The sequence below is a fragment of the Patiria miniata genome, unplaced genomic scaffold, assembly GCF_015706575.1.
Source record: "Patiria miniata isolate m_02_andy unplaced genomic scaffold, ASM1570657v1 HiC_scaffold_6, whole genome shotgun sequence".
NCBI classification, from domain to species: domain Eukaryota; kingdom Metazoa; phylum Echinodermata; class Asteroidea; order Valvatida; family Asterinidae; genus Patiria; species Patiria miniata.
In genome coordinates this window covers 681898-970255 of record NW_024037073.1, presented here as the reverse complement: position 1 = coordinate 970255, position 288358 = coordinate 681898, and the positions used below count along the sequence as shown (strand labels likewise).

At 40.5% G+C, this 288358-nt stretch overlaps 6 protein-coding genes across 14 annotated transcripts; 3 read left to right on the top strand and 3 right to left on the bottom strand.

The window, feature by feature from the left end:
- The first annotated feature begins 86604 nt into the window (after nucleotides 1-86604).
- LOC119742711 lies at nucleotides 86605-102286 on the top strand. The gene is made up of 11 exons (XM_038218879.1): nucleotides 86605-86735; nucleotides 88172-89219; nucleotides 89922-90053; nucleotides 90647-90730; nucleotides 91424-91580; nucleotides 92412-92472; nucleotides 97584-98628; nucleotides 99690-99821; nucleotides 100415-100498; nucleotides 101435-101591; nucleotides 102217-102286. The coding sequence occupies exons 2-11, from the start codon at nucleotides 88196-88198 to the stop codon at nucleotides 102284-102286; spliced, it is 2946 nt and encodes a 981-aa protein (XP_038074807.1). The 5' UTR covers nucleotides 86605-86735; nucleotides 88172-88195.
- A 4196-nt stretch (nucleotides 102287-106482) lies between these two features.
- LOC119742911 (NACHT domain- and WD repeat-containing protein 1-like) lies at nucleotides 106483-128921 on the bottom strand. Of its 3 annotated transcripts, none has more exons than XM_038219167.1 (13): nucleotides 125646-125873; nucleotides 121449-121608; nucleotides 119928-120130; nucleotides 117843-118200; nucleotides 117287-117431; nucleotides 115632-115928; nucleotides 114613-114850; nucleotides 113383-114160; nucleotides 111091-112802; nucleotides 109676-110218; nucleotides 108632-108873; nucleotides 107729-107876; nucleotides 106483-106961 (listed from the first exon to the last, which is right to left on the bottom strand). In XM_038219167.1, exons 2-13 carry the CDS (start codon nucleotides 121561-121563, stop codon nucleotides 106686-106688), a joined length of 5055 nt encoding a protein of 1684 aa, XP_038075095.1. In that variant the 5' UTR covers nucleotides 121564-121608; nucleotides 125646-125873; the 3' UTR covers nucleotides 106483-106685. The 3 variants fall into 3 exon arrangements, with proteins under 3 accessions (XP_038075095.1, XP_038075093.1, XP_038075094.1); XM_038219165.1 differs by lacking the exon at nucleotides 125646-125873 and adding an exon at nucleotides 128669-128921 and having other exon boundaries at nucleotides 106686-106961; XM_038219166.1 differs by lacking the exon at nucleotides 125646-125873 and adding an exon at nucleotides 124947-124984 and having other exon boundaries at nucleotides 106686-106961.
- An 18937-nt stretch (nucleotides 128922-147858) lies between these two features.
- Nucleotides 147859-153179, bottom strand: LOC119743205 (achaete-scute homolog 1-like). Its single transcript, XM_038219588.1, has 2 exons — nucleotides 151777-153179; nucleotides 147859-150195 (listed from the first exon to the last, which is right to left on the bottom strand). The coding sequence occupies exon 1, from the start codon at nucleotides 152331-152333 to the stop codon at nucleotides 151815-151817; it is 519 nt and encodes a 172-aa protein (XP_038075516.1). The 5' UTR covers nucleotides 152334-153179; the 3' UTR covers nucleotides 147859-150195; nucleotides 151777-151814.
- An 11568-nt stretch (nucleotides 153180-164747) lies between these two features.
- On the top strand, nucleotides 164748-182441 carry LOC119742556 (achaete-scute homolog 1-like). Its single transcript, XM_038218623.1, has 2 exons — nucleotides 164748-165859; nucleotides 181650-182441. The coding sequence occupies exons 1-2, from the start codon at nucleotides 165302-165304 to the stop codon at nucleotides 181701-181703; spliced, it is 612 nt and encodes a 203-aa protein (XP_038074551.1). The 5' UTR covers nucleotides 164748-165301; the 3' UTR covers nucleotides 181704-182441.
- Nucleotides 182442-185640: 3199 nt separating this feature from the next.
- On the bottom strand, nucleotides 185641-251610 carry LOC119742545 (F-actin-monooxygenase MICAL3-like). Of its 7 annotated transcripts, XM_038218557.1 has the most exons (28): nucleotides 251473-251610; nucleotides 233192-233416; nucleotides 231150-231273; nucleotides 228470-228677; nucleotides 224240-224356; nucleotides 223003-223104; nucleotides 221995-222251; nucleotides 221307-221564; nucleotides 219362-219698; nucleotides 218460-218607; nucleotides 216579-216781; nucleotides 215981-216159; nucleotides 215338-215559; nucleotides 214199-214397; nucleotides 213369-213460; nucleotides 212724-212862; nucleotides 211690-211801; nucleotides 210450-210583; nucleotides 207634-210318; nucleotides 206876-207060; nucleotides 205692-205703; nucleotides 203884-203889; nucleotides 202403-202435; nucleotides 196223-196430; nucleotides 195292-195388; nucleotides 194352-194425; nucleotides 193387-193501; nucleotides 185641-188893 (listed from the first exon to the last, which is right to left on the bottom strand). In XM_038218557.1, exons 2-28 carry the CDS (start codon nucleotides 233323-233325, stop codon nucleotides 188806-188808), a joined length of 6468 nt encoding a protein of 2155 aa, XP_038074485.1. In that variant the 5' UTR covers nucleotides 233326-233416; nucleotides 251473-251610; the 3' UTR covers nucleotides 185641-188805. The 7 variants fall into 7 exon arrangements, with proteins under 7 accessions (XP_038074485.1, XP_038074486.1, XP_038074488.1 ...); XM_038218558.1 differs by lacking the exons at nucleotides 202403-202435; nucleotides 203884-203889 and adding an exon at nucleotides 202582-202620; XM_038218560.1 differs by lacking the exon at nucleotides 203884-203889.
- A 3090-nt stretch (nucleotides 251611-254700) lies between these two features.
- Nucleotides 254701-276703, top strand: LOC119743613 (tyrosine 3-monooxygenase-like). The gene is made up of 14 exons (XM_038220026.1): nucleotides 254701-254965; nucleotides 258997-259251; nucleotides 261856-262030; nucleotides 262932-263020; nucleotides 263863-263930; nucleotides 264128-264178; nucleotides 267749-267847; nucleotides 268207-268253; nucleotides 268900-269035; nucleotides 269844-269913; nucleotides 272599-272655; nucleotides 273290-273385; nucleotides 273866-273999; nucleotides 275893-276703. Exons 1-14 carry the CDS (start codon nucleotides 254906-254908, stop codon nucleotides 276056-276058), a joined length of 1503 nt encoding a protein of 500 aa, XP_038075954.1. The 5' UTR covers nucleotides 254701-254905; the 3' UTR covers nucleotides 276059-276703.
- Nucleotides 276704-288358: the final 11655 nt, after the last annotated feature.

The following is a 288358-nucleotide window of genomic DNA, read 5'->3' as shown; positions in this document are numbered from 1 at the left end:
TGCCCCCCCCCCCCCGGCCACCCCACTGAAAAAAATTCTGGCTACGCCACTGAATATAACCAACGAGTCCGTATTCCATAGAGTCCCCATTTCACACTAGAATGGCACTTGCAAAACATGGGTGTCTTGTTGAGGCATCACGTCGAGAAATAAACCATGAATCTGTCGGTGCGATGCCAATGAATGATTACCAACGCGGCAGCCCTAGTGCCAAAGCAACAGTGGAGAAATAAGTGTACTGCAAATAAAAGCTTTTGTATGTAACCTAATAAGTGAGGCGTACATTGCCGTTATCAATAATAATTTTTGGAACCGTAGCCTGCCGCCTGAGATGGCCTTTACGCTCAATAAAGCAGTTTATTTTTTTTCCGCCCTTTATTTCCCGCCGAAGGCCAAGTCTAAATGCCACAGTAAATATTATTCCTTCGAGGGTAAACTGAATTCACCGAAGTGCCCGTATTTACAATTATCGAATTACCATCATCGAGCTATCAACAGTTGTTTATTTCAAGGTTTGTTATATCCACCTTATATTTATTTTCAGGCCACCTGCGTCATTGGCATTGGTTTTCTGTGAAGGCACACCATCAAAGAAAAATATCTAGATTTGATATTTAGTAATATTTTGACATGAATTCAAGTGGTTCATTGACGAATGAGGGCGCTCTTGGGACTGATATTATTACGCAAAGTATGAGCCGGCTGATGAATAGTTGTCTGCGCTGATCACCGCAGAGCTAAAATGTTAACATTAAAGGTCAAAATAGGTTATCTCAGATGAAAAGGCCGTCTGCAATGGCCCATTTTGTGGGATGTTGAGATGAAATGTAGAAAGCAAGGAAATATATACGTGGTCTAGAATCAAACAAACAACAAAACATTTTTTTTGTATATCTATATAAAAAACTGTTGAATTCAACACTTACTCGAGTTTAGTGAGTGGCCACACTTTGAAAGTGTTGAATCCAGCCTTTTAAATGTTGAATCCAACGTTTAACTGTTAATTCAACATTTTTAATGTTGATACAACACTTTCAAAATTAACACTTAAATTGGATTTAACATTTAAAATGCTGGATTCAACACTTTCAAAGTGTGGTCACTCACCGAACTCATGTAAGTGTTGGATTCAACACTTCAGTTTTGAGAGTATACACTCTTAAAAGTCTTCAATCAGATTCGGCCCAAATCTGGCCCCGATTTGACCTGACACTTTCCCGCGTCAAAATGACGCTTCTCTTAGTCACCTTAGTCACTATTCTGGGCCATTTGACCCACAGAAGTGTCATTTCGTCATAAAGAATTGTCATTTTGACCTCTGAGTCAGCAAGTTGACCTCAGCAAATTGTTTGTAGGGAGAAAAGGTCATTTTGACCCAGAAGGGCGTCAGGTCAAATTTGACCCGGATCCGGGTCGAATCTCAGCTTGGACTTTGTAAGAGTATAATATGGCGCCACATTTAAGGCATATTATTCCCAAGTCTTTTCAACCGGCAGAAATTAATACCAGTCTCCACATGTCGGGTTCTGTGCTAAACACGTCGCAAGCAGCTCACCTTTGAAAACAATTGCTTTCTTGGGTTCAAGAAAGGTTGGCCACCCCCAGTGCTATAATGTTCAGCAGTTCGACTGGAGTCTGCGAGGTAGATATACGCAAGACATTATTTGTCTAAAAAGAAAATCGTTGCAGGAAAGGAAGAAAAATGAGCAAAAATAATTCGCTGGCTCTCTGTCAGCTGGTTCATTCGAAACCAAATCGATGGAAGGAAATACGAAACCCGCGTGAAATCTCCGTAGCATTCAATGGAAATATTTACGTCATTCGTTCAGTTGGGGAAAATAGCAAAACCGCCAGAGGGCGTCGGAAAGTCAAGCGCGGTACAATTTCACTGTAATGGCGATACTCGAGTCTTCATTCGACCAAGACAATTTTCTAACAAAATATATTATCGAATTTTTCTTGTACATCATTGATACATGGGGCAGAGAAAACAACTTATCTTCAAAATGCCGTGCGCATCGCGAGGCATTTGGCGTCGACAAGAATGTTTTTGAATTGAAGAAAAAAATTGGATAGCAATCACAAAATATTAGGCGCTGCTGTTTCAACGTCTTGTTTTTACATGGTTATCGCACAGTTTTCTTGCATTGCCAATGATCCCTCATGTTATTGCTTGAAATCCCCGTCATTAGAAACGGATAAAACCCGATAAGGGCGCTGTAATTTGAGCACGGGGCCGATAACCGGCGCTTAATCCACATTAATAAGAAATGGTCAGTGCGGCACGGGGAAAGACGATAGCCCGAAATCGGTTGCCCGTAAGATCCTAAAGATCCTGCTCTGTTAATTGCTGAATACCGAGTCTGCTTTGAGATGCATTTCGTCGCATATTTATTTCCACCTCTTTCAGCATGCTTATGCTGCAACCCTCTCATAAATTTGTACTATTATGCTAGCTAACCATTTAACATTGTACACTCTCACAACCTTAACCATGCAGTCAGATTTTACGATTTTACTTATTTGTTATTTGTTTTTTCCTAAACAAAGTTTATACATTCTATTATTATTTTCCATTATTGTTACATGCTATATGAATTGTATTTTATTCATGGTTGGATATAAATAAATGTTATATTGAATTGAATTGAAAAAATCGGGCTTCCTTTGCATTACAATTGATTATTTATTTCTGGTAATGAAACCAAGGATTCGTCAAAAGCACCCTAGGCACTGTAGCTCGCAAGCCTGCAGAAACATGTAAAGTTAGAAGACAACGAAGAAGTGACAAATTTAAAGGTGGGAGGAAAGCCCTGGAAGAATATTTTAAGGAAAGCCCACGCAATCAGGTATGGACTGAAAACCTAATTCCACATTGTGGAGAAGGGTAGGACTTGAACCTGGGCCATGGAGGTGGTTGACGAGGTGAGTGTACCGCCGTAACTGCGCCCCTAACCTGACCCCCCTTAACAACAGTCCATTGCACTTTATTTAGTACATGTACTGTTATGCTGGCTAACCATTTAACATTGTACACTCTCAAAACCTTAATCATGCAGTCAGATTTGAATGGAAAACGTCACACCTTTTGCTAGGTTCACACATTCCCGATTTTTAAGCCGAATCGCCGAGAATAGCAATTCTTGAGTAAAGTCTTGAGTAAATGGTCCTTGGCTGCCTCGGGATGATTCTGTTAGTTCGGTGAAAGATCGTTAAAGATCGGAAAGCGCCCCGACAGTTTTGGACATGTTCAAAATTGTCGGGGTGATTCGGGAACCAATTTCAATTCCTGGTTTATTCTTGTTGTATCCGTAACTTATTCTGTTTATTCTTACAGCATTCTGGATATTCTTACAACATTCTTACAAGTTTCGTAGAGTTGTTTTTGGTGTTATAACAGTCCAGAATCATGCCGAATCAATGCGAATGTATCAAGAAATGTATACGAATATTATACAAATAACTTACGAATACACTAAATCGGCATAATTCTGGGCTATTCTGGCGGATTCTTGAGTTATTCGTATTTTATTCTCGACAAATTCGCTACAATTCGGGTTTTTCTGCACTAAATCGCAATCCTTCGGCTTGGCTCGGTCTGATTCGGCTTTCAATTCGTATCTAGTTCTGGATTATTTCTGTTTCATTCTTAAGTTATTCTTGCAAACAGCGAATCGGGGCTAATTTCTCCCGATGCCATCAAGAATTATTAATCGGGATAGATCGGGGTATTCGTGCCAATAATTCGTGTGACCCTATAGCATTACCCAGCTGACAATAGCTGTAGTGCGTCAGCTGACAGCAAGATCGGTCTTTTTTTTCAGTCAGGTCTGATCACGGGTTTTAAGAGAGTGTAGGTCTAAAACGCCATTTTACCGGGAGTACCCTCATGCAGTTTTCTAACCAGGTTCCATCGTGGGTAAAACGAATAGTGCTCGCATCGGAACTGTTGCATCGAAACTAGTTTAAACTGAAAAGGGGAGTCAGGTTGGCGTAGCGCATTCCATGGCTATGACCAGGGTTCTAATCCCGCCAGCGCCAACATGTGAATTGGGTTTTCAGTCCCTACTGATTCCGTGAGTTGTCCCTAGAATATCATTCTGGGGTTTTCCTCGCACCTCTAAAAACTGTAATTTCTTCTCATTGTCCTCTCTCTACAGGTTTCTTCAGGCTTGCGAGTTACAGTAGGGCGATTTTGAGTAATCCTTGGTTTCATTACCAGAAATAATTAATCATTAATAATAGTAATTATAGTAATAGTTTTGCAGGAATATACAGCACTCGTTGGTTCACCACACAATTCAAAGGTATAAACACTATGCTTAAGTAGGAAACATCTCTTTCCCACGAAAGGTGGTACAATTGGCCGTATACCTCTTGTGGCTCCCGATTCAATTTATGTCCGGGGCTCTATGTGGCTTTCTTTTAGTCCCTACACCTAACTGCGTGCAGCTTTTACTCGCCAGGCTTCTGTTCCTGAGGGTTTTCGCTCAACTTTCTAAATTCTCTCCTCTTCTCCTTTCAATTTGGAACTGAAACCCGAGGGGAGAGCATGGCAGATATCCAGGATAAATAAACTAGCGGAAAGACAGAAATGTCAGTTTCTATTCAGGGGTCACTTTTTTCTTTCTTTGTAATATGACTTTTCACTATTTCCTTTGTTTAAGAAAAGCCTAATTTTAATCACGCAGAATAGGTAATTGCAAGGCAGTCGGGGGGTGGCCGAAGAATTTGAGGAGGCGGGTGTGAGCTCTATGGTGTGAGTTACTACACCAAGCTAAATTCCCAGACGGCATATATATGAACCCTTGTACCTTTCAGTTTTTCTCGAACAATAATAAACTTGACGTGAGCGAGGAAGCCAACCATTAATTATCTCATATACACGTTGTCCTCATCTTCATCAACACCCGAGCCTCAATCAGCCCCATGTGTGTTTATTTCCGCCAAGGAACCTCCTGTGTTTTGGGGTAAACATTTTCCTTTCACAACACTGACGTCACTGTCTCGGGGGACGACGTCACAGCCCACCCTAGGATGCAATTTCACGCTAGGTGGACAATTCTAGTTACGGCTAATTCCATTAGGTCGATCACTGTTCTTGCCTGGTGGCGCGCTCCAACGCACGATTCTTCTTCTTTTTTCTCCTCACTTCGTCGCCGCTGACAAAGACAAGTTGCGTGCTGTTTTGCATGTTTTTACTCGAAGTCAGATTGTGTCAAGGTCGTGAACTGAAATGATGCCTGCTTGTGTCGAACAATTTTCAATCGCCGTTTACTTTTTTTCTTCTTTTTTTTTACGGCTGTGGATTTATTCTCCAACACGCTAATATATACGGAAAAACTTTAGATCTGTTGCTAGCGGTACTTTTACCGAAACTATTTCCAATTCATTTCACAAAATAGAATCGCAGTAAAGTGTCAACGAGGTGCATCAGCTATTTTCGCCATTTGAAACTCGGAACATAAAAAAATGACACATTAACCAGCTTTGGCTTTAAACATTCACTGCATTCAAATGCATGCTGTTTTGGTTGGTGTCAAATTACACTATTATAACAAGCGACAGCATTTCGATGTTTGGCTTACAAGTTGTTACTGGAGGTGTTTCTATATGTCGGAAATGGATCTAGCTTAATGTATTGTTCAATGTTTTAAGAAACAATGCCCGTCTGCTGCCACCAAGTGTCCTGAATGGTATATTTTTTGGGCGTTTTTTATGGTATGATGTCGATCTCGTTCGAGCAGTATACGCTACCACTAACCCCTTGCCGCTCTGTTGCAATGGTATTACATTATTTGCATGTCCAAGAGGTAAAAATGGTCTGACTTGCAATACTGCAATGTTTATTTTCAAACGTGGGGATTTTATGGTTATTTGACTATGCCAATGTGGCCCATCAGGCCGGCGTTTATCTCCGGTTTCAGTGGCATGAAACGACTGAGAGTATTTCTACTCCCCCTGGATGGGATGCTAGTCCATCGTAAGCTACTCTCCAGCTAATGCCGGTACCCATTTATACTCCTGGGAGGATAGAGGCAAGTGGGTGAAGTAGCTTGCCTATGGACACAACTTATAAGCAGCTGCTGGATTCGAACCCCTGACACTCTGATCATGAGTCACGAACCCTAACCACTAGGCCACACCCCCATGTTTTCATGTGGGATCGGAAAAATAAATGATTTATCAAACTTGCATGGTAAAACTCACACCCCTCCAACCACACATCCCGAAATGTGTATTCTTTTGAAGACATCGCTTTGTTCTCGTGTACAAACAGATTAGAGGGTCGAAAGCTATTTTCAAAACGCTCCTATTTGAACCAGAATTACTTTCCTGGGCCGAAATTTTGACAAAATGTCCCTTACATAAAATACTTTAATTTGCGACCAATAAGTATACCTTGGGAATTCCTAGTTTTTGAGTAAAATCCATATCTATTTCGTAATATCCTTGTGAAGACCTGTACCCTTTAGAAATGTCCTTCTGGAGACATTTACATCATTTTGTTCCGTATTATACCCGGGTCTCCACAGGGTAGCAGTTTTTTTGGCATCTCCATTACTGGTATTACTTAGAAGAAGGGGCCATGGATAATTATTTGTAAGCAGGATCAACATGGACAGGTTAATGCAATTATCATGTTCATGATACAAACACATTTCCTGTCGTTATAATAACGAATCAAAATATAGATTGTACGGGTTAATCGTGTTAAGCCCGAGCTTGAACTGAAGCAGATTTTGAGAACGAGGTGGAGGATGGAAGAGGCTATACTGCGTGTAGTGTAGTCGTATTCCTTGACTTCACGTTATTATCAGCCCAATAGACATAACGTTTGCGTTCGAACCAATTCAACACGGCAAGTTATTTTTTGGGGGAGAATAGCACTTAAGCAAACGGCCAAATTGCCTCAAGACCTGCCCCGGCCACGGACCACTCAGGATTCGGTGATGGCCGGTTACAGAACAAACCAACAACGTGATTGAATTTGGGCGGGAGGGCAAGCGGTAAGAACACGGCGTTTATTGGATAAATAACGCGCCAGGATCAACTACGGCGGATCGATGGCTAGCGCACGCTGGACAGATGAGGTTATTTTTTTTTAAACTGGCTGCCCTGTTGCAATAATTAAAGGAGCACTCCTATAGTGCAGATACAGATACAAAAAGGCTAAGGAAAGATAAGGAAAACAAGTGCAGCAAAAAAGCGCAAGTGACTTCTCCCTGAAACAAGCAAAAGCGCCTTCTTGCTTTTTTCGCCAAAAGTTTTACGTTTTGGAAAATCATGAGCATCCGAAATCTAATCGTCACCGAAGCCAAGAAGATAGGCCTCACTGACACCTTGTTGATGATGTCATCCTATACATTTGGGGTCCATTTTTTTCCTGTCCCTGTTACATCTGACATATTTGATTTTTATATGATATGAGTTTAAAATCGCAGTCGCCCGCCAAGATTGATTATGAATAGCGAACTACCAACCCAACTTTTAAACACTTGAAGTCATTCTCATAGATAATAAACCACTTGAAGTCATTCTTAATACCTAAATGGCAAGTTACAAAGTACCAAGGTAACAGGGACAGGAAAAATGGTCACACTTTTGACCCTTATGTTATAGAATGACTTATAAATGTACGACGTAGCGCCTTGAGCGCCAATATTGGTGGATACGTGCGCTTTATAAATACACATGATTTCTGCATATCAGTCGACATCATGGGCGTCGCGGGGGGGGGGGGGCAAGGGGGTGGCGTTTGCCCCCCCCCCCCCGGAAAAGCAACAAAAAAAAAGAATAATAAAGGAAGAAAAAAGAGGCGCGAGGTCATAGTGGTGTAAATGTAATAGGTTGGGGGGGGGGGAAATGTCCCTGCCCCCTCTAAAAATGATCAATCGAGAATATGTTGAGAAATACAAGAATATTTTTGGGAAAAACATGTTTTGCCCCCTCTAGAAAAAAATCCTGGCGACGTCCATGGTTGACATGGGTATCATGCTGGTCGATGATCCAACGAACTGAATGTGTCGGTTCGTAGGATCATCGACCAACATGATGTCGACTGATATGACATGATTGATTTGCAGTCGCTGCTTAAGTAGAAATTAACGCCTTTGGCGATCTTCACTCGTAAATAACGTTTTGTCTCCAAAAACGTTTAGCAGTCAACCCATAAAAATTAAAACACTATAGCACTCTCTTTTTTGCAAAATTTATCTTTAGAGTCTGAACTTGAGTAAATACTCCAAACAATGGTCTTGATTCCATCTCATTTGGACATCCCAGTCCAGAGATACAGCTAATAAAATGACTTGAATTCCAAGTTGGGGGGTATCTATACTGAAAGGCATTCACTACTATAGGAAGGTAAAGAAAATGACCCTAAAAGATTTTAACAGTGTTTACAAGCTTTACCGTCACTTTTAAACAAAGGGTCTAAGTCACCCAGAACAAATATCCAGTCACGGGTAAAGAAACACTGTATCATCTCATGGTAAATAAAACAAAAAGATTTAGTTTTCTCAGAAAAAAATGTTGTTTGACTACTACATTTGTTTGTAGACACCATACATGTATGTCGCTTCCAGATTGCCTTCCTCGCTAGAGTGATTTCTTCCAACACACTTTCTAACTGATTTGAGCGGAAACAACCACTGAATATTGCTCTGCCGAGCGGTGACCAACCTGCCAGCGTTTTAATAGATAACGGTTGGGTTTGGGTCCTTGACTTGTGATAGTGTCTGACGTCTGTGCCGACTTCTACCACGGGTCACGTCCTTTAATTACCGTTGGAGAAAAACAAATAATTTGTGCCCAGATATATTTATATGTGACCTGCCATTCCAACCCTGACGCTTGGAAACATTTTTAGAGTGGCTATTTCTGAAGCTATATAGGTAGCTAAACGCAAATTGAATGATTTTTTTACACAGGACAGTGTAGACTACAGCAGGTGAGGGTTCATGGCAATCTGTCCAAAGAAAACAACAGGCAATCGTCGAAAAAACACTCACATTTTCCAAAAAGGATTCCTTACATAGCCAAAGATACGAATGCCTCCAGGTAGCCTGTAAAAGTCCCAAGTAAAATGTTTGGAAAGGGCTCATCCCGGATTGTTTGTTTTAAACATGCATTCTCCGCTCTATTTTTTGAGTTTCATCAAAAAAAAGGAATTTCCTCTTTCTAAATTGCTATTTTTCTTGCAGTACGAAGGTTATTCTCTTGTGAATGAGACATCGACCGAAAAAAACAACAACAATCGGCCATTTAGTTATTAAATTACTACTTTACAAATGTCGAATTATCAGTGCACCGACCATAACTCCTTTCTCGCGGGGTAGGCTGGTACCTACCTCACAATCAGTATCGATAATGTGTGGACAGGGAGCCAGACTGCTCGCACGGCGTATCGGTTTGTGACCAAAAGTAAAAGCACTTTCAGAGAGTTGACGCAAAAAAAAGAATTTGAAAGTTTATTAAAAGAGAAAACAATTTATTTTGTTGAAGTGCATGGGGAACGCAACTTTAATGTCCTAAAAAAATTCAAATTGAAATAAATAAATTTAATTACAAAAAATATATCCTATTAACACATGTCGTCCCGTGATTCCATACATGTTTTGTGATCATTATGAATTTTTGAAATAAGTTAAAAGGAAATCTTGACATTTATTTAGAGTTTTCCGACAACCTGATCATTTCGAAAGGCTTACCATTCTCATTTCACTACTGTCATGTCGGTGCACAGACTCCAAAACATAATTTGCAACTACATAAAACAAATCGACAATTTGATACGAAGACTAAGAGTAAGGATAGTACTTTGTGACATTGTTTGATTGGTGTTATTTGACATGCTTCCATTCGGAAGAAACAGGAATTGTACGTCATAAAAAGTCAGAGATCTGAGAAACAGCACCATGCCTGTACGGCTACCAGCAACGGAAAGTTAATCTACATGGTGTCTCAAAAAATCCCGAACCCTCAAAGCGATCTCTTTTTCACAGCTTTTAAGGCAATACATCGCAAATATCGATACACATTTAAAGAGTATAGTTCATTAGCTTTTCAACAACGAAACAATATGTCCAATCGGGTAAATATTTATTGAGTTATGGTCAATTCCAAAAAGCGGCGATTTTTCAATCTGTCCACGGTCTCGATTGTCATTTGTCAGGAATGTAATAGATTTGGGGTGAGGGTAATTCAGCTTTCTTTAATGTTTTAGTTTTTCTTTCTTTATTTTTTTGGTTCTGTTTTATTTCTATTTTTTTTTTAACATTGGTCATTCATCCTTTTGGAAGTAATGGTAGTCGAGAAAAGGACTGTTTCGTTAACTTCTTAGATGTTTACTTTGCTGCTCTGTCTCTGCCCTCTACTTGGTAGCCTTTTTTCACAGATGCAAGTTTCGGCCCCTGTTCTTACAGACCATTATCATGTTGCAGCCATTTGATTTTTTCCCATTCAGATCAATGTAACCAAAGCGAGGCTGGAAGGAAGAAAAGTTTGGCTCCTTTTTGCACAAAAACATTATCATAACAGTACTGTTATTGGATACAGGGAACATGAATAAAATGGTGGAAGCTTGATAATGGTCTATTGCGGCAGTCAAAACATCAGTCGCCGTCGACAAAATGAGAAAGCGGCGCTTGTATTCAATAATTGTCCATAACTCAATAAACATTTACCCCAACTGGAAAGAGTTTTTGTTGTTGAAAAGCTAATGAATTATACTCTCTAAATATGTATAGATTTTTGCGATGTGTTTTTTAAGCTGTGAACAAAGATGGCGCTTAAAGGGTCGTTTTTTAAGACACCTTGTAGCATCAAATTTAGCTCCAATTTGGATTATTTCCGCGGTAATTTCGGGTGGTGGAAATCTCTTAATACCTTTTCATCTCGTGCCCACATCATTATAGATCAAATTCGTGCTGCATTGGTTACTTTAAACACTAGCAAATCTATACTGAGATAGGGCCTATACTTGTCGGTATGTCTCTCTGTCTATCATGCTGTCTGTCTGTCTGTCTCTCCGTTCTGTCAGCGTTTGTCCATCTGCATTCGCCTTTGATTTGATTTGATTTCATTTTATATTACAAGTATTGTACTAGTGACTACTTTTGTGTTAATACACTGTTTATTGTTCTTATTTAATTCTTCTGAATGTAGTGTATACATGTATATATCAAGGCCTTCCATAACAAGCCATTGCTTTCTGTGAATTGACCTCCATATATTTGTTTAATTACCTTACCTATTATTATTCCTTGTCTGTTTTCTGTGTAATGTATGGAAATAAATGTCTAATGAATTGAATTGAATACCACACTGATATCTAAGGCCATTTTTGGGGGGGAGAAAGTACGAACATTTTCCTGTGTTCACGTGAGTGCATGCTGTATGCTCCTATATTTCTCATAGCCTAGTATTTCCATCGTTGAATGTAGCCAACGGCAAGTCCTAAAATAAATTGAATCGAAATTGAAAAGTGAAATCGGATTCATTTCCAAATACTTGTCCCCAGGTTCCGCTCATAGCCTATAAATCTTTACCCTTTATACCCTGTAGTCCCTAACGGGTGAACACATTAATTTTCCCCCACATGTTTTGCTTGTGATCTTCGTTAACAATCGTGTTCCCATTACTGACATTTAAAGCTTGAATCCTTCTGCATTAAAAAAAAAATTAAGGCAAACTATTGAAACAACAACAAAAGATATTGGATGTGTTTAACTAACGATAATACATGTTTTTGTCGATGTCAAAGGTCACTCCGAGTTGCCTGGAACAAACATTGATGAAGTTATAGAAATTCTTATCTTACTAGAATATTTCTAAAAGGCTGAATCTGCACTTTTGAAAAAGATTTCTTAGAGGATTTAAAATCAGTACGCAAGGAGCACTTTTTTGTTTTATACATTAATTTTCATTCCAATAATATTGATTTACACGCAGTATGCAAACATTATCTCATCAGAACAATGAGCGGTCCTAATAAAAAGCAGTTATAGTGTATTATCGACACTCCTTTGTGTGGTTGCTCAGAGTTGACTTCTGTGAAAATCACACGGTGACGATTTGTGGCGCTCCGTTCATCGATATTGCCAGTATGTTGCGCGGCCATTTTACTTCGATATAACTGTATCAAGCACTGCTGTGCCCAATACCCGCCGGTAAACACGGCGAGTTTCCAGTCAGATCCCCAAACACAAAGAGAGTTTATCAAGCTCAAAAGGGTACTGATATTAAATATAGAACTAGGAGGGAGAAAAAGGTGTCAATGCCGGTGTGGTGTTGATCCCACGACGGCCAATCATCGTCACTAGGGCAATTTCTTCCCGCCAAAATGACAGACTGTTAATTTGCCAGCTCCAGTCTGTCACGAGCCCGGTAATAAAGCCGTCGTTGGTTGCCATGTAGGCAAGCTTGTAAAATGGCACGCCGTGTTGTTGGCGGCTCGCGGCCGGCTAAATTGGAAATTATTCGTTGCTCAGGAATGTCCGAAAATATTTTGTGTGTGGTTCTTTTGACTTTTTTCCCCCCGGTTCGGTTTATGAGTCGCCGGGGGTAAAAAGAGAAAGTGTTAAAAGACGGTGCGTGTTGAACACACAGCAGAAAAATCGAACTCGGGATGGAACGATCGTTTTTCTCCCACTCGAATTCAGGCCTCTCTGATTTTCCCACAAATGCTCCTCCAAATTATACCCGTTCAGTACCCTACTATACACTCGGTTTTCACTTCGTCTCAACCCTTCTTGTCATTCACTTCTGTGGGTAATTTTGATAACATTTACGGTGGAAGATTGTAGATTTGTAACCCTAATCCAAGGCTAGGTCTCATGTTTGTGGAAGAGACTTCGAAATATCCATTATCATGCATGAGTATCCTAAGCTATCTAACCAGGTTGTCAAGAGATGGCGTCTCAAGGAGTCAGCGACCCTTCGATTTGACTTGAATCACCTGGATTCATCACATGAGTGCATTTTCCTCCCATAAATACTCATTTAAGTCAAGTTAAACATGATGGGTTTTCTGCGTTGAAGGAAGGCCTGGCAGGTTCAGAGTTCCTCGCGGCGCTTATGTGTACACAGTTGACAGTGGCCTATTCTTGTCTTTTGTAGATTGAGAAATCTAGACGGATTACATGACAGAACACCTAATCTGAAACTGGATATTAAATGCTGTAACTATCAATCAATTTAGAATGTGGCCAGTGCCATTTCTTTATGGAACTATCGTGCACCCATCCGTTCAATTATTACCCAACAGTATATGAAACTCCTCTGTTCCTTTTCATTTCTTTTGTATGTGTGTCCATTTACACTTTTCTTCGTAGCCCCTTACCTTAAAGGTGATATAGGCCTACAGCGTTTGCAAACATCAAAAACCAAACTACCAAATTGTTATGAAATGACTTACTTGACTGTGATTGAATTATAGTCTCAAGCATCCTGTGAAATCACGACACCTGGTATGCTGCCATTTTCAAGAATACCTTTTTTCCCCAGAAAATGCCGCCAATTCACCAAATTTAGTTAGTCCACATTTTGTTTGCAATAATCGGTTACACATCCGTGAACGGGTGCAAGCCATGACCTCACAAATTTCCGACGCCTACAAGAACAGCATTTGTTTCTTGGTTTTCTCCAGCATCTATAAAAACTTTTAACTCAGTGTAACATTTTTTGCTACATATTTGCTATAAAATATAAACCCCCAAATCCATCCATTTATGAAAATTACAGTAAAAGTAAATATTGTATATTTCCTTTAAAGGGAAGATACAATATTTGCAAACATCACAAAACGAAATGATCAAATTATCACAAAATACCTTACTGGATTGTTAGGGGATGACAGTCTAAAACATTCTGTAAAATCGTGGCTCCTGGTGTGCTGTCATTTTCAAGAAAAATGGGATTTTTCCAACGCTGGTCGGCCGACCAGCGTTGGAGAAAACTGGCTTTATCAAAAAGTGCTCCTAATTTTTCATAATTAGTTATTCCGCGTTTATAATTAGTTATTCCGCAAAGTTTATAAATTGCTCTGTTTCATCTTAAGTGGGGTCAGGGAACCAGACTACAAGAACATGATTGGTTTTCTTGGTTTTTCCAGCATCTACAAGCCCAAATCGTGAAACAAGTCATTTTAACAATATTTACTATAACATACTAATCCTCTAAATCCATTTATTTATGAAATTGCAGATAAAGCAAATGTTGTACATTCCCTTTAAGTGGCTTTCAGCATTGTTACACAAGCTCCTTCCATGAAAAGGATGTGAGAACATTTGCTTTCTGTGCATTTTGTTCGTTTGCAGCAACAAATTACTCTTACTCAACTCACATACTGTGCACAACAACTGTTTAAGATTCCTCTCAGTCGGTTGATATCGTTTTGAGAAAATATACATTTTGAGAAAACAGAGCAAACGCATGTACTCTTTTTTTTTGGGGGGGGGGCCTTGTAACTGGATTCTGTTGCTAACGTACGTAAAATATTGTGTCCATTGGCACCCTATTATGAAACCAGCGTCAATGTTTGTGTTCTTTAATTAACGATACCATTTCAGGCGAAATAATTTCACAGGGTTCTTGATACTAGTCCTATCATCACTTTGAGCAAGGCTCTGTGATTGCATCGGTAGATACTTTTCCGGCTAATTGCAAATGATCCTACATGGCTATAAATGAAAATGGCCGTCACCAGAACCTTTGGATGGGGGGGGGGGGTTATAGGGACGTGCGATTTGGTTGCAAGGTACGGGGCTGAGCCTTTGAATGGTGTGTCGTTGCAAGGCTCTCCCCAATAACAACAGAGTTATCACCCAAATAATATCAAAATCGACACCTTCCCTTATAACCAAATTCACTTTGCCGATTTATTGGAGGGGCGGGGGCGCGGGGAGACGGGGGGGGGGGGTTGAGTAAATAGCTACACATTGTTGAATCATAAATGCCTACGAGCTGGGCAAGCGGACTGTGAAATCGATTCAGACTGTCGGCTTGCTTACGGCGATCCGATACAAGACTAGGCTGGTGCCCCTTAAATAATTTGATCATCGTGTACCCCCGCAACTCTGGTACCGATCTGGGCTTGTTTTCCCCTGACTGATATAAGTGTCAGGGAACTCAGGGGAACGGAGTAGTCTTGTCTCAAGTTATGCTTAAATATTGGTTTTCGCATTTTGTGCTGTAACAGAAGTTACCAATATACGAATTCGGATTCCCCAATGTTGTTGCAAAGCATTCGCAATCCGAATTACTGAAACACATAAACATACAAACGGAGACCGAGACAATATTACGAGTGTGATGATTTGCGGATGTTTTTTCCAGAAGTGTTTGTTTTAAACAAATAGCACGTGATTTTTTCCCCGCCATTTCTTGTCCGAGCTTAACCTTGCAAATGAAGTCTACTCTTTGGTCAGCATTTAACGTCTTGATATCCTTGCCATTGTTCGTGTTTTCAGCGTGATTTAAACTGTGACAGCAGAACACGAAGTGACACGACCCGATGACATGACATGACATGAAAGTGACATGACCTCATAAGGAATAGCGTGGCACACCGGCATGTCATGTCTCATGTCAAGTCACAAGACAGTACACGAGGTTACATGAAACAATTTGACATGAACATAATAACACCAATAGTAAATGAATGTTGATGAGTGCAATGGTAAGAATAATTTCATGAGGTGACGGATGGAATGTTCCATACCACAAGACGAAGAATGGAACATTCCATCTGTCACCGAATGAAATTATTATTTCCATTGCACGATTGTGAAACATTCATTATTTTGTTTTATAAAACACCTGAACAAATCGCGTGACCGTGCAATGGAACTTCTATTTACCGTGGATCATGGAATACAACTTCTAGTTTTGCGGTGCGGTCGGGGCCGTGGGTTGGGACGAATAAGTCAATGACATGTAATCAACGACCCATCCATTAGATGACGGGGATTTATTCAGGCGTTGTATAATGCATAATAGTCCATACCAATTTGAATCCCCATCAGTAGTTAAACTGACTATGTGACCTGTCGCCACGAAAAGGAATAAAGAAGGAAATTACCATTTTGCAAAACAATGGGGGAAAAGCAAACATTTGAAGGGGTGCTCGAATGTTTGTTTCGGATGAACCTAAATATACTGTGCTTTACCGTTAACAAGTAATTTTTGTCTATCGATCATCTCTAAAACCCTTTTTCATTCCGTTTTATTAGTTGACTTTTCATTCAGTGTAATACTACAGAGTGATTCAAAAAGAAAGTGACCCAAATTAACGATTTATTTCTAAAAAAAGCAATCAAATTTGAAACACCAATGAGGTATATCGTAAAAGAGCATGTTCTTCCACTCATCTCAAAAGAGGAATTACAGAAATTGATCCATGCTATCAGAGGTTATGTACGTTTTACTAAAAGAACCTTTGTATAGCTGTCCACGGAATACCATTGGAAGTTATTGAGCTGAGTGAGAATTACAGAATACACGCAAGCATTCAAATACAAATGAGATTTTATTCACTCAAATCAAAACTGAAATATATCAGATTTTGTGTTTTGAATATGAGGAACAAGTCGTTTATTTCTTCTGAAATATTAATTGCGATTTTGGGATGTTTTCCTTTGCAAGTTCTCCTCCATCTATCGAGCTAGGAAACGTACATGTTTCATTGTACTTAATGGGTATTAATCAGTTCGTAGAACGATAATTGATCAGTGGTGGACAGCTGACTTTTGTGATCTTCATATTAAAATAGACGTAACTTGGGAATGAGTATGCAAATTACGTGAACTTTTCACAGTTATTAGTCAATAACATGTACTTTATGCCTGTTTTTTATGAAATGGAACGCGCCACATATTTTTTAATATTGTTTTGCTTCTAATTCGGTCACTTTCTTTTTGACTCCAGAAATAAAAATATTTCAATTATTAAAAAGTCCCATGTTATATTCATTTATGGTGACAGGTCACATAACGATATAAACATTATATTAATCGCGAAAAAAAAATAATTAATTAATAAATTAAGTGTCTTGGCTCCCAAACAGTACACAAAGACGGACAAATTCGGCAAGCTTTTTTTTCAAGAAATTTATATCAGCTTTTTAATTATTTATATATTGAATTCAAATACAGTTTGAAGCCAAATTGTACTTAATAACGTAACACTACAGTTGTTCACATCGGGTAATGCCTTTTGCAGTTTAAAAGCACAGCATGAAATACAGCTAACCAAGTTTTTTTTTTACTTCATTAAAGAACCTAAATAGATTCACAATTTAATTTCTGTTCTCTAAGATCTACTTTTTACATAAATAGAATTTGATAACTGCTTTGCCAAACGAAATTGACAAACTTTAACTAGACACGAACGTCTTCTTTTCAAAATCACTTAGCAGTTGTCTTAAGTTTGGTTCGTTTTCAATTCTGTCGAACAGTCGAACAAAGCTTTTCTCAACTCGTCATAGCAAACACAGCAAATCATATAGTCGCTCTATACTCTACAATACGCTCTCTATTTTCCAAAGACCAGTTGACTGAAAGCATACTCGGAAATATCCAAAATTTCAAATGATCGGAAATAAGCGGCTACAAATCTCAAATTCTCCCAAAATTTTTGTATCAATACTTTGGTCAAAACAACTAGCATTGGTCATTTATAAACTTGGATTTGAACAAAAACATATAGCTGTTGATTACAGGTTCTTGTCTTAATTTCAAGCAAAACAATCTAAACGTCGATTTTAAAAAGACAGTATAGGCATGTCCAATCAATCAGAGACTTTAATTTATGTTCCTTGCGCTATACCCGTTGTCTTCCCATTTATAAATTATATCTTTTCTAATTCAAGTACTGACCGACGTTGGCATTTCCAATTATCTTTTGACGTATTTCATTCAAAAGAAAAATGAAACTTTTACACATCAGCCACCTTTATTTTCGTGCATACAAAATGCAATTACAGAGTGCAGCTCGCTGGTTTCCACATTGTAGTTTTTAATGAGAGGAAGAAATTATAGGCCGTTTAAACTTTTGGTATATTGTGCAGTGACCGATCATATGAAACTTTGCACATCGCTATTTGTCAAAATGCCTTATACCTGGTTTGGAAATTATATCATCATTTCATGTACTGAACATATGGACGATAATTTACCCCTATGGGGTCAGTATTATACAGTTGGGGTCTACTCGATGTTCCCCAATACTATGTTCTCAAATACCGATGTTCCCCGAAATCCTTAGGATTAGGGTTAGGATTAGGGTTAGGGTTAGCCTATAGGGTAAGGATTTCGGGGAACATCGGTATTGGGGAACATAGGTATTGGGGAACATAGGTATGCACCCATACAATTCATACAACCTTCTGAAATCATGGTGCGTTTTTAATACACTGTTGTTCACTATAATAACAAACTCCATGAAGCGGCGTAACTATAGGACAAACTTCTAGGGGGCACCGGGGTGCACTGATTATTCAAGGGGGGCACTGAATGCAACGGTATATTGTTTTTGTGCAATTTTGTGTTTTTGTGCAATTCAAGGTTTAACCCTAAAGGGGCCGGGGGGCGGATTCACATTTTCCGCGATAGCCTCTAAAAAAAATTGTTTCGCGACCCAAGCTGTTATGACTTTTTAGCCTCGAGCTTTGCGCATCTTTTGATACCAAAAACATAAAAATCGGACCACGGGTTGCCGCGTTGCAAAAAATTTGCAGGCGCTACGCGCCGTGAAAACTGAATTTCCCCATAAAAATTATACGTCGTGTATACAGAGCAGAATTGCCATTCGTACATATGAATAATTAATTAGCCATAATTCCAAAACCCTTTGACCTATAGTCATGACATTTCTTGGGTATGTTTAGGAAGAATTGCTCTATGCATGTATTGAGTTTAAAATCTTTTCATAACTCGATGGCCGAGATCTTAGGGGGGGGGGGCGGAATCCGCCCCCCCCCCCGGCTGAGAGATGGTAAAAATAACCCGGCCCTTTTAGGGTTAAAGGGGAGGGGCACCGGATGGGTGGGCATGGCACCGGATGGGTCGGCATGGACCTCCAACACGCCCCACGTGGCCCCCCTCGTAGTTACGCCACTGCTCACGTCACAACTGTTGAGGGCTCAAATACGTAGGCCTATGCTCTTTCAGCTCTACCGGGGTTCGCAGGTTCAAACCCCGCTCCAGTCAACTTCTATTTTTCCCACTTAAATGAATTATCTTAAATGCACCTAGCCCGGCATTTTCCTTTTGTGGTATATTTGGTAACTTGTTTCTTGTGACAAAAGTCTGCGTTTTTGGAAAAACCGTCAAGATTATTGAATGAATAATTGGAAATTCTCACGAGACTTGTTTTAGTAGACCTGCATGTGATTGTATTCTACATATCATGTGTTCACGCTTGTTATACTGATTGGTTAAATCCACTTACAGAAATGTTCTTACCGATGTTTTCAAAACCAATTACTTTTAATTAACTACAAATTTAAAAAGCGACACATTAAACAGTGACATTTCCCAATTTATATCTTTATTTGTGCCCATCAATGCATACTTGATTGGGCCTATATACTCAAAATTAATGTAGCCCTCGAAATATTTCCTTTGAAAGTCGAAGTTGTTAATAGTTGGATAAACGAAAATTACCCTACAGCCAGTGCACGGTCGTCTGTAATAAGATTTAATAGCTTAAGTTCTATGTACCTACATTGATGCGTGCGTGCTGCATGCGGTTGCAATTCACAAAGGCTACAGTAGGCAGGAATGATACTTTTTAGCTAAATATTTAGACGAAAAAAACAAACATTCTTATGGTCCGTTTTAGTTAGTACTAAAACAATTTCTTAGAAGCCAGTTCCAGTTAATGAACACATTACGCTATTCCATCGGTCAGTCGAGCAGGTTGTAAAGCTATCCAAGCGGAATTCATGCTTTTTGGTTCTTATAACAACGCTGTTGTTTGATTTTGTATATCGGCTCGTATATTTTGTTCACATTATGAAAGACAATTGCTTGTTTTTTTCTTCGTCGGTCGTTCATTCTTAAAGTCATTAAATCGACGTCTATAATAGGCTCGTAACATTGAATCTAATGTTAGTTATTATATTACACGTTGTACTAGGCCTAAGTCAGACACAAGTTCATGTAGAAGCCACAATGTGCTGCTTAATACGTTCTACAACAACAAAAAAGAACAAATCAATTCGCAAATACGCTCAAGCAGTATAGGTATTATATGCGTACATTTTGTTGTCAATTTCGACAAATGTACCGCGTTTAATTTATACAGCAGTAAAGTGCAAAATTAACTTTTGATAATACAGGTGCGAATCATAAATAGGTATTTATATGACGATAGAGGCTTTGGACACAAAACTATATTTCTTCTTTTTTTTTACAAAACAAACTCTGGACAATACGATGTCACAAATGCATAAATACATTATATTCATTGTCCCAATTTAACGTACTCGGGCAAGTCTGCGGTCGCACAATGACCAAGGGATTAAGCGCTTACCAATCAACGAATACATTTAATCAAATACCTCCCTTTTGGATTTCGAGCTTTTTTTCACTTGACCAATACAATGGTTAAACTTAACATAAATTTGTAAATGTTTAAGTATCGTTGTCAAGAAAAATTACCTGTAGGGCCTATTCCTAATTTTAGAAGGGTATAGAAAAAACCTTAAGGTCTTTTAACTGTTCTCTTTAGAAGAAATTAACTTGAAATGGCTTGTCAGTCAGGTTTACACTTAATTCTCCATCGGTTTTAAGGAGTGGATATCAATTCGTAAAAAGTCGTATACAACCTTTCAATCGTGGTAAAATAGTCAAACCCCAACCCCCTCCCCCCAAAACACTCTTCGAAACCCAGAGTGAGAAAAATCATCTGAGCTGACAACAACAATAAGGATGATGACGCTGTCTCTTGAGTTACGAAAAAATACCGGTCCTTGGGATTGTTTTCATCCTTAGCAGTTCATGGCGTAGGGCTGGAAACGGCCGAGGCATTTCCTCTTGATTGCCGGACGGTTAGGCACTTCAGCGGCATCGATAAATGCGTCTTCTTCGTCTGAGCAGGAGGAGGGGCAGTAATGGATAGGACGGAAACAAGGAGAAAAACCACAGCGGTTTAGTTATAAAGGTCTGAAATTGGCCCTCGGGTTACTGTTTTTTGGGGGCGTTTGTGTTTAGTCAAGCCACAGTGGGTCAAGACAAAAACATAAACAAATAACGCATTACGAGGGACGAAGTGAGAGAATCGTGTTTAAGTGCATGACTTACTGAAAGCTTTTGAAATTGTATTTAATATCTGGACTACTGAGCAGAAAAACAAGGTGGACAGGAAACGAGACCCGTTGGCCTAAGAATCGAATAGTTTATGCCTTGGGATTGATCATGTCTTGACAATAATGATAAAATGCAGGGCCTCATGAGCATGGTGGAATTTATGCTTACTTTGATTAAAAAATACCGTGTGAACAAACATACCAAGTAATCAGGCATCTCGACAGACACAAGACGAAAATATAACAAATTATAAAAGAAGGTTAATTTTATCGGATAAGGGAACACAAAATTCACAACATGGCGACAAATATGGTAATAACAAAAATATACATTCGGATCCAGGAAAATACATGAGGTGGACTAGCCAGGCTGGCATGTACAACGTATCTTTGAAACAAACAAAACAGACTTGCCTTGCGAAACGAAACGAAAAGAAACACACAAAACACTACACGCAACACACAACACGCAACACGTATACACTAGACGCAACGCGCAAGGCGCAAAGCGCAAGGCACAACGCGCAACACACGACACGCAACACGTATACGCTAGACGCAACATGCAATGCGTAAGGTGCAATGCAAACGCGCAACAAACAACACGCATCACACGCATCACGCAACACTGATACGCTAGATGCAACACGCAACGCGCAACGCGCAACACGCAAGGTGCAACACACAACGTGCAACGCGTACGCTACACGCAACACGCAACACACAACACACAACACACACCATCCCCCCTCTCGACTCACCTGCAGGCCTGTATCGTTGAAGGTCTAGTGGTTGTCCCTGGTTGTCATCCCATGATGTGGGTTCTGAAAGGTCAGCGCCAAGGAGTCGCTGTTCTAACCTGTCCAATATCTGCAAGAAAATTGAAAACTATTTTTAAATCAGATTTGGGGTAAAAGTTGGTACGTGTATTTCTTCAGTCACTCCTGGTTAACTGTTGACAAATGAGATCGCTGTCTAATCACAATCGTCCAAAAATGTAAGGCGGTTGGAATACTGCGAGTCTGCCAATTTATGTTTTTCTGGGTAATGCGTTGGCTGTCAGTTCGCATTCACAGTGACAGAGATTAAGTTAAGGTCCAACAAAATTAATGTAAGAAACTTCCGCACTTTGGATTAAGTTCCTATAAAGTTGTATTGCGTGGCAAGGCTTGAATTACTTTGTGAAGTTATGAAACTGCTTTCTCCAACATGCTTCGGTTTTGAAGCTTTTCATTTAACTTTGGCAACATGAAAATCGGAAAATTAATTCTGACACAGTGTGCGAGCATGATGGAGCACGCACCAATACACCGTGAAGGAAACTTCCCGTGGTTTTTATCGCGCACACTTTACATTCATTAACTTTTCGCCAAGTCAATTAACCGGCCAATCACGGTGCACGAAACGAAGGAGGCGATCGTCTGCTCCCGAACGTGCCACTGGCATCCGCTAAATCCTCCACCAGAGAACGCCCCTAATCTCCAATTTCGGCAACGCGTCATGATTCCCATTATCTGTAACTATTTCGGGTGCCGAGACCACTTTGCCAAATTGTCACATTTTAATCACGAAATACATCACTAGTGCAGCACATTGGAGGGTTGGTTTCTATCGCGCCGTTGTTAAGTAATTGCTTCAGTGATTGATTGTCTGCTGCTCAGACGAAACACCTTAATGAGTTTAACGCTGAGATACTGCTACAGTGCCAAGTTGGCTCATTGTCCACAACACAAAGCTACTTATTCGACTTTCTGACATCCTTCATCCGAATTTTCTAGACAGAAATTTCCCTTTGATGGAAGGTATTTTATACAGTTATACATTCACTGCCATTGGCCTACCTATCAACCAAAATCTGAAAACCGTATAAATTAAACTCCACGGTTCATATAGACATTCCAACTATACAATGTCCAGTTTATATCTACCAATAGCGACAGGTTTTCATCTTGTTCCCGAGGGCTTATCAGTGTTGAACTTCAATATATGCAACGGGAAGCTTCAATAAATCAAGCAGAATCCCATTATATTGCCCAGTAATTACTCATTTGTGTCTGTTTGATACAACATTAATCACGCCAATGCGCCAGGTGGCCGTGGGCAAAGAACCCATACGAGACACAAATTCCACAGGGGTTCATTTTAAGTAATTCCCTTCGTCTCATCATAAAGACATGTAGCTGTTTACTTAAATCGATTGAGGCATTGCTTTGTTGTAATGACCAATGCCTTTATAAATGCCGCAGGAACAATTTCCTATACGGGAAGGTGAGAGAAAGACTCTTTACCAATTTAGTAGTGAGGCGCCCTGCGGTAATTTTCTTGTATAACTCTATATATAGTTAAAATGTTCATAACCAGAACAGGTTTTGAGACAGTTAAGCAATCCCCGTCTGTCATTTCAGTACAGTCCCTATTCTTCCCCGAAACAATAATGAAAAACATCGTGAAGAGTTTGATTGTTCCCAAAACGCGATGAACGCCTTTTGTTATACGTGTCAAAAAACAACAACACCATGTCCTACATTTGATCCTAAATATCTATGTTGTTAACCAATTGAATTAACCTAAAATTTCAGATCAGAAAGGCGCATGCCAATTTTTACGGAGCGAGTCTCATCAGCTTTGTGCAAGAGGGTGAGATTTAAACGCCATACGAGAAAAAGACTCACTTACAGAGTCCACTTTCGACTTGGCGTCCTCCAATGTCGATACAGCGAGATGGCGGCGGAAGGCGCGTGCTGCGGCTGAAAGCTTCTGATGGAATGCAGGATCACCCCTGATGCCATTGCACACCACGATCGTTTGGCGCAACACACGATCGAGACGATCAGGGGTGATCCTGCATTCCTTCAGAAGCTTTCGGCCGCAGCACTCTTCCGATACCATCTCCAGCGCTGTATCGACATTCTGAAAGTGAATATTGTTGCGTATGGCGTTTAAATCTCACCCTCTTGCACAAAGCTGATGAAACTCCGCTCCATAAAATGTGTCATGCCTTGTTTTTATGATCTGAAATTTTGGCTTAATTCCATTGGTAAACAGCAGAGTTATTTCGGATCAAAAGTAGGACTTTTTTGACACGTAGTACGTTTAGAAATCCTTCCCTCTCCTGGTTCCCAAGACAGTTTCGACGGCTGTTGTACAGGGTGAGTAAAAAAACCTGAAACCCAAATGTTGGGACCATTGTTTTAGAGAAATTCTGCACGTAACATTTTCAAAATCTAGGATATGAAGCCAAGTTTATAAGCTTTGTTTTAGTACAAGAATCATATAAATCAATAGTGTACTTTTCAAGTTACTGAATTTTAAACAACCACCGTTTTACAGATCTGTCCACGGACCACAAAATCGGTGTGCGTTCTTTCATCAAAACGAAAACAATTCACACACATCCCTATGTGATTTGTTCTCGTTTTGCTGAAAGAACACTGAACTTTGTTGTGATCTGTGGACAGAACTTAAAACGGTGGTCGTGTTTAAAATTCCGTAACTTAAAAAGTACATAAGTGATTTGAATGATTCTTGTATACTAAAACAAAGCTTATGAACTGGGCTTTCATATCCTAGATTTTGAAAGTGCTACATGCAGAACTTCACTAAAACAATGGTCCCGACATTTGGGTTTCGTGTTTTTTTACTCACCCTGTACACTGTATTAAACACAATTTAATTATACATGTAAAGCAACTAATGTAGTTTAGAAACAGGTGTTTTACTGTGTGTGTTCTACAAGTTTTCATAACAGTGTAATTTTCCCCCCACTTTTGTTCAAATGGATATATCGCATTTGGGAAATAAACTCTTCTATTGATTCTGTGAAAATTCTCATCAGGCCTTTGACAACATTTGACTTGCTGTGCTTTGGTAATAGGTACGGATTTAAATACTACAAAAATTACAATACCTATTCTAAGGTGAAACCAGGCTTTACTTGAAGATTGGAGGAAAACAATATCCTTAAAATATATAAATAGTAATAATAATTAACATTTATATGGCGCCCGAAAATCCATGATATGCTCTTAGACGCTGTACACATTAAAACGATAAAGTTATTTAAAAAAAAAATAACATTTAAAAAAGTGAACGTGTAGATCAATACATGAAAGTACATTATAAGCCCATTGATTAAAAATTAGCAATTAAACACCATTACCTATGAATTAAAAAAGCCTGCTTAAAAAGGTATAGATCAATAAATTAAAAAAATACATTATTCGCCCATAAGGTCAAAAATATATTATTAGCCCATTAGATCGAAATCATTTGATCTTATTTGCCAAGGTGTTCGACTACGTCTGATGATCGCTTGATAGCAACCTGTTGAATACTGTTAAATCGCCTGCATGCTCTGCGCAGTATGGCCTACACAAAGGACATTATTTAGCGACGATGTCGAGTTTTTAAATGGCTTGGCGTATCGGTTTTCAAATTTATTTAACACAATAAAAGTGATTTATTACATGCGATACACAACTGCGTGACCGTTGTGCGGTGAATTTTGGTGTATCGCAACAAAATGCCCAACGATCTGTAAAATTGGACGGCAGTGGCAAACAATGCCCAACGTTTGGTACGATCAGTTACCATCGCAACGTGCAAAATAACACCTTTTGTGCCTTTCCCTGAACTTTGAAAACAAATATTCATGTACGCCTCTAGTGGGAATGGTATTGTAAAGGACAAGTCAACAGTCGTGGTGAGTGCTGTTCTTAGTTTCACGAAATTGGTGACGTGTATATAGTTTATTTACGCTTTCGTCACATCGAGGGGGTGGCTGGTTTGACATAAAGACTAAGTCACCTGTGATGTTGTCGTATACCTGTCGGTTGCCGACAGGTATAACAGCCACCAAAATGTCATCTTTCTAAATTTTAGATCCATACTATACAGTTATTTTAACATATGTATTTTGAAAAAGTCAACTGTTCTCCCCCCCCCCCCTTGAATGAAACAAGCGGGATATGGTGGTACCATATGGGTTGAACGAGGGATTCGTGCATTGTTGGGGTTCGAATGAGCTTGAAGACTGGCAAGCTATGCCTACTTGGAGCGATTCGAATTTACCTCGCTTCAATGTTAAATTGTCGACTCGTGACTAAAGTCTATTGTGTGCGTTTTAGTAATTCTTCTATCGGGTTTGCGTTGCTATGAAGAAAACCCTTTGGGTACTATTCCCATGCGAAAACAACACTATTCAAGTATCGTATTAAGCAAAGGAATCAAATAAAAACATCTCGAAAGTCCCATACCACTTAATGGGAAATAACATTGCCGACTAAACTTATTTCCATTATGGTGTTTTGTTTGCATGAGTATTTCTGTAGGATATGAAGCGATGGACAGGAAGGTCAAATAGATTACAACGTTATAATCGCATAGGAGTAGCCTTGGGCCATCTGCCAGTCGTCAAGCACATGAAGTTGCTCATCTCAGAAATAAAAATTGCTTAGAAAGCAAAGACAGTCGGCTAATGGCTTATGTTGTTTTGATGTCGTTTGTTCACGACATTCCTTCTTTTTTTCTATGACACGCTGGATGCGGATTTCACCAATTTCAACTGACGAACAGCCACGTTACGCAAGTTAATATTTCCTGGATGTTCCGGACAAACAAACAGCGAGCTGTAAATTCGATTGTTTGACCATATAATAATAGACGAATGTTAAATAGCAGTCAACCCGTGGTTTAAGCCATTGCGTGACATTGGAGCCCTTTCTTTTTTTTCTTTTTTTCTTTTTTAAATCCCAAACACAAATACTGCCGAGCCTATGGTCAGCACAACTCTGTTATCGTATGGCGTGTATCTTGCGCCGATGTACTTCAAACCAAAGTCAGATATATAGCTCAACATAGAATGAAACTGATTCATCGGCACAGGGAAATGTGCAATAAACTCAGAGAGCTAGTCAAATGGTATATCAAATTGAACATTATAAAAGATGTATGAGTGTTCTTATAACTGTGCGGCACCTGTAAATGAATACAGTACCGCTCCATTGAGATGTGGCACGCATCTATGCCCAAGATTCGATGATTTTACCATCAATACATTTTCTATTTTTTTTTTCTCCCCAAAATTGTTTTCACAGGAGAGCAGGAAATTCGCTTCCCGTCACGGGTCAAGTGTTGAGAGCCGTCGAGACACCCGTGGTGTCGCTTTTCAAATTCAAGAAACAGAATGAAAAACGTCCAACGCGTATAAATAGTCCCACTCTGGCAGAGCGGTAGAGAGATACCCAGCGCTCGACAGTGTCAACGTACAAGAGGGATCTCTTAAACTCCCCGACGCATCTCAATAATTTATGTCGGTCCTCCGAGCCCGTCAGGCAAAACATGTCTACCGTTCGACATCACCCCAACCTGAACGTGAGCAAAAACATCAATAATTCACATTGGCTTGAGCTGAATGCATCAAGTTCCATGCCAAACGCATCCTTTGATATGTTTTTTTTTTTTTAAAGAAGTTGTTGCGGCATTAATGCCCGTCTTATGCGTTTGTATCTTGAGGGGGAATCGGTCGGTTCGTTTGCAATACTGAAGTGAAAAATCCGCGTCCGGAAAATTGTGGAGACGCGGTACTTCTTTCAAAGTAAATGAACTGAAAACATGCCAGCTGGATTATGCAGGATAAACGCAGTATGGTCGAAAAAACCTAAAACGTACTGATGCAATAAGCGCACTTGTCTGTATCTTTTTCTATGATTGCTGAATTTTGGAAATAAGGCTTAAAAATGTGCGATATAGTTTTATTTAAAAGTGAATTTTAGATCGAGCACTGACTTGCAAATAAGGGAATAAATTAATGTGTGTCTGGTCGGTATTAAACAAGGTGTTTAAGACCGGTTTGGAGTCTGACCCGAGCCGAATGCAAAACACTTCTGGCTGGTGCTTTATCATTCGTTTAAGACCGGCCACGTGACGGGATCTCGACCAATAGGAATGGGTTATCTGTCTTAGGTATTTACGAATGCAAATTAATCCAGGGTTCGGCCTGTATTTAATTACAGAAGAAATACTATCCTTGGGTTCCTTGTCTTTCATCTATACTTGCGGAGCAAGTATCTGTGATGTACTCTGTTCTAGTTGAGTTATATTTCATTGCATTTTTGCTCTTCCAATATCATTTTTTTTAAGCGCCGAGGTGTTTGCTTCTCATCAACCTCATTTTACAGAGCCAAAGCGCATTCACCTGGCGGGCACTCTCTCCAGGGATAGAATAACACCGAAGCAACCGGTGTCTTCTCCCATACCGGTAGTCCGCGGGACTTTTGTTTGGTTTATTTCCCGAGTCGTTCGTATTAAAGCCAGGACCGGCGATGTTCTCCCATTAAGTCCCAAGAGTCGAAATCCTAGCCAGCCACTCTTGAACATACATCCGCCTTTGGTTGAATGAGCCGGTTCGTTTGAGCCCCGTCTAACCTTCAATAATGACTCTGACTTAACTCTCGGCGCCTCGTCCCAAGCTCCCGTGAATTAATGACCAACCTGTCAGTCTCGAAACTGCCAAATCCAGAAGTTTTCTGATAATCACACTGGTAACAACCCGCCATTTTCTCTCCTACTTCTTCCCCCGTCTTAGATATTAATTTCAAATGCCCAGACCACGCGGGGGGGGGGGGGGTTCCAGTTAGATTTGTTGATTTTTGTCCCTCAAGTATCTTGTAATTGAAGCCAGTTGAGATGATGGCTGTTTCGGTTTAATCGCTGTCTTCAAAGTGCACGTCAATTTCTGAGAGTCGTTGACCCTGAGTGGATTATTCCGGACTTTGGTGGTTGTTTTTATCATTGAAGGAACAGGAATACTACTGAAAACTTCAATCAGAACAAACTGTCTGGTTCATGCATGCTTGAACCCCCCCCCCCAATAAAATGCACGCCCTAAGGGCGCTTTTAAACACACACGGCGGCATCTTTTCAGGGAACGCTAAACATGCAACCAATAGAGAACCACTTAAATCCATGAAGAAGTAGGCATTCGGTTGATACACGAATAGGTTAAAGCGGATCGTGGTTTTAAAAAAATGGCAAAATCATCAGTTTACTATTTGTTTTACAGTCAAGCATGCGATTTGTAGCAGCCATAAAATGGAGATGGGTAAATAGAAAGCAAAACGCCTGCTTGACCCCGCCATACGCTCTTGGCCGGGGACCTGATGATTACGGACCCGTCTACTTTAATAATTCACAGTGACCTTAGACCATACTTTGAGCTGGGAAAGAGCATTAATGTTTGCCTACTGATGATCGGGATGCAGGGAGTAGAAGTACACCGGATCCCCCCTGTGGGCAAGCAGCGGCTCCCTGAAAGAGCTAGACGGTGTTTGCACGCCACGCACGAACGTCAAGAGAAATTCTGCGCATCAGTGGAGAGTTTGGTCTGGTTTGGTAATGTCCTGTGTGCTTATTTGATTAAGTAGCGTTAATCCTGTTTTTACATTTGGTCCTTTGATGGAAAGGGGGTGTACCCGATGTTCCCCAATACCTATGTTCCCCAAAAATCGTTAGGGTAAGGGTTAGGGTTAAGGTTAGGGTTAGTGTTAGCATTGGGAACATAGGTATTGGGGAACATAGGTATGCGCCCGGTAGGTTGACAAACATATTGTTAATGTTTCCTTCAATACTGTGTGTAATCCTTTTTCTTTAATCTAGCTTCTTTGCCAGTCTCGTAAATGAATTCATTTCAAATATTAATATTGATCCAAACGAGGATTTTGCGTTATTTCCGAATTAAAGCCAAAAAAAAAGGACTTCGACAAAATTTTGCCGCTATAGCATGCTTGTACTCGCCTTTATATTAGCTTTTTTTCGTGACATGGTTGGGAAAAAATGAATCACCTCGCTTGTGCTCGTTTGACACGACAAATGCGTCTCGCAAATCCTCGGGTAAAAAACAATCATCCTTTTCAAAACCGAAATCATCGACGAAAGTATTGATTTAAAGCAATGAGCTATGAAGAGACTCGGGAAGAAGGAAAAAATGGAGAGAAGCGAAAAAAGGAAACATTTCAGAGGGATCTCGGAGGCAGCACTCGTACGCAGGGCGCTAATGCAACAGGGTGTTCGGTTCCCAGAAGAAAAACACGTCAAGGTGATAAAGAAGGCCCGAGGCTGGGATCATAGTCGGGGGTTACATGATGCCATGGGGATCGATTACGAAGCAACCAGCTAAATTAGATTTATGCAAAGATACCCGTGTAAAGCACGGCACTCATGTTCGCGTGGACACTTAAGAAAGAGGAAAATGCGCAGTAGATATAAACGTTGAGTTTTCAGATGCGAGTGTCGGCTTAATTTTTTTTTTATTGATCTCAAAGGGGATTTGTATCTGTCCACGAGTCAATGCGCGGTTTTCAAAATTGTATCTATCTTGCATGAAGGAAAACATAAAAACTAGCTCAAATAGTAAGGTGGATATGCACTGTCCGCGTGGAGTAAAAATGTGATTAAAGATTGTGATGTGATCGCACTATTGATAATATGAGCCGAAGCTCATTTAGTTGACACTTGTAACAGAAACTAATTACTTTTCAGAAAGTAAATGTGTTTTGCTATAAGGAAAACATCAAAACTGTCATTCTAACGCCACATTCGCGCTCTTTCCCTCGTCAATTCGCTTTTATTTTCTTTCTAGGTAGAAAGAAATATAAGAGGAAGTCATTGAAGTTTACAACTCTCTGTAAAAAAGATGAATCTGCCTGCGCGCTCGCTGTAATCTAATGAGCGCACCCAAAACCGGTGCACTGTGGGAACGTCCGAGGATATATACTTCGCGGTTCAGTCTCGGTCAAAATGTATTTTTCCAGGTGATTGTGAGAGATATTTCTTTTCCCCCGCGGGGAAAGAGGCCAGACAGGCAGGGCTATTTCCCTAGCTGGCCCTTCTTACCAGATGGCTCGTCGGGCTTATTTGGATTGGCTGCGTTTACAGAAACACTAATTCGATTTTGATTTGTTTGCGTAACCAGGCTCTACTTCCTGGGATTTTAGAAAAGCGAACGTCTCATTAGAGAGAAAGAGTAATATTTATTGACGTGCCGTGGCGTCCGCGGCACGTCGTTTTCAGAACTGAATTGAATATGAAGACTGAAGTGCATCTCAGAATGCAAAATGCTGGACACGGTATAACTTCACAGAGATGATATCGTAACTTCCATTCGCCCTGCGGTTTGATTGCTCAGCATGTTGGTTAAATTGCTGGGAATTGTAGTTAGATGGTAAGTTGGTTTGGTTGCCTCGCTTGTGCCGATTTGCGGGTTTGCATTGCATTATATTACAGATCACAGAGTTACTCTTCCTTGCTCTATGCTCAGAGAGCTGTCATTCCGAGGTCCAACAGCACTTACGAAGAAAGCAACATGCCAAATTATTTATGAAGCCATTTGACAAGTCTTTTTTATGGATCCTAACCGATACCGAGGTAACGTGCTATTAAACACCACATCCAATGGCGTCATTTATGATTTCCGAAGATTTTGTAATTTCGAACAAAAATAGAGGTAGGCCTAGTGGTCTGCAATAAGTCCAGGAGGATCAAGTTTTTGAAGTCGCCAGATTGAAATGTCTCCACTCCTAGACCTGGAGTCGTTTGAAGAAAAATGAAAATGTTTCCCCCGGGCAACGAAAACGTCCACGACATTTGCACAAACGAGCAACAAATCCATCTTGCGCCCGAACAATGATTAGAACTCAGACACATAATTATTAAAGAACGGCTATTCGAGATTAATATGGTGCCAGTTGGCAATTACCCTTGGTTCACGTCGCTATTTTGATTGGAAAATCTGAATACGGACCAACTGAAATTGGACCGACTCCAAGAAATATCAATTCATTCATGATAAAATGTACATGCTGCCGGTTATCATGGCCTCATACTCTATGTTCCTGCAAAGTAATAATAATTTCAGACGCTGTTGAAACGGAATTTGTGTCTATATGGGTTAGAGTCATGTAGGAAAATGGTTACAGGTGTGCCTGTCACGTTCACCGTGTGTGCTTAATCCAGCGTAACTCTAACCATCCATTTAGGTGTGTGTTTCAACATTTATCGGGTGAAGCTCCCAAACGACACCCGATCTGGTGTGAATCTAGCTCAGCAGTCTTGTTGAGCCTGTATGGCATCAAGGCTTCGTATAAGAAAATGGACGATATTTTAAGGAACACAATCCAATGTGCAGGAACTTTATGACACATGTTTTACATCTCTAACTGTCACGGTACATCAAGCTCAGGATACATCAAGTGTTGAATAATACATGTAGGCCCTACATAAGATAGTGACTACAAGCTCTATTCTTCCATTCTACAATGTCCTCCACAACCTTTTGGTAGAATTCGACCGATCTAAAAAAGGGTTAGGGTTTAATAGTACGTACGACTTCGATTCGAACGCTAATGCGGTAGACATAGACACATCAGCACATTTTTTTGTCTTAAGTGAGTGAGGTTTTGACTTAGTAAAGTGGCAAGCCGGCGCTCTAAAATCGGGGAACCGCCAACATAGGGCTGGATAGCTCAGTTGGTAGAGCACCGGCGGGGAATCCGGAGGTCGCAGGTTCAAACCCTGCTCCAGTCAATTTCTTTGTTCAACTTTGAAAATTAAAATAATGAATAGACTTCCCCTTGTGATTTGTTGAGAAACACCTAGTTAGATTTGACTAGAAGGCAAACAGTCAAACTTGCACCCAGCTGTCTACAGCTAAATGGGTTCCGTGCACAAGTACCCCATCAACGGCCAGAAAAGGAGCGGTGGGGGTGACCTAGACTGGTTCCCGATCCATCTGCTGCGTATTTCGAGTGTATCCAAGTTATTGGAGGCGGGGATTAGTCTCGGAGACCATCGCAAGTTAAATTCGAATGTATTCGCGCGCCGACGACGCCTGACGCTCACGCGAAGACGCGGTACAGTACGCGCACGCTGTGTGTCCCGTCCACGGAGCTCTCAATAGAGGTAAAAACGCGCCCTCTTTTTTGGTGCACGAAGCCCATTGGGTCAGCTGTGTGCAAGTTAGACTAATTTCTAGTTAAATTTAACTAGAGTGTTTTCAGGGTGTGGCACTTTTGTATATTAGTCATTGCAAATGACGTATAGAGACACCCGCGCTATTTTCTAACAATTATTGTTGAGTAAAAAAAAAAAGCAAAAGGACGAGGGCCGAAGCTTACATTCCCGAACACTTTCCGGCATTCTCGACTTGTTATTGAATTGTTTTCACCTTAAATCATTTTACAAGGATTTTACTACGTGCTTCTTACAAGTCCGGAGACTCAGTTTCCGGGAATCGCAAAGGGCTTCCTTAAACTAATCATTACACTTCTCCGTTACTAATAATTGATGCCTTGAGCATTTCCTTAATTTTTGTTCAAGTACAGCCATTTGTTTCATTGTATGAAAAAGGGGAAAACATCTGAGCACTAAATTAATTTGAAGCTTCCAATTACAAAACACTCGAATTTATTATCATCAGTAACCCTCATCGTCAGATTTAGCTTTTTCTCGTGAAATGTCATCACCCGGACCGCGCACCTGTGTCTCTTCCCCCTCCATACTGTCATTAATTTCACCCTTAAATTCCGGAAAAAAAGGAGCTTTCTTTATGATGAATTTACTACCCAATTGGCGTCGACCAAAGTTCCACGCCTTTGCTATAGCCTCTCGGATGTGGGTGAACATTAATTTTGAGACGGGGGCGATTTCCTTGAGTGTTTGTCCCCGCGTCGTAGACGCAAACTCAGCCGGATATCGGGGCAACTAATCTATGATTGATGGGGGCTGATGCCGAAGATTCGGCACGGTGGTATCGTCTCGTTGAAATAATTGGATAAAAAAGTCCCAACCTCGAGTGTTTTGGAAAGTGTATATGCATTTTTCATCAGTACATGACTCTACCACACTGAGAAAAAGTATTGAGAAAAAAAATGTGATAAACGAAAATTAAGCAAAAACCGGAAAAACCCATGAAAGTGGGTTTGAAAATGAAAGAACATACGAGTATTACTTTATATTGGAATATAATTTCAATTTGCAAAGTTACGTTTGTCCATAACTGCCTTCGGATTAAGAAATCTCAATGACAAACAATTTTTCAGCAACTTCTTTTCTTTACATTTAACACTAAAATCTTTGGAACTGATGTAATTTTTTACATGCTGCAGCGCGAACGCGGTGCTATAAACGCTTTACACAAGCCACGATTTACACCAATTTTGCCCTGCATAACCACGCAGCCAAGCAAACTCGGTTCCATCGCTTCAGAGAAATTCCAAAGGATCCAAAGCGTGGCTGGGAAAGAGCAACTAAGTAAAAAATAAAACCTTTGCAGTGACAACAACTTCGCATGTAATTGTATACGTCATGACTTGTTTGGCAAAAATGCCAGCGGAAAGGTGTTGTCTAAAAAATATTTGCGAATTATAATGGCGATTTGTGATGTTGTTTTGATGTATTTGTACCATCCGTCTTAAAATGACGTAGGCCCCAAAACTGTTTTGTTGGTGGGATATTGTTCTTGTGGATTTTTTTCTTGAACAAGGATTTCAACAAAATAATTGTAGCTTTAATGACGAAAATCATTTTTTTTTGGCGGTGGGCGGGGGTTGATAATACATGCACATCTATGCATATCATTTCAAGTTGTTATATTTGGTTTTACCTTTCACGGCTGTTTCGTCTCTATTTGATCAAAACAACATCTTTCTTCCTCTTTTTTTTCTGTTCAGAGTGGTCTGTTTACAGACTCGTCATGGCGTGTAATCGTCAAGGCGGGACCATACCACGGTTGATTTGTGTGCGTGTGAAATCGTGTATTATTCTAACCCGGCCAGAGCGTTTGTAAAAGTGCAGTTTGCCCGGCTGTATATAGCAAACAAGGCGCAGTTTCGCAAGCGGAAACACCCATTTATTTCTCCGTCCCCCTAAAAATACCCCAGGGGTACAACACGTATGCAGACCTTGTCCGAAAATTGTTGCTCTTAGGAACATATATGCTTATGGAGTCCAGCGACTGGATCTATTGGGAGAGATGCGTATACCGGCCTTAGGCCCAACCAGTCTAATTTCATCACCATTTTTTTTCGAGGGGCATGGGAGGATCTTTGGGTGAACGACTATTTAGTGTTTGATTCCTTCTGTGCCATATTTATTGTTGGATTTGTAAACATTTGCGTTCTAAAAATGTGTTTAGCAATTAAACACAATCTTGCTATCACTTTGTAAATATGTTGAGAAGCTAAACATTATGTGTTCAATTCCTAAACATGAGTGTTAAATTGCTAAACACTAGCACTCTAAACATGTTTAGTATTTGAACGTGTTTCCAAACTGATAGCAAGAAAGTTAAAAAAAAAACCACCCTGTTTCATTGCCTAACAGTTTTTGTAGTGTGCTTTTAACTGTAAGTTTCTTTTTGGGGGAATTTGTTAAAAAAGGACCAAAATCTTGCAAGTACGACTACTTTTTACTGAAACTCAACCGATCTAGCTACAATTTTATTTTCAAACCACATTCGGCTTCAGAGTATGAACACGAAATGTTGCAAAGGATACAAAAAAAAATCACCTGACCGTCAGAGCCGGCTGCAAAGATGAGTGCGTATCAAAGAGAAGAGAGTAATTTATTGATTCAGACAAAAATATCGTTTTGCAGAAACATTCATGCTTTTGAAAGCAGCACAGCGGACAAATCAAAAAGTCAAATTGAAGAAGAAGAAGCAATAAAAAAAAACAATTTCGTCTTGGCAATCTATCGAGTCTTTACTTACAAAAGTGGCAATTGAGTTGCAAATTCGGGAAGCATGTGAATAAAAGCCCCAATGCATGAAACCGAGGAACGCGGGAAAGAGACTTAGATTGCCCAGCCAATTCTTGTGTTTGGCGCGAGCCGTCCAACAATCAATTTGACTGAGGTCCTCGGTTGTCAAACCGAATCGCGTGAGTCGAAATTGAATGCAGCAAGCAAAATATTCCCGTGAATTCTCAACTCGAAATTAATTGAGTGTAACCGAGCATTAAAATGATGGAACCGCGCCAGCAAGCCTCCTGGGTAGAAGATGTTAACACGAAGAATGATTGACAGGGTCATTGGACCGTGTGTGAGTGCCATGTATCAATTTTTGTGTGTGTGTGTCGTCGTGAGGATCATTCATTGTGTGTTTTGGCGCCAAAAGTTGGCATTATGCGTTTGACAACTAGTTGTGAAAGGCGCCATTTTCTAATTTTGCGTTTTGGTTAGGTTCCCGCTTCGCCGGGCGTCGTTTGATGATGCGACCTTCAGGTATGCACCTTGCTTGAGTGAGATCGGGTGCCTTGGTGCGCAGCATCATTGAACACGTTCTCTAATGGCTTTGTAACAGAATGTCAGTATACCTAAGATTTTAAATCAACATTATTTCTAGTGGATCATTACTATGCTAACGCTTCAAAATAGTTATGTTCTTCATTTTAGTTAATACATGGATGGCCAATCAGATGTATTGAAAAATCCCGAATTGCATGCGAATGAAATATTTTTAAATTGCAGAAACAACATATTTCATGTGCATATATTTATTACATAGGACTAACTATTTTATGTGGTTCGTTTATAATATTAATGACGTAAATATTTCAATTAAAATGTAAGCCAAATGGATAGTTAAAGCCGTTTCAAGATTTCGAGAGCACCCCAAATGCAGCGGTGTTAAATTTAACACCATTGGTATCTATATGCCTGTATATTATGACCATCTGGTGTTAAATTGTCCTGGTGTTGCCCTATACAGATAACAAATGGTGTTAAATTAACACCATAGTGTTACAGTAAAAGAAGAATTTCAATACCTAAATCTTGCATGATGTTGTTTACAATTCAACACTCGAAGACGAGTTGTGCTTTTGCTTCGTTTCATATTAGGTACAATTTGGCAATTCCCTCATTCCAAATCTATTTTAAGAATGCGCGCCAAATGCACGGTATACATAGAGGACTTGTGCACCAATCGAAATCGTCCAAAGCAATGCTGTTGACGGTTCCGGTGGCAAATTAAATCCTGAGAAATGGAATATCAAAGTTTTAATTGATAATTCACAACGATTTTTTTCTCGACCTTTTTTAACTCTGCTATGCACACATTGTGTTGATCGATCTATACCGCGTCACGGAGGCAGAACAATGGCAGTTAAACATGACCACTGGGCAGTTGTAACTACCATGACGTAAAACCCTGTGATTTCAAACACAAACATTCGTCACTAATCAATACACGACGTCATGGGAAAATCCCATCCTGTGATACACTCAATACCCGAACTGTTTGATGTGTGTGCGGTCACATGATCGGCATGTGGCAACTTCACCGTGCAAGCTGTGATCAAACGAGTACACCTTGGAATAATTCCGCGTTCAAGCCCGACTGGAAGTCCAAATTAAGTACCTTGCACGTTCAGTGGCTGACTTTGCATTACAGTCGGCAGCCAAAACACGTACACACCCGGAACACGCCTTTCCTTTCACACCCGAGGCACGCTTAATGAAATTAGCAATTACAGGCCACCGTAGCTTCCACTCCGTACATCGAGTACCGTACTCCAGTTAATGAGCTATCAGCCTTCCGTTAATTGCGCAAACAATTTACACGATGCGCCCTCTCCGGATGCGTTCTCTTTGCAAGCACCGCAAATTTGATTGTTTGGGGTCGCGCAGCACAATACAATAATTCAGTGTCAACTCTTCCTTGTTCCAGCCTTCCGAGGCGTTGGAACTTCTTATAGAGTTTGCCCCAAGTCAAGGGTGCATTGCATTCAGTGCATTGTACTCCCTCGGGCCACATTTTTTAATAGACTTTGACGAGAGTATACTCTCATGGAGGAAGGAATACTCAACAGCAAAGAATTTAATTAAGACACAACCCGGAATGTAAACCTGACAGGTTTTCTTCACAGCTTGTCGATTTCGTGTCAGCCATGGTATGAGAGATTTCAGACGGAGGTCAGAGACAAGTGATGGATGAGTTGTTCTAATCAAGTGATTCCCGAGTCAGGTGGCACTTGAGGTTATTTATCAATACCAATTTTTCGGGACTTCTAGTGGAGTGTTTTTGTGCAAAGTGATTCGATTTGTTTTTAAGAGAATGTTTATAAAACATTTACTTTGACATTTACTTTGTGTGCAGTGAAGATGAGCATTAAAAGGATGGTGCATTTCCATCTTCCAATGTCTTTCTTAAACACGATACCTAACGTAGCTCTGATTTGTTTTCATTCAGATGACGGTACGTGCATGTACGCGCCGCAACGCTGAATCGTTGTAACAATGTACCATCGGTTTTGATCCAGTGGTACTAAATGTTTAATGTGCAAGCATTATTGGACTGCTTTTGGCTTTTGGAGAGAGCCGATTTACCAACTTGTCATTACCCTTGTTCAATGGACGCTAGTCAAAAACCATATACATGTGTACCGCAGTAAGAATAAAGTAAAATGAGACTAAACTCACTATTTTCATCTTTGTTAACGTAAAACACTATAGCGGAAATCTTGATGCGTATTGCCAGCACCATGTGGGACAGAGGAGTATCCCCCACTCTCCCTACCCTATACGCACCCTAGACTATTTGCTACCTGGCACATCTTTCTATATATATCTCAAAGGAATTCTCGAGATTCTGGTAACACAATGACCAACACAAAAGAGGGGGGTGGCCCTTCTGTCCCATATCGAGCTACAGATGCTTAAGGCACTTTTGTAATTTGGTTCGTATATATAACAGGCGAAACGGCGTGTACCAATATGTTTTTGTCGACAGAAACTTTAAGGAAAATAACACGGAAATAAAAAAGTCTTCTGACTGTCATGCCATATTCGAGAGGAATTATCAACTTTACTAAGTTCCACGTTTCTACTGCATGAGCTCTGTTTAAGTACGTGTTATAAAACTCGCTGATTGCTCGGAATACAGTGGAATACAGAAGGAACAGTGGAAGAAACAAACCATTCCTTCTCGATCTAATACACCCATCCCCACAGGAATGGCGCGATCATCTCATTAGAAAATACTGAAGAAGACCTTCCCAGCAAAAATAAAAAGGGGGGGGGCACAATTTACGTCTTGCTTATCCTAGTCCGTACTACAAAGGCTTTGACAATAAACTGCGATCTATTAAAAGAAAATTAAATGTGGTATATTGCGTTGCCTTCCACGCGTATTAGTGAACGGTCATATTTGTATAATTTCTCTTTCAAAGAAAAGTAAGCAATTCGGGCCTGTCCCACAGAATGAAGGGAAGAGCAATCAATCAGTGAAGCCATTCCGAATTAAAGGTCTATTCGGACGATTAATATAATACATTTGACATCGATTCATTAGAATTTATATTAGTGTGGACATTCAAAAGCTGGTTCATTTTGAGGGAACAAACGATGTGACATCTTGTGGATTCGACTCATGGGTGGCACTTTTACGCAACGCTCATCACAAATCTGATAAAAATATCTTTGCGATTAAAACAGTTAAACTGCCTTTCAACAGTGCACGTCATGATTCAGTAAATATTCTTATTTGTAGGCTCGATCTTGTATTTGTCTTGGTATATCATGTAGTAGTGGTATATCTATTATCCTTATTTTCCCATTTAGTTTTATCCGGATCAGTTCGACTAAATCCTCTAGTTACCAGACAAAATAATGGACAGGCATTATGGATGTAGTAGAAAGATGTCCATTAAAGTCGTTTTCCAAGTTGAGACCCAAACTTACTTGTCCAAGTGAAAACGTAGCAATCGGTAGGCAAACATGGAAAAAAACAAAAATCTGTGATGAGCATGAGGCTAGACATCAGGAAAAAAAACATGTCTATGAAGCTTCTTAATCAATTAAAATGCCTGTATATATTATATATATATATATATTCATGTCTAATTGAAAATGCCCGCTTTGAAGAAATCGTTTTCATTCGTTTAATATGGAATTCTCTGTACAAATACGATACGCCACCTCTGTGATCTTATATTCTGCAACCACATCCCTTGCATTCCGTGTAATCTGTATACCACAGGGAATGGTCAAGTCCAAGCCGTAACAGCACTGCAAAAGTCTTAATTTTTTTTTCCGAGATGAGGGATTGTCTTCCTGTTCTGTAGCGGATCTTCCCGAGCCCTCCTGTGGGCGTAATTGGCCAACGGCACGGTCGCCGCCGTGTCCCCTGTTCTGGTGAGTTTGCCGGTTCGTTAGTTTGTCCGAAACCGCCTCAAGAGGAGAAAAGGACTTGCTTGATTAACAAAATGTCTGGAAAGGGGGAAATCAATCGACGCAGGAAGTCAAAAGTTCACGGAATCCGTACCCTGCAGTTTCTTGCGAATCAACGGCCTCCGATTTCAGTTTAGTTTTTACACGCCTAGAGTGCAATACTTGCTGTGCAACCATGAAATGTACCGATCAATGAAAGTTATTGTACAATTAGCTATTTGACGCATTTCTGTCCCCTGAGTATCTATAGCTTAAATTGAAATGTAGCCCCTCAAGCAAAAATTTGCTGAAACTTTAACAGTAACAACTCTAGATTTGGATATTATGTGTACAATCACATGGGTCAGTCCTGTAAAAAAAATTTCTTATTTTTTATTTCAGGATCTACCGTTGTCATGTGTCAGTGTTTCTTGGACGAGTACGTTTGTCTGTCAATAGGTTAAGGTACAACAGTACTTCGCTTCACTTTAAACCTAAAATAATGTTTTCATAAGTTTTGCTTCTTTACTATTTAAGATCTCCACACATAGTACTTTTCTAATAACACATTGACCTATTCTGTTTGTTTATACACGATTGCACACATTGTGAACAATGGCATCATTGAAATAAATGTTCTAAATTATGATAATTGATGGTGACATTCTTTCTTCGTGTCAAATAACAGACGCACACGCATACAAATTGACCAAGAATTTACAAGTCGTTTTTCCTTACTTGCCTGTAGTCTGTAAGTAATCCGACAGAGATTTTCCTCTAAATCTCTTGTTAATGGAACCGGACAGCCCTGCAGCTCAAACCCCTGAAATTTATTCAATTCCGTCGGTGTTTTCTCCCTCTCTGAAGACTTCTGCTGAATCATGTACATGTATTTCGATTTTGCCACTCCCGCTATAAGTTATAGCAATTATCGTGCGCGAAAGCCCAGGTTTCCCCTAGCGATTTTGGCGAGATGGTGAATTTGATCAAACGGTTGGTTTTTAGCGCCCAAAATAAATACCAGTCGGTAGCACGCGACGGAGTTTGCACTGGCTGGCTAGCTTGCTGTTTATCCCTGCTTATTTATTTTCCATTTTGGGAACTCGGAGCTGCCGCTCTAATGCTTGCTTGATGTCGACAACATCGGCGAATATTTGGAGACTTAACGAATGTGAAGCACATCAGTTTGAGTAGGCGAAAATTGATGATTCTCTTAAAGTTTCATTGATTGTTTTCTAACATAGTAAAAAAAAAAGAAGGAATAGGGCTGACCAGAGCCGAAATCAAAGAGATAAAGTTAAATGCTTGCCATGTGCAGATAAACATTAAACTGAATTGGAGACGATGTGTTTCTCACTACTGACAGCTATTTAGTCGTGAAATAGCATTCTTATGGTATGAAGATGTTTCAGATCCAAAGGTTCTGCGAAAATCCAACAAAAGGTGTTTTTTGTATTTCCCCTATCCCCAAAGCCATTAGGGTGTCTTTAGCTCTAACACAGGGGAAAAAAACAGACCATGTCTGAACAGAACTGAAATCAGAGACTTAAAGCTTAACATGTACATTTTTTGGGTACTCGTTCTCGTACTCATACTCATGAAAAAGTACTCGTACTCACGAGAAAAAAATACCTGCACTTTCCCGTACTCATTACTATACTTGTGGAAAGTACTAGTACTAATTCTGTTGAAAGTACTTATACTTGTACTCGTACTCGAACTCGAGTACATGTTTTGGTACTCAATCGTAATCGTACGAGTACCAATGAAAAAAATTGCCTTGAACTCGTACTCACACTCGTATTCATGGCAAAGTACCGTACTCGTGAAAATGTATTCATACTCGTACCCGTACTCACACAAAAAAAGCCTGTACTCGTACTGGTACTCGTACTCATGAGTACCGTGTACTTGTACTCGTGCCACCGCATACATGTACTCGTACTCGAGCACATTCTTTGGTAGCAATGGAAAGCAATTATTTTACTCGAACTCATATTCGTTCTCATGACAGAGTACTCGTTTTCATACTTACACTCATTCTCGTACTCACGGCAAAGTACTCCTACTCGTGACACAGTACTCGTTTACATCACTTTAATTCTGTGGAGGGACTGGTCATCCTTTGTGTCCGCATTTAAACTCGTGCACTGGGTGCCTAATACTTCGACTTGATTTTTTTCACGAACATGAACAACACCGGGGTACGGTATGAAATTTGGAGTCAATTAAATAAGGACTTGCGCATGCGGGTCACTTGTTAGGGTTACAGCCCCAATAAGGAAGAGAGACCAGAATGCGTACGACAGCGGCGCAAGATGACTTTTACAGAAAGTTACGCAACAGGATTTAAACACATTCCACGTCAGAAGAATTAATTGAGACAAAACTAAGGGGATCATATGAGGAAGTTTTACAAGAAATTAACGTTTTGACGGTGACATTCCTATGATCCAAGACGACACCTAGGTTTTGCAACAAAAAAATGGCGTGAAAATACACTGTACAAGAAAGGCCGATCACCTTGCGCGCAAATATCCCAATATTAAAACAAGCCACACCTGCTCCCACACGTGTTTGGCTTCAAAGATTTTCTGTCCCCCAAAGAAACAACACAGAATTGCGATCGATGGCGTGGAAGTGACAACATCCCCCCTCAGAGGTCGGTCGGAACAATTTTTTTTCTGTAGCCGAGGAAACAGAATTAAAAGAAAACAGTTTTGCCTGGAGAGCAGTAATGTGCATGGGGCTGCCGGGTCCGAGAGTGAGTTCATCGGTAGTCTCTTGGTATGGTTTGGGGGTTGTTCTGGGGCTGTGTTTGGCACTGCTGCGAAATTGCCAAGACTCTGGGGCATCCTAGCGCATGGAAACAAAAATGTACCTGGAAATCTGTGAAATGTGCCGCTATATTGCCAATTGATATTCGCACGCTAAACCTGTTCGTTTTAAGAAACTCAACTAGCGGGGTATTTTTCATAATATTCATGCAAATTGCCCGCTCGGCCTATAAACCTATATTGTGGACTGTTCTTTCCCTCGGTGCGGAAGACGTAAGGAATTTTGAATTCAAAATAATGACCGTCAGGTGTTAAAGTTGTCGGTTTCGCGGTGTTCTTTGTTGAAAATTGCATATGATGGATTCCCCCATCATTTATTTAGGAAATCGTTTTAAGGGAAAAACTCTTACTACACCTATCTCTCTCTTTGGTCTTCCCAAAATATTGTCATTATGTGTCACGCACAGATCTCGACACGTAGTGACATTGTCGAAATTCGACACTTAGTAAATTTGCTGTACATCGTTGGCCATTTTTTTTGGCAATACCGAATTGAAAATCTCTTATATTATACAATTTTTAAAAAAAATGCATGTTTGATTTTGTTGCCCATAGAATTTATTTAGGGTAACATCCCAAGCGCAGATATACCAACTTCACCGATTCCCATTTATTAAGATGGAGCGCCACTGCTGGAGACAACTGCAACGATTCTCTGTCATTCTTAAATGCTCTCTTAACTCGACGAGTGCACTTTTCGTCAAATGCAACCTGGACTTCGGTTCTATACTACAGAAAAAAAGACTCCTCTTTTCTTTCCTTTTTAATTATATCCTATAGACCGCGCACCTGAGATGGCTCTTGGCTGGAGTACTGCCTGAAATCACGCCCGCGGTTTGTCTTTTTAATTGGCCTGCAAAACTAGTCATTGTTTTATTTCCCGTTCGTGTTTTAACCACTTCGGTGTGTCATCCTATCCCCAGTTACCGAGGCAACTTCAAAGCTGCAATATCCTGGATTAGGACAGGTGGGGTCAGCTGTACCCTTGAATCAACTACTCGAGGGTCGGGTGAAGGAGAACCTTATACCGCTTCGTTCCGTGTTACTTATCACAGGTTGGGATTTGTTTCAGTGAAGAAGCTCTGTTGGAATTGTCACATGCTTCAACGAGATATTCAAATTTGGCGTCGTATAATTAGATCAACGTCTTCATGCATTTGAGTTGAATCCTACTTCACCGAAACCTTACCAATGAAATCGATGCTGTCCCGATTCATGTTGCTGTATCTGACAACTGAAAAAACCTTTATCATCAAATACAATGTGACTACCATTTCATAACGTACAGTAATTCTCTGATGTGTTGATGTTAATTCTACTTCTATTTACAGTATAAATCACAGTTTTAGCAGTGATATTATTTATCTTTCAGACTTCAATTCAAGCTTAAACTGCAACTTGTTCAGGTATAAGATGAAAAACGTCCAGGGCCCGTGAACTTGACGAAGTCAGGAAATGCACTCTTGTGAACCACTTTTTTTTTTTAAACTGTAGCCTACTCTCTGAATGCGAACGTGAATTGTCCATAATTGTTTGAATAAAATGATAATATGAATCTTGGCAAAAGCTTAAATGTAGCATGACAGTTGTTTAAGTGCCAAAACGAAATCGGATGTTTGGTTTATTGCTGTGGTAAATAAGCCAATCACTGAATGTCGAGTGATGCATTGAGCTACTTGTCTAGGTATACTTACAGAAATTCCCTGATATATGTAAGTGGTTGCCTTGACTTGACTTTCAAGCAAAAGCTCCATGTTTGGAAATATCATGGTTGTCATCAATTTCAAAAGAATCAAATCATAAATGGACATGAACATGTTTGTTTCACTGCAAAAAAAACTTTTTTCATTTTATAATACGGGTGTTTGATAGAACTGGGTTTGTACGATTGTTAATAGTAAATTTGGCCCGTAAACTCGCCAACATTGGGTATTCTATACAAAGGTTTTGGTACTACCATTTAAAGGTAATAGTTATTGATGTGCTCCTAATTTCAACGCTCTTTATAGCTTCAAGCTAGACAGGTCGGGTTGAATTAATTGCAAGCAAGGGGATCGCAGGTGGAGCCGGTAATTTAAGGCGCAGAAGGGGCCCCTTGCAGCCGGATCTGAGCACCGGCGTTAAAGACGACGCAGAATGGATAATTGCCCCAAAAGGAGAGAGGCTTATTGGACTCGTGGAAACTTTATCATTTGGCGAACATGCAACCTACGGCCGGTTCATATTCTTGACCCGAATGCGAATGAGAAGCGAATTTGATGTCAGAAAAAAAAGCGCTGCAAAATTCGTCAGAGATTTAAATGTGTTCGACTTTTGGCTAGACTTCATAAATTTGAGTTCGCGTTCGCGATGAATACGAACCAGCCTTTAATATAGGCCTATGCGGCATTTTTTTCCTGTGAGGAAAATGGCAAATCGCGATAAGATAAGACGTGTGGGCGAAGCAGCCTTAAGCAACCTGCTTATAAAATAAAAGGAAAAGAGTGTGGGATCTGCCGCTGTTATTACACTTATAGCTGTCAACAGGGGCCTTAAACCACGATTAAATTGCATTGTCGGTTGAAATGTTAACAGCAGTCATATGATTGTTGGTGTTGTCAGTGTAGGCCTACTTATGTTCATGTCACTGATCTTTATGTTAGCAGAGTTCGATGCTAGGTCAACGAAGGATTACAAGTGAGCGACAATTTACCATGCCATAAATAAATGCAGAAGTATGAGAAAACATAAAGTACAAACATTTAGGTCTCACGAACGGGGTTAAAAAATTCAATGTTATAGTTACCGTATTGGTGGACAATCGCACACAAGGCGACATTTGGTGTCTCATCATTGATTAACACAATCATAAACATTTTCTTAAAAGAAACACCTTGATATTACTGCATTAAAAACCATTCGTGTTAATAAACAATGAGTTAGAATGTAACAGTTACTGTAGGTCACATACATTGGGAACTCAACAGCTCGTGGTTTTCGGCTCATGGCTCATCATTTCTTTAAATTAACGATCTTGACCTGATCCCGAGTTCTGCCTCCCATGTTGTGTCCAGAGGTTGAGCAAACATGAGGGCTTTAAACTATTGATGTAGGTCGGCCGTCTATAAGCAAGGAGGTAGCCGTGCTACATGATCGATATCCTTCACTGAAGGTTCATCGTAAGGGCTTGTCATGCACCTGTCACACCCATATATTTAAAGAATGACGAATCTTTATGTTTTTCTTGATGCATTGTGACGGCACTGTTTGTTTTATTGCATTGCTACATCACACTTGAAGCCTTGCTTAATATCTGCATATTAATGTAACATTTTAACGTAATTGGTCTTCAACATGTGCCATATAATATTCGGAAAGGGTAGGCCTATGTGACCCAGCGTGAAGACGACTTCTTTTTAGGTTGAATGTAACAGTTGAACAGTTCACGATATTTCTGCGTTTAGTGTTTTTTTTCTAATGGGCAAATCTACTTATCAGTATAAGTATTACCAATAATGGGTCATTTGGGAGACATTCCTATAGAGTTGTGCACACAATTTGTCCAATTTTAATGACCCCCAACCCCAATTTTACCTTATCCTACCACGAATCTTGGTATATTTATGTTTTGGAGCAAGCAATCGATTTAGCCTATTTGCGACTGTAAAATTTTGTCTCTGAAATATGAGCTGTGACATTAGGCAGACATTGAAATGTCTTCCTTATGTCCGGTGTCTTCCTAAGGTATAGGTTATGAGGACAAAATGTCTCCTTAACAGGTGCATATACGAATGCCAATTTGCGATAGAGGTGTGTTTAAGTATAAAGAATTGTAACTCTGCCCAGCGCTGCAAAAGCACTTATTTGATAATCATCATTTTTTACTTCAGAAATGGCCCTGCAAGTAATCTGATTATTCTTTCTAAAAAACAATACGACTCCCGGAGGCTTCACATTTAGTCCGAACTTCAAATGCATTTCCGCTGTTTTGACGGTTGAGAACCGACCCATTTATAACCTGAGACTTTACGTTTTTGGTCATACATTCTTTGTATGCCTGTCTGTTGAACTCGCAGATATCACATAACGTTACCAAAAGAGCCCCGCGGGCTTACAATGGCTTATTCTGACGTTTGTGGAAACCTAAGTGCTAAAATAGCCACCACCTCCAATTTCGAACGGCCCTGGGGGAAAATGCAATATCGCCAGCGCTCTTTTGAAAATAACATCGCACACAAAAAATGGTTTCCTTGGTCACATCCTGAAAATCGTTTCCGTTCTTATAGGAGTATCAATGAGCAAAAAGGACTCTGCGCCTCAGCGGATATGAAATTCCTCAGAAAGTGCTACCCCTTGAAAGAAGAGGAAAAAAATAGCGTTGTCTTTCCACAAAGATCTATGCATCTGAAATGAACCGCAGACGAGAGGCTATGGATCTCATGTAACGTAACACCGTGGGCTCTCAATCGGTAGGGCTTGTGGTTTGCTTTGAAGGGTTAGAAACGTCCAAAAAAAAAGGAAAGCGGAGCGACCAGAGCGACTAGAGTTGTTCACAGGCAGTGAAACTCAAAACCTAAATCTCTGCATTTCGCGCAAAACTATTAGTTTGTTTGGGCCCGGCGCTTGAGACCCACGCTGCCATTTCGGGTGACTGTTGGTTTTACCTTACAAATGTGAAATGCCCATTGAGACTTCCCTTAAGAACTCGTGTCAGGTATAATCCGCCAAAGTAGAGATGGAGTAATTTTTCGCATGCTCTCCGGGCACAGGAAATTGTCGATTTCAAAATGCGATATCTATATCACATTCCGTAAAAATCGCTGCTTTAGAAGTTAAATCACACAACAGTATATTCGTGGTATACAGGTGATCTACGAACACTCCTAAAAAAAGGTTGTCAGAAATTTGATAAGGCATATACGTCAATTCAGTATAACTTATAAAGGGGAGTCCATGAAATGTTTTTTTTTCTTAGGAACTCATTTTGTGCAGCTTTCTACTCCTCTTAAATATATAAAAGCAATTTGACATCCCTTTTTGGTTAATTTCATTGAAAAGTGCACCTCTTTAAACATTTAAAAAATGACCATGCTTTTCCGGACAACTGAGGGCGATGTTGCTCATTTCAGGAAGATACTGTTCAATTTTGGGATTTTCTGTTCAAATTGTGAACCCAAAAGCATAACAACCGAAAAGGCACCAAAATACCCTTGAAAATGGCAAAATGGAAATTGAAAATAAGGTGAAATGGAATACGAAGGAGCATTTTCAAGGACTGCATTTAAACAAATTAAATTGCATGAACCCTTTAAAGTCAGTCCCAATACATTCCTAGTCATGATTATGGATTGTAAAATATACGGTGAACTTCTTCAAATTGTGTAAACTATGCAAATCATATGAAATTTGTTCCATTCCGCAGATCTTCAAAATATTACTGGAGCATTTTTTCTTCTTAAAGATCACCCGGAAATTTGTGGATTCAATGAGATCCTTAAAATTATGTAAATTTTTGGTCACATAATATGAAGCAAATGAATGATGATCAACGTAAAGTTTAATTATATTTTTTTTAAATGGAGAAGCATACTGCGTTTGTTTTGATTCGCAAATCGTTACTGCACACTTGTGGGCGTTAATTAAATTAATGACCTATTACGTGCAGCGTTGGTGCGTGCAAGATGGTCGCACTGTCAACACACTGGCATGACTATAGTAGAACAGAAAGTAAATGCATATAGCAGTTTAAAAACATCATAGATGGGGACATCGCGGCCTGTTTTCGTTATTGGCTCAGTGATGCAGGTGGCGAGTGCTGGGCCATAATGATCAGCTGTGGCCAAACAAAAACGGGACCTTAATAGGTATAATTTGAACACAAGACGGAAACAATATTGTGCTAATGACTTCATTAAATACTTAATGAGCACGTTCTGTTGCCGTCATTAAGCCAAAGGAGGGAGTGGCAAAAGCAAAACCCGGTTGGATTCTGTTACCTTTCTTGCTCTTCTTTTGGTAACTCAACTCATGCTAGTTTTGTAATCGCTATGGGACATTTATTTAGATTTTGTAGTGAATGAACAAGAAGGAACAATGATGGTCGTAACATTTTCATACATTTCAAGAATGAGGAGTAAGATAAAACGTGGGAATTAATTTAAATCTCCCCAGAATTTAGGAATGTTTACCGTATAACGAAAGTTGAAACAGTTAGCGTTTGGTGTTATATAAAGCGATGCAATTTATTATGTCGCTCTGTAGCTCAATACCTTTGATGCAGGGAATATAGAAGAACAAAAGTCCACTCTACGTTTAGCCATATAGACAAGTTGGCAAGGAAAGGATCTATAATTCACAATCTGGTATCTCCTTGAGGTATCTAAGTAAAATCCTTCGTCATTGTTGACGAATGTTATCTCGCGGCGATTATGTTTGGTCAGGGCTCAGACGGCGAGAGTGCGGCACGTTCGGCCGACGCGGTGGGTTGGCTCCGATAGGGATTTCATGATTGAATCCGGACATATCTCTTATTTTCTTATTTGACTGAAGGAATAACGGAATATCTCTGGCACCGATCTGAGTCTTGTTGCCCAGTTTGTTTTGGAAGGCTTGTTGGTTTTCATTGTCTCTTCATGTTTACTTTCCCTTGAATTTTGCTCTTTTCTTTGGTTGCTATGTGACCATCTGTTCCAATCCCTGACGTTCTTGTGTTTTTACAGCGCTGTATAAGTTCTACACAAGCCTAGAGACATCACAGATAACTACATACCTAACAGACGTTTCGATATTTTTGGACTAAGCAAAATCCTACAGAGGAAAAAAACGGTAACAGTTAACTAGCCAATTGAAAGGCTGCAGCAGCTCATGAGGGATTCGACATCTTGCGTCCATATTGAAGAGAATCAACTGAAAACTTGCAATTGCAATCCAAATATAAAAATACATAGGACTGATAGGTTATGTCTTGGTCTAACTGTTTCTGTGGATACTTGTTCTTGTTTCTGTTTTGTGCTAATCCGTCCAAGACATCTCGAAGATGCCTCCATAAGTTTAGCCTCATACACCTTTTTGACAATTCCATTTACTTATTCATTTATGTATTCGTGTAGGCTTATACTCTGCTTATATTTTCATTTGGTATGGAAATGAATGTGAGCTTGAATTGAATTGAATTGGATTGAAGGAATATTTCAACCTGCAGGAAAAACATTATGTTTTTGTGCGTGTTCATAATGTCATTTTAATGTCCCCAAATTAGATTTTACTGGGAATAGGCAATAGGTTGTTTGCACGCAGTAGGCATATACATTTGTACTTGAAAAATTGCCTCAGGGGAAGAGGCGTTAACAGTTTACATTTGAAGAAAATGTCAGACGCACCAGCGGCTATAGCTACTTCACTTATTCATACTGTCTGTAAAGCTGCCTGTCAGTTGACCTGTCCAACCTCTCTATTCTGGTAATACGACCGTTCGCCTATATAGATACAGAATATTGCAACAGGCCAGTTCGGATGTGCCGATTGTCCTTCACAATGGTCATCCACGTAGTCACTGTTAATATACAGGCTAGCAGATAATCATTGCTTCCCATTCTCTGTGATTCTTGAAAGTCGTATTTCTTCCCCCCCCCCCCCCAGCGGTCCTTCTATCAATATTTGCCACTTTGCGAGATAACTGCGTCTTCGGGCCGACAAAAGCTTGATTTATGTAAAATCAGATACGTCCTTTGGAAGAAGAAAAAAACCTAATATGCAGTGAAATAAATCTAGCCCCGCATTCCTTTCTGTACCTTTAAGCCATTACACTCAGTGGACGCGGAGCACGACCAGTGCCCTCATGGAAACATCTCCCCTGATAGTTCTTCAGATAATTCACGAATTAATTGAATTAGGGCATCAATCCCCTTAACGACAAGCCCTAGAATGTAACTGCCCGGGTAATTGTAATTGATAGCCGGTGCCCCGTCCCATAAGTGGATGGCATAACGCTAGACCTTAAATCATATACTTATAAGATGGATTTGTCCGCGCGTCCTGAGTGTTTTGCGTTCGTGATAGAAGCTCCCCGTAAACATTCTCCAGGGATGAGGCATAGGATACGACACCCACACGCACATGCCTTGTGAGAGCACAAACCTTTGGATTTATTTTGTCTCTCTTCATCCTTACTCGATTAAATCAAGTATTATTTGATCGCAGTCATGTCAGATTGCTGTCATGTTCCATGCTGACTCAAGTGACGCATTATCAGCCTTGTGAACGAAATGTAAAGGAACATTGGGTCATTTTGTATTAATCCCAAAAGTATAACCTAGCGAATTATTAATGATAAAAAACTGATTTGAATTAAAGATCGCATTGGTACCAAACACACCATGAAATTATTCCGTCTGTCTGGCTTGCTGTCATTTAGAAGAAACCAAGAAACGCAGGTGATTTCCAACAATTAGTTAATTTTGACTGATCGTTGGAAATAAAGAGATCTATTGACGAAATCGTGTTTCGTGCTCAAAAGGTTGTGCATGGCTTTTCACTGTTTTCTCGAAAAATGTAATATCCACTGAGCAGAAATGTCAACAGATTAGGTTCTTCTTTGAATTTTAAGTGATGCTATTATTGGAAGCACAAAAGAATGCATGAAAAACAAATGATCATTATGCCTTTAAAGAAAATATGGGTAAACACTCGACAGACTGACTCCCAAGGCATCTATAGCGGTGGGTGGGCAAGAATATAAAAGAAAAAAGAACAGAAAGAAACTGTTTGTTTTGAGCAGAAACCTAAGTAAAAAACAAGGATTACATTCGTGGGGGCCTTGATCACGGAGATACTTACATTGTCTCATTCTGAGTGTCTCGGAAGCGACATATAATGCGACATGTGGTTTTGCAATATGATATGTTTGTCATTCAGACAAAAAAAAAATCAAAGACAGACACATTTTGTTAAAGTACTTTTAGAGTTCTAGGTATGATTTCTGTTTGCAATAGGAAAATGTGAAAAACAATGACTGGATTTTGGCAAGGGGTGCATCGTTATTTTTTTAACTTTTTCAAAATCTAATTTGGGCAGCGTATGTTGATTATAGGCCTGCGCCTACAGTGTGCTAACCCTTTTATATCTTATATTTAATATAGCAAGTTTTGAAGAAAAGAAAACAATTGTTGCTTAATCTACGACTTGTTCTTTAAAGGGCCCGTGTATGAAATGTAATTTTTTTTAATGCAGTCCTTGAAAATGCCCCTTTGTGTCCCATTTAACCTAATATTCAATTCTCGTTTTGCCATTTTCAAGGGTATTTTGGTCGCTTTTTGGTTTTTATGCCAATTTCCATATTCATGAGAAAAGGTATGATCATGTCATTTCAGGCAGAAACCTCTGTGTTACAGTTTTCAGCACCAAAAGTTGCCAGAATTTTGGATATATTTTTTTACCTAAAAAGGCGTACATTTAACCAAAGAGTATTTAAATCGTTTAAATGTGTCATTGTTATGTTTCGCTTGTACAAACCACTGAGATCGATGACTGGAATATCAAAACAACTTCGAGACGGCAAAGTATTTGGTTGATTGGAAATACTTTGTGGACATTGGTGTTTGTTCAATGACGTTGTGATCGGTGGACGATGTTTATCTTGGTGTTTCCGTATAGTTCATAGTGCTCGATCCCATCGGCGAAACGCCGCTGGTTATTTATTTCCGGAAGTCAAAACAAACGAGGATTTTAATATGTTTCCGAATTCACCCCTTCGTGATTTCAATTTTCCCCAGGCCCTTCACTGTTTCACTCGGTTTCCTCCGTCATCAAGGCGTGCCAATCTTTGCCTTTGACGGAGTAAATTGTGGCCGTCGTTCACCTGTTACAACATCATGTAATCGGGGGAAAACATGTCCGGGAGTTTCATTCGGGGGGCAGAACGACAAGCTAGGTTCCCCGTTGTTTTCTGCAAATTAATTTTTACTCTCGATTATTATTGCTGAAATTGAAATTGAAATCGACGGCTGTTGTAGGCCATCGACCCAGTGATAGCGATTCGCTTCCTCTGCATCGTGAATTTGTGCAGTGCAAATAAAACGAGAAATGCATAATGTGATTGTGTCGTGCACACGAGGAGATGCCACACAAACGAAAGCATTGATGAGGTGGAGTTTATAACCAAAACATGAAAGTCAAAACCAGAACAATTCCATTTTTTTTATGTGGTTTTCGAAAAGTATGCTGTTTCCTCAAGAAGAAATATACACACTTTCATGACAAACTACATGAATAACTCTTTCGATTGGTTCACCTTGTTTGGCTTAGTGTTTTTGGTATTGTCCATTACAGTTTCCAGTCTTGTTACCCACCACTTTTTTTTTTTATTCTTTAACGAAAAAGTGCAATGTCATGCCAAAGTCAAACTCAATGAATTGTTCATTTTAGAACCGCTTTTGTGGCGTCTATGTCGAAGTATATCATGCCGTGTTCACATAAAGGCTGAAAAGCAAAACAATAATGTTCAAACAAAACGGGCGTCGGGTGTTAAACATGAACTGTGCGTCATGTATGTTAGTGCACGTGTATATAATTGGTATAAGACATTCACGCTTGTGCGCTGTCGGAACGCATTCGTTTGTTCACGCCAAGCAAAATACAAAGATTATGAAAACAATGACTCCATGGTAGGGCAAAGACCTCAAACTCTGCGGGTGAGGTCATTAGGGTGATGTGTCAGAATGAATGAATAGCTGTTATTAACAAATATTGCATGTTCCCTACGACAGACAAATCATAATTACCATTTGGAGTCTTCCTATCTGCTGTCATATACGATATACGTTCGTCTGTAGCTGTCTTGAACGCGGATAGGGAAATACGTCGAATGGTTACTTAATATACTTGGTTATTTTTTTTTCAAATTCTTTTAAAATTTGGTAGTTTCTTTAAACAAGACTTAACATTTTTGGCACACAGAAAACAAAAAGCTCATTTTTTTCTTTTGATTTTGTTTTTTTTCCCAAACATTAACAGAACGGAGAAAGCAATAATTCTCCATTGGAGTGATTAGTAGATTTCCAATCTGCCCCCTGAGCTAGATTGTTGCCTTGATTAAAAAGAGAGAAAAATCCGGTCTGTATACCTTCCCGTAGGCATGATAAATATCTGCCTTCGTATTCACTTCCTACTTTCTTCCTTTTTTTCCCATCTGCCTGAAGATGTGCCCAATTTAACTCGTCATATCATAGGCCACGGTGTAGTTATTTAACGACAACCACCTCTGCCGGTAATGCTGCTCATAACATGCAGCGCACGTACCACTTCCCCCATAACCGATTTGCCTAGCATCTCTGACTCAATCGTCAGGAGGTCGTCTTCTTCTCTCTTTTTTTTTGACGTTTTTTTTGACGTTCCGGATTTTTCCTGCCATAACCCCACGGATCACGGTCCGTGGAAAGTCTCTCTTTTTGTGTGTCATCGCACGACCGTCAGTTGGAGTACATCGATTGTTTGTTCAAGATGGACTCTAGAGGAAATTGCCGAGAATTGGTTTACGAGGCGTGAAGTGTCGCCAATCGAATAAATATCACCGTTGAGAAAACATTGAAATGGATCAAGCGTTTTTTATCGGCAGTGGCAAGGTGGTGGTCCACTCCTATTTTTTTTTTAAGGTTATCTGGGTCGAACTTGGGAGTGAATTTTATATATAACATATATATGCAGGATGACATTCTGACCTATATTAACGTCTCCTCTTACAGACCTTCCGAGTAATGCTTCTACATTTAAACGGTGACACGAATAAATTCAATCAATGTTGGGGGATGTCATAAACAGAACTAAGCGAGCAAGTATGAATACTTGTCATGTTTTGCCCATCCAAAGTCGCTAGTCCTGCGAGACACATATTTAAGTGCTCGCGTGTCTGTGTTAAATTCCTTGGCCTTGTTATGAATTATTAAAGATTTCCTGAAATAAATACAAATACGACTCAACAAGAGATCTGCAAACCGTGCGACGCAATACACCTGTTTAACACCTTCATAAATCTTCCCCAGATGGAATGAGAAAGTCTTAATTTCGTTTTGCTGGCGTAGCTTTATCAAATTTGAGCAGCAAATGCACTCTTGATACCGAGTCATATATTGGGAAAAAGACAACAGAACATAGCACGGAGTAATTCATTAACAAAACCACAGAAATACCACAGCTTCTCAGCCAACCGAATTCCTGCACCAAATCATTAAACTAGACAGCAGTCGCCTGCAATTTGATACCCGCCTGTAAACCTAGATGTCTCGACATTCATTTCCCCCTCTCTGCTATTAGTATTTTTTCTTCTTTCTAGATACCAAGCATCGGACTGAGTGATGGTCTCGCAACAATTAGATTAGTCTAGTGCGATCGGCCACTAAGTCTGTCTCCTTGCAGTTTTTGGAGAGGTTTGTTTGGCGTGCCATGTCATTACCTGGCGACCGTGGATTCCTTACTGGGGGAGGCAGACCTACCGGTGTCGAGCCTTCTACGCATGCCCAGCAACGGCGTCGTAAAAACACTCGTGCAGCAACTTTTTACGACTGCCATCGTTGACCAGAAAGGAGAACAACAGATTGAAGGAACAACTATTTGTCAAGTTGGTTTCAAAAAAGGAGTAATCTATTTCTTCTCCTATTGAAAAAAGTTGTTGTAAAAGTAACATTTTCTCTGTAGCCGCTGTTGGTAACGTCTGCCCTTTTAATTAAACATTCTTCCCATCGTACACACCGTCCCACTATAGGTCAAGAAAGGTTTTGTAGCTCACACTGGCACAACATCATCAACTGTGAATTTGTTTTGTGCAAGTAAAGATAGTGACGTCATTGTGACGCGAGGCCGTTATCAGAAAGTTGTTTACAATTCATTTTGATCCCCTGCCATTTAATGATGGTAAAATACAATTCAGGGACATTTTCACAATCAATTGTAAGCCTTTACCACGGCCATTTGTTTTGCCCCTGACCTCTGCCTATAATTCCTATCCTTTAAATACACCAATGGATAAATTGCACGCGACGTCATGCGATATTGAAGCAAATATCATATAGTTGGTATTTCGAATATGATGTAAGTTGGCCAAACAGGTTCAAAAGTTCTACTTCAAAGGTTCACTCAGTATCCGTCAAAAGCAAGAGCAAATTGTTCTAGTTTTTTTTAATTAAAGAGCAGTCTACCAAATGCCAAGTTTGCAAAACAGCCTTTGTGCAAAGAGCCTTTTGGCATTAGAGCGTATATACTCTTTGATTGTTTAGAGTGCAGTAGCACTAGCAGGTGAATATGTCGAGACCGCAAGAACTGCGTAAGAAAAAGGGTTATGAAGCCAACAAAGTACAATAGGGCGCCTGAACTTTACACTAAAAAGCTCGTCAATGAGGGACCTTTGTTCTTGTTTAAAATCTAATTCCTCGGATTTCAGGTGTGATTTGAATAGGGAAAAACCTAGCGGCCTTTAGAGTTAATAATGCGAAAGTCAGATATCGCATTCGGGTTCATCAGGGCCAGATGGATTGTACCTGTGAATGGAACGAGGCAGACAATGTTTTATCGATTGCTTTTGACTCTGATGTGACAGGTTTTTTTTTTTGCCCCGACTACGGACGCACTCGATGAAAGGCATTATTGATGTAACACCCAAATTATGTGGCTAAATCGGGAATGGGCTATTCAAGCTGTGATCTATTGACGGGGTATATCCCTTTACCGTCGGCTATCTGTTACGGGCATTGTGCTGCACAGACGGCAGAATGAAGCGTGTAAGTGATAGGTTTTCAATGCGATGGAAACGACCGAAGTCAACTATCTATATTGCCTTTTTGATAGAAAACTGAAAGAAAGTCAATTCAGTTAACGATAATCAACTTCAACCATTGGGCAAGTTCTTAAACATCGCCTTTGTCCGGTAGGTACAAATCTGTGAAAAGAATTGTTTAAAATGTGCGTTACGCCAATCATAAAACAAATCTGAAATCATTTCGCCAGGTTTTAATGATTTTTAGGGAATATTTTATGGGCTCACTTCGAGTCGAGGTAAATATGCACGGCGTTTCAATTTTCAATTAAAAACTAACGTTCTGAACCTGTCGTTCAACGGATGCAATTTTGGTTTCACCCAATGGGGCCTATACCAAAACGAAACTTTCTTCTAAAAATCCGAAAACCTGTTCAGATATATTCAAACGAGTGCTTGTAGTTTTAATAATCAGCTATAATTTTGTTAGGTAATATTTTATGGGCTCCTTAGACTTCGAGTCGAGGTAAATATGCACGGCGTTTCAATTTTCAATTAAAAACTAACGTTCTGAACCTGTCGTTCAACGGATCAACTTTGGTTTCACCCATTGGGCCATACCAATATAAAATTTACTTCTAAATATCCGAAAACCTGTTTAGATATATTCAAATGAGTGTTTTTATCAGCTCACATAGGTTTAATGATATTTGTTTACATAGTCCAAGTTTCGTTCACTCTGATTTTGATAAAGCCTTTAATTTAATTCGTCAACAAGTATGCTTCATGTAGTCTAAATTCATTCGGTTGGCAACCAACGCCAAGTTCGCGTTATTGCCACTTTTTTCAATGTATAGCAAGATAGCCTATATCTGTGATTTTCTATGTATATTTCAATTATGGCACAATATGCTTGCATTTTGTTACAAAAACAAACGGATTGTTTTTCCATCTTCCAACGGTAGAATGGGGTTGCTGATACAGGTTCTGTTCTCTACAAATGCCCACTAGCAATGTTGGCACACACGCTTCTGGAACCCTGTGGACGGATAATGGGACAGCAGGCGACACACGAACCTCCGTGTTTACCATGAGATTCTTTTTTTCAGATTCTGGGAAACGTCAACTGCGTCATCACCAAGGTAAGCGATAACTTTTTTTCTACCAGTCATTTGGTAGCGGATGGCTGTCTTGGAAATGCAGCTAATGGTCACACACCTTTGTTCCGACACACCTATGTTCCGACACACTTATGTTCCGACACACCAATGTTCCGACTGCTCATATACCTAACCCTAACCCTAACCCTAATTGTCGGAACATAGGGGTGTCGGAACATAGGGGTGTCGGAACATAGGGGTGTCGGAACATAGGGGTGTCGGAACATAGGGGTGTCGGAACATAGGGGTGTCGGAACATAGGGGTGTCGGAACATAGGGGTGTCGGAACATAGGGGTGTCGGAACATAGGGGTGTCGGAACATAGGGGTGTCGGAACATAGGGGTGTCGGAACATAGGGGTGTCGGAACATAGGGGTGTCGGAACATAGGGGTGTCGGAACATAGGGGTGTCGGAACATAGGGGTGTCGGAACATAGAGCAGTCACCGCTGATATAACAGAGCCGTGTAGCGCTCTCATCCTGCATGCGTGCATTTGAACAGCCAATTGCCTGTCACTCTGAAATATCCCGAATATTTCAACTGTATTTTTTTTTCTCAATTTTCCAAGTTGTCAAACGGTTTACATCGGCTACAAAAGTCTGGAATTGTGGAGTGCTTCAGCTGGGAATATTCATTTCTTCGCAAACTCGAGAGTTTTTCAGAATTTAAAATACGATTGGACATGTGTACTTGCATTAACCTTACGTATTACAGTTACGAATGTTGTTGTTTTAAGTGGAGTTCGTGACTTGTCTATACACAACGCGTGCCTGTCATTGACTTTACTGTCATGTGCACCACTCTGCCCACCTGTTAGAGTCTAGGACCAATCACCGACAGGTGTATGCGTTGACCTACCGTGTCTGGACGTCTAGTTCAGGGGAGGCTAAAAGGAACCGATCCCCCACCTCTGGAATTGGAGACAAGCGCCGGTTCGGCGAACCTCCGGGGCTCGAGGTCGAGATTATAACAGTGACGTCACAACAGCTGTTTTGAGATTTTCTTGTAGCAGATTTGTATTTTTTTTCCTGTTTTAATTTTTTTTTTTTTTTGCGGTACCGATATGCTTCCGGTGATACATTGTGATTTTATTTCACGAGCCATCTGCGCAGGTGTTAAGTCGACTGGATTTGTTCCTTGTTTTCTCAACAAATACAAATGTTATTTAGAATGAGAGGCAAGTGTTTCTTACTCTCGGTATCATTTGGTTTAATCGGAAGTGACTTGTCGAGAGGACTAATTTTATATTACTGGTAACTTTTATCTCCCCAAGGCAAATATGTGGAAGTTCAGCAGCAATATTTGCACAGTTATACTATTCTTCCAAACGTCCGGGCTATCATTCCCGATTCCTGCTTTGCTCTCATCCTTCTCATGATCCCTCGGGATTCACAACGCCGGTTCATCGTGTTGTCTTAATTAAACAAGGCAGATTCTTCCCCCTCACAGTTTTGCATAAAAGGAAATGGTTTTAATTCAATTCTTCTGCGGGCGAGCTACAGTTCTGGCACTTGGCTTAATTGAATTATGACGCGCCGCGCAGTACAAAAGACGTATGAGCGATATGCTACAGAGTATAGTTGAAAACCATGTGAATCTGTTGGTTGCTTATGTTTGACATGAGCAAACTCATGCTCATGAGCATAAAAGAAAATTCACTTGGCGAAAGCAATCAGTAGCTTATTTTATTTCCCGCCATTTCCGGCCTGAAATTGTACAGACAGTGGTGTTTTTTGTTTTTAAGAAATAGATTTTGTTTGACAATTTTTTCCTTTTTTTGGTCATTTGATAAAGAAGTTTAATGGATTCTTTCGTCAAGTTTTAGATTCATGTTATATCCTTGCAGTTACATTAAATGTAGTTTGGAAACGTGCATTTTGAAAGAACATTGTTATGGGGAGTATTTGTAAAAGGCGATGGCCTGTACATGACCTGTATTTAATATTATTCCATGTATCTTTTGTGTGTACGATTTGTTTCTCTGCGCGTGCTAAACGTAAAGGAGAATTGTTCTTTACGCTTAGCAATGTGCCGATTTGATGTTTTTTTTTAAAAAAATGTCCTGCAGACACACTCAATGTTTTGCAAACCATGACATCTCGCAAACCATGACATCTCGCACATGCTTTTGAGACTGACAATACATGTATGTTTTCCTGTACATGACCTGTATTTAATATTATTCCATGTATCTTTTGTGTGTACGATTTGTTTCTCTGCGCGTGCTAAATGTAAAGGAGAATTGTTCTTTACGCTTAGCAATGTGCCGATTTGATGTTTTAAAAAAAATGTCCTGCTGACACACTCAATGTTCTGCAAACCATGACATCTCGCACATGCTTATGAGACTGCCAAACTTTGTTTTCCCGCTTATAATATTCGAAAAATGTAGCTTGTGTCATGACTGAAAGAACGAATCGATTTTTCTAAGATCACAGCCGTTCGAGTTTACGCAGGACATAATGCTTTGAAGCTTTCAGGTGAAGCAGGTTCGAAAAGTGCGAGGTGGATTCATGCACCTGCATAATTGCCTTTCAACGGGAAATGAAATCAATACATTACACGATTACACGGTGTCCGTGCACCGATTACTCAGGTGAACGAGATGCAAACGGCGTTACCATTTTAAAGGGACATTACGGCCTGGAATGCGACAAATTGGGCTACAAAACGCGGGTTTTTTTTACGAAATGACATTAAATAGAAAGAGTATTTTAAAGTAGAATATAAACATCCACACAACCATCGTTTAGAAACTCGGCGTTTTTGTGTTATTCTTGCGAGAAGCATGCAAGAACGGATTTCGAGGGTCACAATTTTGTCCCCGAAAAATCGAGCTGTTCAGCGCTAGTTGTGATTCCAGCTGCACAGTGGTCGCATTCTGCGGACGTGTAAGAAGCAACATTTGTGTATTTGCAATGTGTGAGTTATGTACCACACACACAACGTGTACGCTGCATTGAAGAGACACGACTTGAAACTCGTATGGGTATGCCATAAAATGTCCGTTGCCTCCGTTGTAAACAACCGTGTCTTTCCCCGTCATTTCTCGGGAACGGTAAGACATTAGGTTTGATTCCTTTCAACCAGACCTTTGAAAAAGGAAACAATCTAAATCATGAAATTTTTGGAGGTATTTCAGGCCGTAATGCCCCTTTAAGCCTATACCAAGTGGCGTGGTAATCAGTGGTGTGTTGTATGGTATTGTTCTTCTGGGCAATAGGCTTTTGCGTCACAAATAAAGATGAAATCAATGTCAAGAAGACTTTATAGCATATTTCCATGTAGTCAATGCACCGAATGGCAACATTATCAGGAAGTAAAACTGCCATACGTCAAACATAACTTTAACAGAAAAAGGGCACGTTAGTACTGCTTCCAACAGAATTTTACAAAAGATAGTTTGAAGTGCAGATGTTATGTCATGTCGCAGGAATAGTAGGCCTATACAGGTCGACAATTTTGAGACGCTGAACGTGCGCAGATGTGCAGAATTTCATCGGCTGGTCGAAACTGTCGAAGCCCGCAAATATAATTGAATGTGCCTAGAGTCAAGTCAAACATTCATTTTTTTTTTGAAATGAAATCTAAATCCTCTCTAACCCATGGAAGTGGGGCGTTTGCGCTAAAATCAGCTTGCGGTATTTGAAAACAAAATAGGACTGGCCAGGATAAATGGAGCGCCAACTATTAGGAGAAACTGCAGTTTCGGCGTGAAATTCTGGTGTGTATTTGTGCATACGTTATTATGTTGCCGCTTCTGCATGTTATCAAAATTGTGATAAAATGCAAATCTCGTGAACATACCAATGACCGGTGTACATACACTATATCCGGAATGGTTGCTGTTGAAATTGGTTCCTACTAATGTTTCCCTCTCAATTTCTCACGTTTTGTTTTACGTCAGAGCTGATGAATTTCTGATTTTTTTGACAAATTGAGAAATTATAATCACAACTTAATAAATACATGCACCAATACATCCTGAAAATGAAATAATTATGTCCGTCCACGACTGCCTTGATTAATTGCAAGAACACCAACCCGCTCCGCAACATAACATGTAATGGATTCCAGGTAAACGCAAAAGTGCAGATACCACAACTGTAGTCACGAAGTGCGTACGCGGCGTCATCAGAACTTGACAGAATATTACGCATTGTGTACTCGTAACGGAAGAACGATCTGATCTCGTCCCGCCGATGGTTCTGAGTACGTGCATATTTTAAGTTTCTAAGTGGGTCCATAGGACTAAGATTTTCATTAAATGAAACTTTTGGCCCTCATAAAAAAAGAACCAACAAATATCCAGAAATCACGACTTCGACCAACAGTTAACGATAAAAATAGCATCTAGAGGCAATTGACAGTATATATTAGACTCTGATTACATTATCAGTTGGTTCGGGGAACGTGTACATTAAAAAGTCAATTCAATCGAAACGAATTACTTTCGTTTATAACTAATTGTGTACCGTACAGGATCAGGTCGCCTTGACATTTTATTACCGTGCATCCGCATCTTTGAGATGTGATATTTGGGCGGAACGCGGAATTCGCGCTTCTCGAAAGGCAAGTTATTAAGGCAATTGCAGTTTCTTGCCGTGGAGCATGAATCCTTGAGAGTCTTTAAAGTGTTTTTTTTTGCTAAAAGATTTGAGGCCACGACCGTTTGGTTAGTAGTGGTAAGGAACGGAGAATTCAACTCCATATCGACCTTCTCTTGTACAGTTAGGGCTACTAGGTTGGCGTTTGACATTTCAACTGGTTGCGAACGATGTCTTCCCCGGATTGCATGGTACCAAATTGGTATAACCATACCTAGACAATCTTTACCAACTTGGCACGCAAGTGTTTTTGAGTGCAAAAAAAACATTGTATGGTGCTGCATTTAGTTTTCTTTCCGATGAAAAGCACTCGTTATTCAGTCAACTTAGAAAGACTAGTATTAAAGGCTCTGTAAACTACGAATCCGAGCACATGATTTACAAAATGGTAAACCTTGATATTGATGAGCTTCGTGAGCCCGTTTGTGAAAACGATATTAATCATGGTATCGTGTTAGGCCTTGGTTTCTCCATACCCGAGTGCAATATAAGCGTTTTCTTTGCATTGGTAATGATCCCTTTTTGTCTATTTGAAAGTGTTTCGCAGTTTGGTGCCTATCTTCAATTCCACATCCATTAAATGGGTTTATCAACGGTCTGCGTGCTTAGGGTTTGGGTTACGATGTCTCGCGTATGCAATGACTATTCTACTGTAGAGAGCAGATTTTCTAGGTAACAATCGACTGTGTTCCCGACATTTCGGCCAGTCCGCTCTATATTTACACACTATTAAATTTCCCTCGCGCAGTAATTCAACTAAGACCTTGTTTTTGAGCATGCTGCGGCTGCACATTAGGCTATAAATACGCAGTACAAGGCCGACATTAATGAAGTCAAACTTCAGCGACGATCAAACTTGAGGTTCTTCAACAAACGAATTTGTTGAGCAGTTTTGCAGCGACATCTGCAAGTTCAGTTTTCGGACAGGACGCGAGAAATGACCGATTACTCTTTTGTCTTTAATATACACTGCAGGGAACGCTTGATGCAAGAAAACGCTTGATGCAGATTTGGTAACTTGCATCAAGGGCGGATCCAGGGGGAGGGCAACGGGGGCCATGCCCCCCCCCCCCCCAAAAAAAGAAAGAATGAACGAAACCAATTTATTTTTTTAAGTGACGTTGCAATCAAGGCAGGCACTGCGTACACCACCATCTTTTTCTCAAAAAAATTAGTTAAAGTGGTCAGAAAGTGCCTCAAATCGCACCACAGAGCATCTAGAATCAAAAAAAAAAATCGGGCCCCTTAAGCGGGCCCCGAACCCACGCCGTATTTTTTTTTCATCCACCATATGTTTTTTTAGCCAACCCCTCCCCCCAAGTTGTGTTCTTGATCCGCCCCTGTCTTGCATTCGATTTCAGTTGTTTCAGAACAATAGTTCATTTTCATTCCATTATATGAACATTGTTTCACTTGGTTGTGTTGTTCTCAGATTTGAAGTTTCTGGTTTTTCAAATGAGCACCAAAGTGAGCAAACTTACCCGTTGTACGAGACCGTTTGTTTTGTAGTCCCCGTCTGACTCCTGGGGCCCCAGGGCTGAAAAATTCCGTATCCACCGGGGTTCGGTGCCCCCACCTCCCCCTCCCCTTCTTGGTGCCGCCCGGGCCACCAGACACCCAGCTAGCACGCAGACCGTGGTCAAGACAGCTGCAACACAACAGAACCTCATGGTGTGATCTGAAGAGTCCTGAAGAAAACAAAAAAAAACCAAGGCCCGCTACAGAAGTAGGCTCCCGGGCTGGGTAGAGCTAGGAATGACCCTCTCCCGGTGTCGTCAATTCAAAAGGCAGTTAGGAGTAAAATTCACGACGCTGTCTCCATATAAGTAAAAGGAAAATGCAGGCTCGCTTGATATTGACTGTGTAGGCAGTTAGATACAGATCGTAATGTACAGTGGGATTGCTGATAAACTAACCATGTGCGATGCTCATGAGCCCGTTGCCTCAAATGCTTCGATTTCTGCTATACCCTTCTATAATCATTTGAATAAACATCTCTGTGGGCCGCGTGCGTGGTGTGTGCACGTTGCGTTTGTGTTGATCGGTGGGAGTATATTTCGACACGTATCGAGTAGTTGATGATGAAATTCGTGACGTAGTGGTCACGCATCACGCCCAATGGTAGGTTTGCAGTGACGGTGACCGTGTGGTAATTAAAAAACTACAATCCGTCCCTCAATACACGAGGCAGGATTTCGTGCATTTTCATACGATTTTCTACAGTAGTGCTCGGTACGAAATGCACGGCGTAAAAAGTGATGCGTTACATGCTCTTTAATGTCAATGCAGTTTGTTGTTGCTAGTTTAAGAACCGCGAGTGACACCAAAAAAAAATAAAAGTTCTTAAATAAATAACTAATTTAAAAAAAATAACAGTTATCAATTTGATGAGCAATAAGTAGATTTTGTTAAAGTATTGTCTGTCCTATTCCTAACAACTGGTGATCTGATACACCGTGCCCTCTGGAGACATGCACACAATAGGGAACAAAAGATCGTATACGTCTCCACAAGGTTTTCACGAAATAGAAACATGGATTTTACTCAAAAAGTAGGAATTTCCAAGGTATGTTGATACGTCGCAAATGGTAGAGTTTTAGAAAAGGGATATTAAGTCCAAATTTCAGCCAAGGAAATTAATTCTGGTTAAAATAAGAGCATTTTGAAACTGTACTTTCAAACTCGAAAACTTTAGTACACGAGAACAAAGAAATGTCTCCACAAGGATACACATTTCAGTATGCGCGTCTTCTCACGTCTATATCTAGTTGATCGACATCTGTAATTTGCATATCTATGGGGTTGCACGAGGGTAGTTTTAGTGAGAACAACAATTTAAGGGCGTGCATTTTTTTTCTGTGAGTTTGGGACAATAAAATTACAAAGACACGTCCTTCGGCTTGATCGCATAAGTCGCACAAAATAACGCATAATGAGAAATCTTTTTTTGTGGGTGGAGGTGGTTATCACATGAGGTAGCTGCTGCCGTCACCACGAGGCTGTCTACAAATGACTGGCTTTTCATCTACTATCAATTAATTGCAATTAAATGGTAATTTTTTTCGTATATCCTTAGTTGTCATCAGCTTGTAATTATTGCAAGCGGGAAATTTCAGTTGGTTAACCACAGTCTTCAATGGACTTCACGCGTGTTATGCGTACACGTGGCACCCGAACATGGGTCTGCCTATAAATCTACATTATTGGACAAGGATCCGTGTTTGTCCAAGGTTTCATCTTCCATTGAACCGTTTGTTTTAAAAGAAATCCGTTTGTTTTATGAAACGTAATTATAAAACATACTTATGCTTTTCATCTAAAAATAACTTTGTTTTTGTCTTTGCATGGGCATAATACAATCCTGCTATGAGCTAGTGGTTCGTGGCTACACTGTTAGACATATTAATTTGTATGTATTAAAATATCAGAGAAAACTGCATTAATGTTCTGCATATACGGCAACATTATGCTTATCATCTTAAAAACAGATGTTTTTTATGTTTTTGTCTGCGTGGGCATAATAAAGTTCTACTCTGGGCTAACGAAAGAGTGGTCCGTGGCTGCACTGTACGAAATATTAATTTTCTGTATTAAGATATCAGAGAATACCGGTGAGTAGCGATTGCAGTCACTTATGGCGAAAAAGGAAATTTGACTGGAATATTAAAAATTAGAATAGAAGTAAAGAAAACCAGCCTTCCCTTCCGGTCCAATGAAAAGTTGTATTTTGGAAAATGGAACACTCCCTGGATCACATCCGTTTTATTGTATATTATCAAAGTAGTCTGTGTTCGTTTTAATAACACCTCCCACAGATTCTGCTTATTTTTTCAGTGTTGTAGTACTCGTACTCGGTACTCGTACTCGAGTACTACTCGAGTACTAGGCCTACAACACTGAAAAAATGGGTGAAAAACTTGGGTGATTGGAGCAAGGCCGTTTTCCGAACCCCGGTTTCGGCTCCCTATCCGGGTCCAGCCCCATTGCCGGGGATTGAAAAACGGCCCTAGTCTGGTTCCGGCGTCAGGGCCACCGACATAAACACAGGCCTAGGATTGTCACGTCCGGGAAGCAGACTATAGTATGCGTAGTACACCGTACGTTATCACGAATCTGCCACGTTGCACGCTGTACCGTCCACGTTCGCTTGTGAAAAAAATCGTCGGCCTGTGAAGAATTTCACTTTTGTGGAAAACACATTGAGTTGAGCTGAGACTGCTGTTGCAGATTAAAAAATGAAATAATTTCAAATAATGGAAAAATGCTTACAAAGACGGTCCCTAGTTTGTATCACAAGTGATTAACAGTAGGCCTACACATAATGTTCGGCTTCATGCACAGTGGACTAGTACTCGTACCCGTATTCGGAAATATAAGTACCGTTAGTCGTACTCGTACTCGGAATAAAAGTACTCGTACTCGTACTCGGAAGTACTCGTACTCGTACTCGGCAACCTAAGAACTCGGCAGTACTCGGTACTCGGAAAAAAGTACTCGACTACAACACTGTTATTTTTTCTACAGATATTTGATTAAATAAACCAAATTCAATATCTCATTTTATGCATTGTATCATTTGGCCAAGCAGTGATAGTATTTTCTTTTCTTACACGAACGTTTATTTGTATGTATTGCATGTATTGGATAAAAAAAGTACCGATATTGCCTCTCACATCTATATTTCTGTTGACGCCTTTTGCCCCCCCCCCCCCACTTTTAAAAAATGTGCCCCCCCCCCCCCCCCCAAAGAAGAGGCAAAAATCTGGAATTCTTTTTTCATGATGTAGCACTCGGGTCATCTGTCCAAATGCGAAGTACATGCAGAATAGTAAAATTATCGAAATCTTTTTTTTTTCCCGCGCTAAGCCCCCACTTTTTAATGTCATGGCTCCGCCCTCAAAGGGTCAGATAAAAAATGGCATCAACTCGTTGAGGTATCCATAGGTGATCCTGCGAGTTTCAAAGATTGTACCCAAAAATGCACATGGCCCTGCACAAGCTAGCCCACTGACTATTTATTACAGTGTCTTCTTTAAGGACGGCAATTGACATTTACGGAAAGTCAATCGTCAGAGGACAAAATGACCGTGGTGTTTGTATTGCATACGTATATCAATTTGCCTGGCACTTCTTCAACAGGTATTGATGGGTTGAGCGGGTACATCGCACAGCCGATCGGCGGCCCCAGTGTGTGCGGACAGTTTAACCGGTTGCTGTCAAGCGGTAAAGATATTATACCGAAGCAACCATGGCGTGTCAAATACGCCACCGTCCAACCGACGGGAGATAATTATGTGTTGGTGGGTTTTTTTCCTTCTCCTTTCGCGGGTTTCTCACGCGTGGTGTTGAAACGTATGCAGGAATGATGACAGGGGAAATGGAGTAGCTTCTGTTGATTGAAGCAAGTCAGCCAGAGACATGGACCTTTTTAAAAGCCTTGCTGCTTTATCTGCGTCTAGATCTTTTTTTGTGGGGGAGGGGTGTACATCCGCTCGGGTGAGGTCAAAATTGCGCGGTTGGCCCACTTTTTCATAATCAGCCCCAAGTCATATTCAGCTCTGTTTTTAAATAGAATAAACATTAATACAACAGTGTGCGATAAAGCTGATGTACCTGTTTTGGTTGTTTGTTTTGTCCGTAAATTGTGGCCGCTGATGGTGGAGCAGGCCACCACTAAGGGCAGTGGTTTTTTCTAAACTTGTTTGGTGCTTATGCTCATGTTGTTTTATCTTTGGTGCTGAGCTTTTTTTGCTCGTTAATTGCCGCATTTATTGTCCACAAGGCGGTTGACGTTATTTCATTCGTTGAAACCGATAAGTTAATTAAGAAATTTTCTATTACACGTACAAGCATACATCGATGGACATTTCCATCGGCTTAATGTTGGTATATGCTTAAATGTTCCCAAGGTGAAACGTGGTCCTTTTAAACGATCAAGGTGACTAAACGTTACATAGTTCAAATAAAAACCTTCAAAAATAAGATGCAGCGGTGGCAAGATTATTATAATATTTTTTTTGGTGACAGTGGCTTATGCTACGTAGAAGCGTCGTAAGGTGGCAGTCACTGACCGTCAAGTTTCAATAAAACGATATTTTAAAAAGAGTTTGGCTGGATCGTAAACACGCAGTATAGTAGCATGCTATATAGCAAGACATCTCAACCCTCAATATAATGAATAAAAATATATTCACAACCCTTCCCGACATAAACGTGATTATGCAAAATATTATTCAGCATTGTGTTTGAAGTTTATCAATTAAAAATGATTTCCTTTCATGTTGCAAGGGGCTATAATTATGATTTCCTCAAAATTATGCTTCGTAATGCTCGGGAGGCCATGTACATTAACACGCGCGTCCTTGTAGTATATAAATAGCGACACTTTCTTAGCAATTGTGCAATTTTCTCGAATGAAAAGAACCCACCAAGGTCACGGCAAGTGCTGCTTCCATTGTATCGATGATTAAGTTGATTAGTTCGTATACCGTTTAATGCTTAGCATGTCGAGCCACGGTTTTATAGTAAAGAAAAAAACCACATTTTTTTGCGTTTATTTTTCTATGTCTTTTTAGTGTTTTAGTTTAATCTTAACCTATTGCATTGGAACACTGAATTAAATTGTAGTTTTATGATTACACGTGTCATTTTGATATTAATGACTTTTTTTATATGATTGTTTATGCATATGCAAATGTTTTTCCTCACAACACAAACATCTCTCGCAGAAAATGACCACGAGGTATTTGCATATGAGATGGTCTACATTGTTTTACAGAGTACCATTTATGTTTATCCTTGTATAATAGGTTCCATTGTCAAGTAGGAAATAAGTTGCTTTAATGTTTAAAAAAAAAGAGTTGTGCTCCTTTCTAATACCGGCCCACACTTTTCTTGACCACAGCAAAAGGTTACTATAAGACTTAAGGTCTGCATTATGGAAAGGCAATAGATGTTAGGTTTCCGGTTGCAACATGTGGTCAAATCTCTTGTGTGACATTGTATGGATACCAAGCAGGTTATTTTCAGAACCTAAAGCCCGCCGCACGCGCTTATTTTTTTTTTCCGTACCACACGCTGTTAGTTCAAAGTACGTTGAGTTGCAAGTCAGGTTCTCGGACTTTATTTTCCCTTGAAAAAACTCCTCCAAACTACATATTGGTAAAAGAAAAATGTTCCAAATGAATAACAAACCTTTTTAAGAGAAAAAAAGGAGAAGTAAAGAAGAAGAAATTAAAACAAAAACATCCACTGGGAATCGAACTCACACCACTGAGTTTGTAATTCAACGTAGTACCCACTGCACTACAGCAGTGACTCGACTGCTGTCGTTGGTTTAAACATTATATTATTGCATATATAGGACCCTCCGGCATAATTCTATATATACTAGAGAGCGTGTGGTATGGAAAAAATCGCCCGCCGCACACCTTTCCGATTTCACCAGTTCACCGGATCACCAGATCACCAGTACAGTAGGCTACATGTTTTCACCGTTGCGGAGACCAGTCGACCAGTCGCGTGATGACAAAATGGCAGCCGTCAATTTCCAATCATGTGACTTCCTTCGTGAATCTGATCGGTTAATATATATATCGCGTCCAGTGAAATTGGAGTGCTGCCCGCACACCTTTCCGGTGACTTCGGATCCGGAGAAATCGGAAGCGTAAAAACCAAGCATGTTTGATTTCATCCGGTCTCCCGGTGTACGGTCACATCGGTCCGATTTTCAGCGCACACCTCCGTTCGATGACGGCCCGATGTGAACCGGTAAATTCGGAAAGGTGTGCGGTGTGCTTTACAAAGTCACACAAGATATTTGAATACATACTTCAAACCTGACATTTCTTTAAAAATGATAGTTATACAGGGTGAGTAAAAGAAAAACCGAAACCCGAATGTCGGGACCATTGTTCTAGTGAAGTTTTGCATGTCGCACTTGTAAAATCTAGGATATGAAAGCCCAATTAATTAGCTTTCTTTTAGTGCAAGAATCATTCAAATCACTCATGTACTTTTCAAGTTACGAACTTTTAAAACACTACCACCGTTTTAAAGTTCTGTTCACGGATCACAAACAGGTAAGTGTTCTTTCAGCAAAACGAAAACAAATCACATGGGGATGTGTGTGAATTGTTTTCGGTTTGCTGAAAGGACGCACACCTTTTGTGATCCGTGGACAGAACTTTAAAACGGTGGTCGTGTTTAATATTCCGTAACTTGAAAAGTACGTAAGTGATTTGAATGATTCTTGTACTAAAAGACAGCTTATGAATGGGGCTTTGATATCCTAGATTTTGAAAGTGCTACATGCAGACCATCAATAAAACAATAGTCCCAACATTTGGGTTTCGTGTTTTTTTTACTCACACTGTACAAGGTGTCCCACAAAAGGTAACCCACACACTAAGAGATAAACAAACTCTGAACTTAATGACCATAATTATGGTTAAGCTTTCCAAAGATATCTTTTATGCATTCCTATGGTCAAGCATCACTGAATCCCTTGTTTTGAAAATGGTATATAAAACCTTCTTTGGACCATTTTGGGTAAAATATTGTGAACATAAAGAGACATAGGACAGCTTCAAGGTATTTTCAAGAAAACATGAACAAAACAGGATTCCCAACATCTTGTGCAGCAGCGCGAGTTGCATATCGAACATCAAGGAAATTGTACATGTATCGTCCAGCATCATTGGTGGGCACAAGACGGTGCCCAAGCCCACATACTCATTGCTGTCAGGAATGGCTTAAGCAGGAACTTTTTGGGACAGAGTTATCGCACTGAATCGTGATGTGGGATTACCTCCCTGTTCACTGCATGGTGTTGACCCCTTTTGACTTATGGGGGGGGGGGGGTAAAGAATAAGATTTGCATCAGTCCACCTTCCAACCTTCAGGATTTGCAGGTCTGCATTTAGCACGAGGTTAACAATTTACGCAATCAACCTGCAATGGTGATCTGGGTCGTGGAAGATATGCGTTGAAATTGGTGTTGAAAGGGCAGGTGGACAAGACAGTGGAGGGTAATTGTAAGGTGTTGAATCATGAATGATTCAGATTATCAATTGACAGTCATTCTGTTTTGTTTAATAAAGTCTGGTCTTATGTCTGGTCGTGTTCATAATGTTTTGTCTCAAGAAGGTTTAACATAGTTTTACCATTAAAAAATGGAACTCGGCCATACATGACCAGAGGAGTGCATCAAAATATCAATTGAAAGCTTACTGCCCATAGTTTATGATAAACCATAATTATGGTCATTATGTTCATAGCTTGCTCATATTTTGTTTGTGCACGTGTTGCCTGTTTAGGACAACCTGTGTAGCGGTTAATCGTGAACCCATCAAATCGACCCTTCAGAATTGGCAATACAAAAGCGACTTCGTGAATAAAATACCCCCTCAACTGAGAAAATAAGGCGCTGGGTATATGCTTGACCATTGAGCCCCACTGCGGTGCTGCCTTCATGCGCATGTGCGTTCACCCACGCACACATCACGCTACCGGTTTGTACGTGTACGTCACACTTGAAAATTGATTGCGAGTCAACCTCATCCCCCAATGCCTGGCGTCCAGCTGCAGTACCTAAAAATAGCTGCTCTCTCAACTTTTGAGAACGAGCTTGAAAACGAAGTAGATCTTGGGAACGAGGTTGGTGCGAGCAAATCGCTTCCACAGTCTATAACACGAACCCAGGCACAGCGCATGACGAGTTGACATTTGCTGGTTACATGTAATTATGCAAGACATTGCCCTCTTGACCTCCAGATTGTCACCAATCAACAGCCAGGGTGTACTATCGGTGCTTTAGGCAAGCCGTGACATCATTGAGAACAACATGGCGCATATTGAAGCTAGAAAACACTCAGAGAGCACAAACCTCCGCCAAGGCTAAACAATTCCCCGCAATATTGTCAGTACACCCAAAAGAAATACTCGCATAAAATGGTGAAGAATCCTTAACAAAAATCCTGGATCCAGACCCAGATCCGGATCACTTCCAAAATCTAATCGATTTGTACTTGTACCAAGGACCACCCCTAAAAATACTTTTTGAGTTATCTTGTTAACAGACAAACCAACCAACTAACCAAATCCGATAGAAACATAACCTCATTGGCGGATGAAATGAAAACACTTTCATGCAAATCCGTCCATGACTTTTTGAGTTATCTTGTTAACAGACAAACCAACCAACCAACCAACAAACTAACCAAATCCGATGAAAACATAATCTCCTTGGCGACAGTAATTTCTTTTCCCATAGCAAGTTTACGAGCTGAACAAAATGAAATGTATTTTGGGATCAGCTTTTCTATGCTCGCATTGTCTTGCTTGAAATACTTAGAAAGGCCTTCAATCCCCCCCCCCCCCCCACCAAAAAAAATGAAAACCGTAAAAGGCATCTTAGTCTCTTTTAGCTGCATGGGAGGCGGCATCACCCGGGCAAAAAGCAACCAATCAGATCTCAAAAGCTTTGAGGACGTTGTCTGTCCTTAATACACGTACATGACATGAGCTCATGTCTCCAGACTTTCTGCAAAAGATCATTAACCATCCTGCGAAGTCAAACATGTCCCCCACTGAAACATCCCAGTCACCCCTGCAATGAACCGACGTATTAAAAAAAATGTTGCAGAAACTCGCAGCTTGTTAATTGCTTTGTTTCGGGGCAGACTGAGGAGGGTGGAAGTTAGCGCGCTTCATTTCAGCGTACTTGAATGTTTCTAAGGTGAATGCACAATGACGCAAGCCCATCTGCCTTTCCTTACAGATCAATGCAATAGCCGGTGGCCCGTCACCCCAGCCAGCAATGTAACTTTATTGCCGAGGTGTAAATTTCATCGATTTTTGTTTCTACTTCCCAGGTTCTTAACTGAAGGCTGAAGACCAGGGTGTAGCTTGTAGCTTGCTACAGCGGTTGTAATTATTGAGGTGAGGCGTAACTCGAGAAATCGGCGTATAGGCCCGTTCTCTAGCCGTTGGCGGGGCGGGCTGGTACAGCTAGGGCGAGTGACCGCGTGCGGTGTGAAACAGTTCACATGTTTCTGCAGATCTCAGGCGAAGGCGACATGATGAAAGAGTTGTACATAGTACAAATGGTATGCGATATAGCCTGTGGGAAGACATACGAAATAAGGCCGGGTGATGGTGTAATGAGAGCCGACAGAATTGATAGAATTGGGGGCTAGACAGGGGGAAACGAAACACAGAATTGTAAAGATTTTCAAGTGTTTGGATTTTCTTTTACGTGAAGGACTTCTAAACATTGGCGCACAATAGTGGTTACTTACATTGAATTGATAATATTGCACATCTTTGTACACGATAGAAGACCTCATCCTTCTTACTTAATTTTAAATATATATTGGTAATACTTGGGGATACTTGTATTTGCAGATTGATTGCTTGTAAACGGTCTCGGTCTGCGCCAAACGAAGCAAGAAAATCAGTCTGGTAGAAAATAATGGCGTGGGGAAAAAATCGGAGAAAGAGGTTTTTTGTGTAGAGAGAGGGGGATGCGTGGGAGTGTAAAGGACGACGGAGAAAATGAAACAGGGCTGAGAGCAAATTTCAGACTCTATTCCCAAGCCCACTCAGTGGCGGGGTGACGCAGCAAAGATACAGTGGCATCTTGGTTCCCTTTATTGGGGTTGTCATAGATGATAGCGGTATTTCTGGGTCGCGGCAACGCCACTGCAACTTGTTTGTTTTGCCCTTTTTAATTTCCGGTTTCTTTCTGTTGTCCTTGTTGCCATTGTTCCATCAACGTCACTGCAAGGGGGCCTCTATCCGGGTAACGTCATTTTACAGCCCCCGATGCTGTAACTTCTGACGCGGTGGATGGTGTGGCGGTGAACGGCTTGCCAAGTTTTATCTTTTTTTAAAGATCGATCAACCTTATTATTGGAATTTTGTGTAGGATCAAACATTCAAAACCAGATCCAGGGTCGATTTCCTGAAATAAAAGTGAGAGAAAGAGGAAAGAGATTCCATTTGTCGTGATCGTTGTTCCAATCGCTAGCAATGTGAATCCAGATAGGGGCATAGTTATATGTTTACAATGTAAACTCAATGTAGTTTCAAGCATTTTTATGCAATAAAAAAATTGAAGTTCCTCAAATCAGTAATTTCTCCATAAGGTAGAATTTGAAATCACTATCTGTTTAAAATCATTTTCTTTACATTTTTTCTCTCAAATAATTGTTAAATCAAACGGTAAACGGGTAATATTTTGAAAGGATTTCTTATTAGCAAATGTTTGAATCTTTAACCGCATTTGGATGAATCAGTCCTTAAGTCCAGTGAACAATTGGGGGAGGGTGTTAGTTTAGAGACTCGGGCCATTCAAAAAATCTCCTCAAGACAAAAAGGGAAATTATCGGATTTTGTATAATAACGGATAAAGTTCAATCACTTCCTTTCTCCTTTCTCCACAATTTCAATTTTTGAGAGGAGTATCGTTTTCCGGCCTTAAAGCTCCCAACAACCGAATCTGATCTCGAACAGAGAATGATAGATCATTTCTCGTGTCAAACTATATGATAAAACACATCGTTGGCAAATGCTGTCCTCGAGCAAGTTAATTTACGTGGGAGTTTTGTTCGTGATCCATTTCTGACTGTGTTTGTTGAGGCCGCGAGGGGGGCTAAAGTCAAACAGGTGTGATTTATGGACTTGATTTTTTTTTCAATGAGATTGAGTCAAGTGGTCATATCCAGCACCACGGTAATTAAGTAATCGCCAAAAGGTATGAGGCAGGAAGGAGACCACACCAAGGTGGTCGTTATAGTGTCCAAGCTCTTGTCGCCATTTGCAGCAAGTCTCATCATCCTAAGACCATGATGACACGAGGAAAAGACACTGTCAGGCAACCGTGTGGCCTTATGTCTTGTGTGGTGTTAAAAGTACATGTTTCATCTCAACAAGATGGATTGTTACGATAAACATTTCATTCCCTGTATTGACGTATCCAACCTGTATACCTTTGGGGTCCTCCATAATGGACCCCAGTACACGTCACCGTCGCCCGAACCATTTAAGGAACAATACAGATCTTAATGTTAACCCGTGGTTGGCACTTGGCACTTTTTGCTGTGGAAGGTCAACGTCGCAAGATGTAGAATAGTTTTTAGTGTTTCCAAACATATCGTTAGATTGTTGAAAATGCAAAATAACCAAAAAGCGCCAAAACTCTCCGACGCAAAAAAAATCATCACTTTCGCTGGATGTAACAAAAAACTGCAAAGGGAAACGAGGCAGAGGCGTTGAAACCCTGTGCACAGTTGTGACAAAACAGTCGTGCGTGAATGTTTCGACCGTTGTTACTAATCTTTGGACAATTCATGGACTTACGACTCGAGTCTATGCCGATTTAGGAATGAAGTTTCCTGGTTGAATTCTCTATGTAAATGCTCCCAAAGACTTAAATAAAATACCTCTTTCTTATCTCTTAAAATGGGGTGTAGATATGAAATTTTTATTGCAAAATCTATTGCAAACCACGACTTGGCCCCGAGGCAGCCCATTCAAAATAGACTCATTGTTTAATGACGAAAGAAAGGTCAATTGTACAACCACGAACAATTAGAATGCTTGCAGAAAGAAGAAATCAATAGGTCTGTTTACACTTGTGGTAAATTATTTTCTCTAATTCTGAACGTCACTTTATTGTAGACTATAGTTGTTGGTGACCGCATGATTATTAAAAAAAAACATGAGTGGGCGTGTGTGGGTGGCTGGATATCATAAAGACCAAACTGAAACTGATAATACCTAATGTCCAGACACACCATTGACCTGTCTTTAAATAAACAATTCAATTCTCAAACGCAGTGCATTTGATGTCAACAGAGGGCGTGCTGTAATTTTTTTGTATCATTGCATCATAACCGCTCGTCAGCGTAATGTTTTTTCTATTAATGACAAAAAACGAAAGACTATCGACCGATGAATGACGAGTGACCTTAAAACATCAGTTTCTTTACTTCTCTTTTAGTCCATTCTGAAAAACCGCACTTTGGTTCTCTTAGCCTCGGGCTCATGCTCTAATCCGCTCGACCCGATTCTGTCGCGCGAAGCGCGGCACGATTGCCGAGTGATCCACGCTTGATTAATTTGCGGGCGAAGATTCCCGCGAAATCTTTCCCGCGCATTTCTTCGCTTCGTACAGGTCAGCGGAGTGAGCAAGCGCGTGCGAGCGAGTGCGAGAATGTGGCGTATGTCCGTAGTCCTCGGCTCGGACATGATCAGCTGACAATTTGTAGGCGATCAAAATGAATTAAGGCCCGGCCTGACAAATCGATGTCGGGTTCGGGGCTGAGTTGTCGACGTTGACGTGTTTGATGGTGATGTGTCTGTTACGTTATATGGTGAGCTGAGTGACCGATCGGTCATGGATAATGGGCCATTGAATTGACACTTTGAAATGCGCTGCAGCTGATGTCACTTTTATTTCACTTATTAAATTATAAAGGCCGGTTTATACTTGACTCAGTGAAATAAAATTCAGAGAGAAAGAGTTATTAGCGGTCAAGAGCTACACGAGGAAATATAAACGTATTCGCCATTGAAAGCCTGTATATTTCAAGTTAAATAATAACATGCAAAAGCGAATATGTTTACATAAAAGGCAAAAATCGCCACAAAAGGTCGACGTCATATTGTACGAATTCAGGTCACGGTCAAGGAAATTAAGAGCAATTCGTGCAGTAAATTATAAAGTGGTAAGAATATACAATATGTCCGAAACAAGACGTCACATAACCACTCACGCACTTTAACAAAATAATAATACTATCAGGATATAGATAAATCCAAAGTGAGTTGTGAATGAGGGAACAGTTGGCAAAAATGTGATGGGAAAGAAGGGTTTGACATGATAGACCAAATAGGGCCTGAAAGTTCGCCATTTTGTCTGAGCTTAGGACCCCTCGCGCGGCCCGCCGATGGGCATTTTACACGGCGGTTGCCCATTCTCTTGCTATAATTTTTGACAAAATTATTTCTGACCGCAATAACCACAAGAAGCAGTCGTGTTGAAACTTTATCTTGATATTCCTCAAGAACAAATGATGAGAAATCAGTTGGAGATGGGTAAACACGAATTTTACTTACGACTTTTCATATCCGGCATTTTTGTACCTACAAAATGAAGCAGAACTGCGTAGCACTGTAGGATGAAAACAAGTTAAACCAGTGCTCACCAGGGATATTGGAGCTGAATTTTCGGCCAACTCCCAGCTCTGATGAAGACCTATAGTCAGGCCGAAAATTCAGTTCCAATATTCCTGGTGCATTGCTGTAACTCATTTTCATCCTATATATTTGTGTACCTATATACGTCTCCGATCACGTTTGTTTTCACATCGCGTACTTGCGTGAGAACGAAACTGATAAGGAAGCAAAGATTTTCTCACCTACAGCCGATGGGTTCTAGATTAAGTCGGGCTTGCTTGAATACAGTTCTTATCAACGTACATTTTAGATTTGTTTGTAAATGATGATGAGTACTTCAAGTTTATTACAAAAAAAAATCATGTCCAAGACATTTAATTCTCCTATTTAAGTTTCAGTTTTCACCAAATGACCGCCACAAAATTATTTCATAAATGTTCATCTTTGTACGAGTACGCCGACTTCCACTAGTCGACATGTATTTTAGATTTTCGGAAGTGAGAGGTAAATTTTTGGCACGATGTTTTTTCTTTCACGTAAGGCGAATTTTCAGTTTTCATAAATGAAGATGCTATCGCTAGTAACAATTTTACAAAGGCCCCTTTTCTAGGGTGATTTTCTTCGGAAATCAATGTACATCAAATAATTCCAAATTTTATAATTATTGCAAGTCAATTTTCGTATTCAAGGGGTCTGGAAACGCGCCACTAGGGGTGAACTTTCAGGCTCCAGGTGAGTAAAAAAAAAAGCAAAACCCAAATGTCGTGACTATTGTTGTAGTAAAGTTCTGTATGTAGCACCTTCAATCTCTAGGATATGAAAGCCCAATTCATAAGCTTTTTTTAGTACTAGAATCATTCAAATCACTCAAGTACTTTTCAAGATACGGAATTTTTAACACAACCACTGTTTTAAAGTTCTGTCAATGGATCTCAAAAAAGTTGTGCAGTCTTTCAGCTGAACAAAAACAACTCACACACATCCCTCTGTGATTTATTTTGGTTTTGCTGAAAGAACACCGTAAATTCCGTAACTCAAAAATTACATGAGTGATTTGAATAATTTCTGTACTAAAAGAAAGCTTATGAATTGACCTTTCATATCATAGATTTTGAAAGTGCACATTACAACTTTACTAAAAACAATGGTCTCGACATTTAGGTTTCGCTTTTTTTGACTCACCCTGTAGGCCTACAATGTGAGTTTGACAAACATGAAATGCTACATGATACGTGTCTTAGGGAACATCCCTTTTAATAATGAGTAATGCTGCAAAGCCGCGTCAAGATAAGCAGTAAGACCGTTGTATTGAATTCCCTGATTCAATTTGCAAGGTATTCGTGTGGGTGTACGGGTGTGCGTGGTAACATCTTTTTACACGACGTTATAGCGTCGTGTTAGCGCAGCCTGGTAACGAAACGATTTGTCAGGTTTTTTTTTTCGATTTTCTTTTTCTAGATTTTTTTTTGGGGGGGGGTTCAGGTTATCATCGAACTTCATGTGCGTATAATGCTGACTTCATGCTCCTCGTAGGCGCGTGCAGTAATTCGACAAGAACGACTATGGTCACCAATGATTACTATTGTTCCAGGCAAACGAACCCGCACCAGTATCCATGTCGCTATCACATCAAGCAATAACATTTACTTTGTCCAGACATTATCGTTGAGACATTGTTTTCAACGCACTTTAGGCCGAAAATATGTTCACTTCTAGGTTGGTTCCAGTTCCCGTTTATACACAACAGGCCAGGAACCATGTATCAACCCATCTCACTTCGCGTCCGTTGTTTCTACTAGTCGGGTTTCCTGACCAACAGATACGAATCTGAGGCTGCGTCCGGATTTCCTATACTCTGCTTTGGCCAGCAGTATTAAACACACGTATGGGAAATCACAAAAGGTGCGACAAAGTAATTTGGACGCGACCTCATATTAATTACGGCACCAATGTCACGTGACAACAACCAGGCAGCGATTCCTCCCGGTTCTGCGAATTCCCGATGCTTTCCGAACACGTTTTCGTTATTGACACTCGTATTTATTCGCGATAGCTCGGGTATTAATAACGCTCTGCGTTCTGAGGCTTGAGAATGCCCTCGCCAGTTCGCGCACGTAGCCGATGATAGAATTGCGGGGTGTTGGGGGGGGGTATATCACAGCTAAAAAGCGAACGGAAAGAAGGCAGATTATAAAGAACTGCAAAAACACGTCAATTTGACACAAACTGGGCAGGTTCTGGCGGAAATTAACGCAGGCGATGATTGGCAGGGTACACAAGGTGCGGTGACCCTACAATTCCCGGAGATGAAATCCATACCATTCCCAATGTTTAACCTACAAAATCATAAATCCGTGAATTGGGGAAAAAGTGTACTGATTACTCATTCCGAGAATTGTTTTCAACGTCACTAGAACTTGAGGGAGATGATGACGAATTATTGTTGCTGGAGAGAAAGAATCGAGTGTCTTTTGATGATGACTGGGCAGATGATCTGCAATACGTCATCGTGACCAGGAGTATTGGGGCGGTTGTAATTACAGGGACTTATACCGTGTCGCCAGGGATTCACCTTTATCTCAAGCTGTCGTCTGGTTCATGACAGCAAACCGCTCGACATGACAACAAACTTGTCGCCCCCCCCCCCAGTCGCCCCCCCCCCCACTGAGATTTTGAGTTCCTAAAAAAATTATCATTGATCTACATGACGCTCCCCCCCCCCCGGAATATTCCGTAATTTCTTATCACTGCCCTCTTTTATAGGCTTGCGAGCTATAGTGCCTATATAGGGCGCTTTTGAGGAAACCTTGGTTTCATGTACCAGAAATAAATAAAATATAAAAATAAATATATAAAATTTTAAGGGTTTGGATCACAGGAGATCCACACATCGTCTTACATTAAATTCGGAGACAATGTTGAAAATTATTCTTTTTTTACATCAGACTCAGTGACCCGGAAGCTAGGGGCAAGTTCGCTCAAGAACTATTGCTGACCATTGGTCAACCATAGTTCGACTAAAGTTAGCCCGAACTTTGTCCAGTCGACGGTGGTTGACTACGCTAGTCGACTTTTTGGAACCAAACTTCTGGGGCTTGTTGCACCGCTGGTAACCAATAGCCGCGCGCATTCATAACGTACAGCAGGGAGCCAGGATCCAGAAGTTTTGCGATGACATTTTGACCAGCGTTTGACTAGAGACGTTAGTGCGCAGGCGTAAGGTACGTCACAAATTAACCACTAGTCGACTAATGATCGTTGCCCGAATTTGGCCTGTTCTTGCCTGGCCTATTCGCATTTCCAGCAATGAATAAAACATAAATTATGAGCCAAAGCTATCTACGTCAGGCTATTGTCGCATAATGCTTTCACGTTCAGTGGCGTCTAGGAACTCATGTTCACAATAATGAACATACTTGTGTTTGGAATATTACTAGTTTTCGAAAAGAAATGTGTTTTGAATGAATCAAGACTTAGCACTTCAACGGCTCCATTTTCGAGGACCTACATTTTTAGTGTAATTCGAAATTCCAGTGCGCGATATACACGAAAGCCACAACATAATAAGAAATAGATGCATGTACGTCGATATACTTTTTAGTGATCTTTCTGGCGAACATTTTTCCACGTTAACGTGTTTCAGCGACCAAAATGGTGCATTCCGGTCAAAAGTACTCCTTCGATAAGACTGCCTATCATTTTGGAAGATGCTCAGGCTAGACTTATAGTACTGCTTGATATATCTTGGTGTCTAATACCCTTCCTGTTAGTACGGATCATTCGCGCTCGGGATCCAACCCTGATGGCAGAAGGTCGAAACCGAAGCGGTATGAAGGATTTCAAATACATGTTTATGAGCGGTTCGTCTCAAGTCAGCCAGATCTCCGTGGTCAGCGCATTTCCTTCTATTTTTTTGTGTGTTCTGTTTCTGTTGCTCGGTAAAATGAACCGACCGGAAAAAAACGCCGACCCTGACCGTTCCTTATCGGTCTTGGTTTCCATAGCAACACGATATCAAATTATGTTTGTAGGATATGGGCTCGAGGATGGGAAGAACCAGAGATGGGTAAAAATAAAAAGAACTGTGGGGAGGGGGACAAAGGGGTCATTGTTGTTTAAATCGATAGTAGCGATCGGGTGAAAAGGTTGCCAAACGTGTGGTTTTATTCAAATGTGGTTGTGTGGGCTTGTTGAAGGCAACAACTGAGTCTGAGAGCGTCAATAATCATGTCGGTTGCTCGATCCAACTAGTATATGATTTGGTAACCGCTCAGACGAGCTATGAGAACAACAAGGTTCATTCCGCGGGCAAGCATTTGTAACAACAGAAACTGAATGAGATTTGGCCCAGGTACTGTTTACTCAAGCGTTCCATTGATTACATGTATACATGAAAAAAAAACCCAGCGTACCATGTATTTCGAAACAAAAATAAGAAATTAACATTGCAGATTGTTTTCAGACGTTGGATGTATTAAAGAAATTAACTTTAAACTCGAACTACGAAGTTGGGCGGTATCATTGCAGTTTTCGTGTTGTTATTCCCAGTAGTATAAACAATCGTGAGTAGTATCCATGAATGAATCGGTCTGACGTCATACTCCCAGTTTCATTCCACCCATCTCTTCTTAAAGGTGATGGACACCATTTACAAAAACAACATGTGTTTTTGACAATTCAAGGAACGATGAAGCCGGTTATTAAAACATAAGCTGTCGCCACTGCAGCAAATACACTTTTTGTGGTAACTGTGAACTGTGGTATCTCAGTTTATTTTTTTCTCAACGCAATGCATATAAACAGGGTTATTCAAAAAAAGCGGAACCCAAACCCCATAAGATATAATTCATATATTTTAAAAAATATGTAGCACCAAAAATAATAATGACTGGAACGCCAATTTCATAAGCTACTTTTAGAAGAAAACATTACTGAAATTGATCAATCCGTTCAAAAAATATAACCATTTAAACTTAATGATCTTTAAACCTGTCTCGTCCAAAAAAAAAAGCAGTTCAATGTGTGTTTTGACTGTTTGGAACAACACAGAAATGACACAGAATACTTGTTTCAACAACTGCCACCAACTGTAGTACACAATATCCTTATTAACAACCCGGTTACGCAAACATGATTTATAAAAATCTACTTTTTTTAAAGGACGGGCCTTCAAAAGGATTCTGTTGAATAATTCTAACGTTTGAACTGAGATTTCGTCGCAGGTAATGTTTGAAGACAATTGCGACGACGATTCTTGAAATCGCATTTTTTTTTGGACGAGGCAGGTTTTAAGGTCATTGTGTTTAAATGGTGATATTTTCTGAACGGATCGACCAATTTCAGTCTTTTTTTCATTTTAAAGTACCTTTTGAAATTGCCTTTCAAGTCATTATTATTTTTGGTGCTACATATTTTTTAAATATGAAATACGATTTTGGGGGTTTGGGTTCCGCTTTTTTTTTTACTCACCCTGCAGGTTTGTCCTAACCATCGCAAGGATATGATATGGTAATTCTTCTTTTTGGAAAATGACAACATTCTAGGCGCAAGGATTTCGCAGGAGACATGATCCTTTTTAATAATATTTACGTACAGTCAATTAGAATATTTCATAATATTCATTTTAAACAACCCAGATGTACACTTTAAAGACACGACGCTCCTCTCATAATACGACTTGTTCAAAATAATGATGACCAAATGACAGACGTAGAAATCTATTCTTTCTTTCTTGCATGTGAAACTAGATCACAAACATTGCCCAGCTGACAAACTTGAACTTCACAGAGCAGAACTTGGTATATCAATTCATTTTAAATTCATTATCTATAACTTGTGGAGTTTTTAATGCATTTTTTTTCTCAGGTACTTGAATTGAAAATATTATTATACTGTTCATATTTTGGAATATTATACTAAAGGGAGTTAGGTGGACGTCGCGGTACTTTCCTCGCCACCGCTTTGGCCCGGGTTCGATTCCTGCCTGGGCCAAATATGTGGATTTGGTTTTCAGTCTCTACCTGATTCCATGGGTTTTCCTCCGAATATTCTTCTAGGGCTTTCCTCCCATATCTTAAACTGTAATTTCTTGACACCATCTTCACTTTACTGGGCCTCATGGGAGACCGGCAGATTCCACTGAATGGGCCAATTAAAACAAGAATTAAATTAACTTAGATTATAAAACTCCAGCTATTATTAATAGGTGGATATTTAAACGAGGGTATTAGGAGGAACAACACTAAACTCAGTGATTACTGGAAGAATGACGCGCGATAAACATTTCACTTTTACAATAAGGAGTAAGATTTGATTGGAATTTTCACGGAACATAATTTAAAACGGTTTACTATTCTTGCAGATAACCTCATCCGTGATAAATAGATATAAAGTTGGCCCTCCCGGCTTTCGGAAAACCATACTGACTGCATTAAACGTGGACTATTAAAATAAAGCTTTATGCGGTGGAAATCATGAAAGCTTGGTAGCTTAACACAGCGCCCTCAGTCGGTGCCGTTTTATGCGGTGGAATTCATGAAAGCTTGGTAGCATAATACAGCGCCCTCATTCGGTGCCAGATCTAAGTGATTGTTTTTCTTAGAATTAACTGCACTTAAAGGGTGCACACACTAATTTAAGTGTAAAATTCTACGCGAGCTCATTCGCACGAAAGGTGCACCCACAACCTTTTTTGAATAAGGAGAATGTTTGGCTAACAAAATTATGGGATTGTGTAAATGTAGCCGAGGATCAACTCCGTGGTTTTTGGGCTTCCATCTGACTAGGGCAGACTTGATAACATTACGGTTGAAAAATGGGCCCTTTTGCATTAGAAAGTGGAGGGATGCCATCTCTATAATGGCTGCAGGATTGGGAACTATCACTTTTTGGGAGGTGAGTTTGTTTTGGTGTGAATATTTGAAAATGTAATTGGCTAACCCACCAAAACTTTAAAAGAAATGGAAAGATGTAAGACAAGACAATTATTTAATTTGTGTTTGAGAAACCCCATGGAGGTGCCGAAATCGTCAAAAATCATACAACCTCTCGAGGCGACGTCAGTCCAATAACGGTCGCCCCTAGAGGTGTCGGTGCCGTGAAATATCATACAACCCGTTCTATGGGGCGACATTAGTGCAATAATGGTCGCGCCCTTAAAGGTGCACATGCCGTCGAAAATTAAACAATCTCTAGGGCAACATCAGTGCAATAATGGTCGCCCCTGGAGGTGCCCATGCCGTCCAAAATCATACAACCTCTAGCTAACGACATCAGTGCGATAATGGTCGCCCCTAGAGATGCCGATGCCGTCCAAAATCATACAACCAGTAGGAACGCCATCAGCGAAATAATGGTCACCCTTACCTTAGGGGTGCCTATGCCGTCGAAAAATTACAATGTATACAACCTCTAGGGGCGACACCAGTGCAATAATGGTCGCCCCTGCAGTCGGCATGCATGTTATTTGGCGCTAAACTGTGTTAATTTTACACCCGTTTTCAATGGGGCTCGAATTGTTGAGGCGCACCCTCACTATTCGTTCCGGTCTGTGGTCCGTGTATAGGCTATTGTCCTGTTCTCGACAAGGACACTTTTTGACATAACAACAGACGAATCACAACGAAGACCATGAACCCCGCTCAGATAATACATCAACGTACTAAGCTGCATTGCGGCCGTTCTTTCTTTGCTTTTTACCAAATTTCACTTACTGTGCAGACAGCATAATCACGGTTGCGTACGTGGTATAATATACCACGTACGCAACCGTGATTATGCTGTCTGCACAGAAAAAACTGGATATATTATATCCAGTTTTTTCTTGATTTTTATTAACCCTCCGAATATGGGCTAACTTGTATCCAAAGAGCAAGAAGTTGAAGAACCCTTTGTGCATTCACTTTATCCAATAATTTTGGATACGTATGCAAATTCGGATCCTGGTTGTCCTTTGTTTTGGATGCGGTGTCTGGGGTAAAAACGGAATCTAGTCGTCGCAGCGAGATATCCCGCCAATATGTAGTATGTTATATTGCATATTAACATGAGACAAATGGAAAGGGGTGGATTAATGCAGCTTTCGTTTTTGCTAAGTTGTTTTTTAGGGTGTGTTTAATATTGATGTAATTTAATTTTAAAGTTTTAATGCGGTTTTTTTTTTTACAATTGTAGCTTTTACTGTAACTTGGTTATTGGCCACGAATGTAAAAACAATAAACTATCTGTATCTATATATTTTATAATTGCAATGAACGTTAAATAACAACACCAAGTATATCAATCTGTTACTTGGTAATTGCGGTGTCGAACCAAGGATACAGGAAGCAATTAAGTTTCCAACCCATGGCTTATTATTGGAAACGAGGTTGAAAATACTGTAAGCCCTGGGGACGACGTTGTGATACATGTAACTTCACGTTGTGTCATCGACCATGGTACAAGTGCAATATACGTACGATACTTCTCTAGCTCTATGGGCCGGGTCAAGGCCGGATTAGGTAAGTCAAAACTCTCCGCGCACGAACTAGCGTGCCATCATACAACTACTTTTTACGTAATTGTACAGGTTATTCAGTGAAAGTTTTCAGCTGAACTATAATTGCATGGAGAAACTGGAGAAAAAGATCTTCATGTTGCCTTGAGCTTTGTTAAGTAGGTACTCAACTATCAAGAAGACCTCCTGATCCTGTGCTACTCCATGTTAAGACAAGGTAAGGTTTGTGATACTAGTGTTAGTTTCGTAAATGGATATTTTTCCACATTCGGAGCCTCCCACGTATCGGAGAAAAGATTATACTAGGCCTATAATGAAGATATCCGTATGTGCTAAACGTGAAGTGAATGTCATGGTATAGGTCCCAATGCAAAACAGGATACTCATCGGATCAACACTAGGGGGAGGGAAAGAATTCTACACCGAGGCCAGCAGTTAGCACTCATATACCTTAATATGAAGGTACCAAAGGTTGTAAATCGGATGAAGAACACTATTTTATAGTGCAAAAATTATTTGATAATACGCTTACTTTTTCTGTAAGGCGAAGTACAAAAAAAAACCACATGTTTCTCGATCGTCCCCGCCCGCTTCCTTTTTGGAGGCCGCCTGGATTTTTTTATTATTTTTTATTTTTGAAAAATGCAGTAAAAAAACACCGAAAAAGTCCACGGTTAAAGCAAATGCACCGAAAACGTTCATTGTAGACCAATACAACTCTAAATGACACTGTACAAATAATGTTTAGTTTCTCTTGTCCAACTTGTCTTTCATTTTAAAAGTATCTTTGAATAGTGGAAACACGCAACGGTTGCAGGAAATTTTAAAATGGCGGCCATCTTGAAGATTTAAAAAATAAAAAATAAAAAGCCCCGCTTCCTCCTTTTTTTTGTCAAAAACCCGCACAAGAAACATTTTTTTTTATTCGGCCTTATGGCCCGTAGACTTTGTGCAGTACGTGGTGGCCGCGTATGTAATTCTTTCCATGGGGACTAAATGCTCACGCTAGCAGACTGTTTCATGTTCATGATTGACGTCGGATGGTGCCTTACATGTATATTTCGGTTGTGTAAAAATCAAACTTTTATGTACTATATGAACCAAGCAACCTTTTGTGTAAACTGTTGTTTACACAACTTGTGTAAAATATAACACAACTTGTTCAATTTTTTTTTACACAACCGGTTGCTAAGTTCATATAGTACACAACCGAAATAGTGGAAATGTGCCATCTCTATGACGAGACATTTTATTTCTCGGGGCAGAATGGCATTCACGTGCCATGTTAATGGTCTCATACACGCCAATAACTGTGTTTAACACTTAAAGCTGACCTACCTTCAAGTCGGGAAGAAATCGTTCAAAAACGTCCCCAAAATCTCAAATCTATGTATGTATATCAATTTCTAGAAATTTTCGAAAGTTGTTATTTCATGAGTAGTTGAACACTTACTTATCATCTAAAAATATGCCGAATTTCAGCTTAAGTTGATGTTGCAAACGAAACGCTAGTGTTACACCTTGAACTATATCCAAGGACAATTTTGACGAGGATTGTTTTCCGACCAAACCATCGTGCATGGTTTTCAGCAAAACTCCTATAGCGCCGTTTACCCAGTAATTGTTGGTGTATTTTGCCCTCTCTGTCAACAGGAAACAAGTCGCGGTATATTCAACATGGAAGGCAAAATAAAAGGAAATGATTCAGTAGTTTGTGAAACAGAACCGCTATTGAACAGACGAGCCCCTAAGCTATCTGGCAGAGAGAGGGCAGCATCACGATGGGTGACAGTGGAGCCCCTACTTCTCTTGGCAGCATGCAGCTATATGTTGACCGCTGTCCTTCGCATCCAGTATGTACTAGTGAGGGTACAGGAGTCTTATAACTACACCGTTCACACGGATTCACCTTGCCCAGTTCGGAACCAGACTGGTAATATTAGCTATATTTCGGATGCTGACACCCAGGCCCGGATCCAGGCGGACTCCGCTCGCTGGATGCTGTTCTTTAGTCTCGTTGGAGCTCTTCCGGGCTTCTTCTCCGCAATCTTCATGGGAGCTCTGTCCGACAGGTTCGGCCGCAAGATATTCCTCAACCTGTCGACCATCGGCAGTGCAAGTTTCGCCGGTGTTTGCACGGCCGTGATGGCGTTCAATCTTCGCCTGGAGGTGTTCTACGCCGCCGATCTTGCCTTCGGCCTGACGGGCGGGCAAATGTCTGTGCTATCCCTTTGCTACTCCTACATTGCAGACGTGACTACCAAGAAACAGCGCACCTTCAGGATAGTTGTGATCGAAACAGTCTTCGTCCTTGCTGGACTGTTTCAAGTTGGGGCCGAGTATTGCTACGAAGCTCTTGGCTTTGCCACCACCGCGGGAATCGCGACAGGTCTGGGAGTCCTGGCCTTCATTTACTCTGTAATTCCACATATCCTGATCGAGACAATCGAGAGGAAGGGTCAGCAGCCACTAGTTCAGACACTGAGGCAGACTGTACGAGGCGTTGGACGGTTGTTTTACAGCGAGGGAGGCGCTGTACGCACCTGGTGCTTGCTACTCATTTTCGCCACCCTTTTCATGCTAACCCCGATGGAATCTTCGCTCCAGGTTAGAACATTGTACGTGCAAGCCGAGCCCTTCTGCTGGTCACCAGTTACAATCGGGTACAACGCCGCCCTGTTTAGTACCGTCATACTTGTTGGTGAGTGTTGAGTTCAAGTATTTTAATTGAATGGCTGTTCGCAAACCCTTCTAAAATGTATAGGCTAGATAACACCTCAGGCAGTCGTGGTTCTTTACCGATGTTTCAGATGGTGATCAATAATTTTTGAGAAGCTGTGACGTGTTTATCAGAATGTGGTTGAATACATTTCGGTGGACAGTTTTTTTTTCTCTCTTTTTTGGGGGAGGGAAGGGTAGTTATTTTTATTGCCAAAACATTTGAAATTATTGCTTGCAAGACCTGCTGCTGTATTGGATTCTAATCGACCAGTCATCTCTAGTAAGATCTGTTTGATAGTGGTGTGATGTCTGCATAAATAATATGGTTCGAGTTCTATTGGAGCAAGCTTGCGATCGCACGCCCAATGTCAAGCTGTACAAGCATTACATTCACTGTGTGGACTTCCGGACAAAAGAGGTCCAAATCAACCAGGTAGCAGCGACGTTGTGTGGACTTGCCCACGTCCACACAATGTTTCCCCCTCTCTGGAAAACAGGTTAAGATGCATTTTGGGGTTAGGTTTATCCGTGGCAAAATGAAGAGAAAAACTAAAGGGAATCATAGGGGGGGGGAATGGTTGAAAGAGTCTTCACAGTGTGAGTATAATGATTTTTTTCACAAGCATAAAGTACTCGTGCAAATAATATAAATGTTTTTTTTGTTGTTTTCTAATTTAAATAGGTAACATCGGAGGCTTCAAATTGTTGTCAAAATGTTTCAGCAGTCAGTGGATCTTTCACATATCCTGTTTCAGTACAGTTGGGGTATACGTAGTGTTCGGGCTGGTGAGAACAACTGAGCTATTTTTTTGGGGTGAGCACTACATCTATGTCTTAATTATCTTTAACCTTGTCACCTTTCATCCATTTTGTGTAAAAACAACGTCGAATTTACATTACCATTAACCAAAACGGTTTAAAGTCGACCCTTATTTTTGGAAGCATTTCCGTAACATCGGTGTTTGGCGATTCAGTTTTCAGTGAAATCTGAATTCACATAGCAAGGTCATTCTGAAATGTGATTTTAGACTTTGCGTTGTATTTTGGATTAAATTAGGTGGACATTCAGGTGACTAACTCTAACGAAAAGTGTGGGTGTAGATGTAATTTAGGACTTTACGTGGTAAAGCGTACAATGTGGGCTAAATTTTCAACTTCATACATACTGACATTTGTATCCTTGTGGAGTCATTTGTTCCGAGTCACGGAAAATGGGATTCGTGTCGGACTGCAGTCCGAGTCCAAGAGTCACTAGTCGCACTAATCTGCTCATATCTTACCTTGTCATTTTGGGAAGGGGTAAAACTTTAGATTTACATTTGAATGGTTATGGGTTTCAATCCTCAATCCATTTTAATCCAGAGCAGATTTCTTGATTTCCATATTAATTATTTGATTTCTTTGCAGCGATACTTTTAACAGTGATCACGGGATTGTGTTTCCCTGTCCTAAGAGGCACGCTTTCCCAACTGGTTGGAGCCGACGAACAAGGTAAATCGTGAAAGTGTGGAAAAGACGGTAGGACAAATGATGCATGGGAGTCCTTATAGTGATTATCAAGGGGCAAAACGGTTGGGCATAACGAACTTTGTATCAATTAATCTTCGTTGATTTACAAGAGTGTGGTGACGTGATGAGCTTCAGCCGGCATTTCCACCCTGTTAAGAGTCCCGGGTTAGAATTGACCCTGAAGGCTGGGTCATATTTGACTTGATAGGGTCGAAATGACACTTTTCTCGTGGAACAAATTGACACTTTTCTTGGTCAATTTCCTGAACATGTTGGCCCAGAAAAGTGTAATTTTGACCCTAAAAGGCATTCAGGTCAATACTGGTCAAATAAAACCCGGATTCCTGGCCAAAGCTGACCCGAACGTTTTAGAGTGTACATAACATAGGGCCTATAACTCCCATCCTGTCTCGGCATCTTTGGTAAAGTCTTTAGGGTGATGTTCAAGGAACTGGTTCGCATGCAGATTCTTGGCGGTATGATGGGGTAGGGCATAATGAAATATTAGGCACATGCTATCACATATTGGTTGTGGTTGTTGTTTTTTGTTGGGGGTATTTCTTTATTAATCAATTCATTATCAGTCCTCTAGAGTTCAGGTCCATTTACTCTCAATAAAAATTATGACCTGATCGACCGACTACCCCCATAAAATAATGCCTTTCCTCCATGTAGGTGTTGCTTTGTCCTTCCTCGCTTGTGTGGAGAACTTCGGCATGTATGTCTCACCCATAGCCGTCAACGCAGTTTATATGGCTACCGTAGCATCTTACGCCCCACTTGGGTTCTTTGTGATAGCTGGGATCACTTGTGTACCGCCTGTGTTATTCGGGTACGTAGCCTACGCATTTATGTTGCACAGTAAGGCCAGCAGGGGGGGGGGGGGGGGGGGGGGGGGGGGGTAAGGGAGGTATTTACCCCCCCCCCCAATAATTTGTAAAGACTGCCTTTTTCCATTCAAATGCCATTTTTTCAACAGTAATTACCTCCCCCCCCCCCCATAATTTGTAAATAGTGCCCTTTTTCTGAACAAGTGCCCTTTTCAAAAAGAAGTGGTGCCCTTATTGTGGCATCTGCCGTTTTGGGTGCCTTTTTCAGAATTTCGCACATGTATCGCCCTAAGAAGCACCATATATTGGGCCTTTGTGTGCATAATTGTCGGCTTTGAGCAGCGCCCCCATCGACAGATGGTACCAGCCCCCCCCCCCCCCCCCCCCCCAGCTTTTTGATTTTACGGAGGCCAAGTGTCCGGAGAAAAAACCTGTCTACATTTCACAACGGATGTGCAAGTGCCCTTTTCAAAAAAATTTAACCCCCCCCCCCAATAAAAATGACCGTGCTACACCCCTGGTAAGGGATCAGTCGTGCATCACTTTAAGTCCTAAAATGTGCATCAAACAAGTTTGGGTTTCCAGAAATGTGATAATTCACAATTATTTGCTCTGATATTTTTGATGAGGCAATTAAAAGCCCGTGATCATAATTTGATCTGACTATTAGTCTCTTCAATAATCTTACGTGGGTAATTCACAGTTAAATATTATTTTGAACATTGGTTTGTATTTGTTTAAAACCACTCATCTTCTTTGTTTTATATATCCATTAAAATAACAAGCAAAACAAAATCACCTCCATTAAACCCAATGTGAGTTTCCCCATACAGGCCTTATACCTACGCTAGAGAAATACTTTGGATGTTTAAAATCACCTCCATTAAACCCAATGTGAGTTTCCCGCTACAGGCCTTATACCAACGCTAGAGAAATACTTTTGATGTTTAATTTTCTGACGTTTATTGAAGACGTTCACTGCTTACTTTACTTTTCTCTTTCTCTGCAGGATTATGCACGTCGTCATTAAACGCTCGATTGACCCACAGATCTTGGCATCCCATACAGTGACTGACTGACCGTGAGCACACATCATTCAACCACGCTTGAAAGTGAAATGACGTTCTTTATAACTTAACCCCCAGTCACACAGCTACGAATATCCACGGTTTACCACGAATCAATCGATCACGATGAACCGCCGAGATTCGTGGCCGAGAAATCGACTTTCTAAGAAATGCACTACGGTTTCTATGACGGATAACCACGGAGGTACTAAGGATGAATAGTTACGTCTCGATAATCCGAAGTACCATTGGTCCGCAGTACCATTGGTCCGAAGTCCCATTGGTCCGAAACATAATACTGTGTAGTTCCACTTGTTCAGGTTGACTGACCCTTACCCTAACCCTAACCCTAACCCTAATCCTCCGGGCGTCGGACCAATGGGACTTCGGACCAATGGGACTTCGGACCAATGGTACTTCGGACTATAGAGACGTACTCCCACGGTTTATCACGAATTTTAAACCATGGAAATCCGTAGCTCCAAACCGTGAATGTGTGACTGGGGCTTAATTACAGGGGGACCAGACGATTTAGAATGGAAATCGCTCTAATTTCAGATTGAAAATCTTTGAAAAAAAATCAGTCATGTGGATCAATGGACCTTATTCACGAAGAAGCCATTTTCGATCGTATTCCCTGATTCTATTTTACGAATTGTAAAAACTGTTGAATGGGATGGTGCCAGACTATTTTTCGATTGGAGTGCGTTCCATTCCTCACCTCCATTTTTTTTTGTAAACGTGGCGTAAAACATTAGGGTACAACTTTTAAACTATTCATCAGAGCAGACCGGCACTAATCTGTAATGAACTTTTATTTCATTGCCTTCAAATATTCACAAGTTCCAAAAATGAAGAATTTACCTCGCTTTCAATTTAATATGGCCGAATTGTGAATAAAGCTTATTTTGATTTGAATCGTTTTGTTCCTGGTTCACTCGAATATGTTGTCATTTGGAACTAAGAGAATTAACTAAATGAAATGTTTTGCGGTATTTTTTTCTAAAGAACATAAGAAATTTAAAGTTGTTTTGCATAATCGGGTTTAGTGGGAAGTCCTATATTATAAGGTCCTTCAGGTATTAAAAGTTGAACTTCTACTTTGGGGGTTTTACTACAGGGTTGTTAATTACCCTTGTTTATTATTTTTTTAAACTGTACTTCAAATTATGCTTCAAATTTGTATTCATTTCATATAATGTAGCAGGTTTTGGAATACATTGGTCCTAAATACAAATAAGTAAAGGAACGAGGGAAATTAACAAGTTTTGTTTTTATAGTTACAGAAATGTACTTTGCTCGTTATTCAGTGAACAACCTCGTTTACATGAAACGGGGAAACTACGCCAAAGGAATCCAGAGACAAATAAGAATAAAATATCGAAAACTAAACCTGTTCCTTTTCCCAGAGATGGCTATAAAGGAACATCACGACGTCAGTGGCTTACGTCTTGGCTAAATCATGGTACATGTTATAAATATTTATGTGTCAATAATAAGTACTTATCAAGTACTACAAAATAATTTTGCATGTGAAAAATCATTACGATATTTTATATATTGGTCTATTTAAAAAAAAAAAAATTTAATATTATTAAAAACGCAAATTGTTGCTTTTCAAATTCCAAGCTTCATCACTTGTCATTATCTTAATCGGACGTTACAGTCTGACCTCAGCTTAACCCTTAAAGAGCCGGGGGAATCCGCCCCTCCCCCTCGACTTTTTCCGCGATAGCCTTGACAATTTTTTTTTCGCGACCCGAGCTGTTATGACTTTTTAGCCTCGAGTCTTGCGCATCTTTTGTTACCAAAAATATAGAAAAATTTTCCAGCGCTATGCGCCGTGAAAACTGAATGTTCCCATATACATCGTTTTTTCCCCTTTGGCCCCCCCCCCTGGATCCGCCCTTGTGTTATATTACATATTAACATAGGACAAATTGAAAGGGGTGGATTAATGCAGCTTTCATTTTTGCTAAGTTGTTTTTTTGTTTGTTGAATATTGATGTAAATTAATTTTGCAGTTTTAATGCGTTTTTTTTACAATTGTAGTTTTTACTGTAACTTGGTTATTGACCACGAATGTAAAAACATTAAACTATCTATATCTATATATCTAATAATTGCAATGAACGTTAAATAACAACTCCAAGTATATCCATTGGTAATTGCGGTATCGAATCAAGGATACAGGAAGCAATTAAGCTTCCAACCCATGGCTTACTATTGGAAACGAGGTTGAAAATACTGTAAGCCCTGGGGACGACGTTGTGATACATGTAAGTTCACGTTGTGTCATCGACCATGGTACAAGTGCAATATACGCACGATACCTCTCTAGCTCTATGGGCCGGGTCAAGGCCGGATTAGGTAATGGTCAAAACTCTCCGCGCACGTACTAGCGTGCCATCATACAACTGCTTTTTACGTCCTTGTACAGGTTATTCAGTGAAAGTATGCAGCTGAACTATTGCATGGAGAAACTGGAAGAAACGATCTTCATGTTGTCTTGAGCTTTATTAAGAAGGTACTCAACCATCAAGAAGGCCTCCTGATCCTGTGCTACTCCATGTTAAGACAAGGTAAGGTTTGTGACACTGTTAGTTTCGTATAAGGATATTTTTCCACATGCGGAGCCTCCAGCATATCGTAGAAAAGAGTATACTAGGCCTATAATGAAGATATCCGTATGTGCTAAACGTGAAGTGAATGTCATGGTATAGGTCCCAATGCAAAACAGGATACTCATCGGATAGGCCAGCAGTTAGCAGTCATATTAAGGTATGTGAGGATGAAGAAACACTATTTTAGGAGTGCAAACATTCTTTGATAATACTGTAACTTTTTCGGTTAGGCGAAGAAAAAAAAACATGTTTCTCGATCGTCCCCGCCCGCTTCCTTTATGGAGGCCGCCTGGATTTTAAAAAAAAATTATTTTGACTGTTTTTTGTTCATGATGTTGACGTCAGATGGTGCCGTACATGTAGTGGAAATGTGCCATCTCTATGACGAGACATTTAATTTCTCGGGGCAGAATGGCAGTCACGTGCCATGCTAATGGTCTCATACACGCCAATAACTGTGTTTAACACTTAAAGCTGACCTAGCTACCTTCAAGTCGGGAAGAAATCGTTCGAAAACGTCCCCAAAATCTCAAATCTATGTATGTATATCAATTTCTAGGAATTTCGAAAGTTGTCATTTCATGAGTAGTTGAACACTTACTTAGGCGAAGTAAAAAAAAAAACATGTTTCTCGTCACCGCCTGCTTCCTTTTTGGAGGCCGCCTGGATTTTTTAATTATTTTTTATTTTTGAAAAATGCAGTAAAAAACACCGAAATATGTAAATACTGTAAATATGTTCAGTTCTCTTGTCCAACTTATCTTTCATTATAAAAAAGTGTCTTTGAACAGTGGAAACACCAACGGTTGCAGGAAATTTTTTGATGACGGCCAACTTGAAACAAATAAAAAATAAAAAGTCCCGCTTCCTCCTTTTTTTCAAAACCCGGACGAGAAACGTGGTTTTTTTTACTTGGCCATGTCATCTAACAATATTCCGAATTTCAGCTTAATTTGTTGTTGCAAACGCTAGTGTTACACCTTGAACTATATCCAAGGACAGTGGTGACGACCAAACCATCGTGCATGGTTTTCAGCAAAGATCCTATAGCGCCGTAGGCGCTATGGTTGACCGTTTTCGGCCCGGCAACACAATGACGAAGCGTCATTAGTATATTCATTAGCGTCACTCGGCGTGACTTGGCGTTGGTCTCGGTATCGACCAATGGAAGCCGGCAAAAAGGGTGATATTTATTAATTAATGACTCGCGAAGGAGGCTTTTCTGCAAATTTTACTACAAACATAATGGACAGGAACGTTATTGATATTCGTGACGCTTGAAAAGATTGACAGATATTGCAAACACCAGTAGTTACAACTTTTAAAAATGCAGGAAGCCAGGCCTATTTTTACAATTTAATAAAGTAATGAACATATCACAACATTTTTTAGCACGTACTTGGATCATTATAAGGTAACTAAACCCTGAAACTTGCATGAAAATACGGTCTTCCAAACTGAAGAAATAAATTTTCAAAGATTTCGTCCGCCAACGTGAACATATCTGTGTGCATGTAGCTCCATTCAAAATATAGTGTTCCGCAAGCTTTAGAAATCGCCCTGCGCAACCACACGGCTGCTATAATTTCTAAACATCAGTGTTAAATTGCCAACCATTGTCCATTAATACATCTAAACATGTTTACAAAGTGATAGCAAGGAACTTTTTTAGAAAAAGTTATTTGAAAAGAATAAGGAGGTGCAATGTATTCCAAATATCCACGTAAGCGTTTATTGGCAATTTCTTGTGTAGCCCCATAAATAAGGCCAATTCACTGGACTACCTCCGTAAATAAAGGCCACACTTGGAACATGAACCCGAAAATATAGAACTTTGTCCAGTTGTTAGTTTCACATTTAGACTTTGTTTTGTACATGTAGTTTATTTACGCTTTAGAAGCACACTCACCCTTTTTAAAGCGATAGAAAATTATAGACCCTCCCCCTTTTTTCAGACGTCTATTTTTCGAGTAATTTCCAGGTTCGTTTGCACATGTAGCGTATCTAAATTCGAACACGAAATTACACGAAAAATAGACGTCTGAAAAAAGGGGGGACTACTTTTCCATCGCTTTAAAGTGGGTGAGTGCGCTTCTAAAGCATGAATAAACTACAAACAAAGTCTAAATGCGAAAATAAAAACTTAACAAAGTTCCACATTTTCGGGTATAGACCTACATGTTCCAAGTGTGACTTTTATGGCGATTTATGGGCCTAGTTCTTGTGTATGACGGGTGTGATGGGTCTCATGTTAGCTACTGGGAGACTGCCCATTACAGTAATTGGTGGTGTATTTTGCCCTCTCTGTCAACAGAAAACAAGTCACGGTATATTCAACATGGAAGGCAAAATAAAAGGAAATGATTCAGTAGTTTGTGAAACAGAACCGCTATTGAACAGAGCCCCTAAGCTATCTGGCAGAGAGAGGGCAGCATCACGATGGGTGACAGTGGAGCCCCTACTTCTCTTGGCAGCATGCAGCTATATGTTGACCGCTGTCCTTCGCATCCAGTATGTACTAGTGAGGGTACAGGAGTCTTATAACTACACCGTTCACACGGATTCACCTTGCCCAGTTCGGAACCAGACTGGTAATATGAGTTATATTTCGGATGCTGACACCCAGGCCCGGATCCAGGCGGACTCCGCTCGCTGGATGCTGCTCTTTAGTCTCGCTGGAGCTCTTCCGGGCTTCGTCTCCGCGATCCTCATGGGAGCTCTGTCCGACAGGTTCGGCCGCAAGATATTTCTCAACCTGTCGACCATCGGCAGTGCAAGTTTCGCCGGTGTTTGCACGGCCGTGATGGCGTTCAATCTTCGCCTGGAGGTGTTCCTCGCCGCCGATCTTGCCATCGGCCTGACAGGCGGGCAAATGACGATTGTCTCCCTTTGCTACTCCTACATTGCAGACGTGACTACCAAGAAACAGCGCACCTTCAGGATAGTTGTGATCGAAACTGTCTACGTCCTTGTTGGACTGACTCAGATTGGGGCCGAGTATTGCTACGAAGCTCTTGGCTTTGCCGCCACCGCGGGAATTGCGACGGGTCTGGGAGTCTTGGCCTTCATTTACTCTGTAATTCCACATATCCTGATCGAGACAATCGAGAGGAAGGGTCAGCAGCCACTAGGCCAGACACTGAGGCAGACTGTACGAGGCGTGGGACGGTTGTTTTACAGCGAGGGAGGCACTGTACGCACCTGGTGCTTGCTACTCATTTTCGCCACCCTTTTCATGCTAACCCCGATGGAATCTTCGCTCCAGGTTAAAACATTGTACGTGCAAGCCGAGCCCTTCTGCTGGTCACCAGTTACAATCGGGTATAACGCCGCCCTGTTTAGTACTGTCTTACTTGTTGGTGAGTGTTGAGTTCAAATATTTTGATTGAATGGCTATCGCAAACCATTCTGTAATGTATAGGCTAGATAACACCTCAGGCAGTCGTGGTTCTTTACCGATGTTTTGGGTGGTAATCAATAATAGTTGAGAAGCTGTGACGTGTTTATCAGAATGTAGTTGAATACATTTCGGTTGACAGTTTTTTTTTTGGGGGGGGGAGGGGTAGTTATTTTTATTGCCAAAACATTTGAAATTATTGCTTGCAAGACCTGCTGCTGTATTGGATTCTAATCGACCAGTCATCTCTAGTAAGATCTGTTTAATAGTGATGTGATGTATGATAAATAATATGGTTCGGGTTCTATTGGAGCAAGCTTGTGATCACACGCCCAATGTCAAGCTGTGCAAGCATATCACTGTGTGAACTTCCAAACAAAAGAGGTCCACATAAACCAGGTAGCAGCGACGTGTGTGGACTTGCCCACGTCCACACAATATTTCCCCCTCTCTGGAAAACAGGTTTAGAGGCATTTTTGGGGTTAGGTTTCTCCGTGGCAAAATGAAGAGAAACACTAAAGGGAATCATAGAAAAAAAATGGTTGAAGGAGTCTTCACGGTGTGAGTATAATGATTTTTTTACAGGTTTTTCTTAACTATACACGAAAACAAAAGAATGTCCACACTAGGTATGTAACGCAAACATGTATGCTCTTACATATTGGCGCTTATGGGGTACCGGGAACAAAGGGCAACAATAGGGAAAACGGTACCCAGCAAGTCTATCTTTAGCAATTGAAGTACCCCATAGCCGTAATGCTATGTGTTTTGAGATTTCTAAGGGGACACAGGAGAACAGAAGAAGGGGATTAGGGTCGAGCAATAGCGGTGCCCCATGAATTCCACATGCTTAGAGGGGGTGAGTACACTGCTCTTATAAAGGTATGTTTCTTTTTCTTTCGAAGAACTCAGAAAGGAGCAGAAGCGGAATAGAAATTTGAAAAACAACCCCAACCCTTCTTTTACATGCATAAAGTACTCATGCAAATAATATAAATGTGTTTTGTTGTCTCATTTAAATAGGTAACATCGGAGGCTTCAAATTGTTGTCAAAATGTTTCAGCAGTCAGTGGATCTTTCACATATCCTGTTTCAGTACAGTTGGGGTAAACGTAGTGTTCGGGCTGGTGAGAACAAACGAGCTATTGTTTTGGGGTGAGCACTACATCAATGTCTTTATTTTCTTTAACCTTGTCACCTTTCATCCATTTTGTGTAAAAACAACGTCGAATTGACATTATCATTAACCCAAACGGTTTAAAGTCGTCCCTTATTTTTGGAAGCATTTTCGTAACATCGGTGTTTGGGGGTTCAGTTTCAGTGAAATAGAATTTACGTAGCAAAGTCATTCTGAAATGTGATTTAAACTTTGCGTTGTATTTTGGATTAACTTGCGACAGTTAGGTGACTAACTCTAACGAAAAGTGCGGGTGTAGATGTAATTTAAGACTTTACGGGGTAAAGCGTACAATGTGGGCTAAATTTTCAACTTCATACATACTGAAAATTTGTATCGTTGTGGAGTCATTATTTTGTTCCGAGTCATGGAAAATGAGATTCGTGTCGGACTGCAGTCCGAGTCCGAGAGTCATTAGTCATACTAATCTGCTCATATCTTACCTTGTCATTTTGGGAAGGGGTAAAACTTTAGATTTTCCATTTGAGTGGCTTTGTGTTTCAATCCTCAATCCATTTTAATCCGGAGCAGATTTCTTGATTCCCATATTGATTATTTGATTTCTTTTTAGCGACACTTTTATTAGTGTTATCGGGATTGTGTTTCCCTGTCCTAAGAGGATCGCTTTCCAAACTGGTTGGAGCTGACGAACAAGGTAAATCGTGAAAGTTTGGAAAAGACGGTAGGAAAAATGATGCATGGGAGTCCTTATAGTGATTATCAAGGGGCAAAAACGGTTGGGCATAACGGACTTTGTATCAGTCTTCGTTGATATAAGATTTGAGGCTTTGCATGTGGAGTATCGGTATCGTTTCGGTTTGCGGTAACACCATGTGGTAATAACTACTGCTTAGAAGATATTTAGTTCTGAAAAGAACTTGTCCTGCTTATTATCAACTTTCGCTAAGTAGCTTTTGTTCTGATGAGAACAGTCCTGCTTTAAGTTCTAAAAGAACTTGTCTTTGGTCACAATGTTTCGACTAGCCTGCTCTAGTCATCGTCAGGAGACTGATTCGTTGATTTACAAAAGTGTGGTGACGTGATGAGCTTCAGCCGGCATTTCTACCCTGTAAGAGTCCCGGGTTAGAATTGACCCTGAAGGCTGGGTCATATTTGACTTGATAGGGTCGAAATGACAGTTTTCTCGTGGAACAAAATGACACTTTTCTTGGTCAATTTCCTTAACACTTTGGCCCAGAAAAGTGTAATTTTGACCCTATAAAAGGCATTCAGGTCAATACTTGTCAAATTAAACCCGGATTCCTGGCCAAAGCTGACCCGAACGTTTTAGAGTGTACATTACATAGGGCCTATAGCTCCCATCCTGTTTCGGCATCTTTGGTAAAGTCTTGAGGGTGTTGTTCAAGGAATCGGTTCGCATGCAGGTTGTTGGTGGTATGATGGGGTAGGGGCATAATGAAATATTAGGCACATGTTATCACATTTTGGTGGTTGTTCTTTTTTTGTTGGGGGTATTTCTTTAATTAATCAATTCATTATCAGTCCTCTCGAGTTCAGGTCCATTTACGCTCAATAAAAATTATGACCTGACCGACTACCCCCATAAAATAATGCCTTCTGCTTCTTGTAGGTGTTGCTTTGTCCTTCCTCGGCTGTGTGGAGAACTTCGGCATGTATATCTCACCCATAGCCGTCAACGCAGTTTATATGGCTACCGTAGCATCTTACGCCCCACTTGTGTTCTTTGTGATAGCTGGGATCACTTGTGTACCGCCTGTGCTATTCGGGTACGTAGCCTACGCATTCATGTTGCACTCAGTAAGGGATCAGTCGTGCATCACCTTAAGTCCTAAGATGTGCATCAAACTTGAAAGTTTTGGTTTCCAGAAATGTGATAATTCATAATTATTTGCTCTGATATTTTTGATGAGGCAATTGAAAGCCCGTGTTTATAATTTGATCTGACTATTAGTCTCTTCAATAATCTTACGTGGGTAAGTCACAGTTTAATATTTGTTTGAATATTGGTTTGTATTTGTTTGAACCACTCATCTTCATTGTTTTATATCCATTAAAATAACAAGCAAACAAAATCACCTCCATTAAACCCAATGTGAGTTTCCCCATACAGGCGTTATGGAGTACCGAAGTGTGACGTCATTTAGAACCACAAAGTGTAGTGCAAACGAATAGAGTACGCGCACGTGTTGGTTCAACCATGGAGGAAGGAATTCCTCCATGGTTCAACGGCACGGGCTGAATCGCGCGCTAATGTCTTTCACACACATTTTGTGCGCGTGACGTAATCACTTCGGTACTCCATACCAACGCTTGAGAAATACTTTTGATTTCAATTTTCTGACGTTTATTGAAGACGTTTACTGTTTACTTTACTTTTCTCTTTCTCTGCAGGATTATGCACGTCGTCATTAAACGCTCGATCGACCCACAGATCTTGGCATCCCATACAGTGACTGACTGACCGTGAGCACACATCATTCAACCAAGGGCGGATCCAGGGGGGCCAAAGGGGGCCATGGCCCAAAACGATGTGACATCGCAAACAAAGGCAGGCAATGAGTACACCACCATCTTTTCCTCAAAAAAACATTGGTTAAAGTGGTCAGAAATTGCCTCAGATCGCACCACAGAGCATCTAGAATCCAAAAATTCCGGGGCCCTTAGCGGGCCCGAACCCCACGCCTAATTTTTGGACACTTTTTTGGAGGACCAAAAATTTTTTTGGCCCCCCCCAAAAATTGTGTTCTGGATCCGCCCTTGATTCAACCACGCTTGAAAGTGAAATGACGTTCTTTATAACTTAAGCCCCAGTCACACAGCTACGAATATCCACGGTTTACCACGAATCAATCGATCACGATGAACCGTCGAGATTCGCGGCCGAGCCTTTCGACGTTCTCAGAAATGCACTACGGTTTCAGGACGGATAGCCATACGACTGTCCTTAGGTTTCTATGACGGATAACCACGGAGGTACTAAGGATGGATGGTTACGTCTCGATAGTCCGAAGTCCCATTGGTCCGAAGTCCCATTGGTCCGAAGTCCCATTTGTCCGAAACATAATACTGTGTAAGTTCCACTTGTTCAGGTTGACTGACCCTAACCCTAACCCTAATCCTATGGGGCGTCGGACCAATGGGACTTCGGATCAATGGGACTTCGGACCAATGGGACTTCGGACCAATGGGACTTCGGACCAATGGGACGTCGGACCAATATGGGACGTCGGACCAATGGGACGCTTACACCAATGGAACGTTTAGAGCAATGGGCCGTCGGACCAATGGGCCGTCGGACCAATGGGACTTCGGACCAATGGGTTTTCGGACTATAGAGACGTCTCCGGATGAATACGGCACTCCCACTGTTTCACAAAACCATGAAAATCCGTAGCTCCAAACCGCGAATGTGAGACTGGGGCTTAATTACAGGGGAACCAGACGATTTGGAGTGGAAATCACTCTAATTTCAGATTGAAAATCTTTGAAAAAAAAATCAGTCATGTGGATCAATGGACCTTATTCACGAAGAAACCATTTTCGATCGTATTCCCTCAATCTATTTTACGAATTGTAAACTGTTGAATGGGATGGTACCAGACTATCTTTCGATTGGAGTGCGTTCCATTCCTCACCTAGATTTTTTTTTGTAAACGTGGCTTAAAACATTAGGGTATTTTCAATCACAACTTTTAAACTATTCATCAGAGCAGACTGGCACTAATCTGTAATGAACTTTTATTTCATTGCCTTCATATATACACAAGTTCCAAAAATGTGTATTTACCTCGCTTTCAATTTAATGTGGCCGAATCGTGAAGAAAGCCTATTTTGATTTAAATCGTCTTGTTCCTGGTTCACTCGAATATGTTGACTTTTGGAACTAAGAGCGTTAACAAAATGAAATGTTTTGCGGTATTTTTTTCTAAAGAAAATAAGAAATTTAATTGTTTTGCATAATTGGGTTTAGTAGGAAGTCCTATATTATAAGGTTCTTCTGGTATTAAAAGTTGAACTTCTACTTTGGGGGTTTTACTACAGGATTGTTAATTACCCTTAAACAAGGCCTTGTTTATTTTTTTTTTAAAACTATACTTCAAATTATGCTTCAAATTTGTATTCATTTCATATAATGTAGCAGGTTTTGGAATACATTGGTCATAAATACAAATAAGTAAAGGAACGAGGGAAATTAACAAGTTTTTTTAAAAGTTACAGAATTGTACTTTGCTTGTTATTCAGTGAACAACCTCTTTACGTGAAACGGGGAAACTACGCCAAAGGAATCCAGAGACAAATAAGAATAAAATATCGAAAACTAAACCTGTTCCATTTCCCAGAGATGGCTATAAAGGAACATCACGACGTCAGTGGCTTACGTCCTAGCTAAATCATGGTACATGCTATTTATGTGTCAACATTTAGTGCTGATTAAGTACAACAAAATAATTTTGCATGTGAAAAATCATGACGATATTTTATATATATTTAAAACAAAAATATTTTAATAAAAACGCAAATTGAGACAATTGCTTTAAAACTCCAAGTTTCATCATATGTCATTATCTTTAACAGACGTTATAGTCTGACCTCAGCCGAACACAGAAATAACTTCAGAATTGTTTCGTCAGTATCCAAAAATCGATACGAAAATTCAGGCCCCCCCCCCCCCCGCTATGTTTGAATTGAAATGATTGAATTACGTACCTTTACCTAACGAAACACGCAGCTAACATAAAAACGAATCAAACTACCAAAACAGTATGGGAAATGGTATGGGAAAATTATTTAAGTGTTTTACATTTATTGCCTTTTCACACATGCGCACGGCAGTTGAAACACACAAAAATAATTCCTCAAGTGAAGACGTAACAGTCGACTAGTTATTGCTATATTCGACATTTTTCAAAGCAATGTATTTAACTTGAATTCAAACGATGTCGTTGAAAATACATTTTACTAAAACAACTTGAGATTTCAGGGAAAAAACATAATTCATAGGAATTTATGTAACACAAGTTTCAGGAAACGGTATAAAAAAAGGGTCAATAATACCAAATGCATGTTAAAACCCAAATATCTTACAAATTCAAACTTCGTTTTTTATTAAGTATTGCATCTCGAAAAGGTAACAATAATGTAAAATACATTTTACTTGGCCTAACACAAAAGATTCATCAGAAGAAACCAGAATCCTTAGGAATTTGATGTAACACAAGCTTCAGGAAACGCTTTTAAAAAAGGGTTGGAAATACAAAATGCATCTTAAAACCCATATTTTTACAAAGTGAAACTTTGGTTTATAAAAATCTTACATCTCGAAAAGGTAACCACTGGTGTAACAAAATATATATATTCTTCTGAGCTAAATTATGAATACTAAAAAAATATGCAGGCACTTCAATATCCGGTGTTTGAATTTGATTGAAAAAAAATAAAATAAAAGTGAATATTTTTTTCTCAACAAAATCAAATGTATACAGGAATGTGTGAATATTCCTGTATAGATTATCTAAAAATAGCATAACAAGCAGTCTTATAGAAAAATAGAGTTAACTGTGCTTTGGAACTTGTAATTTATAAATTACAAGTTTTGATTTGAAATGGTGATTTAAGTACAGGGTTAAACGGTCTATATAGATGTTGAGTGTTTTCAATAATGGTAGCAAAAATACACGAATCCAAATATTTCCAAGAAAAATAGTTCGTTATTATAAAATAGAATACAAATAAAACACAAAAGTATAGGATCACAGTTTTCTAAAATTCTAAAGCGCACATGGAAATCTAAAAAAAAAATATAAAAAAATAGTAAAAAATAAAAATTTCGAAATGTTTCAACTTGAATAAAATTCAAAATTCTTTAACAGAAAACTAAAGGTTTACTTTTTCTAACGTTCTATTGCACACAAGGAAATATACAAGCAAACAGATATAAGAGATAGACACGAGTTTAAAAGCATTTATGTCTAAAAAAAACCTGTTAAATTCACTTTAATATAACACAGCAGTCAGAATAAAAAACCTTTAAAGATATACACATAGTTTATTGATGAAAACTATGTGGGCTCTTTTCCCAAAAATACAGCAGCATTTTGTCACACACAAATTGTTAATAAAGAATCTGGTTAATTAATGTGCAAAAAAAATTGGTCTTATTGCCTTTTAGGTTTTCTTAAAATACAATCATTTCCATTCTCACTTGTCTGCTTCTGCATTCGGCCCTCGTCGAAATCTTTCAGGCACGTTTGGTGGGACTTATTAAAGGGACACTACGGCCTGGAATGCACCCAATTGGGCTATAAAACGTGTTTTAAACAAAATGATACTATCGATGGAAAGAGCATTTAAAAGTGGAATATAAACGTCCACACAACCATCCTTTAAAAACTGGGTGTTTGTGTTATTCTTGCGAGAACCATGTGAGAACAAATTTGGGGGTCACAATTTTGTTTCCCAGAAAAATCAAGCTGTTCAATGCTAGTTTTGATTCCAGCCACACAGCGGTCATATTTCTGTGGATGTGCACGAAACAAAATTTTGTATTTTGTTGCTGTGTGTAATTTATGTGGCACACACAACGTGTATCGTTCGTTGAATGAAAACGACGACAGGAATATCCCATCGCGTCTGATGTAAACAACCAGGTTTTTTTCCGTTGTTTCTTGGTAACGGTAAGACAGTAGGATAGTTTCCTTTTAACTAGACCTTCAACATAGTATAAGTAATCAATCCAAAACATGAAGTTTTCGGGGATTTCAGGCCATAATACCCCTTTAACGGCAGTAGTGGTTGACTTTTGATTGATTGCAAAAACGATATATATTCCAACTGATCTTTGTTTTAGACATTACCCAACTTCAGATTGCTACACAAACTTTTGACATTTTCTTTTTCCTTTTATTACCTTTATCATTCCAACCATTAGTATGAGGTGTTGATTCATTTGAAGCATTTCCATTGACCTCTGACCTCGGAGGAGGCAAGCTCATGCTTTGTCTAGTACCCTGCTCGTCCTTTTTACCCCGTTCGGCTTTCTCTAGCAAAAGGTCCAGCATTGCAATGGTACCCGACTGGTTGGTTGCAATGAAGCGGTAGTGGTCCTCGGCAAATTCGACAAATTTGAAGAATTTGACCTGTATTGAAAAGTTAAAAACCTACACATTAAAAAAAAAAGGATTCACTGAGATATCTTTGTCTAAAGTTGCGAGTCTTTTGACAAAATATTAAAGATCTCTCTCACAAATTTGGAACATACAATTAAACAATCTTGTCTGGAAAAAAAATTACTATTTGGAAATAAAATGTTCAGTTTAACAATGGAGCATAGTATACGCTCAACCAAAAAAGAAAGTCCCCCTTTATACTTTTAAACTCAAAAACTACTGGCCACATCTTGCTCAAATTATGACTGATCAGTACAGAAATTCTTTAGCAATCCAGCCATACTCTTTGTTTGGCCCAAAACAGTGATAATGTGTACAAAATTATGCAATTTATGACAAATGGTACTGAAAAATAGTTCCACTTTGGTATACATGCAAGGTGAGTGTGAACCACAACTTGCACGTATACAAAAGTGCAACTGTTTTCGGTATCATTTGTCATAAATTGCATAAATTCGTACACAAATCACTGTTTGGGCCAAACGAAGAGTATGGCTGGATTGCTAAGGAATTTCTGTACTGATTAGTCGTAATTTGAGAGAGAGGTGCTCAGTAGTTTTTGAGTAACACAAAAAAGCATTGGAAGGGGGGCACTTTCTTTTTTGGTTGAGTGTATGTGAGCTGAGGCAAACCCAAACCCAACACGTTTTAGAGTGCTGTTCAAAGCAGAGGATATTGGACACTTTCGAACAGACACACGATTTTGCCTCCAGCGATTGCCCGTGAGCAGAACTCACCTGTGACTGGCAGTCGAAAGAAGCCAGCAAGTCGGCACTCTCCAGACTCCATGCCTTGATGGTGCAGTCTCGTGAGCTACTGAACACATACTTGTTGTTGACCGTCACGCTGACTGACATCACAGCATGGGTGTGCCCAACCAAGTATCTGTTGGCAATTTGGCGGGAAAAAAAAGAAAAGTGTTTATCTACCCCATTTCATTTTTTTTAATTCCTGAAATCCGCAAGAAACATTTGCAAGGGGCTCACTATATTTTCAAATACAATGTCAAGATTGAGAACATTTCATTAACAAGGAGATCCCATCTTTTCTTTTGTGGAAGTGAGAGTGGAAAGAAGAGCTTAAGTCCCCAAAACTGAGACAAATTTTACACAAGATTTGCCACTCTATAAAACCTTTTGAGTTGGAGATCATACTGGATTTTGAAGTAAAAAAAGGAAAAAAATAAATACTTTTCAGGTGAACAGTAGCCCAAGCTGAGACCAATTTTACACGGAATTTGGCCTGCTTATATCGATACATGTGTATGTAGAGCTCAGGGCTTTCATAACGGGGAGTGCGGCCTACTGTTTCGGGTTTGTGACTTGTGATCAGGGGTTCAAATCCAGATGCTGGCCATATTGTGTCCTTGAGCTGGCCACTTCACCCCCACTTGCCTCTCCCCACCCAGGAGTACAAATGGGTAACCGCATTAGTTGGGCAATAATCTGCAATGGACTGGCATCCCATCCAGGGGGATAGAAATATCCCCGATTGTTTCATACCTAGGAACCAGAGATGAGCCCGAACCTGATGAGCCATATTGGCTGGTGACAGACTTTGCTTACTTAAAGCTTTCCTATTGCAGTCTTTAGGATGCTGCCTTTGTGACAATATGATTTTCCTTTTCAGCTGAACCATACCTCTTCTTATTCCCTTGGAAGTCCCATATCAGCAACTGGTCCTGGCCAGTGTGAGCCCCCGAGACAAGGTAACGATTCTCCCGATCAAATGCCAAACAGACGATGGTGTCATTGTACAGACCGGTCAACTCGGCCATTAGACTACCCAGGGAAGTCCTGCCTAACGACCAGACCTTGACGGTGCCCTTATTGGAGCCGGTGGCCAGAAACTTGGAGTTGGGGGAAACTTCCATGGACATGACCTGATATGAGACCACCAAAAAAGGAGTACAAGTATTTGCAGAATGACCTCAATATAGAGTTGTATGTGTTATTGTAACTTTTACAGCAATATTTTCAACAAAGAAAATGACTCAAACTGCAGTAAACCAACTGGATTGACCTGAAATATGCAAATTTAAAAAACTAGAGGGCCCAACGTTTCAGATGCTAGCAGGACCTTTTCAAAGAGTATTTGAGTGCTTCGAATGTAATCATAATCCACCATAATGGTTAAGAGTTTCACAAAAGAAACTGAACATTTTCTTGGAAATGAGTGCAAACTATCAAATAGGCCTATTTCTTGCCTAAAAAGTGTCATATTATTTGCTCCAAACAGCAAGATTTAGAAAACAACTCAATCTGAAGTATGAAGATCCAGCAAAATTCTTATTCTTGAACATGAATAAAAATTATAAAAATATGAATAACAAATACTTGCAGCATGATTAATGTGTATCATTACTACATGTGCATTCCTAGATATAAGCAAGCAAAAAGCACTCACTTATCTAGATTTTGTGGAACAAATGAAAAGAAAGATGACAACAATAATTATATGCAAAGACCAAGTAGAAAAAAAACAATGTCCCAATAGAATTTACGCGTTAAGGCAGAGTCAGAGGGCAAATGTTTCGCTTCTGTGGAATAGGCATGAGTATTCCTTTTGTGCATTCTTTTTAACTAAATTAATATAACAAAGAACACCTGCTGGTGTGACTCCAATGCACAAGGTCTATTTTGCAAACATAAAATACAAAATGTAGGCAATTGTTCATAACTCACCTGTTCATGCATCATAGTTGTCAGGCAGTTTCCCATGACATCATCCCACGCTTTGATCTCGCCGGCCATCTTGGAAGCCGACAAGTACATGGGATTCTCCTCACCAACCACTGATCTCAGAATGGTTGTAGCCTCGGCATGTCCGACCAACCTGAACTTTTCTTCCAGTTGGTTAGCTCCATCACACACCCTGATTGATTTGTCTGAGGGCTCTTTGGAGCACACCAGAACGGTCTGCCTTGCGGCCAGGGCAATCACCGCGATGCTCTTCTTGAACAGAGGCCAGCGCCAGACTTCAGACCCTGTTTCCAACTGAAAAGCTACCACCTCTCCAGTGTCTGTGCCACAGACTACCATCTCCTGTGGTTCCAGGATCTCCATGGCAACCGAGGCACAGCTTACTGATTTGAAGCATCTGGCATCATCCAAGTTCCAGAACTTGGTCTGTTTATCCTTGCTCCCCGACACACCTATTAGAGAGCTGGTACCCTTAAACAGAGCATTGCACAGTACCGATAGCTCATGCCTGTCTCTTTTTGTTACCTAAAAAAGAAAGTAGCATAAATACAAAACCCAGTATGTGAGCCAAAGACTAACAATGAAGATAATAATGGCATGCTCAGGAACAAAAACATCACTATGAAATAAGATGGAGATATTGTCTTTAATAAGAGAATAAATGCGTGCTTGGCCAGTTTTAAACACTCTGTTTAATACCGGTTGGAGTCTGGATGCTGATAGGGTCATTATCAGCATCCAACAGGTCTTAAACATAGTGTTTAATACCGGCCAAGCATATATTTATTCCCATTCATAAATACCTTTTTCGGTCCCAAAAAAAATCAACACTGTTTGGTCCAAAAGTCAAAACAAGTCAAAAATTATAAATTTCCAACAATTTTGTTCAACAAGTTTACTTCATGAAGATCGACGCGCGCGTCAGGTGTACTGCGTGATGTGGTGCGAAACGCAGCTGTTCTGGTGTAGTGTGAATTTATGAAATACAAATGTACAAGTACTGACTCCCTGGTACCGTAGTATTGGGCATGCCTACATGAACATTGTGAACGTTAAACCAATAAAACGGTAACTAAAAGGCACCAGAATTTAAAGGAGTCCAAATTTCAAGGGACACTGGAAAAGTATTTAAGACCAGCCAGCCGGTCTTTATCAACCGTTTAAAACCGGCCACGTGACAGGCTCTCTACAAATAGGAGCGGGTAAACTGTCTTAGGTATTTATGAATGCCAAATAAATCCCTGGTCACTCGCTGTTGTTAAAGTAGGGTTATTTTCCTAATTTGTATTGAGGGTCAAATTGATGTTTAGTTCAATCTCAATTAATACATGAGAGCATAAATCTTTGATGTAAAAGATTTATACATGTAATTGTGATAGTTGCTAAGGTATACTTGCCTCTCCTTTGGTTGGTATCCACATCTTCACAGTCTTATCATTGCAAGCCGACAGCACTCGTGGCCCATCCTCCATGGTCAACACAGTAACATCAGAAATCCAGGAGGAGTGCCCCTTCAATGTGTTGAGGCATCTACCATCATCCAGGGACCAGACTTTCAACGTGTCGTCCTTTGACCCTGTCACTACAAAGGATGGCCTGTCACCGTCTCCTGCAACTCCTTGATGGGTCCAGACACACGTTATCAGCCCATCATGCCCCTTCAGGTCAAGAACCGTTGGATCTCTCTCTGGAACGAGGTGAATGATTCGACTAATGCTGCTGCTGTCTCGCAGCACAAAGGTAGTGTCTGAATGGGGGACAATACTCAGTAGAGGTTCCTTAACGGATACGGTGATCTCCGACTCCAAGGTAATGCTCTCTGCCGAAGAAGGGAGGGTCAGCGGCACAGACCAGATTTTTATCAGACCGTCTGAGCTGCCTGTTACCAGATGGTTAGCTCCTGGGGTAAGAGCAGCACATGCCACCACCTTGCCTTCATCGTACCCAGTCTGACACATAACGCACTCTTGTGATTTCAAAGACCACACTCTAAGTTTCCCATCTCTGCAAACAGAGAGAAGATCTTCTCCAGATGATAGCGTCGTGATGAAGATAGCCTCCGCTGGGTGCTGCATGGATGCTATTTTCTGACCATCAGCGAAGCTCCAGATGCACACCACATTTCCAGGCTCGGCACAAGCAAAAACCCTTGAATCCTTCTCATCAAATGTCAGATTGCTAAAGCTTGTGAGGCCGTCAGTGTCTAACTCCCGCAAACACTCTCCAGTGACCAGGTCAAACAACGCCAGGGAATTCTTGCCAAAGATGACATACCGACTACTTTGGCTGATGCACATGTTCACCTTGCTGTTTTTGACCAAGGGAGATTTGTCGTTCTTTTTCTGCAAGTTATGGACAACCTCCAAAGTCGACATGTTCCAGACATTGAACATCGGGTGGCCCTCTGAATCAAGACAAGCGGATAACATGAGTTCCCCCGACGGAGTGCACATTACTCTTAAGACCAAACTGGGATGGCCTCCAAAGACTGTGCGCAGTGGTCCACCAGGAGGTATCAAGCATGGAGCACTTGGTACAAATACTGGGAGCTTGGTGCTTCTTATCCAATCCTTCGCCTGTTGGATTAGCTTCTCCAGGTTAGGATACTTGCTTCCGTAATCACCAATCCGTCCAATCAACTGTCCAGCCAGGGAGAAAGGATCTACCTTGAGGTTGCTGCTTGCGAGATACATGGTCTCTATTAGAATGATGATCTCCTCAGTTAATGGGCGGAAATCCAACATCAACTCCAGGAAACTGAAGGATACCAATTTGGTTAGGAGCCAGTTGAAGTTACAGAGGACATGAGAGACTAGCTCCTCCAACATTCCTGCTTCAGCAAGGTGATGTGGCAGCTCTATCAGCTTCCTTCTGTTATAGACACCATTGCTGAACTCCAACGGTTGAGGTGCCACCTGTCGATCGGCTTCAGGAAACACCTTACTGCGCTTATGCAAGGTGATAGGTCGCACTTTCCCTACGCTATAAGAACCAAGGAACATTTCAGCGAGCAGCTGGTGACGGGCCGAGATAATTTCTTCTTTAATGAGGTAGCGGTCGTCTGCAGCTTCAATAAATTGGCGATGGTACCAAGCAACGACAGTCTTACCTGTGGATTACACAAATACACAGAGTTATACATACTACAGTGTACATGTATATGTTCTTACTCATGTGAATTACATGTAGACAAGGATGTGTTTGTCTCAAATGAATGCCCACTCCACTCAGAGTAATATCAGTTCAAGGTGGGTTTAAGTTCCCACTTTCAAGAAAGCCTCCTCTATTATGTTCTAAAGAGCACGCATTTCACTTCTCAAAATAATATTCCTACTTTTTGGCAAAAATGAAATCCTATCCTACCCCCTCGCCAGGTTTGATTAGTACAGCATTCAACAGCAATTGAAAACCCAATATTGTTCTCAGACAGTATGTTTGTGCAAGAAGCATTGCCAACGAAGATCAAATTGCTCATAAACCCTCCTAATGCAAGGGCAAAGTCTGAATTGCTAATGACACAGAAACTACCAATAAAGCTGCACCTTATCCTCAAATGCAAAACATTCTTGTTAAGTTTTTAAGGCAGACCTAAGAAAATTATACTCCACTTGAGTTGCTTTATGACAAAACTGTTTAGATACTTTTATTGGCAGCTACAAGCTTATGATACAGCAAATGAGCATATCTACCTCCTGACTGTCGTTCAGACAGAAACTCATTGACATCGTAGTGAATTCTCTTCCAGAGAGAGGGAGGCGTCCGCACGATGTTTTCTGCAGGTGGATCCCAATATTGGTACACATCATTCAGCACCTCATCATCGCATGACAAGACATCCTCAATCTCTGCCTCTGTGATGCCACTCTTGGCTGCCGAGATGTATCCCAGGGCATGGGAGATGACAATCTGGCCGTGCTTGTGCTCCAACTCCTCAAAGAGGTTCGTGATGGCTTCCCGGACGCTGGTGGGCAGCATCCTCTCTGAGGACATCCCGGTGTAGGATTTCCACTGCAGGACGTTTTCAAACAGCAGCTTCAGAAACAGGGGTTGCGGACACTTGGAGAAGGCCTCAGAAACTTTGATGAGCTGCTCTTCCGTCAACTTACGACGCTTCACCTCAAGCCAGCTGTTGAGTATCTCGAGACCCGTCTCCTGGGGAACCGGCTGCATCTCAAGATAGCAACTGTCATCCGCGAGCAGGAGTCGCATCTTCTCCTGGCATCTGTGCTCGTCAAGTGACAGCATGGATGCCACGATCAGAACGTGCGATGGAAAAGACATGGGCAGCCAGTTCACGGCATGGGCATCGTTGGCAGCGGACAGTTGATCAACGCTGTCAAAAATCAGCAACAAAGGCTTCTCTGGAGTAGCCACCGTAGCTACGAGCTTTCTGAAGAGTTTTGTCAGATCTGTGTAATCACCAAGTGTGGTGGAACATGGCTGCTTCAGGTTGTACGCATAGCATATCTGTGGCCATGGCATAAAAAAAATGACACTATTAAAATGTGCAAAAGGACAAGTTATACTTCTTCCAATACAATTTTAAAATTCACTGCAGATTATATCTCTATTTCTCTTTACTCAAAAACGAAATTTGAAGATATTGCAGCTACTTAGCTGGGATCACAACAACACATACCAGAGGTGAAACCAGAGTGCCATTTGCAAGGGTACTACAGGAATGCAACAAATGACACGTATCTCATGCAGTTAAAATTTTGATTTAGTTTTTTTGAAGATATGTGCCCCCTCCAAGACCCCATCTGAATGTGCCAGTGCATCCATCAGCTGGATCAACAGAATTTAAAAACAAAGGATATTCCAATTTAGGAAATTCTCTTTTCAGCGTGTTAGCTTACATGATTTGTATGCGAGCTTTATATGGTTTTCAAAACTTCATAAAAAATATGGATACATACCTGTCTACACACTGACTGTAGCACGGCATGGATTCCCGAACTCTGGCCGGACGTGCCCAGAAATCGCAACACCACGACCACCTCCTGCTTCAGCCAATCACAGGCGTTCTTGGCCAGCATGGCCATGACCGATGTCTTGCCTGATCCTGAGACTCCGTGTACAACCAGCGGTCTGCCTGGCTTCAGGGACAGGAAATCTCGGATGTTGGTCATGAGCTCCTGCCGTCCATGAAACACACTACGTCGAGAAATTCAAGTAAATGTTGTCAATGTTTCTCCAATCTATGGGATATCTACATTGCATGTAAAAAATCTATTACACGGTTCCCACTACTTAAAAACACAAAATTCCCTGATATTTCCCTAAAAAAAATCCAAAATTCCATGAGAAATATTTTCACTTAAATGAGGTTGCTGGGATCGCAAAGTCAAGAGGTGGTTGCAGCAATGCAACTAAGATACTGATCACACACAGACCCAAAAAACACCTTAACCAGTCAGTCAATGCACAAAACCTGTACACAGGACAGGAGATGCACACACTCCAAACTTGTGAAAATCTTTCCCTTCTGGGATTCCCTGAGTTTTCTCAGATTTTTGGTGTTTTTCCCTAATTCCCCGAGTTGTCCCCGACTGGAAAAATGGAAACTAATTTTCAAGGGTTTCTGTGATTTCCAGAGTGGCTGAAAACCTGTATTAAGAAGACCACTAACATAGGGCTGGATGTAGCTTAGTAGGTAGAGCCCAGGTAGGATACTCATGAAGGCACAAGTTCAGATAACCAGCCATTTTTGCTTTATCCTAATATTAGTTTCAAAATCTGTTTAACACGTTAACATAATTCTTATGGATTAACCCCTTAGTAACTCTAGCACCTGAAATTGCCCTGCCTTTTACTCCCTGCAGCGCCTGAAACCATCTGAGCACTCTATGGTTTTATGAATTTAACAGTGAATAAACACAATGTAATACAATGTAGTACACTTGCTAATGGATTACTAACTCATCACATGCCTCACCTGCATTTTCTGTCACAAAACTCAGCATGGTGCAAAAGCTCTTCGTACACATCAGCCACAGCTTGATCTGTGACCTTTGACCTCTGTTCCAGACTCCTGTCAATCATCCCTCTAATGCCATCCCTGAATCTGTTGCAGATGTCGTCTAGGTACTGGGCATGCACAGGGTGGGAGGGGTCGATGCCTGATGGGGTCCAGGGAAGGCTGAATCTGTGGATGGCTTCCTCTCCTAGGATGGATGGCAGGTAGTTGGTCTTGAGATTCTTCAGGGAGGTCTGGGCATTGCTGTCAACTGACCTGTTGGGAACATGAGGAGTTGAGGTTAGATTCTGGATCCAAAAGACAGAAGTGTGAGCAGTCAATACAAATGTACAGGGCACCCAGCATTTTTACTTCCCTGAGCCTTCCCTGATATTTCCCTGAGAAATTTCGAAAATTCCACGAGAAAGTAGTTTCACTTTAACCCTCTTATGCAAACATACATTCTGTGCCAAGTTGTCCTTGCAGTCAAAATCAATCGAGTGACTGTTTTCAACACTTAAGAATTCCCAGCCTACATAAAGCAGGAATGACTGGCTGTGACTGTTTATGTTACTCAAAACAGCTCTGCTTTGACTGTGGGTAATGATAAGCCAGCTGTGCCCACAACTTGCCTACTTTGTCTGTTCATGGTCTGCTGACTGAGTTCGACTAGTCACAGTGCTTGCTTTATGATCTGACTGCTGGTGACTAGCCTGTGTTAAAAGGGGAATCCGATGAAAATTTTGACTGTCTGTGACTGTTTAAATAGCAGGAGGGTTGACAAGGTTGCTGGTAAGTCAAGAGGTAGTTGCAACCCAACCAATTGTTACTGTCTGGAGAGGCTTGTAATATTCACACTGCATAAACACTAAAAAGCCACCATATAGCCAGTCAGTCAATGAACACAACTTGGACACATGGCACAAGAGGCACACAGGACAAACAGGTGAAATCCTTGGAAAGATTTCCATATAAGAAGTTCACTAATTTTCCTCTGTATAGACTAACAAGCCCCCAGATAGCAATTTCATGTCATCAAAGTCAATTTGAGCAGTGAGAAAATACAAGCATTTTCTCAGAAAACACTTAAAATTTTTCAGTCCACTCTCATAGGGTTTGTACACAGGGTGTTGAGTGAACTTCTTATATGGAAATCTTTCCAAATCCTTTCCCTTCTGGGTCACTGTCAAATACCTCAATTTTCCCCAGATCTTTTGGTGTTTTCCCAAAGTCCCTGAGTTTTCAAGGTTTTCCCTGATTTCGAGAGTGGCTGGGAACCCTGTCGATAAGTCAGGTAATAGGAAAAACATTGAAAAGGGAATTCCTCGGACAGTTCATTTGAATAGCTTGCGTCTGGCTGAGTTGCAATTGACTTGTGTTTATGATGACCTGTGACAGCTGCTGACAACTCTGCGAAATTGAATGTCTCTTTTCCAGGCTCAAAAAAAGGTATACATGGGTTCCAAATTTCTCCTTATTTTTGCTTTCTGCTTTTCATGAATTTCAAACTCCCAAGAGAAGTAATTGGAAAATAATTTGCACCTTAAACATCCAGAGTACTATTTCAGCAACAACTTTGACAACTTTTTTAACTCTTGTCAATTTTCATTTGTCTCTGATTTTCTGATACCAACCCATCCTCGTCAATGTCCAGATAACGTCTTGTGGCCTCATCTTCCATCTTGACTCCCAAACCCTCAAGATCACGCAGGAAGAAGAGACAGCTTGCAGATGGGTCTACCACTCCCATTAAACCCTCCCTTACTTCAATTTCAGTCACTGTAAACAGAATAAATTGGGATTGGTAAGGATACAACAATATACAATAATTTTTTTACAAATAAGGAAAACATACGATGTGTGATGAAAGTTACTGCACAGAGGAGAATGGTGTGACCAACACAATACGCACATATGCTTATTCTACAAATGGAAAAAAAAAATACTGCAATAAGTGATTGAAGATTTTGTTGCAGCTATGCAACAGGGACATACTGGACAAACAAGACACTGCTATAAATAAAAAGCACTATTTCCAACGTTCTTTGCAAGAGTTTCTCAATGATGTTTAAGAAGCATTTTTAAACATTTTTTTGCATGATTCATGCTGTCCACATCACCATCAAACTTCCAATTCAAAATTTCTTCTGACTATCCAAAAAAGTCTTGGACAAACCTTGACTTCCTTACCTGATTCAAAATAAACTGCAGATTCTTCCTCTGTGATGAGCCCTTCTTTGACAGCGGCTCTTGCCCCTCTCTGCAAAAGCCTCTGCAGCCTCCCAAAGGTCTTCCACCAATCGTCTCGTTCCTTCTGTTGCAACTCGGGCTGTTCAGCATTGTAGAAGTTTGGAAGGCGCGACGTGATTGGCTGCAGCACATGCACTGGGGGCGTGGCATTGGTGTCCTGGACGTACCAATTGGCTAACAATTGGGACTCGTCAGGTTCCACGCCCAGTGATTGGACAGAGCAAGCCAACTTTTCAAAGTGGGCGGACTCAACCACTGGGGGCAAAGGTCGATAGCCATATTTATTTCCTAGAAAACCCTAGAGAGGAAATAAGTACAAAACTATGTTAAGTCCAAAACTAGAAAAAAACATTATTTGTACTTCTAGGAGCTTTGACATTGTGCCAAAGTACTCTTTCAACAATCTAACATAGAGAGAGAGCTATAAACGAAACGTAAATGTCATTACCCCTCTCCTAGCAACCACCAAAGAGGGTGAGGGAGTGTGCCCAATGCACATGTTCACAAAGCGTGACGTACGTTGGGTTTACTTTGTGCCATCGTGACCACACGCCGTGTCCCACACACTGAAGAGCTTTAACAAGTGGGTCCCACAGTGCCAAGTACTGTTCCTGCCTGCATGGACTCGTCTGTTCCCCTTCCCCATTTTTGGAACATGCCCCCCCCCCCAAAAAAAAAATACATCCCTAAATGTTTACCTCTTTTTGGTTTCCTAAAGTTGGTTCCTTAGTTCTTTGTGTATGGAAATAAGTGTCTTCATTTAACAGAATCAAATCATTTTTACAAAATTGATAATAGACATTAATTGGAGCGCTGCTCTAACAACTGAGCTACCTAGCCCTATGCTGGCAGTTCCCTAGAATATCTTTGTCTTTGTTCACGAGCACTATAGTTAGAAGCCATAAACCTGTAATATGCAATGTAGCCATGGATCACACCCAAAGTCAAAATGCTAGCAGTGTTTGCTGCAAACCTGGGAAATGGCCAACGAGTAGACCCTATCACTCAAAACAGTACACAATGACTGTCAAACCAAAACTTACTAATTGATGACTGCTGTGATGTGCGATATATGGCATTTTTAACAACCGAGGGCACATAAATATGTGCCCTGAGGGGGTTAAAAACGGCACATCCCACACCACAGCAGTTAACAATTGTTTAGTTATATCGTGCCAATAAGTCAAAAAGATAAAGGCTTGTAAGTTACTGTGCAAGAAATAAATTAAATCACTGCGTGTAACCTTTTGAAAACTGCAAGCTTTTCTTCCCGACATGAGACAGAGCGCTTGCAGTTCTCAGTCGCGAGGCGCTCGGGCCGGTCCTACACGCGCGTGCAACGCATAGGTTATTTATATGCAACACATGAGTAAACTACAAGCAACGGTGTGGAGGCTTCACCCTTAACTATTTTTTTCTTCACAAGCAAGCCAGACTAGTGAACCAGACTCTTAACTAGCCCGCAGTTGTTTTTTTTTCAATAGTCCGCAATAGAATTGTTTGTTTTTCTTTGCTATTTTTTTTTTTTTTTTTTCTCTATTAATTTGTACGCCAGCGATTACGGTACAATAATCGGCGGCGCAACGGCATGAAAAAAGCCGACTGCCAGATTATTTTCAAATTATAAAAAAAAGGTGGAAATCCGCGGCTATGCGGAGAAGTTTCATACCTTATCTCAATAATTTTGACATGCCAGGCGGGCTACTAGAGAATGGTTTTGACTAGCTCACCGCTGTTTTGACTCGCATTTGGCTAGCGGGCTACCGCTTACGTCGAACCCTGGTGTATATGAGGTAATTTATATGCAACGCAGTATATATCATGTAACCATTATTTTTATAGACTGGGCACTTGGCCGTTCTTGACCAATGAACATTTCAGTATCCAAGACACGATAACAAATCAATTTCCCATCTCTTGAGGATGCCATTCGAGCTAATCAGCTCACTATACACAAAGAAAAACAATACAATTTTAGGCCCAAAACCTTTGGACCCATGACAACACAGGGCCTATTCCACCTACCACAAAGTGTGGTCCCATCGACAGCCGTTTACAGGTCTCAATCTCTTTGATGCAGAGGGCAGAGGTTAGATGATCAGCGGTGGCATTGTCCCGCACGCCCCATCTCATATCAACCACCTCGAAATCCAGTCCTTTCCCCTGACAGTATTTTTGCAACTCGGGGAAGACGTCCTTCAAAAGCCGGTTCCTCTCGTGGATTGTGTCTGTGTGGTAAAAAAAACATGAAGAAAGACTTGTAATGTAAATAAACTATTATGGTTTTTGTACCTGTGTTACACTGGAATGAACTTACGGCAATGGTTATAACGTGACTTGAATTTAGTCACATCTTTTATCTTTTTGACTTAAAGGTAATATACAACATCTGCTTTTGTCGTAATTTTCAGAAAATATGGATTTGGGGTGAGTATTTTATAGCAAATATCCACTTCTGCACTGACCTGTTTAAAATTTTGTGTTCAACTGTTCACACATGTAGATGCTTGAGAATTTTTTTTTACTCTTGTAGTCTGCTTCCCTGATCCCACTTTGGATGAAACAGAGCATTTATAGACATCACGGAATTGTCAGGTCAGGGAACCAGACCAGCTGGCTTGCAACCGTTCACTATACGTATTTATTGCAAACAAAATGTGGACTAAATAAATTTGGTAAACTGGGGTATTTAAAAAAAGTCAGGTTTTTTTCCCAACAATGGTCAGCCGACCAGCGCTGGAAACTGATTTGAAAATTCCAATTTCTTGAAAATGACAGCACACCAGGTGCCATGATTTCGCAGGATGCTTGAGACTATTATTCACTTACAGTAAAGTTAGGTATTTCATAAAATTGTTGTAGTTTTGTTGTTTGATGTTTGCAAATATTGTATATTACCGGTACCTTTAATGATGGGAAATACACGTGTCACCTACTGTGATGTGGGACATGACTTTTTACATCCTCAAGGGCACAATGTACCCTCAGCTTCGTGCATTCCTCGGTTGTTATAATTTTGCCCACATCACCACATTAATGATTATTAAAAGTAGAAAAAAAGAAAGAAAAAAAAACATTTAGCAATGCTGAAGTATTCATTAAAGTACTGACATTGTGTCCCCAAACAATGGAACCGCCTATTTATTCCTACACTTATTCATTTTTTTTTTTTCATTTCTTGTCCATTAGCACTTAAGTTTTTCCGAAATTATAATGATATGATATGTGAAGAATTAGTATATCGACACTCAGTGGCAAAATCCTATCCCTCATTGCAGATTCTGCAGTAACAGGTAACTAATAATCTTGCTTGATCTGTGTGCAATGTCCTTGCACCGTATCCTATACACAGAAAATATCAACAAATCAATCGCTGCCATGGAAACCCAGCCACAGCCAAGCTAGCACGACAAGGTGAGTCTGGGAGCAATTATGACCGTCACAGTTGCAAAATAAATTCTGACTATTCACTGTGCAGTATGGAGAATATTTAGTACTTCAAGTCTTCAAGCATTGCATCTCAGTAACACGCAAATAACTACAAACCTGTGAATGTGGAGCTGAGGAACACACGGACTACGTTCGAGTCCTGCGATGGGAGTTTTGTCGTCTTCCCTTGGACGAGCCACTCAAATCCTTCTGGATAGTTGGAGTCTGCCATGGCTGGTCAAATCCAATCGCAGTTGAATGTCGTTAGCATCTCATTCTGTCCAAAAGAAATTTAAAGAAAATATAATTATGAACAAAGAAAGGACCAATCAAGCTATGTTCCTGAAATTGAATAAGTACCTGTAGTTTACCAAGTACATTCTACATAAAACATCGATCTCAGCTCCGTGGGGTAGCCTATATTGTTGGTGTACCGTAACGTGGCGCGGCCCCTAACGTGGCGCACTTTGGTTTTTCGCCTCTAGTGCCTTGTTAGAGCAAAATTGTTACCTCAAATTTCACAAAAAGTAAAATTTCATCAAGCTCTAAACATTCTCGTTCATAAATGAAGGGAAAATTCACACTGTATTGTAGCTTTCAACTTGAAGTTAGGATTTTGAAGACTTATTAATCAGACTGGAAAAGCAACAGATTTGCATCTCAAAAACAGATGACAGGCAAAATTATTCTTGTTACAATCAAAACCTGTACATTCCATCCACCAACTTGCCCATAAAAATACATATGAAATAACTGTTTTGCAACAGCAGGATGTAAGAATGAGTCTCCAATTATGACAAGCTAGACAGCTACAGGTCTTGCATGGCACTGTATGTGAGAAACAAAGCTGAGCCATTGCCAAATGTGTTTCCATGTTAAATCAAAACGGGAAATTGGTGGTGACTAAGAACTGCGAATCAGTTGCGATGCCACGTCACACGGTTCCTCGCTCACCCAATGGAGTTTAAAGTACAGCCGATCAGCATGGCTGGGCTATGCATGAAGCACTGGATGTTGACAGAGATAGAATTTGGATTTGTTTTTATTCATCTTTTACTTTACAGGGGATGGCAGATTTTTTGAGGAAAGACAAATAGTTGCATCATGAGTTCTTATTAAACCTGTCATGCCTGAGTATTAAAAACACTTGGCTATAGTAGTTGCAGAATCCGTAACATGTTTTTCAAGTTACAGTTGGAACACTGCAAAATACACTGTGAATCCATATGAGTTTTAAGTTCTTTGATTGATTAAGACGTTTTGGTAGTCTGATTTCCTGACATTAATACACACTTGTTTATCGTTTAACACTGACCCAACCTCGTTTCCGTGGGTACGATCTTGCTACGCCATGTTAGTTCTCATCATGCATCACACGATCTTAACCCCTGGAATTGTGTAATTTACATGTCCCAATATTTGGGGCATTGAAATTAGAACTGCAGTTGATGTATTTAATGCGTGCAACGCAATACTTAAAATATTGAAATTTTTATTTTGTAGAATCAATCCTTTCAAACATGAAATTTCAAGGTCGCGTTATTTAGCATAATTTAATGTACGTACCTCGGCCGTCCCTTTACAACACCAGATACAGCTTTGTTTGGACGAAAAACGAGGCTTCCAGGATCCGTATCGTACAGGCATCGCGCAGTCTTGAAAAAAATGTTCACATGTGACGTGCCATTCAGGAACGCCAGAGTGCATTACATGCAGGGCGTGTAGTTTTCGAATGCGTAGTACGTACTAAATAGCCGGTAAGTGTCGTTTACATATTCTTCACGGCCAGGGGTTAGTGAAGGAACGTACATGCGCCCCGGGAGTCGAGGCTGATAAAAATGTGTGTATGATGATCAGTTGGGGGGGGGGCAACATTTGTGGGCCTGCCCCCCCCCCCAAGAAAATCAAACAAAAGCGAAAACAAGGAAAGACAGAAAGACTCAAGTTACTCACTTGCCTGCTCCCCCCCCCCCCCCCCTCCAAAAAAATTAATGTTTGAGTCTGGCACCACCACTGATTACCGTCAGGAAAGCCTGACTACTGCTAATGACCCAGGCTCGATCTCAGTGATTTTTTTTTAATTTAAATGCTCTTACTTTTATCTCATTAAATAAAATCCTACTTTTTAGTAAAGTTGTTGCTGTATCTTCTTCATGATTCGTGGCTCATGAGGGTTTTTAAAGGGAAGTACATGTGAAGTCCCAAACCATTGGGTTGACATCTAACCAAGGGTGGATCCAGAACACAATTTTTTTTGGGGGGGGGCAAATATATTTTTGGTCACCCAAAAGTGGGTCCAAAGAATTCCGGCGTGGGATTTGGGGCCCGCTTAAGGGCCCCAAGTTTTGGGGGGGATTTTAGATGCTCTGTGGTGCGATCTGAGGCAATTTCTGACCACTTTAACCATTTTTTTTTAGGAACAGATGGTGGTGTACGTAGTGCCTGCCTTATTGCGACGTCACTTAAAAAAAAAAAAATTGGGTTTGTTTCTTTTTGGCGGAGGGGGGGGGGGGCATGTTGCCCCCTTCCCCCCCCCCCCCCCCCGGATCCTCCATTGCATGTAACGCACGTGTGCATAATGTTCGACCTTTAGCTACAGTGATTAGAAAGAAACAAATTACTAACTTAAAAAAAAAGTTATGGCATCCGGATTAACCAACAGGTCTCTTCTGCATAGTTTGAGTAAAACTACGACTCTACAAATCGCCTTTTCTAACATTTGGTCTACTAGTATTAGTAAAAAGTACTAGGCCTATTGCTAAATCACGACTACTTGTAAGTTGTAGAGTCCTACATGTAGCTACTTGAACTATCCTGCAAAATGAGCATTTTGTATATTTGACCGGCACTGAAAATGTGCAGGGAGTGTCTTTTGGGACTTACAATTTTAATTTGACGAATTTTCGTCTGGTTCCATGATTACATTTTCGTTGTGACTTTGTATGAGTTCACGAGATGGGAATCAGACCTACGCTAATGTGATTTTGGACTTTATTTAAAAATACACCAGAGCCAAAAATCAGAAAACGAAGATGACATTCTGCATATTAAATGTAGGATTTGATTTAAAACGTAAAAGAAGTCTTAGTCTTAAAAACTCTTATTGTTTTGGGGATATTGAAAAAAGAAAATCAAAATGAGTGTCACCGCGCATCAACGTAATCTCTGGCGCACTATTCACTGCACTAGGCCACGCATTCGCTTGTTTTGTTATGTTGGGATGGGAATTTGATATGTTATATGGTGTACTGTAGGCCTACTTGTATTTTGTGAGTTGTATGTGCACATGTCATGAGGGTGCTGTTCGATTTTGCCAGCTTAAGAAAGAAAATATGCAGGACTTTGTTTTGTCATTTAAATGTACTATTGGACAACAAGGTACATTAATACAATAATCACTCTAAAACATGTACAATCATCATAATCATAAGCATGATGAACAGCTTGCACTACACAAGCTAATGTGATGTAACAGGAAACCATGGAATTCCTGAATGAATGATGAAGAAACCCATCAATCATGTCAATGGTCATACACGCGGGGCAGTAGGCCCCAGACTGGGACCGTGAGTGCATAAAAACGTGCAAAATTACTACTGACGTTTTTTTACTCACCATTATTAGGCTAATTAATGCCCACACAACACATACATCAAAATGCTACAGTTGCAAGCATGTCACCTGCAAAATTTGAGACCTTAAATCCAATTTTAAGGCAAGGTTTTGGCAGTTCAAAAACCACCCACGTCAATCTCCATGCTCTGGAAATGGTTGTGTGATTCCCAATGTATTCTGGGTAGGTGTAGGAAGAGCCTTGCAGCTTACTTGTTTTTTAATCAATGGCCAAATGAACATAGCGCCCTCTGCTAAAAAATGAAACATTTTACATTCACTCAGATCAACAAGAGGGCGCTGTTTTATCTACACGATGAAAATGTTATAGCTGAGGAGTCTTTTTGCACAATGCATTGCAGTACACATCAATGTGATGTCTCACGTATGGATTTCGATAACTCTCTGCAAAATTAGAATTAAAAGCTGAAATTTTGGTGATGCAATGCTCACAACAGCAACTTTGTTAGGCAGAAGTTTCGGGGATTATTGAAGAAACTGTAGTGAGTAAGAAGCTTGCAAATTTGATTCACACTGGTTTTATCATGCAGCACAAAGTTTTGCACGATATGGATACCTTAAGTTTTGGGACTCTCATACACAGTATTGAGAGTCCCAAATTTTCGGACTAAGTAGGCCCCTACAGAGTTCAATTCACTCCAAATTACTGCAGATCTCACAAATAAGCAAAAGTATCAATACCTGATTATGGAATTTCAAATCATCGTGATCGCCAGAGCATGGAGCTAGAGACTGACGAAACCACATTCACTTTCTTCATCGGCGTGCGCGTGTTTACCACTAGCAGCCATGGCATCGAATGGAAGCTACTCAATATTTACGTTATTACGCCCTCTATTGTCAGACCAGCTGAGCTTATAGCCCAGGTCATGAGCCATAGATCGTGATTCATTTTACTCAAGAAAAATCGACCCCGTGAGTTGTCACCACCACCACGTGTGACGTGAGAGGGTGGGGGGTGGGGGGGGGGGGTCTGGATGACGACACGTGAAAAATGATAACCAATCGGGGTCGGCCTCTCTTTTGACGTCACGACCATCACAGACCGACAGGTTAAATTTAAGAAATCACACACCTGAAGAAAAGTGCAGCAGATCCGATGGCCGATACCCATTTGGCGCATGCCAAAGTGAGGGTAGGAGATTCATCTAGCCCCATATGTCACCACCATCATTTTGTTAGGGCGTGCGTGCGTGCGAGAGGTGAGCAGGATGAAGGACGAAACGTAAACTATTACAGCCAATCAGGGCCGGCCTCACTTTTGACGTCACGACCATGACCGACCAACAGGTTTGGATAGACATGATGGCTCAGTCGCGGTCGACTGCCGAGTGCCAACCGAGGGGTTGTCACCATCGACATTTTCCCCCATTGACTTGTGAGAGGGTGAGAGGTGCAGTGCAACCACACGTGAGCTACGAAAGCCAATCGGGACATATGGCCTCTCTCTTTTGACATACATGACCATGACCGACCGACACTGGTTTATAGATATTAAAAATCACACGTCAACAAAATGAGAGCCGATGGCCCAGTCGGTCGAACCCCGAGTGCCAATTCTGGTAGTGGTGGGTTCGAGCCCTGAGTTGTCAGCACTCACACACATTCTTGATTTGGAGAGGGTAAGAGGTTGGACGGTTGACACGTGAAGTACGACAGCCAATCGGGACAGGCCTCAGGCTTTTGACGTCATGACCATCACGTACAGACCGACAGGTATATAGATGTTTAGAAATCACCCCTGAACTGATCGAGAGCCCTAGCCCAGTCGGTAGACTCCTAAGTGCCAAACTTGAGGTGGCGGGTCCGAGCCCCGAGTTCTCACCACTGACTCTTGTCTCAATAGGGCTGTCTAGACGACGAAACATCCGTGAGCTACGACAGCAAATCGGGATCCTACGTCGAAGGGCAAGGTCTTCATCTTCACCAGTGGCGAGACATTTCTTCAGCATCTTTTTTTTCAGACTTGACTGCTGACTCGGCCTTTCCATTCGCCTTGCTGATGTGCGAGGAGACTGTGCTGTTCTTAATTTTCCCAATTCGCATAAAGTCATTCCACTCTTGCGACGAGAACGGTGGCTCTTTGTCACTGACAATGATGTATGCCATATCTGCCAAAGTGATGTTTCAGCTTGCTTATGACTGACTTTCCAGTTGTGCTGTGCGCGCAAACGATCCATTTCCCACAAGTTGGACTTATACCACACATGTGGAAAAGACCGATGCCAGGCTGTCCCACAATCTTTTGGGAATGTCATGGGACATTAGCGGACGTGGGGCTTGGGGCACCTCATATTCTCTGCATGTCTCGCAGCACTCGATCCACTGTCTGATTCATTATTTATGCCAGGCCAGAAGACATAATCGTTCTCGTCTCAGAGTGCCTTCCACACCATTATGTCCCAGGTGCAAATCTTGCTTGATGACTTGTCTCTTCGACTTTGGAATGACAAGTCGTTCACTTCGATACACTATAGGCCCTCATGGACGCAGAGTTCGTCACGGACGTACGGAGAATGTATACGGTGTGATCTGTACAGGTGAGGTTTTAGTGTTCTGTGGCCATCCCTCCTGAATGCAACGCTCCAGGAGAACTTAGTGTGCGCTTGTCATCTGTTTGATTTCATGTATTCGCTTTTCGATCAGGAAGGGTCAGGAACTGGATGGCGTTTACAGTTTCAAACTCCTTCTGGCTAGGCTCATATTGAGGAAAGGAGCGACTAAGAAGGTCGGCAATGAGGTTTGTTTGCCCTGCAGATACTTCACCTCAACATTATAGGCCAATGATCATAACTGCATTTCTTGAATTCGTCTAGGCGCCTTGTCTAGTGGCTTTTTCTCGCTACTCCCTAGTGTCCTATAGTCGGAGTACACAGGTCTCTTGGTGCCACTTTTCAAGCGCAAAGACCACTGCACACATTCCCTTTTCAGCGACCGCATATACCTGGTCTCAGGGTCACGCAAGATACAGCTGTGTGGCAAGTGGTTTGTCATCTTGAAGTAGAACCGCACAGATGTATCTGTCACTGGCATCAGTGTGTATGGCAGGTTCCTCTTCAAAGTCGAAGTAGGTCAGGACAGGAGCTTCAGTGAGTAGATGCTTCAACTTGTTGTTGGCCTGGTCATGGCAGGCGCTCCATGACCACTCGACATCTTTACGGGTGAGTGCATTCAATGGATCCATCACCCAGGGAGGCATTTTGAGAGGTAGTTCAACATGCCTCTCAGCCTGTCGATGTCATCTTTGCACGTTGGTGGCTTCATGTTGAGCACAGCCTCCATCTTCGATGGATCAACTTTTGGGCCATGATGTGACCCAAGAGTCGCACGCCCTCACAGCAAAGCGCGATTTCTCCTTGTTGGGATTGACCCCATCTCCTTGCATCTTTGGAGCAGTTTGCAAACACGAAGATTGTGTTGGTCGACACGTACATATGCTTCTGCCACAAAATGGACACCTTCAAAGCCATCCAGGGCTTGAATCAATTCTAAAAGATTTCATTGCTGATCATCTTCATGACAAAAGGCCAAACGTTTCCAGCAATATCTGCTCCAGGGTGCGGCAAAGGTAGTCAGCTTACTGGACTCGTCAGCAAGCTGACAGTATCACGGGTAGACGTCTTGAGGTATTTATACAGGGGACCAGGATCGATGCAGATTCTGACAGAGCCAGATTTCTTCTTAGCCGAAGACATTTGGCTTACCCAGTCATTTGGCTCGTCTACTTCTACCAACACATTTCGGTGGGTCAGGTTTTCCAGCTCGGCCTTGGCAGCAGGCTTGAGTGCTTCTGGAACTGTGCAAGCACGTCGTGTGACAGGTTCAGCGTCAGAGCTGACGGTGGTCAGATGTATACCTTGGCCAGGCAGAGTGACTGTGATGGATGCATTAACATCAGGACTTGTGAGAACTTGTCATAGTTGGTGATCCATCTTTTCAGCAGCCCTCCGACATATGCGAAGTTTACTGTGCTTCGCCCAATTTGTTCCACATCATGAGCTCAAATGTCTCTGACCTAATCTCTGTGGCATATTTCTTGGGAATCAGATTAACAGTTGCGCAACAGTCCACCTGGTGTTCCACAGATTTGCCCTTACTTTCTATACTGCAGTGTATTGGCTTGTCGTCTGTGACTGAGTTATGTCAGTGGTGACACAGCTCACATTCTCAGCTGATGAAGTGAAGCCTTTATGTTTCAAGCGCCGGTAGATCACAAATAACGGCATAAATTGGACACAACTCTCTGGAAGCAGCCATGGTGTCTTGAGAACAAGTTACTTGAATAGCGCCCTCAGTGGGCTGAAGAGTATTAACCTGAAATGTTGCAGTGGCGTCCTGTTCGCAAACAGTCAAACACCGTTCGCTTGTCCGTTCTTCGCATTCGAAACCTTGTTCTCGTGTTCATTCAACACGAGAACGGGGTTTCGACGAGCGAAGTGTACGTGACGTGAAGCTAAAGGGACCACTCCGAGCATATTAAAAATGCTGTGAGTTCAAATACGGCCCCTTCAAAGCTGGAAAGTGCTCATCACTCTTTGCGCGGAATTGCCACATTACGCAGTTGCACACTATAACGCGAGGCTGAAATTATGAAATGATAACTCTTTTGCGTTATTAGATTGTTAAACTAGATCTGAAAATTCAGTCAATGTGCTAAAGCTTGCCGTTGCAGCTTCTCAACTCATCTATGCAAATTAGGGCCCGTCATGGAAAGCGTCTACCTGACCGACTGGCTAGGGGTGCGTGGGATGGGGTCAGCAGCGGCGGAACGGTTTTCAAACGGGGGGGGGGGGGGGGGGACATCACTAAGGCATCTTCCGTCGGTGCAGCAGCGTATCCAGGAGTTTTTTGGGCACATCCGGACTGAAATGTCGACACAGTTTTTTTTTCACCGGACACATGGCCTCATTAAAAAGTAATAGGGGGGGGGGGGGGGGGGGGGGGCTGATACCATCTTCCAAAATAGGGGGCGCTCTTCAAAACTGGCCTTATTCAAACTACGCATTATTTCAGAGCGCATGATAAGGGTTTGGGGGCTTGGTTTTTATATTCCTCGTTTATATCAGAACTCTCCATACCATTTTGGGACGGGTTGAATACAAATTATCCGAAATTTTTGGGCAAGGTTGTTTTCATCTCGGGCACATTTATGCTCGAGGGGCACATTTATGACCGCAAGAGGGCACTGTTGAGTAAAACTGGGGGGGGGGGCCTGCCCCCCCCCCGGTTCCGCCGACCCTGCGTGGGGTCTTGGACTGTATAACACAGAACCAAATAAATACTCGAACAAAACTATAAAAGAAGACCCTATATGCGGTCTACCCGATGTTCCCAAATACCTATGCTCACCAGTACATAGTTCCCTAAAATCCTTAGGGTTATGGTTAGAGTTATGGTTAGCGCTAGGGTTGGGGAACATAGGTATTGGGGAACATAGGTATGCACCCCCGTAGATGACCGTTGCCAATGCGTCTGGGCTCAATCTATTCCCCGTTTAATGACTATGGGTGCGTGGGCGCACGGGGTCTGAACCGTACACAATCAAAGAACCAAAGAAATATTCGAACAAAAGAGGAGGAAAGTCGATGACCGTTGCCAGTGCGTCTGGGCTCAATCTATTTTTCCGTTTGATTTCCACGGTCACTCTATTACGACCATTGGGATGGGCGGACCGGGTCTCTCTCCCCCAACCCTATTCTTGTCTCACCACCCCCGTGGAGGTTGCCAATCGATACCAGCGCGTTCCTCTAATCCCTCCCATGAAAGAACGGTAAGATCCGATGAAGACTCTAATTCCTGCTTAAGCATTCATAATCCTCCACGGCACGCGACGAGCACAATGACCCACGAGGGGGTCGTAACCGGTTATTGGTTTTCGTGGAGCCATTATTGACTGAAGAATGATCTCGCGCGTAAAAGAACTAGATAGGTTCTTTTTTGTATGTTCGAACATCGATTTAGTCGACCCCTTGGGAGATGATTATTGGAGTCTCCGCTATATTCCGATGATTGTCTCAATCCTTATTCAGGGTCGTTCAGGGAAATTGAAGTGTTTGCCACTCGATAGATTAGCAACGAACTTATGTAAACCGTTAACATCGGCTTCCGCAACGTGATGTTTTTGCTGATACGTGTATACCATTGGCGGTGTCAGGCCATTCATGTATTGTGCTATCCATCAGTTAATTCGCTTATATCTTTGAAGTGCATCTTATAACAGTGCACTACAACACTCGAGACGAAATTAAAACTGCATCTTTTCCTTAGTTCTTTTCTGTAATGAAAATACTGCACCGATACCAATGGGGGAAAAATTCTAGAGGTGAGACAGAAGTTTGTAATAACAGTGCTATTCCGTATTTAATTGACCTCTTGAACAAAACATTAATGAGATCATTGTTGATGGTACCCTAGTGCAATTCAGGTTTTTAACCTCAGTGTTACGGTATGATTTTGCAAGGTTTCCTATTTTCACGTTTATTTGCTACGTTGTACATGTCTGTGGTTGTGTACGTGAAGTCGCTTTACCTGTCCTTCCGGGGTTACCAGAAGGTCAGAATTAGATGGGTTCAAAATAAAGATTAACAAACCAACATTGCTTCCTAACTGTTCATTGGATGAGAATCAAACATGGGCATGATCTCAAACCCGCGTTCGAAGATGTAAAGTAAACGTCACCATTTGAATAATTACTTTGAACTATGAAACTATATTAACTCGCGTGCACAATACTGACGGGCGACACCTGATTTAATTTATACTGAAAAAAATACTCGGATTACACATAAATATGCTTGCATATAGCGCACTGTCAAGCCATTTCTTGCGGTATGCTGGGGATATGATGTTAGTGTTATACTATATGACGTTGGTTTAGAGGGGAAATTAAATGTAAAAATAATACATTTGTTTACATTCCATGCATGTTTATATTTATTCGAATTTATAATGCTGATTCATAAAGGTTGTCCAAAGGCAAAAAAAGAAGAATAAAGTTTGAGACAAATTTCAAATGAGAATCGAACACGAGGTTCTCAGTCGTAGGCCATTGTAGGACAATGGACTATTTCTAGTGCAATCCTTACCCCAAACGGGCCCTCGGTTTCGACGACAGTTGGAGTTGGACAGTCCTGTTACAACCTGACAGTGGTACTTATTTCATATTTAGTGGAGACCAACTTTGACATTTCAACGCTACTCAGATCAATACGATGACTGTAATCGGACACGACAGGCGTAAAATTAACTATACTTGACATTGCAAATTAATAATTGGGAGTTGTGACAAACACCTCTGATCCCCGTTTGACATTTCGGTTGCTAGATTCACAGAGACAAACCACACAAGTCAACCATTTTCGGCACCATACTTCCGATGGGTTTGATTTCCAGTTGGTTGAATTGTAAAAGTTTAAGTCTCCGTCCGATTGAGTTCACGTGCATGCAGTGTGTGTATCCAAACAATAGCTGAATGAAAACCAGTGCCCGTTTTCTGCGTCAAGCTTTATGTGCTTGCCTTTTTTAATTTCCGCTGGTCGATGAATCGAGGCGGGAAAACGACTGAGCCCTCATTCATGTTGTGTGGACCATGTTATCTCTGACGTCATACCTACGGGCAACCGACAGGCAACTCAAACATTTAAGCATGTTTGCATGTTATTTTGCCCACGTTAAACGGTGCATGTCGCCACTTTCACACATGCACATGGGCGTCGCCAGGATTTTTTTCTAGAGAGAGGCAAAGCATGTTTACCCCCCCCCCCGACATCCCTGTACTTTCCCAGCATATTCTCGATTTACCATTTTTCGAGGGGGCCAGGGACATTGCCCCCCCCCCCCACAACCCATTAAGTTAACAGCAATATGACTTCGCGCCTCTCCCCCCCCCTTTTTCCGGGGGGGGGGGCGACGGCCATGCATACAGTGCAGAAGAGAACGGTTTGTTGAAAGCTGTCATCACGTGACCACAACATATAATTTTTAAACAAATGTAACGTGGTCTATTTTCTCTTTTGTATAGACCGAGGAACGAAGGACCGCAGAAAGAGCGCACTGAAAGCAGTGTTGTAGTCGAGACCAGACACAAGACCAGACACAAGACCAGACAATTGGCACGTAGGCCTAAAATCTGAATCAGCACCGTATGAAGAATTGTTTTCATGCTGATGGTGGTGGTGGTGGTGTTGGGGGGGGGGGGGTACCCATTTTTTCCACACCGGGACATTCAATGCATACTCGATAAGCTGGAGGGGGAGGGGGGGGGGCATCATTCGACGCTTGGGGCGATGTACACATCTGTAGGTGGGTGATGTACATCAAACAAATTCAATCATACGGTATACCAGATGCCTGCACGGAAGGCGCGTTTGGCGGTTTGAAAGAAACTCAAGTAGAACACACCTACCGTAATGTGTATCCCTGTGGAGACATCACTTTGTACTCGTGTACAAACAGGTTAGAGGGTCGAAAGCTATTTTAAAAACGCTGCTATTGGAACCAGAATTACTTTCCTGGGTTGAAATTCTGACCAAATATCCCTTACATAAAACACTTTGATTTGCGACGGATAAGTTAACTTTGGAAATTCCTAGTTTTCGAGTAAAATCCATATCTATTTCGTGATATCCTTCTGGAGACCTTTACACCTTTAGAAATTTCCTTGTGGAGACCTTTACATCCTTTTGTTCCGTGTGTTATACCCGGATCTCCACAGGGTAGCACCTTTAGAATCTCTTTTACAAAGACTGATATGGCCTACTCGAAGTTGTGCCTATGCCTCTTAAATAAAACAATGTTTTCATGTAAGGAGTGTGCCGCGGAGGTCAAGAGATGATCAATCCTCAGCTGTTTTCTTATTTTTTACAACCTTTCAATATTGAAAATTATTATGTTTCAATTTTACTTGATTTTTGTTTATTTGCAGAACCTATTACTAGTTCTAAACTACTGTTGGAAAATCGTACCAAAATATGTAAATTTAAACTCCAGAAACCTGGACGTTTTTATAGGAAAATGGAATATATTAGAAACGTTTTTATAGGTTTCCTTCCAAGCTTAAGTTTGGCTGCTGAAAAGCATGCATTGACAAAACACTCGTGAAGCTTAAGGATTACTACGGTTTATCATGCTGAATGTGGATCTCGGTAAAGCCGACCCAATCCGGCTAACTCGCCATCCCCCAAACCTACAGGGATTACAACAATCACGCCACACCAGACACGCCTGTGGAATTCGAAACAATCATTAAAGTAGGCTCTACGCGACACAGTATAGAAAATCTGAAGATTTATACCACAGGCCCCATTCAAAGCTGCTTATTTTCTCCTCATTTTCAGTCATAGACTCGAAATGTTGATTATGTAAGGACAAAGACGGTTCCCAAACAATAAAAATACAGTCTGGTTTTGGCGCCAAAAATTATCCTCTGTTGAAAATCACACAAGCGCGTCATCCAGTAAAAAACCATCAAAACAAAGTGACCTTGTTGTTTTGTTCGGCCGGCGCAGAGACGCATGCGCGCCGTAAATACTTCATTCATGAATCGCTTGAGTGACACTGTAAGCCATCGAAATCGTTAGTACGCTATAGAAAATCGGTTTACTGATTATCTGAGAAATATGTATAATTGTGGTTATGACGAAAGAACAAATCTATTATTGTTCAGCCCGTGACTCTCTCCTTTGCATGCAAGTCACAGAAACCTGAAACTAGGGGCAATGCCAGTTATTATGAAAGCCATTAACAAAACTAGTAATAACAATTTGTTAAAGTACCTTCTTGTAAAATAACAAAAATACACCACAAATACTACGCCACTACTAGGCCTACAGTGTGAGTCGCATTATTAATTCAAAGCTTCCGTTTGAACAAAAAATGGTTTGGGGTATAAACATTATTTTCCCTTGAAAGATTGAAGTAATGTTTCGATTCTTCTGTTTATTCAGTATACAATCCCTACAGAATCACTTCCCATAATTATTCTTGTAGTCATTGAAAATGTTGGAATAAAACACCCTCACGGGGGTACATGGAGCGATTTTGTCATTTCAGTTCCCCTATTCATATAATTAAAATTGACACAAGTAAAAGGGCCCGATGAAGTTCTGCATGTAGCACTAACAAAATCTCAGATATGAAAGCCCAGTTCTAAGCTTTCTTTTAGTACAAGAATCATTCAAATCACTCATGTACCTTTCAAGTTATAGAATTTTAAGCACAACCACCGTTTTAAAGTTCTGTCCACTGATCACCAAAAGGTAAGTGTTCTTTCAGCAAAACGAAAACAATTCACATAGGGATGTGTGTATATTCTGCATGTAGCACTAACAAAATCTAAGATATGAACGCCCAATTAAAAATGCTTCATTCAAATCACTCAACATGTACTTTTCAAGTTACGGAATTTTAAACACAACCACCGTTTTAAAGTTCTGTCCACGGATCACAATAAGGTAAGTGTTCTTCAGCAAAACGAAAACAATTCACATAGGGATGCGTGTGAATTGTTTTCGTTTGCTGAAAGAACACACAGTACTTGAAAACTTGAAAAGTACACAAGTGATTTGAATGATTCTTGTGCTAAAGGAAAGCGTATTAAGTGGGCTTTCATATCCAAGATTTTGAAAGTGCTACATGCAGAACTTTATTAAGAAAACGGTCCTGGCATTTGGTTGTTGTTTTTTTACTCACCCTGTACATTTATAATTTACGAGCCAAAATATCGTACGATGTGTGCCGATTTTAAGTGGTTCTCGCTCGAAGTTTGCTCAAGAAATAAAACTGTTGAGAAACACTTTCCACTCAGCAATGTTGTTTTACAAATATTGATATATTGTGCAGTCAGGGGCGGATCTACAGCTTTCAGGAAAACGGAAGGGGTTGATATGAAGGTCGGGGGAGGGGACTGAGCGAAGGCGTCCAAAGGCAAGGCTTGCTAGGGGGATCCAGGGCTTGCCGCCGGGAAAATTTGGAAATCTACGATTATTTCTCCTGCATTCTAAGGCAATTTCATAGTAAATTTTGAAACTTTAGCATTCCATTTATTACTGTTGGCCCCATTTTACTAGTTTCATAACATTAGTCAGGGGTTGAACGGAGAGTTGCGACCCCAACCCCCCTCTAGATTCGTTACTGATATATTGTAGAGTACTCTGAAGAACTATATCTATTTTAAACATCCGATCAACTAGTCAAATTAAATTTATTGGCTAAATTTAAAGTTAACCACAGATTACTTTAAAGGGCTTTATCTCAACAAAATATTTACGTAAACTTTGGAACACTAATTGTTATGTGATTCGGAAGATAGGTGAACGCCGTCTGTTGGACGCCATGCACACGACTCCGCACTGAGATAGCTGCCTATCATGATGGCTGGACCAGTATATTCGTTTTCTGTTTATTTATAGACATATTTATATGCTTGATTTCTTTTCATTCAGTGATTACAAATTTAGGTCAAAAGACCAATCTCATATAGCTTAGTCAGAGTGGAAGCCTGTAATGTAATCAGTACGAATTAAATTTTCGAAATTGGTGGAATAGACGAATTTTGAATTTGCATTTAAACCATGGGCCGCAGTTTTGAGAACCTGAAGGCATATGTGTATATTTGCATTTATCAATCAATAAAGTAACCTACCGAATAACCCAAAAAGCTTACTTGGATTAAAGATCGTACTGGTACTAACCCCCCCCCCCCCCCCCCCCCCCCCCCCATGAGATCATTCCGTCTGGCTTGCTGTCATTTAGAAGAAATCAAATCATGCAGATGATTTCCAACGATCAGTCAATAATTGACTGATTTTTGAAAATAAAGAGTGCCATAGACGAAATCGTGTTTCGTGATCAAAAGGTTAGGCCTTTTTTCTTCTTCTTTTTTTCATTGTTTTCTCAAAAAGTGTAATATTCACTGAGCTGAGTGAAATTTGAACATTCTTCTTTGGCTTTTGAGTGGTGTTATTTTCGGGGACGAACAAAATGCGTGAAAAGTGACATTTCCTATATGCCTTTAAATGATCCGCGATTCGTCGTTTCCGTAATTAGTCCAACAGAGCCGCCTCCCCAAGATACGGGCATCAGGGAAATATGTCGTCTGAAATCGGACTTCACAGAAGAAAAAAAAGTTTCCGAGAAAGGGTATCATTGTAAGAAGACGTCTTTTCGAGAGAGATTTTCAGGAAGACATCAACGAAGGTGAATCTCGGAAACTACGGAGTCTTAAGTACCTAGGTATTTCGTCTCGCCATGATAAATTATCACGAAAATACTACTTGTCACACTAAGGTCCTTGTCGGTGTTTTTTTTTTGTGGTAACGATTAAAATGTGGTGTTTTTTTTAATTACACAACGGATTGAAACTACGGAGCCTCGCCTTGGCTGCCAATTTGAAATACACCTATACACTCTAAAACTGTGCTTAGCAATTAAACACAACCTCGCTATCACTTTGTAAACATGTTTGGAAGCTAAACATTATGTCTTCAATTCCTAAACAACAATGTTCAATTGCTAAACACTATCCATCCTTACTCTAAACATGTTTAGTATTTAAACATGTGTACAAACTGATAGCAAGTTAAAAAGTGTTTAATTGCTAAACACACAGTTTTTGCAGTGTACACGTCGAATGCAGCCATTTGCTATAGTGTCCTGTTTAGGATTTCCTTTTATCTTTTTATTCGTGTATTTATTTACCTTCTGTTGATCTGGTCACACGAAGTTGAGACTTTGACCATGTACAATACGGGGCTATAACTTCCTCCATATCACATTATTAATGTGACACTAATAAGATATTTACAACATTATATTGATAAAGCAGCGCGTGCGGGTACTGAAGGGAATTCCCCCGCTCAACCCTCGCAAACGTCAATTGTCCGACTGTAAACCCGGATCTGATAGATTTTAGTGATTGATTATCATGGGTTCAATCTTATACCCTTTGGATTCAATGCGAAACCGAAACGAAACATTATGCAAATTTGAGCTGACATGAAAAGGATTGAAATATCGAATGCCGTAAAAATAGAAGTGTACTTTTTAATCCCGGATGTCGGGAACAGAATCCTAAGCTCATGCTTCAAAGAAAACTGTTTTCACCGTTTCTCTTTTTGTAAACGCATCGCTTCTTTTTTTTATAAACGCATCACTTCTTTTTTGCCCCTATATTATATAACCATTATCAAACTTTACTTTTGAATTAAAGTGTATTTTTCGATGCAGCGTAAAAGTTGCAATTCGGTAGCCTGTTATAGGAGACTCATACACGCAAACGTTGAAGTACTTTTCTCAATGTCTTGTTTGAACTTCGACATTTCGGATATCACACAATACAGTCACTGCACAATACTCCGTGTACTATCAAGTTATTTTGTGTGGAAAGTGCTGATTCATATGTTTCACCGCAGTTCTGCAGTTGAACTGCCGGCGGGGCTCCCGCAGTGCAGTGACAACCAGACATTGTGCAAGCACTCTCGTCAAAGAGCCAACAACTCCATTCATCATGAATTTAAAAAAAACCAGGGGATCGAGCAGATATTAATGCGACATCACAAAAACCTGTTGGTCCCATCAATTCACTTCTTTCACGAATCTACTGGTAGTATTTTACAAAGCAAGCTCCGGTAAAAAAAAAAAAAGCTTCCCTAATTATACCCATTTCAGAAAAACCCACTACCCCTACTCATTCATGTAAGATAACTGCGTTACGGAGCTTAGTAAAGAAAATTACCCAAACACTCTCAGAGAGGGACCAAGTAAGGGAATAATACCTCTCCCCCCCCCCCGTCTCCCCCCCCCCCCAAAAAAAAGCCCAATCCTATAACTCAATCCATTGACGGCTAACTATGCGGACCGCTTTTGTTGTCGTCAGGGCCGTTTCACTACCTCTCTTTTCAAAGTTCGACAAAGAACTCGTCGGGCGAAAAGGCTGGCTGTCGCCACAGCACGAGAGCCCCGGTTTGTGTTCAATAGTTCCCCTGCACGCACGGCACACTTCTCACTAACAATCCTGGCACGCGACGGAACCCTTTGAAGCCTCCACGCCCCGGGCTAAGCTTCTTTTACGCGTTTTTTCCCCCTTACTCCTTTTCTCTCTTTTTACCTTTACCGTACTTTTATTCTTTTACTTCCCTGCATGGATTTGTAAAGTTTTGGTGTAGGCATGGTTGTTCAAAAACGCCCGAAGGTAAAATCTTACTTCCATCATGGTCGCACTGTACCTTATATTCATAGTGCTGTATTGTACTATTCGACGGTAGACAAAGCTTCAGGCTTAAAATTGGAGGTTTAATTTTTAGTTTAGCACGAGCGATACATTAGAACGTGAAAAAGGTTTTGAAAAAAATAAAATCAGCTCAACATCCTGAAGTATTAACTTGATTCAGTGGCCGCTGTTTTTGATTAGGTATTTCCTGAAACTTAGTGTCGGCCATTCTGTTTCTGAATGTGCATGGCTAATGTCTTCGAAGTCATTAGTGCAGTGGTGCCAAGAAGCACATGAGTAAAATATCAGTTACAGAGGCGTCAAAATTGTATATAGTCTTTTGAAGCTGTCGGGGTTTTTTTCTGAAGAAAAGTTTGACTCTATAATTATGTGGACAGTGCAAATCCTGAATCTGGCCTCTCACGGTAGGCCTAAAGGCTTATAACTGTAATGATTTGTTTTCTATCATTCTGATTCAAGATTTCAATTAAAAAAAAATTCTACATTACAAAAACCCAAATTACAAACCAACAGGTTGCAACTGTTACTCATAACATTGTGGATGAGCAAAAAATGCTTGAATTTGAGCCCCCCCCCCCCGGACATCACCTCTTAAATCCTACAAACTGAACAGGTATTCGTTGAATTATTACGCTCGTCTGTTTTTCAATGGTCATAATTCTGCTTTTCCCGCGTCACTTTATTTCAATCACCAATTTATAGTCGCAGCCATCATTGAGGAAGTAAAGAAATAACTCATAGAATGACAATTCTTTGTCCAATTGGGCTTCGCTAACTTTACCATTTAACTCACTTCACGTGATAGAGCCAATGTGTGATCGATAATGCATGTGTATTTATATATATTGCAGGCCTTTAATTGGCCAAATATTTCTGACGCCGTGTTTCCAGAAAATGATCTCGTACAACAAGTGATCCCTGGCACATGCACTTGTATGAGAGTTTGTGTTTCCAATCTGGACTTGGTAAGAGCTTCATCTCGGAAGTGTTTGAATGGAATAACACCCGCCGCCATAGTTATAAAATGGAATGGAAGTTGGAATAGAATGCCTTTTGTTTTCATGGCTATGATTGTCAATATTCTTTCGGAGGTACTTCGGTGAAAATACCACCCAGAAGTCATCGGCCTATACCCCATCTCTGCATTTTGTACTTCGATGTGTATCCTAAACACCTTGAGGAGTAAAAACGCAAATTATTTCCGAGTTTTGAAGGTGGGGTACATGTATTTATGAATAGTCTACAATCAGTTTCCGTTCTTCGTGTACAATTTGGAGTGTCGTAGACGGCATTGTATTCAACCGAGGTCCGCTGTGCACTCTGAACCCAAAGCTGTTAACGGATGTAGTCCGGAGCGCGCACCGGACCGAACCAGCCAACAAGTGTTCTCTTATTAAAATCGCATAATTTTCTGCTTGGTCAGTGAATAAGATATTTTGCCCTCGAATTTAACGTCCAATATCGTCCAGGCTCGACTGTAGGTGGTGATAATCACATAAGAGGATTAAAGTAAAACGTTGCCGGCCCTTGGTACGAGTCTATCGACCCGGCAGATCACTCCCCCTTTGGGTAATCAGCACTCTGGTACGGTACAAAGTGCGTGTTTGTACGGTGTTTACCAGGCGAGCGGCCAAGCGCACTACTCCAGTGGGGACACAGTCCCGTGGATTTTTGTTGTTTCTTGTGGTGGGTCGGTTGGTGGGTAACACAGCTCGGGGCGACGGGCTCACGGACCTGTTCGCTCCGTGCTGTTCTTGATCCCTGACCCATTGTGGTGCCGGGATTGTGGCTAAACTAACCCGTTATGGAGGTGAAAAGAGCCCGGGATCGGAGCCTTGAGGGATATTCCGTACAATATCAACCTCCATGAATGCATGGAATAAGGGGAATGGAAAAGTGGGAAGGAGGAAATGCAGCCTAAAATTTGAGATGGTTTACCGTTGATGAACTGCATCGGAGTTTGCTGCAAAAAAATTTGCATTATACTATCATTGCGTATATGCATGTACTTTCCGTATAGAAAGAGCGTAAACAAGAAGGAATTATGCCTCAGGACATAAACTAAGAAATCTGATTTGTTTTGAAATTCTACAAAACCAACCAGATTACAAAACCTTGACAGTACTTTCAAGATGTTCATTGATTTCGACAGATTCTACAACGTTAAATATTTTGTTTGGGAAATCTGAGTGTCAACAAACCGTAAGAAAAAGTGTGTTTTTTTCTTTTTTCTTTAATGACCCTTTTCTAGCCGTTGGCTTACAAAAGTCATTCTCTCTGTTGAACCAAAGAGTCTATGCTTAGCTACCCAACTTCTCATCGGAATTCATGAGGGTGTCACATAGCTTAGGGCTACTCCAAGGCACGGTGTCGCGCGATGAGACTACCCCGTGCTGAATCTGCTCCCTGGATCACACGTGGTCGCCGACAGATATGGGCGGGTGGGCGGAGACCATACGAGCGCACGAGACTCAGCACTGCGGGAAAACTCAGCACGTACTCTAGGGTATACAAAGTGTGGACATGCCTGTCCGGCAACAACTCATTTGAATTCATTATGTACGAGGATATCATATCGGTAAACAGGCTGGGTCGTTAAGTATAGCGGGCTGTTTTTTTTGGTATTCAAAGGATGCTATAGCGGAATCCGAGCAAACATTACGGCGACGCTATGCAAGGACCAGCCACTCCCATGTTTGATTGCCGTCAACAGTGTGTTGTTCGGAAATTCCCCCTATCAACGTGTAGTTTGGTCTCTCTTCCTGCCCTTGCTCTAGTTGGCCAATAATCGCGATTTGAATCTGAGATTGCGGTGTGTTAAAGGGACTAAACAGTCAAGATAAAGGTCAGAAATTAGCTTATGCTTCGCATGGATCCTAAAGAAATCCTGAACATTTCAACCTATATAGAAACGCACCTTGAACCAAAGGAATTTTATGCTTATTTTTTTCCGAACACAGTATCGTTCACATAACGAACCAAATTTATTTAATGTCCTGTGCAACTTGATTTCTGTTCAACGTACTGCTCTGCTCATAAAGTTTCTAGAACACATTTTAAGTTATCTTCATCTATAGACTGTATTTCATCCATCCACTTGGTACAACTCAAAGAATTCGGGAGAAAAACGTAATTGGCAGTTTTACAAACACAGTACCATATCCTAAGCACAACTTCAGATCAATACGAGGTGGGAACAAGCAGTCCCAGTTCGTCACTTTAACCTTTTTTTTTCTCGTAAGGCACGCTTTGGAGATATCAAAGTAGTTTCTGCATATTGACATAGAAACCTCGGCAGCGCGTCCCTTGCTCTGTTCAAACAGACCGACCACGCGACCTGGAACCGATAAAAGGGTCCGGGGTAATCGGTGGGTATAGTAAAGTTTGGGTTAAAAAAAAACCGGTTCCCGTGAAACCCTCAAAAGTGCGCCCAGTTTAATGGGCGAGGCCGCGTGCACTGCGCCGTGTTGGCCCAACCAAGCTTTAGGCACGTGTGGTATACCGTATGAAATCCAGACTGCCCCTCTATGTGATTCTGGAATTCTCCCTCGTCTATAAAAGGGTTTTTTATTATGCTCCTCACACCCACACACTTTGCGGATTACTCAATCCATTTTTACACGATTTCAAAGTGAGACTCGAGAGTAATTGTAGGGGCTTCTATGTGTGTGTGTGGTTATAATCTGTCTTGTTTGGGACTGGTTGCTTGCTTTAGGCCTACTCAGTGTTATCTATGCCCGAGGAACTACGTATTAGTGGCTAGAATAGCTCCGTATCTCTCTCCACTAGAGAATTATTAACCTCATTTTTTTTCAGTTGGAGCTACCACAGTTTGTTATCGTTTCGAAAAATGGTACCAAAACAGGAGTCAGTAGGGTATGGGTGGTTGTTGTTGTCAACTCCCATAACAAGTATTGCACGAGAAGAGGTTGTAGCATGACCCTTGATGGAATAGTCTTGTTGGGACAAACATATCTCAAAGATGAATTTGGGAACATGAAAATTGTGTTTATGGTACATTCTGGCAGGGCACCATAGCAACGCTGTACAGAGTTCAAAGGTCAACTGTTACCACGTCCCTGCGAATGAGAGCCATCTTGTTTCATCATGCAACGCTTTCTATATAAATTAACCATACGAATATGCCTTCAGGGCTGCATTCACCCAGCATTGTAATTGAATACATCAGTTAACCAAATTTTCACCAGTTGCAGCAACAATTGGATGAAAAAGCTCAAAGATTAACAGTACAAATGTTGTTTCATATACAGCAGAGCAATTTTTCTAATGAAAGACCTAATTGGATTCGTTTTGGGAGACCCGCAACGCTCGTTTTACCAATCCGTGCAGTGATGATGTTTGACATGTTTTGTGGAATGACGGATAACTTATGGAACTGGCGTGGAATGCCTCTTTACCTCAGCAGGGGAAGAGATTCATTTATACACTAACCGATTCCGATTGTTTAACAAAGATTGATGATTGACTCAAGATTTTTTTTACATCTGTAATTTCCAGCGAATCGAAAGCACTCTAGGCAATGACGCACGTGATTAATGCCGTTAGCTGTATACCAAAATACACTTCAAAGTTCATCACCAAAATATTTACTTGTCCGATAAAGGGTCTGAATACTTTGCAATCCAAAACTGTTGTTGGTCAGTGCAACGGTTTCTTCTTGACCATGTTAAATCTTCGAATGGTGGCGAGAAAATATCCTCAATTATATCATAGGGCTTATATCATGAATGTCTCAAATCACAAGTTAGAAAACGTAGGTCATAAAAATAGTGATGGTTTCGACAACGGTGATTTTTAAAACAACTTAATGAAACGCTAGCAGCTACAGCAACTCTGAGCAACATCATCGGACAATCACATCTATGGTAAATTGTAATTGAAACTTGTGGTTGATGATGCCAACAATGTTTTATTCTGTGTGAAACTTTCCGACTTTCCAAAGTGACATCTTTGGCGCATCATGTTTAGCGTTATGCCCTTAGGTATTACAGCAAATTTATAATTCAATCGACAGTCTATGAATGATTTATGTTTTTCCTCATCGGTTTCTGATTACAGTCCCAAAAGAGCCATTTTTTTTTATTCAATCAGTCAGTACGCACAAGCAAAGCCTATAAATAGTATAACAGATTTGCTGATATATACCCACTGACAGAAATAATCCCTTTGCGAACTTTTCCCTGGTACCGATGCCAGAGGTTGGAACGAATAGAACATTGTACCTTGGTTGGACAAAAAGCCTCAGAGCGTCACGGACCGAGGCTAAACAATCTTAAGAGAGGCAAATAAAGAACCACCGCAGGGCCAAGCCTGAATGAAGTATTCAAAAATTGGACAATGGGTTGGTATGAATAGAAACCCTTCCGTGTACGCGCATGCGATAAAGATTGCTAGTGCAGGTATTGAGTCAGTTGGACAAAGGAAGACCCCACCTGAGTGCACCTAAGCAAGCCGGGCACGCGAGCTCACGTGCCAATGCAGCGCACGGGCCAATCGCAGGTACTCGGAACTCTCTGTAGTAACCACACGAGTGGCTGGAAATAACGCCGACCGGGCCACGCGAACAACAGACTTCCGGAGTTGGGTGAACGCCCCCCGTTTGCATGCGTGCCACATGGGACAGCCGTGAAACGCGCAAGAAAAGAAAATCTATAAGATTTGCTTTACTGATGCGTAATTAATATGTTATTAAGTTTTGGTAATTGGTAATGAATTTGGTAAAAAAAAAATTGGTAACGTTGTTATGTGCGATCAGCCACATTGGTGATGATTTGTAGTGTGTGTGTGTGTATGCTTTGCAATGTAAAACATGAACAACGGTAATTTCGTTTCGTAACATTAAATTGCGTTATCTATCATTGAAAAGCAACTTCGAGGTGGCATGACTGCCACCAATAAATACAGTTATTATTCAATGATAACATGTGAGGGAATGAAGCAGCCCCCCCCAAAAAAAAAAACACCCACAATTCTCTCCTTAAGTAAATCATCACTAGACAGTCCTTTTTTCTTTATTATTTTGAAAGAAATAGCTACAACAGCCTCAAACGCATTCATACATAAGACCTATCACTATAATAAAACTTAACAGCTTCTCTTTTATTTTAAAGAGTGTGTCAAGTCTTTGGGATTCATTTAGGCCTAAAGCTGCAATGCATTTAGAAAGGTTTACTCATTCTTTCCTGTAGAAACTGTTATCCACAAGAATACATAATAGTCACAATATAACCCTCATCAGAAATACTTTTTCCTCTATCAACTGACAAAGTATTTTCTATTTCACTGTAAAAAAAAAAAAAAAAAAAGTTGGGTAAATGGTTTGGTATGTACCAATGTTGGCCACAATACCAACTGCCTGCACTCTCGGGCAAATTCTTCCCAATAGTTATTTAGTTGGTCAATGTTTACCCTAATTAACCAACAACAAAAAGAGGTTAATGCATACCAATGTTGGGCACGTAATACTCACAGCACTCAACACGTACTTTGAGTCGCAACTTTGCTCATGTTAGCCTAAAATGCATCATGCTTAACCATAATATGGCGACTACATAATCCATAGTTTATTTTCAAATTAGAGCTTCTCAAACAGTTTGATCGAAATGTGTCTACTTCTTCTGGAGCTAATCGATCACGGACTGACCTTCAAACGACCTGTTTACATGTCGCTGAGCTACACACGGGACTCGGAAAGAGTGACAATAACCAGTGCAAGGCTGTACCATGGCGTATACGCGGTCCTCTGTGGGATATGCTCGGGCGTTATGCGTAAAACACACGGACTACCCAGACATCACCCAGACAAAGGCAGTGTGCCCGGCCTTGCGAAGCCTAGCACGGCTCGCTGCACCACCGGACTAGTCATAGCGTCTCTTTTTACGCTCCATTGGACTTTTTGACGAAAATACTTCTCGATGTTTTAAAGGTTTTCTTATTAGATTTTTTTTTATATTTTTGTAGGCCAAGGTTTGTTTCTTATTGGCAAACAATTATTATTACTTAGGATAGAAAACGTGCTTCCGATAATTAAAAAAAGGATCGATTCAGTGTCATTGTAATCCAATAGTCGATTGTTAAGTTGAGTTGTATCGAAAGGTCAAACACGAAAATTCTACCAAGAGTTGCGAAATAAGTTTGTCTTTAAATTACTGGCTTGGTAGTCTGAACATAGCCTCAAAATCTCTAGCGACAGATTTATAGACTGTATCCAATTGGCCATGTATTTCCATGGCCAATTTTATGTAGAACCACGGTATGTTCTGTTGGTGTCCAAATAGTGTCACTTAATTTAAGCTTTTCAAACAGACTCGTGTGTTCTCTACTTACACGTCTGCTTACACGTTCTCTACGTACACTTTGAAAGACCTAATTAAATTTACAGTTAACCTAAATCATGGCAGTTTGTCAGTGCCTTCAAACTGTACTACTCGGAGGCTACACTCAACCAAAAAAGAAAGTCCCCCTCCCCTTCCAATACTTTTTTGTCTAACTCAAAAACTACTGAGCACCTCTCGCTCAAATAACGACTAATCAGTACGGAAATTCCTTAGCAATCCAGCCATACTCTCTATTTAGCCCAAAACAGTGATAATGTGTACGAATGTATGTCATTGATGACAAATAGTACCGAAAACAGTTGCACTTTTGTATGCGCAAGTTGTGGTTCACACTCAACTTGCACGCATACAAAAAAAACCTTTTTTTCGGTACCATTTGTCATAAATTGCATAATTGTGTACACATTATCACTGTTTTGGGCCAAACAAAGAGTGTGACTGGATTACAAAGGAGTTTCTGTACTGATCAGTCGTAGTTTGAGCGAGATGTGCCCAGTAGTATTGAGGGGGCTTTTCTTTTTTGGTTGAGTGTAATTTCACGTGTGTCAGAATTCGCTTAGCATGTATGTGTGTCAAACTATCGGCTAGGCTATGTGATGTGTACAAAATACCTGCTAATAGCCAAAATGTCTGCTATGTTCTGCCTCACCCGACCATTTTCTATAAGCAAAAATATGGATTTCTCAGCATTTCATGTTCGAACTTCACGGATTGTGTTTTTGAACGCGCAGTACCGTTATACCTTAAACTGTCTTGCTCGGACTGAAGTTGGGGGCGCAGTACAACAATGTCTGTCCCAGATTTTGGGATCTGTGATAGTTATTGCCTTCGGGACAATGTTTCCCTTTATGACAAGTAATGTAGATGGGCTAAGTGGAAAAAAACTGAAATCTGCTTGACTGAAATATGTTTGAAAGAGAATATTAATGACAATTCGAAAAACCCACGTGATTCTTAACATTTCACACACAAAAATCCATTAAAAGTTTTTGTATTGGTCGGGCGGATGTAAAAAAAAAAGAAAAGAAAATCTTTCCGAAATATGTTTCTCTTGAACTACACCCGTTACATAACATCAGCATTTTCAAAAGATACAGTCTCATAATTTCATCATTAATTCCAGTTCGATCCATGCTTCAACCCCTGTGAAATCAACTCAGCATCGTATGCGATGTAGTTGATTCATCTCATCAACTTAACAATAAAGTCATTTCCCGAAAGCACCCACCCTTTCATTGTCAATCTATCCAAAAAGAGGGACGGCAGGGGAGAAACAACAATGATGTTACAAGAGAAAGACAGCCACACAATGAGTACGTAAACTTGCTATTTATTCTGTTGTTATTAAAACTCTCTTGGAAATTATCGTAGAAAACAAGAATTATATTTACACGACCTTCCTCGGGCCAAACAATTCTTCCGTAAAAAAACAAAATGTACAATGGATAGGTAGCAAAAGGTTCTGACTCAGCCAGCCAAGCTGGGCTCGTCAGACACGGGTACAAAAATAAACTTTCAGTTTTCCAATTCGTCAATCGCGTTAACAACGCAAACATAACATACTTTTTAACCACATGGCGCACTTTCTTGTCGACTGATCATTATAGCAGTTGTCTAACCACAATGGACATTTTCTGGTTTCGCAATAAGTCATTCACAGCATTCCTGTCATTCATACCTATGTCTCGTTTTGCTTTTAAAGGTAATGTACAACATTTGCAAACATTACAAAAAAAGCTACCAAATTATTATGAAATAGGCCTACCTTATTTGACTGTAATGTGAATAATAGTTTCAAGCATCCTGTGAAATCATGGCACCTGGTGTGCTGTCATTTTAAGAAAAGTGGAAGCTTGTGTTGCATCACTTTCCAACGATGGTTGGCCCATCGTTGAAAAAAAATGACTCTTTTCAAATACTGCCTCCAATTCATCAAATTTAGTTAGATCACATTTTGTTTGCAACCGGTTACACATCCGTGAACGGGTGCAAGCCAGCTAGTCTGGTTCCCTGACCTGATGTCTATAAATTGCTCTGTTTCGTCTGAAGTAGGGTCAGGGAATCAGACTACAAGAACAGCATTTTTTCTTCGTTTTGCCAGCATCCATGAATACAAAACTTTAAGCAGGTTAGTGTAATAATATTTGCTATAAAATACTAAAAACCAAATCCGTCCATTTCTGAAAATTACAGCAAAAGCAAATGTTGTATATTAACTTTAAATTTGTCACATACATTATTGTTATTTAAGTCACAAAATGAATACACAAGTATCGCAAGCGACGACAACATCATTTGACATGAAGTCATTGACAAAATTCTCTCTCAAATGAATACCCAAACTAAAAAAAAGCAATTTAGAATTAGAATTAGAATTTCCCCAAGCCTGAATACAGTTTCGTATATTGTCAAATGCAAATACTAAAATGAATCGCAGCATACATTATATAATTTGGGGGTAGCACACTAAATGGTAGAGCACCGAGTTCTAAAGAGTTGCCTTTTTACCAAGTTTAAGTAGGAATCGTCTCTTTTTAGTTAATTTATTTCTTTTTGAAAGAAATGTGAACAATAAAAACATCAAACTCCTATAATGTGAACATATTGTAGAATCGGCAGTTATTGTAGAATTCACAAATGAAAATGTCTCAATCAAAAATGAAATCTTGCTAATTCTTGTGAATTCCTACTGAAAAATTATGAATATATTATGTAATATAGAAAAATATTTCATGTAAAGCAATTTTTTTAACAAAAAAATGCAAATGCTCAATACGATTACTCTACAACCGACTAAAATGCTGATACAGCGGCTAACGCGACCATGAATTTCTCCGAGCGTGGTCAAATCAGAAACTTTTTTTGATTTCCGATACAAATAAAACAATACAATTATGACTTTTCTTTTACAAGTATGAAGCTCTCTCTGTACAAAATAATATTTATACAACTTTTATGATATTTACAGATATTGGAAGGCACGCAAAGAACGCAAGATAAGTAACAGGCACTTTATAAATTATCCCATTTTTTTTACAAGAAGTAGAATTAACTAATCGAGCAGACGTAATAGTTAACAATTTGAGATTGTGTGGAATTTGAATCATTTTAGTAAACTCGTCAAACAACGCTAAATTATGTAAGAAAGTTTGTCCAAATGTTTGGTCCCTTGATTTTGCAATTCTACATTCTTGAAAACTATAATTACAGAAAAAGTTCGGCAGAAACGAGAGACACCGACGAAGGAGCTGAAGAAAGCAATGCTAAAGAAGTCCCTTTGGAAGATCTTACTTTTAAAAATTGAGCCTATCTTTTCTAGAAGAAGTGGCCCGCTGAATACATGTCAATATCTGAAGCTCCGTCCGCCGTGCCTGCCCGTTGATACCAGCACAATCATGAGCGGTGCATTGCACCGGGCTGGCCCCGTGATTCACTCCACGCGCTCCCGGTGGATTTTTCTTTGTTCGTAGCGGCCGTTTCCCGTACGGTGCAAGGATTTTGTTCTTTTTAGGGGTTCGGTTGGCGTGTGTCCTCGACGGTCGCCCCCTTTACTCGGTCCCCCCTTTTTGATTGGCAGACCGGTGCGCCTGACGCAGACACGTCGAGGGATGTCATTGGTCACATCTCCAGCCGGCCACGCCCTCTCCTGAAGAAAGTCAAAGAAAGAAAAAAAGTCTGGGTGAGTCAACGAGAAACTTGATTGGCAGAAATTGGCGGGCAAGAGCCCGTGCTTTATGAGTGGAAACTCACCGTCCAAAAAATGGACGTAGTGAGGAACAAAGACACATGCACCCATTCGGCATTATAACATCCTATAAATTTATGGACATACACTGAAACTTTCAACAGTCTCCCAAACAAATGTTGTAAAAAAAAAAGTAAAATGCAATTAAAGACAGTATTTAGAATTGCATCACAAAAAAAGATTGATGGAAAACCAACAAACTAATTCCTCTCACCTTTCAAAATCCTTTTTTTTTTCCAAACAAAAGCGTTTGTGATTTTAGCCTTTTTTTTACTATCAGAAGCCATTTTAGTGTGGAAAAGTGTTGAAACAGTAAATGTGTTGGTTCGGTGAAAATGTGTCATTGCAGAATTAAAATCGTTTGCATGCAAACCAAATTCAAAGTGATAATAATTAAAATCAATTCCAAACTACTTTTAATCAATAGTTTCAAAACATATTATGGATCAAAACAGAGGCTGTTTTTTTTTTGGTGTAACAGTTCAACAGAAAAGGTGAAAGCAATGGAATTCTCTCAACTAAAGGATAAACGGCCTAAACTCCACGTGAAGTTTCAAATAAATAAAAACTCCATGCATTCCATTTACATTTCAAAAACTTCAAGAAAAGTTCACCCTGTTTTCAAATTTTTACTTATCCATTTGCAAAACCTGCTTGTGAAAAAGTTTTCACGAGTTTGAAAAACCGTTTCAGCAGGAAACGGCACCAAGTGCGGCCCGTAAAATGTGCTTTTATGACCCGTCGTGGCAACCAACCGCACACGGTGGGCTAGGGGCCAGTTGAGAAAAAGGTATGAATTTTTGATTTTTAATAACTACCGGCTACATTGAAGGCACGTGGATCTCCACCCGTTTAATTAAGGGGTGTTAACCGCTGCTGTAAACATGACCACGCGTTATTAAGACAGTTACAGGAATCGGGTGTTTGTCAGAGGGGTAATAAATTTGCACACACGCGTGCCGTTTGTTTTTACGGGTTGCATCACATGGCACTGATTCTTACCCAGATTATGTCGGCTTTGTCGCGGTAAGCCTGCGGTGGCGGCGCCGTGCAATGATCATCAAGTAAAGACTCTTAAATCATTAATGTACACACATTGTTGCACACTGTGAAAGCAAATTTAATTAGGTATCATCGATCTGTTCGCTGAATAGAGAAAAGTCTTCATGAGCACCCCATTAGAAGGAAGAACTCAAGTTTCGATCAGAGTGTTGTCACTGTTAAATTTTGATTTCGACGAACTTTTACAGTGTATTTTTCAGGAAAACAGATTGTCGTGAATGAGGTGGAGTTTAATTACCGTAAAATATGAAATAAATAACACAAAAACAATGGTTTAATTTCCCAAACAAGTGGATAATTCATTCCTACCCCCATGGATAATTGAAGGGAACAAAATAATTCTTACATTTTCGTTTCGTTACCTGTTGTTTAAAAAAAAAAGGGTAATCTTGCACGAATTCTTTACATATGAAAACTTACCTTTATAAACATTTACATCAGGGCGTTGTTCAGCAAGATCAAGCCGTCGTAAACCAGTCTGTGAAATTGACAAGTTCCTCCTCCTCCGGCGTGAGCACCTCACTTCCCGAGGAATCCGGGGAATAGCTGGGTGACGGAGAACTACTCGTCAGCGAGCAGGTCGGCGAGAGCGAGCCGTTGAAGACGGCGTTGACGGCGTCAGTCTCGTCCAAGAGTTCCTGCAGCTGCTTGATATAGTCCACGGCAGAGCGGAGCGTCTCCACTTTGCTCATCTTCTTATTGGCCGCGCCGTTTGGCAGCTGCTGACGGAGACTGGCGAATCCCAGGTTGACCAGCTTGACTCGGTTCCTCTCCCTCTCGTTGCGGCGAGCCACGGCCACCGGTGGAGTTTGCTGCAAATAGTTGAAGTGAATTCGCCGCTTGCATCGCACGAGCTCCGGCTGGGACGGGTCTGACCGGTCTAGCCGCCTCTTTGTGACTCGCTTGGGGAGCGTCGAGTTGACTTCGCTAACCAGCTGCTGTACCGCCTGCTGAAGAATTTTCTGCGAGTTTTCCATGCTGTTCCGATTTTTTGGGCGTCCAAATGTTTTCGGAGGAGTTTTCTCAAAAACTGATCAAATTTCACCCAAAACAAATCAGACTCGCGATAAAGTTTTTGGAAAAAGTTGGTAAGAGGCTGAGTCAGGTCTACTAACGGTTGTACGGGAGTCAGTTTGGCCCACGAGGGGTAACTCAGTGCCTATATAGTTTGATGTCGATCCCCACCGAAATAAGTCCCACCCACATGTACCCCTTCATTGAAAACCCTGCACCCCTCTACGATACGGCTCGTGCGGTCCTGAATAGAACACGAAGCTCATTAAAGTCTTGTAGCGTCCTGTCGCGTGAGTTCATTTGCATATGAATGGGCAATGGGCCAGGGGGATTACTCCTGGACCGATCACAAAAGGATGTTTATCTAAATTCGGTGACCGCCAAAGTTCCCCAAAAGTGTCACTCACGGGAAGCTCACGTGGGCACCGGAATATCACCGCTGATTGAACAGAAAACTAAGAACAACAAACTCTGCAAAGGTAAGGGTACCCTGAAGCACTCGTATTCACCCATAATAACTCAGGTCGCGTGGGCTCAAGGATTTCATCCAATCTTGGGTACAATAGACACCATTATAGCCTGAGGCACTCTTCACCTTTTTGGGTCCACCTTTAGAGTGTATTTATCCACCGTTAACCCAGCGGTACGTGTACTTAATTAGCCACAGCGCACACGAGGCTAGTCTTTCCATGTACATGTATAGGTTGCCTTTGTGGGATCATAGACATGCTTGTTTGCAACCATCAATTATTCCCAGTTTCAGGGAGTGTGCCAATTCATCTTCTGGGTTCTCCATATCACGGAGCTTTAGTCCCACCTTCCCTGTACCTTCAACTTTAGATGCATCCGTATTCCGGATACGACGGAGTCAAAATAGTGTCGTATTCATTTGCTCTCACAATTACTCAATCGTGAAATATATACCGGCAAGATTCACGGCAAATCTAGGATGTTCAACCACCTATTACACAAACAAGGCGAACAAACATCTTGAGTATAAAAAGTAGTCATATTTGCCAAGAAAACTCTTTCCGACAAATTTTTTTTTTAAATAGTTGGATTTCCCTAAATAGAAAGTTTGATCGTGATTTTCTTTCTATAAATATAATCTGAAAATTGAAAGATCTTTTGTCAATTTCACGGCCCAGACTTTACTCGCGTACAGGTGAGCGGTGACTGGTTAGGCTCCGCCCTTTATTGATTCAATCACAATCGGTCGCGTGTGCGTGAAACTCTACCGACCAATCACAGTGCTCCACCTAGGTGACCTCGCTTACCGATTACAAAGGGCTTGCACGTGCGGAAGCTTTTTGTCTGAATAGTTTGGGCCCCGAACAATAAAAAGAAAAGAGAAAGAAAAAAGGAATAGAAGAAGAAAAAAAAAGATTATTGCGATAAGCCAGGTAGCGAGCCCGTGGCGGATGGCGTCACCGGCTCGTGCACAAGCGGCCTTGTAGATAACTTTGTTTGCTCAAGAAAAATACCTTGACCCCTTTTTTTTGGCGAGCCAGTTTTCAGAGACCAAATCTTTTGCCTGTTTATCATCCTCAACCGTCCATGGCTTGAGGTATTTCTGTGTACGTTTGGTAATGCAACGTGCTGTGTTAGTGATGACAGTCGTTCATGGAAATTTTAGTTTGACAAAAAAATATTCGAGATTGGTAGATTGACATACCTGTTGGGCTTGTCGTTTTATGAGATAGCATGTTTGCCAGGACAAATACATGAAACGTGTTTTCGTTAAGCACGGAATCGGAGCATTCATAACAGTGCGTACAAAGTTGGTCTGAATGTGGCAACTGTCTTCGCCAGGTCGTGATGTCCGATGCAACTGATGCAGCATCTCGCTTAGCAGCATTGGCATGCCGTGCAGCTAATGCCTCACACCACCAAAATGGTGCATAAGGAAAATAACCACCAGAATTTATCAATGACCACTAAAATCATGATAGGCCTAATGCTTCATTTGTCTTCTGAAAAGAGTCGTATGTCCTGTTTACAATAGAAATTGGTCTTGTATATCGTATTAAAAAAATCATGGCTGTTTTAAGGCATACCACGTCAATAAACTCCAATCAAGTTTCCCCATGACACGTAAATCAAAAGCCAACAACGCGTAGTTCTTAAACCGTGAACCGTGAACTATTAATTGCTCTCTGAAAATCATTCTAGCGGTGAAGCAGTGTAGACACCCACAATCCGCAGCGCTTTTCAAGTGTTTACAGCTTGGTTGACAGCTAACCTTTTAAATCGAATTATTGGCAAAATGCCGAGTGCATGACGAAAGCACTTTTTTTGATCACGCATTCCTTGGTATCTGACTCCCTGCGTTGACTAAATAGCGCCCTCAATAATGTTTATACTCATCATTAGACTTCATCCAAGTCTGTACAGAGGACAGATTTTCCGCCGTAAGGTGAACGCGAACGATTTGAAACCTAATATATGATTACTACATGGGCGTAGGCATGTTTAAAACCTCGTTCTCGAGTGACCTGCAAACAGTGTTGGCGATTACGAACGACCAAGTGCGTGTGGCCATGCCGCGCATTAAAGATGGCAGCCGCCCAAAACGCTGAATAAAAAGAAGGGGAAAGCAAGGATTCTATGAAAGAATTTATATCCACGAACAGCTATACAAATCCCACCCTACGATCCGTACAATATTTTTATCATTACAGCTCCTGCACTGAATGAGTGTTTTCAATTGTATGCAAAAAAATTAAGACAAGTTTGCGGTAAGTCCGCCATCTTTGCTCTTGATGAGCTTCATCTACTCCCCAATAAGTGGGGAGTGAGAAACCACTTCGCGAACGAACGTCGTTCGCGTGTTGGTTCTTGTCATTCGAAACCATGTTCTCGTGTTCATTCAACACCAGAACGGTGTTTCGAATACGCCGCATTCGTACATTTATTTACACCGGTAGACACAAATCACTTTTGTTTCATCCCAAAATACTGGATGCGCAAACAGCTTGTTATTAGATATAAAGACTAGTGTTGTACTCGTGCTCCTGAAAATGTACTTGTACTCGTACTCGTAAGAAAAAAATGACTGTGCTTGGTCTCGTACTCGCGAAAAAGTACTCGTACTCGTTATCTTGCAGATGATCTCCCGCAACAATTACACATTTATTTACAATAATTAACATGAGTTAATTTTCACCACTGCAAATGGTATATCGTTATAGCGCCCTCACGAAACCTACCGGTCGTTCAAAGTTAGTATTACTCTGAAATACATGTATACATTTAAGCACAACATAAAATAAATTGGTGAGCTTTTTCAGACAAAGCACAAAATGATCACTTCGTTTTGTATTGGTTTGTTTCATTTCTTCTTTTGGATATGTTATTTTTTCCAAGCTTCGGTTCGCAAGGAACCAGATTGCAAGGGAAAAGCAACATGTTATATGATCACCACTAGGACAATGGCTGCTTGTTCAAATATCACAAACGATAATACCAACAGTTCTAATCCCCGCCTATCAATGTAACATGTAAGGATTACATAACTCAATCGGGGAGATTGTCCAATGAATCCGAAATTAATTTCCCTGAGTGTAGACACATACATAGTGGCTACTTATGATTAGAGAGGAAAACATTACCCTAACCCCTTTCATTGTTTTAGTTAACCTTAGTTAATTCAAGAAACACTTTGAATGTTTGAATATTTATATTTATTTATATAGTATCTACCATCAATATCCACGCTCCAAGCCTAGGCGTTCAATGGGGAGTGCGCCCTCTCTTGACTGTATTAAAAGAAGGGGATAGTGGGCGCCCTACAAACCCATAATAAGTTTTATTCCTCCATGGTTGAATCAAAGTACCTTATTTATTCTGAAAATGGTGTTTTAAACGCTCATGGATGTTAAGGAATTATAAAAAAAAAAACACTGACATGGTGTTAATTTTGGAAAACGTGAATTTCCTCCTTGAAGCATTTTGCAAGGTATGACAAATATTTAACCAAAATATGATATCCTTGAGAAGGAAACCCTTTATTTTCATTGATGTCCTTTTAAAACGATTTTGCCTGAGAAAAAAAACCAACGATTATTGCTGTAACAGCCTTTGTTTTCATGGTATATTTCGTGTTCCACGAGAGGTTATTCAATTAAAAACCAGCAAAGTACAACAATCTTATAAAATGTAAGCACTTCAATAATTGACCAGATTTTGTTTAACCTGAGATAGGCCTCATCGAACTCATCATGTGACGTATTAAACGTGTGCTGCATTAATTGTCACATTTTTGTTCGAGTCGATGGAATGAGAATACAAGTGTACAAATTACCAACAGTAGACTACAAATGCACATAACATTGACAGACTTCTAGACTGTGACTGCAATAGTGATTGGGCATTGGTGGATTCAGGAGAGCCCTTGATTTTGCTTGATTGTTGAAAATGTCCACCGTTGCGTTCAGCTACATATCTTATCTTGAGACGCTCTGCTTAATTAAAAAAGACGTTCCCTTACGTTTTATCTTTCGATCCGCAATCAAAGGAATTAAAATGTCTGATTTCAAATACTGAAGTTCTTGAAAAAAACACCTGGCAATATATTTCATTTGGTCCTAATATTTTGATACTATAATTTTCAGCAAGGTAGTTTTGGCAATGTGTTTATTCATTATTTAGTAAACTGTGGTCTTGTGATCATTTTCATTTCTTCCTAACCGCCACCTTGGCAGCATTCCTCCATCTTTGAACCACCGGGTTCGTAGACGGCGCACCAAACATCTCCAACCTTCTCCGCTCCTGTTTGTCTCTGCGTCTTTGCTCCTCCAATATCGAGATAAACAATCGGACCTTTGACATGACCCTCTTTTGCCTGTCCTCATCGATGACCTTCAGGTGGTTGACCTCCTGCTGCTGTTGCATCCGGTCTAGCTCACGCTCTCGTGAGATATGTGAAGCCGCTAGATGCTTGTGGAGTTGCTGGACATCGTCCTCCAGCACAGGAGGTTTGTCTAAGTCTAAATCCTGCCGCCAGCTTTTGGCTATCTTGGACCCGACGCTAGCCTCTGGCTTTGGGGTCGAGGACGCCACGACGTCGTTCCCCGAATCTGACTCATCGTCGTTGATCGTCAGGTTGGCTTTAATGCTTTTCTTCGTCATTGCCGACTGCTGTACGGAGTGGACTTTCAACCGCGTGCCCAGAGTCGACCGCTTTTGGACAGTCAAATGCTTTTTGGACATCATGACTTTCCCCATGGTTCGGAAACTGAACCGTCGTGGGGATCTCTTGGCTGCAGACAGTTTACTTTCATCTTCCTCCTGAGTGATGGAATCTGCATCCAGAGGAGACTTGCGTCGAGACCGACCACCGCCCATAAGACTAACAATGGACGCCTTGAGCAAGCGATCACGGCGCTTCTTCATGGCAGCATCTTCCACAGTTTGCTTAGGTTTCCTTCGGACTTCGGGAATGACGTTCGGCGTTGGACTGGGCGGTGTCCCTGGCTGAACTGCTCTGCTCATCAGTAAGGACAACAGACCGAGAGAGGGCGCACTTTGTGTCTGATCAGACGTGTCTTGGTCATCAGTTCCTCCATCGTCTGTCTTATTTTTCTGCCCAAGAAAAGGCTTGCTGTTACTGCCAGCATGTTTGTGTATTTCCCCGTTTTCCATAATCGTTACGCGTTTTTCGTTCTCGTTCCCATTTGTTTTAATCTTCAAGGCTGATTTTAACCATCCCGTCTTAGCCGAATCAGAGGCTGGCGAAAAAGCAGCACTCGCGACTGGACCATCACTCACAGGTGTGGCTTTTAAAGCATACCGCAAAGATTTTGGTTTTGTCGATGCAGAAACTCGATCGTAAGATTTACTTGGCGATCCCTCAATTGTACTGTTTGACATAAAAGAAGTCCTCTTCCCAGTGACAGGCTCCGAGTTTGACGGTGCCAATGCAGCGGCTGTTGCAGATTGTGATCGCTTCGTTGTTGGGTCGCGGAGCTCGACAATTGTCTCTTTGGTTTGGTTTGTCGTTTGGGATCGCAGCTTCGCTGTGTCCACCGTGTGTGGTCGCAATCTCCCTGAGACATTCACATGAGCAGTTCGCAAGCCTTGTCTTGTCTTCACCGCATCCCTCAACAGTGAATCCCGGTCATCTTGCCCCTTTCTCCGTGCAAAGTTGTAACAGGTCTTCGCGTTGAGTCGCGTCTTAGTGACGGGCAGCTCTACCATAGTCTCAGAGATTCTATTCTTCGAACCCTCTCTCTCTTTGAACACACCCGGTGCGCTCTTGGGTCTTTTCAAACGTTCCCAGACCGACGTCTCCTTCTTGGGTGTAATCGCTGTTCCGGCACTCTTGGCTCGTTTGCTCAGTCTTTCTGCCCGGGAGTTGCCCATGTTGCCTTTCACAGGCCCGCCCATGGAATCCTCGCTGTCGTGTACTCGACCCTCCTCGCTCCAGCCACTGCTCTTCCTCACTTTGTCCATCTCTTTCCGCACCGCCTGGATTTCCCGTTTGAAATCGGCGTTCGTCATCCCGATACGCCTGTCCAGATGTCGGATTTCTCGCTGCAGTTTGAGGTCCTCGTACTGATTCTTAATCCTGGCATTAAAGAACTGCAGACTACTCTGTAGTTTGGCGTCTTTTAGTGGATTCATTTTTGATTTACGGTTCGAAACTTCACAAGCCCGACAATGAAGGAAGTTTTGCAGTCTGGTCTTCCTTTCTTGATGGTAAGAATGACAATTGTTCAATTACGCATGCTGACCCATTCCAAAGATTGTTGCGGCCGAATCGTAAAGCTCTCAAGGAGGAAAGGCAAGTTCACTTGAGAAGTTGTCGGTGCGTTCGTAGACTCTACGGGGTGAAGTCATCTACCAGTGTGAGGGAGAAAATCATCGCTATGAGATTCAGCAGAGACGCCCGAGGTTCTTTAAATTTCTCCCGCCTAACGACACACTGATGTGCTTCAGTAAGTCTCAAGTGTCTTCCGTGTATTTATGGTTCCCTTCAGGGCTTACAGCGCCGAACTGTTGAAGTTATATGGTGTGTAGGCTAGTACTCTCCACGACCATTGGCTCAAATGTTGTCACTTTCCCTCTGCACCCTGTTTGGTTGTTAGGAGTAACGATATTGACAGATGGATATTGGTTTCTTGTTGTCTTCCGCAATTTACTGAAGTTAAGTAAGCACGGCGAAAGCAAACACTTCCAAGGAACGGCAACCAAACTGGGCAAACACGAGTTGCTCAAGCCACTTACTCTGTCAACACGCCCCAAGAATACGCAACAAAACACATCCAATTGTAGACATGTTTGTCGATAGTTTTTGACGCCGACTTCGAGTTGACTTTTTTCACCGACGCGAGAGCGTACTAATGAAGAAGTGTCTTTGAAGAACAGCTGAAGAAAACATGATACATTCCTTGGCCTATCCGACCAGGTTTGGTTTTGTGTCATGTGATTCTGATCATCCGAAAGGTAAACCTTTCAAGAGGAGTGATGACTGTCAAAATTCTCAATCAAAACCTTGAGAAGGTTTTGAGATTTCAGTACACGTGTTGCTTTTGGTATGAATGAATGACTGACTCCATTCTGGCCTTAAAGACAATACAATACGCCTAGAATTCGCTAGAAGTATACTGCAGCATTACCGAACTCAGTAGTCGTGAAGCTGATATGATGCTTTTGGGTTGGGGTTCGTGCCTTTTAGACAAAAGCTTACGCGACTGAAGATAGAGTGGAGTGAACGGATGATAATCATAATTATACAGGACATTGTACGTCATTTGTTTTGAATTATGAGGTTTTTCTCTAAGGATAACAAGTAGGATGCTTTCAGGCGACAATTCAAACAATCATACCAAAAACGAAATGTTAGTCTTTATTGTAGAAAAAAATCATCATAGGGGCTTAAATCATCGGTTAAAACATGGTTGTCAAACAACAATTAAGAAAAATGGGAAATGAACAGAAAAACTCATCAAACCATTAAACTGGGGCACGGGTTATCTTTGTTATCTGATATTTTAGTTTCACAGGAGCACAGTAATTGGCGAAGTTTCTGTCATCGGACTTATTTAGTCTTGCATGCCATTCAAAGAATGTTGTATGTCCAACGTTCAAAAAGAATATTCCATTTTGAAAAACAATAATCTAGCACCCTCCTTGCACCCACCATCCCATCCCTCATCCCCACCCCAACCCCTACAAGCACAAACACACAATAACCCCGTGCAGTTTTCCTTTATTCGATAAGAAAGGGGAACATTTTTTTTTAACTCGACAATTTGATGGTGATAAAGAAATATGTCAATCCAAGAATATACAGGTTCTCTGAGGATTGCTCGAAATGATGCTGCCAAGACGAAATTCATTACCGAAGCTCTGTATTTTCCGGGCGATTAAACACGTACACCCACAGTCAGGTTTAGGCAGAAATGTGTTTTGATTGCCATGGTAATTATTCCAGTTACTGGTTAATTGGATCATTAAGTTTGCCACTGCTCTCGCCTCGTCCCGGTCAGGGTAACAGTCCTAGAGTGTAATTTCCTTTTGTACTCCAGGAGACTGAGAGGTGCCACTCATTTCGGATTTGTTTGTCTTCCTTTTGGTCGAACGTCTTTTTATCCTGGGGGTAAAAAAGGGAGCTCAAGGAGAAAACACCAAAGCGTGTAGGAATAATAATAAAGACGAAGGCGTGTTGAGACAAACCCAGCCAGTGCGTATAGCTACTCCTTACGTATGGTTTCATTCGGAGTAAGAGCACATCCAAACGCTGCAGGGCATAACTCGAGGGCTTGGTGGTGGTGGTGGTCTGAGTTGGGTGGCAGATTTTGGTAATACGTGGTTTGGGGTCTCCCTTCAGCGTTTGTATAGTCTTTCTTTCTTTCTTTTGAGGCGGGATTTTCGGTTTTAGAATTGGATAATGTATCCGGGACTGCGGGGATGCCATGGGCTAACGATACGGGCACTGGTTGATCGTGGACGCGGGGGGGGGGGGGGAGCATTCTGCGTGATGGCGGTTGACTGCTGTGGCGTGCGCTACAAGTGTACGTTGAAGTTGGACTTGAGAGAAAATCGATTTCAATGAAACGAAGCCAAGACGCAAACCTGGAATAGTTCAACGTTGGAGACTTCGTACAGGTTTCGTGGTTTCACAGCGACCAAATTCTGAATTTGTCAGAGATATTGAAAGTCGGCTGACAGAAGAGCAAACTAGAATCAGCAAAATAACAATATAAATCTATTTGGGATTTTTGATACGGGCAGTTCAGGGAACTACTGAGGTACTCTGAAGACCAATGACCTACAGGCGTGCGTGCCGCTGGCAACCACCCTACAGTCCGCCGGACACAATTGTTCCCGCCCGGTTTGGCAAGTCAGTCCCGTTCCTGGTCAGAGAATGTCCTGTACTTTTCGCCTGATCAATCCTTCCCTTTGTGGAGTTTTTTATTCGAGAATCTTTCTTTCGTTTTGAGTTTTGCTTTCAAAGCCAAGGTCATTGTCACTGGGAATTCTATTGAATTATTCAGCGATTCGTGATTTATGATTGGTGGTGTCCGCAGAAAGCCAACCGATTAGGGCCTCGGGGGTTAGTCAACAATGTTCACGGTCCATCAATCATAGTACTTGTAGTCGGGTGAAGCACCCGGAGTGACGCTTGAAGTGAAAGAGGGGGCGCTTGAAGTGAAGTCAAGGTCATAAAAATAATGACAGGGAAAAATAACTTTGGGTTATTGCAGTTATGCCAACAATACAACACCCCTCTCTTCAGTAACCAAAAAGATTACGAAAATCATTCAGAAAAGCACGGTACATTTCCTTCCAAACCCCCTCTGGGTAGCTCAACCCCCACCCCACCCCTCCTGATCCAAACTTGGATCCGCCCCTGCACATAGATTTGATATCACATTCTCATTTTGATACAGACGTCAGAAAGAAGATTCTCCTAAATTTAGCTCCCTCGTTTCATGACCTTGAGGGTAATCAAGGCTGACAAGAGATATTGGATTTAGGAAGTCAAGTATGTATTACTTTTCACTTTGTCTTTTCCATGGTCGAACTATAGGCTCACCAAATGAAATGTTTGTTAATAACATTCTGCTTTCCCATTTTAAAAGACGTTACAACTCTTCAATGTAACCATGGAAATTCTGTTCAACGACGTTCAAGTAAAAATAAAAAAGTCACTCACTTTTTATTCAAACTATTAATTTGGTAGACGCAACTGATTACAATAATTAGCAGTCGATGATCTCGCCCCTGGAAATAATTCTCTGATTTTTTTCCCCAAATGTTTTCCTTGTGTTCCATTCCCCCATTTTCTCATTTCCGCTCACTCCGTACCGTTGTTGTTATTTCATTTTAGCGTGCGTGAACGTGCACTCCACGGATTTTTTCGGGGGGAGAGGTGGGGGTGCAAGTCTTCCACGGCTAGTCCACAGCAAAACACCGAGAAGCCAGAAGAAGTCAAGCGAAACAGACGGCCGGTGGTTGGCGAGGCAAGCCCGCTGTATCCATCCCGTAGGCCTATACGACTCCCCACACGTGCGGCTTCCGCGCCCTCGGGCCCGATAAAAAAAAAATCAGAACTGCTGTTGGGGGCAACACCACGGACAAGGCAGAAAAACAACACGATTTGCCAGATTTACTGTGGATATGATCAAAAGAAACATACGTCCATATAGGGAACGTCTACGGTGACGCAGGGTTGCAAAAAAATCCGGTGTTTGGACTTGAAAGTACGCCTAACATTTGGTCGTTATTGATTGTTAAGTACGTAAAGGGTTGGGAACTCAACGCATCAAAATGGCACCGCGCCCGTCCTTTATGGGTCAAATGTATTTATATTCTATCAAAGGGACTTGACTTTTTGATGGAAGACACGGAAGTCTTTGAAACTAGGTCGACTACGAAGAAATTTGAAAACGTATCAAGATATCCATTTCATTCATACAATTATTTTTTACAATTTAAGGAAACAGACTGAACCAAATGCTACTGGTATAATCGTTCAAAAATGTACTGTGAAAAAAAAGTATGGAGGTAACATAGGGCCTAAATGCGTAAAAAAAATAGATGTGTGCGTGTGGTTTTTTTTATATTATTATTACGTTTGGTGGTAAGTGGATTCAAAAGCTGTAACCAGTTAAGCGACAATAGGCCCTATTGGTTATTTATTCATTAATCGTTTTGTTTCTGAGAGCTGTGTTGCCAGTGAGGTCAAACATTTACAATCTGATCTGTTTACACCACTCATTAACACTAAACCGATTAAACAATTATACCTGCGATCACTTTCTGGAGGAACCGCGAGCAGCGATAACAAATTTATGATTTATAGGGTTTTTGATTCTAAGACAAGACCCGGAATCCGATTAAATTATCTTACATCTTTGACTTTGTTACGTATCCAGCGGTGGGAGGGGCAAGGGGGCAACTAGCACCCTCACGGACACCATTTCTATCATTTTTTGGAATCGAAATACTTATAGGTAACTCCTCCCGCGTTGGAAGAATATTGTACCTTTCCACCACCCCCCCCCCACCCCCACAAAAAATGGGGGGACACTGGGACGGGAATTGTACATCTTCATTAGCATTTGCAGACAAATAATTTCATGTTTCTACTACACAGGAGACAAACAGTGGACTAATCCGTGTCCTATTTGCAAGGGGCACTTGGGTTCTTTTTTCTGAAGGGGGGGGGGGGGGGGCAACCCATGCGTTTTAACAAGAAAAGGTCATTTTCGCCTTTCTATGTGAGAGAGGTGGAACCATCGGAGTGTGAGGGGGGTGCCCCATGCCTCCCATTTTATTTAGGCGTATGCCACTAGAATCAAAATGTATACAGCCGGCTATTAGCGATTTCAGTTTATTTTTAGCTATGTGCCGCTCTGGATAGACACGAGAGAGTATAAAACAATCAGCAACCGTGCCGAAACCTAACGGAGTTTGATGTACATTCCGCTTATACGAGTCAATGCCTTTCAAACACAGAAGACAGCGGTCCGTATAAGATGATCGAACAGTCAGCCGAGCTCAGCGACTTTCCTCCCCGTCCAAGCGTCTACCTTGGCTGGCTCAGGCCGGGCGTCGGCCGACGGCAGTTGATCAAAATTCATACAGACATATGAGCGAAGATTAGCTTTGTTAATCCGCCATGCGCTAATAGCGATGAATAAAAGTCATATTAGCACATACAATGAGCGCACAATGTGCGGACTTGTGGCACTGGCCGCAGACAATTGGCTCGCCAACGCCAGGGCCTTGTCGTATTTTTCTTCCCCCCTGAAAATGGACAACGCCGAGGGTTGCTTCTCATGCATTATTAACGCCTTGTGCAATATGAACGCTGAAGGGACAACTCCGTACATTTCCTTGCATCACCGAGTTCATTTGTTGCTTTTAATGCCCGAACACAATCGGATTTAAGGAGCTGCCCTCGGACTTGATACGAACGGGAGCGAGGACTCGCGCGCAGCCCGGGCGTAAGACCAACGTGATTGGTGGAAGAAGTGCGCGTGGGCGGGAACGCAGTCTGCAGTGATTGGAGCACAGAAACCTCTATGACGACACTGTTATTTCAATGATTTCTGTAGAATTTCGAGATACGTAAATAAGACTGTAAGAAGCCTGGTCGGGGCAAGAGTTGAGGGCTTGACATTTTTCAGCTGCCGAGAAAGTTATTTTGCTTGCACGCGAGTCACCTGCTCGTATGCATAGACCCATTCCTTTGGGCTTTTGAAATGTTCACAACTTGTTCAATACTTTCTTTAGAAAATGGAACAGATTTAATCTAATCTAGTTTTAATATAATCGGAAAGCAGTCCTCACTAAAGCGTAACGAATTCTTGACGCGGGAACATTCCTAGTCCGTCAAAAGGACAACTAGTGGACTTAGTTTACCTATTTTACTTAAAACATTAGTGTTCCCAAATTAGATAATTTCTTCATCAAGACTATGGCATTACCACATTTGAGCAGCGATCCAAGCGAAGTGTGTCTCTCCCCGGCATCCTTGGATGACGACTCATACTCAAGTGACGAGTCATGCGACGATCTCCCGGACTCTCCTGTCTCCCAAGACAGTGACCAGCCCTCCTCGGGACCCAATGGGTCACAGAGCGGAGTCCGGACAAGACGGCGTGGGAGCGGGAAAGACAGTTCCGAACACCCGGGGAAGAAGCACCTCCGTCCCCCGACCCAGCAGAAGGAGAAGGAGCCCCATCTTGTGCAGCGACGCAACGCCAGGGAGCGACGACGGGTGCAGCTCGTCAACGATGGCTTCGTGCGACTTCGCAGAAAAATCCCAACGGAGCCGAGAAATAAGAAACTGTCCAAGGTGAAGACGCTTCGCTCGGCCATCAATTACATCATGCACCTGCAGGAGACCCTGAATGAGGCAGCGAATCGACAGACAAGGATGGAGGAGATGGAGACAGTTGGCATGACGGTTGCAATGGCACATCAGGCACAGCCTCTCTACAACGAGTGGCAACAGTACGACGTACAAACCATGGTAAGAAACTACTACAATTTCCATGTCAACTCCCTGTGCCGCCACTTAAGGTATATAGCAACATTGGCTTTTCGTGCATCTGTTTTCGTTCGAACCAACAAAATTGCTTACAATCTTAAGAAGGGTGTTTCACAACTAACTTATTGAAGTTTTGAGAAAACCGAGAAAACGTATGTACTTCAATGACTGTTTTCTTCCCAAATATACCATTTCGGGCGGAATAATTCACATCAGGGTATTTGGTACTAATCCCATCTTCACATAAATCAACAAAGCTAAAACCGTACTTTCTCGACATCTATAATGAAGCACAGGTGCGCGCGTGCTGTATGCAATTTTCGCAATAATAATAATGATAACACTTGAGTCTTATATAGCGCACGTATATCTACCAACAATTAGGTACTCAAGGCGATGGTAATTATGTCTTTTTGTAAAGACATGAAATGAAGTTGATGAGAAATGTGAGACCCATTATGTAACACCTTTTGTATAAAGGGTGTACATGTACAAGGTGCTGTGGCGCATATTGCAGCCACTGCCAGAAACACCGGGGACCCCTTCTCTTAGTGATAAGTGTTACTGGGTTCTTTAAGTGCATTAAACAACACACGGGATCTACGGCTTTACGTCCCATCCGAAGGACGAAGCAATAATGGTAAAGTGCCTTGCCCAAGAGCACAGGCACCACGTCCCCCTTCAGGATTCGAACCCAAGTACCAGGGCATACGGGTCGAACACCGTAACCACTGGACCACAGCACCCCACTAATACCCGTACTACTGACGGCTACAACTCTAATGTTACATTAATTTGAACCCGCAGATCTAGGCTACTTACACTTTTTCTTTCAAAAAACAAAACCACACACGCACACAAATTATCGCTCCCCGGTCCTGTCGGGTGTTTCACCTTGCTGTGCAATGGTGCAACAATGTGATTGAGGCGTTCACATTAAATTAAAATTTCAGCAAGTAAAATTTCAACTTGCAGGAAGAAGTTCTTCATTATAATGAAAGGGTAAATATTTTGTGCAAGATAAAACTCGTTTTATTATTTTTATAGCGATTCGAATCAACGTACGCCCGTAAGCTAAATGAAAAGTTACTTACCTATCTGTAAAGTGCGCCAGAAGTATTAGCTACCTTATTTTACGTCACTATGTTTCTCTTTTTAGGGCTGTGAAAGAGAAGACAAAAGCAAATGCATTTATTAGTCATTTCAAAAGTACATGTATTTTACTAAAATTACACTGAATGACAAACTAGCCATAAAGAACATTACTTACGCGTGACGTTCGACACTAGAGGGCGCTTGACATCACCCCTCAATAATCCCTCGTTGCAGGAAGATCCCCAACATTTAAGTAACATTTTAAAAAAAAAACTAGTGAACATCTTTTGTTCACTTGTTTTGATCATTTGGTGAAGTTTCCATGAAGACTTGTTTATGGCCCTTTTCAGCATTTTAAAATATATTTTAGCAATTTCTCTATCGCGAGAGACATCTATAAACACATTTTGTTCATTGCAGCCAAAATGCCTATATGTGTATATTAATTTGTCATTAAAAGCGCTTTAAATTCCAAAATATTCCTCCAAACTGCCATGAGAAGAAAAGTCGCGCCTTGAAGATACATTTTAAGCGATGTGGGCTTAACCAATTATTCACCAATTATATAAAAGCACTTCAAACTTCGAATACTGTTTGAAGAAAAAGGCAGATCCCAAAAGTCAAAACCACACACAATTTACATAATAAAAACAAATTTGGTCAAAAATTTAAGAGAATATATTGCAGTATTGGTTGCAGTAGAATTACGTCATGGAATTGCATGGCGCTGATCTGTATACAATGACATATAAGGCGAGCACTGAACAGAGATTTCAAGATTTCTAGCTACAAAACTCAGCAATGACGAATGAAGATTGACTGGCAAACACACACTAACTGATCCTAACATTATAATTATGTAAACACACAAGGCTATAAGACTAACCAACAGACAGACCGTTTCACAGACTGATCACATATCTCCTCGGAGAACTCTTTGCCGTAGATCGTCGCAACGCCACCCGCCCTCCTAAACTGAAGCGAATCAATTTCGACTGTTGGTTTACCACACAGCTGATAAGCTTTTCTTTTTACCAGAGCCACAAGCAATTGGTGTTTTCAGCTCCCGTTTTTTTTTTATCGCGCGGCGCGTGGCCGGCTACCGTGGCCCGCTCCCAGCCGTCCGTCCGTCGCGTGACCGTGAGGGGGCAAGAAGTCGCGCAAGCCGGGGAGCTTCCTGCTCGGAGAAACCACACAAATCAGGGTCCGCGTGCTGCGACATCATCGTTTATCCAAGGCAGTCTTGGAGGTTTTGTCCGGGGAGACAAGAGTCAGTGGTCTAGGACAAATCCCGGTGAATTGGTATCCAGTGATTGACAGGCAAAGCGGTGTGTGGCGAAGACGAGGTTTGAAAGCGAAGATCACCTTTCCGACCGGAAATGCCCAGAGAGGATTTTTGTCCGAATGAGACGGACTAATTCATTAACAAAGGTCTTGTGAAGGTTTTAGTTGACGGCATTATCGCTCTTGCCAATCTGTAATAATCGTTCATAATCACAAAATACTATGGGTCGGAAATATAATTAATCTACGCAGCCGTAATTTCAAATTAAGAAAAGGTAACTTGTTCTTTTTTATGCGTTAATCTTCTGCACTCTTTGTAACAGACACTCTGGCTACTGAAACTTCTTAACAAAAAAATAAAGATCACATATGCATTATAGATAAAGTCACTTTGGACAACCGTGATGTATAGGCCTTTTCTAAGATACACGTATACTTACAACTAAGGATAAATCGTTACATATGTATGTGCAATTTCTGCTTTCAGTATGATGAAGACTAACCGATCCCTGAATAAGGTACAACATTTTGAATTAAGTGCCGAATTTCGGATTGCAAAAAAAGTTCTTTGTTCCAATCGAGCGTCTAGACGATTCATTCGAACAGCGTATTGTCATCGTGAATAGCACCCTATCGTCAAGTATTGTCAAATGTTTTTTTTTTCTTGCTGCTCTTGAGCCCATTATTGTGCCCGCACATCAATTAAACGAATCTCTTTTCAACCAACGGTCTCGGTCTCAGCAAAGCGCGCCTATATATCTCCAGCGATGCGAGGAGAGCCAGGCGCGGTCATTGAACGGGGACCGTACACCGCGAGACCCTCAGTCGAGCACCATGGGGGTTGCTGTTTGGTCTGATCATGGAGGTAGGACCTCCATGGTCTGATAGTGGTATCAACCCCAAAACTGCCAACGTCGTCGGGCCAGAAAGTTTCCCTCGGAAAATGAGTGGAAACGGCAGCCTTGTCATTTCTTTCTGAAAGAAAATCACATCGTATTCACTGATTTTGGCGGACAGTGATTAAAGGTAACTCGATTATTTGCATTGATCCCAAAAGTAACATGCCGAATTACCAAAAAGCTTATTTGGACTAAATATCGTGCCGGTACTAAGCACCCTGTGAGATTATTCCGTCTGGCTTGCTGTCATTTAGAAGATATAAAAAAAATGCATGTGTTTACAACGATCAAGTCAATTGACTGATCGTTGTTAGTAAAAGAGTGCTATTGACGAAATCGTGTTTGGTGATCGAAAGGCTGTGGACGGTTTTTTTCACTGTTTTCTCGTAAAAGTGAAGTACCCAATGAGCTGAAACTACAACAGGTTAGGTTTTGAACATTCTTCTTTGGATTTTGAGTGGTGTTATTATTGGAAACGAACAAAATATGCATGAAGAGAAAATGATCAGAAAGTATAGATACACGTGCCAGGTGAAATGAACCTTCGAAGAAATAAGAGCTGTATGATTAAACTGCTCATAAGTAATTGAGTTATAGCGGACCCTTAAAGCCCGATGACAAAGGTATGCGTTGTGTTAATCTGATTCGCTTTTGTACCTTTCCAATATGAACTCATGACACATCAGGCACAATGACATAATTTCGATAACCATCAATTCTTGTTCCCTTCAAAGTCAAAAGACCTAACTGGCTTGTCTAGTATCATTTTGTTTCCTGGCCCGACACAGCTAACCACATTTTTCCTCGAGGAAACGGACTCAAATGTATAAATTTTGTTCGTTTGTGAGAAATTTCGTTGGTAATAATTTCGTCTTTTGCTTATGTATGCACACCACGTTCGTTAACTTGGTGACAACATGAAAACCTGTGTCTTTTCCGGTAGACCCCGTCACCCCAATTTCCACCATCACCCCACGGCGTCAGCACCGTGGACGCCCCGGTGAAATTTCCAAATGTCACCGGGATCTCAGGGTTCGGTTCAGTGGTCTGACGATAGGGCGACTTTCTTCTATCCATCAAATGGCAAAATGACTACCGCAAAGCCAGCGGAGCGTGGAATATATAGCCAATAAAACCTCGCCGTCTGACATGTATCGCTGCAATTATTTCTATAGCTATACTCCCGATAACATAGATACATCTTTGGTATGGTTTTATGACTTCAAATTTTATCCTTTCCGAACTGCGTGCGACTAATCCAATGAAAGGGTATCGGCTTATGCACTTCATTGAGATATATACAACGGGGCATCAGCGCATGTCTTGCAGCCGCATTTTGATAAACAGCAAATCTCATTCCCAGAGAACATTCGCTGGTAAATTTCTCTCATTTGATTTCCGTGGGTTTTTTTATTGTTTCATCCGAGATGGAAACAATATGGTAATTGGTTGGCTGGACATGCTGAAATTGATTCTTTTGCTCGGCACAAGACATCCCAATTATCTCATTATACCTTAACGCATCATCTTACACTCAAGTGACCATGCAGGAGGCTTGTCTCCTGAATAGAATTTAAAAAAAATCTGGAGACGGGGTTTTCTGTTTTGTTTCTTTTCTCCCTATAAACACCCCCTGTGCGGATGCTACCAATATTGAGCGGCACACTTTTGTCCGAGTCGACCCGCGCCCGTGCGAAGAAATTTAATGGAGCTTGTTTGGTTAAGTAGGTTAAAAGCCGGGAGACCGAACCCATGAGAACTGGACGGTGGAGACGGGTTGACGGCCACGCGCTGTGAGCACACGGACTGCAGAGCGCGGTGCATCGTTCCCGGCGAGTCTTGAGTCTACATTTGAACTGGTCGAGTAGTTTGCTTGCTTGGTTGGTTGGTTGGTCGATCAAGCGCGGTCGGTACAACCTCGCCCTACATATAACCAACCCTATAAGCCATGAATTTGATGGAACAATTACGGGTAATTCAATTACCCCTTTTTTGTTGAGGGTAATGGACACCATGTGCGACAAAGAAGGAATTTTTGCCGATTCGAGGAACAACAACACAATAAATATGGAGCAGGTTATTAAAAAAGCTAACCCGTCAAACTTTCAGCTCAGTAGATGTCATACTTTTTAAGAAAACTGTGAAAATAGTTACAGCTTCACGTTTCTTCACGCAAAGTATTGGTTTCCGTTGAAAACGGGATGGTTTGGTCCCAGCCAACACGAGGGAATTATGGTAAATCCTCTTTTCTCGAAAATGACAGCATACCAAGCGCAATGACTTCACATGATGCATGATCATACTATTGATACTTTACAATCAAGACCTCTTTCGTGATATTATTACAGTTTAATCTTTTTTCTGTTTGCAAATGGTGTCCAGAACCTTTAAAAAACATGTTGGAATAAAGTGATTTATTCCATGTTTTCATCGTGGATAATAACTGTATGTTACATAAACACACATGTGTTTGTGTACTCATACAAATTCTGGGTATTTGCAGCTTTAAAAATAAGTAAAAAGGCGTATACATAAACAAAATGTGAGTGGAAAATATGTTGCGAAAAAACTAAAAGGTATTCGCAATGTCGAAAAAGACGAATTTTGCAATGTCGTGAACGGAATTCGCAACGTGACAGAAACTTACTGGTGCGGTGTTTACTTAGGGTCGCAATACCAACGATAGATGGAAGAAAATAATTTATTTAGTCGGTCCATGGTCGGTCCGGAGCGATAGGCTGTGAAACAAGATGGGAATGAAAACATGTGCGCGTATTTGCTATTTTAATGCAAAAACAGTACAAAAACAGAGAGCACATCAAGTTTAAAATTTCTGCTTTGATTTATCATATTTTTTGTTGGCTTCAGTTAAAACTTTGGTCATGTATAACAAAACAGATCGCCACATAAGTTTGCAGGACCAACTCTTGCGCATGGTTGCTGTATATTGAACGGTAGACGTGTAATTATGATATTGTAACACAAACAAACGACGTGGCGGGGCTAGCCAAGCGCTCCCTTGCTTCCCCAAAATGCAGCCTATATGCGCACTTTGCAGTTTAAACAATCCCCCCTATACCAATATTGGCGACAATACGCCGGTCGGGCTCCGCCATTGACCGATACAGGTGCACCAACGGGCCGGGACAGAGGGACCACCAGGCCCGATCGATGCTCGAGTCACAAGTCAAAGGCAGTCCGGGGGGAGCACGGGGGAAAAAACTTCCCTTCTCCACCGGGAGCTCAGAGTCGGGAAACCGCAGCAGTTAATCGGATCCGTCGGAAAATTAATATTCATATTGGTTTTTCGGAGGTGTGTGTGTGTTTTGTGCTTTCTTGATATATCTAGGTCCTGTGATTCTTTTTGATTAATATCGGGGTGTAATGTGGTGGAAGGTGGTTGTTTATACACGCCGCGACGGCCACTGTTTGAGGGAGCAGGGCCACGGGTGGCCGGCCCGGGCCGTTTAACAGGAACCTGGTAAAAATCGGACAATGGGAGTCGTTTTGTCACTTTCTGGCGTAAGTCCCCCGATTAACAATAACATTTGCGTTCTTATTTCAAGTTGTGAATCGCCAGGGTTTGTTTTGGGAGTTTACAAAGGATCGGCCGGACGTGGAATTATTCTATTAAATTTTATTGATTTTTTTGGTTCTTCCCGAATGGTATGCCACATGACGAAACTCAATCACGGTGTTTGAAATAGGCCGTGCGCAGCGAACGGGACTTGTGCCAGTTTCATCTGCAGAAGTTCGACACCATAAAAGTCTGGAAATTAAAAATCATATAGTGCATGGATTTTGTCGCAATTTTGACAAAGGAAATAATGAATAAGTTGGTTCTCGTATGTTTGGATCGAGGAATATGAAGTTTGCTCAAAGAAGTGACAACGTTACATTACATAAAGTCTTTTGGAATTTTGCCCTCGGGCCCGACAAATAAAAAGAAATCAATCAATCAATCAATGAATAAATGAAAAAAACAATCTCCATTAATTACCAAACATATAGGTTTAAAACACACTGTTACAAGGCAATTACTGTACACCATACAGATATTTTCATCCATATATTTATTTTATGCCTTTTTTTAAGCAAAGGGTTTAATTCATCTTATAGAATATTATTTCGTTTCGTATAATTTACAAATACACGTATACATAGGTGTCTATGGTTTTTCAATCACATCATGAACTGGCGCTCAAAATGGATCACCCAAGAAATACACAACTGAAGAATAAAAAGTTTACACCACAGATGCGGCATTCAACTTTTTGTCATGAGCCAAAAGACGGAAAATTGCAAAAACAACAGATATTGCCGACTATTATGACTTCTGATAACTGATGCGTTTATCACAGAGCTCCCGACGGACTCAACCCTAGGTGGTAAATACTGGAGCCTCATTTACTATCCCCACTTGACGCTCGTAGCCGGCCCTATGTGTATAAACCGAAGCACTTGTGGGTCCCCAATTCACCTGTCATCTCGGATACAGCAAATCTCTTGATATTCTCAGGGGCTATGCCGGGGCCCTTTGTCAGCGTGAAAGCCTAGCAACCCTGTATACTTACAACTTGCTATTGTTCTTGTTGCTATGTTGCAGAAATAGCCCCAATTTGCCCAAGAACACGGAGAGGGATACAAAAAAAAACGAGAGAGAGTCTGAATTTTGATGAATAAATGTGCGCATTAAAAATGACATTGATTGTGCGGTCGATCTTGTTGCCCCTTTTGACAATCGACCAATAGGCATGATACGTGAAGTCATTGTCTGTAAACTCAACGAGGGTTTGTAATTACGAGTGTTCGGCGTAGACACTCTGGAGTGTCTGGGCCTACAGGGGGTCCGCCGACCACTTCAGCCCATGTGCGTCAGAGACGAACCAAGTCACTGACGAGGTATAAAAGGTCTCTGCTAGAGCGCAAAATGTCTGAAACAAATTTGAGATCAAGTATTCGACCGTAGATTTAGAGAAATATCTTTGCCAACCGCGGGTTGGCGCAAACTATGGAAGGTCAACATTGCAAAAATAAACAATTAGTCATTAATGTTTCCAAACATATCATTGGATTGTTAAAAATACAACATAACAACAAATGCCTACCAAAGACTTAACGGAAAGGCCTCAGTTTCCTGCAAAATGAAGGTGTTAAATATGCAGTTTTTGGTAAAATCTACTGCCAACCACGGCTTAAAGGTATACCCTTGTGGCAGCCCATAAAACAAGGCTCAATGTTCACAAACCGAAAGAAAAGTCTGTATGGTTAAAAAGGGGGCTATACTATGGACTATACTATACTGTGGAGTAAATTGATATGCGAGTTTGAAAATCTAGTAAGGAAACATTTTTTTTTTTTTTTTTTTAAAGAAAAACGGACCTTATCAAGTAAGACAACCAGAAAAAAATAGAGGCGACATTAGTCAAATGAAGGTCCTATACTCCTAACACAAAGAGAAAACCGAGCGATTTTACAACACAATAAAGAACGGTTTGCAGTTCCAATCACTGACTCAATCATATTCATAACTTCGGCAAATAGGGCTGATTTTACCCTAAACCGGAGAAATAATCATCAATCTTTCGGATGATAAGATCGTCGGGGGTACTCTGTATATAAGCAGAAGCGATGGGGGCAGCGAGCGATGATGAAAAACCAGGCCGACTACTCGCCGCCCTGGGCGGTATGCTTGTCCAGTCGGGGCCGCGTGCCTCCCCGGTAGAGACACCCGGTAGCTCAAGGGGTCAGCGTGTAAACTCTTATCGGGGCGAAGAATGGATTCCCCCTTTTTTAACAGACGAGTGTAATTTGGAGGTTTGATGCTGACAAGAATTATGATCGGGACAGTTATCAGGTGGCCTGTGGGTGATGGATGGGTGTATCCTTTAATAAATATATCAAGGAGGATAACCACGCAAAATATTGTGGAATGTTTCTGATCAGGCGAGTCTGTACGACGGTTGCTCTGTTTAACACATCACTGACAAACTTCTGTTGGTAATCGAAGCGTTTATAGCAATATTTAATTAGCCTGATGAAAACACGTGTTTGTTCAAGAGAACTGAAAACTTGGGAAACATTTTCATTAACCGAACAGTGAACTTGAGTAAAAGAACATCATCAAAGGCTATACATTCCACTTTTCTAGGAGAGTGAAAAATAGCCAACCAACGACCCCAGCCGAATAAAAAAAAACCCAGCAATTTGTCTAAATTGACAGAGCTTTCAGAAGACTAATCGCCATTTGTTAACCTCACACAAAAATAAATCTTGAAAGGGGCCACTCAAAACTTGAATAATAATGTGAAATGTGATGATGAGATCGACAATGGACCGTGGTATTACATGAAGCATGCACGCGTGGTTCGAACAGGGGCGGCGGTAGGCGCACATTGTCATTTTATCTCTAAAATCTTTTCCTCCTCGCCTTTTTTACCCCCCCCCCCCCCCACACACACACAAGTAAAGCCATGTTCAGTATTCATGACGCAACTGGTACTACAAGACCAGTTGATTGAGCTGGTAAATTATCTCTCGCATCTTTTTGCTACGGGACGGACGGACGCAGTTGTGTTAGTGAAATAATGGACGGAAATATTGGGGGCTGGGCTTTTCATGTATATATGCCAAAGCCGCCATGCGTTAACTACCCACACAAATCGGCCGCTTTGAACTTAAACAGGGGCCTCTCGATATTTGTGGGGGTACGCAACAGATATGATAAATGGGTCTGCGGCTTTTTTTTTCTTCAACGATTTAACTTCGTTGGGCAGTTTGTTCTGGGCTTTTGACGGAGCGGGTATAAAGGGATGTTTTCAAGCTTTTGAATAGATTAAAAGTGAGTGCTGTGATGAAGCACTCATGCGCTCGATCCACCTGCAAGTTTGTAATCAGCGGGGTTTAAAGCGTCAAACTTGCGCGCTAATAAATCACGTTCTATTCCAATATTGTGGGCGACGTCCATCAATTGGTCTATTAAAAAAAGGCCTCCTTAACTATATGACAGAGGCATATAATTGAAGACACGCTTAAGGCACTTTGACTTTTGAACCACCGCATATGGAATGACTGGTATTGATGTGAAGTAGAGGGGGGGGGGGAACAAATAGCCGGTTTCGGTTTGGTGGCCAAGCTGGAATTTGAATTGTTCCTCAAGACAGTTTACTTTGAAAAGTGAGTGTTAGATTTACGGAAAGTTGATGTTGCAACGTATAACCAACAGATTATACCTCTTGCAGTGGCATGATATGGGATGGTTTATAAAAAGTTAAAACAAAACGTCGTCACTAAAATGAGGTGTGATGGGCATGATATAAGAGGCAGTGCAGCTAGTTTGGCAAGTACATGAATAGTGATTGACGGGACAAGAACACAAGGAAGGACGAAGAAGGATGTGGATATGTGATATGAAAAGCTGAACAAGATGCAGGACCTATATGGGGAAATAAAGCGTCCGGCAGAGAAAAGACTGAGATGGCGAGCCACAGTTGCCAACCTTCGACTCGAAGACGATCCATGATGATGATGATGATGATGATGATGATGATGATGATGATGATAATGAAAACAAAACATATTGCACCATTTAGGCTTGGCTGAGCAACGGACAGAAACATAAACTAAAAACGCATGGACGACGTAAAAAGGGTAAAACTCAAACCAAAGTTTCTCCTGGTTGTCGTTCATGGACTCCTGTATCCTAAAAAAGGGTTTTTTTATACCAGATTTCCTAATCCTTTTCGTCCTCTCTGGAGTCGCTTCATTTTGCCACTCTCCGTTCATTGAGGTCTTTTTTTCCCTAAACAAAGCCTGAGCACTGCAGGGTCTCGTTCGGTAGAAATCTTGTTGCCAACTAAAGGCGAGTTGATTTCCGGTAGGCAATTGTGTCCACCGCCTTTCCATTGCCCCCGGTCGAGAGGTGCGTATCTTCGGCGTACTCTGACCGCCTCGCGACCGCTAGGGTCCACGGGAAGACATACGGCAATCAATCAAGGCTATACACGCCGACCATTTACTCCGTGCGTTTACAAGAGGGCCTCCAAGCCAAAGAAAAGCGGCGCACACCAGGAGTAGAGAGAAATCTTCACAAAGTGACGGGGGTTTTAACGGTGGCGCGCGCGCCGAGTCGCTTAGGGTCAAAAACCTCAAAAAGAGAAAAATCGTCGGTATAGTCTCCGGGCCATTGCTAACACTTGGTAACCTTTTCAGTCTTTGTGCTTGAAATTGTTACAAAATAAGTGGATACACTTGTTCCAAGGGCTATTGTTATGTCCTTGAGCGGATTATAGTACTTATTAGTAAATGGCTTACATCAAGGAAATGTAGGGTTCGCGTTTGACGCGCCGAGTCAGATCAAGGGAACCGAGGTTTAATTTTGGAAATACTGGCAGCTTCTGATGACATGTTTCAAAATTATCGAAACGGAACCACTGTTTTCGGACAAATGTTGTTAGACCGTTATTTGAAATCAAGTTGACAAATCCAATTTAGCTTTTGATGCAGAGTAATAACAAAAAAACCCACAGACTATTATTTTATTATTTTCCTGGACGAAACCCAGTGAGGGTTAAAGACCTCTTCGCTGTTTAGGTATAGTAGTAGAAGGAGGCCTCGTACCCCAGCAGTTAGAGCGTGGGACTACGGAGTGGAGGGTTGGCCGAATCCCATTCGGACCAAAAACTGGAAAACTCTCTCTGACGACCCAACAGTGAAACCAAAGGGTACCCGATTCGTTCAGGGATGGTAAGGCCTCAAGGGCGGATCCGGGGGCGGGGGGGCCGAAACCAATTTTTTTTTTTTATGTGACATCGCAATATAGGCAGGCAATGAGTACACCACCATCTTTTCCTCAAAAAAATTGGTTAAAGTGGTCAGAAATTGCCTCAGATCGCACCACAGAGCATTTAGAATCCAAAAAAATTTCGGGGCCCTTAAGCGGGCCCCGAACCCCACGCCGTAATTTTTTGACCCACTTTTTGGGGGGACCAAAATTTTTGTTGGCCCCCCCCCAAAAAAAATTGTGTTCTGGATCCGCCCTTGTAAGGCCCCGCCACTCATATGCCGCGCCCGTTGAAACAGTAGACCTCTAACATCCCACTGCCCCTCCAGCCAGTAATGGCTATGGGATACCTTTCAGTAGAAAGATCTTACTCTTCATTTCAACTGATTTATGCTTTTGATTCCTTTTGATTTCTAAAATATTCACATCTATTGCTCGGGCAGCTCGTAACTCTTTGTAGGCACAGTGCACGAAGTCGCATTTTACTGGAGCCCGTGTCAATTAATGTCAGACCACCGACTTACTTGTAAAGACGTATCCAATTTTAACAGACTTGGAACAATTTCAGTATAATTGGAAATGGTATTTTATGATATTCGACTACATAATCACAAATTGTGGTCATTTTCCTTTACATTCTTACATTTTGACTGTTGAAAAGACTAAATATCCAGAATTGTCTCTTAATTGAAGTTTTGAATATACATTATTCTTTACAAAAGTGTATTACACGCACAAAATCATAATAATTCACACACTACACAACATTGGTGAGTCATAATTTTCCCTCATTTTTTTCATTCTCTAGTAAATTGCATAGATATATTTGACATTTGACATTTCTTGTTTTATTTTATAATATGAGGTAAAAATAAGAAAGTGGGTATATATATTTGGAACTTGAAGTTATTTCAATGACAAATCAGGATTGTCACGTAACTTTAAAGAAGAGCACTTTTCATTCAAGAATCCCTAAACGTGTCCCCCTATGAAAATATTGTTACGTTTTCCAAATTTTAACTAAAAAAACCCCGGTGTCCAAATTTGCATTATTTTTAGCAACACACAGAGGCTCTGCAGTTGAAAACCGATTTCGCTATGTATAATCACGACAGACGCAGTCCTCAGAACGGCTATCAGAGATTCCCTTGATGTAATTAACAATCAGATTTGATCGAGAATGCCATTTACTTCCCGACCATAATATCACTGATTGGAAAAACAAACCAATTGTGATTTCTGCTTGTAAACTCCACTTTGCAACAACACATCGAGGTTGTCCACTCCTTAAGTGGCTAAATTATTACGTGCTAACTGATACTAATGAATATCAATCATGTTTTGATGATGTGTATTAAATCCGAAAGCGGATGAGCGAGGCAGGTGATCTTACCGGCGCGGCCGGGAAAGGCAGGTGATTTCTTCTCCCCTAGAACCCCTCAGTCAGGCGCGACTGCGCTGGAATTAATTACTCCGGCAATTCCTGTAATATTTCTCAGAGGAAACTCATTGCAAGAGAGAGAGAGAAAAAAAAACCAGAAACTGCAATGGGAAAGAGAGAGACGGGAAGAGCGCAAGAGAGACAGAATGGGGAGGGAAATGCATCTCATTCCCGAGGAATAATAACTTGGGCAGGTGATTTCGAGAGTCCGTATCTATACGAGACGCGCTCAATCGCAGTATCCCTGGCCGCTCCGGGCTTTCTATCGATTTTAGAACCCCGTGATTACGGGGCTTAGGCCAAAGAAATTCAGGTCTCAGGGTTTTGGCCGTCCAAGTAGGAATATTTTAATATGTAATAATTCTTATAAAAAACTTCAGACACTTTCGACACAAAGTGTTATAGGTTTTCCTGGTAACTTTAAGTTTTATCACACAAATTCGATGGAAAGATTCTTTGATATCGTTCCAAACACCTTTAGGCACCATTGCTATTTTCAATTTCACATTTTCATTAATGTAGATTTCATTTTGGGTGGTAGTATTGACTCGAAATAGTACTCATGGAAATGTACTCGACTACAACACTTTTTTTTGTTGGGGGGGGGGGGCAGTGTTATTCACGTGTGTAGCGTTACAATTCGTTCCAACTTTGGCATAATTCGTCTCATGTCGAGATTGGCGTTGTATTGAAAAAGCTGATTCGTTCTGTTTCTTCATTTATTTAAACGCATATTCACTACGTACATTCCATACATGTTGCCGGCGAGAGCGGGCACTGAAGCCAGATTCGATACGATATAACGAATGCAGTCCACAAAATAAGAAGTAGTCCATGAAAAAAAAACCTGTTTGTGCATTTGAAGGAAGATATGCGATAGGGGACCCCCTCTTTTGTGTTGGTCATCACGGCGAATCTCAGGAAATCTTCTGAAATATCCATCAGGGGGTTGTGTTAGATTAACAGTAGTCCAGAGTGTGTACTGGGTGTAGGGACACTGGGCGGTACCCCTCGACATCAAATCGTACGCGGTAAATGTTTGTGTCTGAACTGACTGTCTCCAGAAATCACGACGAATTTATAAGACGGTGCAGTTCTGATAAAGGTCTGCATGGGACACAGAGTGCAAGAACCGTAAGAGCAAAGCGATCGTTTGTACTATGTTCCCAAGGAAACATCCAGCAATTTGGATCCGAGTTGCAGATCCTGGGTGGCTGGCGGGAGGCAATTGTCACCGAGGCCCGCCGCGACTCACTGCAGGTGCACACACACTCAGCCAGGGTTCATCTACTTCCGCTCCAACATCTAGCCCAACTTCCGGCAATATTTCTATAGCTTCCGGTTGACAGGACAGATTCCCCCCTATGAAAGCTAATGAGGACACATTGCTGCGGCTTTGGATACAGGAGAGGCTAATCATGGAGTGGCGTTATGATCGAATCAACAATGCACGGACTTCTGGTCGTGGATTCCACTCACAAGCAGAATTGATCGAGTCGTCAATGATGCTTCGATTTATAGACAGTGTATGACAAGGGGAAGAGAAAAATCACCTCTTGATCACTGGCACCTTCTTGGCAACTTAAGGTTGTCCAAATATCTATATGTATAGTCTTTGATAAATTTCACGAAAAACGTTCACGCGGTCGCACATCCAAAGTGTTCTCATGTAAAACTGTTTGTATGAGCGGCAATTCAAATAAACAGTGTATCAAACCTTGGAGAGGTTTATGGGAGGTTTATGGGATGAACCTATCTTGGAAAAATGCAAAACGACGATGCTCATCCGCGCACGGGGAACATTTTCAAAGACAAAAGGACAAATTAATACGGTCTTCTGTTAAACACCTTGAACCATAAATCTCCCTCCCTCCCTGCCTGGCAAATTCAGATACGCCATCACAGCAGTCAAAAACAATCAAGCGACTGTTTTTAACAGTTAAACATTACCTTGTCAAGTCAATGTTGTCATGGTTTGACTGGCGGTGATTGATATGCCAGCTGTACCTAGTTACCTCTTTTGTCTGTTGATGGAATTTGATTATTCATAGTGTTTACATGAAAGTGATCGGACTGGTTGTTTTTTACTTGCCTGTATACAGATGCATGGCAAGGGAAGTGGAAGACATTTTGGACTGTCTGTGAATGATCAAACAATATGAGGGTTCACAGCACGCAGCGTGAAGGAACAATTGATTTCATGTTAAACTATTTACTGGTTTAAATAATTTACTCAGTATTCTTACTTTCCATTTATCTTTTCTCTTACAGTGCAATGGTTACAACGACTACCCCGTAGAGAATCACCCTGGCTACTACTACTAGATGATGCCTTCATCACCATAGCAACACGAACCGTGGATGAGGAACCGTTTTGGTGAAACAATGTCGTCATGATGAGTGACGTCAGTCTCCGGGTTTTCTGACAGTGCATCACGATTCACACATACGAAGGAACGATATTCGATGACACGTCATCGGGCAAACACTCAACGAGAGCACGCCCTCTTGTGGAAAGATACAGAAACAGGAGGTTTTCGGTCTGTTGTGGTCTAGGAGTTGAGACTGCGGTCTTTAGAAATAATTTTACGACAATTTCGAACTGATTGATAAATAGTCGTCGGGTTTCTTGAAACCGAAACATTGTCTATCAAGTTTGTACATAGAATGGCAACTATTGGTATTTATTGCCCTATTTTCGGCGCAGTGTATTTAGAAGGAAGAAAGAAGAATTCAATGTATATATTGGTCATTAAAAGAAGTAAACCATTTATTGTGATTGTTTTTGATATAATTACCATTATACATAGATGTTTACTGAAATAGAATATTAGGGATTTTTATGTCACCTGCCAACTATAAAAAGCATAAGTCCACTTTTCTTTCAAAGGTGATGAATGGATTTTAAAGAAAATCTACTTTTTTGTCTCGTTATTTGAAGTCGCAAAAAGTAAAAAAAAAAAAAAACCAAAACAAACAAACCGGGATTTCATCAGAAACGAAGTAACAAACTACTCCACATTATCACACAAGGGTGTACGTGTGAATGTTAAAGTAATTAATTAAGCAAATAAATATTATGGATTATATAAATTAACGTAGCCCTACATGTGCAATATACTATTTTCAGATCATATTTGCAATTTAATGGGCCAAGGTGGAATAAAACTTGGTTGGTTGACGATGTTTACACTCAAAGCGTTTGATAACAAATGTACATGTGTGTCTAGTGACTTTCATTTAGGCCTACTTCAAACTTTAATGCCACGAAAGGAACCAGTACATTATTTTGTCCCTTTCATTCAACCCGACGACACAAGGCCACAATTCTGTAGCCATACATCTTCTCTTGATTTAAACATTCTCTCAGTCTCAAGATTTACAATCCCCGGCGCCCTAACCATACTCTTCATTGGACCTTCATTTGTTATATAATGTCCTTCAAAAAAACAGGCTAAGAATTTAAAAGGCTGAAAATTAAAAATGCATGTAAAAGGCTTTAAGGGGCTATCCGCTTTCGGTAGTGCACTCTAGCAGCCAATACATTGCGAACACTGATTTATAACAAGTATTTATAACATCGATTAACCATGTACATACCCGGCACATTCAGTACGCAAACTAGATTATTGTACTCGAACGATTTGATAGAGCTCAACTATTGGAAAGAAGTAGGACTATTCAGCCGTCATTTTGTTGGTTGTGCACAGTGCACAAACGTACACATGGGACGAAATCTTAGGGTAAAACGATTGAGCAAGACAGCACGCAGCACGAAAATAAAATGGCGGCCACGGCGAGTGCATCGTGAATGCACAAAACTGCAACGATTCGCATACACGCATGGCATCAACTGGAAAATCAGTAAGACAATTGCATTTCAACCAAACAAACTATTTAAATAAAAGAGGATTACTTCTTGTTGCCGAAGTCATTTTAAAACGATCAAAACAATCAAATGAAAACTATAGAGGCCGGAAACTTCAACCATGGAGGAATTTTCCTTTCTACATGCTTCAACGAGACAGTGCCGAAAATTTGTACGGCAAGCACTCAACAAAAACATCGAAAATCTTGCTGTAAATGTGATATTTGAACTCACCTGCCTCTCTGTCGAGATCTTGGTCGTTTCTTGGCTCAACGTAATCCTAAGTTGTTGAGGCCCAATACCGATTCCAAACAATACTTCACTGAGCAAAAGTCAAGCTGTTGTTTTATTTAGTAACGTAGGCTAATCGCTCTTGTGGTTCCATTTAATTCGTGCAATATAAATACGAGCACAAAAGAGCAGCCAGTAACTTCTAGATCGCCATGTAACCTAATTCCTTTTAGAACGTAACTAAATCCTTCCGCGCTGCCAACTTTATTTCAACGGTGAGTCCTCGAAGAATGTTCGTGCATTAAGTATAATTTATGCTATAAAAAACTAAACCGAGGTACGTGTATGGTGCATACAGCAGGCACTTGAGGGCTCCTACTAAAAAATCTTCCAAGACAGTGGAACTGCTTTTCTTTGCAACCGAACAAAAGCCTGATCACAGCCCGCCTGCGGAACTTCCAAAAATACCCACCAATCAGGTAACGCAGCGGAACTTTAGGAATTCTTGGACGCTCTCCATATCTTTTGTGTGACTGCATACCAAAGTTGTTTGGACACAGGTGCGATTTGATTGTGGTCTGCACCGGAAAGGTGTAGTACAATTTTGTAGATAACCTTTTAAGAATCGATAGTTGGGCCGTATCCAAATAACTTGTCTAGTGTCTAGTACCTAGGTCTCTGTTGATAACTACGTTTTGAAATGCTGGCAACGGACGTAGCTGTATATCATTAGATTTGGAAGGCCGCTTGGGACACGGCCTTATTTTTGGTCTCTCGAAATAATACTTAAAAAAATATAAATAATGACTGTTGAAAACAATGCAAGTACGGGGGAACTCAATAATAAATGCCTTAAAAGCAAATCAGCTCAATTGAGCATTCCCTATAATTTCAGGAAAACTTAGCCCTTCCTTACAGTTTATAGAGTACCCCGTTGGCACGTACGGGACACGTTCAGAAAAGTTGCCGATTGCACAGAAACAAATCTGTATGGTTATTTTACTGGCACACTATAGGCAATTTACGGCGCACGTCAAAATGGTGAGAAGCAGACGGGACTTGTAGGTGAATTACCCAAACAAAATATGTCATCGGCAAAACATTCGCGTTATATTCATACGAGATACGTATGCGGCTTGGGAAAAAACCTGATTAAATCACTATTGTGTGGGGTTATTTCGCCAGACCCACATAATTATCTACATCGCAACATTTTGATGAGAGATACCCATTAGTACAGTATGTCCGATGAAATAACCACTAAAAATGGTCATTCACGGAGCAAATTTTACAACAAAAATCTAATGGTCCCTAGTCTCACGGCAAGACACAAGGTGGAATGGCACTTTTAATGTTATTTTATCTTAAGAACCCTCCTGCTATCTGAACAGTCACAGACCAGGGGCGGATCCAGGAATTTTCGCAGGGGGGGGGGGGTTTCATTAGCAAAAAAATCTGGAAATGTGCACCGGTTTTTTCCCCTGGACACTTGGCCTCCGTAAAATCAAAAACTGGGGGGTGGGGGGGGGGGGTGTTACCATATTTCAATAGGGGGCGCTGTTCAAATTCGACGATTATTAGCACTACATTACAGAATGGTGTACCGTATTTTGAACAGGCAGACATTATAACAGTATAAATATTTTTGGCGTGTCACACCAGGGGGGGTTTTCGACTTTTTTTTTTGGAATTTCTATGGAAAAACAAACAATATGGACAGCTGGGGGGGGGGGGGGGTTGACCCCCCCCCCCCCCCCCCCCCCTGGATCCGCGCCTGCAGACAGTCAAAACAATCAATCCAAGTACTGTGGCTAGTCAAATTCAGTCAACAGACAAAAATAAGCAAGTGGTTGGCACAGCTGGCTTATCAATCACCTGCAGTCAAAGCATTGTTATAGCTGTATCAAGTTACACAGTCACATCCAGTCAATCCTGCTTTATGTAGGCTGGGAGCTCTAAAAACTGTTGAAAACAGCCACTTGTTTGATTTGGACTGAAAGGGAAACTTTGCACAGAATGTACGTTTGCAAAGGAAGGTTACCTGTTTTCGCGAATCCTCGGGAAAAGGGGATGGGTAGACTACAACTCGTTTTTAAAAAGGTTTTTTTTTGGGGGGGGGGAGTGGGGGGGGGAGAGACAGGAGTAACGGCAACATAAACATAGTTTGTATTCAAATATATTTATTACCGAATACTTTGTACAAAACTGACAAGATGGAAATCTTCGCATATTCCTTATTATTAATTCACAATCGGACTGTTAAATAAGTGAATTAAAATCTGCTTATTCATTTATGAAATTCTTTCTACATCTACAAATACATTATAATGTGGTTCTTCAATCCATTTACTCTTTGCTTTTAATGCCAATTCCAGAAACATAACTACTTTTTTGTTTCGGCCCATGTTTTTTAATAAATAGGTACAGGCGAAAATATTAAATTACTACATCAGCTATTTTACTTTCCAGAAAGAAAACGCTTTTTTTGATATAGCTCTTAAAATACTTGCAGTTATTTACGCAACATACCGAATGTCATGTTAGTACTCCATATAGTACTGTTTACGAGAGAAATAATTCGGGAATCAATAACATTTTAGCTTATCATCATAACTTATTCCTACGCTAGATTTGAAGTTTTGATATTCGAATGTTCAACAAACAACTTATTTGATAGCTGTTCTATACAATGGGAAAAAATCAACTTCTTTGGTTTTCGAAGAAAATGATTTGCAGCTAAGTGACAGCGTATACTTTTAAAAACAAGTTGTGTTTTATATTTTTATATGGAACATTTCCTAATTTGGAAAATTGCCCCTTTTCAGACAAAATTTATCTCAACCTCGATACTCTAAGAACAATTGAACAGCACAAGAAACGATACAAAGCACATTTTTGTTTTTTGTTTTTTTTCCAAAGCGGTATAAAAATGAGTACTAAATGCAGCCAGCAGGAAGGACATAAACAAATGCAAAACTGAACATAATAAATAATTCATGATATAAACCCACTAAAAAAAATATCAGCAACTCCGCTTAAGGACCTTTGCTATTTGCACTAAACAGCCCACACAGAAAAACAAAGTATGCACATGGAATGTAATGACATACTTTTTTCCGTTCAAATCTAGATATTGCCAGTTATACATTTGCATATCATTACAGGCGCAAACTTACGATTTGGAATAAGTTAAGCACCGAACACTGGTTTTCAAGTGCAGTTGTCGTAAATTTCCACCTCAATGCCACAAAAATTCTGTTTTTACACTTCGCAGCGCACCAGAAACGTTTCATGTACAGGCTCCACAATATGTCATGCGACAATAATTTAAAGATACGAGACACAAACTTATATTTACATAAAATGTGGTGCACTAACTTTTACAAAACATTCTGTCCAATGTAAAATCAATTAAGCATATGGTAATGTGAGAGCTTTAAAGTTAACGTGCCAGATTGTCAAAGAACACTTTCAAATCACACTTGTTAGCACTGTCACAGTGTGATAAAAATATTTTTTTAAGTATTCACTTGCAAGAAACTTTTAATGCGATTAAAATGATAAAGCTGTTTTAACTTCAAATTAATTCTAACCAGTCTGAGCAATTTACGAAAAATATAATTTTGAATATTTGAACAAAGAAACAAAGATACACACAATTATTTTGGTCAAATAGACAGCCTCGGTTGTTATGCATATTTTCCCCAAAAGGTTTAATTTTGGACATCAAACTAAATAATGAGAAATGTTAAAGTTATAATTTGAAGTAGGGTTTGAGACAATTGGAACAAAGCGCATATTTGAAGAAAACAAAATATGTGGAAAATCTAGATTAACATTCAACTGAATTTTTCTTACACATACCTGTACACACACACACATGTAACCAATATAACATCACATTAACACATATAACATAAATTTGGTTGCATCGTTCATGCAAATTTATAATTTAAATAATTGCCTCATATGATCCCATATTCTCTATAGCAAAAGGTTCACTTGCATTGCTGCTGGCTTCTGTACAACGTAATTTTAGACATAGATACAGTATGTAAAAAGGAAAAAAAATGTTGCCACTAGAAAACTACAAACAGCTTGTTTCCCTGGTTTTGTTTTCTTCAATATTCAAAACATTTACAAACAAAATGTAAAACTGGAGTTTTCAACCATGTTCCCAGTTTCAATGGGCAAATAAGGACAGGATAATGAGGCATGTGGTAGTCCACGGACTTTGAATATTCCTTCTACCTAATGGAGGAATAAATACATATTACCAGTAGGAACAACTCGTCCCGGATCAAGGGCCAACGTCGTGGGGCTACTAAGCACAGATATATTACTCACGACCGAAAGTATATTTCACAATTGTTGACTGCCGTGAAGAGGGTTATGGTATCAATGATTGCTTGGTTTTGTCGTGCCAATTAGCCAAAAAGATAAACATTTTTAACTCACTTTTCAAGAAATAATTAAAACACTGCAGTGTAAACTTTTTTACTGTGAGCTTTCCTGCCATACATGAGATTGAGGTTGCAGTTCTCTGTTGTGAAGGTAGCAGGCCCTACACACGCACCCTTCACGTGCGCGCAATATAAATATGCAGGGCGGTGTATATGAGATAATTTCTATGCTCATCAGTGTATATGAGGTAATTAATATGTAATGCAGTGTATATGAAGTAAACAGTCATTTTTACAGACTGGACAAGAGGCCCTTCTAGACCAACGAACAAGATGAAACTACGGTATCCAAGACACGATTTAACAAATTTCCTTAACCAACACAGATTAGAGTAAAACAGTCGGGCTCATGACTGGATCACGTCTCATTTTCTCTAAGACATAATTTTGCTAATGCTAAGCAATATTGTCATTCTCTGCTCATCAGCTCCACGATATTAAACCCTGCTGTTGTGTATGCCAAAACAAACCCACATAAAATACATGACCAATTCCAGCATTATTTAATGTCCATGTCAGACATATATTTTTCAAATCTTACATATCCATCATCTAGCAATGGTCACAGAGATTTCAGACTGGGAGTTTTGGATCATTTCTCTGAACCATTAATTAGGTACATGGTTCTTTCGCTCTGTCACGGACATTACACTTCCTTTGATAATGCTAGAATTGCGTGGCAAAAAGGACAGGGGCAGGATTTAGCAAGTCTTAATCTTCTTTGAGAAAGTTTGTGCAATAAAAGAAGTTTTTAAATGCTATGCATTATTACACTTGCAGTAAGGCTTCATAAAGAAAAACTTCAGCAAAATCTTTTACAAACTTCTGTAATGGCATAGTATATGGAGACCTGATGGGGCTAACCTCAGACGTGTATTGGCACGTCACTTCTCGCTGTCAGAAGACCCTTCTTGAGCATAATCTCCTCGATATCCATGTCCTCCTTGCGCTCCCTGTTAATGAAAATGGAACATTCCAAACAGAACACATCTAAGTAACGCACATGGATTAAACCATTTGTATAAAAGAGGGGATGATAGAATTTGGAAATCTGAACCGATTCTTGCACAGTTGAAAAGGATGCCTGTACACCATTCATTTTGTTCAAGGGCTTTGTCAAGTTGGGTTTCCAAAAATGTTTGGCTCTTCTGGTAAGGGGACAAAGGCTTTACTGTAATTTTCACAAAAATCAATAGAAAATGTTTTAACTGGATTGGGAGGGGGAAAGGCAAAATGGGGAGAGGGATTACTTGTTGAACCCAAATCGAAAACTCCTCATCATGCTATTTAAGAATAAAATCACATCAAAGAAGGTGAGGAAGAACAAACTTCTTTTGTACAAAAAGGTCTTTTTCTTTAACTTCTTTGTTCTTCTCCAAACCGCCACTGAGCATGAGGCACTGTAATTGTGATTTAAAATATTACAAACAGAAATTCCCGTTCGAGCAGACGAGGACAACAAATACCAAAGAAGTCAACACATCAACAATGAGCAAGTTCAGGCGAAGAGTCTGGTTAACCATACATGTTGTTCAACTAACTTCACTTGAACGCAGGACGGTTGGACTACTCTAGTCGACTAATTCATTTGTAACCTAGCCCAGGGCAAGGTTCCATCACTGGTTACCAATAGCCACGCACATTATAATGTACAGCAGGGAACCAGGATGAAGTAGTTTCGTGATGACGTTTTGACCAGCATTTCACTGGTGTTCGCATGTTTCTGTTAGTGCACAGGCGTAAGTTAAGTCACAAATCTACCGCAAGTCGACTAATGATCCTCGCCTGAACTTGCTCATGATGTTTACATTGTCTCATATCATTCAAACAGTGCCCTCTGGAGTTCTCTTCTGGGCAAGTTTTTAGGCATGACAACTATCCACAATTGAGAAGTTACATATTTCTTTATATGTTTTGAACTAGACTTCGAACATGCTGGGTATATTCCATGCTTGCTCTCCAATATTCATGCTAAAAAAAAATATCATAATCAAGATCCTTTGAACATATATTCCTAAATATTAAGCAAGACTTAACATTTGTTTCATGAGCTTGTCCTGAACATGCTAAAAAAGAAAGACCAAGAACTGTTTAATGCAGGGTGGGTGGATTAAGGATTAGGTTAGGGAGCAGAGGAAGGTTCAGGATGGAATGCAATGATTTTCATGAAAGGTAAAAGCAAGTCGGGCTGCTGGTGGTATAATAAAAACAAAACAAATTAAATCATGGTTTTTTTCTTCAGTTTTATATCTCAGATGTTGTGACCTGAATTTCATCATGCTTTTAAGGCATTCACATGCTCACAGGCTGCAGGTATGCAATGCAATTTTTCTTCTTCAAAATGCAGTTTTAAACATGCTGTGAGTTACATGTGTGATGGAAAATGACGGTAGAGTAGCATGCACAACAATGCCATCAAAACAGCAAAATAGCTAATTGATACTTCTAAAAGAGGGCACTGTCAGCAGCGTGGCCACTCATCAAACTTGAAAGTCCCAAGATGACCACAGAAAAATTCCCAAGATTTCCCGAGATATTAGCATCGTGTATTAAAATGGCAGCACAGACCCTACTTCTATGGGAATGGGGCTCACAAGACTTGTCAAGTGCTTCAATTAACATTTCGCAAATGTGCAATCCATACTTTCGTGTGTTCTCAATTGCGAAAAAAATCCCAAGGCTCAGCGAAATGTTCCCAAGCTCTGGCCTAAACTCCTAAGACCTTGGGAAAAATCCCAAGGAGTGGCCACGCTGAATGTCAGTCACCAAGTCAAACCTTAAGTCAGGTCACAGGTCAACTCACAAGTAAGGTCACATATAACAGACAAACAGTAACAAGGACATGCCTTCATTAAGACCAATTTACACATTCGCGATTTCATCACAGACGCACGTGTGTCTAAAAATGCACTATATCGTCGATATGCCGTGAGATTTTTTTCATCCGTCTTTTACAACCAATCAATTCAGGCGCAGGTTCCAGGTAGTAAACGTATGTGATCTTGTGTGTTGCGCGATAAAATCACTTTGAATTTGATTAAAAAATATTACGCAATAAAAAGACGCAGGGCTTTGGCATGTAAATATACACACGTTGATTTGTGCGTATTTATAAAAAACATGCCATTATTTACACATGTGTTAGTAGGCCTTCACAGTTCATTTGAAAAGCGTTTTGACTTGTGACTGGACGGCTTGTGGTGACTTGTGTTGACTCACGTTGACTTGATTCCAACTCTGATCCGATTGGCATGGCCTGCTTCACTGCACACGCCCAATTCTTCCAGTGTGACTGTTCTGTATCAAACTAGTTTTCTACAGCACAGCCGATTGCCTTAAGGCCTGAACTTCAACATGCGTGGACTACTCGCAACCACGTGGACTGCTCGCAACCACGTGTCCTCACCTGGTTTTTCTAGGTGCACAAAAAAGGCCCTTCGCATTTCCCATAGATGCCAAAGTTACTATGCAAAGTAATCATTTAAATTTCATGCGGATGGGAAGGGGGGCATGGGATTTAGGGAAAAACAAAATGACCTGACCAAAAAAAAAGGGAGTTTGTTGTGCAGCAGGCATGAATTCCCGCGGACTGCGGGACCCTGTACCTCTAATGTTAATGGTGTTATGTTGGAAGAAGGAAAACGTTCCTGACAAGCCTTCAAACAAGCCAAAGCTTCCTCGGTGCTAAGGTGACAAAAACGAGAGGAGGGAAGAAAGCAACACTCAAATCTCAAAATTGGACTCATAAAATAAGCAACGGCGGATCCAAGGGGGGGTTTGGGCCAACAGGGGCTATGGCCCCGCCAAAAACGAACCCACTTTGTTTTGAAAATGACGTCGCAAAAAAGGCAGCTGCTGCATGCAGCATTAAAATTGCCACCATGCACCAATGCCATGAAGAATCCTAGTGCACCCCCCCCCCCCCCCCCACCTCTTCATATTAAATTAGGAGCGGAAAATTTTTGGACCCACTTTTTCGGGGAACAAACAACACATTTGCCCCCCCCCCCAAAAAATTGTGTTCTGGATCCGGCCTTACGAAGAAGTCCTTTTTTTTTTTAACAATGCGTGCTACTGCCCAACAAGTGTGTTAATACCAATGTCTATACATGTTAGTTACAAAGGATGAAAAACTGATGGAGTTGACAGTGCTTTGCATTGGACATGGTTACTGGCAGTGTTGCAGTCGAGAGCTTTTTAGAGACCTCACACAAATGCTTATATAATGGAATGTCAGATTTGAATGAAGTCTAATGTGAGTGAGAAAAGACTCTCAGTGCCATGACTTTGAACAAACTTAACCGTTGGGAAAATTAAATGAGACTTAAAAGGTTTGCATGGTGGACATGAACAAAGAATGGAACGTTTGCGGTAACACCATGTGAATGATATCTCTTTTGAGTTGTGTGGTTCCAAGAACCAGTTGTTTAAACTTGAGGTTTCAAACAGTGTGCTCTGTTCGTCATCAGGAGAAATTGATCTTGAAAATGGATGAGGAAAATAGTTTGAGAAGGTCTCGAACAGATTTTGACTCTCAATAAGGAAATTTTTACCCCAACTTGAATGTTGGTCTCAAAAAATATACCTCGGCATTCTTTCATCTAAAAATGACACTCTGTAGCATAGTTGTTCGACTTATTTTGTCGCTGAAAATTTAAACAATTGAAAACAATAAGTGAGGTCTCGAAAGGTTTTGACTACAGCACTGCTTACTGGTGAGATAAACTTTGAAACAAGCTGTGATATGTCATTTGCAGTTCAAAAGAACATGGTTAGTTTCTTAAATAGTTTGGTTGACCTTGAAAACCTTGCTGCTCACGAAAAGCAATTTACATGTAAAAAAAGATCTTTTCATACTACGAAAAGGTCAAGATTCATTTTGCATCCCACCCTCTAAAAGAATTAATAAATAAATAAAAGATTTTTTGCTCACAGTTTTAAAACTTAAATATGGAGAGCAGGATTATTTTTTTTTACAAACTTGCAACCAATGCTGATTATTTTTTTTTAATGCACCCAGCATTGTCCTTGCACTGTTTTTACAATGCATCATGATCTATTATGAAGCCCAATTGTGATGCGATCAAGCTACATGAGTCGTTTGTCGACCCTGGTCAAAATTTTTTTATTGCAGATTTGAAAAGAGTACAACCTCAGCATTACTGCTGTGAAAGCCGCATGCTGATGCCATCTTTAGTTCACTAATTATGGGAGTTGGAACACCAAGAGATGTGATGAAGTGATGTGATGAAGTGGCCCTTTTTTGGCCTGTATCTCCAAATAAAAATTCCCGACAAACGACTCATTTAGCTTGATCGCATCACATTTGTTTGAAAATGTAGTGGAGTTGGTTTTTGAAATATGATTTTTAAGCGTTTAGTAAATTTTTGAAGTCTGAAAACAAAACAAAAATGGCAAGTAGGCTACATTGTGAAGCAAGACCTACTTGAGTCTTTCTTCTTCTAGTAGAGCTACAAGAGCGTCCCTCTGCTCAACGACTTCCAACATCTCCTCCAGAAGCAGCCTCTCAACCTCACGATCTTGGTCGGTCTTGCTTCCATCTGTTAACAACACAGACAAACGAATGGTTGATTTTACCTAATGCTCTTTAATGTGCTGAATTTCATGAAAGGCTAGCATGATTAAATGACAAGAAGATGAAGGTTTGAGAGAGCATCGTGCAACACTTTTCTCTTCTTGGAGTAACAGGTGGTTGATTTTGAGCACTGGATTTTTATAAGCAAAAAATAAGCGAAAAATCTCACAGAATTATGTCCTGTTCCTTTGCAACGTGTTATCTACCATTAACACCTGTACTACATGTTAAATTGTACTTATTTCCTAATGAATCCATACAGCCAAACAGTGCTTGGGCAGTCTGGTGTGGTACAGGGAGTAACTGGCATGCCGGTTTGGGCAATACGGGAACTTAAGGCAGGTTCATACTTCATGCGAAAGTGAAAGCGAAGCGAATTTCATGACGTCAACAATTGAACTTTCATTGTGACGTTTGGCGTTACCCTAACCAATTCGCTTTGGACTGAAATTCGCCTTAAACAGGCATGAAACTGGGAATTTAGAAAAAAACGAGGAAATTCCAAACAACACAAGACTTTGTACAGTGTTTTTCAATTTGTAATGGCATTCACGAGAAGTTTAAAAAAACGAGGAAATCAGCGGATCCGAGGAAAAGTTGCATGCCTGCTTAAAGGGTTAATTACCATAATGGGACAATTTAAACAATGCACAAAATGACCTCAAACTAATATCGTCTGATGAAAAGAGTTCAGAGGGTTGCAAACGTCCGATCTGATTTCTGTGATTGAAGAGTAACCAGGAGCTGGGTAAGGAGAATAGTCAACAGATATAAAAATGACGGGCGAGGATGGTGACGGACATATGAGTTCTTACCCTCGATGGCCATGCGCTGCCTGAGTTCTTGCTCCAGCTGACAGTGTCTGTCTTCCAGTTCCAACTCACGGGCCCTGGCGAGACAATTCAGCAGAATAAATCATTTAAGATCATACAAAAACTTATCCACAGATTCAAGTAATTTCCCATCTGTGAAAAGCATAATTCAAACTGAAAAGATTCTATTAATATCTTTGAGACCCTTGTCTTAAAATGAGATTTTGACGGATCAAAATTTTCAATTAAATGTACTCATGCTCTAAACATAAAATCAAATTTTCAACACAAACGGACAAACTATGCAACCATTCTTGACACCGATTTTGAGTTTGAAATGTTGTGGCACAGTTTAATGCTTTCGATTGTAAACATGGTAAAGGCTCGATTTTTAGGCGGACACGCAATGATGAGTATCTGACGCTGACGGTTGCTCGACACTAAACCATTTTAGGCAGTTTATAGTCACACAACGTTTGTTAAGCCATATCACACATGTTATGCAAACAAAATTCAACTGTGAAGTGTGACAATTAAGCATTGCTACTGCTGAACAAAATATTACTTTCCATTAATTTCCGATTCTGTTATCAACCTGGCAAATGGTAAAATATCTGGATATTGTCTTAGAAAAAACACAGTCGTCCATTTTGTACGATATTTGTGCCGTACATGCATATTCATGATTTTTTTTTTACAGATTAAGCACTCCCATTGGTTCAATGATGAAAAGTGAGGTGAGCAGCCATGTCAAAGTTCAATCATTTGAGCTCGGTAGCGACATCGCCAGTGTGCTCATCAATTTGTGCGCGTCAATTTTTAAGTCGCGCGATTGACTATAAATTGGCCTCAATGGGCTGGTGCCTTTCATGTGGAACTCTTGTGCATTGTGTTATAGATCTGCCTTCCAGGTACATGACCAAAATGACATGAATGGACTTACTGAACCATGAGCTCTGACTCGTATCTGACTAGGGCATTCTTCTCGTTGACCAGGTTGAACCACTGCTGCATCAGGGTGTTCTCATCCACCTCAGAAGCTGTGAAACAAAAGAGACATCACTTTTAGCTAGATCTTATTCACTACTCAGGAACACAAGCTTGGAATCTGTTTTAAAGGCATATAGGATCATCTGTTGTTGTTCGTTTCCAATAATAAAACCACTCAAAAGCCAAAGAAGAATGTTCAATACCTAACCTGTTGAAGTTTCGGCTCAGTAGATATCACACTTTTTTTTGGAGAAAACAGTGAAAAACCATGCACAACATTTTGATCACAAAAAAAAAAGGATTTTGTCAATAGCACTCTTTATTTCCAACAGCCAATTAACTAGTTGTTGGAAATGACATACCTTTCTTGATTTCTTCTAAATAACAGCAATCAAGACAGAAAAAGCTCATGGGGTGTTTAGTACCAGTACCATCTTTAATCCAAGTAAGCATTTTGATAATATTTCAGTAGGTTACTTTTGGGGTAAATGCAAATGATCCTGTATACATTTAAGCAGAGAAAAAAATGCTTCTCAAATTTAGCGGCTAAAGTTAGCCGAGAATCAGCTACAAGCAATATAAATACCTGGCATTTTTTTTCTTGTAACATATTTTTACTGCGCAAGTGTGTCCTGCGTCTGGCAAATTTTGGGGATTTACAGAATCCGAGACACAACATAACAATTACTGTTATATAATCTTGGTATTGTTACTTTTTCTGCTGTTATCCACAGGCATGCAAGACTTTATACAGTGTTTTTCAGTTTGAATGGCGTAAGTGTGAAATGAAAAACGAGGAAATCAGCTGATCCGAGGAAAAGCTGCATGCCTGTGTTAAGCAGTGCCATATGATAGGCCCTAGGTTTCACAACAAAAATCCTTACAGCCTTCGCCTCTTAGGGCTTTCTCCACAGACACGCCTCTGTTCTCCAGCTCTCGTTGCTTGACTTCAACCTCTTGTAACTGGCGTTGGATCTCCTGGGCCATGCGGTGGCGCTTTAGCTGCTGCTGGTGGTGCTGCCGACGTGCCTCGCGCTGGACCCGCCGGGTCAGCTTTTCGTTTAGCTCTTCCTCCTCCATCTTCCGTCGCTCCTGTTCAGGAAAAGAATTCAACGGAAGCCAAAAAAAGGTAAGATTCTCCACGGGAAAAAAAGGCAAGCTTACACTTGGAATGCTTTGAGCCTGTGCAAAGTTGTTTCCGAGTATTGCTGATCCGTGGAGTGTAAAAGAATTAGAAAATCTTGGTAATCTTGAAAAATGAAGTGCCTGCAAATTTACGTAATCTTGTTTTTATGTGGACAATCCTTAAGATGTCAAGGAACATATGTCCAGTTCAATTAATGGCAGTGGACTTTTGAGCATGCTGTTATCAAGAGTTTACCCAATTTCCTTTTTTGGGGGTCATACAATTTGTGTCTTTTAAGGAGTATGTATGACAACCAACCACATTTTGGCTAACCAGTGCTGCTTAAAAGGCTGCACACCACTTACAGAAAATCAAATCCTACCGCAAATGAGTTAACACTAAACTTCCATCCATAAGGAACACATGTATATTATTGGGTTTTGATTTTTGATTCAGACATCTTATACCATCTGTGCTCAACACTATTGATTGTCTGAACTTAGAATCCTGTTTTGAACGGGAAGTATCCTTTGTTAATTGATTAAGTTTGTTTTTTTTTAATTCAAAACTAACACCGTGTTATCTTTAAACGAGGGTGACACTTATCTGTGCAAAGGGATTGGTGGGTTATAACGCACTGGGAAGAACAAATGGAAGGCTAATCAACTTGAACAAATTAATCCAGATAAAATAATTCTTGAGTTAGGGAAACTAAGCCATGCCAAATTTAGATTTTATTTCTACTATCCTGACTATAGACCAGTACAGTACAACTTGGCCACAGCAGCTACATGTACTTATGTTAAAATTCAAACTGTGCTCTCCTGTACTGAACCTAACTTGCAATATAAACTAAATAATAACGGATTAAACAAGTTATATCCCAAGTTAACTTTTTCACAGTCTTAAATCCTGGATGAAATCACACAGTTGATTTTAGGATGTGCAAGTTCTTTATGAGGTGCTTGTGCAGTGTCTATCCAATGGCAAATGTCGAGTGCAGTTATTTGCTGTACAAGCACATCCACCAAATAAAAACTGTGCAAATATTGGGATTAAGAGCTGCAGTGCATATTCATTTTTTTTTGGCAACAAGGCTGAGTGTGGGATTGGGGTGGGGAAGAGATGGCGGGAAAGAATCAGTTGAAAATAAGGGGAAGACAGCAAGGGTTGGGTTGCCTTTGAATTAGGGTTTTTATGTTTGTTTTTGTTTTAATTACTATTATTTATAGATATGCCAAAGTTTCTGAATTTACTGCATGATATATATATATATTTATGTACTTATATTTATTTATTTATTTATCTATTTTCTTGGAAAAAATGTTGCAACCTGACGCCACTTCCGTGATTGTGTACAATGTCTACGGAGAGTCGATGATTCCCAGATTCATGTCTTATCATCATTTTTGCAATGAATGACCTTCAGTGAGATGATTATGAAGAAAAAAGTGGCGTCAGGTTGCAACATTGTTTCCATTTTCTTTTTTTTTTGGGGGGGGGGGTTGTTAAATGAAGGGGGATGTTGGTAGGATGATTACAAAAGAGGGCAAAGACTGGGTGGGCAAGTGTAATGCTTGGATTGGGCGGGTTGGGGGATTGGTCAGGTTGGGGGATTGGGGGATTGGGGGATTGGGTGGGTTGGGGGATTGGGTGGGTTGGGGGATTGGGTGGGTTGGGGGATTGGGTGGGTTGGGGGATTGGGTGGGTTGGGGGATTGGGTGGGTTGGGGGATTGGGTGGGTTGGGGGATTGGGTGGGTTGGGGGATTGGGTGGGTTGGGGGATTGGGTGGGTTGGGGGATTGGGTGGGTTGGGGATTGGGTGGGTTGGGGATTGGGTGGGTTTGGGGTATTGTGCAGGTTTGGGGATTGGGTGGGTTGGAGTGAGTGGGTAGGTTGGGGTGAGTTTGTTTCTGCATTCAATAGGGGACATTGAACAATAGAGGACAATAGGGTCCCCAATTCCTGAAGGTCCCCAATTTAGAATCGTGTATAAAATATACGGGACATCTTCCTAAAAAGTTAGAGTACAAACAAAAGAGGGACAATAGGGGGTCCCCGATTGCAGGCAAATACACACTTGTATGAGCGGGTTGGTTAACAGGTGGGATGATTGAGATGCTGGGCTGGTACAGAGAAGGATGGTCAATATGGGTGGGGGTAGGGTAGCATGGTTGGGGTAGGGATTTCACTAGGGTATTATGGAGTGGGAAAAGCGTGTGGGTTTGGGCAGGATGGTTTGAGTGGGGTAAGGTAAGATGGGTTAGGATGGGCTAGATGACATGGCTGGGATGCCCAGGGGTGGGTTGTTGGGTATGGTTGGGTGTACGGGTAGGGTGCAATCTTTAATGAGGTTGGGTGGGGGGTTGGACAAGATGGGAAAGGGGTGGGGTTGGACAAGATGGGAAAGGGGTGGGATGGACAGGATAGGGTTGACTGGGGTGGGTAAGGATTAGGCAAGTATAAAGGGTAGGTTGGGTGGGGTGGGGCGGGCCGGGGTGGGGTGTGGTTGGATGGTTGTAAGGGGTAAGGGTTGGTTGGGTAGAGTCGGTGGAGTGTAGTAGGGTGGGGTTGGGTGAGGGATGTGGGTGTGGTGGGTGTGGTGGGGTTGGGGGGGGGGGTTGGTGGTTGTGTGGGAGTGGTTAGGGTCAAGAGGTTGGAATAGGCTAGAGTGGATGGGTAGGGTTGGATGGTTGGATGGTTGGGGTAAGGTAGGTTAGGATCCTGTGAGACAGTGGTGAATGGGGTGGAATGGAGTTGGATTTTGGTGGTTGAGGTGGAATAAGATGATTTTGATGGAAACTGATGTGTAGTGGCATAAAAGAACTTGTCATGAGTCGCTTGCTTTAATAATGCTAGAGGAGAAGTGAAGATGATGGGATATGATTGCCACTTGCAGGGAGAACGAAGCACAAATGTGAAAGGGATAAAAAGGAAAGGGGAGGTACAAGAGGGGAGGTACAAGTGGAGAGGGGAGGTACAAGAGGAGAGACGGGGTGGGTACAAAGAAGTGAGAGAGACAGGTAGGGTGAACGCAGGGGAATGCAGGTTTCTGGAGGTTTGTTGTTTTACTAGTTTATTCTTTTATGGCAGTTTTTATGTGTTAACATCTTAATTACAATTGCATTTATGCTTCTAATATACCTACAAAGCAAATTAGGTAAAAGCTATTATAAGTTTTTGTCTTATAAATTAGATACTGGCTTTCAATTTAGACTTGATATGATCTTTCTAATAAAAAAAATAGCGCTAATTAAGGATTTGAAAACATGGTAAACGCTGGATTTGAGAACACTGGCAGTGGTTATGGACTGTGTGCATGGACTGTAAATGGTGCTGTGTGCCTCACTCACAAGATGAAATGGGCTTCGTGCATGAGTACCCCCTCAACGGTAAGAAAGGGAGAGTTGAGGGAGACATTCGAACAGATTGCCTGGCACTCGCGCGAAGACACTATGGCTTTGTGCACATTCAGATAAAAACTACTCGAGTGTACTTAACAATAAAATTAGTCTTGCACTTTACGTGCACGAACCGGAGTGCGCATGTGATGTGCCCCGTCCAATGGGCTCTCGACAATGGTGAAAAAGCGCCCTCTCTGGTTGGTGCACGGTGCCCATAAAGGACACATCACAGGCGCAAGCTGGTTAAATCATGATAACAACATGAGTACGCATGGCAAATTTTGAACGGAACGTGCACAAACCTAGTGTATTTGAGCGTTGGCACACAATAGCAACATAACTTCAGTGTCCTCTATTTAACAGTACTGTTCTGCATTTTTTTCACCCTAGTTATAATGTAGAGAGTCCAAAGTAGGGCAAATGGGCAGTGACATCTTATAAGTTGCACGTGAACAATTCATTATCAGATTATCTGGACTGATGTATAAGACTACATGTTTAAGGCTACTTCGATATTGCAACTACTGGTAGGAATTTAAGGAAGCACACAGGAATGATCTAAACTAGAAGGATTGGCTACAAAAAAGGTAGGCGGGGTTTGGGTCTAATCTCATGCATTATTTATAAGCTGGCCAGTATCATATATGGATATCTGAATATTTAACAAACGTAGTAAATGCTATGGTGCACTGGGCGGGGATCTGCAGTGCATAATTGGAACAGTGTGCTGTATAATAAAAGTGCCTGGTGGTGATTGACAACTAAAATCATGCATAATTCATGAGTAAGTGGCATCTGTGCACCAACAGGGCTCCCTGAAGCTCACAGTATTTGCATGTTGGGAGTCGGCAACGTGAAGTACTACCACGGCAACACAATCACACACAATGATGGCTCGAAATTAACCCATAATGGAGGGGGGCGGCAAAATCATTAGCATTTTTTAACCCTGTACAATATTTGGTACAATTTCACAACCTAGGAAACTCGATGATGGATAAAACCTACAAAACTCTACATGTGCATGCATATAGGAATTTTCAGTATGCATTTTGCAGGCATATGTGGTGTCTTTTCAAAGGCAATTTTTTTCAAACGCTTAAATTTGAATCTAGTTATATATTTTAAAACTACATTCTTCTACAAAATGTATTCTGAAACAATGCAAAAAGCAAATTCAGGTCCGTAAGAAAAACAGGAATGTGCATTTTTTTCCACTCAATGGTGAGCACGAGGGTAATATGAAGGCTGAGTTTATGGTTACCGTTTGGTTTCATTTTTTCTGCCAACCGGGGTTAATCTATAATTCCCGACTCAGTTTTCACTTTCTTTGGCTTGGATTTATCAAGACAAGGTTATTAATGGAAATTAATGACTATTACAGAAAGCAGTTGAACAAATGAGTTAACTTGGTTATAATTCACTACGACTTTCTCTGGACAAAAATGTTAGTGTCGAGTTATCCATTAACCCTCCTATGCAAACATACATTCTGTGCAAAATTGTCCTTTCAGCCAAAATCAATCAAGTGACTGTTTCAACATTTAAGAGCTCCAAGCCTACATAAAGCAGGATTGACTGGCTGTGACTGTTTATTTAACTTGATACAGCTATGCTCTGACTGTAGGTGATTGATAAGCCAGCTGTGCCTACCACTTGTCTGCTTTTGTCTGTTGACTGCATTTGACTAATCACAGTGCTTTGCTAGAAATATGAGTCTGTTGGTGACTAGCCTATGTTAAAGGCATGGCAGGGGAAGAGGATTGATTTTTTTTTTACTGTCTGTGACTGTTCAGACAGCAGAGGGATAATATAAATGAAGACTATTTAAAGCAGGCAATTTTATAGTACACAGATTCTACAGACTACATCTACAGGGTGAGTAAAAAAAAAACGAAACCCAAATGTCAGGACTATTGTTTTAGTGAAGTTCTTCATGTAGCACTTTGAAAATCTAGGATATGAAAGCCCAATTCATAAGCTTTCTTTTAGTACAAGAATCATTCAAATCACTCATGTACTTTTCAAATTACGGAATTTTAAACACAACCACCATTTTAAGGTTCTGTCCACGGATCACAAAAAAGTTAAGTGTCCTTTCAGCAAAACGAAAACAATTCACTCACATCCTTATGTGATTTGTTTCCGTTTTGCTGAAAGAACACTGAACTTTTTTGTGATCCGTGGACAGAACCTTAAAAACAGCGGTTGTGTTTAAAACTCCGTAACTTGAAAAGTGCAGGAGTGATTTGAATGATTCTTGTACTAAAAGAAAGCTTATGAATTGGGCTTTACATATCCTAGATTGTGAAAGTGCTACATGCAGAACTTCACTAAAACAGTGGTCCCGACATTTGGGTTTTGGTTTTTTTGAATCACCCTGTACTTCTGCTGAAATTGATAATCTGTCAGCTTTTCTAAGAAGTAGATGAACGGTTACTGGGTTAATTTCGAGCCTGGTTGTACACACTACCATGATTAGGCTAGTACACACACACACGCACACTACAACCACAAACAAAAACAAATTATACCTCGTCCACTTTTGGGGACTTCTTTGTTACAACCTGCAAACAAGGGGAGGGGGTATGGATAAAACAAGCGTTAAGGCGTCAGCGCATATGCAAATTAGTCAGCCGTTGTTACAGTTACACTGGGTAGCTTTTTTTTTTAGGGGGAGGGGGCAAACAGTGGAGGCATATGACGAATATACCTGCTCTACATGTACTTTAGGGGGCTTCTTTGAAAGTACCTGAAAGGAAGGAGGATAGATGATGTTGATTATTTGCAATAAGCGGCATCAGATGAACTGCCATTTCCAGGGCAACCCAAAAAGTGAGATGATACCAACAGGATCTGTTCACCATCCTCTTCTTGATTTTTGTGTGTTTGTTAGGGATGTTTGTTTGTTGTTTTTTTCTTGGGGGGGGGGGGGTTCGGCTCAATTTCAAATAAATTAACCCCCCCCCCTCCCCCTTTCAGGGCACAGACGGCAACGCCGCCTCTCCTGTGCAGCGTGCAAGGCAAAGCCTTGTTTTGTATATATTCACAAAAACAAGCAAACTTTGTATTTTTCAAAAAGAAATTTAAGAGAAAAAAGAGTTATGGTTGGTTCCCATTGGTTTCATCTCATACAAAGCAACCTATTACCGGGTATATTCAATAGCAACCAAACTGCAAAGGAAAATACTTGTGTTAATCAAACATCAGTTGAAACCCAAGAAAAGCATAAATTCAGCAATTCTTCCAGAAAAAAATACCTAGAAGCAAAAGGTTAGGAAAGAAAAGCACAAAGCAAAACCAAAACCCTGTTTCAAAAAGAATGTTTCATAAACAGTACTGTAAGGGGTTTTAGAAGCCACAATTTTCATGCCTACATGTATATCTTTAAAAGCCTGTGCCTTCCAAGGGAATGGCTTCCGTGAATGGCCATTCTTTCTCGCAATCTTGTACAAAGTCAGGGTGCAAGACCAACATGGCTGTGCCTGGAAGTCTTCATGTATTTTCATTGTTAACCAGTTCACGCTGGAGCGGCCATGTATGCCCGCAAAGGTTTGGCGGTATTCGGAACGGATGACGGATAAACACGCATGAAGCAAGGCCAGAAATATCTGTCAGCAACCCGCTCGCAACGAGCAAGGCTGGAAATATGAGTGTGCTGCCCGAGGGTGATGGCTTCAACCCGCCTGGCATGGGGTCTAGTGAAAGTAATCCCGGAAATCGCTCGCAACAAGCGAGGCTGGAAATATGAGTGTGCTGCCCGAGGGTGATGGCTTCAACCCGCCTAGCATGAGGTCTAGTGAAAGTAATCCCGGAAATCGTTCCGTTCTTGTCAAAATAATCCCGGCGCGAACTGGTTAAGCAAATCTTCTTAAGTCCCTCGTACATCCTCTTCACTGAAATAGCATGTAACTCGAATGGCCATCGTGGTTTTGAAGGGAATTTTTTTGGTAGAAATTAAAATTTTAGGAAGCAAAATACTTTGACTTTGCTGCTTTCATGCACATGCACGTACCTTAAACTGCAGACAACACACAGGGGTTCCAAAAATGTTTGCACAGCAACAAGGGTTAAATAAAAACAAACTGATGTTGAATGAAATCATCATTAGTTTTTGAAATGCACTTAACCTAAAACTCAGGCATGCAACTGGGAATTTAGACACAAGACTTTGTACAGTGTTTTTCAATTTGTAATGGCATTCTTGAGACGTAAAAAACGAGGAAATCAGCGGATCCGAAAAAAAGTTGCATGCCTGTAAACTGCACTGGCACGTAGATTATGAAAAGGTTGTTTGTTTAAAAAAACTGACAATGCACAGACTACTTAATATTTATCAAATTATACAAAAATATAGATTTTGAGACTATATATCAAATTCATAAAAATATAAACTTTTTTTTTTAAAGATCACATACGTTGTATATAAAAATGAACCAAAAATATATCTGGCAATGTCCCATCCAAAAACAAATATACATACAAAAAATGTTTTATTAAATATAAAATGTTTCAGTGCTATGGCCCAACTAAGTGCTTCCTTAGAACATAGGGTGCAAAAATGAACCTAGAAAATATCTTATAATTCAACTCAATCAAAGCGTGTTCACTCAAATATGTTATCCGACAGCACAAGTGTTAAAACATACAACAAATAGATACAAATTCATTTTTTTATAAATGTTCTGTGTGAGATTGGTTTTCTGTCAAAACATACCAATTGGCCGTTGACTGTTTACCTAAAAAAAAACGGCATTCATGCATTTTCAAAGGTTCATGACCAGCACACACAACAACAACAAAATCCAGAGTTGTAACCGAGTCAATCACAAGTGATCAGTAGTCATCAAAAGTCACATCAGTCGGGTCCCAGATTACAGGGCATGAATGATGAGAAATAAGATTTGAAAGTTTGCATGATGGAAGTATTAAAGCAATAAGAACAAGTTTGCAGTTGCAACAATCACAAAGGAATGTCCTTTTAGAAGAGTATTTGTGGAGCACTGTGGTCCAATGGCTATGGTGTTCGACTCATGTGCCTTGGCAAGTGGGTTCAAACCCTGACGGGTAACATGGCGCTTGTGTTCTCGGGCAAGACACTTAACTACAATTGCCTCTCTCCACCCAGGAGTATAAATGGGTACCTGTGAAGGTAGAGACCATGTTCCGCTGATCTCGAGCTGCTGCAGAAAACTGGTCAAAAGGCATGATGAAGAAAGACGAAGCACTTTGGGACTTTCAATTATGTGAAGTGCTGTGTAAGCACAACATTATTATTATTATTATTATTTGGACATTTTGTCTACAGAAATACGACTGGTCAAGTCTTGAATTTTGACCGCCTCGTAACGACTTGTGGTTGACTTGTTAAGACTCAATTACAACTCCACTCCAATCTGCAAGGCCGCTGCTTAAAAAAAAACAAGCCAAATTCTTCCAGTGAGCTTTCTCTATTACAAGCTAGTCGTATATTAGAACAGGGTTCCCTGCCCTTTACGAAAACAAAATTCCCTGAATTTTCCCTGATATTTCCCTGAAGAATATGTACCGTCCGTTTAAACTCACCAAAATATGCCAACAAATACATATTGGACTCTTTTGAAAATCAAATTCTGACATTTTTCAGAACAGTTCAAAGAATTTCTTTGATGATGTTGAAGTCAAGACAGAAATGACATGTCGTTACAGTTACCGGTAGGAGTAATAATATAAAATAAAGAATTTCAAGGCTTGTTTGTTTTTCCGCAGCAGGCCATGAATTTGAAGGGGAAAAAAATGAGGTAAATAAGAGAGAAATGACATCATAAACCCTGAGCATTTTACCTGTCTCAACCTCTGGAAAAAGCAATTGTAAAAAACAAAGAAACAGTTAAGAAAGGCAACCGTCATGGCAATAGTAACAAACACATGGCAAGACATATGGTGATGTGATTAGAAAACGAGGTATGAACTTGATAGTTATAAATACATTCACACACTTGATGCTATTTTATAAATATACAAGCTATAAAAATATAGATATATTCTCTATCTTTGATTTTTATTGGACAGTGATAATTTGTACAAAAAATTGCATTGCATAAAAAACAGCTTTAGATTGTTTTCAAGTTTCACTAATACCAATGCTGTGCAAAACAAGATGACCACACAAAACACCAGAATAGAATAACTTCCGTGCATGCACAATGGGAAACTTTTCTGCATTCCAACAAATTGCAATTCATCTGTTCTATGAATCGTAGAATTTTAAGGGACACTTTTTCATGTCTTCCCAATTTCTGCTTAATACTGCATTCGTAGTGATCTACAGTTTCAGCAGGTGCTAATAAATACACTTGTGAGATATTCGGTAATGAACGAGTACTGTATGAAAATAAGGAAACCCTTCGTTACAGCAAAAGCAAGCATAGTTAATATGAACATACACCAGCTACAGCATGGCAGGAGAAACATACATACACCAACTAGTGCAGTAAGCGTGCACAGAATTCCAAGATGTAACTTTTCAATGCCCGTCTTAAAATATGCATACTGGATGAGAAGGCAGAACCAAAGAATCACACCCAATCACTCCCACAAAAAAATTCCAGAAATTTCTGCAATTTTTCAAGCCTAATCTCCAGGACTTTACCAAGGTAAAGTAGGCCCAGGTTTTTATTATTTTTTTTAAGTGAAAAATAACCCTGAATGTTTTCAACCACACACATTCACTTCTACAAAAGTTGTGGAATTTTGTTCGATTTTTCAAGCCTGTTCTCCAGGCCTATACCAAATAGGCCATTAAAAAAATGAAATTGGCACAAAAAAAACAATTTTTAAATGCCGGAAAACAATAACCCTGAATGTTTACAACCCACTAGCCAACAAGAAATTTTGAATGACAGAGTGGATGAAGAATGAAAGGACAGAACAAAAATGTAAAAATCACATCTTGAATTTTCGTTTTCTGTCTAAGAAATTTCACCTCTAGGTCCAAAGTGGCCCCTCCACCACGATCGAACACGTACCTTGAATCGCTTGCCCCACATCCGTTTGGGCGACTTTGCCTTGCCTTTGCCCTTGGTCTCGGGGCTGATGCCGTCCTCTTGCATCGCCTCCTCATCTTTGGGGGCTTCTTCCGTCTCGCTGGAGGAGCTGAGATCGTCCAGGTCTAAAGATGCCGTCAGGGCCGGATCCACGGTCAGCTTACGGACTGTTTCGTAAGGGTAAGAATTCATGTCGTCAAGTTGGTGTAGAGATACTTTTTCTTTGTCCGACCCGGGTTCGATTCATACCCAGGCTTAAATGTTGCTTTTGTTTTTTAGTTCCTTGTCTCATTCTGTGGGTCTACATTAGGGTTTCCCTCCCATCTCTAAAAAGGAGCATACTTACTCAAGGTGTCTTCTAAATTTTGCAAAAATCAAGCTATTCCATTCTTTAAGAAAAACAAAGTTTGAATCCGTCAGGGCCGGCTCCACGGTCAACTTACAGACTTTTTAACGGTGTCAGAATTCATTTAATCATGTTTGAACAGTGGTTCTTCTCTTTTGCCTTTCAATCTGTGTTACCCCGGTTCTATTATTCCCACCTAGGCTGAAATGTTGAATCTGTTTTCTTTAGTTCCTTGTCTGATTCTGTGGGTAATATGGTTCCCTCCCACCTCTATTAATCAGTATACTTTCTCTAGGTTTCTTCTTAAATTTGCAACACAAACAATCCACTCTTTAAGAAAAACACAGTTTGAATTGATGGCATAGGTTTGAAAATATAAGTTTACGAATCTTACTTAATCTAGGAAGCTGAGTTGTGGTTGATTTGATCTTGGAAAGGTCTTCCAGTAGACCTGATGCTGGTGCAGCCGTTGCTCCCAGAATATCCAATTCACCCTCGGCTGATAACTCATCTCGCGAGGCTACCGATGCCTCCGTCGAGTCAACGACTCGATAAGCTGCAGAGCGATCCTCCAGTTCACTGAGGGAAGACATTGACTTGGATTTGTTGGACTTCTTCTTTTTGCTCTTCCCTTTACTTTTCTTCTTCCCCGTAGACCGGCGCTCTGCTTTTGGCGAATGAGATTTGCGCAAGGCATCCCGTCTGCGCATGTCCCCTCGCAGCCTGCTTAGACGCGACTTCCGCTCCTCAGATTTGGACTCCGACTGCGGGATGCCGTCGGTGAACTGCGACGGTGAGTGGTCGCTGAGCGGCGACATCTCACCTGGCGAGACAGTGAGGTATTCCGAGGTGGGCGGGTTTTCCGTCTCCGGAGTGAAGAACTGGTCGCTGCTGCTGCTTGTCTTGCTGACCTGAGGAATCTGAACTGTAGGGTATCCATTTGCTTCCCAGGCTGGCTGCACAGCAACAGCTACGGGACTGATGACGTCGGGGGTGCTAGATCCCGAACTAGACCAACCCCGGTTCTTCTTTGCCTTGTCGCGGAGCATGTTCTTTGCAGCCTCTCTATCCTCCGGGGTGATCCCACCTGTTTGACCATTATCTTGGGACGGCACTTTAGGTAGCTGCCGTTTGGACAATTTCTGTGGAGAGCCCCCTCCCTTCTTCCTAACCACCTTGTCGCGGGCTGTGCTGCCCGAGTAAGTTCTTTCCCGTTTCTCGGAAAGTGTGTCCATTTTTATTGACGTTGGTCGTATCGCGGCTTCAGGGACAACATAGTCTGTTGGGGAATCAGGCCGGTCTGGTAAGAGCTTCTTTTTGTTACGGTAGACTACACCATTACTGGTATTTGCATTCTGGTCTGGTGAGAGCGCTTCCTTTTCCTCCACCTTGGAAACATTTCTAATGACATCCAGTGCTGGTATCTCTTTGAAAGAGTCTGAAAATGACCTGGACATGACCAGTCTAGGTCCACTATCCCTCTTGTTATACATGGGACGGTACTTTGGCTTTTCCTTTGAAGCAGGTTGTGCACTACTGGCAGCAGTTCCGTTTTCCCGTATCTTGGTGGACGGCACGACGTCTGGAGTAGACGTCAGGGTGGGTTTCAATGCTTCCTCCATTTGCACTGGAGGCACAGTTTCCGACTCAATCTTCCCATTCTTAATGGAAGCCTCAGCCTCAGCCTCAGCCACTAGATCCATGTCGACTCCAATATCGGAGATCTCAAGTTCCTTCGCTGGAGACAGCTGAGGCACAGCTTCATTTTGCTGGTAACCAGACATGACTGAAAGATCTAAATCAACTTCATCCACAGACACTTCCGTCTTTTGAGAGTTTACTTCTCCCGATTCCACTGTCATATCTAGCTCAATATCCTCCATGTCTGCACTCACAGCATCATGGAAGACCTCAGCGGACTCCGCAGTAAGATCCAGGCCGTTGCCATCAGCCACTGAAGCCTTGGGTGTGCAGACCTCTGCCGCCTGCACAGTCAAATCGAGCTCCATGGTCTCCTCCTTTGCATCCGGTCCAGGAGAATCCACAAAGTCTACAGGGTTAGAATCCGCCTGACGTAAACTATCCATACTTATGATAGAGATTGACGAGAAGGAACCACTGGGAGTGGAAATTGTAAAACTAGAGTCAGAAAATCCAGAAGCTGTCCGTGGCCGCGTGTCTTCCTCGGCAAATGGGTCACTTTGCTTGTCAGTATTTCTATATTTATGTGCATTTCCATAAGTCCTGTCTGGCAAGGTGCTTGGTGTTTCACTCTGAAACAACGGACTCTTGATGATTTCACCATCTTCGTCAAAAGTTGCTTTGTTAGTTTCCTTTGATGTATTCTGAGATGGCTGATCAATTCCCATCTCGAAGACTTCATCCGACGACAAGTCCTCATCATCAGATACTTCCGAACTAACTTCATCCTCCTCCTCGCCACTTAGCAACCAATCGCCTTTCATTTCAGTTCCTTCGTCCCAACCCATCTCTGTTCCTTGCATCGATGCTGCCTTCTCATCGTCCGTCAGCCCTACAAGTCCCTCGGGGTTGGTTTTTACAACAGCTGGTGTGTTGGACTCCTCCTCATAATCCGCATACTGCTGCGACAAGGCATCCAGGTTCATCTTGAGCTTGCTGGCGCTCTTCTGCAGCATGGGGGGCCTTGGCGCTTCCGGTGTCTTTGCCACTGGATCCTGTTCCTCCTGCAACCTCCTGGCTTCCTCCTCATCCTTGGCTCGTCTTTCTTCCTCCTCCTGCCTCTGCCTCTCTTCTTCCCTCATCCTCTCCTCCTCAGCTAGCCTGGCTTCCTCAGCCTTCCGCCGCTCTTCTTCTTCCCGCTGTTGCTCGGCCAGGATCTCCTCCGGCGGACGCCAGGGTTTCATGGCCGGGGCCTTCATGTCGTCCAACCACTTCTGTTTGAGACTGACCACAGTTGAGACGTGGTTGTAGCGCGGCTCCTCCTTCTGAGCGACGTTCTGTTCACTCTCATCTTCATCGTCATCATCATCTTCGTCGCTGCATTCGTCACTTTCCTCATCACTATCATCCTCCTCATCATAGGAATCAAAATCCGAGCCTGAATATTCAAGAAAAAAATAACAGGAAAACATTACACAACAGTGTATACAAAGAGGTTTAATAATTCTGACTGTCACTCCTGTGATTACAAGGTTGGTCATCAGAACATTTTAAATAATTCTTTCTTACTATACTCATCAGTATCAGTATCATCATCATCATCATCATCGTCTTCGTCATCATCAGTATCATCATCTTCTCCTTCCAAGGTCTTGATAGAGCCAGACCTCTCCTCGCGCAGTTCTGAATCACTCTCTGAGGACCTGCAAATAAGAAAACAGAAAAGGCACATATGCCACATACAAAAAAGCACAAGAAGTTACAACATAATTCTACCGTCATCGGCACCACGAACTGACACTCACACCCAAGTGGGGTGTCAGTTCGTGAAAACCATGTAATCCACGATGTCAATTTCACGAACTGACACCCATCGACACTGACACAATATAGCAAGCTTTTCGTTTTCACGAAATGACACCCAAGCATGATGCAGCAATATAGAATGGAGAGAAACGGTTTGAAAGATTTTACACGAATTTAATTTATCCGTATACTTGTGTATTTACAGAAAAAATTAATTTAAAATCATTTTAATTGGTGAAACTAAGGTCAGTGTCAGTTCGTGAAACCGAAAATGTACGAGGTGCACTCTAAAAGAGCCGCATGTGGAGGATGTCAGTTCGTGAAACCCAAAATAACCCGGTTCTGTATTAAAATACGCGCGTGCAGCGGACTAACGCCCAACTGAGTGTCAGTTCGTGGTGCCGATGACGATACTACATGTACATGTAAATGCAATGTAAAAGTTATGTTCAAGCATGTATGAGTACCACAAATGAACAGCCCCTTATCTGGTAAAAATTTAGGTGGTGCCAGGCTTTACAGGGTGAGTCAGAATGATCTGGACCCAAGTTCACCATTTGTTTTGTGGCAAATAGATTATATTAAAAAAAAAACTGAGTGTTTCATATGAATGGTTATTACCTTGTCTTCCGCAGGAATTTTGAATTTTTCAAATTAGTGGCTGTGGTGAGGAGTTATGCCATTTTCATTGAAGTGGCTCATTTTCCAGTCTGCACACGGAATTGGTTCTGCCTTCTTCTTTTTTTTTAATGTGTCAATAACTTCAAGTGAGTCAGTCACCATGACTAGGTTTTTACTTGATATTACACTGCTTCGCATCATTGCACAATTTCAATCAATTTGTTGAACCACGGAACAGTGGTCAGAGTCTTTTTTTAGCGTGTGTTCTTTGCTAGTGCTTTTCTTCAAAAAGGTACAATGGATATATATACATGAAACTTTCACCAAATATGTCCAAAATACCAGCCAATCAGTCTAAAAAAAAATGCCAGGAAGTACTTACTCATCCTCCTCTCCAGAGGTTACCAATGAGGTACCCAGGTTGTACTTGGCTATTTCTTCTTCCGTGACTTCGACATCACCGGCCGCTATACACGCCCTCATGTTTTCAAGCTCTGATAGAAAAATTGGGACAGGAAAAAATTGATAGGCTGAAATAAATTGGATGGCGTCAGTTTAGATTAGGTACCACTGCGCAGGAGACTGATGGAACATCCTTCACACTTTGATTTTCATGGGGTATTATAAAGGATAATTTGCATTTATCCCAAAAGTAAACTACCATCACTATCAAAAAGCTTACTTGGAATAAAAATTGTACTAGTACATGAACAAAACACCCTGTGAATTATTCCGTCTGGTTTGCTGTCATCAACCAAATATTCAAATAGCTTTTTGCCGGTTTGAATATTCAAAGATCACACAACTGTGATGTTATTTTAATATATCGTAAAGTTGCATCGCTTTATTGTCAGATTTCACGTTTTTTTAATACACCATCAAGTCAATTACTTTTAAAATATGTACAATGTACACATGATAATCTTGATACTACGACAGGCATGCACAAATGTTGATCAGCTGCCCATAACATCGACGGCCACACGCAAATTTTAACGGACGCGCTTTGTATGCAAGTTTTGACCGGCATGGCACACAGTTGCAGCTGGCGCGGGTAAAACTTGATCGGTGAGTTTCTAATATTTGGTCTAATGCAGTTTCGAATAACTGATACTAAACTATTCGTAAATCGACAGCCCTACTGTCATTTCGAAGAAATCAAGAAACACAGGCGATTCCAAAGAGTAGTCAATTGACTGATTTGTTTTTTTTAATAAAGAGTGCTATATACAAAACCATATTTTGTGATTAAAAGGTTTTGCACGGTTTTTCAGGTTTCACAACATGTGTAATATCTACCGAGCTAAAACTTTAGAACATTCTTATTTGGATTTTGAGCAATGCTATTATTGGAAACGGACACAATGCATGAAAAAGAAAAAGATCCTATATGCCTTTAGAGAGAGGACATCTCACCTATGCGCTCCGGGGTGGCGCGGTATCGCTTCAGGCTTGGCTCCGAGAGCAGGTTGACGTCTTTGGGGGTAGGAACGCTGGCTGGAATCTCACTGTCCTCAGGAATGGTTGTGATAACAGGTGACTTGGGTAACGAAGGCTGGAACATGGATAAGAAAATTGATCAAATACCGAAGGGCGATTACAAATCACTGGACAATTTATTTTGGGATTGGATTTTTTGTTAGGTGTATCCAAGGTTTGGGACGTATTTTTTAGACGAACAATCGTTGCTGGTCTGAACAATCTTTTTGCGATAATTATTGACAGATTATTTCGAACATCAGCTAATCTTTCATCCCTACACAGAGCGGCGATATAGTTAGTACATGACAAATCCCTGCCAGTCCATCGCAAGTCCTCCAGTCCCAATTCAATTCGCAAGCTATTCACATGATCTTTGACAAAGGCATTCCTTTGTTATTGTTCATCCACTGTTACTCGTGACCGGACTTGTGATTTATTTGTGATGGACTGGTGATGAACTCTCGATTATATCCCTGATACAGAGTGCATACGGATGTGCTAACCCACATTTCACTTTCATATACCCCCCCCCCCCCAAAGTAGAATTTAAATAAACTGAAATATATGAATAAAACCTACATGATCCACCTCATCCAGTGGTCGTTTTCTGTTTCCCCTGGGTACTTCCTTGCCGAGAGTGGCAAGGTAATGGATTCGGCAGAAGAACTTGCCTGTTGAGAGAAACCAAAGCATTATGTAATAATCACTGATTGACCTGACAAGAATGGGGTACACATGTACATGTACAAGGTTGTTGAAATATGTATGCACTTATCAAAATAACTATAGACAGCATACAGTTTCAGTGGCATCCCTAATTTGGAACAAAATGACGGCCACTAAGATCGCTACTGAGTGAACAGAATCCCACAGTAAAGTTTAAAATTGAATCAAACAAATGCAATAAACGATATTGCCTATCTCATTGAGATTCAGCAGGTCTTGTCTGCTGTTGGAACCTTGGCAAGAACACGTCACCAACCAACAAATGCCATAGTATGTGCACAGATACTAACTGGTGTTCTTCAGACTTTTTACAGTCTGTCATGAGCCAATCTGGCCCATCAGGCCGTCGTTCATCTGAAGTTTCCTCAGCACGAAAAGACCGAAAATATTTCTATTCCCCCTGGATGGGATACTAGTCCATCGCAGATTACTCCCCAGCTAATGCCGGTACCCCCTTTATACCACTGGGTGGAGAGTGGCAAGTTGAGGTGAAGTAGTTTGCCCTAGACACAACATACATGTATATGACCAGCAGCTGGATTCGAACCCTGACCCTCTGATCATGAGGCACAATCCCTAACCACTAGTACTGCTTAATTTATATTTGCTAAAAATGCTTTATTTGTTTCCTTCTTTGCAGTCCGACATGAAGTGGGCCGGGTCAGAAAAGGCTTAACACCCACCCTTGGATTTGCCGTCCGTTTCTCTTGAGAACACGTAGTTGCCAACGTGGAGCGTCGTCTCGCAGTGCTGACAGCGGAAACAGTCTCGGTGGAAGAACAGGCCCTCTGCACTCAATCTCTCCATGACGTACACACGCTTGTCACAGAAGAAGCATACATCGCTGTTCCCAGTCTTGCTTGGCTCAAAGGGTTTTAATTTCTGATGAGAAATGTTAAAGTGGACTCCAAATTTAAAGAATGACCTAAATGCAATGTAAGATATTGAGAATCAAGATACAGCCGCCTTTGACCTTCAGATAGGCTCTGTGACAGGCTCTGCTCTTGAACTGTATACAGTGCTGGCAGCCAACTCGGATTATCATGTGTGAAAATCAAGTCTCTGGTATGCAGGTTCTTACTAATCAAACTTGGATCCCCCAATTTCTGGGATCTCTCAAAAAACTATTTAAATATGTCTCAAATGTTCTCAGGCAACTGTACTATCATGCCACTATGTGGGAATTTTTTCACATCCTCTAACTCCTCCATAACTACCAGGTCTATTTTCCCCGACTTTTCTGTAATTTGTACCAACTGTTTTCCAATGCTTTGGTTTCAGCTCAGCGGATATTACACGTTTTGAGAAAACAGTGAAAGACCATGCACAACCTTTTGATCACGATACGAGATTTCGTCAATAGCACTTTTACAGTCCTTCTGATTTGAAAATCACAGGCGTGTGGAAAAAGGCACACCTGGATTTTTCTAGGTGTGTGTTTTTTCTAGGTGTGTGGTTTTCTAGGTGTGTGATCTGTGGTCCTGGGAAATTCAGGCGTGCAATTATTCACACTTCTCGGGAAGCTTTTAGGTGTGCGATGGTGTGGGGGTGTGATCGCATGCCTCAAATCATCAGGACTGCTTTTAAATATTTCCAAAAATCAGTCCATTGACAGATCGTCGGAAATCACCTACATTCCTGGATTTCTCCTAAATGACAGCAAACGTGATAGAATTATTTCACGAGGTGTTCAGTACCAGTACGATCTTTAATCTGAGTAAGTTTTTGAATAATATTTTGATTATTTTTTTGGGATAAATGCAAATCATCCTATACGTCTTTAAGCTTACTGTTAGAAATTTTTCTGCAAATCAAGACTTACAGGTCTGTTGATGGGCCTGTTGTCATCAGTCACGGTCAGACCGGCGAGCGTGCGGAACTGGGCCGTGAGTTGCTCAGCCAATCCACTGACGCGGTTGGTTCCCGCGGGGAACTCCGACGCGTCAATGGCCTTGCTTGCCTGCCTGGCGTTGGTCTGTTCAAGGATTCGCTCCTTCATGCGGGCCTCCACGTTTGCGGCGCGGATTTTCTGTAAAGCCTCCTCCTGCGAGACAAGCAAGTCATTAGGGACCATTAGAAAGGGTACGCATACGGGATATGTATATGGCTCGGAAAAAGTAAGTAGTAAGTAAAGTCTGTCACGAGCCAATGTGGCCCATCAGGCCGGTGTTTATCTCCGATTTCAGTAGCATAAAATGACTGAGAATATTTCTACTTCCCCGGGATGGGATGCCAGTCCATCGCAGGTTACTTCCCAGCTGATGCTGTTACCCCTTTTTACTCCTGGGTGGAGAGAGGCAAGTGGGGGTGAAGTGGCTTGCCAAAGGACACAAAATATGACCAGCAGCTAGATTCAAACCCCTGACCCTCTGATCATGAGTCACGAACCCTAACCACTAGGCCACACTCCCCTCGGCTCGGAAAAAGCTGCTTTTATTGTGTCATATTCACTAGTCTTATTTTACCGGTGTTTCTTTGATCTTGGGTCTCTTGGCGTTGACAGGGCTCAGCCCTTCCTCGTTCTCCTTGTTGCCATGGTGAGACTTCTTGTGCCGGAGCTTGTTTGAGATTCTGGAGAGAAACGAGGACTTGGCGACCGGCGACTTGGCGTGGGTGGGCACCTCCTCAATTTTGGCCAGGCTGGCTGCGGGCAGACAAGCAAATCAGCAACCAAAGAAATGAAAGGGGGAATTCCTATCTTCTCATAGCTAAGGGGCATATTTTGACCCCATCAGATCTCAGCTTTGCAACAAGTCTCTGCTGTGATTATATTCCCAAACCTCACAAAAAAGTGACCTGCGACGCTAAAAAATGCAAACCACGACGTTTAAAACACTGTGAACTGTAGCGAACAAAAGGTGAGCCACGATGTTACTAAAGCAAAAAACAGTGTTTGAGAACAGATCTAAGACGGCAAGTTGTTCCTTTTTAGAACACTGGCGTGTCTCCCCAATATGGCTTCAAAATAAGTTCTTTCTGCGGTTCGGCACTTATCCAGTCAGTATATAGAGATCAGTGGTCCGTATCACTACAAACTGGCTTTACCAAAGTCTCCCTTCTTACGTTTCAAAGGAGGAGGTAGTTCGTCCCTGAAGAGGTCGTAGAATCGGGAGATGTAGGCCACCATGGTCAGCTTGTCCGGGGCATCCATCGCCGCAATCTCCTTGCCGGTCATCGTGGGACTGATTCCAAACTCTCGCTCGGACAAATCGAAGGCCAGCTGGTTGTTCTGCACCACGTCTTCCTCACGAAGGGAATGGAAATCTCTGTGTGGAGTCAAAGGTATCAAGCAAATGAGAACATTTGTAAATGAATTTCGAATGGAAATTAGCTTACCCAAAGTCAGTAACCATTTTATCTTTATGACAAGAGTCAAAATTCTGATAATTTTCTGAAGGTAGGATGCGAAACAAGTGCATTTTTAGGTAACAGTTTAGTCTTCCTCAGAAAGGGAATGAAGATCTATGAGTGGAGTCAAAGGCAAATGAGAAAATTTGTAAATGAATTTCAAAAGGAATTAGTTTTGCCAAAAGTCAGTTCATAAAAAGAAACCTTTTACCAGGATTATCTGGAGGTAGGATTTGAAACAAGTGATTTTTTTAATTAGCAACATTTTTTAATTTTTCAACTTATAATTTGTTTTGGTAGCATTTCAGACAGCAGGGTCTCTGTAAAATCAGCCCTTGAAAGCGTTTTGCGGAACAAGCAAATACTCTCCAAATCCACATCACTAAGTTATTGATCAAATACATACTGTACATTGTAAAGTGACAGTTTTGTTACATCTCATAACAAATCATGCACATGCTTTATACCCACTAGACACAGAGATGAAACTGGCATATGGCCAAAAAATCGGAAAATAGGCCGAAGAAAAATACGTGTCCGAAATTTGGGCCGCGCTGCAGTTACACACATGTACATGCATGTACATGTACAATACACTTCATGCCCAATTTCCGGACATCTACTCCTGCTTTATTTTCGATTCAAACAAAATTTTACGATGAAAAGAAAATGGTCAGTGTTTTCATTGCATAAAACACCTGAATTATGGTTGGAGTAATGGAGTCATCAATAAAGAAGTTCACTTCTTACTTGATAAAGTTGAGGGAAAAGTCCGAAAGACAAGGGCACATATGGTGCTTAATCATGTCCATGATTCAACCACAACTCCACTACTCCACTTGCATTCGTACGTGGGGAAAAATCAGGCATTATCGTCTCTCTTCCAACAAATGCCAGTGAAATGTTTCGCTAATGCTCTCTTCGCTATCCTCGAGATAATCATCACGATTTTTAAAGCATTGCATGTTGTACAACTAAATCTGAAACCTCCGAAAATCGCACAACATAATGATTTTATCCACTGGAATGTTCACAAGGCTACCCGTTCCCGACCGGCCATGTGCTAGCGGCGCGGACGGTACAATGCGGTACGTACGCTACCCCATTGCATATTCGCACGCACGTGCGACACAGTGATTTTTCCATGTCACCTGTCAATGTTTAACCTTTTGTCCAGCCGGAGAAGGTTCCGATCAGTGTTATGCCCTGTGTTTCTATCGTTGAAACACTCCAATAACGACTGGTGAAAGAGATTAAAACTACGTTCGCGATGATTTTAACGTGCCATTTCCATCGACTTTTCATCGACTTTTCTTCGAAATTATGATTGAAATAAAATGACATTATGTGAGAAAAATCTTTGGACACACTGTAAAAAAATCGGACATTTCGTTGGAAAATTCAAAAAGTCGGATTTCCGATTAAAATCTGAAAAGTTTCATCCCTGTAAGACATCATTTCTCGATGTGGCAAATACCTCAATTTGTGGCACGGTAAACAAATAAATCATTTTTAAACACAGTTTGCACATTACCAGATCAACCATTCCTCTCACCAGAGGGCGCTGTTCACATCAACAATGACCAGATAACTTACATGAGGTGTGGCCGGTATCGGTGGATGATTGCACACAGGGCCAAGCCGTTACGCCACGACGTTGTCATGTTCTCTATGCGTACGTTCTTGTAGGTGTCGGTCACGCGTTGGCACCACATCAAGAGCTTACTACCCCTCACTATGGACCCTACAGCAAGCAATGAACAAGCAAGAAATAGTTAACACTCTCATCAATTGGGGGGTGAAGGGTTCGAATCCACCTGATGGCCATATATGTATATTGTGTCTCGGACAAGGCACTCTACCCCCACTTGCCTCTCTCCACCCAGGAGTATAAGTGGGTACCGGCATTAGCTGGGGAGTATTAAACCTGCGATGGACTGGCATCCCATCCAGGGGGAATAGAATATTCTCAGTCGTTTCATGCCAAGGAAACCGGAGATAAATACCGGCCTGATGGGCTGATATTGGCTCGTGACAGACTTTACTACTTTTTACTACTCTCATCAATTAGCATTAAGGGTTAGAGAAGGACCAGTGAATACTTTTCGTTATGACCTCTGATGCGGGGTCAAGGTACATCAAATACACAAACAATGGCACAAAAAGACACTGGCGCAATTCCACGCAAAAGTGGACATGGCTGAAGAGTGGAGCATTTATGAAATCTTCAGAGCGACAATCATCACCACCTCCAAAAGCCCTGCCTCTCAAAATGCATTCAGCCTCAATCCTGCTAAAGGCTCCTCTTCTTCAAACACTACTGCAATAAGGGCCGGTCAAGGGAAAATAGATGATCACGCGGTACTTTGATGTCATACGATCAGAACCTTTACAATTTCAGATGTACGAAGGATAGCCCCTGTCCCGACGCATTTAGTATGGTCTCCAGTCAACTGTCTTTACAGTTCTACCTATTAAACAGGCATGAAGCACCTTACCTGATCGATTGAGAGTTTGCTTCTCCGTCTGGACAATCTTCTCCCATTTCTTCTTGAGATCCTCGTTGTCAGTGTCGTACAGATGCAGCACCTCGTGTGGCGCGGCGGCCTTGAGGTTGACGTGCGGGTAGCGCGTGGTGGGCGAAAGGGTGTACTGCTCAAAGATCTTGCTCAGGTTCTCCGGGGTCGTCTGGGGCAGAAGACGATAGATGCTCTCCCGCTCGGCGATCACCTCAGGAGGAGACAACTGGTTGGAGGACCAGTTGCGTACCATCCAGGCGGCATCCAAGGCGCCAAGGAAACCACGAGCGCAACCTGAACCTGTCGGCCAAAAGGGCTGGACAGAGATGCATGGGAACATCAGCATATTAGACATCAGGATAGTGCACAAGAACAAAAAAGGGATTTTCCATAATAATCGAGCACACTAGATGGCTGAACTTTGCATTCAGTGGTAAAATGCCAAACATTATTATTATTATTATTATTATTAATCATTTCTGGTGATGAAACCAAGGATTCCTCAAAAGCGCCCTAGGCACTGTAGCTCGCAAGCCTGAAGAAACCTGTGGAGAGAAGACAATGAGAAGAAGTTACAGTTTTAGGGGTGGGAGGAAAAACCCAGAAGAATATTCTGGGGAAAACCCACGGAATCAGGCAGGGACTGAAAACCCAATCCACATATTGGCCCAGGCGGGATTCGAACCTGGGTCACAGCGGTGGAAGGCAAGGAAAGTACCGCTACGCCAACCTGACTCCCCTCTGAGGCACTCTTAAGCAATGTTATGGCTAAGCACTTATGCTTAGGTACATTTGTGTACACTCCTGTAACATGGAGATAAAGGTTTTTTTGTATTGACATTAATACTGCATAGTGTTGACATTACTGGCACAGGGACCACAATAGGCACAAGTCTGCAATATAGAAACTACCAGTATGTATGCAAAATCTCAAAAGATTGACTGTCTTAGTGTTCGACTTGTTCCTATTGTTCATCATATGTCAAAAGCAATGTAAATTGATGGAAACACATGCCATGGCATATTTCGAGGGAGCATGGTGTCATGTCCCCCTCCCATCCCCACCTGGAGAGTTAGAATACATGCATATTATAAAAATAATACAAAAATATTTTTAAAAATTTGAAAAACATGATCTTGGCATGGGGTGTAAATTTGGGTACACCAAACTACCGGAATTGGGTACCAACTGCAAAAAAACAAAAAATGTTTAAAACTCGGAAGTTGTAGTACTGACTGTCCACACGATAAAACTACCACATCAGTGCGTCAGTACAGCAAGATACAAGTGTGTACAGTGAGCTCAATACATACAGTCAGCTGTATTTTGCATTTATAAACGTGAATCTTTCTTTGTTTTCCATTGTCTAAGAAGTTATGAAGTAATATGTAAAGTTGGTTACAGGTATTCGATTCCATAATCTGGAACCGACTCCTGAAATCAGCGGTCGGGTATTCGGGCACATGGTTCCGATGTACAGACCTAACCACACATCATACAATATGTCAGGGACTGAAAACATGTGACTTGTGCACCAGTGAGTTGAGGTGTTTCGCAGCTTTATTTAATAGGCGTTGGCTAGATTCTGGGCTCCCCCCCCCCCCCACCCCGGCACTGAACGCATGGTAATTCGTGAAAATGCCCTGATCATTATGCTGTCATGTCAGGAATCAAAGTTTGCTGAGGTAGACTTGATTGGTTTCTATTACTTTTTGATGTGCCTGTGGGATGCCAGCCTGAACGGGAGTCTAATCAATCAAACTCATGTTCAACTACTGTGATCTCTGCATTCCAATATCCCAGACTAGTAATTTTTACCTCATCTTAGACTGCATCCTCCAAATTTGTTTTTTCTTTTTCATACAACAGAAATTTATCATTCTCATTTGAAAACTGAAATGAAATGTAGGGAAAAATTCCTACCTCGAGTAAACTGTCGCCAACGAGTGCCATGAGCAGCTGATGGCCGTTGCGCTCCATGATGCGGGACGCGTGCTCCGCTTGAAAGATCGAGGTGAAGTCAAACATGGCCACGTCGGGCTGTCCGTAGTGGTTCAAGGCGTAGTCCAGCCTGGGCAGTAGCTGTTCGGTGGAGAAGTTGGCTGCCTCCCGAGCGTATTCCTGCAACTTCTCGTGGCTGTAGTTGTCGCGGGCGAGCAGGCGGGCAGTGTCGGGGCGATCCTACAGGGTGAAAAGAGTTGGCACTTATAGTTAAGGATCCGTGGGGCAGTGACAGCCAAATATTGGTATCCCACCCTTGCGCCATTTCATGTACTGTTCCAATGTACACATGTTCTCAAGGGCTTTTACCTATTAAACTAGGCATTAAACAAACGAAAAAGCCTACCAAACAGTAGAAAGTTGGTTCTTTTCTGCATGTAGCTCTCAAAAAAGAATTGAATTCTTGCAGGAGAACATTTACAGGAGTACTAGTATGAGTTCGAGTACTTTGTCATGAGAACGAGAACAAATATGGGTAATTTTTTTCTCGCGAGTAAAAGTACAAGTATGAGTACATTTTCGTGAGTACGAGTACCAAAACAATTTACTTGAGTATCAGTTCAAGTACGAGTACTATGCTCAACACTGCTGTGGCTGTGTTTGGACTAACCTCCAGAATGACTCCCTTCTCTATTAGGCTCTTCTTCTTAGCCGTCATGACAAAGTAATGGGTGTCGTCCTTGTAGTACACGATGTTCTCCAGGTCGATTCGCGTCTCGGCCTTCAGATCCTGGAAGAACTTCTGATTGAAGATGAAGGCCACGCCGCTGATCTCTTCCACCCGGGCCTCTTCCGTGGTGTGACGGTTGATGAAGTTGGCCGTGATGGCGATGGCTAGCTTGCCCCGGAACTCCTTGCGCTTGAAGCCTGTTTTATTTTGAGTTAGGATGAACAAGGCAAGTTTTAGGAACTATGACCCCAGGCACTTGGAATTAACCTAGATTTATAAATTACCAGAGCCCAATTTCATGGCTCTGCCTTACGTTAGCGAAAAATTCCTGCTTACGGTAGCAGAGAAATACACGCTTACGGTAAGCGTATTTCACGGGTTAGCGAGGAATTTTGGCTTATGCCCATGCGTACATGTACATCCCATAACTAAGGATTCTGTGCTTATTGGGTTAACACAGAATTTTTCTGCTAGAGCTGTTAGTGCAGAATGGTGATCATAAGCGCGGAATTTGGGCGATTCACAATGCAGTGCGCCACCAAGAGTTTGCCATGGAGAGTTTATTTTTCCCAGTGCATTGTGGGAGATGGTCGACAAATTCGCAGCGCGGGAAATTTGAAATTGTTAGCTTTTCCGGTCAGTAGTTTCGTAAGCGTATGATTCGAGTATCTGTTTGCCCTTTTTTCTTTTTATCAATAAGGTGGTTTTTTTTGTAAGGCGGCAGAACGCTATGCCCCAATCTATAACAAATTAGCTCAAGATATCTAGCTGACACTCATTCAAATGCGCCGTGTTTTGTAGACCGTTAACTTGAAAAATGAACTCTCCATGGCAAACTCTAGGTGGCGCACTGAATTGTGAATCGCCCAAATTCTGTGGTTAGCAGAGTAAAGTTTATGCAATCTCTCTGATCCAATCTGAATTGCCAACATGAAAACGTTGTCTTGCCTTGTAATGTGTTCCTCTTCCCATCCGCACCAATGATGACGTCAAACTCAAACTCCGAGACGGGGTGGTCCATGGGTGTCAGCTTGGCCCTCCAACCCACGCCTTGGGAGGCAAAAGATGATGACATTAGTATCAGCATAACTACAAAACATTGAAGGTTTAAAGCCCAGTGCCAATGAATTACACAGACTTGCAATGCCCAATATCCTCTGTGCATAGCTAAATGTATGCCCTCTGCAGTAATAATAATAATAATGGATACTTACCGTATATCTACACTTTTAACTAAGATCAAAGCGCTTTACATTATTATTACCCCCGATTATTGGGCCAATGAAACAGTCCAAAGACAATCTCAACTCCCTGGGGAGTATACAGTCCGATGCTGCCTTTTCAGCACAAAGCAGCTAAAATCAGCCGCAATAACCATCTCTGCCCTCACAGGTGCCCAATTTACTCCTGGGTGGAGAGAAGCAATGAGTGACAACGTGCCTTGCCCAAGGGCACACGCACCATAACCCCAGGCTGGACTCAAACCCACAACCTGCAGAATTACCCGTAGGCTATGAGTTCAATGCTCCAGACCACGAGGCCATGACTCTCAGCCAGTAAAATAAAAAATATACAGCTGTGCCGAACATCTACTAAATATTCAAATATGCGACGTCAACTGAATATCTGAATAACATTTTGGTTTTTTTTTCAATATTCCAAAAATGTGAGCAGTCTTGATGATGAGATGATCAAACAGTTTAAGTTGTGCGGTTTTATTGTCTGTCAAATGCCACACTTTTTTGAAAGCCACTATCGCGCATATTTTTAGAGCTTCAATGAGGAATATTAGCACAAATTCTTCTGTAAACATGGTAAAAAAAGGTCAAATATCACCTACTACTCCCTGTTTAATAAGCTCTTTGTCCATAACTATTCATAGGATGAAATTTGCGTCGGGGTGATTTAACTTCAATATTGGGTTTTGCTCTTCAACCGACGTATTTTTAGCTTTTTGTCAATTTTCAACAAGTGCCAATGTATGCAAATCCCAGTCAGTGGCCAATGTAGGCTGGTGCATGTTTAACTTGATCAGTGCATTTCGAAATTGAATATTTAGAATATTCAATGAAGAAGTCGAAGTTGGAATAATCGAATACTAAATTACTCGAAAATGCACAGCTCTAGGAACGTTCCACTATCAAGGCATTTCACACTCATCAAGTTGCGGGGGATTTCTCCTTACTTTCTTGGTCTTGATCTTCAGGAGGTTCCTGCAGTGCCTCAAAGGTCACATTGGTGTGAACTTCGACCCCAAGGAGCAACGTGACCTTTAGAAGAATCAGCTGTAACTGCCTGATGCCTGCATAAACGCATCAAAGGAGGTGTAATTTAGGGGTATTTAAAATTATACCGACTGATTTAGGCTGATGTAAAAAAATAAATAAAGATCTGTAGAGATTGCAACCTGCTTCAACAAAATGATTAATGTTGAGAAGTTAAAATGATTACTTTTCCTAAACACAATATAGCCATTCGAAAAAAAGTGCAAAATTTGAATGGTAATGAACATTTAACGAATACAAAACAGTGTAACAACTGTGCTTTATTGTATTCTTAAACTGTGTTTAAATATCTAACATCCATCGAAACTGACTTAGGGCCGTCAGGAGACAGCAGGATTCTTAAAAGGGAACAAAATGGCGTGTATCACGTTTTGAAAATATGTTCTTCACATGTAGGGTTAACTTGCAATTGTCAATACAAAAACTCATTTCTTTCTCCGTCAAATCCCACAAATCTTCTTTTTTTTTTACAATATTGCAACAATTTTGTTATGGAAGACAATCACAAATATATGTAGCTACCGTATGATGCAAGAATTTTCACACCCTCAAATAATTTTAATTTCAAGAATTCATTGACGGAAGATCACTTTCAAATTCTTTACCTTCAAATTCTTCACTTTCAAATTCTTCAACCAAATTTCAAAAAAATTTTTTTTTGAATCACTTGAAAATATCTTCCAATACAATTCATAGGCTATGTGCTGTTCTTCAGGAATGCCACTTTATTATTCTTCTCCAATAATTCTTCTTGAAAGTCTACGCCATGATGAAAAAAATGTCTACATAGTGAAGGAATTAATACAAGGCTATTCTGAGAAACCAACCCACATTATAGGTAACGTTATACAATTCTTAAAAATAGGAGCATTCATGGTCTCCTGTGGTGCCAATCAGTCACGGGGAATATGGATTACGTGACTAACATGTGATGCAGCCAAGACCACTGCAGGTGAACATACATGTACCGGTGCATGTATTTGTGTTCACTGCCCTATGACAATATGTTGCCTGACATGTACATGTACCATGTACATGTACATGTCTGTATGCACATCCCTTTGCTCTCTCCAGAATGCACACTCCTTCAAGGAGTAGTAAATATTTGAAGAACCAGAAGACAGGACTTCCTGACTTCAGTCAAATCATAATGCTGTTTACAAGTCTGCATTGTAAAACAGGCACATCTGGAAACACCTGGTTTGTTGGAGATACATGTTCCTTACACTTTCCAGGACGTCTCTGTTCATTGAAATCAGATTTTCCAAAAGCAAAATTATAGCATTCTGAAATTAAAACCACCATTTCTGAAATGAAATGTATACATCACATACATGTACAAGAGGCAAAAAAAAATTTGTGGAAAAATTCCATATGAAATTTTTATCACTGTATGGGTAGGTGTATACTGTACATGTACATCTGAAATTGTTTTTAAATTTATTTCTGAAAATAGGGAAAGCTGCACATGAACAAAATATCAGTTTTGAGCTGTTGCTCTGATTTTTGTTGAGATTCCATTTGATTCAGACATATTTTGCATTGCATGCATGCTACATTCACGTCATTAGAACAAGGATTATGTACAATGTACATGTACATACCGGTACTGGTATGCTCATGGTAAACACGTTTTTTTATGTGCTCTGTGCCATTTATTAGTTCACATGTACACAACGCATGTGTACACAGTGTAGCTGGTGACATTCTAAGCACCTGCCTGAGTGTGACTTTCACAGCAAAATAAATACTTGTCGCCTGGTGTCACAGGACTTTCTCATTTAAGCTCCAAGTCGTTATACATGAGTCATAAACATTGCAAGTTACTGATGAACACACATGGCATGGCATTTGACAAAAGCAAAAAATACATGGCGTTTTTTTCAAAGGTCAAGTTCTGTATACATGTACATGTAATATCACATTTTTGTAATATTGCATCAGTTTATGCCATCATGTACATATTTCTGAGTCATTCAATATGTATACATACACACATTGTACATGTACATTGTAGGATTTCAGGATAGGAGTCTTTTTCAATGAAATTTCTCTCCATATTTAAAGGGAATACATGTACATCATTTGCTTTTGCTGTAATTTTCAGAAATGGATGGAATTGGGGGGTTGGAAATATATAGCAAATATAGTTACACTGACTTTTTTGAGGTTTTGGGTTCAAAAACGCTATAAAAACCAAGAAAAACAATCATTTTCCTGTAGTCTGGTTCCCTGACTCCATTTAAGACGAAACAGAGCAGTTTACATATATTGGGGAATTGTAAGGTCAGGGAACCAGTCTAGCTGGCTTGTACCCGTTCATAGGTGTGTAATCGATTGCAAACTAGTGCGATGGTCAACTGGGGCCAGTATTTGAAAAAAAAACAGCTTTTTCCAACGCTGATCGGCCGATCAGCGTTGGAAATTGATACAAAAATACCACTTTTCTTGAAAATGACAGTATACCAGGTGCCATGATTTTACAGGATGCTTTACACTGTCATTCACTAACAGTCCAGCAAGGTATTTCAAAATGATTTGGTAGTTTTATTTTTTGATGTTTGCAAATGTTGTATTTTCCCTTTAATCCAAAGGCTGGTTTGGGGGGGAAAAAATCACTAGGTTTGTTGTTAGCAAAGAGCCACAGACTTGTACTTTTAATATTTACATGTATCACATTTACTTTGACTGCAAAGGGGCCATTTGATCTATTTTTAACTCCTGAATACAAAACAGGTCGGTCAGCACAAACACAAAGAGCGGGTGGTCACAATGGACCCCCAAAAAGCACCACACTTCTTAAGCCCAACATAAAAACTGTCACGCCACAATTCTGATGGTTGTTAAAACCCTGTTTGTCCAAAACCCTTGTGTAGTCATCCCTGACCACAATTGCAAGCCTACTGGGCATGTACTAGTTAGCCCTCTATAATCACAGCTCAAACAACATGAATGGGGAGGAGAAGGGGGAGTGGCTGGGTGGGTTAGATCATTGTTTGAGAACTAGGGACTCAGATACTGTACATGTATGATCCTAATACAACCAGAGCAGTTCTTCAGAGTAGCGACAAACAATCACAGATTACATGACAAAGTAAAATCACAATAGAAGCAAGTCAACAATGTGACAGACAGGCACAAATGGGTGTTATATACATGTAGTCCACAGTAGGAGCTTGAACTAGAATTGTTTCTTCTTGTTTGGGCTGGATCCAAAGGGCCAGCCTACTGCCCATTGGCTGTATCACTGACTGACCGAGTCACTGACTCATAGTGGCGGCGCCAGACTTTAACATTTGGGGAGGGGGACCAATTGGGGGGGGGGGGGGCAAGGAAACAATTTTGGGGGACAGTCAAAATAAAATCGTAAGCCTGTGTACGTGCGCATACCCATTGTCAATGGTCTGGAAATAAGCCACTGCAGCAACTTAGAAGTGTAGTCGTTTTTATGAATGAGAAATGTATCAAACTGCAGAATGGTGTACAACAAATATTCAAAGACGTTGACTGCACACTATCTACGGCTGTATAAATGCACATGTGACCTGTTCAGGCTGTTCTGTCTACCAAAGTACCAATGTTTATAATGCTTTCATTGGCCCAAAATGTGTCCACATTTTATGAATCTTAACAGTGCAGAAAATAAACATAATTAATGTGTTTGTTGATAAAGTGTTGAGAGAAAACTGGGCCGGGGCAAACTGGGAAGGGCTGACTCACTACCTGGATGACTCTGTCACTATGTATACGTATATGTACCATCTTAAACTGAGACTTTGGGGTCCCGTTTGACTAGACAAGCTAAGTCTTGTTCAAGAAGACACACTATACATACGTGTGCATTGTTTTCATTATTTATGGGGAGAAGCCTCATTTCAAAATGTCTTTATATTTTTTTATTACTAAACAAAAGTAAATTGGTATGTACTGCTGCAATTGTTTGTTCAGGGTCTGTGGGTTCAATACAGCAACTAGAAAACACATCATGTGCATCTGACAAAGCCTTAACAAAATCCAGAGTTTTTTTTGAGATCAGGTAAAGAACCTTTTGTCTCAGAGCACTCTGTGCACTTATTCTCCAATTCATGGCAATGTAATGAACAATGACACTGGCTATTAAGAAAACTTACTGATATGATCGATGGCACCGGCGCAGAACTTGCCGAAGAACTTCTTGGCCCCGAGATTCTTGAGGTCGGTGATGAGAAACGGCCAGAGATGGAGGACGTTGTTCCGCGAGAAGCTGTCCCTCTTCTCGATGACGATGCACTTGGCTCCCAGCATGGCGCACTCGATGGCTGTGCGCAGGCCGCAAGGTCCAGCACCGATGACTAGAACCTGTGAGCAAATACAAGCAAGTTAGTGTCTTTAAAAAAAACTGTACATGTTGCTTAACCACAAACTATTTCTCTCCAAAGCATGTTTTTTTTTGCTGGGATTCTTCCTGAATCTGTTAACATCCATCACTTTAGACTCACCAACTTGCTCCAGCTTCAGGCCCACCACCACTGTGTTGCTTCCCTTTCAGTCTTTAACCGTTACTATTGTTGATGTACCCTAACGTGGCGCGGCTCCTAACGTGGCGCACTTTGATTTTTCGGCTGTATCGCCTAGCTAGAGCAAAAGTTTTAACTGAAATTTCACAGAAAGTGAAATTTCATCCAGTTCTAAACACTCCTGTTCATAAATCGCGAGTTTATTTACCCGCTACAAAGTTAAAAGAAAAAATTATTTTGGCGTGATTTTCTGATTTTATTTTCAAGTGCAAAGTGAACCCTTTGAAAATGCCCCGAAAAATAAGGAAATAATTTTCTGACAAACATCTGGCTGGGTATGTAAGTAGAGATAATAATGTTTTATCAGAATTTATCAAGTTTACAGAAATTCTTAAATGTTAATTTGGAATTTTCCGAGATTTATTCAAGTGCGCCACGTTAGGGAACACTCCGCCAATTTGTGCCCAATTTCCGGACGCCACCGTTTTCTAATTTCAGCTTAAATTTTATGAAACTGAAATTGTTCACAGATGTTAAATAGGAAGCATTAATAAGGTCAAAGTACCAGTATTTCACTGCATGAATTTGAGGTTTGTCAACAAAGAAGTTTGGCAACACTACACGAGGAAAGTTGGGTAAGCTTCGAAGTGAGCCACGTTAGGGAACACGACTATACTTTGGTCACTGTTCACAGGAAATGACATCCATCGTGCCCAAATCTCACACTCATGCACATTCTACGAGATCTGCCACCAACGCTCACCCTTTCAGTCTCGGTACCTAGGTCTCATACTGTATCCAACTCATCATGTTCCATTGTCCGCACATCCAAATAAGTGAGTTCAGTATTCTAAAATAGTCTGGTGCACAGCAAGATTCAACGACTTTTTTTTGTTGGAATAACCACGGCAGATAAATGTTTTTAATAGCAATTAGACTGCGAACTCCTAAATCAATAAAACATTGTGAAAAAGAGTTGATGGGTTTTGGAGGATTTGGAGCAGTTAAGGTGAATGTGGGTTGCTCTAAAAACTAATAGTGCTTTAATAATCGCAGAACAATGACCATAACTCATCTTTTTAAAGGATTAGTTTTGTGGATACCTGAATGGTTGATTTTAAGGTCAGTATATTATTGGGGAACTTTTTTAAATAAAACATATTTTTTTTTTTTTAAATAGGCCTACAAAACCATAACCGACTCAACCCTTTGATTTTTAGTCCTGCCAAAATGTTAACAGTTAAATAAACTATTTTTCAAATGTCAAAACTAAAGGTAGTTTAAAGATAACACGTCACACTGTGTAGTCATTGTTTTCACAGTGATATAACAATATGCCAGGAGAAAAAGGGAGTTCCAATTGTAATCATTAATCATGCAAAGTCATCCGGTTTTGTCCTTGAACAAAACTGAAACTTGGCTGAAATTCAACTGTATCATAATTGCTGAAGCCCTATTTCCTTCATGTATTGGTAATCATCTACACATGGAATCTCCAGTGGGCCCTGTGTGAGAGCCAGTCGATGTACATTGCTTGTGAGCACTGCATTCCCTATGGCGCAGGATGCACACCCAATAGCATCTGGGCTTTATAGAAACAAACCGGTGTGCGGGTGATAAGACCGCCTTTTACGGGTACCCAGGTACCCAGGTTTTACTTCAATAGGGTACCCGGATCCCGTACTACTCGTAAATTATGCACACTAGTACTTTGTATTATTATTATTATTATTATTAATCATTTCTGGTAATGAAACCAAGGATTCCTCAAAAGCGCCCTAGGCACTTTAGCTCGCAAGCCTGAAGAAACCTGTGGAGAGAAGACAATGAGAAGAAGTTACAGTTTTAGAGGCGGGACGAAAAGCCCAGAAGAATATTCTGGGGAAAACCCACGGAATCAGGCAGGGACTGAAAACCCAATCCACATATTGGCCCAGGCGGGATTCGAACCCGGGTCACAGCGGTGGAAGGCGGGGAAAGTACCGCTACGCCAACCTGACTCCCCATCACTTGTGATGGATTCAACTACATTTTTGTACATCCCTGTTTGACATGCATAGAAAAGACTCCACGGATCCATGTAACTGATGCATGTCCACGTTTCAAAGCTGCTTGATATGTGTACCGTACTTCACGCAAATTATGCCAACGCAATGTGAATTTGACATCACAAAGCATTCCAAGAAGTTTCTGTTGTTAAAATGTATTAAATGTGTGTACTTCGTGACGTGAAAAACTTGCTGTGACATCAAAAAATCCATGATGACTTTGCTTTTTAGGAACGTTCTGACCTTCTGCATCATATTAAGCTTACCCTTGTATTTGAGCATGCTTTTCCCTTCTTGTATTCCTTCCGGTTAAACCTCTTATCCAGTTTGACCCAAAGTGACTTGGCCTGCCACGTCCCCACCTTAGACTTGAACTGATGGTAGAAATTCCTGCAAGCAAATGAGAAACCACAAAATGAAAGCATTAGCAACTTTTGATAATACTTTCTATAACTGCCATTCTTCTTTTACTTTCCATAACATTAAAGTTGCGTTCACTTTGCTCTTCAACAATTTCAATTTTTTTTTTTCAAAACCTTCCCAAATCCTCCGAAACCCTCATTGCAAAACGGAAGATTTTGCAGGATTGAGGCTCTATGGCAAAAATGTGTGGCTGATTTTGGAGGATGCACTGTGTCTAAAGGTCTTGGTATGGACCTGGTGTTGTTTAAATGTATGCTCAGCTGTGCATAAATTTAGGCCTAGATTATACTTCAAATCCTCCGCACTGCTCCAGGATGTCACTGGCTCTGCCTCAACATATTGACGGTGATTGCTCAGAGAGGATTTAATTTGCAGGATTGAGGCAGTGGTCACACCTCCAAGGACCACATTCAAAAAATAACGGATGACTTTAGATGATTGAGGCTGTATGCTATTTTTACATGGAGGCACGTTGGAGGATTTTGCAGGATTGAGGTGGCATCCTCAAAAAAATGCCTAGAGGGAGTTACACGTGTAGGGTTAATAAAACATGTTTTATTCCAACCAAAAAAACCTCCTTTTCCCCTTTTTTTGGATGCCTGTAACCCTCTAAAAAAACAGTTGCTTTTTTTCAATTGGGCACAAACAGTCTGGCTCCTGGTCCGTACATTATTGATACTGATTGTGGGGTGGGAAACAGACTACCATCCACGAGAACGGAATTATTATCTGTCAGCCAATAATTCGAAATTGTAAAGCAATAATTCAATAACTAAACATGGTCCGATGTTTTAAAGTCAATGTCTCATTCAAAAGTGAATAACTTCTGTACTACTAGAAAAAGAGCAATTTAGAAAAAGAATTTTTTTCGGGATGAAACCTGAACATAGCACTGTGAACACAACTTTAAAGCCCTTGCTCTGCTAACATCGTTTTGTTTTTACATGCCCATACCACATGCAGTTCACCGATACAGAGATTGTGATGCATCATAGTATTGCATTGCAGCTTGGCATTTTTTTGGAGTGTGTGTGGCTGACGTGGAGGATGTGGTCGAGCATGGGTACATGTAACAGACATGACGACATCATTTTTACGAAGTGACAAATCTGCCCACACAGCACCAAAACCAAGTTTTGAGAAAATTGTGTTTTCAAGTTGGTCAATTTTTCAAATCGCGTTTCCGTATACATTTCTCTCCCAAAATTGAAAGATATACCGGTAACTGATGTGATAGCCCAGTACCGGTAGTTATATCCATTTTCATTTCAGCATGTTTGATTATTAGGAGATGTTTACATGTATTATGAAATAGATTGTCACTTCGTCAAAAGGAAAACTAACTTGCCGCACTTTGAGTAACTAACGAACGGTGCAATTTTACATCTTGAAATTTGGTAGATCATGTAAAGGACATCATAAAATATACATGTAAGAATATCCAAATATCTCAAATTGCTTAACGGCTACACAGCCTCAATCTTCCAAAATCCTCTGTTACTTCTTGAACTAGTTCATTGGAGGGGTGTCCACTGCCTCAGTCCTGCAAAATTCTCCAACAATAATGCGTTGAGGCAGTGCTGATGATATCCAGAAGCAGTGCGGGTGATTTCAAGTATTATCAAGGCCTACGACATGTATGCATGGCTAAGCATACACAACGCAAGGTTCAGCCCAGACCCTGACACAATGCATCCTCCAAAATCGACCGATACAATCCTTTGAAATCCTTCACTTGTCTGAAGAGGATTTTGGAGGATTTGGGAAGGTTAGGGTTAAAATACCAGTTTTGGACGGATTTGTCAATTCATGGATCAGATTGTAATTAATTCAATGAGGAAGAAAGTTCAGGAGGCAGAGATCTAAAAATCATTGAGTAACTCACTTTTGTTCTCTGGGGTCAAGCCCTAGATGCTTGCACAGCTGACTGAACGAAGCCATGCACGACTGGAAGGTACCGGCCTGGACGAAGCGGTCATACAGCCGCGTCGTCATCTCCTCACTGGTTAGCTCAGGCATGGTGAACCGGTGGCGTTGGGTACCAGTGGAAAAAAAGGCCGAAAAGGCAAGAGCCTTAGGGACTTTGGTTGCAACGCAGGGCTACATGTATCTGAAATATGAATTGAGAACAAAGTAAAATTATTAGAAACATTTCGATAACAAATTTAACAAAAATGTTATTTTTTTTTTTTCATCAAATTTATATAATTCACAAATCAATTTTTTGTACCGATACCTGTCTATTTTTGGGCAAGTCCAAGTACACACACTATGTTCCATACGTAACGAAAGCATAACCCTCTACGATTTTCATTGATTTCAGTGTTTTTAATTCTGCTGTTTCAGTGGGTTTTTTTATTCTACTATTGGGCATCTGCAAGGAGAATACCAATAAGCCTGTTTTTTTTATGTTATTACCAGTAGTCTTTGCGATGATTTTGTAATGAAAGAAAACATGGCGTTATTATGTATGGGACAAAAGGGGACCTTTTTTTATACCCTTTTGTTAAGTGTTCAAAAGAAATTTGTCCTTTATCCCTAACCCAGTCCTTCTGATTTGAAAATCACAGACGTGTGGAAAAAGGCACGCCTGGATTTTTCTACGTGTGTGTTTTTTCTAGGTGTGTGGTTTTCTAGGTGTGTGATCTGTGCACCAGGGAAATTCAGGCGTGCAATTATTCACACTTCTCGGGAAGCTTTTAGGTGTGCGATGCTGTTGGGGCGTGATCGCACGCCTCAAATCAGAAGGACTGCTAACCCCCATCGGGTATTCTTCAGATACCCTGCTAAAGGCAACAATATCCAACTCAACTCAAATGAGAACCCTGCTAAATGCAACAAACTGTTCAGGGGATTCTGTTGCATTGTGCAGTGAACCCAGTGCATACCAGCCTTGGCATCAAGTAGTTACCCTGCTAAATGCAACAAACTGCAACAGCAGATACTCTTGTATCGCCTTGGCACTATGAGCACAATACCCTGCTAAATGCAACAAGATGCAACACAGCATGGGACTTGATTGCCTGCTAAATGCAACAGTGGCGGTAGGTACCGGTATGCGACAACTTTTTACCTTTGTTGCTTTCTGTTGCATTTAGCAGGGTTAGGGTTAAACTGGAACGATAAAAGGTTTGAAAATCCCCGTAACAAGGACAGGAAACGTGCTAAAGTATAGAACAAAGAAAGTAACAGGTCACTGTGTAAAAACCCAAAGTGGAATGGGATACCAGTGTAAACAAAAGTTCAAACATAATAAAAGTACAGTACTTATCTAACTTTATCAACTAAAACAAATATTGCAGCATGTGACAATGAGGGAAACCGAGGGACTTTTTCATCCTGTTTCATATGCACATTGTAATAACTACGTTGTTTGTTGTTTTTCTGTGCATACAGCCAGCTCGCCAGATAAGTGCAGTGTCATGTGCACTTTTGGGGAATTCTAGCTTTCATTACCGGGTACCAGAAAGAAAGAAATAAACAAGTTGTAATAATAATTTTAAAATGTAGTATATATTGATAAATTTACCGGGTTTCCAATCTTGTGGCAATTTAATGACATGAAAATACCTTCAATGTATGAAAATATGAAAAAGAGTGCAATTAAAAAAGAAATAGCATGGTGTAGACATGTTTTCTGCATTCCTAGCGAACACGAACACATGATGACAGCCATACTTCAAAATAATTTGTACAGAAAAGTACATGTATGTACCAGTACCGGTTCAATCATGTGAAAAATGACCCTGGTTGATCATTAAAAAAACCACAATCAACCTGTGACACGCACATCTTTAATACATTCATTAAAATCTACACCCTTGGTCACAGGAATGTGGCCTTGTTTTGAAAACAAAAACATGTGTTGACACAGTATTGATTTGAATCTTTCTATAAACATTTAACTTCGTGCGCCGTGCACTTCACATTCAACAAAGCATTCTCTGGTAAGTACTACAAATTATCAAAGGTCACAGAAATGAAATTTATTGTTGTCATATAGACAACGAGTGCATCAATTATATGAGGTGCGTATGTACCTTTACCTGTGCAAAGTGTATCGTTTTAGGCAAAGTCTCACATGCATGGGTAATTTTTTATGTGTTGGTAAATGACATATCCAATACGGTTGAAACTGTACAACAAAACCTAACCTGCATTTAGGACAGGAATGGCAGCATACATTTGTACATGAAACCATTCATGTACCGGTAACTCTTCAGTCCCAAAACTTGTGGGAAAACTACTAACTAAACTGTCAATAACTAAAGTCGCATTGATCACATTGGACATTTATTTAACAAGTACCAAGTGGTACAAATGTACAATGTACAACCCACGGCAGCCGGGTAAAGCGTGAAGACGGCTATACGGCACCGTCCGTGCACCCGGGCCGTATCGGTACCTCGAGAGTACAGAAAACGTTAAGGATTGGGGCGTGATCTAATATGCAAAAAATATGCAAATTGGACGCATGCGCAACAGTGTTTGCAAAACCGGTCTTCGAATGCTCTGTAAAACTAATGGCTGAGTAAAAAGTGTCCACCAACCACCCAACCCACCCACCAACACACCAACCAACCAACATGCAGTTCAAAAGTTACCGCGATCGATAATCTACCGGTACATATTGTACATTATGTTTTTCACTTGGATCGATTTTGCATTGTAGAAAGTCATTCATTTAAAAGTAAAAATTCACAATGTAATTCTTCCGCAGCCCAGTTGGCCCTGTAAAACTTACCGCTGCGGACCGCAAAACTTACAATTGACACTTGACAATTTTAGGAGTTTAACAGCTTCTGCGCTGGACTTAATTTGGTTAAGTTTATTCAGTCTCTTTTAAGTTGAAAACAGTCCCTGTTTATAGTTTTAGGTACTAAAAAAAAATCCACTGCGAACAAGGATTTAGACTGTTAATGACTGGAGCAATAAGATGTAAATGTTTGTATCGGTACACGGAATATTAGGATTCAGAATATTCCAAATGAACATATTTTAGTAACTTGGCAAGAATTCACATCTGTGCAATTAGAAAATGTCAGAGAAGATGTCTCATGCTGATGTCATTACGGAATGTGTGTGATGTTGATTTAAATTCTGGTGCTCACGAATACATACATTTTAATGTACATGTAGTCAACACTTGAAACACACACACAATGAGCATCAGAACAGCAAATTTCACCGATACAGTTACTGATGTCCAAAGTGAAGACAGTGACACAACAGAACGTACTGCACATACATAAACATACAAGTACACACTTTGACTGTCGTTCAAAATATTAACCAACATTTCCAACGGCCTTCTTAACATCTTTCTGACAGTATGCTCCGTCCGTCTTCAGGACACGGAATTTTAAGTTTAAAACAAAATTCAAATTTTGGATAACTTCAACATTCTAGCCTGTACAAAAAAATTAATCATAAAAAAAACCCAAAATTTTAAAGAAAAAACAACTTACAATGTACCTGTGAAGACTGTACTGCGATGCAAGCTTAAAAACAAATCCCTGTCAAAGTTGGCTTAATACCGATGCAATGTAGATTTGACACAGTTTACCACACTCATCAGAACAACACAGTTTTACTGATGTGAACGTGTCCGTATCCAAAGCGTACCGTACATACCGATATATATAGTACATTTATAATGATCCTTGCTAATAAAACGGAAATGAGCAGTCACCACACGTTCATGAGCGTCATAACCAGAATGCCGAACCTACATGTACTGAGCATGCACGGATTTCAATTTTATAACTGCAGCCGCTAGGCAGCCCATCACAAATCTCATAAAAAAAAAGAGTAGGTTCCCATTTCCTGCGATCGTCAAAACTTCCTGTGATTATCAGCACAGAGGATGTACGCACCTATCAAGAGATCTCCCTGAAATTAAAGGGTCGGTAAATGATTTCCCATTCTATTTACGCAACTTGTAGATTTGTTTTTTTTTCAGGGCACCGGTAAGGTCAACCCTTGATGATGTCACTGCGGCGCGTTTTCTTGCAACACGTTTAATTTTGGACTGTTGTTTTTGGAAGTGGTGGTCGACCCCGACAGGACAATTCCATGAAGGTTGTCATTTTTATATTCGACATGGTAGCACTACCGGTACTTTAACTATAATTTATAAAACGTCCACACTTTTTGTTTTCAAAAGTAACAGCACACTCTATGGTTTGAATACCTTCTTTGTTTATGTTCTTGAATGAGAATTTTGGACAAGCTACATTTTGTAATTCAGGAAGATAACGCACTTTTTGCTGGCATATTATATCCACACGCCAGAATAATTTGGTGGGCAAGTCCAAGAATTCCCGCACCCCATGTCCCATACGCAACAAAAGTTTAACCCTTTAATTAACCCTTACTCTCTGAGGGTAGTTTACTGCATGTCAGTTGGTTATGCCAATGCCCTCCAGCTGCAGTATATTGGCAGATAAACTATCTTGACAGTGAAGGCTCCAATTGGCAGGAGTTGGAGGCCCTGGAGGGTGCCTGATACTGACCAGCTGGGGGCACTCACTTTGTTATCAGAGGACTCTCATTGTTCTCTGTGGCATGTATTGGAGTGCCTGTCCAGTTACCCTTGAAATGACATGGCAGATATTGGAGGGCCATGCAAAAAACATAGGAGATTTTCTTGAGGCACATATTGGCATGCGTTGGAGGGTCTAGTAGGGTAAGGGTTAAGATATTCATGGGTTTCAGTGTTTGTTATTCGAAGTACTGTTGGGCATCTGCAAGGAGAATACCACTGATCTCTATATAAAGACTGGATAGCGGATATGCATACAACATTCACACAGTAGACTTTAATACGAACGTTCTACGCGTAAATACGCGCGCCTCGTATCAACAGTTGACGCGCATTTTGGTCACGTACACATATTATGATGTTCTAAAAGGGACACATTTCCGTAGTGATTATTATTTCAAAAACGCTGAAAAAGTGATTTGCGGCATTATAAAACTAACCACGACGTTAGAAAAATTCCAGTTATAAAACCTTGGTCAGTTGGTCAGTGGTGGTGGCCAAAATATAAGTCAAGTGAACCGCGACATTACAAAAGAAATCATGCTGTCTATAAAGACGGCAACTTGTCCTTTGTAGATCACCAGCTGGTCTCACCAATATGGCGTCAAATTCGTACATTGTGCGGCTCTTTATTAGCTATCCAGTCTTTATATAGAGATCAGTGGAGAATACCCACAAGAATTTCTCTGTTAGCAGTCTTTGCAATGAATGTAATTGAAGAAAACACTGCGTATGTATGTATGGGACAAAAAAGGGACCTCAGACTTGCCCTGGTGCAGAACTTTGACAGTAAGTGGTCGAGCTGTAAACATTACACTAAATGATCTCGGACAAAATCCCAAACCTTGTTTTCACATTTCCTTTCATTCCAGTAGCGGCTCAACTTTCATTCCAGTGGTGGAGAAACTAAAACCTTCATCTTGTAACCAACTATGGATACTTCTTCACAATTTTTATTTTAATTTCTGTTTGAATTGAAGTCACTGCTCAACTTACATACACGATCTGATACACCGTGCCCTCTGGAGACATGCACACAATAGGGAACGAAAGATTGTATACGTCTCCACAGAGCAAATTCTATAGATGAATAAGTCTCCACAAGGTTTTCACGAAATGTAGATATATATCGATTTTACTAAAAAACTAGGAATTTCCAAGGTATGTTGATCAGTCGCAAATGGTAGAGTTTTAGAAAAGGGATAGGCCTATAATGTCCGAATTTCAGCCAAGGAAATTAATTCTGGTTAAAATAAGAGCATTTTGAAAAGTATTTTCAAACATGAAAACTTTAGTACACGAGAACAAAGAAATGTCTCCGAAAGGATACAAATTTAAGTACATGTATGTGTGTACGTAGGTATGTTTGTGCAATGCAAGTTTTAAATTGAGTTTATCCGCAGAATAAACTGTACACCACAAAATATTGATCTTCATGAATTAATTAAATTCTAAAAATACCACATTTATGCAAAATGCAAACCAACCCTTTTGACAGCACTGACAGCACCACACACTGGCTGGTGACCTTGCCTTGCACTGTGGTCAGAAATAACCACACAATCAATTAGTGGCATAAACAAAGCATTAGTCAGCTGATAAAATACAAATGGGTTGCTTCCTGGTAACACAGAAGAGATACTGTTTTATTTGACCATTGATATACCATATTATGGTCACACAAAGAGAGTCACTGCACACAAAACCCACTTTGGAGACAAGTGAAGCGTGACTGAACCTTCCACTTGCCCTGAACCACACAAAGGAATTGTGCAGGGATTTGAAGTGTTATCCATACTCCACAGAAGATTACCTCCAAGGAATTTGAAATGTGGGCGCTAACTCTAGCTCTATGGGTGAAAAGTGATTTTGCAAAACTTGAAGCATGGACCTACATGTAAGAGGGTTAAATTTGGCTTGATGCCCCTGGAAAAGTAAAAGCATCATCTCAGTGATCGGTCCTAAGTAGATTTTTTTCGGAAAAGGATCAATTTATATCAACCTTAATGTACATTGTACAACAAGCAAGCTGCAATTTTTTGAAAAAAAATTGGTGAATTTTCAGAATGTAAATTGCTGGAGATAAATATTTATTTTTCACAGTGAATTGGTCTTGAAGCTGTTCAAACTTGAATAAAATGATTTTCATTTTTTTTCTTCAAGTTTATAATCTGAGATATTAAGAGACCATTTGACTACTGTCAGGAAACTTAGCACTGAACCGGCAAGAATGTGCTATTGGTTTCCGGGTGAAGTGGTAATGAAATGGCTTTAAAATTCAGGTAGGTTCCCAGCCAGGGAATTCAGGGTTATTAAAAGTCAATGAGACCATGGGCTTGATGGCTAGTCTGATAGACGGTCCCTGCCGAGACGATGTGACGCTGTAAATGAAAGATTCCATCTCTGATGAAACTCTACACAACTGTGTGAATCAATAACAAATGGAACCCTCAAGCGCAAAACCAGTCGGAAGTCGCACAGCTTTATTTTGACAGTTTTACACACTGTACCGGTACCTAGACAGAAATTATCAGGGGAAAAAATTAGATTTCAGCATTTAGAAGTAATAAGATGTCATACATTTCTCTTTCAATAAAATTAATTTGTAAATTTGTTTCCCAAGGAATGTATTGGACAACTTTAAAGACAAAATTCTTGATTTTTTTAAAACTGAAAATACAGAAAACGCTGTCAGAATTTGTCTGATACCCATCATTGGAAAGAAATATGTTCTGTCCAATGAGTACCAAATCCCTTTGTTTTTAATTGGTCCAAAATAACTGGTTATGTGTTGGAGGCTTACAAACATGTAGGTCATTGGCCTTTGACCTTGGTGGAGGGTACAAAAACAAAAATTCATTCTGAGGCAGTCGATTGTCTGTTTGGTTTGGCAGTGTTGAGAGAATACAGTGCTACTTCCCATTCAAACATTTCCCATTTTTTTGACCTTGGTGTAACAGGAATTGTGCAGTGATGCATGCAGTAGTGGCTGCACCGCTGCACCTTGCATTGCGAAACCAGATTGTCATAACGTATGAGTTTACATGTACATGATGTATAAAATATTCCTTGCTATGGTTTCACAGGTACCAATCACGACATTTCATCATTAATTAATAATGGATTTAGTCTAATGACCATCAAAAATTACAGAGAAGCACAACTTCACAATATTGGTGTGAATGAGTGGGCAAAATGATGCACGTTTATGAGCAGGCAAAAATTATGCTGGTACATTTCTACAAAAGGATGACATGATGCCTGTATTACAAACTTGTGCAAATGTTTACAAGTAATTTGTGCATGGTACATTGTATAATTGTACATGATTGGGTGTTTGCCTTGCTCCGTGGGTACATGTAGTACACGTACGTGCATGGTACAGAATGCAATTCCATACAGTATAACACAAAATATATTAATTACAGTGTGCATACATTATTTATATTCATTTTCTCTCTTTTTTTGGTGTTATGTACACTGCAATGCTGAAAAACATACATGGGATGTACACCACCAATCTATTTGGAATGGAAAATGGTTGTTCTGTATACTGATCAGCATAACTGGTATATTTGTTTAACTCTAAAGCTGCATTCAGAAATTGAATTGTAGTATCCAAAAGAAATGCTTGATGATATACAGCCCTCTACAAAACTGATTGGTGTCAGTAAAAGAGTTACTGATAATCATACATTGTACATGAATGGAAAGGACACAGGACTTTCTTTGTGACCACCCCAAAACACTCACCAACACAATTCAGAATAGTAGCCTTTTGCCCCCATAATGGCAACATTTGGCCTCAGGACAATGAAGGAAATAAATGGAATTACAAAACAGCACATCAATTAAATGAAATCACATTTACTGAACTTGAAACTGAATTACAGATAAGGTTCACATTTTCACTCTCCTTCACAAAGGCTGATTGATGCCTACCCATTACGCCTGTAGACCGGTGTGATTGACATGATAAATCAACAATGATTGACATGTATGTATTAAGCCCCTAATAAATAGCGGGCAGTCATTTAAAAAAGTAAAAACTGAACTACGTGTACCCCGAATGTACTCAAGCGCTGCGAGGTTTTGTGAATGAAGTAGGTTTTAAAACATCGTCATGTACCGGTAAGTTTGATGGAAGATAAAACATGAACGTACCGGGTAGGTGCCTTTTTTTTATAAATCAGGTTTCTTTTCAATGTTTTGGAAAATTTGTAGACGGATTTAGATTTTTTTTCAAAAATGTTTAAAGCTTAGCTGAAATCATGTAAAAATCCATTCTTAAAAATGATCTTACACCAATGTGTACAAATTACATTCTGTGAACGTGGCTGGCCAACTCATTCTGTATGATAAACATGCACCTCAAGGAAACAGCTCACAAGCCAGTCACAGTCACAAGGCTCTGATATATTTTTGTTACAGTCTGGATACGTCTGACCTTTCACCTCCAGACAATTCTTCTCGTTGACATTTCAGTTTTACAAGTTCATTGAACACGAACACCCATTATATGTAGCTTCCCCTGACCCCTGACGGTCACTGAACACACATAAATAATCAGAGGTGCCAGTACATGTACTGTGCGCCAGCCACAATCATGGGTACCGGTATATAGGCTACTTTTTGTGCCAAAAAAGACACCATTGTCAATGATGGAGTGACAATGGAGTGATTATTGGCACCTCTTATAGTGCTGGGGAAAAAACCAACATGTATTTATAAAGCACTTTTGAATTTCTGTTTGCAACTTAACAATGAGCTGGATTATCGACTCATACTAGAGAATAGAGATGCTGGTCAGAACGGGTCACCAGACAGACCAGTATGCACATTGTTGTGGAGTGCTCTAGTAAATATGCCCTTTGATCAGTGATACTGCCAACTTAAAAGTAAGGATGTGACAAAAACGTTTAAACGTTAATGAAGTCTAAAATCTGTTTACATATTTTCAGAAACGATTAATCTACAAATATGTAAATTACATAACCCGCATTATGAAAAAGTTGCATTAGGTTTACTGGAAAGTTAACCCGCATTATGAAAAAGTAGCATTATGTTTACTGGATCCGACCTCAAGGGTACACACGTATGCAGGTTAGAAAGAATCAAGGATTCCTTTCAACAAACTTAAAGGGAATATACAACATTTGCAAACATCGAAAAATAAAACTACCAAGTTTTTGCGAAATACCTTAACAGGATGTTGGTAAATGACAGTCTAAAGCATCCTGTAAAATTATGGCACCTGGTATACTGTCATTTTCAAGAAAAGTGGTATTTTTGTATCAATTTCCAACGCTGATCGGCCGATCAGCGTTGGAAACAACTGGCTTTTTTTCAAATACTGGCCCCAATTGACCATTGCACTTGTTTGCAATCGATTACAAATCTATGAACGGGTACGAGCCAGCTAGACTGGTTCCCTGACCTTACAATTCCCCAATGTATGTAAACTGCTCTGTTTCTTCTTATATGGAGTCAGGGAACCAGACTACAGGAAAATGATCGTTTTTCTTGGTTTTTATAGCATTTTCGAACCCAAAACCTCCAAAAAGTCAGTGTAACTATATTTGCTTTATATTTCCAACCCCCCAATTCCATCCATTTCTGAAAATTACAGCAAAAGCAAATGATGTATATTCCCTTTAATTTACTTACAAAGCATTAGAAAGCACTTGATCACATTCTGGGCAGTTAAGATTATAGGTTTTCAATGACTGCTGGCTGTCTATTGTGTCAGTTATACATGTACATGTATGCATACAATTTATTGTTTTATGTTTTTAACATGCTGCTGTCACAAGATGGACAATCATTGTGTTATCATGAATAATATAACTTTTTTTGAAAACACACCCGGGTGCAAATACTGGGACAGGCATCAGCCTTTGTGAAGTAGCTAAATGTTTAAACGCAATATCCCATCCTTACTTAAAAGAGACCTTGACAGAAAGATGCACTAAATTATAAACAGATTTCCAAGGGCGCAGTTAGCACACATTTTTTTATACCACACTTTTTGTTTTAATGCAGTGGGTGTGTGTAAAATCATTATGAAAAATGCAGGACTCAGGGCTGTTCGGGTTTTAAAAAAATAAATATCAGTACATTTTATATAAATCAAAAATTATGATTACAGCACACATTGCAAAATGCTCTGAATATAGTTCTTAATTAAAAACCCTAACCCCCTAGGCCCTTTTTGCTTAGAACCATCCTCAATCCTCCAAAGTCCTCCAAAATTGTGCAACTCCGCCTAAATTTTTCAAAATTGTCAGACAGTCCTGCCTCAAAATGCATTCATCCTCAATCCTCCAAAATCCTCCTCATCCCAAAATTTTGCACTCATGTTTAAATGAAGGATAACCAACGCCAAATCCTTCAAAGTCATCAGACAGTCCTGCCTCAAAATGCATTCATCCTCAATCCTCCAAAATCCTCTTGTGCTTCAATCACAATTCATCCTCAATCCTCCAGAATCCTCAGCAATCACCATTCATCCTCAATCCTCTAGAATCCTCCAAAACCACCAGGAGGATTTGGAGGAGTGAGGTAGGTTAGGGCTGGCAGTGTACAAAAGTATGTACAATGTATAACGGTACCTGCTTTTTGGGTTTGGCACCATAAAAAAATAGATTTTCAAATTTAACTGATAATTTTCTAGCATTAAACTAGTTTTGAGCTTCCCTCGACAAATATTCAATTAATTCATTTCAACTCTTGAATAAGAAGCGTCCTGCTCTTAATTCAGCTGAAGCCAGCAGGACCTAGTATGCGCATGCATGCACTTTTGTGACAGTGCAGCTTTTGAATAATAATTTCAACAGCTGTTCAGATTGACTGTACAAAAATGTGCGTGTGTATCGAATTAGATACGTGTACCGTATGTACATGTACACGGTATACAGCTAGTGTTGTACAGTTGCAACAACGCAATCATGAATGGCAAGTGAAATAAGACTTGGAAAACCATGGGTTTGGTGATCCAGTGAGAGGAGAAGATGTAAAATAGCAGAGATTATGATAGAACATAGGAACTGTACATGTAGCCAGGCCGGTCTGGCTGCATGTATGCCTACCGGTACATGATCGCGCAGGAGTGGACATTTTTAATAATTAAACTAAAAGAAGTGCATTTTCCAATGAAATTAACCAAAAAGGAATGTCAAACAGTAACTTTCATTTAAGAGTAGTAAGTTGCACAAAATGTGTTATCGTAAGAAAAATTCATCTCATGGACTCTTAAAAGGGAAGATACAACATTTGCAAACATCACAAAACGAAATGATCAAATCATCACGAAATACCTTACCGGATTGTTAGGGAATGAATGACAGCCTAAAGCATCCTGCAAAATCGTGGTTCCTGGTGTGCTGACATTTTCAAGAAAAATTGTACTTTTCCAACACTGGTTAGCCGATCAGCATTGGAGAAAACTGGGTTTTTTTTCAAAAACTATTCCTATTTTTTCATAATTAGTTATTCCGCATTTTCTTTGCAATTGATTACACACCTGTGAAGGGGTACAAGCCTGCTAGACTGATTCTTTGACTTTACAATTCCCCAAAGTCTATAAATTGCTCCGTTTCATGTTAAGTGGGGTCAGGGAACCAGACTACAAGAACATGATTGGCTTTCTTGGTTTTTACAGCAACTGCAAGCCCAAAACGTGAAACAAGTCATCTTAACAATATTTGATTTAAAAGGAATATACAACATTTGCAAACATCGAAAAATAAAACTACCAAGTTTTTATGAAATACCTTAATAGGAAGTTGGTAAATAACAGTCTAAAGCATCCTGTAAATTTATGGCACCTGGTGTGAAGTCATTTTCAAGAAAATTGTATTTTTGTAAAAATTTCCAGCGGTGGTCGGCCGACCACCGTTGGAAAAACCTAACTATTTGTCAACTATTGTTCCAAAGTCACCATCAATTCAGTCCAAATTTTGTTCGCTATTGGTTACATGTTCATGAACGAGTGCAGGCCAGCTAGACTGCTTCCCTTACCTTACAAATTTCCGGCATCTATAAATTGATCCATTTTATCTTTAGTGGAGTCAGGGAACCAGACTACTCCACCATTTGTGTTTTTCTCGGTTTTTCCAGCATTTTCGAACACAAAACTTCAAACATGTCAGTGTAACAGTATTTGATCTATCATAGTAACCCCTCAAATAGTTCATGTCTGAAAATTACAGCAAAAACCAATGACGTACATTCCCTTTAACAGCACATTGTACACATTGATCCAAACCTCATGTCCCTGTTGGAACCATAGTCCACAACACAGGCACCTGTGCTCAGTACAGAAAGTGTTCACACACGGAGGTCATCTGTATTATGATGCACAGACTATGGAATGTGTCCCCAATTGTCTGCTGGTGTGGCTGTTCCCATGTTCTGACAAGTCCCCATAGCACTAGTGCAGACGGGCCTGGTGTGTTTGGTTTAATTGGATTATTGGAATAGGTGATGAGAGACAGAAAGCTTGGATGGGCTGGGCATCCAGCTGAGAAAATTGCCATGAATAAATGTCACTTGAAGTGATTAAGAAGACATGTACATTGTACACTGTATTCCCACATGATTTAGTGGCAATTAGAATCAAATTACATATTATATTACTCATTGATGAGGTCAATGTCAACACATGTGTGATTACATTACAAGTTTATAGATTATTTATTTAAAGATGCTATTTCGAGTTTCACCTCGAAAAAAATGATTTGTTTTTTCAGTTTCTATTTTCCTAGTAATATAAAGACACTCACTTTTGAATGAGACATTGAACGCGAAAATCCTTTTTTGACATTTTAAGGTATTGAATTTATTTCTTTACAAAATTTGAGTTATTTTTTTGAAGAGCACAGAACATGCATTTGTCTGAATATTAGCAATCACGTGTGCAGAGCCACACGACGAACATCTCATGTACATGTACACAGTATCCTAGCATGCAAAGTTTATGCGACCCCACTCCCTAGCCAATCAGAGTCAACTTTAGAAATTGTGACGTCTTTTCGATCAGAAATGTGGACTAAGCTATTGATTGGTCAATTTGGCTACCATGTTTTTGTAATACAACGGGTTACGGAAGACCCGATAGAGGGCGCCCGCTAAACGGTCAGAATCTGGAGATCAAAATGCACTCTTGTCGTGCAAACAGGCAGGTTTGCAACTGAGCCGTGTTTAAAGGGTACATCATTTGCTTTTGCTGTAATTTTCAGATATGGATGGAATTGGGGGGTTGGAAATATATAGCAAATATAGTTACACTGACTTTTTTTAGGTTATGGGTTCGAAAATGCTATAAAAACCAAGAAAAACAATCATTTTTCTGTAGTCTGGTTCCCTGACTCCATATAAGAAGAAACAGAGCAGTTAACATACATTGGGGAATTGTAAGGTCAGGGAACCAGTCTAGCTGGCTCTGGCTTGTACCCGTTCATAGGTGTGTAATCGATTGCAAACAAGTGCGATGGTCAATTGGGGCCAGTATTTGAAAAAAGCCAGTTTTTTTTCCAATGCTGGTCGGCCGACCAGCGTTGGAAATTGATACAAAAATACCACTTTTCTTGAAAATGACAGTATACCAGGTGCCATGATTTTACAGGATGCTTTACACTGTCATTCACTAACAGTCCAGCAAGGTAATTCCAAATGATTTGGTAGTTTTATTTTTTGATGTTTGCAAATGTTGTATTTTCCCTTTAAAATAAAATTCAACATTCAAATTGTCTTTGTCTTGTCCAATTTGCTTTGTTCATTAGGAATATTTTTTAAATTAAAATTAAAATTTTGAGTTCCCAAAGGCCCCATATCGGTTGAGTAAATTTCATCCCAACAAAGGCAACCAGAATTTAAGGCAGTTCATTATGTGGAATTATTTTTTCATGCATAAGTGAAGATGTGCAAGCTGCATCACTGCGCTGTGCATGTGTGCACTTACATGTAGTGTCATGGTATATTTGTGCAACGCATGATGTGCATTTTTTTGTGTGTCACAAAATAATTATTATAGCTTGTTGACATTGCAATGACGCGTGGAACCTAACAATTATATTTTCAAGGTTTTTGGGGGCTTTACTTAATGGAATCACACGAAAGAGTACATAATTATATTAAAAACACCTTCGATGCTCATGAACAGCCATTGCGTATAAACGTTTTAATCAATTTTGTGGCACTTACATACATGTACATGTACATGTACCTAGGTACATTTCATGATAGAACAGTTAACCCTCAAAATAGACTTAACTACAAAAATGTAAAAAACCCATCTATTTTTATGTTTAAAGGATGTAGGAAAAAATGACTTGAAGACCAAATTAATTCTTTCCAACTGCTCAGAGTTCCGGCATTGAATGATATAAAATTATTGGCATCCGTCCATTTGAGTTTGCATAATAAGCTGGCCTTTGATCACGCGAGTATTTGTCATTGATTTCAACTTGTCATTTTAATTTCCTGTTGCCTTCCTGCGCAAAATAAGAACCAGTCCTAAATACATGCACATTCAGAATCACCGATAAAATATCAGATACAACCATCCATTTAAAAAAAGATGAAGTTGAAATGAAGGGAACAAGCAGGTTTCATTGAAAAGGGATGTGAAAAATGCTGGATCAGTTAATTGTGTAAAAAATGTTACAATTATATGGTATATCCCCAAATCTTTATTTTTTGTGTGTATCATGAGTTTCAAGCTTCCATCTGATGTGATCTGAGTTACATTTTATACTCCCAAAGTCCCAATATAGGCCTTATGTGTTGAAGTAACTTTGGAGATTTTTTCCCTCCAAAAAATTGAGAGTAAAACTATGATGTACTGTTTGCACAAAACCAGGGCTGAAAAAATAACAAATAAATTTGGAATATGGCCGGACAGGTTTTCCACAAAATTTGCTTCCAATGTCCAATTTCAGTTTAATAGGGAAAAAAATATCACTTCAGGTTGATGCAACGGCTACAAATGTAGAAAATGATAAATTTTGTAGTACAAAATGGTTAACATAAAATGTATTTGGAATAAAGTTTTAGCTTCATTCTTCGAGGTTGGAGCTACATGTACATGTATCATTACATGTACATGTGTATGCAAGCCTTTTCGTGTCAAGTCACAAACAAAGCTACACAGAACCAGAGAAAAATGGCCTGCTTGTTGCCCAGGGGCGTTTAGCTTTCCAATGAACTGGCCTTCCTTTTCAACTGGTTCACTGCTTCTCAACAGAGTAACTGCAGACTAGCTTTTTCTTCATTCGTAAACGATTTCATGTGGTTTCCTGCCTTCACAATATATGGTATGACATCCTTCAAATCCAGTTTAATTATTGACTTGTGTACTACACGGATTCAAATTTCAAAGGATAAATCCATTAAAAGTCACGCTGTAGAGTGACCGGAAAAAGCACTATTGATGTGTTTTTTTTTTTTAAGGGTAATAATTAGCTTCTGGTATCAGATATTATTTGACACTTTTCTTTTCTCAGAAAAACAACTGAGGAGGATCACTATTCACACATGGTTGCTCACTGGCCACGGAATGCAAGGTGGGGCATTGTCACCGAAGTTACTGTACTGTAAATTGGGGTTTTTTCAAATAACACTTTACACGTAGATGACAAAATTATCTCACAAATCCAAACCAATGGGCTCCCACCTTACAGTACACCAGGGTTCTCAGAGAAATCATAAAATGGAATTTCATGACTTTTCCAAGACAAAATAAGACATTTCGTTTGAAATATGAACCGCCATATATACAATGTACATGTATAGTCTCTGCTTGGCACCAAAAAAAGAAAGAAAACAAAGCGCATGATTCGACAGTAAAATCACACAAGGTTTGTTTGAAACGAAGTCTTTGCCAAAAAAAGTAACAGTAATAAGGCATGCATGCATGTTCTGTGTTGCTGTGTTGTGTGGAGCAGGATTGGCCATTGCCAGACTTTTTGGTCATGAGTGGTAAAAACCCGATTCAAAAATCAAGTCACTGTTTATTTAATGGAGATTCCTATGATATTAAACATTTTGATAGGTTTGGAAAATAAGATTTATAAAGCATGCTAAAACTTAAAGGGAATGTACATCATTGGCTTTTGCTGTAATTTTCAGAAATGAACTATTGAGGGGTTACTATAATAGATCAAATATTGTTTCACTGACATGTTTGCAGTTTTTGTGTTCGAAAATGCTGGAAAAACCACGAAAAACACAAATGGTGGAGTAGTCTGGTTTCCTGACTCCACTAGAAATAAAATAGATGAATTTATAGATGCCGGAAAATTGTACGGTAAGGGAATCAGTCTAGCTGGCCTGCACCCGTTCATGAATATATAACCAATAGCAAACAAAATTTGGACTGAAAAAAATAGTGAATTTTGAGTAGTTGAAAAATAGTTAGGTTTTTCCAACGGTGGTCGGCCGATCACCGTTGGAAATTTATACAAAAAATACCATTTTCTTGAAAATGACTTCACACCAGGCGCCATAATTTTACAGAATGCTTTACACTGTCATTTACCAGCATCCTAGTAAGGTATTTCGTAAAAACTTGGTAGTTTTATTTTTCGATGTTTGCAAATGTTGTATATTCCCTTTAAGTAAATAATGTAAATCTTACAGAACTGAAAGTTTCTAAAACTCCAAGTCCAATTTAGTCCAAATTTGGAAATTGTTGTAGAGCCTTGGAGTAGGGCCTACATTGTATCTCCAAAATGGTGAAGCTCATTAAAACGCCATTGTCTTGATTTTGTTGTGTAATCAGTGATACAAAACCTGAGATTTCTTTCTTTAAAAATTAAATTCGCCAGACTCTCTACATACACAGAGCATAAAGCAAGGAACAGACTTGAGAAAAGAATGGATTGAAAGGGTAAATTGTGAAACAATTTGAGGAAAATGTTCCATACTCGATCGCCACTTTTTTCAATTAATTTTCTAGTGCCAAAAGTTACATCTTTTATTCCTCCACTTTCCCTCCTCTACACTCACCCTCTCCTTTCCTTAATTTCTCTTTATGAATCAGTTAGTTACTTCACCGAGATTCGAACCGCGGACGCTTGCTTGATACACGAGACACTTAACCACTAGGCCGCGCACGATCGCTGTTGCAATGGTCAATCTTTGGACGTATTTGAAGTATCCATTGAAATAAACTAAATATTCATGAGAAAATAAATATTCATAATGACGTATTGCACTATCATTGGCCGGCTCATGCGACGTCATGGTTGTCGATGTCATGCGTATAAAATACCGCTGTCTTTCAGGGGTACAATCAGTTTTGACCGGTTGCTTCAACTTACTTAGTTCTGCACGACGTGTGCATCCAAAATGTGCTCTAAAAACACATTTTGCATTTTTTTTCGCATTTACACAGCTTCCTGGATTCCTCTTGGTTGAAATCACAAGGTGAGGTGAAAATTGATATGTTTGGCAGCACATAAATTGACGATCGAGTACGGAATTTTTCCCCAATTGGATTGTGAACGGCCATGACTAGTCCGAAAATTTGGGACTCCAATACTGGGCCATGACTGCGGCTGCAGTGCAAAGGAACATCATCACATGAAACTGAAACTTGAAAGGGAAGAGAACAACCTCACCTTAGCTCCTGTGCTCCACGCGCAGATCTTTCACAAATCTCGTTTGAATTCGCTTCCGATGTTTCTGTCAAAATTCAGAGGCCACCCACTCATCAAAATATTAGAACACTGTTGACTCATCAACGACGATGACGTTTAGCGAGTCATTTTCTTCACAGGTGATCGCCATCTTTACTGCATAATATTTCTTAATGTTCTTGGAACGAGTAGTTGGTGTCTGTTTGATGACATATTTAATACCTTATTTTAGGAATCAATAGTGTGCCAAAAATTATGAGAATTGTTGCTGGTAAAAAACAAAAATTTCACTATAGGCCTGTAATAAACTGATAATAAACTGATAATGAAAATATTCATCTGCCGTGATCTGCGTAGAACGTAAGGGCATGTTCAGTACAACGACTGTCCCCATCTACGAGTTGTAATAAACAGACATTTTAAAAACACTATTATTGAGGGCGCTCTTCACAACTACCGGTTTCTGATTTTCTGAGTCTCAGCATCCACAGCTAGCTAAGTACTGTTCCTTTGTAAAACTCATCCACCCCATTCAAACCTAGCTGCAGCCTCCTTTGAGATGTGCATTTTTTCAATACGCATAAGGCCTGGCCAGGGTGGACCTCTTGTGCATAGGCCTACAAAATTCAAAGATGTCTGCTGGCGGGAATTACGGGTATCAGAACCTTGTCAGCTCAGACGTCTTATAAATGGAATTCCATGCCAGGACATCATAATCATAAATATTTCCGCCATTCCATGGTCATTTATTTCAAAAAAAACGCGGAAACACGTGCATCTAACGACTGCAGTGAAACTTAGATGACCTTGCGACAGGGTTTATTGAAATCAACCCTCCAAAAATGATGCCCCTGATTTATAGAGCATTGAAGTAGAACTATACACCTAGCCGAGTCCCATAAAATGTGTGCTTAAACTAACTTGAAGCCGAACTCTAGACGGAGTCGAGGTTTACAAAAAAGCCGTCCAGGAGGTTTTGGTGTTTGAATTTGTAAAGAGCGCCCGCTTTCGAAAGCGGTTGGTTAACACAAATCAACGAGAATGTGATTGTCGTAAATCAGAGACATTTTCCAGGAAATTTGGAATAATTTGTAATTTCATAGTTTACGAAATTTTCACTGAATTTGAAACAAAGGCCATGATGAGATTACTATTTCAATTTTTTTCCTGGGTGGGTATAGGGTGATAACAAAACCCCTCAAAAAGCAACCATCACACCGAACCACCCCGTAAGTTAAAAATGTATCCAAAAAATCTACACAAATCACCGCTCAATATAAAGATCACACAGGGAGGAGGAGGGGTATTAAAGTCCAACATTGTTTGTGGATGAGGAGTTGCAGTCGTGCATAAAAGGCCTGAATGAAGGTTTAAATCAAGATTTGCATTATAGGGTTATGACGTCATTCAGGGAACTTAAAAGACGTATTGCCGCGCTCTTCCACATGCACATGTGATTGTTTTTTCTCCCCTAACAAATTATGTTGTTTGTTTGTTCGTTTGTTTCTTTGTTTGTTGGGTTGTTGGGGAGCTTAATTGACATCAAACAATTTACGGTAGTGCTTTGCTGCCGGGAGCCTGATAATTTGCCGGCACGAACGACAAAAACATTCGGCCGCAAGAAAACACATACTTGTTCCGTAGTTGTGGGGACTACACACGAGTTGCCCCATGGTCAGGGGCGGCGGAACCGGGGGACTGGGGGGCACCCCCCCCCCCCCCCCCGATTTACCCAAGTGCCCCTTTCGCGCAAAAATGTGCCCCCTCGAGCAGAAAACAAAACTGGCCCTAAAATTCGGATAATTTGTTATAGTAACCATTTCCATAAATGGTACAGAGAGTTCGATATGAACGAGGAATATGAAAACCAAGGCCCAAAACCCTTACAATGCGCCCGGAAAATGGGCACATAATGCGTAGCTTGCATAATGGCCTGTTGTGAAGAGCGCTCCCTATTTTGGAAGCAGCCCCCCTCCACTATTTGATTTTACGGAGGCCAAGTGGCCGGTGAAAAAAACGTGTCGACATTTCAGCATGGATGTGCAAGTGCCCCTTTTCGGAGATCCCCCCCCCCCCCCCCCCAGTTTGAAAACCGTTCCGCCCCGCTGCCCATGGAACTATGGGGCCCGAAGACGCTGTTGGGATAGCAGAAAGTTTCCACAACTCGGTCCTAATTTAGCTAACAATTAAAAAAAAAACTTCCCCATATAAACGCGGTGACGGACCGTCCACCACCGTCCCCATCTAGCGACAGGCGCCGGCGGTGCAGGAGACATTCTTTTGTCAAACAGGGGACGAAATAACAACAGAATGTGCTTCTCTGTTTTTAGGCAATTCTCACAAAATAATCAGGCCTAAAATAATGTGTGCTTGAAATTTTAAGCGAGGTTCGCAGTTATAGTATGGGTTTTGTCAACTGAGTTCGAGTGCTCAAAATGCCCAACATTAATAACTATGAGAAATCACTATTGAGGGTTGAGTTAATGCCTTGAAAGTTAGTTACTACCTTTCCACGATAACGGAACAAATTAACTAAAACAAGGTTCTTCTCAAAAACAGTCGCAATCTGGAAATAGCTCACTATATCAGTTATAAAGCAGTTTCCCGATGGCCAGTTTGACGTCATTGACTAGACCGGAAGCTCTAAGTTGAAAGAATGTTTTTAAAAAAAAATCATTGTATCTTATACGTCACCGCATGTTATAATTAGTTCTGTGGTTAATTATCAACTACTCTTACTGTTCTAGTTTACTCTTTGTTAAATTGGCAGACGACGTTTTCGCTCAGACAATCCAAACACAGCTTTTATTGCTTGCCCTTTCGACGAGGAAATTGTTACTTTCCGGTTTCCTGAGTTGTGCTGTTGTCCCCGGCAATAAAATGTAATGATAAAAACCCACAAATACTGTTAATTATTGCTGTGTCGAACCCGGCCATCGTGATCGGACCATGCGCCACAAACGGCTCTGTGCGATGCGAACCATCTAGTTTGGTAACAGCGCCACTGGTGCAGTGACGCAGTGATTAACCAACGTACGGAGGAAAAAATCCACCCAACCTGTCTTTTTCTTTGGGGGGGGGGGGCTGCCACGAGCCAGTGAACTATGTAACCAAGCCTAGCTAGATACGAGTTGGATGGCCGCCGTGACGTCACGTCCACTCAGCACACTGCTCGCTTGGATGACGATCAGTTGAAAACGGTCACTCGCTATCAAGGCATCCAGACTTTTCCTATGATCAACAGGTATAAAACTCGCGCACTCCAGAGTCGTTATACCACTATCAGCGGAGAGACCGCAAACGATCAGTGAGGACTGCAGCGTCGATCGTTCTTGTCGCGGGAAAGGATCGTGACACTTGTTGCATAGCGTGGTGAGTGCTGAGGCAGTTTGAAGACGCAGGAAGACGCCAGAAGATGATGTCACGTCCAGCAAGTAAACCTCGGCCTGTGAAACGAGCTCATACATTTGAAGGGGTAAGGCAGTTTAAACATTATTTCCAACCGGATGGCCATTGGGCTGTCATGACTAATAACAAACAAACTGATGACGGTTCTGTGAAAAAAATGTAGAAATTTATTCTGAGCCTTGAGTGCACCATGTCCGAAAAGGCAGAGCTAAAAGTTGGGAGTAAAAACGTAAACCTTAATGTTTACACACACACAAATAAACTAACAATAATAGGTTACGTACCGCAACTGCGTTATTTTACTGCATACATATTTCTAAAAAAAAAAGCAAGCATTATCTTTGCTAACGTTAATATCCGTGTACCGCGAACCTGTATTTCAGCCGCAACCGTATCGTACTAAAGTCACAGACAAAGCTCAGATATTAGTTCCATATCCCAATAATTTTGTAATGTGCATCATTTCCTGATAGAATCTCACAATTGGCATTTCAGACTCGATAATGACTGTCAGGGATGAACACCATTTTTCACGCATCATTACATTTTTAAATGGTGGTTTTCGGGTGACAAAATCGTGCTGCAAACTCGATGACGAGGAACAACTTATACAACTTAACATTGTGGCGATTGAGGTCCGAACGCCACGTGGGTTACGCGTGGCAGAAAAGTAGTAATGCTGCTGCAAGTCTTGTGTATGTAATTATAGGCAAATGAACATTAGTCGCTTAAATTACGATGAAAGTTGCTTCACTTGGTTTTCTTATTAGCTTTCTAGAATGAACCCTCACCTGCATCATGCATGGCTAATTTGCATGCAAACTCAAATTTCACAAGTAAATACAGGGTGAACCCCCCCCCCCCCCCCGCCCAAGTTGTGTAAGCAGATACCGGTCAATTTTTCCAAAAGTACCTAACGTGAGTATTTCATTTTGATGGAGCATATTAATTAAAACACAATTTTGCTATCACTTTGTAAACATGTTTAGAGGCTAAATTTTATGTGTTCAATTCCTAAACGTCTTTAATGTTCCATTGCTAAACACTATCCATCCTCACTCCAAACACGTTTAGAATTGAAACATGTTTACAAACCGATAGCAAGAAAGTGTTTAGAAAAGTGTTTAATTGCTAAACACAGTTTTTGCAGTGTACTCTTGTGCATAATCAGTGAAACTGCCATGGAAACCCATTCATGCAAACCACAGCTTTAACAGATTATAAAAGGATATGTGTGTTTCAACCATTGCAATGGGAATTACACATTGCATTAGAAATCGCTCGACCGGCACTCTTGCATTGGGTATTTTCATTAACTGTGTAAATCACATTGAAATGGGTGAAAAACACATTGCCATTTTATAATCTGTTGTATCTCTGGTTTGCATGAATGAATTTTCATCAAAGTTTCGCTGTGATTATACACAAGCGTACAAGCAATATACTCCATCAACATGCAATGGTGATGTTGGATACTTTTGAGAGATTTAAAAATGATTACTTGCACAATTTGTTTGGGTCACCCCATAGGCCTATTTAATAGTATTGAATGTAAGAAGCACATGTGGATAAAGCTACAGAGTCAGAAGGGCGGAACCACCGAAGGGAGGGAACCCTTTTGTTCTAAAAACATGGCATAACTTCTTTCCTCAAATGAAGGTAAACTTTGATGTGAAAAGACATTGGCCGAATTGTGTACCATTTTGCCAATTCAATAAAACAAACAGTCGGATAAATCTACCAGTTTCTAAGAGGCTAGCGTGGTTGCAGCCTAGCAACGCCTAAGTATGTGCTTCCTTAATGCGATTAAAATTTGCCTACAGCCCAGACCAAAACATCTTGTTTAGTTTGCATAATGATAAGTGATATAGGCTTAAACTTGCATAGGTCATTTTTATTTCGAAGTTGTTAACCCAACCCTTCAACAATGTTCATGTACACTGTTAAAGGTATATAGGGTCAATTGCATGTATCCCGAAAGTAACCTACCAAATTATTATCAAAAAGCCTAGGGCATACTTGGATTCAACATCGCACTGGCTACTATATATAAATTCCCCGTAAACTTTGTTTTATCTGATTTGTTGTTATTTACAATATCAAGAAATGTATAAATGATATTCAACGATCAGTCAATTGAATGAGCGTTGGAAATAAAGAGTGCCATTGACGAAATTGTGTTTCGCGATCAGTTGGGGTTACATTATTCTGACCAAGATCTTGCATGCTACCCTTTTCCCGGCAAAACCCCAATAGCATACCAAGGTCGTAATTTCACCTTGGTCCAGGGAGTTTTCCACGCAGGTCTCGCAAATTGTTAAAAGTATCAAGTTTACGTTTGTTGAAGAGTCCGATACTGTAACTTAATTATGACCTTCCTCCATGATTCAGACTTTGTCATTTTGTGGTATAACACTCAACATTTCCATTGCAACTTGACACGTTCACGTTTTATTGCATTATGATTTATTGTCAAAACTGTACAAAATGCCAACTTAATTAACAGACCAACCGGACAATTTAAAGACAGTTATACATGCCATGGTACATAATTATCATGGGCGTCAATCGGTGAGGGACGGGGACCCCCACCCCAACATTTTAAAGCGGGATATCGTTTGGTCTCTCCCCCCCCCCCTTTTTTCCCCCGAATAAAAAAATTGTAGCCTACTGTAATTATTCTATTACTCAGAATAGCTGATTCAATGACTCCAAACTCGAAAATGATGTTTAAAAGATGATCTTTTGCTCAAAACAATTGGTTTTTACTATAATAGTGGTCAGAAATTGCCTGAGATCGCACCACAGAAATTGCTTTTCTATAACTGCATGTCTTCTCAACTAAGTCCCTCATTTACATTTAACTCCCTACATTTTCAACCCCAACACAAATACGCCCTACCCGATCTATGATCGGGTAATTCAGCTTGTTGTAAATACTTCCCCAGACTAAACTGTAAAAACAGTGTTGGACAACTTCAGTTGGTATTTTCCCCAATGATGGTCAACATAGGGCCTACCGACTGCCGACACCACTCTTTGGCAGGTTCTTTCCAGTAAATTACGGCGTGGGGCTCGGGTCCCGCTTAAGGGCCCGAACATTTTTTGGATTCTAGATGCTATTTGGTGCGATCTGAGGCAATTTCTGACCACTTTAACCAAATCTTTTTGAGAAAAGGATGGTGGTGTGTACACAATGCCTTCTTTTATTAAAAAAAAAAAATTGGGTTCCCCCCCCCCTCCTGGATCTACCCTTGGAGGTACAGCCAGAAGCTAATCCAGCCTCAATATACTCTGTGGTTCAACTTTTCTTCCTGTCCAAGAACCTAATTTGTACCGGTGTCTAAATGAGTTTTAGAGAATTAAACTATTTTCCACCTAGCTAAACTCAAGAATATCCGGTGTGTCATGTATCATCCTCAATCACCTTCGTCCTAACAGTTGCCATTCACAGCTGCTGTACACACGACAAAAAGAATTGTACACATGCATGAAAACGACGTGTTCACACCGTCGATCGTGGACGTCCTATTGTCCCTTAGTAACTACTTCATTAGGAAGACTCCCATAGGCTTTGTATACTACCTCCATCGCGGACGTATGCTGGGAATCGTGGACGATATTGTTCTCTTTTGTTCTCTGGAATTTTTCGTCCACGGTTTGAAAAGATGAACACGCCCCGAGGTATCTCCACAAACGACCATATATAGCGACATGCTTGTGTTTGACACCAATACTATTCATTCGCATATTTCACACCTGCAAGTCATATTAGGAGTTGTTTAATGCCTGCGACGAGGAGGAGGGGTCCAAGCTACTGCTACCACCAAAAACCATTTGAATGTTATAGAAGAAACCATGTACTCCAAACTGCAGAGTTTTAATACGGCTTTTCTTGGATATCTATCAAAAGCAGTCCCAACTCCGAGCACTCGGGGCTCTTCCTCATACATACCAGAATCATTTTCCATCACGTTGGACCTTCTTCATCACAGACATTCACTGTTGCAGTACGGAGAACTTTTTGTTTTATAGTCTATACAACCAACCATTCCTATTTTACCTATTTGGCGATTTGTTTGTATTTTTATTCGGCAGAGTACGCTTTACCCTTCGCGGAAGTCCAGCCTGATCGAAGATGCTCGCAGAGACTCGGCCAGCTCTTCGGTGGACGTCTGGGGCCCGTTCGGCCTGCCCAGCCCTACGGAGAACGACGATGTCTTCGCCGAGGAACAACCGAGTTTGTCGCCGCCGGTCGTCAACGGCGACCTGCCCAAGCAGATGTGCGTCTCGTTCTCATCACGTGAGGGAATCGGCTTCGGCTCGCTAGCCCGGGCGGCTAAAGTGTTTGAGGTATGTTATAGTAGTATACGAGATTAAGACTTGTTCGAAACCCTGGGTTTGTCTGCGGTTCGGCTGCAGAAGATTATTAAGGCCCGTAATGAAAACGCCATATGGTCTATGGTTATGCCCCCGAGTAACCCGCATTTAATATGGAAGTTGTTTGGCTCCTTAATTACACACAAATGCTCTTTAAGGCCTTCAAGAAGCGCTAATATGCTTGTCATTATCAAATAATTCGCGACCATACTGTTTCTTTCTTGCTTTTCAGATTTTGAATATGAAGCACAGCTTTTTTTGTCTCTCCTGAACTTTGTTCAGGAAAGAGACTATGCAATCATGTTTGTACATATGTATGTATGTATATATAATGTATGTGGCATTTCGGTTAAAGTTTCGTAAAATTGGTTTCATTTCAAAAGTCGAAGTTCAATTGGAACCACACATGGGTCATAGCTGCAACATGGCAACCTTCATACCGATTAGTCACTCTATAAAGATAATTGCGAAAGCAGGCGAGACGCATGGTTTCGAGTACCATCTTGTTTTTAAATGGGATACCTCTCCGACATTTCTATCCATACTAAGGCGATTTGCATATGTTTATTGAAGGCATGTGTATCATTTGCTTTTCATGCATTTTGTTCATTCCAATAACAACACCACTCAAAATCCAAAGAGGCATGCTCAAAACCTAACCTGTATGTTCAGCTTGGTGGACGTTACACTTTGCGAGAATATATTGAAAAACAACGCACAACCTTTTGATCACGAGGCATGATTTTAGTCAATATCACTCTTTATTAAAAAAAAAAAATCAGTCAACTGACTTATTTTTCACGGGTGCACAGTATATAGTACGATCTTTAGTCAAAGTTGATCGTTTCTTGTTGGATAAATGCATGTGATTCTAGGCCTATATGCCTTAAATTTTGAACTCATGTGTAACAAAACTAGGCGAGGAATTTTTCCTAGAAACAAAGTTTATATATTGAGAGCATGTCAACTTTGACATGGAATCGTCCTAACCGATAAAAACGATAGTTTGCACATATTAGTTGAAAAAAAAAATACCCCTAAATAGGTATAGCTAACACTTTTACAGAACAACATTCTTTCACTGTGACATGTTTACCCTCAATGATTCTGCTAGCATAACATGGGTTAAGTGTTCATCCCGAAGAGAAACTCCATCGTCCAATCTTGGTATGCGCATGCACGCACAGTTAAAATACTCAATTGTCATATTCGTATAGCTTTGAAACAAAAATCTTGTACGCACATAAAAATGGTCAACTTTACTCAATGTCGACTGACTGCAGTCTGCTCCGAACAGTCGCAGGTTGGGTTACGCCAGTCCGTGTATACCTTATTAACCAGGAAGCCATTTTAGATCGTGTTTCCCGAATCTATTTTATAAATTGTAAACTGTTGACTGGGATGATGCCAGACTATTTTCTGATTGGCGTGCGTACCAAGCCTCACTTCAGTTTTTTGTTTAAATGTGGCTAGCATGAGGGTATGTTTAATCACAAATTTTAAATTATTCATCGGAGCACACTGGTATTAATTTCTAATGAACTTTTATCTCATTGCTTTCATTTCTACTCGCAAGTTCCAAAAATGAAGACTTTACATCGCTTTCAATTTCATATGGCCGACTTGTGAATAAAGTCTAAACATCTAGGCTTCATCTACACGGAAGTTTTCGTTGGCTTCTGTGATATGCTACCATGTGCAGTAGATTCAAGTACATTCATGAAGAATATGGGAATTAGGTATAGTAGTTCTGTTGTGAAATTGTTTCGCCCTATGTCAACTAAACTGCACAATCAGCCCGTTCCACATTATCAATCATGATGATGTTTCAAACGTCAACCGACCGTTTAATTAAACGTCTTCCAGCTGACTTCCGGTTGCCAGAAGTCGCTTAATACGTGACTACTGCCACATCGTGCACTGTGGTCATGTCCATAGTCCTATGCACTGTAATGCGATTAATTAATTACGTCCAGGGAGCCCACGCCATAACTTATGGCGTTGAGCCTTTTTTATTGTTCCCCCTTCTTGCGGCCAAAGGGAGATTCAACCCTTTAGAATTAGGCCTTTTATTTGATAAGATGGATCTACTATTAAAACAAAATCACCAATGCTTTATAAATCTGGAAAGGTTTCTTCCTATGAGATTAATACCGTAACCGTACGGAATAGCCTGGTGCCTGGCTGTATACTTTAAAATCAATGTTTGTTTCTGTATGCGGCGTCTGGGGTAAAAACAGAATCAAATCGTCGCGGCGTGAGATCCGAAAACATGATTATTTTTTTAAAGTGAAAATGTTTTCAATCTAATCCGGCAAAAATGCAGTATCACATTACATAATTATTATTGTAAGCAAAATGGAAACAAAAGTTTTTTTTGATTGAGGACGTATTATTTCACAGTGAACGTTAACAATTCGTAATTTTGTATCGAATCAGGATACATGAAGCAGGTTTCCTATCCAGGGGTCACTATTGGGAAAAGGCAGGAAAAAGTGATCCTACGGACGAAGTTGAACTACTCCACTGTAGCTTTCAGCATGCAAAATTCAGTTATGTTCTTTCTCTGTTTCCAAGATGGCGAAGGCAAAACTGCTGCATGTTGAGTCGCGCACTTCGACCATCAAAGAGGACGGACTTGAATTTCTCGTGCAGTGTGACGTCAAAGGGGTCAACACCCGCAGTCTGGTAACCTCCCTCCAGAAGATTGTCGACTCGGTGGTCATACACAGGGACGACCTGCCACGGAGAGGTAACAGACGAAACAATGTGCAGTCAACTCAGTTCTTAATGAGTTCTCATTGGACAAATTTCATATTGTTTCGGGATGACCCGGGTTCAAAACTTGCCGTGTGCAGCGCACGACGCGTGCGCAAGGATGCTCCCACATGGCGGTGCAAAAAGAAGGAAACCCACTTTTGACAGCAATGTTCACCTACTTATTGAGCATATTTCAAAAATTCAATTTAATTGTATTGAAATATTGATCTTTAAACATAAGTGACGAAAAATGATTGCAGATGAATATTTTGTCTCTGAGATATGGTAGTTTAAAAATTCCATTTGCCAAACCTGTTTGTCCACGGACGGCTTTATTCAATCCGCTTGACTGAGCGTGATTTGAAGACAAACACGTGGACAATAGTGATTTTGGTGACTTGTATTCAAATTCTCATAATAATAGTATTCTTGCGATTTTTTTAAAGATTTTTTCACCATGTATGGTACAAGAGCTGTACTTCACCACCGGTACATTATAAAAAAAAAACCCAGTTCAAATAAGATATTAGTAAGAAGGTTAAAATTCCTGTCAAAACTGGGTTTCCTTCTTTTTGCACCACCCTGTTTTATGACTACCCACATTGCTGTGAGTTTCCTTCCTTGGATGTGTCTTGTGCCTTCAGAATGACGGTCGGCAATATTGCGATGTTTCCAATGAGTGCTTAGGAATCGGGTACCAAAAAAAACCCTGATTCATCGTAGGCCTAATTGCCTTTCGTTTTCAGATCAAGTTAATTGGTAAAAATCAATTGTGATTCGACTTTGGCCTTATGTATTCTTGTGTGTCTTGTTAAGCCTTTGGGCATTTTTTCCCCTCACAAATTGGCCTACATTCGTTCAAAATAACGGTGGGAATTTCAACTGATTTGCAGGGGTGTGGTTTCCACGTCACATTTCGGATCTGGATAAATGCACACATCTCACTACGGAGTATGAACCTGATCTAGATAACGATCACCCGGTAAGATTTTTTAAACAACAGTATACAAAAAGTACCCACAAATCCGTTGTAATAATTATTCGCAGGTTGAGTTGGGTAGAAACTTGCTATGATCAACTTAAGGAGGCCTCATATTGACCATACCTTTTTATGATCTAGATATGATTTAGGGTGGGCTTAGTGGAATTGAAGCAAATTAACTATATTTCTAAACAGAATTGTTGACCCGAAAATGTAGGGTAAATTTGGAAGCTTGTCGTCAGCTAACACGCCTGTTTCCCGAAGCGACTAGATTTTTAGTCCATTTTCCAGAAGTCGGCCTAGTGAATAGGTCAGTAATTTGACCATGTTTGCCCTATGAGTATGAACACACCGAGAATGTTCCGATGCTGTCAAAGGAAGTGGGGACTATTTGCAAAAACAATAAAATAAATATAAAGCAGGTTATTAAAATAAACTAACCTACCGAAATTTCAGCTCATACCTTTTTGAAGAACTTTGAAAATGTATCTTTATTTTTCTTGACGCAAAGCATTGGTTTCCGTTGAACGCGCGATAATTCCTCTTTACTCGAAAATGACAGCATACTAGGTGCAGTGATTTCACAGGATGCATGAGCCTATTATTTACTTACAATCAAGTGAGACATTTATGATATTGTGACTGTTTTAAGAGGTTCCCGATCCTTTGGCCGAGAGGTTCTTAAACACTGAAATTGTGGTGTTTGTTTAATCAGTTGGCCTGCACAGATATTGCGTTGAGAAAATTTATATGAGATCGAGGATCAACGAGTTACAGATTTTGTTGGATATATAGCACTTTTTTTCCCAGTTTTTAGATCAAATTATTGCTTTCAATTTCAGGGTTTTTCAGACAAAGTCTATCGAATGCGGAGATCTGAAATCACGCGGATTGCCTTTCAGTATAAATAGTAAGTGCAGCTTTGAGTTTTTTGGGAAATATGATGAGGAAAAAAAAAGAGTCTGGAAAGGTGGAACCTATTTATTTAAATTGCCCTAGGTTCCCTTTTGAAACTACAGTTAAACATACCGAATTGTACGTAATAATTATGTACCTTTCATTATAAAGAGATCATTGCACTGTGTTTTTATTTTCTCCTGTTTTAAGTGGGAAGAACATAGAGGGAGTAGAATACACCGAAGAGGAAACAAAAACATGGTAAGCCTAATTTCTTCAGGAAAAAATATGTTCATTTTCTTTTAATCTGAAGAGAAACTGCATTAGAATACTAAATTAGTAGTGCACATTGGCCTATACGTACTATAAATAATTGCAATTGAAGATAACTCCGGCGGTATATACACCATTTTATGTTTTCGACACAGGATGACACACTTATTTTGCAACATGGAGGAGGCCTATTAGAAATGAGAGGATGAATAATTGTCCACAAATCTTTGCTAAAAATGTTTTACTGGAATCATTTTTCCTGCTTTGTACTTCTATGAATGTTATTTCGCAATGAAAAATTTTAAGTCAAATTTGTAGCGTATTTCTGGTGCCGCACATATGACTACTGAAAAGAATATCAGTATTCGATAGACTTCCATATGGAGTTGGACGGAACCCCTAGAGTTTATGCAACATATGCTTATCTCAAAATAAATGGTTTTTGCGTGTGCATAGGCCTACTAAATTGCAAAATGTTCATCATGTCAAGGCATGGTCTATAACATCACTAAGTATAAAAATGATGCTCATTTTGTTCATGAGTTCAGTTTGAAACAAATCGGTCCCTTTTTGTACTAAATCGCATGTAACTTGATACATGATGACCTCACCATGGCGTCACACTGTTGTATACACCTCTAAATCAGGGTGGATGTTCCTACCAAGTTTCAAGTTCATGCGTTGTTCTAGTTGAAGAGAAAGCTGCGGAGAATTAATGTCCAGAATAAGAACACAGACAAAACGGCATCATGAGAAACAAAAGTATAATTTCTGGCGCGGCCAGACCGTTGCAAATAGTCGAATCCAATCCTGGTTTTAGTCAAAAAACTACACGGCTCTGTTGATCATCGCCAAACCACAATGTCTCATACCGCGGCTAGGCTGCATGATGAGGCCTCCAGCTTGGAGCGAAAATCGAAGAGCGCGCCAAATGTTAGCCGGCGCCAAGCAGGATCAGCGCGGTCCAGATCGAGCGGGCCACCCGTCTAGGGTAACACGCCTCAGCCCACGAGCTATCTATCTCATTACGCGCGCGGCAACACTGCTTCGTTTCGGACGATCGTACATACGCATACCACCCGACAGAAAAATAATAATAAAAGGGCAAACCGATATTCCAACTCATTTAAAAGCTTAGCTGTAGGTATTTCTGGTCGTCGATAACAACTTTCTATATAGCATAATGAAATTCCACGAAATTAATATGGTGTGACGTAGTTTTTAAAAAATATCGAAAACTCTAGATTCACTTTTATGGGTCAAAACTTTAGAGGTGTTTTATAAATGAGGATTTTTGTTAATTTATTTACAAAAAAAGGCAGACATTGATTTGTTTTCGCGCCTCTGCAGTGATAGTGCGTGCATTTTGTAATTTTTTTGGTCAAACCTTAACATTCGAAATATTATACAGATGTGTGTATTTTTAACCTACATAAAGACCGCGAACTCCAGTGACAGTTTTCACGTTATGGAAACAATTGATGACGAATGATTCGCACATCAAAGCGAGAAGGGTTGGTAAACTGACAACATTACTGGAAGGCCTGGGGACTATTTATAGTCACAGATCTATAATTATTGGCGTTCTTGATATGAATTTAATTTATACTTGATTGGGCATTTTATCACACCATCCCAGTGATAAACTCCGCAAAGAGCAGAGGGCCTGTTCTTTCCAAGCCTTATTATGGATTTTGAAAATTTTCATTAATTGGCTAAATATAGCGAATCGACAGAAAGCTGCACCGTGGGGCAAGAACCACGGCTTATTATGTACGACGGCCACCAACCGCAAAAGTATACAGGGAAAATAAATTCCACTGTGCTCCCGGCAAACGAGTGTATCGTATTGGTGTCCATCGATCGCATGGCAAGATCGGTTAGCTGGCTTGCTGGCTGGTTGATTCAAGCAAGGAGCAAGAACCAAAACAGGCTGCCTGGCCCTGTCTGCCGAGCCATCCGAAAGGTCGGCCTCCTTAAAATTCGTTCTTTGCAAAAATGCGCCAATTTGGAACAGAAACAAAAAAGAGGCCGCGAATCGGCACCAAAAACACACACACACAAAGGAGTTTTGGGCGTCGTTTAAATAAGGTCAATAATAGAATAAAATAAAACATAAACGCTGATTTCGTCTGCCAGTGTATGCCGACCATAGACCCAAATCTATAATGGCACGCAAGACAGAAAGCTAAAGAAAAACGTATAACGTACATCAGCAGAATCCTGATAACATAAACTGTTGCTTGAAACTGTTCCTAACATAGTTGTAATTATATAATATCTTTGTCAAGGTAGGCAGAAAAAAAATCTTTGCATAACGTCAGAAATCACCACATGAACCGCAGAATAAATAAAAAGCGTTTGATCAATACAGCATGCCACATTGGCGAAACACAGTATAGAAAACAAACCCCTCGCCTACATACGCCTCATTCTTAATATAACCCACCATATGTAACTAAAATGCAATTAAATCTCATTCAACAGAACAATACAGCAGCCCACGACGAATTGACTGCAAACAATCTTGCCTATTATTGGGAATAAAGGACACGGCAGGTTGTGTCAATGTTAGACTGACGCAAGGCTAATCAAGCCTAATTGTTAATTTAAACGTCACATCGGAGATAGCGTAAGCAACACCACCAACAATTATTGCGCATGATGTTTTTGCGTCCATACTATTGTTGAATGACGCTTTATAAATTAATAAGCTTTCCCTTTTCCTTTTTTTTCCATAGAAGCCTAAATAAGGTTAATAAATACTGAAAACCAACACGTGTTCGGATATGGTGCACATGTTGCAACTCAGCGTTCACAATTAATTTGGAAATTGCAGTTACGTAAAATGCAACAACTATGTCCTGACTGACTACTACAAGTATTTTTCTTTATAAACATCATGACTTGTTGAATAAGTAATCGCAACGTCCATATTGTTCAGTTTCTGCTAAACGCGTCTACGTGCCGTAGCTGCACCCTGCCCAGGACTGAGAGTTAGACTGTTTTCCGTATTTATTATGAATTCAGTTTTCTTTAAACAACCTCAGTTTTTGACAGCCTTTTTTTATTTCATCAATTTGCCGTGGCTTATTGCTACATGGCAATGTGTACACTGAGATTACTCATTAAAATGTATAGCAGCCGAGTGTTTACCGCTACATAATGGTTCTTTGGGACAATTAAAGGGGCATTTCTAATGTCGCTGGTTATCGTCAGAGACCCAACGCCTCAAAAAGCAGCGTGGTCGGATATTGCCTTCCATCTCAATTTAGTCCCGTCGTTGTAGGCAAACAGACGTGTTTGATCTTCGGTGTTCGGTCCGTGCCAGCTTGCCCGACTATTCGGTTAACGTTACACTGACCCACAGATGCGTTTCTTTGAGCAAGTGCATACAGCTTGGATTTTTTTCCTCATCATTCAAATTAAGCGAAACCAAAACGGTCGGAAAACAAGTCAATAAGTTTCGGTATCAAACTCGGAAGAATGTAATTTATACATCGCCGCCTCAAGTCGAACCAATATGACGTCATTGTATCCGCACCTGTTTCCCCCCAGGGGCTACGTGTACCGCCAACTTCAGCAGCTGTTTACTACGCATGCGTGCAAGGAGCACGTGGCAGCGTTCAGGGAATTGGAAAAGGCGGGACTGTACAGGTAGGAATGGCGGGATATCGCAAGTTGCGAAGGGCAAATGCGGCCTGCAGTATATCTGTCCAGCATTTTTCCGTGTAATTTTAAGTTCTTAATTCTGTTCACTCAGACAATACAAGTGAATCCGCATTTCGGCATTCAAAGAAAAATTTGAATGTTCGTGCTGATCACAGAAAACGCAAGTTCCTGCCACACCTTCGTTAATTACCTTTGAAAACAAAACACGAATATATCAGTCGATTCCAGTGATAACATGATATGCGAGGAATAACATATTGCCTTTAAACGAATTCAAAGTGTTGACAATTGAAAAGATGTATCAAATCGACTTTGACGTTACCTCTCAATCGATTTCATTTCAGTCCCGATTTCATACCCCAACTGGAGGATGTTTCCAAGTTCCTTCAAGGTAAATATATACCTATTCCTGATTAAAACTGTTGTTTACACCTTCAATTTAGGATTTGTTTCAGTATAGGACACTTCAGTCGTTCATTATGAAAACCATTTATCCTGTTTGGTTCCTCTGACAATTATTTTAAAAAAAAATCAAAGATCTGGGTCCAAAACTAAAACAACAAATCAAAGAAAATATGCATACTTAACCTTTTCCCCCCTTCTGGAGGGTTGCTCTTGTTTTTGTTTTTTGATTGGAACACTTAATGACTAAATGTGGTCGCACTGATGTGGTCGCACTGTTGTCTTCTGTGGGTCAAGTTAGGTCGTACGTGTGGTGGTTTGTACGAATATGCTTTTAAAGGACGAACTCTTATGACAAGTAAATTGAATACGAAATTATAACATCTGCTGCTCAAAAGTACTCCAGGTTTAATTCCTTTATAATTGTGACAAATCGTTATTTTGTTCAGTTGGTTAATTCTGATAAATCGTTTTTGATTCTCATCTAACTTAAATCGGATTGACAGTGCCGGGTATTTTTTTTTCTTTTTCAAATCTAGAGTTTATTTTGATCCTTTTTTCCTTTTTTTGCCTTTTCTCCTTTTTTTTCACGTTAATATTTTCTTTTTTCTTTTTTCTTTTTTTTTCTTTCATAGAGAAGTCCGGTTTCCAACTTCGTCCAGTTGCAGGTCTCCTAACCGCACGAGATTTCCTGGCAAGTCTGGCGTTCCGCGTTTTCCAGACTACGCAGTATATACGCCATGCCTCGTCACCAATGCATACGCCAGAACCGTAAGAGACACAAACAAATGTATTTTATTTACAATTATAGGTTTTCCCTGCTATGAACTTTTCATTTAAATTCACGCACTCTAACATTCAATTTCGTGTACGAAAATTGTCACACGCTTTTACCAAAACCAATTTAGTCATTCACCATTCAATTTTAAAGTTTGGTCACCCTCTTTAGTCACAGGGTCTAGAATATTCGTCAGTGCAGATCAAATTCGTCTAAGCTGTTGCCGAATGGCAGCATTCAGAGATCAAATGCGTCTTACATAAATCAAGACGAATTTGATTCCTGAATAACAAGGTTTGGCGTAGACGAGACGAAAGACCTGCGTAGTTTTTTCCAGGGAGTATTGTCTCCGTTGATGGCGAGTTTATCCCACTTTTTTTTTTGTAAAGGCATATATAATTGCAAAAGCAGAATTTTTAAATCTCAAAGGTAGCCTGCCGGATTGTTATCAAAAAGCTTACTAGGATAAAAGATCGTATACTGGAACTTAACATCCCATGAAATTATTCCGTCTGGCTTGCTGTCAATGGAAGCCTGAATCAAGAAATGTAGGTGATTTCCAACGATCAGTCAATTGACTAATTGTTGGAAATAAAGAGTGTTATTGAGGAATTCGTCTTTTGTGATCAAAATGTTGTCCATGGTTTGTTCACTGTTTACTCGAAAAGTGTTATATCCACTGAGCTTAAACTTGGTTTTGAACATGCTTCTTTGGATTCTGAGCGGTGTTATCGTTGGAAACAAACAAAATGCACGAAAAGCAAATGATCCTATATGCCTTTTATTTCATTTCGTTATCAGGGATTGTTGTCACGAGTTGCTTGGACACATACCAATTCTTGCGGATCCAGGGTTTGCCCAGTTCTCACAGGTATGCGCATTGTTGTATCGATCTCTTCATTACATTCCAGCCAAAATTTCGCTTTAGTGGGTGTCATAACTGTAAGTGGACCTACTTGAAGATGCTGCCGATACAGGTGATTAACAATTTAATTAGATAATACAAAGCATGCGTTGTTGATCAACTCTATTCATCTGTATCTAAGGAGGTAAAAGTCTTAATATTTGGCATACAGTGACTGGAACCAATTATTTGTATGGTTCTTGTTGTTTGCTTTGTGACTTTGACAGATCGCACGGAAACAACAAAAGCCTGCATGCTATTAAGTTCTGAGTGTAATTTCAGGAGCTAGGTGAAATTTTAAGTCAAGATTGAAGGTAGTTGAGTGGTCGGGCACAACCCGACACTCTCTGTTATTGTGTTGATAAATCTTTCAAGTGATTTTATCTGAAAAAGTGACCAATTACTTTCACTTATAACTCTTGAACTAAATATTCAATGATGTCAGTTTGACCTTTCCTTCTGGGGCTGCCGGAAGGTCAAAGTTAGGTGAATTCAAAATATAGAAATTAGCCTCAAATAAAAGGAAAACAAGATTTCTTTCCATTACCGATTGAAATCGCGCCTCACCAGTTTTCCTCTCATATCTGAATGTTGAAAATTAATATTTGCACAGCGTGTAGCCACAAACTTTTCTGTCGTAAAGTCAGTGCAGAATTTTATAATGCCCATGCAAAAAAAAAAAAAATGAAAGCCATTTTTATGATATGATTAGCATATGTTGCATAGACTCAAAAGACGTTAGAGGCCCCAGCAAGTCTACCAATAGTCCCAACTGGTTGTATGCTTGATTAGCCATCCATGCAGCACCAGATGTGCGCTTCCTGATTTTGTAACCTTATCATGACGTCATCAGGTATCAAATTACAAGTGATTTAAGAGCAAATTTTGACAAAAAAGTTTGCGTTATATCTTTTGAACTAAATAGAGTATCGTGTTCGTTTTTCGTGAGGTTGTAGACTATGCCGTGAGAAACATTTTGTGTTCCCAGACACAAAACCGCTTGACCTTTACTTCCGGTGTTACCGGAAGTGCAATAAAAACTAAATTTAACTCAAAACCGGAAGCATTTTACTACAGACACATATGTATTACGAAAGTGTTTAGTGAGCAATGCCAGACACAAGAATAGTGTGATGACGTCATCATCATCATCCGAAAGGGCGCCCCCTAGCGGCACATAAAATATTGGGTTTTTTTCTTTACTTTTCAAATTTTACCAAATCGACCCTTGATATTCTTTGATTAACCATAGATAACTTGGCAAGGTTTTAAATTCATGACGTCATCAGACCGGAAGTTACCTTTATGAGAATTTGCCAACTATCATATTTTAAATTTAACCTATAGTTAACCTATAACTCTTGAACAAAACGATCAATTGTTTTCCAACCTTGTAATCAGAAAGACCATCAATTGATAAACATTTTTTGTCGTGTACGTTAACTCGCTTGATCTTTACTTCCGGGTCTACTGGAAGGTCAAAGTTAGGTCAATTCAAAGCGAAGACTTTAGCCTGAAATCAAAACAAAGCAACAATTCTTCCAAACGGTTTAGGGTATGATCATAAAACCTTGTGTGAACTTGTACCATGTAACGAAGATGTTGTAAAATTTTGTTACGTCATCATGACGTCATCAGGTATCAAATGACAAGCGATTTAAGGGCAACTTTTGACAAAATAGTTTGCGTTACATCTTTTAAAATAAATAGAGTATCGTGTTCATTTTTTCATGAGGTTGTAGACTATGCCGTGAAAAATATTTCTTGTTCTCGGACACAAAACCGCATGACCCTAACTTCCGGTGTTACCGGAAGTGCAATAAAAACCGAACATAGTTCAAAAGCGGAAGCATTTTACTACACACATACAAATTAGGAAAGTGTTTAGTGAGGAATGTCTGACTAATAAAACAGTGTGATGACGTCATCTTTCGAAAGGGCGCCCCCTAGCGGCACATAAATTAGCGTGTGCTTTCTTTAATTTGAAAACCATCCGTTCAAATTTTACCAAAATTGGCCCGTGAAATTTTTTGATGAACCACATATAACTTGGCAAAGTTTCAAATTCATGACGTTATCAGACCGGAAGTTCCTTCTATGATAATTTGAAAACGATCATATTTTAAATGTAATTCTATCAATTGATCCATGTCGGTCTTAGCCCAAAAATTGATATCCATTACAATGTTCACCTTTGCTTCCAAATACTGTGTCGTCATCAAACCGGAAGGTGGGTGTTATGAATACATACGTTATTTTACTTCACAATGAACATCACTTTCCGTTTTTGAATAATGACGTCATCAACCAAGAATTAACTTGCATGTGTATATAGAATGTTACTGAAATTGATCACACCGTTAAAGATGTATTTTTTTTTACAATATTAGTTATCCCGCGAGCTCATGAATATGGAAATTTTCATTAGCATGAAAACTTAAATGTTGAAATTTCTCTCTTTTACTGCTACAAAGGAGGTGGACACTTCATAGTTACATGGCAAGAAAGCTGTTTTAAATGTATTTAAGTCATATAAATCCTATTACATGTTCCCGTTAACTGGACAGTGTTTCATAAAATAGTTGTCTACCCGACCACTCTGCGTTTGTAACAACAAACGCGAAACTCTAGTTTTATTTATTTCTTTTTTAGGAGATAGGATTAGCGTCTTTGGGCGTGTCTGATGACGACATTACCAAATTGGCAACGGTAAGCATGCAGTATTAAGAGTATTAAAATTATTACCAAGAAATGCAGACTCGATTGCAACCGTGCATTCTCTGGCAATATTGTCTTTATAATTACCTATGCAAACGATTTCTCCAATTTATAAATATTCCATCGATCAAAAACATTTTTGATTTTTCTACGTCTTTCCTGTGAGAATTTCAGTTCGGTATCATGGGTTCGGCTCTTATTGATCACACTGTGAATGAAAGTTCAATTAAGAGCTAAATGTCTTCATTGTTAAGAAATAAGAAAACGTAAGAAGGATTTTTTAAACATGTTTTCTTATTTCTTCTCGTGTTTTTTAACTTTTATTTTTTAATATTTAATTTATGCTAATAGAATGTTTTATTTTGTGTATGTTTTAATGTGATATTCAAGTTACATACTTATTTCGGTATGGTGTATGGTCCTCTGTGTTTTAAACGTATGATTTTTTAGTAGTTCATGTATTTGCAAATTAAACTGTAATTCAACATTTTGTTTAAGGAAGTTTAAGGAATAATAAAACATGAATAATGAAATTTCTGAAGCGTATAGTCGCTGAGGCAACACTATGAAAGAGAGATGCAGCAAAAGTTGACATAAAATCTTGATACATATTGTTTTTCCTCAGCTGTACTGGTTCACCGTCGAGTTCGGTTTATGCAAAGAGGGCGACCAAGTCCGTGCCTACGGCGCAGGTCTGCTCTCCGCTCCCGGGGAACTCATGGTAAGTTACCAGTTAACGCAAGATAATTGTGGACTCGCCCAAAAGTTGAAAATCTGTGTGGATTAGGCTTTTCTAAGGAGAGCCGGTTTTCAACTTTGATGTACAACCGTCAGCTTCGAGTTAAACGAAAGCATGAGCTTATACGGACTCGTTGGTTGTATTGCGCATGCTTTAGTAAAATAATTAGGACAGTGACATCTCGTGGGAGGGTTAGAGTGCATAATTATAAGGTAAAAGAGACCAGATTTCCTGGGATCCCAAATTTCACATGACACCGGCGGTCTTTGTCAAATTGTCTGTGTTGAGAGCCCATTCGGAACACAAGGAGAATTTACAATCCTAAACCAACAAAATGAGGGGGCTTTCACGAATGATTTAGACCTCTGCTTTGTTTCAACCGGAGGCTTAAACGTTTTCTAATCTTTAATGCTTCTAAAAGTTAATCGCAAACTAACCTGCAATCTTTGATATTTCTTGAAGTACGCCCTCTCGGACCAGCCGGAGCACAGGTCCTTCCAAGCCTCCAAGGTGGCCGTGCAGGAGTATCAAGACAAGAACTACCAACCACTTTACTTCGTCTCAGAGAGCTTCGAGGACACCAAACAAAAACTAAGGTAACAAAAAAAAGAACACGTTATAAGTATCTCGCAAAACATGCCACAGTGTATGGATTCCAATCTAGACAATGTTACATTTTGTTTGCAAAATGCAACACACCTGTGACGTCATGCCACAATTAAAACGTTGTGGTCACGTGATGCCAACTTTCAGCAAACTGTTCTCTTCTGCAGGAGTACAGGATGAGTCAAAAAAGCGAAACCCAAATGTCGGGACACTTGTTTTAGTGAAGTTCTGCATGTAGCACTTTCAAAATCTAGGATATAAAAGCCCAATTCATAAGCTTTCTTGTAGTACAAGAATCATTCAAATCACTCATGTACTTTTCGAGTTTTAAAGTTTTGTCCACGGATCACATAAAAGGTGTGCGTTCTTCCAGCAAAATTGATTTGTTTTCGTTTTGCTGAAAGAACACTCACCTTCTTGTGATCCGTGGACAGAACTTTAAAACGGTGGTTGTGTTTAAAATTTCGTAACTTGAAAAGTACATAAATGATTTGAATGATTCTTATACTAAAAGAAAGCCTATGAATTGGGCTTTCATATCCTAGATTTTGAAAGGGCTACATGCAGAACTTCACTAAAACAATGGTCCCGACATTGGGGTTCCGCTTTTTTTACTCATCCTGTATCTATTGAAATGTGATTGGTGTAAAAGTGGTTACACATAAACCGTTTAATATGTTGCGAAATGGCATGCAAAAGATGCTTAGATGTTCAGATTACCTGTTGGTGTCCGTTGGTATGAAGTCATAGGTAATCATGGTATATACATGTATCCTTATGACAAACCAGTCAATGGAATATGACGGATCGGTGTAATGGACGAATTCGTGATTATGATAGCTTTAAAAGCAGTGAAATTCGTCTACTACAAATGTCCTTCACCATTAGGTGTATATGTATACTTGTTGACACGTGCGCGAGCGTCATGAGCAATTTTGAAACATGATTCAATAAGCCTTTGTACTGATGACGTCACACTCTGTTTACGTGTGTGCTTTCCTATGGTGCTCTGTGGACCGTGGGCCCCCACTGGCTCCATAGGAAAGTGCACATGTAAAGAAAGTGCGACGTCATCAGTACAGAGGCTTATTGCATTGCGGCTGATGCATGTCTCTCGCAAATGCATTTCGATGCCCAATATTTTTTGTCTTAAATGAAACTTTTTTGACAGGAGAAAACCTTATTTGTGCCGTTAGCTTTTTTAGGCCCTTCATATAAAAGGGGAGATTATTATTATTTGGGTCAACACTCTATAGTGATGTGTTCGGTACTTTATTCAACGTTGTACATCATATTGGAAACGTCTAGATGACTTCTTAACATCATCACCCTCCTTCTCTGTCTTTGTTTAAAACCTTAGATCACATCTACTCCATTTCTATCGAATGATTAGTTATAATTTATGAATCTAGATGTATGCTCTCGTCTCATACCAGTTTGTGTTTTTCTAGGTTGTGTCTTTGTGTGTCTGACTGTTGTCCATTTTGTCCTTTGTCACTGACTCTGTTTTTTTCGGTCATGTCCACTTGTCTGTCCATAGGTTAGGGTACAGAAGCATGACGCTTCACCTTATACCTAAATGTTGTAAATTTGTTTTAGTGTTGATCCATGTACATTATTATGTACCATTACAAAATTCATTGCATTTTGCTTTGTATGATAAGTTTACACGACATTTTAACATTTTATAGTGTGAGAATGGCAACATTGAAATAAATGTTTCTACTATCTCGAAGCTGAGAAGAATGTGTTGCACATTTGTTTGGTTGAAAAGCGCATAATATTATTCCTAGCCTTTCGCAAAACTTTCAAAGGTTGTGACCTCTATGGATGTTATTCCACCCACTCCTAGAAAGATATTATCTTCGTTTTTTTCCCCTTAGGGCATTTGCAAGTTCCATGAAGAAGCCATTCGACGTCCGCTACGATCCCTTTACGAGGAGAATTGTAACTCTCGACACTGTGGAGAACGTACGAGATACCGCGAGATATCTGAAGGGTCACTTTAGTGCAGTGACCTCTGCCTTAGAGCGAATTACCGTTCGTTAGAATGCAAACATTATTTTGTGTCCAAGTGAAATGTACGGCCAACCTGAATAAAAACGAGCCAATTTTAAGTCAGGTTGTAATTTCTGTTATCTTTTTAAGTTATGAATTTGATTTTTATAATAAGTGAACTTCGATTCAAGGTATCTAAATTTTAAGCTAGATCGCCCAGAACCAATTGAACAGGCGCTCTAGCATACAGTGTAGTTCAATGATACATATTGGTCAACTTTAGTAAAGTCTAAAACATGCTTCTCTAAAAACTGTATCCTTTAAGTGAACTCGTTCAGTTTTGGCTGCTGAAAACAAAAATTACAGGTTTTGAAAGGATTATTTTCCAACACATTTCATGTAATTTAAATCATTAAATGCGCTTTTCAACGACGTACACAATGGTGAGTTCCGTCTGCATGTTTAGATAAAATAAAACATTGGTATGTATGTAAGTTGATTTATATTCCTTTATTTCTTCTGAAGACAATTTTGTTTTTAATTCATAAAACTTGTTCATTAGGCGAAGGAATTCCTGGCTTGAGATATGTCTATGTTACGATGCATGCAAGCCATATACGCGCCACTTTCTAGTATAGGTTTTCCCGGCTATTTTAAAACATTTATCATTCGAATTCATCGAATTCAAATTCGTCCATCAACATCGATTTAGTGCACTTCCAATATTTAATTTCGTCTTTTCCCGCCAATTTTAAATTCACTTTAAGCAAATTCAAACTATGAGCACACGTTTTCGTACCTGAGCATTCGATTTCGTCTCGTCTATGCCAAACCTTGTAATTCAGAAATCAAATTCGTCCTATTGATTTATATAGGCCTAAGACGAATTCGATCTCTGAATGCTGCCATTCAGCAACAGCTTAGACGGATTTGATCTTTAATAACGAATATTCTCGACCCTGTGACTAAAGAGGGTGACCAAACTTTATAATTGAATGGTAAATGACTAAAGTGGTTTTGTTAAAAGCGTGTGAAATTTTTCTCGGACGAAATGGAATGTTACAGTTGGTGAATTTGAATGATTTTTTTTATTATAAAATAGCCGGAACTACCTTTTCGCGGTTATCGGACTTTACAGCAAAGGAACATTATGTGCAAACGTTTGTTAACGTTATGCACCAATATTATGAATCCGTTCTCAACTTTGTTTATTAGTAAATGAAGATTTTCATATTGATATATACATGCTCAAAGGCCGGCACTCAAGGAAGATTTGTAACTTATAATACGAAGATCGAGGAATAATTATTTAAAAACCTAGCTCATTCATTATTATAATGTTACTTTATAGTGTGGGCTACTTTAAACAAATTTTATTTTTATAACTATTTGTCGGACTGACATACTACATTTACATATCTACAGAGTTGTTATTTGGTTTTGCAAAGTAGTGAACTTCTTGAAAATAAGGAAAGTGTTTATGGCTAGGTAATCAACATCATTGTTACATGCATCTACATTATTGACTTTATGTGTTAAGGCGGCCGTTTCTTATAGAGGGCACTGTTTTGGAATGCTAGGGTAGGCACATATTTAAGTGAAAGTTTTCGTGTATCCATTATTATGTTACTAAATTAAAATATCAAAGACCACCCGATGAGATGTATATACCTGCAAAGTATAAGGTTAATTTTAACCTGAACCCTGCCGGGGGGGGGGGGGGGGGGGTTAGGGCAGAAGATATTTAAAATTCATCGTCGTTTTGGATCAACAACTAATATGATGCGCTACCACGTTGTGAGGTGAATAATTATGAACCAGACAACCGTCAGACAATGTTCGTGTATATAGTCAAATTAATGGCCACGGTGTTCTGTGCTTTTGTTCATTTAAAAGTGGATCAAGGGACTAACTTACCAAGGAAATAAATATGTATGCAAACAATATTAATGTTTGAATCTCTCTTTTTATTAATTAATGGATAAATCATCACCGCCGTGTTCCCTGGCTGCTTGAATTTGGAGCGGCACAAATCCAGGCAGGGGCGGATCTAGCTTACAGGAAACGGGGGGGGGGATATGAGAAGGGCCGGGGGGTTGAGTAAAGGCGAGCAAAAGGCACGCCCAACTGGGGGGGTCCGGGGGCATGACTACAATGACTAGAATCTACAATGATTTCTCCTGCATTCTAAGTCAAGTTGAGAATCAATTAAGGAAGTTTAGCATTCAACTATATTTTTTGCCCTACTTTATTATAGTGTCTGTGTACAAAAGGTCGGCGGCTAAGGAGGGGGGGGGGGGGTTCCCCCAGACCCGCCACTGCAAGGGACAAAAATTATGAGGAGGAAAATTTGCCAGAAGGAGAGTTAGGAGTGTTACGCAGTTGAGCTGATACTAGTGTGGGGGCTTTGAATTGGGACAAAGTGACAGCCGGAGGGTTGATGGCGTTCATGGGGACACTGTCTAAGGCAGGGGCATGAGGGCACGGCCTTCCCCCTCCTCCTCTCCGCCTTTCCGCCCACTCGCATGTATGGGTCGTTCGTCCTTTCCCACATGATATATGATATATACACATTGTTAATAGTAATTGACCCACTTAGACCTGTGCTTCCTACACAAGGTTTGAGACCATGGCCCTTTTGGACAGCATGGGCGTGAGGCCTGAGCGAAGCCGTGTGGGGTTTCACATCTAACTTCGTTCACATTCGGCTTCGACGAGGATTTCCTTTTTTAGAATCCTTACTTTGGGGGATCCAGCTCAATATCGGTCCAATTTTTGCTTCGGGAACATCAAATTGTATACTATAATAAAAACGGGTTCATAAATTGTCACTGCAACCGTAAAGTAATGAAGCCCACCTAGAACGACGCCAAAGTTTGAAAAACGGCTGAGCAAAACGCTTGGTGGCGCCCTATTGCATACTGTTTGCGAAATCATTGGTAGCGCCAGTATCACAACTCCAGCAGTACCACTTATCATAATTTATGCCGTGAACGGTACAGCGTCATCAAACTTATGAATTCTGTACATGTACATGTAATGTACATGTACATGTACATGTACACGTACATCGTCGGTCCGCGCGTGATCGTCGTGTGCATGTCCTTCTTTAGCAGGCCCAACAGCACGGTCACCCATACATGTCAAGGGTTCCGTACGTAATTGTACCGGGTGTAACATGTACAATGTTACGACTCGGCCCACGCGACCTTCGATACCCCCTCCTCCTCCAATATCGGTCCGGCGGTACTATATCTACTTGTTTTAGAGCTGCATGGGTTAAAACCATTGATTTAAGTCTTACTAATAGAGATCAATGTAAAATGGAGATCAATGGTTAAAACACAGAGCATCTTTATCATCATTGTTTCGAATTAATTAAATCAAATCGAAATTTGTTCGGTGATGTTGACAAGTAAAAAAATGGAAGGAGGCACTGGCAAAAGCAACAACAAAACCGGCCCAATATTTTTCCGTTAAAAAACAAAACACAATTTGAAATTTTGTAAGACAAAATAATATACATGTACTAAAAAAAAGAAGGAATAACGATAAAACTTGATCCACTCGTCAGCTCATGGTGTTGCCTGTGATCTAATGCCGCTTAGAGGTTTTATACATACCCAAAATTGGGCCTAATGCAAACATCAAAATTTGGGCGATTCGCCATGTTGTTTGCAACCATATGCGCTTCTCCTAAGGCCCCGTTTAACTTTAAGCTTGCATGGTGGGCCCATATGGTTTTCCTCGATTAAAAAAAAGTATGGTAATTTTCTTGGTAAAACCACCAATCGTCTTTGGCACAAAAATCATTACACACACCCTTTTCTGCATGCAGGGAAAGTGTCAGCTTCACGATTATTCCTTGAGTGCGAAAAATATCTTGAGACATGCTGGTCAACCATCCCATACACTAGGGTAAAGGATAAATCATAATTAGCATCTCCAAGGATTTCTGTGGTTATGGCGTTATTACGCAGTCCACGGATGCACACGGAAGTAATTGAAAACCGCGAAGATTTTTTTCAACGACAGAAATAAGATTTTGATACAGATTCAAATCCATTAATTCAAAATAAATTCTTTATTCAATAGCTTTTTTAAGAATATTAACAAGGTTTATGTAAATATGGTATGTCCTTTCTCTATGATTGTGTCAAAAGAAAAGAGTAAAAATGAACAAACTAAATAACAATTAATGCAAGCGTTCACGGTAATCATACCTACTTTTTTAATGCTAAATGTAATAATAAATCATGGAAGAATATGCATGGACCCGAATCATCTGCCCAAGCCGGTTAATCCGAAACATTGGTCATTTCAAAAACGAAGGCTCCCCTTATCTATTCGTATTATTTTTTTAAGCGCACGTTGTAATCGACTAAAATGCCGACACTGTGTAAAATAGTATCCGCCGAGCACGCTAACCTTGACAAAGTTACAGATCAATTGGCCCAAGTACATGTAATTCTACCTCCGTGGTACAACCGAATGCTATTGTAATTGTTTGCACTAGTAAGTTTGGAATGGGAAGAACGACATGTCACAGCTGGCTCTGCTCAAACACGAGTTGCATTTCGAAAGTTGACCGATCATTCGATGCGAAACCTCCCGCTCTGACTTGTGCCTGACTTGTGGTGACGTAAGCATAAATTATCATAAGTGGTACTGCTGGAGTTGTGATACTGGCGCTACCGAAATCATTAATCAACAGTGACAACACCGTGACACAAAATAGTTGTACAATTAATTGAATTATCACTGATTATGGGCCTGAAAAATTCAGTTGCTCAGAACCTTCGAAAGCCTTCCACAGGTTTCGTTGCTCGTTTGATTATAAAGGTTGGTAGTTGTATTATTAACTTGTAAAATTCGAGCTGGCCCCCCCCCCCCCCCCAAATGCATGGACCTTTTATTTTGTTTCAATTTGATTCCTGACATTTTGAATTGTCATTAATGTCATTGACATTGTTGGCGATCTGATCGTGTATTGTTGTTGTAGGCCTAGTCCCACTAACTCGGGCGTTAGAACTCCTTTTTTGACATTTGGGATGTTGGTCTACTACTATTGTCCCACAACGGAATTATTGTCAAAGTGACAATTTCAAAGTTCACCACAAAAATCAAGCAAAATCCTTGACAAAAATACCTTTGAAAGCACCTAGGCCTACTGGCATGACTGGCATTTCCACATATCAAAGACGAAGTAATGGGGCTTCAATGTAGTCCGAGTAACTTGGACCCAACTTGTCGCCTTTTTTAACATTTGGACATGGTCTGGCGATATCGCCAGACCATGTCCAAATGTTAAAAAAGGCGATAAGTAACTTATCGCCTTTTTTAACATTTGGACATGGTCTGGCGATATCGCCAGACCATGTCCAAATGTTAAAAAAGGCGATAAGTTGGGTCCAAGTTACTCGGACTAGCTTCAATGATACTCACAAATACTTTTGGATTGAAAATCCGTGAAATTCAACCACTATTGAACAGACATCATACAGCGATCATTCAAAAACACTTATGGCTTTTATCTACTTACGTATTGTATATGGACGTACATCATGTACACATACAAACACGTACGTTCAGCAGGGGCCGGGACACGACCACGCGCGATCTACATGCGGAGTTTGTTTGTTTTTGAAAAACAAACTCCGCATGTAGATGGAGCGCGATTGTGTCCCGGCCCCTGCTTCACGTACGTGTTTGTGTGTGTACATGATGTACGTCCATGCCGATCAACTCGGTCCGTGACCAACTCGGTCCGAGTCAACTCGGTCCGTGTCCGTGACCGACTCGGTCGGTGACCAACTCGGTCCGTAACCAACTCGGTCCGTAACCAAGTCGGTCCGTAACCAAGTCGGTCCGTAACCAACTCGGTCCATGAAATGTAAAATGTTTGTTTTCCCCCTTGATCCTGACTGTAGGGAGCTGAAATCTCTCGGGGATTCATTTCTGGCCTCTACCCAGCTTGTGTGAACGTTGACTTAATTTCGTGAAGTTGGATTTTTTGGTCAAAATCAGTTTTTTGATGACCGCGGATATGGAAAACTTTTCAGATTTGAGACATTTTGGTAAAAAACTAAAATGTTTGTTTTCTCCCTGGATCCTATCGGTAGGGAGCTGAAATCTCTCAGGGATTCATTTCTGGCCTCTACCCAGCTTGTGTGAATGTTTGACTAAATTTCGTGAAGTTGGATTTTTTGGTCAAAAATCAGTTTTTTGATGACCGCGGATATGGAAAACTTTTTAGATTTGAGACATTTTGGTAAAAAACTAAAATGTTTGTTTTCTCCCTGGATCCTGACTGTAGGGAGCTGAAATCTCTCTGGGATTCATTTCTGGCCTCTACCCAGCTTGTGTGAACGTTTGACTTAATTTCGTGAAGTTGGATTTTTTGGTCAAAAATCAGCTTTTTTGATGACCGCGGATATGGAAAACTTTTCAGATTTGAGACATTTTGGTAAAAAACTAAATTGTATGTTTTCTCCCTGGATCCTATCGGTAGGGAGCTGAAATCTCTCGGGGATTCATTTCTGGCCTCTAGCCAGCTTGTGTGAACGTTTGACTTAATTTCGTGAAGTTGGATTTTTTGGTCAAAAATCAGTTTTTTTGATGACCGCGGATATGGAAAACTTTTCAGATTTGAGACATTTTGGTAAAAAACTAAATTGTATGTTTTCTCCCTGGATCCTATCGGTAGGGAGCTGAAATCTCTCGGGATTCATTTCTGGCCTCTACCCAGCTTGTGTGAACATTTGACTTGATTTTGTGGAGTTGGATTTTTTGGTCAAAAATCAGTTTTTTTGATGACCGCGGATATGGAAAACTTTTCAGATTTGAGACATTTTGGTAAAAAACTAAATTGTATGTTTTCTCCCTGGATCCTATCGGTAGGGAGCTGAAATCTCTCAGGGATTCATTTCTGGCCTCTACCCAGCTTGTGTGAACGTTTGACTTAATTTCGTGAAGTTGGATTTTTTGGTCAAAAATCAGCTTTTTTGATGACCGCTGATATTGAAAACTTTTCAGATTTGAGACATTTTGGTAAAAAACTAAATTGTTTGTTTTCTCCCTGGATCCTATCGATAGGGAGCTGAAATCTGTCTGGGATTCATTTCTGGCCTCTACCCAGCTTGTGTGAACATTTGACTTAATTTCGTGAAGTTGGATTTTTTGGTCAAAAATCTGCTTTTTTGATGACCGCGGATATGGAAAACTTTTCAGATTTGAGACATTTTGGTAAAAAACTAAAATGTATGTTTTCTCCCTGGATCCTATCGGTAGGGAGCTGAAATCTCTCGGGATTCATTTCTGGCCTCTACCCTGCTTGTGTGAACATTTGACTTAATTTCGTGAAGTTGGATTTTTTGGTCAAAAATCAGTTTTTTTGATGACCGCGGATATGGAAAACTTTTCAGATTTGAGACATTTTGGCAAAAAACTAAATTGTTTGTTTTCTCCCTGGATCCTATCGGTAGGGAGCTGAAATCTCTCTGGGATTCATCTCTGTCCTCTACCCAGCTTGTGTGAACATTTGACTTAATTTCGTGAAGTTGGATTTTTTGGTCAAAAATCAGGTTTTTTGATGACCGCGGATATGGAAAACTTTTCAGATTTGAGACATTTTGGTAAAAAACTAAATTGTATGTTTTCTCCCTGGATCCTATAAGTAGGGAGCTGAAATCTCTCTGGGATTCATTTCTGGCCTCTACCCAGCTTGTGTGAACGTTTGACTTAATTTCGTGGAGTTGGATTTTTTGGTCAAAAATCAGTTTTTTTGATTACCGCGGATATGGAAAACTTTTCAGATTTGAGACATTTTGGTAAAAAACTAAATTGTATGTTTTCTCCCTGGATCCTATCGGTAGGGAGCTGAAATCTCTCAGGGATTCATTTCTGGCCTCTACCCAGCTTGTGTGAACGTTTGACTTAATTTCGTGAAGTTGGATTTTTTGGTCAAAAATCAGCTTTTTTGATGACCGCTGATATTGAAAACTTTTCAGATTTGAGACATTTTGGTAAAAAACTAAATTGTTTGTTTTCTCCCTGGATCCTATCGATAGGGAGCTGAAATCTGTCTGGGATTCATTTCTGGCCTCTACCCAGCTTGTGTGAACATTTGACTTAATTTCGTGAAGTTGGATTTTTTGGTCAAAAATCTGCTTTTTTGATGACCGCGGATATGGAAAACTTTTCAGATTTGAGACATTTTGGTAAAAAACTAAATTGTATGTTTTCTCCCTGGATCCTATCGATAGGGAGCTGAAATCTGTCTGGGATTCATTTCTGGCCTCTACCCAGCTTGTGTGAACGTTTGACTTAATTTCGTGAAGCTGGATTTTTTGGTCAAAGTCAGTTTTTTGATGACCGCGGATATGGAAAACTTTTCAGATTTGAGACATTTTGGTAAAAAACTAAATTGTATGTTTTCTCCCTGGATCCTATCGATAGGGAGCTGAAATCTGTCTGGGATTCATTTCTGGCCTCTAGCCAGCTTGTGTGAACGTTTGACTTAATTTCGTGAAGTTGGATTTTTTGGTCAAAAATCAGTTTTTTTGATGACCGCGGATATGGAAAACTTTTCAGATTTGAGACATTTTGGTAAAAAACTAAATTGTATGTTTTCTCCCTGGATCCTATCGGTAGGGAGCTGAAATCTCTCGGGATTCATTTCTGGCCTCTTCCCAGCTTGTGTGAACATTTAACTTGATTTTGTGGAGTTGGATTTTTTGGTCAAAAATCAGTTTTTTTGATGACCGCGGATATGGAAAACCTTTCAGATTTGAGACATTTTGGTAAAAAACTAAATTGTATGTTTTCTCCCTGGATCCTATCGGTAGGGAGCTGAAATCTCTCGGGGATTCATTTCTGGCCTCTAGCAAGCTTGTGTGAATGTTTCACTTAATTTCGTGAAGTAGGATTTTTTGGTCAAAAATCAGTTTTTTTGATGACCGCGGATATGGAAAACTTTTCAGATTTGAGACATTTTGGTAAAAAACTAAATTGTATGTTTTCTCCCTGGATCCTATCGATAGGGAGCTGAAATCTGTCTGGGATTCATTTCTGGCGTCTACCCAGCTTGTGTGAACGTTTGACTTAATTTCGTGAAGCTGGATTTTTTGGTCAAAGTCAGTTTTTTGATGACCGCGGATATGGAAAACTTTTCAGATTTGAGACATTTTGGTAAAAAACAAATTGTTTGTTTTTTGCCTGGATACTATCGGTAGGGAGCTGAAATCTCTCAGGGATTCATTGCTGGCCTCTAGCCAGCTTGTGTGAACGTTTGACTTAAGTTTGTGAAGTTGGATTTTTTGGTCAAAAATCAGCTTTTTTGATGACCGCGGATATGGAAAACTTTTCAGATTTGAGACATTTTGGTAAAAAACTAAATTGTATGTTTTCTCCCTGGATCCTATCGGTAGGGAGCTGAAATCTCTCGGGGATTCATTTCTGGCCTCTAGCCAGCTTGTGTGAACGTTTGACTTAATTTCGTGAAGTTGGATTTTTTGGTCAAAAATCAGTTTTTTTGATGACCGCGGATATGGAAAACTTTTCAGATTTGAGACATTTTGGTAAAAAACTAAAATGTATGTTTTCTCCCTGGATCCTATCGGTAGGGAGCTGAAATCCCTCGGGGATTCATTTCTGGCCTCTACCCTGCTTGTGTGAACATTTGACTTAATTTCGTAAAGTTGGATTTTTTGGTCAAAAATCAGTTTTTTTGATGACCGCGGATATGGAAAACTTTTCAGATTTGAGACATTTTGGTAAAAAACTAAAATGTATGTTTTCTCCCTGGATCCTATCGGTAGGGAGCTGAAATCTCTCTGGGATTCATCTCTGTCCTCTACCCAGCTTGTGTGAACATTTGACTTAATTTCGTGAAGTTGGATTTTTTGGTCAAAAATCAGGTTTTTTGATGACCGCGGATATGGAAAACTTTTCAGATTTGAGACATTTTGGTAAAAAACTAAAATGTATGTTTTCTCCCTGGATCCTATCGGTAGGGAGCTGAAATCTCTCTGGGATTCATCTCTGTCCTCTACCCAGCTTGTGTGAACATTTGACTTAATTTCGTGAAGTTGGATTTTTTGGTCAAAAATCAGGTTTTTTGATGACCGCGGATATGGAAAACTTTTCAGATTTGAGACATTTTGGTAAAAAACTAAAATGTATGTTTTCTCCCTGGATCCTATTGGTAGGGAGCTGAAATCTCTCGAGGATTCATTTCTGGCCTCTACCCAGCTGGTGTGAACGTTTGACTTAATTTCGTGAAGCTGGATTTTTTGGTCAAAATCAGTTTTTTGATGACCGCGGATATGGAAAACTTTTCAGATTTGAGACATTTTGGTAAAAAAAACAAATTGTTTGTTTTTTGCCTGGATCCTATCGGTAGGGAGCTGAAATCTCTCAGTGATTCATTTCTGGCCTCTACCCAGCTTGTGTGAACGTTTGACTTAATTTCGTTAAGTTGGATTTTTTGGTCAAAAATCAGCTTTTTTGATGACCGCTGATATGGAAAACTTTTCAGATTTGAGACATTTTGTTAAAAAACTAAATTGTATGTTTTCTCCCTGGATCCTATCGGTAGGGAGCTGAAATCTCTCGGGGATTCATTTCTGGCCTCTACCCAGCTTGTGTGAACATTTGACTTAATTTCGTGAAGTTGGATTTTTTGGTCAAAAATCTGTTTTTTTGATGACCGCGGATATGGAAAACTTTTCAGATTTGAGACATTTTGGTAAAAAACTAAATTGTATGTTTTCTCCCTGGATCCTATCGGTAGGGAGCTGAAATATCTCGGGGATTCATTTCTGGCCTCTACCCAGCTTGTGTGAACATTTGACTTAATTTCGTGGAGTTGGATTTTTGGTAAAAAATCAGTTTTTTTGATGACCGCGGATATGGAAAACTTTTCAGATTTGAGACATTTTGGTAAAAAACTAAAATGTTTGTTTTCTCCCTGGATCCTGACTGTAGGGAGCTGAAATCTCTCGGGGATTCATTTTGGCCTCTACCCAGCTTGTGTGAACGTTTGACTTAATTTCTTGAAGATGGATTTTTTGGTCAAAAATCAGTTTTTTTGATGACCGCGGATATGGAAAACTTTTCAGATTTGAGACATTTTGGTAAAAAACTAAATTGTATGTTTTCTCCCTGGATCCTATCGGTATGGAGCTGAAATCTCTCGGGGATTCATTTCTGGCCTCTACCCAGCTTGTGTGAACATTTGACTTAATCTTGTGAAGTTGGATTTTTTGGTCAAAAATCTGCTTTTTTGATGACCGCGGATATGGAAAACTTTTCAGATTTGAGACATTTTGGTAAAAAACTAAATTGTATGTTTTCTCCCTGGATCCTATCGGTAGGGAGCTGAAATCTCTCAGTGATTCATTGCTGGCCTCTACCCAGCTTGTGTGAACGTTTGACTTAATTTTGTGAAGTTGGATTTTTTGGTCAAAAATCAGCTTTTTTGATGACCGCGGATATGGAAAACTTTTCAGATTTGAGACATTTTGGTAAAAAACTTAATTGTATGTTTTCTCCCTGGATCCTATCGGTAGGGAGCTGAAATCTCTCGGGGATTCATTTCTGGCCTCTACCCAGCTTGTGTGAACATTTGACTTAATTTCGTGAAGTTGGATTTTTTGGTCAAAAATCAGTTTTTTTGATGACCGCGGATATGGAAAACTTTTCAGATTTGAGACATTTTGGTAAAAAACTAAATTGTATGTTTTCTCCCTGGATCCTATCGGTAGGGAGCTGAAATCTCTCAGTGATTCATTGCTGGCCTCTACCCAGCTTGTGTGAACGTTTGACTTAATTTTGTGAAGTTGGATTTTTTGGTCAAAAATCAGCTTTTTTGATGACCGCGGATATGGAAAACTTTTCAGATTTGAGACATTTTGGTAAAAAACTTAATTGTATGTTTTCTCCCTGGATCCTATCGGTAGGGAGCTGAAATCTCTCGGGGATTCATTTCTGGCCTCTACCCAGCTTGTGTGAACATTTGACTTAATTTCGTGAAGCTGGATTTTTTGGTCAAAATCAGTTTTTTGATGACCGCGGATATGGAAAACTTTTCAGATTTGAGACATTTTGGTAAAAAACAAATTGTTTGTTTTTTGCCTGGATCCTATCGGTAGGGAGCTGAAATCTCTCAGTGATTCATTTCTGGCCTCTACCCAGCTTGTGTGAACGTTTGACTTAATTTCGTTAAGTTGGATTTTTTGGTCAAAAATCAGCTTTTTTGATGACCGCTGATATGGAAAACTTTTCAGATTTGAGACATTTTGGTAAAAAACTAAATTGTATGTTTTCTCCCTGGATCCTATCGGTAGGGAG

What these genes read in the sequence shown, in the direction of transcription:
- LOC119742711 (XM_038218879.1), top strand. Translation starts at nt 88,196, where the DNA reads ATGGAAGGCAAAATAAAAGGAAATGATTCAGTAGTTTGTGAAACAGAA. An exon ending in AACTGAGCTATTTTTTTGGG is followed by an intron (nt 90,054 to 90,646) that starts GTGAGCACTACA and finishes ATTTCTTTGCAG; the next exon opens with CGATACTTTTAACAGTGATC. An exon ending in GGTTGGAGCCGACGAACAAG is followed by an intron (nt 90,731 to 91,423) that starts GTAAATCGTGAA and finishes TCCTCCATGTAG; the next exon opens with GTGTTGCTTTGTCCTTCCTC.
- LOC119742911 (XM_038219165.1), bottom strand. Translation starts at nt 121,563, where the DNA reads ATGGCAGACTCCAACTATCCAGAAGGATTTGAGTGGCTCGTCCAAGGG. An exon ending in TGCAGTTTATTTTGAATCAG is followed by an intron (nt 117,432 to 117,842) that starts GTAAGGAAGTCA and finishes TTCTGTTTACAG; the next exon opens with TGACTGAAATTGAAGTAAGG. An exon ending in GTCTGAACGACAGTCAGGAG is followed by an intron (nt 112,803 to 113,382) that starts GTAGATATGCTC and finishes TGTAATCCACAG; the next exon opens with GTAAGACTGTCGTTGCTTGG.
- LOC119743205 (XM_038219588.1), bottom strand. Translation starts at nt 152,333, where the DNA reads ATGGAAAACTCGCAGAAAATTCTTCAGCAGGCGGTACAGCAGCTGGTT.
- LOC119742556 (XM_038218623.1), top strand. Translation starts at nt 165,302, where the DNA reads ATGGCATTACCACATTTGAGCAGCGATCCAAGCGAAGTGTGTCTCTCC. An exon ending in AGTACGACGTACAAACCATG is followed by an intron (nt 165,860 to 181,649) that starts GTAAGAAACTAC and finishes TTTCTCTTACAG; the next exon opens with TGCAATGGTTACAACGACTA.
- LOC119742545 (XM_038218557.1), bottom strand. Translation starts at nt 233,325, where the DNA reads ATGCCTGAGCTAACCAGTGAGGAGATGACGACGCGGCTGTATGACCGC. An exon ending in CGGTGCCATCGATCATATCA is followed by an intron (nt 224,357 to 228,469) that starts GTAAGTTTTCTT and finishes GCGTTTATGCAG; the next exon opens with GCATCAGGCAGTTACAGCTG. An exon ending in CGATACCGGCCACACCTCAT is followed by an intron (nt 216,782 to 218,459) that starts GTAAGTTATCTG and finishes GACTCCACACAG; the next exon opens with AGATTTCCATTCCCTTCGTG.
- LOC119743613 (XM_038220026.1), top strand. Translation starts at nt 254,906, where the DNA reads ATGATGTCACGTCCAGCAAGTAAACCTCGGCCTGTGAAACGAGCTCAT. An exon ending in GAAGAGGAAACAAAAACATG is followed by an intron (nt 264,179 to 267,748) that starts GTAAGCCTAATT and finishes GTTTCCCCCCAG; the next exon opens with GGGCTACGTGTACCGCCAAC. An exon ending in TGTTTCCAAGTTCCTTCAAG is followed by an intron (nt 268,254 to 268,899) that starts GTAAATATATAC and finishes TTTCTTTCATAG; the next exon opens with AGAAGTCCGGTTTCCAACTT.